The sequence below is a fragment of the Amyelois transitella genome, chromosome Z (assembly GCF_032362555.1).
Source record: "Amyelois transitella isolate CPQ chromosome Z, ilAmyTran1.1, whole genome shotgun sequence".
Classification (NCBI taxonomy): Eukaryota; Metazoa; Arthropoda; class Insecta; order Lepidoptera; family Pyralidae; genus Amyelois; species Amyelois transitella.
In genome coordinates, this window is record NC_083535.1 from 8,212,365 (window position 1) to 8,500,722 (window position 288,358).

Below are 288,358 nucleotides of genomic sequence, written 5' to 3' on the forward strand. Positions count from 1 at the left end.
CTACATAAAAAAAAATTCTTCTCAAAGATGTGGTGAAACGGTAAGTGCTGGCGAAACTAAATCAATGAATAAAAGAAGTTTTAATTATATAATTAATTAAAAAATTTGCCAGCGGCTACAATTGTGTTATTTCTTAAATTGTCATGAGGCGCCATCTCGTATCGGGTGGGCAAAAAATAAATATCTAAACCACGGGAACTAAATAAATAAACAAAGCATAATTAATTTAATCAATAAAATGCTATTTTTTCAATCATAATAAATATGATAATTAATTATTTATAGCTTTTTATATCGATTCAAAAATGACGAAGTTCGATACAAACTGGCACCCCCTATTTCATTCCCTTGGGATAGAATTTCAGGATAAAAAGTAGCCTATATTCTAATCCAGGTTACTAACTATATCTGTGCCGAATTTCGTTCAGATCCGTTCGGTAGATTTTGCGTGATGCGCGTACAAACATACAGACAGACAGACGGACAGACAGACAGATAAAAATTTAAAAAAAATTGTTTTGACTTCTATTGACCCTAAAAAGACCCCTTACAATATTTTTTCTTAAATATCTTCAATGTACAGACAATGTTCAGTTACAGTTTTATTATATGTATGGATATGGATAAATAATTGTGGGAAATATGTAATTATTGTCTAATTTACCTATACGAATTCTATATTTCTGTGAACAATAATATTTTAAACAAATTATCAGAGTAACCAGTTCCGCAAATAATTTAACAAAATTAAATTCAATAATTTATTAGCTGATTTATTTTATTAAAACATAAAAGTTCCATGTTTAAAACATTTATAAAAAGAATAAGCTTAACTTATTCTGAATAAACTTATAAACAACCACCACAAAATTCACTCTTACAAACAAAATGATCATTATGTGAAAAACCATATTATGATTATTGCTTTTATTTTGCATAAAATATAGCATAGAGTAAATCAATAAATCAATCGCCTAAAGCGAAGGCCTAGCAATTAATTTCTCTGGTAAGGTTACTCTACTTGTTTTGCATAAAAAAGGCCAGGCCCGAGGAACAAGTTACCGTCAAACAATACTAATAGGCTAATGATGAATCCTCGATATTAACAAATAAGCAAGCCTTGACTACCGTTGTTATAATTAACATTAATTGTTCTCCGTAATAGGTAAGTAATCTAGATTTTTTTTGTATTAGGAATCACTCTTCCAACTAAATGTTTTATCTGAATATCAATCCAGTAGTAACCTAATTTATAAGTAAGTATACCTATGGAGCTGCTCACTTGTGTGGTGACTGTGTTTCTATGTATGTTTGTAACTCTTTCATGCAAAATATACTGGACGGATTTTTAAATTTCATGAATATAACCTGGAATAACATAAAGGTTACTTTTTATCCTGAAATTTCAATGGGAGCGAAACCCCGGGACGCATCTTTTTATACGAATAAGTCCGTTACATTCTAATTTCTTAGAGATAAAGGGTTCGATTAGGTGAAGTCTATTATAAGAATAATGTCATTTAGTCCTGCTTTACGTCCGTTAAACACATATTACCCGTTTAATATAGCTACACACAATGACGGTATTATATTACTTATGTACGACCGTGAACCGTGCAAAAACCAACTTTGCATAATTTACTTATAGTAATTTTGCAAGGATACTCGTTACATTACGTTCAAAAGTTAAAACCTTGCTTAACAGATTTCTTGATAAAAAATGTTAAACTAATTAAATACACATGTAGATATGACAGAGAAATATTGAACGAAAATATCAGGTTTAGAATAAAGAGTTTATATGTGTACTTAGATATTTTTTGTGAAATAGTGTTGGGCACTTTAAAGATTCTGAATAAAGCAGGAATTATGAAGTTTTTATCTTAAAAACAGATATGCTTTTGCGGTGAGGTACACACGGTTTGCAAATGTGCGGAAAATAATTTAATTAAAAATAGCAATGTTTACACATTTGCTTTTAAATAACCCAAAATCAGCCAGTAAATCCATTCTTTAAGTACATTTTAATTGGTCTCATAATAGGGCCTGTACAAAAATATGCAAAAAATGTGCAATATAACACGATATCTCGGCAGATTGATCCACGTCAAATCACGACTCATAGTAACTTGGTCACAATACCTATGTCACGATTAAGCACATCTCTTCAATGTACTTGAGCGAGGGCGGCAATCAGCTCCGAGAGACCTTAGCCTGAATGTGCATAAGAATCTACGTGCCTGACTTGAGTTTTGAGCGAGAACCTCGCCCCAATAATTGAATCAATGGTTCCCAAACAAAACATGTCAAACCATAGTCCTAAAATTACAGAACATAAAAGTATAATTAACATTACTTTTTTATTGACTCAGTTTTAATGTGTTGACAATTTATTTTTAATCTTTGTTCCCATTTAAATTGCTTTATTATTATTTTGTTAATCTGTTAATGTAATAAGATTATGAGTACCAAAACTGACGTTATCCCGTTTTCTTAATAATATTCTAAATTTAAAATATTGTTATTTGATAACATGTTTTAGTAATAATAAAAAAGACAGTAGTTTATGAAGGCCTTACTTTTTAAAAGTTTCATAATCCATATGGAAGGGAAAGGAATTAATATTAATTAGTCAAGGAATGAAGTACTGTTTCAGAAATTTGTTTTACCAGGCCCAAGAGCCACAATTCGTTTGAAGAAGAAAAATAATTATTTATAAAAACATAAAATTATATTTCAAGCCTTCGTCTCACCTCAAAATCATTGTTTCTAAACAAAAGCAAATTACCGCGGAACTATTTACTGTACAAAAAAGTTTAACAACCACTGACTCATTTAACCATGCTCTTGACAATGAGTATTTGGTAACTAGTGGCGACCTTAGGTGGAAATTTAATTGAAACAATAGAAGCATCATCCCAGGCAAAGTCTGCGTGACGGAGGTTCTGTTTCCAATCACATACTTGCCTTGATCTCCTCAGAAGGCGAGCAAGGTTGCACTTTTCAGTCCATGCAATGATGCCGATCTAGCAGCGAATTATATCTTTGCAATTATCTACTTAATGGCGTCTCGCCAAAGACGGTCAACTAGTTCGGCCATGCCCCTTTATTGTTATTCAAAACTACATAAAGTTTCTTGGTACTTTATCATATATTTAACGGAATATTTTACTGCTTTATTTCAGCCTACAACTGATTTAATTATACCTTTGCTACCTCTAATTTTGTGATGTTAGTCTTATTACAAGTAACGCGTTGAAATTAGAACATAAATAACAACTGATATTAATTGGTACACATTATGATATCAACTCCTGGCAGTATAATTCCATAACGAACGGAAAACGACTGGAATAGAGATATCGCGACATATTTTTTTTTATTCTAACAATAACTTGTATCCTCTAGTTGTAAACCAAAAATAGCATCACGCAGGGGTCACAGGTATGGGTAATTCCTGCAGACGTGGCAACTTATAACCCCCGAATTCTTATATTTTATATTAAAAATAGAGCTGAAATACACGTGTTCGGAAGTTCCTATTTACTTACTTGTTTCCCAATCAGGATTACATTATTTAAAAAACGTACCAAAGCACCTCATTAACTAGTTACAAGCCTCCAAGTCATACTTTTCAATCAATTTTTTCACCGTTACCTGCCGTATTGAATGTTGACATGTCAATCGATAACATTGTTACGTGTGTTGTATAACGCATGGATCTATGCGCGTGCGCAGCCTTGACTTTCGCCTTCGACATTGGAGCTCGCCGACTTGACCAGTGCAACAGATTCGTTGCATTACCTCTTGCATAAATTAGCATAATAATGAGTATGAAAGTTATAAAAAATAGACAACATTCAACCGATACTATAAGTTCTGTGTCGTGGGTTAACACAGAAACAAAATACTGAAATAGAATTATAGATAAATCTCGGTGAAGGAAGTCAGCAGTGTGGTGCCGGGTAGATAAGATACCTTTCTCCTGAATGAATATCTATATAATCACATGTTTATATAGTTACATTAGTTCAATAGGTAGACATAAATGATAACCAGAATTGGTAATTCATATTCATAGATATTTTTGCACTGCCTGGGCAATGAATTAAATCTATTTTGTGTAACTTGGATCAAAATCTGGGTGCGTAATTTGTTTCCTGTACAGATGCCACTCAAACCGAGACATGCTTGGGTCAAGGCAAATCACGAACGACTGTGACTCAAAACAACGAATGAATAGAAAAGCCGGTACGCAATATATACAGTTATTACAGTTCCAACAAATATAATTATTACATATATTGAACTCAGTGAACCCTAACGCATGAGGAACCCTTGCATTCGAGAGTCTTCCTGTCTGTGAAATAACAGACAAAATACAAGAAAACCGCCTACGCTAGTAATTTCACGTACTATGGAAGCCTGTGGGCTATCTAGGGAACAAATGTCTGGCTGCTATGCTTCCTCCTCCGGGTCCAAGTAGAATGTGCAGGCCGAAATAGGGCAAAATTTCAAATTTGAGGACTGACGCTGAAGACCGAACGAAGTCGAAAAATTAGCGGTTACCTACATGATTTTTTTTTTAATTATAAAAATAGAAGCTGGAGAAGGAAATAAAATTTATTTATCTCATAGGGATGCCTAAAATCATCTGTTCATTTCAGGCGGCTGAGTTGCTGACGGTGACTAATAATATAAAGGAATTTTTAAAAGATCACTTCTATACCTTAATTTTTTGTACCCCTAGTCACTCCCATAGTTAAATTGCAGCAATTTATATCATTTTCTTTTTTTTAAACAAAAGAGTACAACAGATAAGGTTAAAGGTAATTGATTTTACCTAGACATTGGTTATTTGATGATTAACTTTACTGATCATTATTTCTATACCACGGAATTATTACATACTTACAAGTAAGTACATTATATTTCATACTTACAAGTATATATTTGTGACGAAGGGGTAGATAATCATTCTTTGGCTAAAAAACAAGTTTTAAGAAGGGATTTAAATTTAATTGATAGACAAACATATCATACCTTATCACGTTTTTATCCCTTACAGGGTAAACAGAGCCAATGTCGAAAAGACTAAAAAGCCACGTTAAGCTGGTGATAGGTTAATATGGTAACAGATTATTATATATATTACATTACCTTTTTCACACTTAATCCTTATCTTTTCCGCGACTTGATTTCATGAATGATGTTCAATTCTCCATCATTATGGGTACCTATTAATTACCTGCAATCTGTTGAACTTTTCTACTGAATGGATTTTATATCAGCAAATAATATTAAACTGGAAACGATCTGCATTATTTTATATATAATGTTTTATTGTTCCCCATTTATTTTGGTAATCATGGAAATCAGAAGATTAACCATGGTAATGCCATAATGTACAAATGCCTTTCTACTGTTAGAATGCTGGGTCACCGTTTGGCAACTGTTTTCTGCGCAGTTCCAAACCTGTCAACAAAAAGGTGAGATTTATTAGTTTACTTTACCACCTCCATAGCCTTTAACCGAGTATATTCCATTCCTTTGATGTTAAGTTGTCCTTAGTCGTAGGTCATTTTAGTCCAGAGTAATTAATTACATTTCTACGTAAGTTTGTATTATTATACACTATTATACACAATAAGTAACAGGAAGTAAAGAATATGGAATACTTTATTAATAACATAACTGTAGAAGTAATTTTGTAGTGTTTATTTACAATGCGTATAGCCTCACCCCCTCACTTTCATAAAGTTTACCCGCGCCTGCGTATTACAGTCTCATTTCTATATCTTTTCATGACCGCGTCTAGAGGGAGCTGTTCTAAAGTAAAACTCGCTATGGTTTCTTTTACGTTTCAGGTTATAAAGAGTCAACGATTGAACGTAGTTATTAGGTTTAAGTATAGGCTAAGTAGGTTAGGTAGATTACCTTAGCATTAGCCCCATTTCATTAATAATTAATAATTACGAAGCCCCAGTAATTATTAATTATTGTTACACCTACCTGAGAACAGGTACATTTCTTTTTTTGATGGCATTCACCTCTTCCTAAAGGTGAAAAAAAAATACTTAAACAGAAATAAGTCACAATACGAGTTATCGCTTATCACTGTAAAATTGTGTATGGGGTAATTTCTAACAGACCGTGGGTTAAGAATCTTTTTATTACTTGAATAATAACGAATGATATGTACACTTCTACCTGTGTCTAGACGATAGTTCTCACAGTAACGGAAAAATTAAAAAAAAACTGGCTCTGCGCTCCGACACATGAAAAACTTAAGACTGCACACATGAGTGAAATATAGTACTTAGTCCACATCTCAAACAAGGTCTCTATCTAATCGTTTCCTTAACACATCATCCAACACATATTAGGCGTTAAATTAAGTTTTCTGTTATATTGCCTCGTAAAGTGTTAACTAGGCAATATGATTCTAGATTGACTTCCTAGCCTGCGGTTGTCGTATCTAAAACGGTTATCTGAAATGTCGACTTAAGTGACCTATAAATTGTGGGCAGACATTGTATTGGGTCTACGTCGGAAATATCCGATATACCTCCGTGACCGGAAGGTAGGTACATGGACCTTGCTGCGGCCACGACTTTAGGTAAATAATAAATATATAAAGACCAATGTAAAATTTAGCTAGGTAGGTAGGTAGGTAGATTAACTTCACTAAAAAGGCATGATCAATTTCAAAAGTTCATTTTCTAGCTAAATTCGAGATCAAAGATTACTCCGAGATTATTTTATAAGCAGAATTTCAGCTTCTGACTTTGTGTTTTAAGGCGCTACATTCAGATGACATGTACCTCGATGCGGGCGAGAGGCTCACCCCGCGCGGTAGGAATGTGAAAAAAAAATCGATTATGGAAAAAATCGATTAAAAATCGATTTTTTTAAAAGAAAAATCGATTTTTATTCATGATTTTTTTTAAATTAATAATCGATTAAAAATCGATTTTTATAATCATACAATAAATGCACTCCAACATTACATTTTTGTCTTCTGGCTTGGAGCCCGGAACGCGAACTGCCAAAGAATAGTTTAATTTGAACTTAAATCAAAATTTCAGTACACTCTGTACATAAATCTTTTTAAAATTGGCAATCCATAATATATATATATATATATATATATAATCTTTTTTCAATATTAAATCTCACAAATATATAAATCTCCCGTAAACAATGTATTCTCCCGTCCACATTCTATTCTAAGTATAATTTAATATTGTGAAGATGACGTTGTTGAAGAAAATGCTGCAGTGCAGTTTGTTACCGCTTCTTCTGCACTGACGCCTTGGAAGCGGCAGTAAACTTAGTTTTTAAGTAATTTATTTGACGTCAACCAAGTTGTTAAACCATACGACAATTATTAAGCGATATAATAATATCCTATAATAATGAAAATCATAGCTCCATAATATTACATCAACGCCATCTGTGCATTCTTTCTGTGCTCTTAAAACAGTTTAGAACTTTAGATGATTAATTTAATCAAACATTCTCTAGATGGAATTAGTCGATGAACAGTATTTTACCGACATTCGGTTGATATTTTATTCATTATTCGTTGCTGAAATTTCATTTTTCAAACTTGATTGTTAAAAACTTTAATTTGTGTTGATTTTATAAGAACTTTCTGTTTCTGTTGTTTATTTTTAACGAATAATTTTATTGATATAATGTAAATGGCGTTTATTTTGACATAAATTGAAAAATTAGGAAAAAATCTATCAATATAATAAAATCGATTATTTTCTTAAGAAAAATCGATTATTTGTTAATCGATTTTTCATACTTAAAAGATAAATCGATTATATAAAAATCGATTTTTTATCAGCAATGTCACATCCCTACCGCGCGGGGCTCACCCCCGACCACGCTTGCCCCGCTAAATCGCCGCCGCACCGTAGCCGCTGGCGCGTGACCTCACGTAACCCGAATAAAGTTTGCGAATGCAATGGAGTCCGCATCAGAATATTTATTGTTTTTGATACAATAAAATTATTTTACAAAAAACATACATATATTAAATTACATTATAATCAATGATATAGTTGCGGATGTATGCAAACATTTTGTATGAAATGAATAAGTTTGTAATGGTTTTAAAAAAACTACTCGTAATTACTTATTCGTTTTCGTAATGTATATCATAATAATATATTTTATGGCTTCGGAACCCTAAAAATATATGGTTTTCTATCTTGGGTTGTCGTTGATGTCGGCGTCGGAATAATGCCATGACTATCTAAGTCCATAATATCAACTGTCGACTCCACACCATCCGCACTTCTCTGTTCGGACATTGTCAACGACGATATCGGAGACAATTTATTTTTCCTAAAAATTAATAACAATCAAATAATGGGATAATGACTGTGATCGTGCCAAATGAAGAAAGCGAAGAAAAGTAAACCCTGCGACGTCTTGCAGCTGAGGAGGTACCCTGAATAATACAGTTACCTAGGAGTAAGTACCTATAGAAAAAGACATAGAACGATTGTTCTATCCAGTAAAAAGTACTGTTTCCGTAGGCAAAGACCAGGGCAACAACTAGTGACAGTATAACCGACGGCGGCGGAGCTGTTGTTTGTTGTTGTTTTATCTATCTATCTACCTACTGCCGCCCCGCCACAAGCCGGTATCAAATGAAAAAAAAAAATCTCAGTAGGCATCTATATGTCTATCTATTAGTAAGTGTAATTAGTACCCACCATCTAAATTGTCCCATATGGGAAGCTCTTCCAAGTTTTTTTTTTAACATGCTAACATGACGTAAAATTATACACCTATTTACACTAAACGAAACAAATAAACTGTATTAAAAACTAACCTAAACTATCTATAATATATTTCAGAAAGTACCAAAAAAAAAAAGTATCAAAATCCACGATCCTAAATAGGTACCTACGTAATATCACCCCGGCCGACGGAAAAGCGACGCGTAAGATTCAGAGATCAACGACACAATTCATAAAGCTGAGCTGACAATTATGTACAGAAATAAATTCAAACAAAATGAATGTGGGAAATTAAATACTTCGCAGAATATTTTTCAACGACGCTCGGAGCGACTGGCACAGGTCCTGCGTCCGAGAATGTGATCCGCGGAGTGAAGGCATGCTTACAAAGGACAGCGCTTTATCCCACCCGGTCGTGTAGGAATGAGACAGAGATAAAGTGTCAACACTCTACTGTCCAGTACTATTGTCGCAACAATTTTAATTCCTGTTTTCATCTATTTAGTTTAATGACGTCTAAACAAAACATCCAATCGAAATTTCATCTTCCAGAAGTTATTATTTTTTAATGATCTTCAATTTGGTACAAAATTCAAATTTTAAATCCTTATAGTTTGAGATAAATAATCGAAATCTAGACTTGTGTTCCTGAATTTTTTTGATCGAGGATTTTTGTTCCAATCGTGTTTTCATCTTCCACAAATATAATTGAATATATTTACTTTCATATCCTAAAATATTGAAACGATGCAAGTTATATTTTATGAGAAAAAACCAAGTGAAAATGACCCAAAATCTATGATGTATCGCCTTAACAAGTTCCGGCTGTGCGTTGTCTTTCACTACCTAATTCTAGTCTTTATATATCTGATCTTTATATATTAAGCAAAAATATTTACTATATAAAAATCAAATTATGACTAGAATATAGTTTATACACATACGTACATATTATCACGTCAATATCCCTTGCGGGGTAGACAGAGCTCAGTCTTGAAAAGACTGAATAGCCACGTTGAGATGTATGGCATAATGATGGAATTGAGATTCAAATATTGACAGGTTGCCAGCCCATCACACACAGAAAAAACCCAAGTTTATTACTTTTTCTTTTAGCCGCCTTATACGACATCCATCGGTAAGATCCTATGTGTGGTCCTATCCTAAAGTGTAAAGTACCGTACAGCCAACTACCAGTTATTTAAGCAATTTCTTTAGGACACCGTCCTGACAGAATGGGCATTGTTAATAAGTTTATTTTAAGGTAAGTTTTAAGTTTTCTTATAATTAATATCCTACAAATGCATATTTTTTAGTCTACTCATTGATATGAGAGCTTAGCAACAATTGGTATAGTTACAACTTACAACTATGCAGGGCGTGACTGGTTTATGACTAACGAGCACCTATTGATTTAATATCGGCTAACATATGCGCTATACTGCATTTATGAAACAAGATAATCTGTTCCGTATCCGTCTAAATTACTTAACTGATGGTAATATTAAATGCCAATAAATAATATCGATGCCAGATTAATTACTTCGTTTATTGTAACTAACAAGATGATTCTCGAACGATTAAACTAAACGCTATTACACACTTTACTTAAAGATATAACTGCTTAATTATTAGATTATGTAATTTGAAGGGAAAGATAGATTTAGGGCGATGCCACTACTAAACATTTTCTTTCAGAATACCTACTACTTAACTTAAAGCTTTGTAATCATAGTTACTTTGAAATATATTTTTTACGTCTAAAACTTTAGGTTCTGTTTTTGTTCCACTTAATTATTCTATCAGAACCTTTTTTACCCTTCTTTATTGCTTCCTTCCTGAGAAGGAAACCAAGGTCCGTCTTATGAATACAATTTAGTGTGGTAAATTTATCATGCTTTCTTTAATTTTTCTTTAAATTCTATTTGCATCATACGGTCAATTTAGATGAACCGAATTCAGGTGGTTTTCTAGTGGCTATTAATTATGGCAAAAAAAAACAAAATAAAGAAAAGTTTTTTTTAATTTATGACAAAATAAACAGTCGATATTTTTTTTTTCTGGCACATTGCGGAAATTATTCCCGAAATAAGTTGCTGAGGAAATACTGTAATTTTAATTTATTTAACGATTTAATTATTTAATTCAGCTGAACGTATTATAGTCCTTTCAAGACTATTGGCCCTATGTACAATTGTACATATATGTATACATACATATGGTCACGTCTACATCCCCCACAGGGTAGACAGAGTCAACAGTCTTGAAAAGACTGATAGGCCACGTTCAGCTATTTGTACATGTATATGTGTGTATGTAATCATTTGAATAAATCCATTTATACTCATAGACCCAGGTTAGTTCTATTTATTGCTAAAAACAATAATCCCACAACACAAGCGTTTATTAGTAGGATTATTCAATCAGTATAAGTCCATAAACAATTGTACAGGAAGTAGAGCGATAAAAACGTTCCTTGTATACGGTCACGTAGGCAGCACGATAATTCTCAAACTCAATATAATATAACTCTGTAAAGATACGATCTGTTTAATTTTTAAAGTTGTAATGACAATGTGCGAGCGCAAGCGCAAGCGTGAGAAAAAGCAAGTGTGTTCATAAGAAATGACATTTAGAAGGCCGTTGTTTTTATATGATAAATGGTTTATAGAATTAAATTGTATTATTCCGATTGGCTTCATCCCTAATTCTATACAAATTCTCCGTTACTGAGTGACTGACAGGCAGACAGCGTTCAGCCCACGCACGTCTCTGGGTAAAGAGACTTTTTTAGACTGAAAATTATTTGTGTTTTAGGAATTCACCAAGAGAAGATTTCCCAAAACACTATCGAGATTTTTCGTTCCTTCGTACGATGAAGGAGCCGCGGGCGTTTTGTATATGTCCGCTTTAATCTACCAGCGCGCCAGAGAGAAAGAGAGAGATTGAATATGTATGACATATGCCTTTTCAAAACTCAGCTTCTGAAATGTGTACGAGTATGAAGAACTAACGACAAAAGACATGGTTATAAAATGAATCATATTTAATTTAATTACAGAGTTTAATTACAGTTAGTACAAGACGGGTTTTGTTAATTACTTTAATAACATTGTAATACGTCGCATTTTTATTGGTTGGTAATAATAATTATTACACTAACTCGTTATTAGTTTAAATGATTTTTTTAAAGAACTAAAGGAACTTATGGGATGATGTCGATTTTTTTTAGTCAACGCAACAAAAATACTAATGAAAATATCCAAAATCGACGAGCTTGCATGAGCACATCGTGCACGATTTATCAATGTGGATGAAGCGAAATAAGTATGGTAAGTTTTATACGAAAATTTATTAAGCAACATCAATCAAGTTTCGTTTTTATAAACTAAGTCATGATGATTAAAATTAAATGGTACGGAACCCTTCGTGCGCGGTTCCTATTTGGTTGGCATTTATTTAATAAATTTTATAAAACATAGTAAACATAGTTCTAGGTTACGGAAGCGACAAAAAATATATTACCTCGTCATACGTATATAGGGCTCAATAATGGAAAATATGTATCTCATTGATATTACACCTAGATTATAGCTTTATTAAAATATTTGCAACGTAAAGACATGTATCGTAATTGCTTTAGTCTCATTACTGTTTGTATCTTAGTAGAAAAATATTCTAGGTATTCTTAACAAAGGCATACATGCAAGTATACTTATCACTCGTTCTTCGCTTTAAGAATATATATACCTATCGTAAAAAATATTAAAGAGTCTATTTAGTAAAGGATCTGATCAATATAAGTATTCGAAGTATTTGCATTTGCAAAACAAGAATTTAAAGGGAAAACAAAAATATTTTCCTAAAAAAGAACAGACTAATGACTACAGGTCGTTATTACAAAAAAATCCTGTAATCTATCCTTTATTACTTAGCGAACGTAGACTATTCTAATACCCAATATACCAGTGCAATACAAATTCATAATCATACTTAACCCTCCTCGTCCCTAACAGCTCGAGTACACTTGTGTTGATGTAAAAATCTACCTCTATTCCGATTTTCCATCCAAAAATCCGCCAAAATGTGTGGAGTCTGAGCAACCGATGACGCAGTGACGAATTGATACTTAATCTGTCTGTCGCGAATGTGGAAACGTGTTTGGGGTGAGCTGCTTACTGGGTCAAATAGTGCACCCTAACCAAAACTAATATTTTGGTGCAAATTTTGATTTGTTCCAAATTTATCTATTTTGTTTAACCAGTTTTTTGTTTTGTTTTAGAGCCCACTGAGACTGACTGAAGACTGGAAACTTTTTAAATCTATATAGGTATAACAAAACAGTAAAAATATTTTTTCCGTACATTTAGAATTTTTGACTGAAATGGATAGAGGAACACTTAAAATGAATGATAGAAAGCAAAAAATATGCTTTTTAATTTTTTGTCTGTCTGTCTGTCTGTATGATCACGCTCATCTCCGAAAGTACTGAACCGATTTACTTAAAACTCACCTTCAACAATTGCTTTGTTTTAACTCAAAAAAAAAATTAAAGTTTCATTAAAATCGGTTCACTAAAAAAAAAGTTATCGTCATTTGAATGAACTCAAGGCATGAGTTTGCCTGCAAATAAGTAACAAATTTAAAATTCAAAGTCATTTATCATTGTACGAACAGCATTATACCTATCTATACTAATACTATAAAGCTAAAGAGTTTGTTTGATTGTTTGAACGTGCTAATCTCAGGAACTACCAGTTAAGTAAAAATTCTTATTGTGTTGAATAGACCATTTATCGAGGAAGGCTTTAGGCTAAATAACATCACGCTGCAACTATTAGAAGCGAAGAAATAATGGAAAATGTGAAAAAAGACTGGGTAAATTATTTATCCTTGAGAGCTTCAATGATGCCCGAAATAACTATTCCACGTGGACGAAGTCGCGGGCAAAGCTAGTCACAACTAAATTATGAAAATTCACATCAAAAACAATATATTTTTTTGCTTATTATTAAAACTATTCATACTTATCTCTTTATTTTTTTGTTAATCTATTTGAAATTAACAAAAAAATAAGAAGATATGAATATTAATACCTTTATCCAGAATCTTTTAATACGTATGTATTTGTATGTAAAATTTCCATTTAGTTTTCACTTTATATTGATTTTCCATGCAATACGATTTAAATTAATCTTAAGAAATTAAATTAATCCAATTAACCAACCACCACCACTAACTGAGGTCCGAAATTCTGAAACTTAATAAGTAGTTTCAAAATAGGTATTAGGTACAAAGAAATTCTTTAATCATATTTTACGTTTGATATTTCATATAATTTCTATTATTCTCAGTGACAAATGTTAAGGAAATCCGTACTCATTATTTAGTGTTATGACACCCCTCCTGACATATTGACATCGTATCAATTTATTTTATGTGACACAATGTGACGAGGCTGATTTATTAGAGACACATATGGTGAATTCCTTGTATCTATCTAGTCAAGGTATAATGGCTATAAAAGCAAACATAATATATATTTTTAATAAAGTACTGCAATATTCGATCTGATTTAATAGCCTTTATTTTAACTTAGCTTTTGTCAGCAATTCTTTTCTCCGTGGGTACCAAAAAGTGACCTTATTTGGTAGGTCTAGGTCTGAATTATATTAAAGTATACTAAGTTTAATCAAATCAGTTAAGTGTGATTTTATTAAAGGTGAATAGTAACAAACATATTTCTTATGTAAAGAAAATTAACAATTGCGTATAAAAGGGCACGTAAAATTAAGTAAATTTTAGCAATTAAATAAAAAATAATACTTTCGTCGTCTTTGAACAAGAAACACGGAACTCCCGGGGAAAACCTTATCGAACCACCATATTCTGTTCCTAGCTACGCAATTTGTGATTATTATTAGATCAGGTCCGTAATAATTACTTACTTTGCATCCGCATGCGTGTTCATTTCGTATGATTTATTGACAGGTGGGCGAAGTGACGATTGATAACGTCGAGTGTCCTTTATCTTTATATCCCCCTTTCATCATAGCACCATTACCATAGACAACGGAATGATACGATAGGTAAAACTCTTTATTGCACCATAAGAGTAAAACATTTCTATGATAGTAGCCGACTTTAATTTTAAGATCACTGTACAATTAAAAGAACATGTTAATTAAAATAAAACGACATGAAGATTGCGTTAAAGGTGTGTCTTTATCAAACATGAGATTGAACCTACAAAAAAAGGCAAATTTTACAGAAACAGTTTTTATTCCAAATGATTGTTAGTGGCTTAAGTTATTTTACAAGTTTCCTTAATCCTAACAAAGTTTTAAGTAATAATTTCAGTTAGCTCTTGTTAAGTCACTAACGGATAATAGCTGTAGGTAAATTATGAACTTCGCCCGTTCTCTGGATTTTTTGAAGCGACATCAAAAGTCATTTTTGTTTACAAACACTTCACCAACCATAATCTACGTTAATCTAGTAGTTCCGTAAACGGAAATTTTAGAAAAAAAAATACAGCACAAATCACAAGACGCTTTCATTCCCAAAAAGTTTTAAAAATAATACTTTTCTTTAAGACGCAAAATTTCAGTGTTTTTCTTTTGAGGAACATGAAGTAATTCCAAATAGTAGTTGTAAGAAATTTTCAAAAACGTTTTTTATTAAATATACTTAAGAGCATCTTTACTAGTAAAGTCGGATAAAAATAAAGTTCCGATAAGCCATCAGTGTCCAGACAGGAAAGTGCACTTTCATTGTTAATGTGTAACTTTTGTTGCAATGAAGTATATAAATAATTGCAATAATAGGATACTTGCACGAGATGATTTTTATGTTTGAGTCACTGTAGACAACTCCTCTGTCGTTACTTGACGACCTCTGTAGCGCAGAGGTAGAATACACTTGTCTGCGACACAGTTGTTTCCGGGTTCGAATCCTTGCCAAGGATAACGAAAAAACTAACTTTTTCTGAAATTTGATCTGCATCTTGGATGTTTATCTACAAACCTTGCAAAAAAATTGTACTGTTGAATTGGTCTCATAACACAAGTCTTAAACTTACTGTAGTCTAAAAAAGGACCTTAATGACCCTTCAGGGGCATACTACATGTCAGTTCCAAATTCAATTAAAAATCGGTGCAGTATTATTTTATTTGTTTAAAACGAATCACCCAAATCTATAATTTTTATAATTCTAGTAATTAGATTAAATAACTTGTGATAGACCAACCTATGTCTCGCAACCAATAAAATGTAACCCAATTTATGAGATAACTGGAAGTGATTCATTGTGACACTTTACTTAATAACATGTAAGGTCAAGTCTCAGGTAACCTTGTTCGGATTTACCTTCTTTTGTTTATGAGGTAATAACCGGTTCCTTTAGATCCAAATGTAGTTTTAATAAATTTCTATTTATCTTAACAGGTGTCAGAAACTTTGATATATTAATTAATAAATTATATTACAATAACAGAGGCAAATTTAAAAATACATTTTCAAGTGCTTGATATACCTAGTAAGCAATTGCGGCAGGAAATATATGAAAAGCATTAAAATCTAGATAGCCATGTTAAGTTTTGACAAGTAATAAGTAATAGACCTCGTATAATTAAAATAAAAATGCCAAAAAAATATTCAATAAGCAATTAAGCAAATTAATCGTTCTAGTTTTTATGAGTCTGATTTTTTAAGCCGTTGTATACAGCATGTGTGAATTTTGTCGCCACCGTAAGTACAGCTTCAAGGTCATAGCAACATTAACATGGCATTGCCGGCAAAAGTTAGAGCGGTAAGTAAATAATTCGATAAATTATATTACAACCTGATTGATAAAAAAACATTTATCGCACTGAACCAAGGTCCTAAAACAGGCAATTTTGCCAACAGGGCTATTTATTGACACCGTCACTTATTAAACCATAACCGGGCCGATTTTTGTAGGGCTGCCCCGCTAAATCATTTTTTAAATATTATTGTCACACGTAATTTGTTGAATTCAATTTCAGTGTTGATCAAGGTAGAAAATGCTTTTTTCAAATAGACTTGACCTTTTATCTATTTTTTTGTACAAAATACAAAATATCCTATCGTTTTGTTAGTTTTACACAAGCTTACCCTTAACACGAGATTAGAATTTCATTTGGGATCTATGTGATTTCTCTCGTATATATGTAAATATTATTTGAGAAATATCGTTGTCCTTACAGACACTAATCAAGTGTACCAAAAGGACACCTAAAGTTAACATTCAAGTTTAGATTTAGAAAAAAAAATAAAGGTTTTGTACAACATAAATTCAAGAACATAATTTTCTTACACAGTTATTTCTGTTTTATTATTAATTTTTTGGTAAATTTGATAAAAATAAAAACTACTACTAAACAATAATATTTTACACACACGACTAAAAAGCAAAAAAATATTTATAAAAAATAAAATTAATTTTGATCTTGATTTAGGTAATGTTAATGCAATATACAACTAAATACGTAATAATCAAACAAGCCATATTACTTTCATATGAGCATTAGCATATACGTGCGCAAGAGCCAGCCCTGACCGTGATTTATTCGAGGTGCCGGCCCTGCAGCTGCCGACCAGCCCAGCCGGAACTCGGAAACTAATGCAATCTGTGACGCACCCGCTGACCCGCCTAGTACTGCAACTTTGGAATCATGAACCAAAAACAAATTGTTGCTGTTCAATAAAATTAGAATTACCTAAGGTTGTCACTAACCAGTTAACCATAAAGATAGACCTATTGAAAAAAAAATATTGATCGAATCGTTATAATTATGCCTAGTTCAAATTATTTATTACATACACATATACATATAATCACGTCTTTTTTCAAAACAGAGCCAACAATCTCGAAACGAAGGAAAGGTCACATGCCACATTCAGCTGTATGGCTTAGTGATGAGTTGGTATTCAAATATACAAGTTACTAGCTCATTGCTTTGAAGAAGAATCCCAAGTTTATTAGCCTTCTTCTTGATGACTTTTACTATCTGCACGGGAAAAGAAGCAGCTGGAACTTAGTATATATTTTCTTTGAAATTAGACCAGCTTGGAAGCTTTAATTATTTGTTAATTTTGCCAAACCAAAAAAAATTGTGATACATAATAATGTATCACAATATTTTTTTTATTAAAAGCGGGTTTTTCCTATACTTATAACAAGTACATAGTTATATTATGTACCTACATAATGTAAATTTCTCTATGGAAAGTTGTTGATATGATTAGCTAGCGGGTAAACCCCAACGGAAGCTGCCAGGCGTAATAAGTAGTGTAGGCGATAAACATACGTACTATGCATTGACGTACACACAATTCGAGGAACGAATGTTTTTGTTTACCTTACATAGTTAAAATTAGTGCCCTAATTATATATAATATCTCTTTCTGGAGACAGAGCGAACAGTCTTGAAAAGACTGAAAGGCCACGTTCAGCTGTATGGCTGTACATATATATCACGGAAGACATGTAATCCATTTTATTTTTATTTAAGTATTACGCAATATAAATATAAATAAACTAGAGGCCGCCCGCGACTTCGTCCGCATGGAAACCCTATCAATCCCGCGGGAACTCTGGGATAAAAAGTAGCCTATGTGTTATTCTGGGTCTTCAGCTACCTACATACCAAATTTCATGGTAATCGGTTCAGTAGTTTTTGCGTGAAAGAGTAACAAACATCCATACATCCATACAAACTTTCGCCTTTATAATAGTAGTAGGATAGGATATATTCGGGACAAATTACACAGATTGAGTTAGCCTCGAAATAAGTTCCGAGACTTGTCTTATATATAAAATATAGTATCGTTGAGTTACTATTTCGTAAGATCATCCAAGACCCAGGCCAATCAGAAAAAGTTCTTTTCTCATCACGTCCTGGCCAGGATTCGAACCCGGGACCTCCGGGGTCACAGACAAGCGTACTACCGCTGAGGCACAGAGGTCGTCTTATAATTACCGGCCGGCAATATTTAGTTTTGGCATAATAAGAGAAGAACCGGTGAATATTATGTGACATCGTAAAAAGGTTTTTCTTTCTTATATTATTAACTTGTTTGTACTTTCTCCTTTACTTGCTTCCTGTGATAGAGATAGAAATGGCTTATTATACTACTATCTGACAGAAACGACACAGCTTTCTAAGCCCAGTTATGGAACATAGGTGATCGAGTCGAGTGGTTAAGTATTTGCCCTAAAAGATGTACCAGCTCAAAGGTTCAATCCTCTTATAATACTTGCTGACACTCATGGAGGGAGACACATATTGCGAGAAAATCTGTACCTTAAGGCAACTGTAGGTGTTAGTTAGTTCAGAGTTGGGATCCGTACAAAGTTTCGAAGATCAAACGAGATTATCACTTGAAAACCGAAGCACTCAAGAATAGTACTCGTACTAACAAAATTTTGACAATTCTGGAACATCACACATTGTCACACACACATCATGTACCATGTTACTGAAAAAAAAACTTTCTTATTCTTTAATTCAAAGTCGTGGCTTGAAAGAAAGAAAAAGCAGACCCCGGTCTCCTCCCCCGATAGAGTACGCTACCAGGACCAATACTAAAAGCAGGCTAAATGCAGCGCAGTCTGAAAGCGTTCCCGCATTATGTTGTAATACAAGAAACTCTTAAGTCGTCACACAACGACGCGGCGGCGATAGAGCAGTTCGAGCGCAGGCGTTTAAGCGCATTTGAATTTGATGCGGCGAATTCTAAGAGTTTGAACCAACTTGGTTGGACTTGCTTTTGGTGTACTCGGGACTTAACAGTCATTGATTATTTAAAATGAACTCACGTACGACAAGTACAGGTCGTGCGCGCATAATTCAGTTTAATAAACATAACATGTTATGGAAACTGTCAATTAAGTTATAAATCCTGTCATTGACTACTAATTGACCTTAGTCTACTTATTTGTATTACACCCGCATGATAAGAGGAGCCTATATATAACCAGAATTTATTCCAATAATATGAGAATATTACAATTTCTGAACTGTACTAATAATAAATATACCTTATTAAATAAAATAAACTAATATTAATTATTTAGTAATAAAAAAAAAACTATTCTAAATTACAAACTAAAAAAAAATATTAGTTTAATTTTGGACCCTAGGAAGGGTTCCCATCACGCAGGCTGCATTGCTTGCAACGCTGTATTGCAATAGCAATTTGCTGTGCAAGAAAGCTGCCATGCCTCCCTCAGACGTTTGCTTCCCTTAAGGGCCTTGTGAAGGTCCCGCGCGCCCCAGGACCAAGCCTATATATATGTTATATAGTAAAGTAAATGATACACGTAAGGTAAATTCAGCTGCAGCAGCGAAATAAAACATTTATTGCTGTATAATTTGGCCAATTAAATTCCATTACAAGTACCTAACAAAAACCAAAATATTGTTCTGTTTTGTCAAAAATGAGCTTAATTGGTCATAAATGATTCATTTGCATGAATGTTTATAATGATAGATCAGCATTTTAATTCAACAGAAATAAATAATTACGTGGGAACTATTATAAAAAAATTTCTGAATAAAATAAAACTAGGTATACGCATCTATATAATACCTTATTTCTTTCAGTCACTTGATTTTGTTAATAATTATTGCGGTTAATAAAAACAGATTCGGCACTTATTGAATACGATAAAACAATATTATACTTACCTATAATTTAACCTCAAAATCAATCGGTCATTTGAAACGTTCTAGAACATCAATTTACTATAAAATTAAGTTAATTTGTTGTCTCTGTACAGTACACCCTTTTTTGCGAATGCGACTAAGAACAGTCACTTTTTGTTCAATGCTAATTAACAAAAAAAGGCTCTCAGGCCAGATGATGTCAATTTTGGATAACAATGGATCATCTAATTACACATTGATTGCACGGTGACATCGGAACAAATTGTTGATTTTTATTGTTGCCTATATATAAAATTTGGTTAGTTCTACTAGTAATTTGTGAAAATCCAGCTGATGAAGAGCGACCCAGAAAGAAGAGATGTAAATGCAATATCTAACCTCAGTAGTACTAACAACGCTAAACAGGGACAATTTTATTAAAATAGTAATTAGCATTATAAGAAAAGTCCATAAGAATGTTTGAAATCCAGTTTCAGTTCTCACACTTCTCATAAAATTTTTTAGGTTTTAGAAAATTAACCTGATTTGAAGAAAAAATAGAACTAGTCCCCAATATCGTGGTCCACCTACGGATTCAGGGCTTCTCTCACGGCGCAATCGAGTCTAACAGCAGAACATGATAGTTATGTCTTCGGAAAATTTCTATAATTTAGGTAGCGTTTTACTTTTTTCCTGTATCACTTTTTGTGCAGTCGCTTTAAGTATCCCATTAATTACAACACCGTCATCTAATTACAAAATGCCTTGAAATTTTCCTCTTGATCCTCATTGGGAGTAACCCCAGAGAAACCAGTTGTTTACTTGCAACCGCAACTTGAAATTTGCCGCTACACTGCCCTCGTAAAGTTCCAAGAATCATTTTATCAGCTTTTGTTTCACAGACCAAAGATTTGTAAACTTTCCACTAGGCAAGTAGAACTTTTGTTTCTTACTAGACTTTAAAAATACATTTTTTATTAACAAGTAGATAACCTTATATTATGAAACATAAATTTGAGATGTCGCAATAAATTATATTTCTTTCTTTCTCATATGTAAGTTTGTATTTTAAGTACTTTTAAAATAAATCAATTTTTTAGTTAACAATAAATTATTACAACAGTCATTTACACTTTTTTCTCTAAAAAGTTGTTTTTTTTGCGCAACAGCAACATTATTTTTCTCTGAATATAAGTCGTGATATCTTCCTGTTTCTTAAGTCAACATTTATTGTCTAAAATCTGTAAGATTCAAAACTCTTGCAAAAAGCATTTGTTTAGTCAACCATTGGGTTTAGTTACCTACAAATTTTACATGGTTCATAGATCCAAAATTTATAGGAAGATCATCGAGGAACTGTCTCAATCGGAAATCTAGATCTCCTTCACAGCTGTTGTCTGGCACGTAAGCCTCGAATACAAACAAACACACACACACAAAGATGTACGTTTGTATAAGCACACATCGTTTTCATGATGTAGGTCAATAACCCGTGAGAGGGCGCTCCGTCGGTGTCGGAACCAGTAGGAAGTGCATTGAATGACCGAAAGCGTGAGTAAGTCCAAAATAACAAACAAACATTAAAATTAATTTCTCATAAACATGTCTGACCTATATTTTGGTACTCGACATCTAATTGTTCTGGTTACATTGAGTGTATAGAAAAAGCAGTTATTTTATTAGCTGGTCTTACATCATCAGTATCAACCGTTTTATTTATCTTGGTCGCATCCTTCCTGGAGAAGATCCCCGGTCTACCAGCTATGACTGCGGGAAAATAAGGTAGTTAAGAATACAAACACATTATCACATCTTTATATAACAATACTCTTAGCCAATGGCCACAACACTGCTTTAAGACTAAGAGATGTGACAGGTGCTAACCTATCGCCTTAATGAGGAATCTCCTTATTACTAGAAACGATTACGATGCAGCAGAGTGATTTCACAACATGGTCTCTTCAATGGATCCCAAGCGTTCCAGCCAGCTGATGAGAATGCAATCAGGCAACATTCTGCATCATAATAAAAAGAAGGAACAACCAGAAATAAATCAAAACCAAAGTTTTTTTATTAATTTCTTATAAAAAGTTTGCAAGCAGCAAAACGCATCCTCTATTTACAATATAATTTTGTTTGATTATATCGGGGAGGCAGCGCAACGTTACTTAATAACAGTTTACTGCCTACAATAAAATCATTCAATGAATTATATGATAGTTACCTATCTATAAAGTGAATAGTTTCGTAATAATGAATATTGCCAATAGAACAATTGATGTTTGTTGACCTTGACTGACCACTGTGACCAGTGGTTGTCAACATTGTTGATACGATTATTCTTGGTCTATTTGCGAACCACCTTTATCAATCGTTCCGTGGGAACCTGGTACGAGGGCCAAAGACCTCTAATTTGATGCAAAAAGTTGGCACGTGTTTCAAATGTTAGATAAATAAAATTAATTCCTAAACATGGATAAATTAAGCGTGTCAAAAATTATTTATTTAAGACAGCATTTTTTGTTTAAATTGGAATAATAATATGTATCTTTAATATTATGATGATATTTTTTGTGACTTGCATGTGTGTTGTTTTTTGTGATTTGTATGTGTATAGATAACGAACACGGTCAAGTGCGTGTGGAATACACGCACCAAGGACCCCGCACTAAATTGTAAGACTTAAGAGATACAGATATTGCACAAAATGCAAATAATAAGTTAAATTTCTAACTACATTTTTGCGAATATTTGCTTAATTTACCCTTGAAAGAGATTTAAGACTGGAAGTTTTACATAAAAGCTTCTTATTAACCGACTTCTTTCCAACATGAGCTTGGAGAAAATCACGGAATTATAGTGTTACTATAAGTGTTGGGTTAGTTACAACCATGAACAGATATGGATTAGGTTCCCCTACACAGGCTGCAGAGGTCGGAAGGGTTGAGTGCATTGTGTAAAAACCTAAATTACCTAATCCTGGTCACCGGCCAACCTCGGGCTTCTCTCCAAGAGATATAACGACGCAATCAGAACTAACGCCTAGAAGATGATGTTGGGGAAATGAAGAGGATATTGAACCTTAAAGATTCGGATATTATTATGGATTGTGTTGTACTCAATATCTCAATATGGTGGCAATATTAATGTAATATAAATTAAATCTGTTTACGTCTTTCCTTGGTATATCCATTTTTTAACATAATGTATATAAAACATATGTCTTTATAAATGTAATTTTTTACAACCTGTACATGACCGGTAAGTAAATTACTTACATTTTTTGTAGTCAAATATTTTGCTTCCTGTTAACCTTGGATTAAAAAAAAACATCATTTTCGAAATTGGACAGTTGGAGTCGATCAGAGTATTGCAATAGACACAGTTAATTGGGATAACAGCTGTTCATTTTCATAAGAACCGTAAATATTATGGCATATCAGAGAAACCGGTTTAATGGTCATCTGTAAGATAAACCTTTTCATGAGGTAGACATATAGAAGAAAATGTTCCCTAAATGGATGAATATGCAGTGGAAATAAGGTTTGCCTTAATTAATTATACCTTAACGTCTTTCAGCATGTTTTCGAGGCCTTGTTATGTTTTTATTGCACATAGTAAATACTTGGTTAATCTCGCTCTTCATATAAATTTGTTTTGAATAGATAATGTTTTCATAAACTAAATTTTATAGTCAAACCATAATAGCTAAGCTACCTAGTAAACTCTGGGTCCTTCAAAGATAATTGAAGAGTTTGCCCAAAAAATTATCTCGATGTCATGATTTAGATAATTGTTACAAATCATAAATAAGATTTATTCTTTTAAAGATATTGCGCTTACTATATGTACCTGAATCACATCAAGTTAGTTATATTAACACCCCTTTAGGTATTTATTATCTGACAAAAAAATATTAATGTAAAACGAGGCCTAACAATCAACGCACAGCTGAAACTAACTACTAGGCGTAGGAAGGTAAGAAAAGATTTTCCATAATTCCCACCGGAACGCGAAGAAAACTTATACGCGGGTAACAATGTGAGTATCATCTAGACTTACATATTTCGACCAACGTACGGTGTGGTAATTGATTAGAATCAGGCTTTCTATTCGAGAGAACTCCACCTATCAGGAATTCGAACTAGTGTACTCGAATACTGCGAGTGCGCGCCATAGACACGAGCCCAAGTAGAGCAAATGAACTTGACCTTGCGCACTAGAGCGAAGGCTTCTATTTGCATTGATATGGTTATTTAATTAAGTTATGACATGATGCGTAACTAACCTTAAATAAAGTTATATCATGCTGGTAACACTTTACTCTACTAGTCACCAAATTATTATATGTTGCATTCATAGTACGTTTTTACAATTCCTATATACATGCATATTAACATATATCACGTCTATATCCCTTGCGGGGTAGACAGAGCTAACAGACTTCAAAAGACTGAAAGGTACAATTGAGATTCAATTGGTGACAGGTTGCTAGCCCGTAGCCTAAAAGTATATAAGCCTATCCCTAAGTCGCCTTTTACGACTTCCATGGGAAAGATATGGAGTGGCCCTATTATTTTTTATATTGGTGCCGGGAACCATACGGCACACATACATGCAGGCTCTAGATATTTCTATTTTCGACCTTCTTAAAGTATGTAATGTCACAATCAATAAGAATTTGGACTCCGTCGGCGTACCAACCTTCAAATTGTATTTTTGTGGATACGGGAAATGATTTTTATTTTTTAAACACAAGGTGAAAAATCATGCGTGACCGCAGAACAACGAGTAAACATTTAATTTTGTTTATAAAATTGTTCATAATGGTTCCAATGATATCTTCTTACCTAGTTCCAATTATATCTTCTTTCTGCTAGCGTAAATTTAGAATATGATCCAGGATTGAATGGGTCTGGTTTTTACACGAAGCGGCTCCCATCTGACCTCTACAGCCTCTTAGGCTAATCTATATTTGATCATGGTAACATAGCCTGAATGTACAAGTTCATAAAGCTGATTTCCCAGTTCGATATCTCAGTTTTTAATGGTTAATCTAGTTGAGAGGTTATTCATTGCCATTCATTGAGTTAATTTTGCACCTTTGAATCGGGTACAATTCGAGGTGGCATTTGTGATAAGTTTTTTCATAAGAAGTATAATTAACTTTAGGTTTTATATAAGTATTATACGATTAAGTATACAGCTAGTATACTAATCATTCCTCACAATATCTCTTTAGTTAAGAGAATCAAAGCCTCAAAACCAAAGACTTTAATCCCCTCAAGTAATAAATTTATATCGATAAGCCGGTTAGAGTATAAATCATTTAGCTTTCATTGGCTGTTACCCGAGATATCAAAATGATGATTTTTATTCAATTTCCAATATTTTCGTTTAAATAGATGATAAAATTTATGTCTTGAAATATGGATATGAAAATTTGCAAAACACGAAGGACGAGGGCCATATGCAATAAAGGCGACCAACGGAACAACATTTACATTGTATATATATCGGGCATTCTTGTGTACCATAACATAACTTCAGATACTTACTCTATCATTATATCATTGTAACGCAACTTGGTCCCCAAAACTTCCTTATTACTAGGAAAACGTATTGAATAACGTTATATGAAAACTAGCGGTCGAGATAACACCAAGGTAATAAGTAATAAATAAGATGAAGACTTAGATAAGCCTAATGCGTAGCAGTGCCGCTCCATATTATAATAAAAATATCGGCTAAGTACAAACTTATGAAACAAAGATGTCTAATGTAAAAAAAAATTACACAAACGAAAAATCTGGAATAGAAAAATCCACACAAATGAAAAATCTGGAATAGGCAGATACAACATCTTTCCACTGCATTGCGTACTTCTTTGGCTTTTAGTACGTATAGTTGCAAAATAAATGTATGTTTGCGACGAGACTCAAATTTTAGCGTACATCGTCCTATAAAACAGAGAAATTTAAATAGAAACAATTATTGTAATGTTTGAGAAAGAAAATTCCGTTTTAATTCAACTTTAATATTAAATTCTCATTTAAAGAAATGTCAATCTTATTTGCAGCTGTAGTAAATATAAATTAAGAGGAAACCAATTATTGTTAACCTATTAATGATAGGCAAAGCAATAACAATAATAATTAATTGGTGACTGTGACTGACTCATCGCCCAGCCTAAAATATAGAAGCTACAATCTGAAATTTGGACACCAGCTTTATGTTACCACGTAGTGCTGAGATAAGAAAGATTTTTTTCAAATTTAACCCCTAAAGGCGATAAAAAGGGGGTTAAGTTTGTATGAAAAAAATAATAATAATCATATAGGTCTCCAACGTGTTCGTTGAAATTATTATTTTCATTGAATGTTAATAATAAATATTTAGCATAGTATGTGTAGTGTATCACTTAAATATGTGAAACTGTAGAAAAATGTTTGTTATTATTAATTAAATCTTTAAAGGAATTCTGAATCCATAGTAACATCAACGAATTGACGAAAATAGTGGCCTAAAAATAAATATCATTGTCAATGTTTTTTGCTTAATCGTGTAATTAGATCCAGCAGATACGGCTGTAATGAACTGATCAAAATGTATTGAATTGTTTATACCAAAACAATGCTTACTAAGGTTGGTTAAAATCATGAGTTACAATGTTATGGTTATTATAACTAAAGGATAACTAAATTTTGTCATGTATAATTATATCCATTGCACTCTCTTCTTTGCATCTTAATTAGTGGACAACGGATAAGTCTGTTACGCTTTCAGAACTAAACCGTCAGATGGATTTTTGAAAAACCTGTCACTAATGGAATCTCGATTCTATCATTAAGCCAAATAGCTGAATGTGGCCATTCAGTCTTTTCAAGACTGTTGGCTCTGTCTACCCCGCGAGGGATATGGACGTGACCATATGTATGTATGTATGTTGATTGTATTGTGATGTAAGTCGGGTTTTCAGATAAATCGACTCCCGTGTCCTCCACCACCATACCTTAACGATATTAGATCATAGTATAGCTGCACTAGATTAATATGCCTTTCCATAAGTCGCCTTTTACGACTCACAATTATAGTCTTCACACATCCATATATAATAACGTCTCTATACCACACGGGGCAGACAGAGCCACAGTCTCAAAGAGGCTGAAAGGACACGTTCAGCTGTATGGTCCAATAGTGGAATTCAGATGTTCCTGTCACTATCTAAATCCCAAGTTAATTAGCATTTCCCATAGTCGCCTCTTACGACATCCATGAGAAATATATGGAGTGTTCCTATTCTAAAGTGCCGGGAACCAAACAGCACCTAAAAGAAGAATCCCAAGTTTAGCCTTATTGTAAATACAAATCTGTGTGGCCTGAAGCCTGATAGCACGCGCCCTTCTCAGGGCATGACGTGATCTGATTCTGTGGCCATCAACGACAACCATCCTATGCGCGTGATCGAGATCTTTTCAGATCAAGGCGCGACCTTTTCCAGTTGTATTCCAACATGGTATGCTTGAATGTTTTACTTTGTAGGTATGTAAGTACTGTTTCTTGCTTTACCTTCTGAGCATTTCAGTTTTGGGTTCTTTTACTGTCTTGATTTATTGATTTTAAACTCTGATAAATTGCTCAAGCGTAAATATTCGGAGAAAGAAGCCTTCTTTGGATTTCGGATGGTAAAAATATCCATACAAAATGTTATCTAAATCGGTTACTTGTTTTTGCTGTAGGTATAACTCATATTGTCGCATTTGTAAATAATTGTATTGTATTAAAACAGATTTATATTTATTTGTTATACATATAATTTGAAATGCAAAGAGTGGGCAAAGTATTTATGGTCGACTGTTTACCTAAAACAACCGACTTTGGGAAATTATATTGAACTGGGCCCTGGTGCTTTGCCCTCATCACATATGTTTTTGAGGGACGCAGAATATCAATATTTGAAGATTTGACATAACAACCCGGTGGAAAAATATAATTTACTAATTTAAAATCCATTTGTTTAGTTTTTCCTGTATTACGGGAGTACCCTGCAACTGCTTCTGTCACATTTTGCATAAACTATTTACTTGGTACTTGGGAAAACCTAACTCTAATCAAGTTTTAGGTGCCTACTTATTATTCGTCATCAGGAAGGTAAGACGCTAAATGCTTTGTCATATAGCGGTAAGAACCGTTTCGTAAAACAACGTGGTATGGTTATAACTTAAATGGTATCAATAATAGGTAACACATATCATCCCTGCCTACCCCTTACAGAGAGAAGTGATCATGTATGCATGACACGTCAATGGCAGAGTGGTAAAGGTCAGTCTCTTATACGAAGTTTTCACCGGGTTCATATCCACGTGTCGCCATGCTTATTAATATTTCAATTCTTTAAAATATTTGTAATTGCAATTTTTATAATTATTGTATACGATCATACTTTAATTCAGTGGTAACCGATGCATTTGCAGTTAGTGAAAAACATCGTGAATGAATCATAAAATCTCTGCCTACTCCGCCGGGAAAGAAACGTGATTATATGTCTGTCTGTATCATAATTAGTCATAATCAATCATTTTATGATTTAATTACTAAAATACACAAATTGTTGAGGATATTTTTGCGGTAAAACACCTCATCATATTTACCTCATTTCAACACTTAGGGAAACAGAAACTGGTTTCGTCACGGCAAGGAATCGTTTGTGACATGTAAATCGGGGACTATTATTTTCCAGCAACAAAATATATTAGAGGAAAAACCGACCAAATTAAAAGACGTACAAGATGCATATTATATACGTATTATTTAAATACTCTTCTTTGGGTTAATTACTTTTTATAAATGATTTTACGGCCAACGATACAAATGCTCGTATCATCGTGCTTTCGCTTTCATTTACAATATATTATATATTTAATAATTTTTTCTAATGTAATAAAATCACCTAAATACTTGAAATCGGAAACCAACAATATAGTAATTAGTTTAATAAACCATTAACTTATGCAACAGTATTTTTTTCACAATAAATTATGATATGAAGGATTCGAAGCCTTATTATGTGTGAACGGTCTTTTTGAGTACTTTATAGATAAATCCAATACTTACAACCTCTTGTACTCATAATAATAAAAAAGAAATTTGCACGCGCCTTAAAATATATCTGAAGTTAATTAGTTGTTAACATTTTAATGGAACTGGAAATGCGCACGCGCTGTTCTGCGAACTAAAGCGATCGTTTAGTGTCACGCGGTTTTTTTTTTAATTCGGGGTATTTCCTAACGTTTATGGACCTCGGGTATTTCACATTAATACAGAAATAATTTTGTTCCGTGTGTCTCAGTATTTTGTTAATGGAAGTGTTTTTTCGTTAAATATCGTAAGAGACGACAAGGGAAAAACACCTTCACGTTAGAAAAAATAAGTCGGGTTAGTTTTAATTTAATAGGGTCACTGAGGTCACAAACTTGGGGCCGCTCCATGTGCTTAATTAACTTATATAATTTGTTCTAACTACATATCTACCTAACTTAACCACTCCTCTACCGTAGTCCTAGGCTCCTCGGGGGTGAATGATGTCGTATGAAACTTATGAATGAAGTTTATGGTTATGATACAAATAAGAAATATTAACGTAACTCCTAGTTACTATTTCTTTTTTTTTTAAGACACATACTCGTGCCTATATTTCTTAAAAATCTACTAAACTTTAATACTTGAAACTATGAAATTTTCAACTCTATCATTATGAAAATTAAAACTCTTTTTTTAAAAATTCGGTTAAATAATGCCAGTCAAGTTATATATAATATGTATTGTTATATGGCAAGAACATCTATTTTTGTTTTTTTTCGGCAATATTAACTATAACATAGATAATACAATAATAATCGATACTTGAGTACTCGTAAAAGAGTTCAACGAGCTTTCAGTTCTTATTATTATAGTGTAGTACTTAACTTTCTCACCTCTAACTTAAACGCACCAGGTTTAGTCTCTGGTCGGGTTACAGTGCCATTTTTTTAATGGCTATACTAATTTAACCTAGTAATCTGTTAGGTTTTCCGGCTTAGCTGTTGTACCGACTCTGAGGAAATGTTGTATGTAGTGTCAACGAGAGCAAGGCCCGGGCAAAAGCTAGTACAATAAAGTAACTTTGAGTGTCCAATTAAACAAGGAAGTTTACTTTAGTGCTTTGTCAATTTATGTCATTTAATAAACTTTTATGTTTTTATAATATTACTTTATTTCGTTATACTCGAACACAACTCACTCACGTAATGAAAATATACAAAAATTTTGAACATAAACTAATTAGTATATATATTATAGAAAACACGTAATATCCACAAAACAAAGTTTTAAAAAACAATTTAACTGAAATTAAACCAACTAGAAACTACTGAACCAACTATACGTTCAAAAAGTATTTTCCTCGACTCGGTTTCTTTTAAATAAGTTGCTTTTACCTTTTTTTATATCAAATTATTTTTCAAAAGCAGTAGCATTAGCAATTGGGATCCCTCCAACTCAATTATACTGAAGTGAGACAGGACGAAAAGTGGACCTTCTTACAAAACACCCTTCCTCTTATGTTTCAATGCTAATCGCATGCCTGATTGGTGCAGTAGTAATATGACTCGGGTTCTAATTAAATGTGAGGCTTTTTCCGTAATTAGGACATAAGGACTCGTCACTAGGTATACCTTTAAGTATGATCATATATCGAAGACATCCAACTACTTACAATGTATAGATTAAGAAAAAGAATGAATAGGTACCTACATAACTCCTCAATAAAAAAAGGTGACTGACATAACCATCAAAGCACAATCGAAACCACTCAACGAAATATGTTAACTTTGCCATAAATATCATCTTAGTTGCTAAAAATACTCCCTAAGCTTTTTAGCTGACTAATCCGCTTAGGAAGTATTTTAGAAATTTCCACCGGGCCTTATCACCAAGCATAAACAAGTTCATGTATACGACAGTTCTGTTTTATAAATAATAATATTATAATAACAGGCTCGTTCACATGGAAACAAATGATAACTTTTACAAACTGACAGTTTTTGGAAAGGAGCATTAGAAACTAAAGAAAAAACATAAACTTAAACGCACTTTATATAAATAGTTAGCAATTTTTTAGGGTAATAGACCGGAGATTAAAATTAATTTGAACTTGAAATCACGGCTACAATTATGTTCTACGGTAATATTATATGTAATTAAAAATGACACATCTTTATTTTATTTCCTACAAAAGAACGGATACAATGAAGGACCAAATACTTCCCTTTGTGCCGTATTGGAAATTAATACTGGCATTATTTGATGACTAGCTGTGCCCGCAACTTCGTCCGCGTGGAATAGTTATTTTGGGCATCATTGAAGCCCTCAAGGATTAATAATTTTCCCCGTTTTTACATTTTTCATTATTTCTTTGCTCATTATAGTTGCAGCGTGATGTTATATAGACTAAAGCCTTCCTCGATAAATGGTGTATTCGACGCAAAAATAATTTTTGAATTCGAACCAGTAGTTCCTGAGATTAGTGCGTTCATACAAACAAACTCTTTAGCTTTATAATATTAGTATAGATGAGACTTTAAAGCTAAAAAAACTTACTTTATACTTGTAAACACTGGCTTTTATTCCCGTTTAAATTTACCTAGGCTACGAACAGAAAGACGTACGAACAAGCCGAATCTACTCGTACAATGTTTCCAGTTGGATTCTCATTGTAAAATTATATCAGGTATATCGGCTTTGCGCTTATTCTAAACATTTATAAAGAAAATATCAATTAAACTGTAAAAGCTATTTGAAATGGAAAAGTACAATTTCAAGGAAGAATACGCGTATTGGGCCCTGGCACTGGAAAATCCACATGCGGGGAAATACAATTCACTGGGTCATTGACATACGTCAACATACAAACATTACCCGCCTCAACATAATCAACGTTATGCATGCATTTGCATCTTATGCATATACCACTTTAAACATAATTTTAAAATTTATAATTAAAATAATAATATATTTATGGTGTGGTTCCCGGCACTAATAAACAAAAGAATAGAACCACTCCATCTCGTTGCCATGGATGTTGTAAAAAGCGACTAAGGAATAGGCTTGTAAACTTGGGATTCTTCTTTTAGGCGACGGGCTAGCAACCTGTCACTATTTGAATCACAATTCTATCATTAAGCCAATTAGCTCAATGTGACCTATCAGACTTTTCAATACTGTTGGCTCTGTCTACCCCGCAAGGGATATAGATGTGATTATATGTATGTATGTATGTATAATATATTTAGTACCAAATTTTATATTGCTAAAATTTTATCGTAAAGTTTGAAATAATGTTATGATGACTGTAATATAATTTGTACCTATGATGTAAAAGTACCTAATATAGGATCCGTTGAAAAATAGTATACTGGTAAGGGTTGGTGGTGGTCAGTGGACAGGACTCGCAGGAGCGCGCAAAGGGCGCGCGGGGCGCGGAGTATGACGCATGCGCGACGAAAGGCACCGAGGGGTGGGAGGCGAGCGCCTAACACTATTTAAACTGTTCTTGCGAACGGTCATCATGCATTGGTCTGTTTGCAATCCAAAGTTTAGTTAGCCTTAGTATTACGACAGCTCAAGTCGTAGACAGACTGGCTTCAGCCCGTGGTCGAGACATAAAGCTCTCGCAGACTTACGCTAGCTAAGCGCGCAGTGAACTCACGTTCAGGCCGTACGATCCCAGTGGTGTGTTGTTAGAAGCAATGGCCGTCGCAGCCGCCCAGAAGAACCGTGAAATGTTCGCCATCAAGAAGTCCTACAGTATCGAGGTGAGCCGCCGGCTTTAGCGGGCCAGCGCTCCCTGGCCTGCCACACTTGCTTCTATCCTAAAGGATCCCCACCTCAGTTTTTGTGAACGGTCAAAAAGTTTGTTGCAAATGTTAGATAGTGTTTGTAAAAGTTTTTGTTTTATCAATTGGTGATTTACACTGGAAACTAAACGAATTAAAAAATATTAACTAAGTGACCGCTTACAAACACAAAGGTTGGAAATTATTTGTATAATTTAGATAAACTCCCAACTTTGGGAGGTATTAACAATTTTACATTGGCTTTTCCATTCTTAAAAATATATAATTTTATGTTATTGTGTACATTCAAAATTATTTTCTTTTGAGACGTAGATAACTAACATTTTCATCTATCATCATATCTAGTTAATACTCCTCATCTTCCATTAATATAAAAAGCAAAGTCGTTACTTCATAAGATATAAAATACACCACTGATAGTCTTATTCCCTCATAAAATTCGCTTCTATTATTGCTAGGTCGCCTCATGGTGTAGTTTGATCAAATGTCAACCTTGCACCGCATAGACATAAATTTAAGAAACTTGCGCGTTATAACTATAAAAGTAGGAATAAAGAACAACCTGCAAAATTTTTCGACACATTATAAGATACATACATTTACGTGAAGATCACTTTGAAGTAATGGCGTGAAAGCGTTAAAATAAAACCGATGTTACATTATGGAATTCTCGGTGGCAATCCCCCTATAATTGGCGAAAAGCTCGTTGTCCCGACGAAATAGGGTCGTAATCACATATTTCGCTTCGAAATGAATTCACTATTAAATTCTGCAATAATGAACTTTCACGAAAATTATCGTGTGATACATTACATAACAAGTCGCGTAACAATTATTAAATAAATATTGCCATTGTTGACACAAGTCGGAGACGAAAACAAAGTTACCGCCACCGAATCTAGTCCATCGTCGCTGCAAACATTCCGCTAATAAAATCTCATCATTGTCTAGATTAATAGCTATTGTCAATATTCAAGGTATTGATGCGTAATCGTTACCTCATTACAGCCATGTTTTTGCCATTACTGCAGTTATTTTACATTAAATTCTGATATGACAAAGTAGTCAGTCACAAGCTTCTGCGAAATTATTTTGCGAATTCAATTTGTCTGCGTTAATGAAATAATTTTGTATTTTCCTACTCCATTTAAAAATGTTACATTTATTTGTTGATTTACACACTGCTGTGCGATAACCTGGTTTAAGCAAACTTGTTATAATTAGTGTATATTTTATAATTAGCGGCTGAATGATTGTGTTTCCTTGACCGTAGAAGGTCGGAATGTATAGAGGTGGGACGCACACCGTCACAATCTGTAAAGATCGTTAAAATTCAATCAGGAGACGCGACAACATACATATTATCTACACTTTGTCATATGCACGTAGTGAGGTAATTATATACGTACAAAAACTCTTGAACAATGTAAACGCAGCAACGGTATCAAAGTAAACAATCCACAAACAAAAGACGTGAATAATCAGTTCGTAACAATAAATTCGAGGTCCAGATGCTGCCCTTGACCAACAGCTCTACGCCACGGTCAATTATTTAACCCTAAAAACTCATCTTTTTATTATATAACTCTGCCATTAGAAGTGATAACTAAACTTTTTGTTGCAATAACCCTTTAAAGGCTACGTCATTAATGTCATACATTTTTTTCTTTAATGAGTATCGAGTAATAGTCTGCTGGATAATTACGTTATTGAGATGTTTAATTGATGACAGGTTATTGAATGATGATAGTAGACGTGCGACCAGTATATATGGTAGAATATATAACATACATGGTCCGCCAAATAATGATAAGACAAAAGGATCTTAATAACTTTCTATCGATTACTATTGTTTTATGGCACCAGGCCGCTGAATTCGATCAGCTATATTTTTTGATAAGCCATACCCATTTTATATCATCACGTATTATACGAAGAGTCAATTCCATACTCTCCTTATTTTGTTTGGACTCCAGTTAATTACCAGCCGACCGATTGGAACGGTGAAGTGGCCATTCGGACAAACCAAGGTTAAATCAACCGGATTCCGACTCCTGTCCGCTCCAGTTAGGCGAACCTTTAAGTTCACTGTATGCGACACATTTCCGCAATTTCATTGGCGGTCACCTTGTGCATAAAATTAATTTCGCACGTTTCAAACAAAGCTTTCAGTTGTGGTAATTGCGTAGTTTAAAGGCTGAGTTTCAGGGGCTCAGTAACAATCGCGAGTGATTAGTACAACCCTTGACACACATAGTTAGGCTCGCAAGACCACTCTACTGGAAAATGCTAGGTCTCGCCGCCTGCGCGCTAGCAGCCGCTCGCCGCAGCTTTATTTTGCCACGGCTATATCAAACACGCAAAAACGTTTTATGCGAAATACAATGACAATCACGGATTCTCAAAATTGCTGTTCTTAAATTCATCGTTACATCTCGATTCATTAAAATACAAGACTAATTATTAAACAACTTAACCCACACTTAACTAAAGAGAACGACAAAACAAAAGAAAAGAGACAAAGTTATGAATCGATAAAGTACTAATTGAAAGTCCTAAGTGCAACTGAATGTCTGAACAGCACATTTGCTTTTGAAAGTTCAGTAAGTTGTAGTAATTGGTTTCATTCAAGTTCAGTGTTCCAGAAAGTGGGATTCCTTTGAAAGATTTCCATCGCGAGATGTCGCTTCCGGCGGGCGGGGTGGCGAGTGTAATGGCAGCACTTTACGCCCTCACGCTCAGGAAATAAGCTTAGGAACTTCATAAAAGCAATTCCTACTCTCACATGAAATATAATGCGATGCGACCGCTTTATATTTATAAGGATTTAGGGATCAAGATATTTTTAGAACAAAGTTATTTCGTCTTTGATAATTTTAGATGCTCATCGAAAAGATTAAAAGTCGAAGCTGGAAAGAAGAGAATAAATATTTTTTGAGTTACTTCCGAAGCGAGACAAATTATAAAATTGAGGGTGGTTGTGGAGTTAAATAAAGAGAAAATTAATTCTTTGTTACAGAATGGCTATCCTTCTCGCCGTCGCTCTCTTGTAGACGACGCTCGCTTCGAAACACTGGTAGTCAAACAGACCAAGCAAAGTGTCCTAGAAGAGGCCCGCGCCCGTGCCAATGGTAAGCACCTCATCAGATGGGATACTATTTAATTTCAGTTCTATTTTTCACATAGTTTCTTTTTATTTTCATTTACTTTTGTTTTATTTATTTTAAATTTTATTTTCGTTCTATCTAGACTCTGGCTTGGACTCCGATTTTATCCAAGATGGAGCCCATATTGGTACCGAGGACAAGTCACCAACTGTTGAAGATGGTACCCAACAGGACGAAACAAAAAATGGCCAGCTCGGTAATTTTATTTGTTATTCAGTTTTATTGTTTATTTTTGTTTCTTTATATTCATTTTGTTATTTTTTTTTTTATTTAATTTTAGCTGATGCCGACATTGGTGATGATGCTACTAAGTCGGACGAGGGTCAGTATCATGTTTAACAGATTGTTGCATGATAATTGAAATACCATTTTTTTATCTCTACCCAGGAAGGTAGACTTACTGAAATTTTTGTTTGCAGATTATACCTTGACTGAAGAAGAAGTAATACTTCAAAATGCAGCAAGTGAATCACCCGAGGCCGAGCAGGCGATACAACAAGCAGCTATGTTGCTTCGTATGCGAGACGGCATGGGATCTCTCGCTCGCATCCTTAAGACCATCGACAACTACAAGGGTTGTGTACAACATCTCGAGACACGTCCGTCTCAAATGACCGGTATCCAGTTTGATGCCCTCGTTAAAGTGAGCATGTCTCGCTCTAACCTCCTGCAACTCATCAGATCTCTCCGTCAGTCTACGGCATTCGCCGGAGTTAACCTGATATCCGAAAACAACATTTCCAGCAAGACCCCTTGGTTCCCTCGCCACGCCTCTGATCTCGATAACTGCAACCATCTTATGACAAAATACGAGCCTGAGCTTGACATGAATCACCCTGGATTCGCCGATAAGGAATACAGAGAGCGTAGAAAAGATATTGCCGAGATTGCTTTCGCCTACAAATATGGAGACCCGATTCCATCCATCACTTACACTGAGAGTGAGAACGCTACTTGGCAGCGAGTATTCAACACCGTCTTGGACTTGATGCCCAAACACGCTTGCCACGAATACAAAGCAGCATTTGGGAAACTGCAATCTGCAGACATCTTTGTTCCGCACCGCATCCCCCAGTTGGAGGACGTGAGCAACTTCCTCCGCAAACACACGGGCTTCACACTGCGCCCCGCAGCTGGTCTGCTGACTGCCAGAGACTTCCTCGCGTCCCTGGCATTCCGTGTGTTCCAGTCTACCCAATATGTGCGCCACGCCAACTCACCTTTCCACACCCCAGAACCGTGAGTACATTAAATAATTATCAACAAAGTATTTTTTTTCAGCGTTCACAAAATTAGGATAATAACCGTCATCCCATCAGTATAGCTGACTAAAATATTCGTGAGGTAGCGCATTTTATTATCAAACCAATATAAATAAGTTCCCACAGAATTCAAGTCATTGTTGTAACGTATCTAATAACAAAACAATAAAATAAAAATAAAAACGAGGATTACAGATTAATATTAATAAATTTTGCTACGACCTAGATACAAATCAAATAACCAAGCACCTGACTCAAAATTGACAACACGGAAGTACACTAATGTCACATCACAATTAAAGGCACCAAGCTAGTTTTGCAGTCCGTCAAGTAATTAGGTACTGATAACTTAAGTTGAGAATTTTTAATTACACGACAATTACCTTGACTAGTATTTTTTACGGAAATATTACGTAATAAGTCCTTGTAGATATTATGTAAATTAGGTCGATATACAGTTTAATGTAAACCGGACCTATTTAAAATGTACTCGTTCAATGTCTTATTTTATTGCGGAACTATCAAACTATTGCACTTTCATTGTCTGTCACTTTAATTTAACTTCGGTGGTATCGTGATAGAGCTGTAACTTGATTAACTCTGTTGCGATTTAGTTACCGACTACTACGTTCCATTGCAAAGTTTCTGACATCAAAGGCTGCATTTTATTGAGTTAAATAATATTAAACGCTCTAAGTGGTTCGTAACTGTATCACAATAACTCACAGAGGGGACTTTTGAAGACCAACTACGATGGTGGGAGATTCTAGTAATACTGGTAGTGCCACTTATAGATTACGTTAATGCCTATTACAATACCTCCATTTCTTTTACAGTGACTGTATCCATGAACTCCTCGGACACATCCCTCTCTTGGCTGATCCAAGCTTCGCCCAATTCTCTCAAGAAATTGGTTTAGCATCACTTGGTGCATCGGACTCCGAAATCGAAAAGCTTTCTACTGTAAGTTGAAATATGCACTTTAAATCGATTACACTCTTTTAATCCAAGACATCTTTTACGAAACTATATTTTAGTGAAAGTTATGATACTATTTTCGTTTACTCTTTACGGAACTTTATGGTTTCCGATTCTAACGAGGTTATGAAACGAAAGTCCTTTATCTATCGAAATGGTTTTTTACTATGTTTCATGGTAATCAGAAGGTTAGGGCAAGATCAAGACCGTCGGATTATATAATGTAGGCACATACAAACAGTTTACGAATTTTAACATATTAGTTCTGTCTTTTAAATTTATTTTTCATATTATTTTTTTATAACTTAGGTACTATACTTTATTATTATCTTATATAAGAAGAAGTACGGTAAAATCACAGTTAAATGTTGTAAAGTTTGCTGCAATAACCTAACTTAGTTTTTGCATCACACATAAATTAAGTAGATGTTTTACTGATCTTGTTGACAAGATCTTCATCAAACTTATGTTTACCAGGTATATTGGTTCACCGTCGAATTCGGCCTGTGCAAGGAAAATCACCAGCTGAAGGCCTACGGTGCGGCGCTCCTGTCTTCCATCGGAGAATTGCTACATGCCCTCAGTGACAAACCAGAACTCAGGCCTTTCGAACCCGCTTCCACCTCCATCCAACCCTACCAGGACCAAGAGTACCAACCAATCTACTACGTCGCTGAAAGTTTCGAAGATGCCAAAGACAAATTCAGGTAAATATTTTTGTGAGAATTTTTTTTTCTTGGTTACGTGTTTGTAAACAATGATTACTACGAGTATTTGAGAAATTTTAGCATCAACCTGAATAACTTATACTTTTCGTTAGCACAAAAAAATAGATTATATTTTTCATTTACCAGCATTAAAACCAATTCCTGATGGATTTTTGTTTAATTTTAGACGTTGGGTGTCCACCATGTCTCGACCCTTTGAAGTCCGTTTCAACCCTCACACCGAGCGCGTTGAGGTTCTGGACTCCGTGGACAAACTCGAGACCCTCATCTGGCAGCTGAATACGGAGATGCTGCATCTCACCAATGCCGTCAAGAAGCTCAAGGGATCTCATTTCGAATAAAAACACCCTACTTTTAACACGTATATGGTTCAGTGCACGCGGCCTCGCCGTATTCTGTATAGCTAGTGATATTATAGACGTAAGACTGCGGGTGTGTGTGGAGTGTGTGCGTGAGTGTGGAAACCATCGGATGGTACTTCGTTAAATACCTTTTTGTACCTTATTGTATATTATTTATTGCCGTGTTCATTGCCCGGGCCTCTGAAACCGCGCAGAACTCCGGATTGCCCATTTACGGAGGCTGTGCACGTTTGGGCGGCCTATAACTACTACTAGTATTATTTATGATTTAAAAGATGCAAAATGAATAAAATGGAGCACCAAAAAGATAAAAATATCAAACCGAAAATATATGTGTTTGACTGGATTACAATCTTTTATTTACCCGACTTGTATGATGCCTATTTTGGATGAGATTTTAATACATCAGTAACATACCCATCATTTGTTATAAATGGTGGAAATCATATTATTTTGGTTTTACTGCAAAGATAACTACTTAACTATTGATTATAAAAAACGCTATAAGTTTAGTTACAACACTACCTATTCGAGAACTATTACTATACAACAGAGCTTTAAGAGAATTAAAAAGTTAAAACTTAACATCGAAAGTGCTACCCTAAAAGGTTTAAAAATTACTGGTAACTACTGGAAACATCTGAAATAAATTGGTAGCATCAAGTAAATAATCTCAACTTAAAGTAAAGTAAATATTCTCAACTTAAAGTAAATAAAGCCTTTATTAAATCAAGGCTTTACTTAAACCTTTCAAAATTCTAATAAAATGTCCAATACAAAATGAAATCCGATGGAATCATAAGGCAATAAAAAACGGGGCTAGGGACGAGCGCCGTTCACCTGTAATCAGATTTGCTCAGGTCTCGGGGGACCTCGATCGCTCCTAGCATAATCGGATTTCGGGAAATACAATATTAATTGCCTCTACAATGGGTGGCATACCTGAACAGAAAAGGCATTGAAAAACTATTATACTCGTAAATATCCAAGTCTGATTGTTCCATTTACAGACACGACGGATACTTCCTACAATTACTCTAATTGAATAGAACCTTCTGGAGACCCGAGTTCCTTGTCCGTAGAAACAAAGAATTGTGAGCATAATAAAAAAGAGATTGTGAGTAATGAGAAAACAGGTTACACCGGATCGAGAGCAAAACGTGCACACTTAGCTACTGAAATTGTAAAAAATTGCTCAAAATTGTATCATGGATAATAAAAAGGTCGGTGTGTGTGCGTTGACATTAATTAACGAGGGAAGGAGAGAAGCAAGGTCTTAACATAAGCAAGTGCGTGAGCGCAAAACGGTAACTGAAACGCTGCGAGTTCAATTTTAACATTCACCAAGATTTAACCTTCCTCCGTCACTTTAAAACCTTAATTTTTTTTTGTAAAATTAAATGCACCGTCGCTCTTACATTTAAAGTAATTAAACTGAGATTATACTTTATTGGCCCGATATTTTCAGTACTTAACATATACCAATATCAATACAGCATAGCAGTCACGTTAACAATAAATCTTTTTACTAAAGAACCACTTTTCGTGATGCTTTTCTCTGTATCGGTTGGTGCCTTTGTTCCATCTGATATAAACCTATTTGCAAAATATACATATCTCTTTCCATGTTTACATGTTTGCTATTTCATCGTCATCATATTTTTTTTTTTATTTGAAACACGTTTTTCTATGTTTAGAATATATTTTTCTCCATCATAATATTCGTATAATTTAATTATTTTTTACTTAATAGAATTGTAAGGATAACTATATAGCATATTACCCTATTAGGTTTTTAGATAAAAATATGGCAGAAAAGATAAAAGTTACCCTTATGTTCAGCTTGAATTTGATAATCGAACTAAAGTACTGTACTGTGACCTGTGACACCATGTGATGGCATGCAGAATATATTGCCAAATCGTTTCTAGGATAGTAGTAGCCTAGTTTATTTCCATAATTCTACTGTACCATATATTAAAAAAACCAACGCAATAACGATACATGTAATCTTTTAATAAACTCGTATACATAGGTACAATTGGAAAAAAGAAAGAAATACAAGAAATATCAACATTTATAATCCGTACGGAAGACACGATAATAAAACTCATGTTGTAGTAATCTTGTTGAAATCAGAACTTTCGTCTTCTTCAGCCAAGATCACAGTGTAACTATTTTTGAGGGAAGTGACCTGATTCTTGAGACCGTTTAACCTGATCTCAACCAACTCAAAGTTTTCTTGTAAACTGTTGATTTGAATCTGCATTCGCTGACGAACCTACAATAAATACCGATCAGTACTCTATAAAAGGCTTTCAAATGCAGAATGTATAAAAATTGGCCTTAAAGAAATAAACGTAGTTATGTCAAGTTTATTAATTACTTACTTAATTTTGTAGCCTACAATGTTAATAGTTGTAAAACAAATACGAAAGCTGATAACTATTGAGTTTTAAATATAAACACGCTATAAGGGTGACGTTAATTTCAAGAAACTTACGTCATCCCTTTCTTTTTGACAGGCTCTACACTGCGCCCTACTCTGTATCAACTGCCTCTCTAGTTCCGATATTTGCGTCTGCAAGTATCGTCTCATGGAATCAGATCTCTCCTTGTATCGAGTCACGGAACGACTGTTCTCTAGTCTAATCTCATCAAGGTCCTTCAATAGTTGGCCACACTCGGATGTTTTCTCTTTATATCTATTCTCCAATAGCTCCAGCTTCTCTTCCAGTCTCAGCACTTGGCATCTGAAATAATTTGTAAAATTTGATCTTCATACATACTTTAACTACTAATTCAAATTATAAAAGAACTTAAAAGTTTGTAATTATAATTAGGTGTGTGAACATGTGTGTCACATAGGTACTTTTCAAGTAAGTTTTAAGTTAAATGTAAAAGTTAAATATTATATTATTTAACAGCTAAATAGCATGGAAAATTTATTTTCCTTCTAGAAGATTTGTCGTTATGTAGGACGTTGGCTAGCCACCCGGTTAGGTAGGGATAAGGGATAACTCCGTTTTAAATACAGAAATAGAGGGAAGAATACTTATAAATAATTGAATTCGCTACAGTAAGTATAAGTTAATCATAAGAGTAATTATCTGAAATGGTCCAACAGGATATGTACTTATACTCATCGACTTGTTTATTTAATATGTCCAATTCGATTTTATACTCGTCTACCGCGGCTTTCAGGTTTTTATTTTCATCCGTTATCTTTAATCTTTCTGCTTTCTCTTGATTATAATTATTCACTGCAATTACCAACTGTAAATTCATAATAAAAATAAAGAAAATATTGTAGTCAGTCATGACAAGATTCACTAAATAGTTTACTTCATTTAGTCACCAATTCAACATAATGCAATAAATCTGACCTTCGCAATTTGCAGGAGAACCGAACCCAGCTAAGATCATGTTTTGGATCCAGTTGCGGTTTTTCAAATTCTAAAGCATCAGTTAGTAATTAAATCATATTACTCAGAAAAGATGTGTATTAAATGCATTGCATAGTATGAATGAATAGTTTACTCGCTTTATTGATCCTAATGCCGCCGTCTTATTGCAGATTGAACTGTACATAAGGATGAATTAATTCACCTAAGATGAAGCCACAAACAAACGATTTAGTTTTTCCTCCTGGTTGACCCTCTTTTGTCCCGCCTTGACATCGTCTAGTAAATCTGTCATGCTGGCATGCATCTCTGATCAGTAATTATGACCGTCTGCCACAAATTAAGCAAAAATGGCCATGATTTCATGTTACTAAGAAAACTTAATACATTGCTGGATATATCTTGAAGTGTATATTTGCACTAATAAATAAGTTGCTACTTTTGACATTCATAAGCATAGGCGTGTTGTGAGTCATCCATGTGAGTCAAATTTATTAACTTTACATAAAATTAAATTATGAAATAAAAAGGCAAACCAAACAATTTTGAAATAAATGTGTATTACTTTCAATTTGATAAAAAATATTTTACAAAAGAAAATAAATATCAAAATATCGTTTAAAAATGATGGGAACCTATTTGAATGCAAAATTACTGATCACAGATATAGAATAGAAGAGAGACGATACCAGCCACACTACTTTCATATATTTGATGATAAATGGTAATATTTTCTTTCCCCATAATTACCTTTTCTTTTACTCTATGCAGTTCGTTGGAGAGTTGGTGTGAGCTATCTTCGGCCAAATGCTGAAGTTGTTTGGCCTCCTGCAGTTGAAACTGTGCTCCTTTGAGTAGATCCGGCAGAGGAGCTAACTCCTGCAGTTTTTCTTGAAATTGCATCTGAACGAACTTTATTAGCTTAGTTTCAATTTTATATTTTATTTGATGTACAGGACACGGATATAAAAATGCATTTTATAATTTCGTATGATTTTGTGTTTCACGAAATCAAATTTCAATGAATAACGGAAAATATATTATTTTGGAGTGCATTAAATCTACACGATTATTTCCTACTTTTATTAACAATACTTACATCATCTGTCACACTTATCTTACCTTCATTTTCTGAATTTCAATTTGAATTTGGTCGGAAACTTGTTTATTATCGTATTCAACAATATCCATCTGTCGTTTTAGTTCTTCAACTTGCTGTTGCGCTTGGAGATACTAAGAGAGAAACAAATTGGTTTAAATAGCTACCTAACTAACTTCCTTGCGTAAATGGGAACGTCAGAGTGGGAAGGCCACGATGAATGTACCTTGATCAATCAGGGACGTTCTGGCAAGAGGTCAAGAGAACCCAAATCTGAAGAGCTTTCATGGAGAGAGTTAATGAATTTGGATGAAGAGGTAAAAGTATGCAGGGATTATAGCAAGTGGAAATACGAGTAGGTATGTAGTCTCTGGCTACCCCTCCTAGGAAGAGTGAATTTTATATATGTAATTTCCTTGCACTAAATTAAGTCTTTGTATACAAACATACATAAAATCGCGTCTTTTTCCCGGAGGGGTAGACAGAGACTTAAATCTTTGTATGTCATACCTTAACGCGGTACTCTTGCAGTTGTTCAGTCTTCTCAACAACAGTCATTTTGAGTTCCTCTGCCTCCTCTCGCATATCTCTGAGTTGCAATTTTAAGGCGGCAACCTCATCCTCTGATGCTTTCCTCAAATCCTATAAATTTAAGCATATAAAAAAGACTCGTCACTCAGTTTTTTGGCGGTAAAAATTGTGAGTTCCATGTAATACCAAGTTGGATAATTTATAGTCCTTATCTTCTTTAATTAATAGATAAGTAATCTTGATCTTTTTCGTTTTTGAAATAGATCCGACTTGGCCATCTCATGAAAACACTATTGTGTGTAACAATAGTTTAGTATGAAAGTATTGTGTAAATAATGATCGCTAGTTACAAATAAACTAAGTGGCAAATTATAAAAATTATAATGCAGGTCAATTAATTTGCTAAAGGCATTCACACAGGCGTTGACGAACTAGTAACTATAGTTGACTTTATCCATACTTTCATAGTTAAATAAAGAAAATATTATTTTTTTTTGTAACGAATAAAGTAAAAATGTACTGGTACTGGTATTTGGTACTTACAGACACAGACAAAACAAAACCTGGAGTAGTAAAAAAGAATTCTCACGGGAGTGAAGCTCTACATATATTACAGGTAGGTTATTTGTAAATCAAACTATAAAAAAGAAAATCGCCCTTAATTTAGTCTTATAAACTACACGATGTGTAACCTAAACGTGTGGCTGCGGTGTAAGCTACTTTTCTATTTTATCTTTTGCTATCTGGCTTGGCCCAAGTAGGTGCATTACTTACACACCAATTGTAATTCAATTTTGGTAAGTACCTTGTTTTCAACTATAGATTCTCCTCCACATATAGAATTCAACTTCAATTCTAGATCTTTCAACTTCGCTTCGTATTTCTCCCTTTGAAATCTTTCCTCGTCCGTTATGTTCTTAGCTTTTATGAGTTCCGCTTTTAATTTAGAAATCTATTTCAGAAAGGAAGTTTCATAAGTACATACAAATAACACATATAGATAGATTGATCGACCCCAATTCACAAAACTTGTTAAGTTAATAATATAAGTAGGTAGGTTCCTACAGACTTACAATCTGCACGGGAAGAGAAGTAACTGCCTAGCTGCAACTACTTCTCTTATTAGCCGTCAAACCAGCATGAAAGCTAACATAACAGTGAACCCTTGACACACAAAAACAATACAAATAATTTGTTTCTAAATAGAAGTTCTTAGGCAAAGGTATCCATTTGGCTTTACCTCGTTCAATTCACGAGGATAGCTATAGAAAGGCTCCTTCTGTATCCTTAATTCTTCTGTTTTCTCTTGATCCATCATTAAATCGGAGGAATCCTGAAAATCAAGAGGGGAAGTCTCTTCAGTGCCCGACATCATATTGATGTGCTTTCCAAGTAGACTCTGGAATCTATCCAGTGGCAATACCTGGGATCTGGCTATGACCACTGATCACGATTCTGCACAGAGTGGATAAGGTTTGACTTCAGCAATCATACAGAACACCCAGCTTGCATCGTGATTAAAATAATCCAATTGTCTGTATATGTAATTTATTATCATGATTGCGACAGGATTCAAGGAGTATGGATAACATAACAACCCACACAACCACCGATGTTCTAACTTAAAAAAAATCTCTCGAAATTGAAAAAAAAACAACTTAAGAAATCCAATAAACTAGGATATATTAATAACCAGGATTAGGTATCAAAATTATACAACTAAATATATCCGGACGGAAGCCTGCCGGATAAAAGATTGAGGCGATCATTCGGGACTCTTGCATGGTGTTGGCGTATCATGTATCGTCCGCCGCCCCTTTATTAGAGGTGAGCATAAATTATATGAGGGTTAGAGTATTGTAATGCAATGACTAAAAGGACACTGACAGGGATTTTGTCGAGAACCTAGCCTGGCAGAAGATTTTCCCTTTAGTGGCGGTCGAGCCGAATCATCGCTCCCGCTACAAATGCGCAGCTAAAAAAGCAAACATGAGGCAGCTCATCACTTCCGGTTTTCGATTCGTATTACCCAAAGGTTGGTCGGAACCATTGTTGGTTAGTTAGAATAGCCCGTGATTTTAAAGTTTGGTTACTAACCGGGTACACAAACTCATTAGTTGTCCTCTTCTGCAAATCAATGCGGTTGCGTTTGATCGCCGCCAGTTCCATTTGGATTTCCTTAACTTCCCCTTCCATGGCTCCTAACTGCCTTTGCTTCAGTGCCAGTAACGACATAAATAAATAAAATTATATATGGAATTGCAATTAATTCTTACGGGGTAGTCTCGAAAGGACTTGAAGGCCAGGCCTTAGAGTTTATGCTATTATTAGCCCATTGCCAAAAAGTTTGAATCTTTCCCTTGTTGATTTTTACAATTTGCGTGGAAAGTAAGCAGCTGGTTCAAACTTGTTTTTTCTTAGCTACGTGACCACCATGAAATATTTTTACGAACCAGAACAATTAGGTAGTTTTAGTGCAACTCACCAAGATTGAAGGTTGTTCGGTCAGGTCTGATTCTATACTCTTGTTTGTTGAAGTAAATGGCCAAAAATTTGATTGAGGCATTACTGATAACCTCCTATAAGCCGAAAACTAATAATTATTAATATTGACTAAATAAACAAAGAGCGAGATTCACTACTAGCACAAAATAATCTAAAATTGTAAACAAAGTTTAAAAATAAATGCTGAATGTATAAAATAAGCCTATTTTCGCGTGACTTGGCGTACGTTCATTTGAGTTTCTTATTTAGGTAAGTAAATACTACGATTTCCATTTGACAATAATAATTTTATTTTAATATTATCCAAATCGGCCAGATTTGTATAGCTTTGCCATCGACAAGGTCGAGAAATATCTTAAAAACCACGCCTCTTTTCCGGAGTGCTATTAGTTCCATTTGCAACTGCACTGCTCTTTTTCGCTTCGTCCACATTAATTGCTCTCTCACACAAATTCGCGGCGAGCGCCCCGGAGGGATATCTTTAATTTTTACTATGCCACCACCACCATAGCTCTACCAACCTCCCGCTTTTAAACGAGCCGAATCATAGGAGGAGGGCGCTGCGCTAGCGTTTGCTCTATAACAACGCACCATTTCTTGGCTCCCTAAAAAATATTAATAGTGCCTTATATTCTTGTGTTACTCACCCCCTTTTCTAAAAGGGGCTACACGTTACGCCCTGATCTGTTAATCTGAAGAAAATCCTAAACACCATCCTGGTTTCTTAGATTTCTTTCGTTTCCTCTCACGAAGCCGCCTATGCTCAAATGCTCTTGTCGTTCTTCTCTTATGCCACCGATGTGGAAATTCTTGAAGCCGTCTGAAGTGCACCCCAGATCTCACGAAGCCAGATTAGTATACTAAACCCACCCCTAGGGTTGCAACATCTACAAGATTCCTACACGCTTCCTTGTAAATGGAGCAAGCCCATAGTACATGTTTATAAATCTATAATGTTCATTGTGTGGGCGATTGTTTGGTTCCAAGTTAAAGGTAAGATCAACAAAATAGGTAGTTAGCCTACCATTAACAAATGTAAAATGAAATGTGACTAAATACTTAATGAGAATTGTGGATTAGGTATTAATAATTATTAGGTGGTGGGTAAGCATGATTTTCGGAGAAGTCACGCGAAAGGGTCGATAACCCACAGCTATTGCTCAACCATTTTATACGAAGAATATTATAATGTGGATAACGAGGATTGATCACATATTTAAAAGGATTGGCTTAAAACTAGCAGGCAATCTAAAAAATCAACTTCTGAACTTAATGATGAAGTTTGATTGCCTCAACAAAGAAAAGAAACAATACGTCATTTCTTAGGGATTATGTCATTTATTTTTAAATTGTCATCTGTCATTATTTGTCTGTCACTGTCGCCTTGCCTTGGGGCTGTCAATGTCATCCGTATCCTTTTCCCCGTTGATTCGATTCATGTGTTGATTGGTCCACGATTTATGGCAGTGTTACCAACGCAGCCGTTTCAGCGCTTATTCGACATTGTCCAACCAGGAAAATACGGCCATTAACAACACCCATCAAATCAACATTTCATCCGTCCTATAGTCATGCAAAATTAGATTAGTTATATCTTACTGGAATATTAAGAACCTACTTATCTTAGAAGCTTATTACCGACTATTAGATGAGGAGGATATAATGAATTGATTTATTATTTGGTCATGTGAAGAGGATGAATGAAAGCAGGTTGACTAAGCAAATATACGAGGAGTGTGGAGAGTAAAATCAGAGTGGGAAGGCGTAGAGGAGACGAACGTATCTTGATCAAATTAGGGATGTCCTGGCAAAGCAAAGGCAGGTCAAGCTTTCATGAAGACAGCTATGAATGTGGATGAAGCAAAGGAAGTATGCAGAGATCGTGGCAAGTGGAAAGATCTGCCTACCCCTCCGGGAAAATGGCGTGATTTTATGTATGTGTGTATGTATGTACGTTAGTGTCACAATAGAAGTGGATGTTTTATTGAATCAAATGCAAATCATAGAAGTATAAATAAATGTTTTATTACACCTTAACATATAATGATGTCATCATCCCTTACGGGGTAGGCACAGTCGATAATTTCGAAATGACTGAAAGGCCGCATTCCCCTGAAGGTGTAATGTGGAATCGAGATTCAGATAGTTACAGGTTGCTAGCTCACCGCCTCCAAGAAAAATTTAAATTAGGCCTGCAATATAATTGCCCAATGCGTACAGGACATTTGTAGCATAGATGTACCTATGTATGTTAAGGGTAACATACATACATCTATGCTACAAATCATATCAATCGCCAACAGTTAACAACTCAGCGAATACATATACAATTTCCCCAGGTATAGCCTGGCGAAAGATCTTCCCTTTAGTGGTGGTATGACCTGATTAATCGCTCCTGCTACATACCTAGCGAATAATCTCAGGTTCATTTAAACAAGGCCGTTTCTTGAGCCATTCCATTAAGGCAATCCAATGAACCCGTAAAATTTGTCTCGTTCATTAACACATATGCTAATCTAGTAAGCCAGTTCAATTAATAATTATTATAAATACATAAACATTAACAGAATTGTGCTTCAGCGTGTATTGAAAACAAAACAACTAGTATAGTAAGTCAATGACACAATGTGAGTAGTTGCACTAAATTTGAAACTGTTCTATTACAATGGAATAGCTTCATTAATGGTTTTAGAATTGCCTTGAAATTTCTCGAAAAATCTCTCGAGAATAAGCGTGTTTAATCGAAATTAAGTAGATTTCGATAAAAGCGCGCATAGCTCTTTTACGTTTAGGTTCGGAGTGTAAAGTATCTATAGGCATCTGTCCTAAGCCATAAACCAATTATAAATGTTAGTCTATAGTCTATGTCATCAGTTTGAGAGAATAGACAATTTTCATATGTCATCTAAACCGCTCATTGTTTTACACGGAGTAGCGCTAATTTATGAGAGACAGTTGGAAACTCTTTGAATAGTAACCTACAGAGGGCTAGGTTAGGTAGTACAAGTACCTACCTAGATAACGATTTTCAGATGGGATGGCGGAGCTGAAAATTAAAATGAAATCCGGGACAATTTTTTGAATTGATTGAATATATCTGTAATTTATGATAATTTGATGTTATAATTGTGACTATCTATCAAAAACCCAAATAACGTAAATATCCGAAATCGTGCTTTTTCTCTTGTACCGTATTTCGTTCAGACGTGGTAATAATTATTTTCCGGCTAATTATTGAAAATTTTCTAATGGGAACGAAATTTGGAGTACGTACTTCTACCTACTAAGAGTAAGTCTCGTCTTTTACCTACAATTTGCATACTTCACAACGTACTCATCATCATCATCATCATCCACCTAGCTTTAGTACGCCTGTGACGTGCCTGCCTACCCGCCGTTCTATATTATTTAAAAATTGCGATGCCCAACAGGGTTCATATTGTACCTATTTATAAGCAGTAACTGTAATTCAACTGATGTACTTTATGATATGCAATAAAGATTTTGAATTGAATTGACGTGAAGCTCCAGGAGTGCTTGTCCATTGCAACCTTGTAGAGAAACACGTATTGGATCATGGTTACATATCCAGTGGCCTGAAGTAAGAGCAATTTGGATTAGCTTAAATCTCACCATTTTTCAGTCATTTATTCTAAGACTAACACTCAACAAAATATCTGAGGAAAGTCTGTCTACTCTTAAGAAATAATGTTTTTTTTTTGGCAGGATGCAATGGATCTTCTGCAATATTGTCTAATCTAAATAAATGTTCACAATGAAAGAGCCCAGCCCCGATATACAGATTGAATTCAATGAATCGCATGCAGTCTCTTCCACCACTTTTGGAAGGGTTGGTTGGACATCCAACAAAGATACATCTATTTTGATCACAGATTCTGTTCAAGCCATCACTCATCAAAATATTATAAGAGTAAGTGAATTATGTATCTTAAAAGCAAATGTCTTCAAAAAACTAGAAATCACCAAGTCTTTTTGAAGAAAATAAATACATTTTTGCTTTTACTGTTTGTTTTATGAAATACAAGATAATTTAATGGAACTCAATATCCTGCCATTTGTCTCAGTTGCATCCTACCTGAATCTGCATTAGCAATATTATGTACTGATTTATGACAGATCCTAAATATTTAAACCCATTTTTGTGATAATATTAAAAGGATATTTAAAAATTAATGTAATATATTAACTTGTCCACTCCTCCTTTTTGCAAAAACCTGGTTTTCAATATATCCAAGCCTAGCTGGCTAGCGAATCCCTAAGAGAATAACATATGATTATTTGTTTGTATGTAGTTATAGAATAGAGCGGTTATCTATCCTACAAATAATTCATAAATTTGGTGTTATGTAATTAATATAGTAACAGCTGTTAACGAGCCATTTGCTCATAAATTTTCATCAAATTGGGCATCATGTCTAATTTATCAGTTAATTTGAGATAAAAGAAATAAAACAGTTTTCATTGTTGACCTTTAACATGTTCCTTGTCACGACATAAAAATTTAAACAAATGTAAATTTTTATTCAGTTCAGCAAACAGCAAACCAAGACAAAAAACATTATTCTCCTCTTAGTAATTGTTAGCCTTTTGTGAATAATACATGTCGGTTACCTGAAAAAATGAATAACGAAGCACCATTGTTGAGAAATGGCAGTGGAATATCGTTATATGTTAGACTAGTTTTTATATAACTTGCATCATCAGTTTGATTCTATTGTAAACTGTAAAATGTAGTTTTTTAGCCTTTGTTAAGACTGATTAAATGTTATCAGAAATTGTTTTAGATACAGAAATTAATGTCACATTGTTTTTTATTTGCATTAATTTTAGTGTCTTAGATTACAATTTTTATGAGTTGCTTTCTGAATTATTTTTTATTTAAATACTTGTTTTATAAAATAGTAAAAAAAGTGTATTTGTTTCAGAAATGGAATCGACTGTCACGCCTTCAGAGATCTTTAGTGTATGCATCCCTTGCTATTGCAGCAACTGTTTTAGTTTTGTATTATACTGCAAAAGTGAGCGAACCTGATGTAGATATACCAAATGCTAGCCATTTAGTTGAGGTGAGTGATTTTGTTTATTAATGAGAGATTTTACGCCCAAATTACATTAATTTAATGGGATTTCTGTTTTAATTGCTCCCTTATACAGAAAATTACTCCTCAAAGTTATCTTAATTTTGAAGCCACCACAGCATACAATTAGATAAACATTATCCCTATTTTTAGGAACCTTTAAAAAATATATCTCTAGTCAACGAGCCAGTATTGAATACGATGATACTCAAAAAGCCTGTGCAAAACGAAGTTGTAAAAATCGAGAGGCGACCGCCTGTATTCACAGGTAACTGTTACATTTTGTATCATCCATTTTGATTCTTATTTTGTACTTGCTGTTGCCTGCGGCTTGGTCCCCTAAAGGTAATTAATATATATTAATGTAAAAAGAATAAGAAAATACGTAAACGTCATCTAACAACACATACAATCACGTCTTTATCCCTTACGGGGTAAGAGCCGCTGTTTGGCAAAAATCTGTAAAATCCATTAACCATCTTTAGTTGGTTAATTTTTATACTTTTAGCCATGAAATATGGGGTCGTGGCTTCCATATGGCTTTAGGGATGCATAAATTTCCGTTATAAAGTAATCCTATCCACTTGTGTCGCTTGGTGTCTATTTTATTTTTTCACGATCATCTTCTACCCTAATTATTTTTTCTACATTATTACTCACCAAATAAATATTGTTTTTAGGACCATCAAACGCGCGGCAGTTAGCCGTTGTGCAGAGTTTCAAACATGCGTGGAAAGGATACAAAGAACATGCTTGGGGACATGACAATGTGAAGCCTTTATCAGGAATGCCATTCGATTGGTTTTCTCTGGGTCTCACTATAGTCGATGCATTGGATACAGCTTACATAATGGGATTAAATGAAGGTAAGAATATCCTGGAAAATCAAAGAGCGGTAGTCTGCATGTGCATGGTCGCCATGTTATGTATCATTACTATTGGTCAATTTCATTATTGAATTATGAGCTTTTTTTCTAAGTACCTAGTTCAAAGTTTAACTACTGAAATAAAACAATTGTACTATAAATTTTATATTTTAAAGTATAGGTAATTATTTTAAATTATGTACCTGTTTCAGAGTTTGAGGAAGGAAAACAATGGATAAAAGATGAATTGGTTTTCACAAAAAATAAAGATGTCAACTTTTTCGAAGTTACCATCAGGGTTTTGGGGGCTTTGTTAACCAATTATCACTTTACTCGTGACGACATGTTTCTCAATAAAGCTGTGAGTAGAAAATTTTATACTAATTATACTTATTTCTTTTTCTATTCTTCCTAGCCAGCGGCCAACTCTTGTTACATCTAGATTGTTAAAGTTAATCATGGGAAAGGTTTATATACTTATATTAGTCAATTGAGTGAGCAACCAGTCACTCTTGAGTTTCAATCTCAGTTACATAATCATCCAGCTAAATGTGGCTTCAGAAACTGATTTTGTGTCTGTCGGCTTTGTTTTTGTAAAGTTGTGATATGTGAAATTTTTTTTTGTCTCCCTATTTTTCTGAGATGTTTTATAGGGCGAGTACTTTTAATATCTAGTTATATTAATGGGTATCGGTACCCCATGGGCTAGCAACCTGTTACTACTTGAATCCCAATTCCATCATAAGGTCACACAGCTGAACGTGGCCTTTCAGTCTCTGTAAGACTATTGGCTCTGTCTACCCCGCAAGGGATATAGACGTGACTATATGTATGTATCTAGTTAGACAACCATAATCTATGGCCATAATGAAATCGTCTTTGTCTTTGTTCTGCGTAGCTACGTTTCATTGACGCGAAGCGGTGATTTGCTTCAGTAGCATGAATAAGTACTTTCTTTTGACAATGCTAAAACAAAATTCCATTCAATTTAATAAGAAAGTCGTTAGGTTTTTTTTCACCAGACTCTTGTTTTTCAGTTGCATTTTCGAACTATGGGTTTAATTATCACATTTCGAATTAGGTAATTATCATACATCATATTTGTAACATTGTGATTTCTTTTTAAAATATTTTTTCTTTTTATGACGCAGAAAGATTTAGGAGACCGGTTAATGGCTGCTTTCTCCTCGCCTTCTGGGATACCATATTCCGACGTAAACCTCGGCATGAAGACTGCGCACGCGCCGGAATGGTCGCACTACAGTACTACTGCCGAAGTGACCACAGTACAACTTGAGTTCAGGGAACTTTCTAGAGCGACCAAAGACCCTGTTTACGAGGTATGTTTCTATATTTAACATTTGTTTAAAGCAAACCTTGCTTGCATAGCAAATTTTGCACGGGACTTCTTCCCCGTGTCTGTTTCCGAAAAAAGTAGCCCATGTTGCTCTTGAATGTCTACATCTGTGACAAAAATAATTCTTGTTGTTAGTGGATGTTCAAAAGTTAAAGATTGGTACTCTTAAGGAGATAGAATTAAATCTGTCAACTTTTTTTTATATACATATTTCTTTAATAGTTATGCTATACATATTTCTGCCGCTTTGATTACTGTTTGTTTTCTACTACTGCAAGCAATTTGTGTGTCGTAAAATCTCATATAATTTAAATACGACGTCGAAGTTACATAAAAATAACAGTGTTTCTCTTATCAGCGTTTATTTTAAAATGAAGAAAATTGGTCAATACCAAACGTGCACTACAAATATTACGTAAATGCATCCACATGTTCCGTAAGAAGAGTCAGTAGTTCTGAATCATGGTGTACCAATTCTAAACTCCGCATGTTCGCTGTGGCCTTCAATGATAATACCTACAGCTCAATACCCGCAGCTCAGACTGTGTCAAATTTAAGCAACTGTTTTTTTCTGTTTCCGGAGTATTGAGGAAAAAGCCTAGTCTGATGATTAACTCTGCCTTACTTATAGACAACTGTTTTGACGACGCTTTTGAATGCATATAAAAATGCATTATAGCATCGATTGGTTTATGCAATTAAATAAAAGTTTAATCTACCTAATCAAAATAAAATAATATTTGTCTATAGGATGCTGCGGCGGCAGTGTCAGAGAAAATCCACCAGTTGCCGAAGAAGCACGGTCTGGTTCCTATTTTCATCAACCCGGGCACCGGTCACTTTCTACCCCATGCCACCATCACGTTGGGCGCACGTGGAGACAGCTACTACGAATACTTGCTAAAACAATGGCTGCAGACTGGGAAGACTATTAATTAGTAAGTCATTACAAATAGTATCATAGAATTTGGAATAATAGCCTTATACTATAGAAAAACTATCAACCTCAAAAAATAAAGAAATAGGTTAAATAAAGAGACACTTTATTAACCTATTTTATTATTTTTTACCTCATATTTATGTGCTGATATGTTTTATGCCCCTCTACACACATTGTGCTTGTGACGAACCTACCATTTTCTCGCAGTAATTTTATCAATGTCACTTAAACAATAGCTGCTTTAGATTGGAAAGCTGTCGCTTTCTTTCGATGTAAGAAAACCGTTTGATTTTAACTTCACTTATGGTGGATTGTGGTCACGAACGAAAAGCAAGTTCCTTCTCAGGTAAGGCGCACTCGGAACAAACATCGGATAATTATTATGATGATGCTTTAATTTCGAAGTTACTTTATTGGAAATTGCTGTCAGCGAATGATTATGCACTGCGAACGATGCTAACAATTATCTTTTATATGCCAAAGATATGAGATTAGTGGCAATTGTCGCGGCGAATGCCAAATAACCCATATTATACCCATATAAACCTTTGGGCAAACCTTTCTTACATTTTTGATGTTGCATTTGCGAACATAATTACATATATATATATATATATATATATATATATATATATATATATATATATATATATATATATATATATATATATATATATATATATATATATAGAAATGAGTTCAGTACAAGATTAAACACATCATCTCTATAGTTTCAACTACATTATTTATGGTATTACTATCGTCTTAAATTATAGGATTTTTAACTATATTTAAAGGATGCTCCAATCGTGTATAATATTTTTAATTGCAGTTTATTAGATGACTACATGACTGCAATGGAAGGAGTCAGGGAATTCCTAGCGAGAAGATCATCCCCTAACAAACACTTGTTTATTGGAGAATTGTCCGCGGGATCTGAGGTGAGGAATCAATGTTCTATACATAGATTAATCACGCCTCTTTCCCGGACCCGTGCGGTTTCCGGCACTTATATACATATGGATATATATCAGCACTAGCGTAGGACTACTTCTTCTCTTTCCAATCCATGTCGTTAAAGGCGACAAAGAGAATAATAGCATGCTTCCATGCTAGTCAGATAGTAATAACCAAAGCGTTGTGCCAACTGGTTTTCATTTCGTGCAGATTGTAAAACTCAACCTAGGGAAATCCTAATAAATTTGGTATTCATCTTTTAGGCTTACGAGCTAGCAACCTGTCACTAGTGGAATATCAATCCTACGATTTTTATCGTATCATTACGCCATACAGCTCAGTGTGGCCTTTTAATTTTCTAGTCTGCTGGCTCTGTCTACCCGTGATTTTATGTATGTATGTATGTATATAAATATTTTTCTGATATAAAATCATTATATCATGGTATTAATTAAATGTAAATTGTCTATATCTTCACAAGAATAATATCGAAGGTAATTCATATTATCCATATATTATATGTTTTAGAGGTCATTGGACCGTTGTTCGCTCACGACTAATGCGTAACGAATGGTAAATAATGATTTACAGTTCCTATATTTACATGATAATAGAGACTGCATTGTTTTTGTAAAGCCTATGCAAACGTGAGCTGAGTGCATCTTTAATTTGACTAAAAGTCATGGTCAAAGTCATATCAATTTATTCTCTATTTAAATAGCATATTACCAGTTAAGTATTGTATCTTTGTACATGGGCTGTTTGACTTACATATGGATCGTACCTATATTTTTAAGTCTTAAAAGCATATACCTTTAGCTATAGCTAGGCTAGGCTAGCAAAGGTATACCTTTCTATGTTCAGTTGAAAATAAAAACGTCAAATATTTTTTGATAAACATTCAGCAATAAAGCAATGTTTTTAAATTATGAATGTAAAAACCTAATTAAGTAAGTACTTAGATTATACCTACTGAAAACCTTTTTTGTGTGCATGATATAGTATAGTATTCATGTGTCTTTCAGAATTAATGTCTATTCGTGATATCGTTAAGACATTATTATTTGTCTTGCATGATTTACTTGTGTTTCATGAACATGACTAATCGCAAAATCGTAGTAAAAATATCTCAGTTTTAGTACTTTGTGTAGTTGGCGATTAAAATAATAAATGTTACTACTATCTTAAGTTACTTACAAACCGAGTCACATAAGGCCAACGAATTAGCTTACCTAGCTTTTGTGTGTGATTAATGCTGGTCAAAACAAAATCAAATTAACGAACAAACGTACTAACATTCGTTGGCTTGATGTTTATGCTTTATATAGATTCTTTCGGTTTTTAAAGATTATGTAGTACTAGGTGTGGTGGTGTGTGTAGGCCCACGACTTCGTTCGCCGCAAAAAGGTTAACATAAAAATTATCAAAATCTTGTCATTGGTTTATGAGTGAAAACGTATCACACAGTCAAAGTTACCTTCGCATTTATAATAAATAGTAGGGATAGTTTTCGATATCGTTCGGCCGTCTTCTAATCCATCTAGTTTTTTACCTTTAAACCTATTTGTTCCAGACATTCATCCCCAAAATGGACCATTTGACTTGTTTCCTGCCTGGCACCCTGGCGCTTGGTCACGCTAACGGGCTCCCAGACTGGCACATGATGATGGCTGAGGAGCTCATGCAAACCTGCTATTTAACCTACGCTGCGCATCCCACGTTTTTGGCACCTGAGATAACACATTTTAATATGGTATGTTTTTTATTCAAATTGGACTCCACAGGATCACGCAAAGATGAGACCTGTTATATTAATATAGTAGTAATTATAATTTGAGTATAAGGAACTTTTTAAATTATTATTTAATCCGTTTTCATTTTCCTACAGGATGAAAATAAGTAGTTGTATACATACGGCTATTGCTTAATGTTACTTTGTCCTCAGGTCAGCAGTACTGAAGACATGTATACAAAAACAGCAGACGCGCACAGTTTGCTGCGGCCGGAATTCGTCGAGAGCCTGTGGTACCTGTACCAGATCACTGGCAACACCACCTATCAGGATTGGGGCTGGCAGATTTACCAAGTACTTATTTTTATATCAAGAAAATGTAGCTCTGTAGACTTCTAGACTTTAGAAATAAATAATAATGAGGGATAAAGATAGGGTAGGATATAAATGTACGCAGTGTGCTATATACATACTCGTGTGCGCCTGTAGTGGGAGCGATGATTCGGGCTCGACCGCTACCAAAGGCTAGGTGTTATGCTCTAATCCATGAAATCTTTGTTTTACCATAATCCTGGCCCCAAGTAACCCATAATTGGGTTTATCTACTTTATGTATAATACATATTTGAACTGTTTCTTTTCAGGGATTCGAGAAATACGCTAAAGTGTCAAACGGATACACATCGCTTGCGAATGTGAAATCAGAGAAGCCTTTACAAAGGGACATGATGGAATCTTTCTTCCTCTCGGAAACGCTCAAATACCTGTACCTATTGTTTAGTGAGGACAGATATGTCATTGACCTCAACCGGTATGTAATCAATTCTGAGGCCCACCCACTACCTATACACGAGAATTAACATCCAAAGACATAATATTGTTGGGTTTATAGGATCCCATAAATTGTATAAATTAAATCTTGGACGTCGTTATATTCTGACGGAAAGACTGACTTATTTAAATACAGTGTATTTATTACATTGGAAGTTGTATGATATTATACATATATATAAAACTAAGAATTCTTGACAGATTTCTGATCAGCTACGATTGACTAATCTAGGATTTTTTGACGCTAATGAAATGCCTATTTGAACCTAGCATGCCCTCGGGCATTCATTAAAATTATCTTGAATATTTTTTGGTGAAAATTTACTATCGATAAGGTAGCTTTCTGGTTTATTTTATTCAAAATGTATGTTTTGATTGGGATATGTTTAATGTTACATATGTTCTCTAGTTCTATTTAGGTAGGTAAAGACTGCGTTTTCCTAAAAATTGCTGTTTTTAACTTAATAATTCATTACTATTTGCTGACACTTCCAAAGGAAAATAAGATAGTTAAATAAGTGATTGTCTATTATATATTTTAATGATAATGGCACTTATTATTCATCCTAAAACTTTAATATGAGCACATAATAAAACTTACAATACAATATAGTATAAGGTGGTCATGTCGCACACATATTTTGTTATCCGAAAAGGTCTTCATACTTTTTTATCATCCATTTTTTGATTTCTGATAATCTTATTTCAGTTTTAGTAATGATTAAAATAGATATAATTTTATCTCAATGACATTGTTTTTTTCTATATTAATTGGCGTTCTCACAATATTATAAATGAATAAATATTTTGTTCATAATTAAACATTTTATGGAATAATATTTTATAGATATTGCATTAAGTATAGATGTTATTACGTTTGTAGTCCGCAATTATTCTAATGACAGAGTCTATTTGGATGAAATTTGTTTTTTAGAATTTTTTACTAATGTACTGTTAAGTTATAAGTTCTATTGTTTTTAAGAAATATTCAGGATTTTTATTTTATTTCATTAATGATTTATAGAGAATTTATAGTTGGCAACACAATAATAAGTCCAATATCAAGGTTAATTTTACCATTGATATATACGTTAACGCCGTGTAATATATCAGACTTAGCTTATCACAACTCCGCCTGTTTAAAACCTTAATTCCCGTTTTTCTCATCCCATGAGAGCATTTAGGGGAGTAATCTGTAAAAAATTAAAGATATTGACAAACTAAACCGAAACTAAAATTCCCATATTTTCCGTTCACGTGTGAACTTTTATATTTAAGGATAGGTATATGTGACTTCAGACAATTATTATTAAATTTTATCAATATTAGTTGTCTTTCTATGAAAACGTAACAGACATATGGATAGGTTCTTGCATTAATATTTAATAATCTTTATTGATTCTCTCACAGTAAAACGTATTTTACCTTTGTTTATTTAGACCGGTCTCTTCATATTTTAATGCACCATTAATAAAACCATTTAACATCTAAGAAAATTAACTAAATCTTATATACCAATTAAAAAATAACTACGGTTATGTAAGTAGTCTTCATAGAATTAATGTTTGACGTGGCAGTTAGCTATTGAGGTTTGTTGTACAATATTTTATGTATGAATGAATGCGCCAGTTTAATGTACTTACAATATAGACAAGACGAATTTATACGATCTTTTAATTGATAATTGTGAATATCAATTTGCCAGTCACAACGTTTGATCGATTGGTTTTTCATCTTTTGAATGCATTTCCACGTCGGAAAGCGATCACTAGTATTTTGAAAACAAATATACAGCACTAAACATTTTTTAAAATTATAATGTAACTTGAGCTATTTGCAAAAATAATTTATTATTAGAGTAATGACGAGTACACTATCTAGCATATACATATATTCAAAAATGTATACTCTATAAAAGAAGACTTCATGTAATGGATACAACCCATCATATTGATTTTTCACTAATTAGAATAAGATTATCTATAATTGTGTATTGTAATATGTTAATGTAACATTTGAACGTGCCGGATGTTTGATGGCTCATTTGTTTAAGATTAACCAAACATCAAAAATGTTTTTTTTTTGGCCTGAGGTTGAAGGGATGTAGGTATTTTCATGTCGATTTTTGTTGTTAGATTTTGAGTATGTAGTGTTATTTATATTAATATTCTTAATGTGTACATAAAAATAAGCTGTGAGTTGTTTTATGCTTGGATATAATGTATTTTGTTATTAAATACTTATGGAATTAAGAAAAAACAACTAATTAATTTATAGCATACATTTTGTTGTGTGAAACAAATTAATAAATGGCGCTTGATTTTTGGAAAGGAGTGGAAACGGTTGGACCGTGTGAAGTTTATTTTATTGCTAGGAAAATTGTAAAGTTGAATGATATCTTTTATTGTTTTGCGATTACAATATCGTTATATTAATTTAACAAATTTAAGCAAGGCAACGATCAGATGATCATATTTTTAACAAATAAAAAAGATTTTATTTCCTTGAATATCACTAAATGTCATGTTTCACATACTTATTGAAACATTTATGAAAGTTTTACACTTCTATAAATGTCTTTTGTTCTTAATTTCGATCTATGCTACGCCTATGTATTTCAAACTACGTGTGATGTAATGGGCCCCTTTTTAAAGACTTATATAAGTAGTCATTTTAAAAATAAACTGTCATTTATTTAGTTACCATGAAACTAGCTGTGGCTCTAAAATTCTAGGAATTGTATGAATGCGAATCAAAGTAGTATTTTTTTAATTCTTTACTAATGTAGCAAAAGTGATTTATTTTAAATATTGAAGTGAATTTTTTAATGAATACATGTATAGTTATTACAACTTTTCAGTATGTATACTGAATTTGTACTCGTTCTATGAACATAGTGCATAGTTAGAAAAATATCTAGGTTTTATTATTCACTAACTAATGTTGTGTTATTTTACGGTGGTTGTATTGAATAATAATTTGATATTACATTTTAACTACTTGACTTATTAATTAACGTTGTTTCATTTATATTTTTGTACTAGCTATTGCCAATATCCGTTTTAATTTTGTTATTGGTATGTAGGTGTAGTTTTATATTTCACCGCCACTGTCTCGGTAAGCTCCTACCAAACTACTATCACTGTTCCGAAATGACTAAGAAAGGTATTGAACAAAAGACTAAGCAATCATTCCTCAAGTTAGTTTTAATCAAGGTAAACATTTTTGGAAGTTATATCACTTGGTCGTTTTCTATACTTGACCAGAGACTTGAAGAATAATAAAAAACAAATTGAAATTTATGTAAATTTATTGAAAATATTTACTACTTTAATATCAAAGTACAAAAAGTACTATATGGAATATCGCCTTGTTACAAGATATATTTTGTTACAAGACAATTAATAATATTAAGAAAGTCAATTTCATAGAATTAACATGAGGTCAAGTTTTGATACCCTAATTTATATAAATTTAACTTATTGAGCACCTGTAAAATTTACATAGGCAAAGATATTGAGAATTACATATAATCTCGTTACTTATATCCATTAAAAATACCTCTAAATACCACAAAATTTATAGTATGTATATTTAGTTATCAAAATACATGTAAATTCATGAATAGAAAATATATCATTTGATAAAGTTATGTCAGCGGTATCAAGCAATTTAATGGAATGTACATTTTATCAAATAACTATATAAAGAAACCTAATAAAATGTAAGCTGTTTGAAGCACACATTTCAACACAGCTCACACACAACCTTAAATTGCAAGGAAACAACATAAAAATTATATAAAGGTATTAAACAAAAATAAAGGCTTCATGCATACAATTTCTTTCAGAATCATAATTCGCTCTATAAATTATTATAAACATTTTACTAGGAACTATGACGACATACTAGGATGATGTACACATGAATATTATTACTTCAAAAAATATAAAAACAAAAAAAGAAATTTGTTGAAAACAACAGAGAAGGTTGTTAAGGCAAGGTTGGAGACTCAAATGTAAATGATACATTTTAATGGCAACTTAGTTATTTAAATTATAAAGAACTTATTCTAAGTTATTAATTAAGTATGCAACAATGGCATTGTTTTTATTAATGTTAATGAATCTAATTCGGATATAACTGATGAAAATTCAATGTATTTGATAATAGTATAAAAATTAAAAGGACCAAATTAGTGTTGCACTAAAAGTAAAGAATATATAATTATTTTTATTGTTTAATTTTTTGAGTAAACAATCCGAGAAATAAATAGAAATGATCTGTTTAAAATTACTATAGTGGGTAAAAGGTAGCTAGATCAATAATATGTTTTATCTAAGTTTTACTTTCAGTCATGTTAACACTATGGTCTATCAATAAGAGTAAACCCACTGAATTTTCACCAATGAAAATGCATTGTTTACATTAAGACACAATCACAACACTGAAGTGTGTAATACAGGCATTCAATGCAGCAGTCTTTTTCTTCAGCAGTGGAAGCTGTAGAGCGGGCCTTATGTGGCGGAGGGGGCCTTAAGTAGACACTATCTACATTGTCGGCAAACTTATCCTTATCCCACTTACCGTCTGTTGATTTCTTTTCAATATCTTTGTTCTCGAGATAATCTTCATCATTATCAGTTTTGTCATCTTTTTCTTTTGTATCTCCGGAACCATCCTGTAATAGAATAATATATATATAGGTATATACATATATATTGCAACAATTACACAGAATAAGCTGCCCCTATAAGTTCAAACTTTGTTATGGGAAACTAAACCCGAAGTTGTGATTCACAAGAACACTTTGAAACACTATCAATTATTCTCAATGTATTATAATTTAAATTGTAGATTTGGCCAGCAGTTATGATTAGAGAGGTAATAATCTGTTAACTATTTCTGTAAAATTAAGTTGCAATATCCTCCTTTATGATCTTCAAATTAAAATTTCAATGATGTCTTAAATTGGAATGGATTTTTAATAAAATAAAGATACATAAATCACATCTTTGTTCAGCCAAATTGATTAATAAACTTTACATATAACTACTCTGCTTAATATCTCAAGTTCTTGTCAGGTGTCTTTATGTTTTGACATTCAAGAAAGTCTCAAGAATGCTCAATTTTAATAAATATAATGTATAAAATTTTTATTTACCTTGGTTTCATCTTTATCAAACTTCAAGAGCTCTTGTTTTTCGTCTGGAATACTGCCAACATTTTCAGGTGGTGGGACATCCACCGCCGCCGCTGCTACTTCAGCACTCGCAATTGTCGCTAAAGGTGCTTTGCTCCTCTCAGGAATCAACAGGTTAGCTTCTTCTTCTTTCTTTTTGTACAGGTCGTAATCAGGGGAGTCTCCAGACATACTAGAAATGATACGCATAAAAAGTCTTTATAAGCAGTTTTAGTAAAAAGATAGGTCGCTCAGTGGGACTGGATGCGAGTCCACGAACGCTAACTCGAATATGCAAAGATCAAATTACCTACTGTCGACAACACACACTATGGAAATACGTAAACAATGGACTATAAAAGCTTGACCGGTAATCACCGACAAGTTTTATTTACCTCACAGTAGTTGTTTCTATTTGTTCTCCAGACAAACGTCGCCATGTGCTTATGATTGTCTGAAAGTTGTTATTCTCTTGCATGTTGATGGCGAGGCGAAAACGCATCAACCAAAGAGTTTTGGTAGTAAAACTAAATTATTATTTAACAAAAAATTGACCTTTCGGCGCGTTTAATTTATAATGAAAATATAATCGTTAATTCAGGCACCGAAATTTCCGAGTTTTTTCTAATAAAAGGTAAGGAATACAGTTAAGATGTCACCTCTTTACCGACCCACCTCTTTGTTTACTGTGATAAACAAAACAAAAGCTTGCATAAACATCAAATCAACTCACTGACATGAAGTAGGTAATATTGACAGCTAAAAGCCATTATGACAGATGTCAGTGATGTCGCGTCACGTTGACACTAGTGTTACCAGTAATTAAACTTATCACACTTTTGGAGAATTGGAAGTCTTAGTTTGGGAATCAAAATTCAAACAAGGTATACACGGTGGATCTAGGAACCTGTGCATTCTCAGTGTGCATTGCAGTGGTGGATGGTAGATGGAGATACAAACTATTGTATCTTAATTGAAAAAAATAATAATAAAGTAATTAAAATTCATATTCTGTTTAATACTTAATTGAACAGATTCAATATTTGTTTGCGAAAAAGAAAATTCCAAGAAAATCTTATGCCGTGCGGTTTGTTAAAATGTATGATGGAAAAATATATAAACTTAGGAGTTTTCTTTTGGGCGATGGACTCTGTCTGTCACTATTTGGATCTCAATCCTATCATTCTAGCCATAATCGTGGCCTTTTAGTTCAGTCTTTTCGTGACAGATATAATTAATTTATAATAATATTTAAAAAAAATATTGTATGTACGCAGATAGCAATCGTTGTATTTGTTTTTTGGGGTGTCTTTTAGAATACCTTCACTGTAAAATGAATAAAAGTAAAATAATGTAGCCGTTATGATCATATCATGGCATAAAGCCGAGTGTAATATTATTACCCTGTACATTAAAATAGATTTTAAGCTTAAGTAGGTATCTATATTTTGTACTTTATTTTTTAAACTACAATAAAAAAATCTTTCTAATTTCTATAATAGGCCAAACAGAAGATGCTTTGGAACTTGCGAGCGCACTACAATAATGCAATTATTAACTTTAAATAATTATTAATCAGCCTAAAAGAATTAAATTCCAAAGAAGGATAATAGTATTATCCTATAAATCCTATAAAGGTATTATCATAATACCTTCTTCTCAGTTGTAAGATGAACGTAAGAATGCCCAAATAGGTAACATTTTTTAATTAATAGATAACGCTCTCACGATAGGTATAGTTCAATACTTACAATTTGTACATTGATGGTGATTTATCCGAATAATCATATTTGTAGTTATTGGGTTTATAAACAGCTTCTTTTTTCTTATTTTTTCTCGTTGGAATCCATATTATACCCAAACTGACTGAAGGCTTGCTGCTTTTTGGTGGAGTGAAAGATGGGTAGTTTTTGCTGATACCCGAAGATCCACTAGAACTCTTTCCACCTAATACTGGCATAGACGACTTGCTTATTTTAGGCGCAATGGAGCTGCCACTACTTTTGTCATTTTTCCCGAATGTTGACGAACTTTTCCCATACGACGATGATGTCTTTCCTAAACCGGCCCCACTTTTGCTTGTGGAACCGGCTCCAGGTTTCGAATTGATTGGAGCCACTGTGGAGCCTGCGAAAATAATTTTGAATATGGTAGTTACTATTTTGATAATCTGAAAAAGTGATAGTAAAAAATATTTTTCGTTCTTAGGGGTTTGTAGCATAAACCGAAACAAGATCTTCATAGTTTTGTCAACTCTGTTCAGGTATTTTACTCAAAGACTATAGGTACGTAGGTTAACATTTGGAAGGTGGTGTCATTCAATAAATCGCCACTAAACTTCGTAAGAAGACTACCAAAAATTAAATTTTCCTTTTTTTTTTAAAGATTGCTTTAGAGAGGTCTTTAGAATTTCGATGAAAATAATTTTATTGGTAGGTACAGAGTTTTTTACAGAACCGTACAGAAAGGTTTTTAAAAACCAACTCGTTATCATCCAAGGGATCAAGTATGTATAACTATTTGCATAAGTAGGTATTTAGGCTTGTATGTAGGAACATATTTCAATTTCTGCTGTTCTTATTTTACATCACAATAGGTCTAACTCCCAGTTTTACCTTAATCACGATTTGTAATGTTTCATTCATATTTATATATTTCACGTACTTTCAGTAACATGAATAAGAGTTATTTGAAAGAAAGCGAGAACTCAGGTGTAATAAAATTATTTTTAAATGTCGTTGACCCCTCTTTGTTTGGTGCTTAGCTAAGCATGACCTTTAACGAATGCAACCAAAGAAATGTATATGTACCTACGTACACGTTTTCATTAGTAACTATAAACTAGTTACCTATTAAGTAAAACAAAATAATTACAGCCTTAGAACCTGGTTTTATGTAGAAGGTATGTTTGTATGTTCTATACATCATACAATGCGATAAAGTAAATAAACTTCAAGATTATCTTTTCTAGATTATCTAAGCTGGTACCTACTAGATACAGGCAGAGTCTTTTCATAGGTATACAATCGAGCTTAACCTGTCTAGCACCTATGCACGTCTCAGACACAATACAACCAAATGTCTCTAAAATTATAAGCACCTAACAAATTAATAACTTTAGGTAGGCAGATACAAAAAAATTAATTACGAATTCAGTCAAGTATAGCTTATTAAGAACACACAGAACCTAAATTAGGACGAGCGTCAAGATGGCGGGATCAAGTTCCCAATTTAAAATGTTTGTCATAATTTTACATGCCTTCTGTACCTTTAGACGTATCTATTTGAAATCTAGGAAAAAACAACTTACCTACTAATATACATTTTTTACTACACTTTTGTAAAGAAATATATTATGGAATTATGAGCCCCTTCTTGATTAACACACAGGAAAAAAAATATTATTTTTTATAGTATTTTATTTACAAACTCTTAACGTTTCATTATGAGGCACAAAATAGGTAAATAAGATACTTACCTACTTCGTTATTGGAATTTTTTATGAAGTACCTACCTAAGTATATACCAGCTGTTAACCACATATGGTACCTACACTTGTTTGCTTGTCATAGCGTCAGAATGTAAACATATTTGTGTCAATAATTGACATTATCCGGTATTTCTATTAATCTTATAATTATATTCTAATCAACCTAACACACTGAAATTTGTTTGTTTTAATACTTTAGTCACATTTTTTTGGTTATTAGGTAGGTATCTATTTTATGAACTAGTTTATTTACGTAATTGATTATTTTTGAATTGAAAAATTAAAACCTTGCTTTGAAAGTATAATTCTAATTATGAACATAATGTTAACAATATTTTTAATATTAAGATAAATATTAGCCACTTCAAACTACTTACTTAGGTTCTTGAGTTAAATAAAAAAGAAGTATAGACAAACTGTATGGAGATCGAAGTTATTAAACATTTCCTTTGATCACACTTAGATTTGAACTTGCTTCTGATAACACAGGTCATATATGTCACGTCGTCGATATTTTATTGGCAATGAGACTTTAGAATTTCCAATTAAATATACCTAAATTAGACGTTGTTAAAACTGTTTGTTTCTACGTACCTGTAATGAATTGTGATGCAGCAAATCTGTTTGAGGTTATAGAAGTAATAGGGAGAAATCACATAATACACAACGGTATTTCGATTTCACTTGCGCGTTAAGAACATCGAACATATGCGTGTGCGCAGAACTGTATACTTATGGACGACTGTGGACTGGTTCGCTACGCTATACCATGCCACCTGTTTGGTTACCAGTTACAACTTAATATGAGTACTTAACACAATTTTCTATAAGTTGATATTAACCTAGAATGAACTCATACAATTTTTTTAATAACCTAATCATTTTATCACACCACACATCATTGTTATCATCACATATATATCACAAAATCGTACGTAGTTAAGTACTGTTCTTATTTTATATTTTAGGGCGCATTGAAATATTTTTAGTGATAATTATTTAAATGTGTCAAAATGTGGAGAAGTTAATGAAACAAATAGGTACCTAGGGGACGGTCGGGCAACGCGGGCCTCTTAAGGTTTATCAATCAAAATCTTTGTAAATGAATAGAATTGTATTAAAAAACAAAAACATAACGAAACTTTGCCTCTTTGGCTATCACAATCATCAGTGAAAATGAACTAAACAATCATCATAATTAAGTAATATCAGTTTAAAAAAAATAATCTAAAAACCCGTTTTGCCCTTAGGGGATCGGTAAAACGGGTACCCTAAGCGGGCAAAAAGAATCCATACATATAATAAAACTGTAACTGAACATTGTCTGTACATTGAAGATATTTAAGAAAAAATATTGTAAGGGGTCTTTTTAGGGTCAATAGAAGCCAAAACAATTTTTTTTGAATTTTTATCTGTCTGTCTGTCTGTCTGTCTGTCCGTCTGTCTGTCTGTATGTTTGTACGCGCATCACGCAAAATCTACCGAACGGATCTGAACGAAATTCGGCACAGATATAGTTAGTAACCTGGATTAGAATATAGGCTACTTTTTATCCTGAAATTCTATCCCAAGGAAATGAAATAGGGGGTGCAAGTTTGTATGGAACTTCGTCATTTTTGAATCGATATAAAAAGCTATAAATAATTAATTATCATATTTATTATGATTGAAAAAATAGCATTTTATTGATTAAATTAATTATGCTTTGTTTATTTATTTAGTTCCCGTGGTTTAGATATTTATTTATTGCCCACCCGATACGAGATGGCGCCTCATGAGAATTTACGAAATAACACAATTGTAGCCGCTGGCTAATTTTTTAATTAATTATATAATTAAAACTTCTTTTATTCATTGATTTAGTTTCGCCAGCACTTACCGTTTCACCACATCTTTGAGAAGAATTTTTTTTTATGTAGGTAGGGTTTGACGCGCCCCGCATCGGCGACGGTTGCCATGCTCCTCAAGATTAGCAGGAATAACACACATGTAGTAACGCCAGTACTTACCATTTCACCATTGATTTAGTTCCCGTGGTTTAGATATTTATTTTTTGACCATCCGATACGAGATGGCGCCACGAGAATTTAATAAATAACGCAATTGTAGCCGCTGGCAAAATTAGATAGTACCGATGCTTGCAGCATGTGAGCAGCATGCAGCTGGTGAAATTGTTTTTATACCGCGCATTCCCCTCATTCCCAACAACTTTCCATTTCAAATTAAGCGTGTACAGTTTCCAATGGCTATATGTTTCGCGATGACAATTAACAAATCGCAAGGTCAAACACTTGGAGCAGCCGGAGTCGACCTCAGGACGATTTGCTTCTCACACGGACAGCTCTACGTCGCTTGCTCGCGGGTCACCAGCTGTGACAGTTAATTTGTGATGTCTCCAATGGGCAAGACAGCAAATGTTGTATACAAAGAGATACTTTAACTTTCCATTATTATAATTTCCTTTTTTGTCTTTAGAATTTATTCGTTTTTTAACAGCTGCGTTTTTTGACTTTTTTTTTCTTCCCGTGTACGTAAGTTTCATCAAAATCCATCCACTAGAATTTGCGTGATTGAATAGCATCCTCAAACACGCACTCACGTCGGTACATCTATTTTTTTTGCATAATATTAGTTTATATTAGTTTATGTCAATGTAAGGCTCTTTATCTAAGCAATCTTTTTATGAAAGCGAAATTAACGCAGGCGAAGCCGCGGGCAAAAGCTAGTATGGTATATAATTTAATCTATTAATCAAAACAGATGTCACAAAAGTACGATCCATGTCCACTATAAGAAGAACATGATTCATGAGACCATTCTTGACATTGTGAGCACTGGATCCAGTCCTCTGTAGGAGGACTTTCGTATTTTTCTCTGCATATAATGCAAAAAAAATCTATATTTTCGCTGATATGGTCAGTTTTCTTCTTTTCTTTCCCTTCTTTCTTTTCCTTCCCCTTCATTTTTTTCTGTCCAGATGTAGATGGTTTTGGCGTGCTAACTTTCGTCATCTGTGTTTTTTCAAATTTATCTTTCTGTAGAGTTTTTACCGGAGTACTAGTTAGAATTTCAGATTTTTGTGGCTGTCTACGTCTCTTTGTTATTCTTTGAGTATTTTGTGGAAATGGATGAATTTCTTGAAGAATATTTCATGTGTTCAGGAATTCTATGGTCGGCGGCGGTGTAGCTGTTCCTCGATCTACCTGCGATAATGCAGAAGGAAATGTTTCTACTTCTACTTGTTCAATGACTTCAGCATTTTTAGGGTTTTGATTTATTGTTTCAGTCTGAGTAGGTTGAATATTTTCCATCAGCTGGTTTAAATTTTCAGAGCACGGTGGAGCAGGTGGCTCATGTTCCTCATCAAAAATCTGCGCTGGTAAATTTTCAGTTACCTGAAGAAGGTTAAGATGGTGATCATTGCGATGAGGTTCTTGTGGTTGTACTTCACGATTGTAAACAGCAGATGGTGCAAAATATTCTTCAGTTTTTTACCATAATTGGACAGTACTTTAGGTGGTCTAGTGGATGACGTTCTGACACCTGTTTCATCCATGTTGTAAATCATATCGGGCCGAATTTTTTCTGATTCTAATAAGCTTTTAAGTAAATCGTAGAACCTGTTGACAGCTGGCCTATTAAATGCTTGTAATCTGGCTATGGACGTAGATTCTGGTGTCCTCAGTACTATTTCAGGATGCCTCATTTTGAAGTTTTTGAACCATTGCTTTCCTGCAGTATTATTTTTGAACGTTGTTTGCTTATTTTTGCGCTTAGCAAATTCACCAACCAATCGCAAAAATTCAGACTTAGTAAGTCCGTAAAATAGAGAATCTAGGGACTTTAGATGCTGAACTAACTCTAGCTCTTCATCATTTGTAAATATTGATTTGAACCTACCGAGACTCTTGACAGAAGAACCTGTTTTCATGCGTCGCTGTAAAACACTGTAGGATATTCCATATTTAGTGGCAGCACCTTTTATTGAGGTTTTTTTTGCCTCATTCATTGCTTCTCTTAGCGTACTCTCCGACCAAGATGCTCTCTCAGTTTTTCTTTTATAATTGTACACCATCTGAAATAGAGATGATCAATTAAAGCCATGCTTTAAACCAAAAATATTAAGCGGGCAAAAAGGGTACTACCCGTTTTGCCTTCCACCCCCTGTCTGAGCCCACACCTCAAAAACATTTACAAATATTTTTTATTTTAGTATGATGAACTCGTATTTGATAGTACACATGCCAAACTTAAACGCGATGTATATTCATTCACAGTAAGCTTCACATAAATTGTAAAAATAGAGTGTACTTACGTTGCAAATATTGTATTTTTTTGGCGCGAAAACATGTTCAGCTCCCAGTGCACTCGTCTTAAGCGTGCCGCTCCCCGCGGCGTACTGTTTTATCTATGGCGCGAGCGCGCTAGCGCGTCCCGTGATCGTGTTGTCTCGTTCTTTTGTTTGCATAGAAATAAATGAAATACCCTTTTTGCCTACCATAACCGTCTTGCCCGCCCTTCCCCTAAGTAATTAAAAGAAGAAATTTAGTTGTTCATTGTAGAGCCAAATAAGTTATTGGAGATTAAATCAGTTAAGTAGGTATATATTGCACTTGTTCTATGGTTAATTTTTCATTTCTTATTTATTGTTTAGTAGTTTCTTTTGGGCAAAATATTTTTAATATTTTATTCACTAAATAATTACGCTGTAATAAGTACTCTGTTTTTGGAAACTTTTTGTTCATTTACAAGATGACAGGTGTATCTATATGTCTCTTCTACGCGCGTTTTATAAGCTAAGCTTCATAAATTTCGTACAAGTACCTTTTAACAACATAATACTGACAATAAAATGTCTGTTCCAATAAATAATTTTAGATCCACAATAGATATTGGTAAGGGGGTGATGCCGCGGGTACTTATAAGTTTTGCGGGTCTAGTTAGTCGATCGAAAAATACTTATTATAATAAGTATTTTTATTATAATAAATATTTTAAATCGAGGGCGATCGACAAAAAAGATTTAAATTCAATAAAACTGTTCACAGAAAGTTTTAAAACACAACAAACCTTTATTTGTAAGTTACGTCATCTTTAATAAGATGCCGAGGATAACGAGGGTTGTGACCTTTCAAAGCTTTTGACTCATTCTGTGATGTGAACATTTATTTGTTTGTTAATCCTTGTGAATTAAAAAAATTACAATTCTAATAATTTTGAATGAAAAATAAAATGTTTCCAGTACCTTTCTAAGTTGTGCCTTTTTTAGGAAGTTAAGGTATCGTATTTTGTTTCTCAAGTAGTTATTACGTATTTTCATTGTCAATTCTCTTTTTAAAGTTCTATTCTGATTAGCAGACCTCTAACTTTGAATCCAACATTTGAGAATGCAATCGGAAATACCCTAATCTTTTGATGAGAGGCGATGCTCAATTAACTATGAGAGATACCAAAGAGAAAATAAGTCCACTCCATTCCCATATTAATATTGAAAATAGAAAAATTTTCATTTTTGTATTTTTTAACACAAAAACTACTCTGTTTTTTATAGTAAATTTTAGAGTTAATACGAGATTCTTTTCTATTATCTCAACGATACTATGTAGGTGTATTGCTTTATTTTATACTATTCCAACCCAGGATCGAGCCTGGGATTTGTGACTCAGAGTAAAACACCACAGAGGCACACAGAACGTTTAGTCGAAGTCCACGTTATTTCAAGTCGATGTTCCAGCCACATAGAATAAGTCTGTCCATTCTAAATGAGGTGTGTCTTTTAGTCAAGGGCACTCATCACATTGCAAGAGTGTGTTCGTGCATTAGTTGCATACTAGGTTAGTTCTTATTTATATGCAATTACTTTTGTGAGGTTTAACGGCGCAATGCACGTAAGTTGAGCGATGCGCAAGCGCAAGGTGAGTACGGTAGTTGTTGAACATATATCATGCTTATGGCAGACTTTACTCTAATTCCTACGTTACTTGACTTCTACTTAGCTTGATCATTAAGTTCTTTTAAAATTTACTTTATAAATATTTTAATGTCATCATAATTTGGATAAAAACTGCAAACAAAGCATTATAGATAAGAGAACAATATGTCTGCAATTTAATTTGTTTACCTTATATATTTTTTCCTATGAATAAACACATACTTGTTGTTCACATTTATGCCTAAGCAGACAGCAAATGACCATTTAAAGATTGACTTACATATGCGTGCTTATATTTAAGTATATCTGTAATATATAATGTTATAAATGCGAAAGTTTGTGCGTATGTCAGTATGGATGTTTGTTACTCTTTCACGCGAAAAAGTCTGAACCGATTACGATGAAATTTGGTATGTAGGTAGCTGAAGACCCAGAATAATATATATGCTACTTTTATGCCGGAGTTCCCGCGGGATTGATAGGGTTTCCATGTGGATGAAGTCGCGGGCGGCCTCTAGTCTGTAATAAAATAGTCAACACATGTTTTGAACTTCGGGTCTAGCTCAATCGAAATTTGTCCCTATAAATTTATATTTATTTATTTACTCAGTTTACCCACGTTTTAGCCGTGGTCCCGTTGTGTCTTCCTGTTACCGATCGTATTAGTTCGGCTCTTAAAAGGTGTGGTTGAGTATCATCTATAAATAAAGCAGACATCTAAAGTGCTTTGTGATTTTCGGCACTTAAGAATAGGACTTTTCCATCCTTTTCCTAAGCGAATAAACACATTCATCTAGTTCAAGCTTCCATGCTGGTCAGTAGCGATGAAAACACAAAGCATGTGCTTGCGTCTTCTCTTTCTAAAAGTAAAAGGCAATCAAAGGAAAGTCTTTTAAACTTAGGACTGTTATTTTAAACGGAGGGTCTTTATCCGAATCTCAATTTCATTATCAAGCCATCCAGCTGAACGTGGCCTTCGGGTCTTTTCTTCAAGCCTATTTGGTTATGTCTGCTCCGTTAGGTATAGAGTCGTAATCATCTATGTTGTAAGGTATCTTCCTTCGCTGATTTATATACAAAACATCCTACAATGTAGTTAAAAAAACAACGCTCATAGCTATTTCAAGTGCCATTCAAATTGGCAAGAAGGGTGCTCGGAGTAGGTACGATGGCGCACTAGATGCCAGGAGTCCTACATTCTCCCGGGTGAAGATCCGGGATGCAGTTTGTAAAAAGGATTTACCCAATGAACATAAAAAATAAATATTTCAAGTTCATTCGTCATACGACTTACAGACCTATATGTAGGTAGGTATGGCGTAATAATTGCCAATTACGTACAATTGCTCTTGATGGGCCAACGATCACTGCATTATCAAATGTAGCAGTGACGTGATGTGGCATGTAAGTAGTTCAAATGAAGTGTATGTACTTGTTAGTTGTATTTACAACAAAACTATAAAAATCCGGATAATTAAATACTATTTTATTTCGATGTCTATGATCGATCACCTACAACTATACCATTTTCTTGAGCATTATTCAAAGGTACCAAAGTTATGCTCCTTTTCCTAGAAACTATGTCAAAGGTTAGACGATAAAATTAAATTGTCTTTACCTTTTATAATGAAGCGAAATATGGTTGAACAGTAAAGTAATATGAGCGTCGGTGGTCAAATCGGTAAGGTGCCCAGTTAAAATGCGTGTGGTGCAATGGAACGGAAGTTTTGTACATTAGTTTGAATATTGGCAGATGCTCTTACGGTGACGGAAAACATCGTGAGGAAACTTGCACGTTCAGGAAACTGGATGTGTAATCGTGATCGATCCAACAGGGGTTGTCCTGCGAAGGTCGGGTGTGAGTCGCTTCGTGTAAAACTCATTCACCCAATCCAGAATCCATTGTCAAAGGCATACCACAGGCTCCTCTCCAGAGTGGTGAGGATGCAACAGGGACTTAAGTCAGGAGGAAGAAGAGTTAAATATTTTACACCTTACGGAGTAGGCAGAACTACTAGTTTCGAAATGACAATTTGTATGGCATAATACTGATATTGTGACAAAGAAATAAATGGCCAAATAAATTACAAATACACTCATAAGAATAGTAAATAGGCAACATACTTTGTTCGCAAAATAAATCGTGCTTCAGTTATTAACACATGTTCAGGGCTCTGCGAGGCAATAAAAAACATTGAAAACAGTATTTACAGCCACTCAAATACTCGTTATATGACTATATGGTATGGAGGTTATATTTGATAACAATATATGTGACGCAACATTGCCTGCCTCCAGGGTCCATGAATTTATGATGATTAAGATGTATCCACACAGAACATTAAGAGATCCAACGGCTTAACTCTGTATATGACCTTCAATCAACCAATCTTATCTTATATTGTTACTAGCGACCCGCTACGGCTTTGCACGGGTGCAATGCTGATACTACAGAAGTCGGCCATTACCGCCGCAAGCGCTACTTCCCGCAATTTTAAATCTGTAATATCTTCGAAAATATTAATTAAACTCTTGTGCTGTAACGGACCATATAGATCAATATTAAAACAAAAATGTATTTAAGCTATTTAATTGGATAAGGATTAATGCTGTATTGGTTAAAATCGCTTCAAAATTTGCCATTATTTGTCGTAAAAAGTAAATGACAAAAAAAATTTATTGTGGGATATTCAAGAGATATAAATATATATATATTTAGTTATACCATTGCGGAGTTTTATGTAGACCTTTTCAATGTGTACAAATAATTAGTACATTATTTTGATAAATCTCGTAGGGTTCAATCTGCGTTTGCAATGTAAGCGGAAAAAAATATGATAATTAACGACATCACATTAGAAACCTCAAAAATAACAGTATTTCTCTACTATTTAATGGATGTTATTATACATGTAAACCTTTCTCTTGAATCACTCTATCTTTTGAAAATACCCCGAAACCGCCGAGCCTGCATGAAGAGAGTTATCAATGTCGATGAAGCGAAGGAAGTATGCAAAGATCGTGGCAAGTGGAAAGATGTAGTCTTTGCCTACCCTTCTGGGAAAGATTCGTGATTTTATGTATTTTAAATATTCCAAAATAAAGCTGCATTATTTCCTTGTTGATAAGATACTCTAGATACTCTTACTTTAATGAACTGAAGTATAAATCAACATACTTCAAATTGTTAAAGATACGGTCCCGGTTTTCAAGAATCAGGGTTTATCTTTATTTGGGATACAACATCATCCCAATTAATTAATTTGTAACATTACATACATTATGTAGCGTTAGTAAAATTGCATAATGTTGGTAATATTCATACCCATTCATAACAATATAACTTGATCTTATAGATAACATTCAATTTATTTCTTGAACGTTAAGGTTAAGGTTACGGAAAGGAGAGAAAAAAGAACATATATATATTTAGTTATTCGTTTATTCTCATTTAAATCACCTTAAAATAACTTAAACAAAGCAAAAGAACACAAGAGATACAAATATCAGTCCCCTCATACAACATACTTTTAACTTACATCAATAAAGAATATCTAATTTTGAAAATGTAAAAGTAACAAAAACCTTAATATAAATAATGGTTAATAATAACTAAAAAACAAAATTGGCATGCAATTTTATGTAACACATTAACAGTTAATTCAATTTGTTCGTTTGTACGTATAAATAAAATAAAATTTTAGCTAAATCTGTCTGAGGGAGTTTATAAAATTCAAAATAAAATACTCGCATAATGTCAACTTGCGATATTCGGCACAAAAATTATTTAATCTTCTAACATCTTAGCAAATTAAGACCAAACATGCACCGCGGGAAATATCGAGTTAGCAGTAATTAAAAATCGTAGCACCAAGAACCATTTGAAAAAATGGTCAAGTGCAAGTCAGCCTTGCAAAGCAAAATTTTAACACTGTTACTATTATTTAGTTTATCACTTAGGTAGGATTAATTTTCAATGTCAGTGTTAAACAGGACAAATGGATGATCACCATTTTTTGGCATTCTACTAAGCCAACCAGATTTTTGCCTAATTAAAAAAGAAAATTGGATAAGCTATTTATGTTATTATATTTATTAATTATTTTCACCCTCTTTATATTTTATTTAATTTGGTTTCTAAGAATTGAAATACGCATGATATACGCACTCTGTGAAAAATCAAGTGTCCATTGTTTTGTGACAGACAGAGAAGATGAATGGATAGCAGATGCTAAGTAATTGGCTCCCATAGGAATACTTTGGGCAAAGATCCCTAAGAATGGGAACATTTATAATATGGCACTATGATCATCATCTATAAGTATTTACTACAATAAACATACATGTCACAAGTGAAGCTTTCTAGACGTAAGATTTATTCGAGATCTATTGAGACAATATTAATTAACTAAAACTAGTTTTGTGACATCATTCAGCTCTCGCAGAAAATTTTCTAATTTTAATGAATAAGCAATAAAGGGGAGAATGTTATCACGTAAGTAAAACCAGTCAAATATTTCATAGCAGTAAGACTTTTTGAATAAAAAATATTTGGTAGCTGTATGTAATACAAAATAACTTTATGTAAACTACTTAAAAGCGAATTTACAAGCTAACTTAACTATAAAATGCAAGTGCAAACATTTAACAAATGTTTGCATTGATTGAGTTTCTATGGAAGTATTTTTAAAAATCTGACGCTAGCTGTCATAATTATCTTTGTGTTGAAATTTCAACAAATGTCCTTAAAATGTAGTTTTATTCTCAAAACTGCATCAATGGAAACTACGTTGATTATTATCAATAAGTACATCAGAATCGCACACCGTTAAATCACAGTGATGGTTACAGCTATTGTCTCACATTTCATGACTTCGCTATCTTTCCTAATAATTAGTAATAATACTTTTCGTATATAAATTATATCTAGTTACGTTTATGATATTAAAATTGCACTACAAGGAATAATGTACGCTGTCAAAACATTTTTTTTCTTATTTTTTAACTTCACCATTCAGTCTTCCAACTCGCTCACTTAACTGACCAGTTGAATGTTAGCTAACCTTATCTTCACCTAAAACAGTCTTATCCTTCGACTATTCATACTATTCTAATTTTTCACATTTAAAATAAATGCAAAACACCATCGTTTCAAATAATTTCTATGCCTTTATACTCTCATTCGTCCACTAGCTCAAATTGAATAGAATGCCTTTTTAATGTGTGTTATTTGTCCTAACAACCGGTGGCCATTGTTTTAGTTCTTGTAGTTAAGTCACGTCAGAAAACGACATTTTTTCTTGTTCCAACTTAAATACTTATGGCTTTATTTCCGTGACTCATAAGTACCTCCTTATCTTTTCAAGGCTTATATGCTTTTCACCAGATATGTCCTATGCTTTTAAGCTGCATGGTGGTACCGTTTCGACTGATGCTAGTTACTTAGCAATGTGTTATGAAGATACTGTCTTTGGGTAGCTGTGCGTACCTAATGAAGTTGAGTGGGTTATTGTATGTCTGTTGATTTAGACGCACTGCTCTGAATTCTCAGTGGATGAGAATTCAGAGCAGTGCGTGTTAATATTATCTAGTTTTAGAAATAAAGTTGAACCCGTTACGTTTATCGTGGATGTAACTATTTAAATATGATTATTTGATCAAACATATCTTTGACATAGTGTCATAGAACATCTCTGATGGAAAAATATTCGGGTGCCTTTTGGTTTCGGACAGCGTACACAATAAGTATATTTTTTAAGATATTATAGTAACGTGTGCTTATTTACTAAGATCTTTCTTCTGAAACGTATGGGTAGAAACCTTCTCTTTTTCTTAGCTCCTAGTTGTAGAAGCAGATTCTTTGCTTCCGCAAGAGTGACAGCATCAGCGTCTTCGACTCCTGAGATGAACCCACTCTCCGGTCGAGACAGAGCCTGACCAGATGGCAGAAGCGAAAACCAACGGTCGATTTTGGCGCTCGAAGACAACTGTAGAACAAAATTAAGTTGAAACATTGAAAATACCCATGACCTCAATATAAGTATAACATGTATAATGTATGATAACTTATATTGAAATCTCTTTGGTTTCAGTACTAGCAAATAAAAAAAAATACAAAGGTACACACACAAAATTAAAAGTATTACATTACATTGCCCATTTTACAGTTATTTAATGTCCTTTTCTAACCTGGAGATAAGTAAAATCACTAAAATATTAGCTAAAAAAATCATGCTGATTATAACACACAATTTTTACGTGCGATTTTCCAGAAAAAATAAAGCTTCTCCTGATTGTCTATTTTTCTATCTCGGCCATTTTTTGTAAAAATGGTTTATTAGTTATTGGGTTTAGGTATTCATTATACATAAAGATGCAATTTTTTTCTCTTTATAATGTTAGTATGGCTAAAATAAAGTTAAACTTTCAAGTTTTCATAGCTGCTGCTATTAGTTTTATTGGCTAAAAGTTTAAGCTACAATCGAGCCAAGCATTATTGTCACACTTGTACGTTTAATTCAAATAACACTTTCTATGGTTAGAAAATATTTATTTTCTTATTTACACAAAACATTACCTTATAATTTAATCCTTGCTTTGTGCATGTTAAATAAAAGAACTCGCAGCATATGTATAAATCTAAATAAAAAAGGAAAAAAAAATGGCAATCTCAAAGAAATATTTTTTAGGGTTTCCTTCAGAGATTTTTATATTACTTATATGCCAAAAATTTCCTCGGATTGAAATTAATATAAACCTATTCTTCGTATACGCAATCATCTATTTATAAATCTGGTTAAAAAATCTTATTCTATTCCCAATAGTTACCCATTGAGTTTCATTGGAACTTAAATTTACAATCAATTTTTATCGAAATTTAATTGGCATTCACTGAGCAAATGACGTGGAAACACAAATAAAGAAATGGTTGTAAAGAAATTTGGTAATGAATACGAAATAAACATCACAATTCTATTTTATTCTTCAAATGGATATAGGTAGGTACGGAACAAGTTTTTATTTCATGGAAAGTCTTACAGGAGTGGGATCAAACACCAATATTTAAGGACTCGCACCAAATTTTACACGTAGTATTTTTCGTCAGATTTACAATAAACTAGAAAATAAGAAATTATTAAATAACAGCTCCTTTTAATCTGATTAAATCTATGCTATTACGAATCCGGTATAGACACCAAAACCACCAAGATTTTTTAACAATGTTATTAGGCATATATTTATAATACTCATATGTACTTTTATAAGTATTTGTTAGAATCGGCACTATTTTTAAATATTGTTTATTTTTTTAGGTATTCAATTATCTACATGAGAAATATTGAATTCATGAATTTTAACATTATGTAAACATCAAAACATATTTTAGCATATTGATAAAATACACACTGTATTTAAAGACTTACTTACACAATATGACTTTTTAAGCGTTGACATATTTTACCACTTACAAAGGAAATAAACAAAATATGTACTTATGTACAAGTAGCTTCTTAGGTGGCAATGATGTCACTTATGGCTCTAGATACCTTCAAATTTATACATTTAGCTTTCATAAAAATTGATAAGCACTAAAGCTTTCGATACATTCGTCCTCTGTTATATGTTTTACCCTATAGGTAACAATAACCGAATGGAATTTCTAATTGTGCTATAATTTTATAACTTTCTCATTTTTGGTTGGTTTCAGTTAAACAGATTATTAGGAATTGACTAATTACTTTGATCATTATAATGGGAAATTTGAATAAATATTTTCACATTTACTATTTATTAATGTAAATATACTTTATTTAAACCAAACAACTGTTGCTTTGCATTGGTCCATATAATATAGCGTAGATACGTTATCTACATATATTTTCTATCTCTTTGGCAACATTTAAATATCTTCCCTAAAATATGTGATAACAATAGAATAAATTTACATACATACATACATTATATCACGCCTTTTTCCCGGAGGCCGTGGGCAGAGACTAGAATAATATTAATCGACTTTAATATTGTAATGCAAAGGAATGCACTTCTGAACGACATTGAAGTTTATGAACAATAATAGCTTCTGCTACATTTCATACAGTTCTGATAGTTATTCAAGTATAACCTACCAAATACTCTTAAAACTAAGCTTAAGTAATTATTTTTAAGTTGCAACTTTTCGCAATTTCTTATAAATTTAAACATAAAATTTTATATGAGAAAATGTACGAGTTCGGATTCGAATCGCATTGTCGTGGAAGAAATGCTCTAAAACGTCAATATTATTATTAAAACAACTGACTGATTGTTTAACCACAAGTTAGGTTGCCCTGTTAAAAGGTCCCAAGTATCTTTATTCTAGTAATTCCAATTAAGGAAAAAGGAAGAGTATTTAAGCTCTAAGTTTAGACCTAGTTTGCTTTACAATATATATCCTTAGAGTCTTAAATATGTACGTACAGTAATGGAAATAACATTCTTGACATTATGTACTACGGTATTGGTTGATAAAATTGTATGACTAGCAATTACTTATTAACTTGAATTTTTATTAACTGACAATGACCTATTTCATTTTGACTATAGGACGTAACTTTCGCAAGCTATAGAAAAAAGACAATATCACTGCTCATGCCCAGCGATAATACTCGTACATTATTATTAGATTTTTATGGCTCATAGAAGCATGAATATCGCAGGATCATGCACTTTATACCATAACAAAATGATCCATAAAACTAAATCCTACTTTTATTTAGATATGAAGAGAAGATATGTTTATGGATATTTACCATGATATACTTTTCAATGTGTCCACATGAAGGAGATTTCGCCTCATTTGAAGATAAAATTGGGCAGTCATGTGATATGCAATAAATAAATAATAGCGAATTTTACAATAATATATCATCTCTTTGGTAGACGTAATTTACAATTTGGCACCTTCATTAAAGTCTCTATCTCTATGATGAAGTTTAATTATAAAGCTTTTGTACTGCTTTTTAGCTGCTTTTAGCTCTTATTTAACATCTAGATCTATACAAATAGTAGAAATGTAACAAAAATTGTAAACTTTATAGAAGAAGAAGTTAATACATCTATACCAAAAAAATATCTTTTTGATAGCTAAAACATGACTTGAATTGATTCCTAAATATAAATTCGTCTACTTGGTGGTATGCCGCGTCCACTGAGACCTCATAGCAGTCATCATTTCGCTTCGGTTGGGAACCTTTTCACTTGTAGTACGTGTAATAGGTGCGGCTGGCGCTAACATTTGCGGGACCTTCAAAGTCGCTCCAGAAGAGGAAGGAACCTCAGTCTTTAAGTCTGCTACATCCGAGGTGCTTTCAGATGGACTTACTGGCACGATCAGTCTAACTCGGCCGTCGTCTCCAGTAGCAGTAAGAGTTCCATTATGCGACAGTGGCATTATAAATGGCACTCCATCATCAGAGCTACAATCATCAGGAGTAGAATTTTTAGACGTGGTCGGTTGACTATTACTACACAAGGAATTATCCGAATGGCTTACGCTCATTGCTTGAGCCGTCGCTCCTAATTCATCGGAAGAATTAGCTCTGTCTTTGTGCGTTTGGAAGTTGATTAAGCTAACGAGATCAGAATTGCTGAAGTGGTTCGTGAGCGGCGGTATGTTCGGAAACGCTCTGCAATTTTGATAGAATTGTTGTCTTGGGCTATTATTAAATTTAATTTCGGTGCCCCCATTAGGAAAACCACCCATATCTTGAAATTTTGATATTAGGTAATTCTGTATTTGTTCGTTGGTCATCCCACCGAAGGAGGGTGCCGAACTAGGTCCGTTTGTGAGACCATCCGTAGGAGTTGTGCAAAACGGAGAAAATCTTAAGTTGTTGTTTTCTAAATTTTGAGATATTTTGTTGGTGTGAGCAATGAGGTTGATAAATGAATCAGCCCGGTTCAGCTGCGAGTCTCCGTTACCGTTAGCTTCAATAACTCCGCACTCCGTTTTCCCCTGGGTCTGCTTCGGCAGCGTAAACAAAGAAAATCATTTGATGAGACATCAGAGAAAAAGGTTAAGTAATTAGTAGCCATCAAACAATTGCAGGATCACAAAAGCTGCAATCAAGATTAGGACAACAAAGGGCTCTTTCACTTAGGAGTATTTTTATTCTGTACATAAACTTGGGTTTACATCTATTTAATTTATTTAAATTATGATTAGAAATGTGAAAGAATCCTTGTTATGCACGTGCTACTTATGCATGCGAAACACAAGGGAGATAAATGCAAAAATCTAGGTCATATCTCTATAAATGCTCGGCGTAAATAAAAAATTGATTTCCATTCATAAGCATACGAACGAAGCATATTGTTGACCGAATTCGTAAGTAGTCAGGCAGTAGGTAAATTTGCAATTACTCGAACAATAATATCCACTACGATTATTGTTTCGACATGGTATTACAATAAATAATCGCCTATTACGTTGAACAATGTCTGTCTGTCTGTCAGTAATTATGATGTCAGTTGGCGGGGGTGGATTATCGGCAGACATCGTTCGTGCTTGTCGGCGTCTTTCTTACAATAAATAAAAGAAAATATAACAAGGAATTTATTTGACAAATGAATTTATTTTAGATAAGTTATTTTTTACGTAGGTATATTTTTTCCTCTGCGATATCTAATAACATCTTTAAATTTATTGGATACTTAATGAAAAAAAAGTGTGGGCATCGGAAGCATGACATTTAACTTTAGAATTAAATTTTAATATAGGGGAGTTCATTCTGCGGTAAATAAAGTGCTTTTAACACTTGCTCTGCAAAAAAACAGAACCGTTGCAAAATTACAGATAAAAGTAATCATTTGGACAAGGGTTCTTTTTTATTTGCAAGATTATTAGGTGTGTTCCTATACATCTTTATGCACTTCATTTTATTGTATAGTTTTAATTAAGAACTCCATCATAGGTTCTGTTGGATCTCTCAGGTAAAAGTCTAGTTTGCCTAAAGGATTATCCCCTACTGTTTACTGAACAAACTCTCTATGTTTCCAAAATTCTGTCCAAACCGTCCTCTCTTGAGTTTTCGTGAAAACATACAAAATTAACTTAATTATCTGTGTAACTTTAGCATAAAATTTCATATCATTCTAACAAAGTACATCTATTTGGTAAAAAATTAATACATATATGTTTGAAAGTTATTTCATTCTATACTTTCAACTTCTTCACGCTAGAAGAACTGCGTTACATTTATGTAGATTTTCACATTATGTTTTCAATAGAATAGGTAAGCCATATCACTGAAACCGCCTTAGATGGGGTCGTGTTTATTTTCACATTTTACGAGTATGTAAGTTCTGCAATTCGTTTCATATCCTCGTTTATACTTTTTTTGCTCATTTTGCTGGCCGTAAGCCGTAACACCAACTTTATGAGATTTTTTTGAACATAAAATAAGGGTTCGTTAGATAAAGCGCTTTCAGTAACATTGTATTTTCATATTTGCCTAATATGACATGCCACCGTGGAGGATTAAAAGACGACATTGTAGTTGCAACACATTATTAACATTAGTAATACATTTATATGGTGTTTTTGTCATGCGGCTACAAAAAAACTTGATCATCTTTTTTATCATTTTAAGCAACAAATAATGTAACATGCATCTGGAGATGTGCTATTAATGCAGGGTATAAAAAAATTAGGAAACCAAATTGATAGTGATGGTGCTAAAACTAAAAACAATAACGCTGTTCAGTTTACTTTAAGTAAAATTCATGTACCTAAATAAATTCCAATTCACTTTGAGAAAGTATATATTGGCAGTTATAGAAATATAGACAATATTACCATATTGTCTATTGTCTAACTGCCAATATTTACTATCTGAAATAGTTCGGTAAAATAACGCAACAAAAATAAAAAGGCTAATCAAATTGACTTACAAAAGTGATATAAAATGCATGCATTAACTAGTTTTAAGTTATTGTGAGATTCAGTATATTTAACAAGCGAAATAACATACAAGATAAACATTAATATCAATTTTGTCTTACTTCTAAAAAAATATCATAACAACAAAAAACCTGTTTTAGTAAAAAGGTCATAAAAATATTAATAAATACAATCAGTGCTACAACGAAAAACAAACAAGGGAAGGGTCACATTATTGTACTCATAGTCCTATCCTCTATTCACTTTTGGAGATAGGTCTTTTAAGCTCTTTGTGTAACATATAACCTAGTTTTAAAAAATATCTATTGTCGAATTGATAATCGCCTCCTTTTTATAGCAGTTACACAACACCAGATTAGAAATATTTAAACAAGGAACCTGTTCATGGCCAATAAAATTGGCTTGATCTATTGAAATTTGAATAATATAGATAGGACTTATATCCGATTTCTATGGCTTCATCTTTATAAAAATGATGGCTTCATCTTTATATAAATCAAGAAAAAAAAAATATTACCTGTGGCAATAGAGTAAGTTGTTGGGCGCTGATCGGTCGAGATGAGCCCTTCTCTCGCTCTTGCAGATGAGCCACCAGGGCGGCTATGTGTTCCAGAAGTTCTTTATTGTGCACCAAGAGTTGATGAGTTCTTGCCTGGAAACAAATATAACGAAGAACATTATAAATGTAACTAATCACCTTCAAAACTGCGATAAAAGAATAACTTTTTGTTTTTGGCAATTGGGTTTATGTTAATTTCATATTTTTTTAAAGCATTATAATTCATAGGTTCAAAACGAAATATTTTTTTCCCGTTTCCCTATTTCGGTATGCTCGAAAGAAGACGCGAATCTAAACTGGTGCAATCATCACTCTAATCACTTTTTTGTCAATTCTTCGATTGGTATTTTTATAAGCTCACTTAATAATTTTGTGTAATAACACCCTAATAATGATAAAGATTGTCTAAAATCACTAATCCAGTTTCCCAGAGGGTGTTCTCGATGGGAATGAAATTGCTGAGAACAATTGTAGGCACAATTAGCCTCAAATTCAACACGTACAGTCGGTGTTGAATTTGATCGTGATCCTCGTAATTTGAATGAAATAAAGCAGTCACGATTTATAATCCGATACTACATTATTTAAAAGATAACTTTTCATCCTACTTTTTTATAATAACATTAATTTTGTATTCTAATTTACAGATTTTAATGTTAATTTGAGTCTGCTGTGTTGTTTTTTTTTGTATTTTTTCATTTGATTCACGACTCTAGCCTGGAGGTAGTCAAGATTTGGGCCAATTCATGTAATATTTGTATGGAATAAAAAAATGTTTACCTACAAATTACAGATAAGTCAATAGATAATTCAAGTAAGTAATTACAGAACTAAGAAAAACTCTGTCTTGTCAGTTGTATGGCTTTGAATATTCGGTATTAGTAGAATTATCCAACGTCTACCGCCGAGTCCGAAGAGGCAACCATTCAAAAGACCATCATTCAAAAGGACAGCTAAGAATAATATAATCAAAATACCTGTGCCTCGCACCGTGCAGCCTGCTCCGCAGCTAGTTGATCTCTAAGCAGCAACAGTTGTGCTACCGCCGCGCGCGTCTGTTGCGCCTGTTGTTCCAAGCGCTCGCGCAGTAGTTGTAGTTGGTGTTGCGCGCTCAGCGGTGTAGCAGAGTCTGGGGTTTGCTCCCCGTTTACAGTCACCTCCACTTTAGTCACACATTCAGGGAGGTCGGGCAGATTGATACTAGGAGCTGGGGTGACACGCTGAAACAAAAATAACAGAATAGGCTTTACTTTTTTAAGTTTTTTTAACAGAAGAGAGGTTCGCTCCTTAAGTATTATTACGCGGCCACTCATGTAAAATTTTCATAATTACACAGATTGACTACACTTGGCCATCATCTTAGTCTAGTCTACCAAATGTCTTTAATCGGTTCAGAAATGTCCGGGTTTATGCGTTTTAAACAAAATGCCATCAGTATTCGAATCATGATGTCAATTAGTATTGGAATTTTATTTTTGCGAATGATAAGCTGTGGAATACTATTTGAAAAGAGCAGAAGGTCTTATTTGAATTCTGTAAAAGAAAAAGAAAATTAAGAGCTCGTCATTTAAATGAATTCATTTTACAGGATACTGTCTTTTTATTAAAAAATAAATATCAGACTGTAGTCGTCAACTGACTGATTCCGTCCTAAGCGAGGGTAATGAAATGAAAACAGTGAGAGCCGTCCAAATGGAAAAATTAATGAAGTATTCTGTTCGGTAACCTATTGTTATTTGCTGTGATGTCCAAAAAAGCAATCTCTTACATAATGGCATAAAATATAAAGAAGATTGCGGACCAATTTAATCGTGTGTTTTTGTTAATGGTGTCCTTTAATCTTGTATTGTTAATAGGTTACTACGTTGGTATGGAAGATTTATTATTTTTATTACAAGTTTATACCGAGGGATATCCCATACACACCACAGCGAATACAAAAATTAGGCCATTACTTACCAAATGAATAGCTGAACTTTAAGCTCTATCAGGATATCTATAGACTTGTTGGAAAACGGTTTAATTTATAATTCTTTAGGCCTCTTGCAATTAGTAAGTTATATTTACTGTGGGAAAGAGTAAGTAACAATAAAGAAGACAGCAACAACGCTTCGTAACGATAAAGAATTAATATTTTACGTGGTACCTATTCCTTTGCTGAAAATAATCCGGCCTAACATAGCCTGCATTGTATGAACTTAATGGGTTGATATTGATGGATGGCAAAAGGGGGTTCGGGAGACCATTGTCATTGCGCTTTTCTCTCATGGGAGATGATATATTAGTAACGAAAAAGCATACATACTGATCCATTGTATTTAAGAAAAAAATCTATATAATTTCTACTTATCTTATATTAAAAATAAAGATAAGCTTTGAAATAAATTAACTTATTCCTACAAACCTTATTAACTTGTTAGGAATTTTCTTTTTAATTAATAAATCGTAGTATAATGTGAAGTATCTGTTATTATATCTTAATTAAATGATGATGATCATTTGCAAGTACCAAATTCTAGGTTTAATAAGAAACATTAGACATTTAGAATAATTTAGATAAAATGTCGCGAATTATTGTGACATAGAGTAATTTACGTAGACGCAAGCCGTGCTATAATTCAAAACTAAATGGCAAATACGTATCAGAGTGTAACCTAATTTAACGACATACATATGTATTTCAAACTTTAAAAATTATAATTTTCTAAGTTATTAATCGCATATATGGATATATTGGAGATGGAGTGGTCCTATTCTCATTTGTATTGGTGCCGGCACCACACGGCAGATTACAGATTGTTTTTGCAATTTTACACATATACTAAGTGCAACAGTATTATCATAGTCTAAACTGATTTCATTCAGTTACATTTTCTATTATTGGACTGTAGAATGATGTAGAAACATGTGTAGCGCTATGCCATATAGACTCTTAATTATACTGTGGTAGGTTATGTTATTTTCTATTTATGTACCAAACAACCTCTTGGTACCTCCATCTATGTAGTTACTACTACTCTTCATCTACAACAACCATTTAACGTTTTGGTTGACCGAAGGCCACAGAGTAGGAACATATCCGATGTGTTACCGCCACAAATATGTCTTATTATTAAATGGAATGTTCATTAGAACACCCTGGACATAATGAGACCATTTGGTACACAATAAAGGTGACCCAGAAATACACCGTTAGTGAAGATTAAAATAATATTAAAATGATTGTCAAATAATTGAGGTGGTATCATAAATTGAAACATTAAATCATGTATACTCGTATGTTTCCGACCCAAAGGGCAAAAGTTACTGTAGGATAATGCTAATCTCCCGATTGTTATTATTCAAAAGGGGAAACGTTTTCCGAACATTCTAATCGAGCAACCCAAAAGGGTTTCACCTCTCGTTCCGAACAATTGGCCCGGATTATTCCTGACATGTCATGGCTTGGACAATTTCTATAAGCCTTCAATTTTCTCTTGTCGCTTCGACGTCTGATCAAATAAAATTGTATTATATGAAGTTTTGTTTTACCTGCATCGGTTACAGTTATCAATCAACTTTTACGTTTTAATCAAATAAAAGGGTTACGAGTATTTGGTTTGTGGGATATAAGATTGGTAAACGTTTTATTTAAAAATCAGATCAAAATAAATTATATATTTTAAACCTACGAATCTGCGTTTGCATATAAGTATATACTTTTCTCGTTTAAGAAAAATAATTAACAAATGAATCTAGGTATACGACTGTTACTGAGTTAGGACCAAAGTTCTATGATTTTATTATGGCTACTTGGATATAACTTTGCTGAAATTACTTCGGGGAAAATTAAAGTTTCGTTAGGGAGTTCACAGTAATGAATATCTTATTATTCTTGGTAAGTAAGTATATTAATATTTATGAGTATGTTTCAGAACCTAAAGTTAATGTTACAAATGACGAGCTACGTAATAGCGTTGTGTAAATTAGAATTAAATTAGTGAATATCATTTTAGATGACAAAACTAAACCCTTTTTAATAAAATAGAATTCCTTCCACAGTTGAGTGTTACTTCTCAAAAATATATTAAATTGTAAATATCTTATAAAAACTCAGTTGTATCTTCAATACATTTTCTTTTTTCCAGAAATTGGGCAACTTTAGCAACTGCAATGGCTATGTGCACTGATTTTAAAGTTGAACAATTCCACCAGTTTGCATAACGACTTTTAGTTCTTGGCAACAGTTTTCTTCGCTTAAAAAGAATGTCCCCTTTTCTGCTACTTTCACAGATTATATATTTGGGATCTACTTTAAAAGTAGGTGTTGAAATTTCTAAAAAATTTTTACTGAGACTTACGTCACATAAATTTAGTGTTTTTAAATGTAAGATATGCTTACAATGAATAATTATTTTCACTGACTGTCTGACCTAGAAAGAGTTTTGATTTATAGGCATGATACAGTGATATTCAAATCGATCAATGGTTTTTATCCAGCAGTGGATTATATGTGACTCAGATGGTGATGAATTTGATAACATTTATGCATAAAATTGACTTGTAACTTACAATCCGCTCAGGTGCAAACAATGATACCACAGAATAATCCTAGTGGTTATGTGCACTATGATCAAGATATTTTAAATATAAAAATGAAATTTTTACATTCGCATTTTTAAATTCTTTGCATCATTCCTGTATATGAAAGGTGTAAACATGAAGATGTCAGCATTAGTGGATCAAAATTGTTCAGACGGTTTGGTCCCACAGACCCGACGTAAATTTGCAGCATGTAAAGTATAATATAATATTATCATTTTACTTTATTTATAAGCCCCGACTTAAAAATAAAATCAATATTGTGGTATTATAAGTGACAAAGGAGTAATTACGTGAGAGAGAGATGAGCAGAATGTCATCTCCACAGATTATACCTCAGTGGCAGGTAATGCGGTGAGAGGCTGGAATACCGGAGAAGTTACATCAAGTAATATTCGCTAGCCGATGATATTATTATGGATATGATTTATTGCAACGATTCTTGGATCCAACGTGGGAGAACATTTATTATGAGTGTTGGATATGTACTATTTTCAGATGGAATATTATTGTCTCTAATTTTAAACTAGCTTTGTGTGGATAACAACTGATACCTTTCAAGATCATAGGTTTGCACGAAAAACATACATAAAATGAAATTTTCTTTTGAATTTGTGTCACAAATCAATGTACTATGATTGAAATTGTTCTTTTCTTTCTTATATTCGACTTAGTTGTACCAATTCGTTTTTATTTCCTTCTCATAGTGTTTATTCAGGAAGGATACTGACTGAACCGCGTGAACATTATACTTACTTAATGATGAATACAAGTGTAATGAACTCGTCCATTACTTTTACTGCATATGCCAAACCGATACTACACATCTCCAAAAGCTAATTTGATTAAACTTTATATCCCTTTTTTCCAAATTATCCAAATTAAAAGTACCTTAATCAGTTTAAACTTTCAAAAAAGACATACTTTTAAACTTACAAAAGTATTGAAAATAAAACGAAGTTAAATTTGTGTTTTGTAGATAAAATAATATATGAGCTTAGGTTATTCAATTTCAATGAAACAAGAAAAGACGAGTATTGAAAAATAATAAAACGGCGCATTTTCCATACAAAATATAAAAGGGAAAGTAGTGTCATAAACGTCGGCATATAACATCGAATCAACAATTGATATCAATGGCCTTTACGATAAACAGTCTTCACTTTTGCATTGCTTCCAATTCCAACAGATAAGAAATTAACGGTAATTACTTACTCATAAACGGGTCTGGATGACACATTACAGAAAACTTACATTAATCCCTAGTTCCCTACTAATATTATAAATGCGAAATGAACTCTCGTCTCGTCTGGTCAAAAAAAGAGGGAGAAGATGCTAAAAGAGAGTATGAATGTTAATATGGACACGACGCAGATGAAATAGCGGGCTTAAGCTACAGCTTCCATAAAAGTAAATATTTAGACTACAATTCAGTCGTAAGCTAGTATAGGATTAATCTTTTGAATAAAATTTTAGGCAAATGAAAAACTGAAAACTATGTCAAGAGATCTTGTTTTAGCTATTTAATTAAACGCTGAAATATCGAAGTTAAACAATGTTACAGGGAATTATAATCTGGACAATTTCCGATGTTTGCTTCGCCAATACAGGCGGTTTGATTGGTCTACTGGGCTTTAGTTTGTTCGGGATCAACGCGGAAATTGAGGGGAGATCGAGCAAATGAAACTTTTTCCCACTCAAGATAACTCAATTTTTGACCTAGTTATGGGAATGAATACAACATTTATTCGTTAAACTTAAATGCTTTTTAGAAAACTCTAATCTGTAAATATGCATATATCAGTCTTGATGGCCAATTGCATCTCAGAAAATATATTGAAAAGACCTTCTGTACATTGAATGTTTTTTTGCAGAAAAATGTTTTAGAAATCTTTTTAAATCTGTAATGTGCTCATAACTAATATAAAAAAGCTACTAAATTCTTCACTGTAAAAGGTGGAGTTTCTGCGTACCCCTGCGTAAGTATTTTCATGTATTGTATGTTAGTTCTATACTCATGTAGGAGAGTATATTTTTTAAGACGGCGATCACAAAAAATTATGCAACATACGTTTACTTTTATATTGTGCACATTCTGCAGTTCAACAATGCTAGGAATATGAATTTATATCTGCGAACGTGTGTGAAGCGCTTTGGGAAAGCGACACAAGGAAATTTCATGCATCGGGTGATAGAAGTTCAAGGGCGCTGTTCCGACCGCAACACACGTCGCTTCGCATTTGCATCATGTTTCTGCGGCAATATATCTATTGCACATGTCAACTCTAGTGAAATATCTCTAGGCACCTACTTGGCTGTTAAGTATCGTTCATTTTTCACGTTTTGTGACGGTTTTTCTCTTCAGGTTCGTGACTTCAGCTTATCGCAACTAATATAATAAATTCTAAAGTAAGTTTGTTACATCTTCATGCGTTATCTTCTTAAACAATCTTTATAAAATTTTGCGTATATGTAATATTAAGCCTGGAGCATAACTTGATGATATTTTTTTTTATATTCAACTGTAACCAGCGGGAAATAAAATCTAAGTACATTTTTTTCTTAATTTGTGCATTTTTCTTATTTATATACGAAAACTGTTCGACTAGGGACCAAGACTATACTTTGTACTACACTACCAGATCAGTAAGATACATTGAGAGTACACTAATGATTAAATACCTATATTAAATAAGAAGTAACCATTTTAAATAATTGAATCGTAAAAAGCCTACCTTTTCAAACTAGTAGTAAGACACGTTTTCTATCTTTCACACGTTTGGATTAATAGCCCTATCCCCGAATCCCAGTAATCCAATTCGAGGTACCGCTGTCATGTCGCGCCACAGGCACGTGAAGCACTATCAGGCTGTTGTGCGCATTAGCTACCTGTCATGTCGGCAATTCCCAATATGCTAGGGAAATCGCTGAACTTGAACTACATTCTGAGTGTACATTGACACGATTGCGTATAGCGGTTAGCGCGAATGTGCATGTGCAGGTATACGAATGAATCTGAATTTTATTAAGTACTAGCTGACCCGGCAAACGCTGTTTTGCCAATTATTTTTATATATTATTACGGAACCCTATTTTTTTCCAAAATAAAATATAGTCTATGTTACTCGTGGATAATGTAGCTTTCGAATGGTGAAAAAGTTTTTGAGCCTATTCATTACAACCAAACAAACAAAGTTTTCCTCTTTATAATATTAGTGTAGACTAGTTTTTGGTTGAAATTCTTCTAAATCCCAATCTTGTCCTTACTATATTTTAAATAATAAGTTTGTTTATGGGTTTGTTTGTAATGCATATGTAAGTTTTTTTGTTATCTCTTCATGCGTTATCAATTTACATATGGTACCTTTAATTCAAACCAGGTAAATTTGCGAAAAGTTAGTGTTCTTTGACGTGGTGACGCTAAATTTGCGCGGGAAAAGCTGCGGTTAAAATAAAAGCTGGTAGGTATTTAAGCAAAATAAAGTAATAAAAGAAATGGCTTTAACATTGACATGGCATGACATTCAAATAGTGACAGGTTGCTTAGGACGAAAATCACGCGGTAACTAAACATAATTACAAAACAAGTATATTTCAGTACAAATGCTAGGCACTAACCTGTGGCGACCTCTTCCCATCTTTCCTAGGTGGTGGTGGCAGCAGCTCCAAATGTGTCGGCCTGGTGTGCTGTTCACCTCCAACGGCGCCTTCTTCACCAGCCACCTTCGAGGTGGAAGCCGCCCCCGACTCCGACGCACCGCAATCTGATGCCATTTCTGTTGATTTAATTCAATATTGTTGTATTCAGTGCGTTAAGCACTTTTTGTATTGTTGCGACAAGAGATTATATGTATGATATAGATAGGATTGTTATTAACGATTAATAACTGACACAATACAACATTTGGCGTATAAAATGAAAGAATAGCTTTATTTCGTTATTCATGTTTTATAGAATTGACTTTAATTTATATTAGTATGGTTAGACCGCAGTGTTTTCAGTGATACAATATTTTAGAAAAATATTTTTTCAAAAGACTGTTGTTTCTGTCCACTCCGTGATTATATTTATGCATGTGTGTATAATTTTCTTTGTATATGATGCTTCAAACTATAGCCCTATATACAACGAGCTTAATACGTATTGTACGTATACACTAGGCCTTCACCGCATTGATTTCGCAGTCTGTTTCCCTAAATGTATTTCTAGCAATCGCCCCCGGAATTGGGCTATAAAATGACTCGAATTTCCCGAAAGGAGCCCGTTCTCTAAACATTACATCAACCCTTCTTGATTATATTTACTAATAAAGCTGAGTTTTGCCGATTTAATGGAAAGGAATAGTATAGAAGGACAATCATTGCAAATATTTTGATGTGTTTTATTTAGAGTTTTTAAAATAAATTATCTCATTTAAATGATAAAAATAAAATAGATTATGAAACATATCGATTGATATTATCATTTTATGGTATATCTATACATATCTAGTAAATCGAGGAATTTGATTGGATTTTTAATAAACAATAAAAAATAAATAAGTACCTACCTATGTCTTTGGAAAAAAAAAATTCTATGTCCAAAGTTTCATTTAAAATGGAAAGCGAAACTAGTTCGAGTTTTATGAAAACTACAAACTTTTGAACGATTGCAAGGCGTTTCACTTTAATCGCCAATTAGTTTCAAAATACGATAAAATTCATAAACAGTTATAGTCCTCATAGACAGATGTATACAGTGATTGACATTGGCAAAGAAAACGTATAGATTAAGGTATAGGCAGTAAAATTATGACGTTGTGCGTTAAAACAGCTGTTACCTTCGCGTTGCGTCGGATGTCATAAAACAATACATAAAAGCTAATTATAAGCCGCCCACGAGTACCACGGAAAAGAGAATTGTTAGCTAATACTGAGATGATGTCAAAAATAGACTAAATTTTTGAAATGTTGTCAATTTGACTATAATATTAGGGCTTTCATGTTTAAAAAAGGTGAAGCTGTGTTTTCATAATATTGGTGATTATTTTACAATGTACGCTATAGAAGGGTTGGATAAAAGATGTTTAAATGAAGGACTGTTAAGTAGCAATTTTGGAAAAGCCTCGGCGCATGTTAAAGCATGTTTGCAGAATATTGCCCATATGTAGGTACTTATATCGTATAAATAACAGACCGCTGTTCGAAAACTAACAAAGTAAATTAACAAAAATTTGTGACCCTAGGTGTCCTAGGGTCACAAATTTTTGTTAATTTACTTTAACTTACTTATTATTTTAAATTAAAAATATTTTAGGACAGGTATATATGAAACTTTTATCGTTATTAACAGCAAAGAAAGTATTCACTGCAATATTTTCCTATTTGATGACGAAACTGATGCCTATGAAATAAAATGAAATCTGTACAACTTCATTGCCGGCCGAGCCGTGTCGTTAACTTCACGTCAACGACAGTAAAACCGAATAACGTAATCCATCCAATAACATGTCTGCTTGAAATATAACGGTCCATCTGCCGTCCTTTTGATTTACGCCAAATATTATACTGTGACATTTACATTTGCATGCCCCAAATTAAAAATATGCTATTTGGAACGTTCAAGACGTCTGTAATATGAGAAAATTATGTCGCAGGCAAAGTGATACCATCGCTTAGCGGAAATAGAATTAACAATTCGCAAGGAGCAATATATTTAACAGCTTGTTCTTAGATCGCAATGACTTATATTAAATAACTGACTGAATGTTGCAAAGTGTCATTTATAATATGAAACTTTCATAATATTTGTGAAAATTTCAATAAATATGGAACAATTTCTAAATTATTCTATTAAATTGCCTTTTTCCCAATATGGACCCAACTTTACAATGCTCGCTAAAATAAACATCTGGCGCAAGGAATTGGTGCAAGATTAGCAATCAGTGGTAGACCCTGGATTGCAGCCGGAATCGGACAGGGCGATAATTGAATTGTCCACGAATAGTCGGTACACCAATCGATTCAACCCAATCGTGTGCGAAAGCACTCGTCGAATTCGGACAACGATACAACGTATTTCTTATTAAAATTAACTATTCGCTGGTATTGTATACATATAAGTACAGTTTAATCCTTTTTCTACACACTAAAGGCAATTTATTTGTAATTTATTATAGGTATGTGTACATTATTTTCTCACCCATCACGCCTATAATAATCCTGTTATTAATAGTTAAGCTATTGAGTAATATAAAAATGCAGGGTCAGTGTCATACAGTCGATATACAAAAACCTCACTCAACCCGCGTTGTCTTTAGGCTAAAGGAGAAAGCTTCACACATATAGTTCCGAATATAAATAAATAGTACAGCGTTGATTCCAGAACTGGAAGGCTTATTTTAAGACCTTTAGAAGTGGCAGGTTGTTCGCCACCAGGGTTAGCTTCCTCGATGACGGAGGAGGTGGAAGCCACGGGCTGGTCTGGAGTGTTGGTCTGCATCTTGTGACACACTTCGAAGGCCTGACCAACAGTGCGAACGATTCTCATGGCTTGACTCTGAAACAATTTAAATTATTTTCGTGAATAAAATAGTCACTGTTTGAATTCGGACATGTATGTGGCAATAATTTAATACGACGTAGGAACCAAAAAGTTATCTCTTGCCTTATATCACTCGTGCATATATCAGAACAGTATTAAATATGGAACAATCACCACGACCTACAAATAAGAAAGAAAATATAATCAGAAAGTTTTCCATCGAAAATTAGATTGTTTAAATTTATCGTAGTATGAAAGATTTCAAATAAGTGCACATATTTCAAAACGTTAATGGTAATTATTGGTATTCCGGGCAAACATCCTCTGTTAAAATAATTTCCGTTGTTGAAAACGTTAAATAAACATAAAGTTTCACGTTAAAATATCGTGTTTATTCAATATTTATTTTAATTAAATACTTATTACAAAAGTTAACGTGTAATGGAAAAATGTATTATGTTATTCGGGATAGACCATTCGGGAAGGTAGACAATTTCATTTATAAATTAATATCAATAGTAATAATGTAGTGTATGTTTAGTGGTGCGATACGTATTTAGTAGACTCTGGTTGATTTTTTCGCAGTGTCATTTTCTGATTGAAGACTAGCCTTCTTTAGCTACTAAAGCAAGTAATTCAAACAGTATTGGGATTATATATGAAATGTCACAACCACCAGTTTTTTATTCCGAATTGTGTGACAGTCCTACATGCATTGTAAATAAAATGTATGAACAAAATAAATAACTTCTTTTCTTCTTATAAATTTAAGTAGGTGTATTCTACGTAATTCCCCGGGGCAGTAGAATTATACCACAACATTTAACAAAAGGTAGTACAACCCGGTGTGGGAGATGACATGTGCCTAATTAATGATAATCTCGTGCAAATACTGAGGATTGAAAGAGATTATTCGGGTTGAACGCGTATGTTTCAAACTCGCCGAATTGAAAGGAAATTACACCCTTTTCACGTACGAGTACAATGAATGGCTGAGCAAATGAGTTCCATTTTCGTTATGACATATAATTTTAACTTAATTCCTTTTTTATACGAAATTTTACTTTAATTAATTCATCTCAATTTTTGTTAAAGTATGTATGTAAATAATCAATTATCGAAAGATAAACTTAAATAATTATAACCGAAGCATAACGGCGAGAGAGAATAAAGTCAGGAAATATAAACATTACGTTTCATGATCAAACTGACCAGGTTCTTCTTGAAAGTCAGATTATGTGACTCGTATGTAACTGCATGTTCTTTACACTCCAAGACCAAAAGATAATAATTAATATCCACAAGGGAGAGACTCTATCGTTAATAGATAGGGTATATAATAATCGTTTTCAATATTAACAGCCAAACACCATTATCATTAGAGCAATTATGAGTTGAAAGCTTTAAAACCCTTCATCAATCAATAAATATTTTACAATTAGATTATGCCTCCGCCCTTTTAACTAGGGTCTGTCTAAACGGAGATCCTGGTGTAAGTAATAAGCCAAACAACATGTCTTAAGAGAAAAACGACATATAGAGAGTTAAAAAATACAACAGAGGCCAGATTGAGACAACCTTGGACTACGGCCAGAGATCGACAAGATATTCCTAAAACCGTACATTCTGACGCCGAGTGGTGTCGTGCATCGCTTCTGGATTCGTGACGCTAATTTGACAGCATATCGGTACGATTGATATGGGAAATCCCTGCCAAGTGCGAGTCGACTCGACAATGCAGGGTTCTTATTAAGAAGGCTGTTAATAACAAGTTTACTATAAAAGTATTCTTCTGGAGAAGGTACATGCGTTTTTGCATTGACGGTGATGGTGAAAAATAGTGTTAAAAATTACAGTCACTTATATATCATTTAGATTAAGAAAGTGATAGACAGATAGCATAAAACTACTGGGATATTCATAAGACCATAAAAAATTCAGTTTCTATTAACCAAAACATTTTATCGAAAGTAGAACTGTGCACGAGATTATCAAAAATGCATAAAATTTTTGTCTTTATAAAATTAAAACCATTAATAAATCTGTTTTATTTCGGGCAAAAATTGATGGATTAAATAAATTAAAAGAACAGAGGAAAATAATATCAGTACAGTACAACATGAGATAAAATAATAACCTAAACATTATTTTTAGGGATCCGTATCTCGTAATAAAAATCCATCTTTTGTCTTTTTAGAATACGAATATTACTTGATTTGGAATAGGTACATATTGTAATCTATATTGTGTCTGGTACCTACAGTTTCTTCTGTTTTCCAGTACGCATTGCAAAGTTAGCGAATCAGTCACAAACGGTAATCATTCAACCTAATCATTCAATTTCCTGGCTACCAATATAATAGATGAATGTTCGAAGCGCGTTTTGTGGAATAATAGCCGAACAGAGGTGGTAAAATGAATAAGTTTGACAGTGATCGATGGCCGAAACCCCGTCCTCTCGGGATGTTCTCTGAATGCCTACCAATGTTCAACTCTTTCTTTGTTACCCACTATGTAATATATTAACTGTATCTTAACAATTCGCACAAACTTAATATAAATAAGACAATAGCGAATTTTTGGTTATATTAATTCGGATCCCAGGTCATATTAATTAGGTTATTGCAAAATTTATGTAAAGAAATAATTAATTAGAGATTGCAGCAAGCGGACTGGTTTTTGCCTACCCTATCTGTCAATCCTTTCGGCATATAGGCGCAACTTTATGTATGAATCGTTTGAATATAAGATTATGAAAAAGAAACTAGTTTTGCATCACGCATAATTAGGAGACTTACTTTTGTACAATAAAAATGCGCATGATTTCAATCACAGATTGTAATAAACCGCTAAGTCACACATTTACGCGAGCAGCGCAGTAGCGAGTAAAAGTTAGTGAACATCCATACTGATGCAAAAGCTTGTATATTATAAGGTTTGTAAATATGACATCACGCGCAATAGCAATTTATAATTTTTGCCAACGCGTCAGATGTTGTAAAATCTAAACTTACATTTATATTGTAAAATATGTGGGTGTTATATTATTTTAAATGAGGATTGAAGATGTTTTCTTGTATACGTTACTTGCCTAGAATTATTTTGGCAAATAGTTAAATTACAAATATTGCACAAGACTTGGAACTCTTGCCTAGATACTTGAATGTAGGTAGTTAAATAATAAATGAATAAAAATAATCAAATAGAATAAAAAAGAGTTGGTTGAAACCTTTATATTCTATGTCCATATATTTTCCAATATATTAACCTACCTAAATTTAAAAAATACATAGATAATTTAGAACAGCAGCAAGATCAGTGGAAATTGTTAAGATATAGGTGCTTCAGTAGACTAACTACTCATTCCAATAAAACCAATGCGAGAAACAGGTGAGAGAAAAAAAAATAAGATTTTTTGCATTTCTTTCTGCTTCCCATTTCCTATAAGTTAGATTCCAGTTTTAAGTAGGAGAGGCTAAATAAAGTTGGAAACAAAAATTCATACGATGTAAGAATTTTATTTTGCTGACCGTCCGCTGCTATAAAATTTGATCAGACTGAGACAATGACCTTTACCGCCGATCATAATTTTTGGCTACCTCATCCATACGTCAGGCAACTATTTCTGGACCATCGTCACAACGTGGTGAAAGAAACTAAAGCATTTAGTTATGGCGTCCACAACTACTTTCGGAAGTTCTTCAGGAGATGGGGCTATCAATCTGATACTCTGAATCTCAATTTCACCGTGGTTAGGGGTGCAGCTGCTGCAAAATATAATTATCATTTATCCGACTTTAGTAAAATAATACGTTAATAGACCAGACTCCTGTTTTAAATTAAATGCTGAGGGTGCAACTGTTGCAGAATGCAATTATTTATAATGAAATTATAAAACCGATTTTGATGAATATAACTTTAAATATTTAAAGATATTACTTAGATACTATTCTTTTCTTTTTTCATCATGACTCTTATAAATCACGCGTACATAAATCGCGGGCAGAAGCTAGTATATTTTAGAACTCTCAGTTGACTTCGTCGTATAAACGTCGTTAAGCGCACGCGTTCCCCATGAAGACCTGTAAAAGCATTTTTATTTACTCATTAGAAGTACAGTACGGACGGCACACGTCTCTGAGAAAACTTTATTTTTGAACCGTAGAAAGGTTTTATATGTAATCCTTTACAGCCTTTCCAGGGCGAATATTATGAATCAATCATCATGAGAATAAAAAATGCGCCTTAATTATTTATAATTTTAAAACTATTACTTTGGTAATTATTAGAATTTAAGTTCAAATGGTTTTACATCCATATCAATGAAATTAAATACAAGGCCACAGAGGCCTGTGTATTAGTAATTGAAATTATAAACTGCTGTATTATTTAATTTTCACGTTTGTTCTCTTTAGATTTTATACGAATTCTTAAACTTAAAGATAGCTCCATAAACCTCCATCTTATCGTCAACAACTTCTTATTATTAGTTCTTGACCGGATCCCTATACACCAATTGAGAATTATTTATCCTGTCAAACAAAATAATACTTAGTTTACAAATCGCGTCTAAAAAAGATATTGAAACAAAACTCATAGATACTCAGATAGTTTCGCGGGTTGATTTAGTTTTATTCTAATTTTTGGTAATAATAATCTGAAAAATTATAAGATGTTTGCAAAAGTTGAAAGAGAAAAATTTTATGTAAAATTTCGCATACGTTGTAGTCTTGTACATTGTTCACGGAGCGACCTATTTGAAATAAGGTACTCACAGTGAATTTAATATTTCAACAGAAACTCAGTTCCTAAGAGGAGCTACATTAGACTTACATACCATTAAGCATATAATGTTTTTCTGCCTTATATTTATGTATTCTGGTCTAATTCGATTAAGCCTACTGAGTCTGCATACCTCGAATTAAGACGTGAAATATTTATATGTATAAGTAAGAAACATTTATCATCATATGTGCTAAGATTCCTTTTGTGTTTTGCAAATGTGTTGATTCTTGAAGATAGGTATTGTAAGAGGAATAGAAAAAGGAACAATCAATTATAAATGAGAGGATAAATAAAACAGGTTGAGTAAGTTAAAATACTAGGAGATAGAATGTTGAGAGGAGTTCTAGACGTACCTTAATCAAATCAGGGACGACCTGGCGAAAGGTCAGGTCAAGAGAACACTAAATCGACGAGTTTGCATGAAGACAGATAAATGTGGATACAGAAAAAGTAAGTGATTTTATTTATATATGTTTATTCTTAAACTTTGCTCCGAAAAACTGGTACGAGCCCACTTACTATGTGTGGTTAATGAACCACACATGTGTGATGACACACCATTAGCACTTGTGTGTTGATCTAGCACGGTAACCAAACGCATAAAATATTAACAATATCGACTTTATTTCAACCGAGTTGCTTAGATTACTATATTATAGTCAAACATTTTTGTGGAGTATCTAATTAGAATATTAAAAAAAAACAGACTTCAGAAACTTCAGAATTTCTTGGCTAGTTCAATATCTGTATTAAAAATGAGTGTCGATCGATACTATAAATTTATTATGTTATCTTATAGAAAATTATGGCACATAATATAACTGAATATAGCGCTAGCCCTTGCAAATTTAACTTAGCATGAGCAGCTTAATGTGTAATATCATTTCGCAAATGTCACACCCACATCGTAAGCTCGTTCCTAGCTCAATTTCCATTTGATTCTACGCTCGGTAACACTAGCCAATTTCGTATTTCACACGTCTACGACGGTTCCAAAATATCACACACAAACGGCCAGGTTTACTAAAGTTTTCTAAATAATAAATGATGCCGACGACGGAAGTATCGCCTTTGACGCAAAGTCACGCGAAATAATACGCAGATATGTCGCTTCTGATGGTTTATAAAAAGGCCCGACTTCCGCAACTCTGCGGCCATTCCAATCAAAATAAATATGAAACGAATTGGCGGTTAAATTATGAGTCTCGGCTAAGAAATATTCTATTCTAATATATTTGTCGTAGTTATCTTCGGTTGTGTGTTCAAAACTTTATTTTCATTAGGAGTCGAGCAAAGCATAACATAACATATAATCACGTCTATATCCCCTGCGGGGTAGACAGAGCCAACAGTCATAAATAGACTACATAGACGGCCACATGATAGAATTAAGATTTAAATAGTGACAGTAAAGCAAATCTTAGAAATATAAAACACTTTACTGTTTTATAGGAAACAGACACGCAATAAGTATTTAAATTGTCGCTCATTCTTGTTTCATGCTTAAGCGTTGGTATATCTAAAGAGCAAATGCTAGGATAATAGATCGATCGATAGTGTTTAGTGGAGAATTTATATAAATTTCATCACTCGTCTCATGATAAAGATTTTCATATGTCACTGAAATATATCTATAAATGCTGCAGTTTACTGACTAATAGCGAGTTTTTACGACACTATTGACAGGTTGTTTACCTTGAAATGATAAAAGCAAGTCATATGTAAGTGTATATACAAATTTTAGTAGAATGTGCTCATAGCAGCATAATTTTCAGCCGCTCCAACAAGTCATTAACGTTTTATTGTTTCGGAACACTTGATAATAACGTCCCATTTAATGCTCTGTAGGTCTTCGTGAGAATCAATAACAGTTATATGAATCAACAAATATTTTTTTTTTGAAATTGAAATGCTTGCTTGCGTTTGTTTTAAACAATTATTTGCCTAATTAGATAACGAACACACTTTTTATAAGATTTGGTACAAAAAAAACCATACTTTCCATATAAATTTTTATTTACTCCGAGAAAGAGTAGTAGTAATTTAATAATGAAGATATGGTGCTATTTTCATCGGTTAATAATTAACTGTTATTAAACATTGATATGGGCTCTGCCGAAAATTTCTTTGTCAACTTAAAATATACTCTACCTCTAAATCGTAATCCATCCCACCTTCTACACCTGCATTATGCACATCAGCACGTAAAGATACTCTGTTTGGTCTTCTTGTCAAACTATTCACGCCCATTAATTTATGAGATCGACCAAGGGTAGCAGTACTACCGCTATCTATCTCTGGTTCACGAAACGACAGTTTTTTTCGAGGTCTGTCGGTAGTGTCATGCACTTGGATCTCTTGACTACCAAGTCTATCATTCACAGGTATCACTAGCCGCGACTGTACTGTACATAAATCTTCTGATGATTCAAACTGCCTTTGACGCAATGGCGATATATCTTTCGGAAAACTACCGCTATGAAAATCTTCAGTTTCTATTTCGTATTGTTTTGTGGCCCCAACGGAAAGAGGTCGTGGTTTTGTTCCCACGAAGTAATCTCGAGATGGATTATCGATGCGACTTCTGTGTTTGTTTTTTCTAAATTCATTGAATTCTGGTTCTGATCGACTGCTTTTTAATCTTTCGTGTGTTATCTTATCCTTAGATTCCTGTTTCGTAAGCTTAGCTCGTTGTTGGTGTTCATGTTTTGGTTTAAGTGCACCGCTGAGAGAAACGAAGGTGCTGCGGGCTTTCAGTAACACTTCAGTTGGTAAATTTTTCAACAAGTGATCGTTCTTCCTTTGTTTAATACTATTTTCTCTAAGTTTTGACATTTTCGGGATCCAAATTGGTTTTCGTACTTAGAGTACTTTTATATTTAAATTTACGTTCACCATTTGCACAAAATTGGGCCACGCACACGCGCAGGCGCAATACTCGCCACGAAACAACTGAAGTGGCGACGGCATGGCAGGCGCGTGCGACGAGCGTCGTCGCTTCAGCTACCACAAATAAACATTCGCATGTAAACAGAATATTCTCTTTTAGACAGACAATCACAAAAGGTGTAAGAGAAGGTAGGCATCAGAAAAACAAAATCATAAAGCCGAAACGGAGACGAAAGGTTTTATGGTCGACCATAATCTGAAAGGTAAAATCGTAAAGTAAAATGAAAGTCGGAATGCGACGCAGATTACGACTTTATTTATTTGATGAATTGAAAATCAGAATCAGAAATTTGTTATTGAAAATCCACGGTCCAATCTACAAGCCAATTATCGTGTGTAATATTTTTAACTCTTGCGGAAATTACCTCAAATTTTCATACGTTGACTAAAGAATTGCAAAAAAATTAACTTTTCCCCTGAATGAAGAAAGCAATTGCATTTAAAATTATGATATCAAGTACTTAAGTTGACTTGCTTTAAATTCTAGGACTATTGAGGCATCATATTATTGATTATTTTAGCAAGTCTATTTCACACACGGCTGCTGGCCTGACACTAACCTCCTCCGAAAATTCAAAAGTTTTAAATATAAAATATTGAACAAAGCCACCGGGAGTGATAGAAAGGACATAAGGTACCCTTTCATCCCGAAAAATACTGTATTTTCAGTAGAGTAAAGCCGTAGGCAAAATACTGCATTTAATTAATCATAATTTTATGAAAAAATTACTCAATAAGGTGATATTGAAAATAAATCTTACGAGTCGACCACCTTATACGTGTTTCTTGATATTTTCCACAGAGATAAAACAATACCAACGAAACTCTCGAATCTCGGAAATTAAATGTAATTCACGACGCCATAAATAAGAAGAGCGACTTCATAATTCAAACAGTAAATTGTTTGAATTCAATGGTATTAATCACAATCAATAGTCTTAATAAAAAATGTACCGCAAACGATGGCTTTAAGCAAACAACTCGGGTACTCCTTGAATATTTATGGCTTTTGAGCGAGTGATCGGCGACTGTAATTGATTATAAAAGTCGAGTAGCTTGTGGAATGGAAGATTTATATGGTCTATAAAAAGGAGTTGGCATAGAGTTCCTATTGATATCATTGTCAATGACTAGGACGCGCAATCAGGTTAGAAATTAAAGGCACAAATGTGTAAACACACACTACGACGACTATACCTAACTATAATATAACTATACCTAACGTTAACAAAATTGAAGAAACCAATCCAGCAAATTTATTTTATTCAAAATAATTCTTATTCGAAAACTAGCGTGTGTTAATTAATGAAATAGATCGATTCTTTACGAGTAGCGGTCATCGATAGATAAACCTTTCATTTAAATTTATACAGTACGCCCGTAGCTCGAAGCCCACGTAAAACGAAAAATCCTTTCATTCCGTTCCCGTGGGAATTTCAAGAAATCCTTTCATAGTGCACCCTTAGACCGTTAAAGGACCCACTTCTACAAGCCAAATTTAAATTCTGTAGACCCTGCAGTTTGTTGTCCGTTAGCTATGATTATAATATAAAAAAATAACGCCTGTATTTTTTTCTAAAAGCATAATTAAAATGAAACTCTTTTCCATTAAAACGAAGTCCATCCGCTTTCACAGCGCGAGATCGAATTGTTCGGCGGCAGAGCCGGCCGCTGACAGATTTAGAGCATTCCGGTAAACAGACCGACAACCGATGCCGATTGCTATTAGATATCATCTCTATACCTACTCGATTAAAACATTTTCCTAATGGCTATCGTATGCTTACTTTCTTTTTTTTTCTACTAAGAATTACGAAGGTTCACTTGTTTTTAGCTAAAATTTCTTTTTTATCATCACGTAAAAAAGACAGTTTTAATTAATAAATAAAAACAAATTTTTCAGCAGAATAGTGTGATAATTTCCTAAAATATATTTTTTCTAGCGAATAAATAAAATTTTGACATGTTTTATTTGTTTTGAATTTCTAATCCTATATTTTCTTTTTTGTGATTTAATGGTATTTTATATGGTAATAAAATTTTATATGGTATAAAATTGCGATATATACTCGTAAGTTCGCGGCGAATAAGTAGATAGTATTCCTATATATTTATTTGAAATTTCTCTCAAAACTGGAGTTTTTAAATTTCAACAGTGCGTAAATCCGTCAGATCACAAGTTTTGTATTCAATTAATACAAAACGGGGTAATATCGTCACAACATTTCGCATGAGTGATTACATAAGATTAATAGGAAGCTTTGATCTCCCTTATTTATTGTCATACGAATAGTAAATATAAACGGTAGCGTCATCAAAAAACGTGATCCAAGTGGAGAAACCCCGCTGTGCCAGAATTTGAGCATCCAATGTACCTACTCGTATTAAAAAATAACAAGATTAAAAAATATTTTATTTCATGTGTGGGTATTTTTTTATAATATTACCATCGTGGCGTTAGCCCCGGTTATATTCTCATTTCATCTCTTTCGAGAGGAGCTTGGGTTACACCTTTAAACACGAGCATAGAATGCGTAAGTCAGGATTATACACAAAGAGACTTCCGCAAATTTTACAGGGGTACTTAACTTATAATCAATCTTGGTTACACATCTAGTTGTTTGGATGTCCAAGTTTTATCACGGCATTTTTCTAAACCGTAACATGTGTTCCTACACATTTTTATATTATGTAGGTAATTGTGTTTAAAACGGTATGTACTGTACAACGTACATGAAATTTCAAAGGTTTTGCATGATCTACATAGAACATTAAATTATCTTTTTTTCCAAAAATATCTATAGAGTACTTTAGCGATTAGCTATCTCTTATAAGTGCAAATAAAAGGAAATTTCAGTAGTTTATTTGTGTAAATTAATAAATATAGTACCTGGAGTGCCAAATAGGAGATTGATATCTCGACTTCTTATATTTCATCTGAAAAAAATGAGCGTTTGGTTTCCCTAAGGTTTCCCGCATATATTTATTTTTTGTGCTAAAGCTCTTTACTGAACTGTCAGCATCTCGTTACGTCAATCATAAGAATTTGATTTTTCTTGGATTTTTCACGTGTCGTCTCTACTCTTTGTAGGAGAGAAAATAATTTCTTATCTGTACTTACTTGTACAGTGTTTTTTTTTTACTTTATAAATATAATAATTCCATCAAGCCATACAGCGGAATGTGGCCTTTCAATCTAGAAAACAATGTTTGACTTCGTCTACTACGTAGTATGGGTAAAGGTAAAGATTATATATGTACGTTTGTAAGTGTGTATCATGTAATGGTTTCTTCATGAAATTTAATAAATAATGGCAATGAGCCATTTTAGAATGTGATTTGGTCTATTGAACAACATAGGTGCATACCAGTGCTTCCACCCTAGTAGTAACTCACAAAACTCTGAACTGTATTTATTACGTATTCAGATTTCTGTGGGTCACAATATTTGTTATTGTGTGCCAGACACAATGTTTTCATTTGATGATTTGAAAGTTACGTAAATAACCAGAATTCAGTAACCTTCAAACTTTTATCATTTACCGGAAAAAGTGGAAACTGGCGTAATGTAACAAAAGAGAGGGACTAAAGAAGTTTGGGAGTTTTGGTAATTTATAAATAAGTATTCCATGTCAAAATTCCGTATTTCTTTGTTTACCTTAGTCATTATTCGCCTTTTCCCCTTCGGTAACTGAGTTATACGAAATTTTAGATCGCAGAAAAGAAAAATTTTTAACGAGTTTAAAACCTGTAAGTAAACTGATCCTACGTTAGCTGTACGGACCTGTTTATTTATTTACGGTTCGTTTTGCCAAATATTTCTGATTCTCGGAAACCGATTTGTAATAAGATATCCGTTTGGAGATTGAAGATTTGAATCATCACATATGTTTCAATCCCTCACTGGACGATACGATTAAACGGGTATATTCGCAAAGTAGATTAAGTTATGCAAATCTGGAACACACTTTCATGCTTCATAATATTTTGTAATTTTCACATACCCTAACACTAATACGAAGCGTGCGTTCCCAAAAAGGGTATTTTTACGCCGGGTATATGCCCTTGCCGGCTGCGCTTTATAGCCCGCGTGTTTATGACAGCCTACTGTTATCTCCATGAACACCACGTTTTGTTACTAATTTTAACAAGTTTTTGCATAATAGGTATATAAGGTATAGAAGATTAAGACATTATGGAATATGTTTCTATTTAGCGCGACAAAAGGAGATGGTAAAAACATTTCTTAATGAATAAAGTCTTTTACTTAAGCAATGTCTTTCGGCAATAATCTACCACATTAATTCTTTCAATTTAACTTTTGGGAAACTTCAAATATTTCTTTAAAATTCTTAAACTCTTTATCCCAAGATTTGAGTTCACCCAAGTTTTGGATTGGTTCATTAAGACGTCGCGATTGGTATCGGGGCTTTAGAGCTAACTCTGAGGTTTACACGTCTATTGATTTGTGTATCCTTGATCCAATCTTGTCAAAAAGATAATAATTAACTGACCTTATCGTCAGCAGAACCTTGGGTCGAATCCGGGATCGGAGACAAGTGAAACGGAAATCCACACAAAATTTACTTCACTGTACACATTTTACGTCTCCTTCCCTTTCGAGGCAGAAAGTGAGGCCACGTTATATTAACAACAATACACGGCCTGGCTTCACACGAGTATCATTTATAGATAAAGATCTTCCTGGGTAAACTCTCTATCCAACTTTTCATACAGAAAAAAAAACCAACCACATCCTTCCGAGTTTAGCGCATACATTAGACAGAGAAAGTAGGGAGACTTCATAATATATAGTAATAGTAATGCATTTAACCTCCTACAATTATCAAATTAAAATAAACGTTGAGATTTCTCCAGAAATCCTTAACAAGAATTACTAAAGACACTTGAAAGAAGAACATCAATGTTTTCACCTAATTCACTTTAATCCGTCTTAAGTGAATAAATTGCACTCATAAAAAAGAAAACAAAGAGCTTAAGTGCTCTTCAAATAAAATACAGCAGAAGCTACACAGTAAAGAATTTTTTTTTTAACTTATAAAGGTTTTTGTAGTTTTATAAGTACGTTATTATGTTTATAGGATGTTTCTGGATAGGTGGGCTGAGTTAATTACCTGGTCCCTGTAGACTGGCTTCGAAAAAGGGGTCGTCCCAGTACGAAATGTTCGGAGGATGTGGTAAAACCTAAAAATAGCTGGACGAGTGGGGCCTTGGACATATATTTAATGGTGAATAGAGGTCAGTAATACAGAACTAAATTGACACTAAAGAGATTTTGTTGGGAGTCAAGGGTCTGCGCAGCCTCAGTTGGAGAACAAACGCGAGAGCAGCGCATTCCTCCCATGACTCGGCTCGTATAACCGGAAGGTTGATGCCAGCCATGGGTGGTGGTGGGATAGATCAATAGCGAAGGTGCGGCTTTCGCCTAGCAATGGGGCTAAAAAAAAATAAGTGAAGACACAAACTTGTATGGATTTGGACTAATATTAAAACGTGAAAGTGTGCTCTTGTAATTGTTTGTCCGTTTTTCACGTTAAAACCGAAATGCAAAAATTTGTAGAGTAGAGATGAACGTAGGCTTTTTCACGCGGGCGGGGCCGCGGAGAAAAGCATGTAATATAAGATTGCAAAGATAGGTAATATTACGCTAAGGACATGGCGTTTAACATTAGTTTGTCTTATTCAAGAACGTTAACGCACAATTTCCCGGTTACACGGGAGGAATACGAATGAGTGCTGAGTCCTTTCCGAACCCGAATATCTTGCGATCACGTTTTGTAACCGGGAATAGGCAAATTGGGTTCGTATAAAACCAGATGTGTTGCAATTCATTTGTATACGAGGATATAGAAAATAAGCCTTATGTTAGAATGAAATAACCCAAGATGACCCTTGAAAAATAAGAACGATAACTAAGGCTCCGTAATGTCAAGTAAATATTATAATTTCACCTTAAACTGTACTGCGTTTTCGTAACTCTATAATATATTGTCAATCAATACATTCAAAACTCCACAATTCTACAGTTGATACACCCGAACAGAATGTAACGAAATGTTCAAACTCCAATGCACTGATGCATACCACCCCCAGAGAGTAATTTTCTACAATTGAGCGAGCCCGTACGCCTGCGGATATGAACATACGAATCTAGTCCCAATTTGCGGATGATTCCGACGGTCCATGTTGCAAATTAGGCTGCGCACTGATTCTATGAAGTATGAAATCACTGCGTTTGTGCCACTTTATCAAGTGTAACATGGAATCAAAGGAAATACAGGCATATTTTACCTGGTAATCTATACCTTTTTCAATGCCATATATACATAGATACATGTAATCACGTCTACATCCTTTGCGGGGTAGACAGAGCCAACAGTCTTAAAAAGACTGATTGGCCACGTTCAGCTGTTTGGCTCAATGATAGCATTGAGGTTCCAATAGTGACAGGTTGCTAGCCCATCGCCTAAAAGAAGAATCCCAAGTTTATAAGCCTAAGGGAATGCATCGGAGAGGTCCTATTCTTTTTTTTGGTGCCGGGAATCACACGGCTTTTTTAACATGTATTAAGGTATGTATATGCGATAAGGACATACGAATCTGCCTACAAATTTTGGATGATTCCGACGGTTCATGTTGCAAATTAAGCTGCACACTGATTCTATATGAAGTAAAAATCTCTGCTTTGTACTGCTTCGTACTGTCATATGGAATCAAAGAGAATAAAAGTATTTTTACGTAGTAATCCATACCATTTTGTATACCATCCATTTTTAAATGTATTTAAGTATATGCGTACATGAACACACCAATTTGCGGATGATTCCGATGGCCCATATTGCAAATCAGGCAACTGCGCACTGATTCTATGAAGTATGAAATCACTACCTGCGTTTGTGCTACTTTATCGACTGTGACATGGAATCAAAGGAAATGTAAGTACCTACATTATTTGAAATGCAAGCAATAGCAAGTTTTAGTCATATCCATAATCAGTATTTGTAAAGGGAAAAGATAAGAAGGTATGTTTGTAAATGTCAAATTTAATCGATACCGGTTCGTACTGTATCGATATTGATAAAATTAGCCAAGAGGTAAGAACTTCAGGAGCAACAAAGAATTCTTTTGTGTCTTGCGGTAGCTACATTTATGAAGTAAATAGAGTAATGTTGTCGATGGGAACTCAATTTCGTGAGTTAATATGGCGAAACCATTTTATACATGTGTTTGTATGTTCTATAAAAAATGGGTTTCAATGGGAAATAATCGTGTTGCCGACCCTTTTGTTATAGATATAACTCAAGCAGCAGTGACCAAGATTATGGCCGCATTTCCCCGCTGGCTGGTGATCCTATGCTCGGGTAAACAGGCGACCCTCTCGTTTTATAATCTTTAGAAGTAAGTCTGGGTATACATGTAACACATATCTATGCAATAGCTTACCCCTTACGGGGTAGACAGAGTTGTCTCGAAAAAACTTGAAGACTATTTTCATCTTAATGATAAAATTGAGATTCAGATAGTTACAAAAAAATTCAATACTTATAATCTAAAAATATTTGAAGTTTTTCTCTCGAGGACGGTATTATTTCGTATGGAAACCTGAATTCTTAGGAATAAGGTTGAGTATTCCAGCTATTTACGACTACAAACTTCCTTCAAGTGGAATAGCTCAATGATGAATAGCGTGCAAGCATTATTATGCTTACGCATGTCAAGCAACTTAGACGTGACCTGACTACGATCGGCGGCGGCTGGCATTTTATTTATTAATTAATTTTAAAATAATTCTATTTACGAAGAAATTTTAGGAATTTCTTTTTTAGTGCCTTTGTAGAACCTAGATGATAAATTTAAAATTTAGCAGCCGCTTCCCGCGGTTCTGCTGTGCGTTAATATATGTAGCAGGCTGTTGACTGATTTCTGTTTATATGTCAATATAATAATTAGAGAACAGCACAAATAGGATTTTAAGAAAACCGAATTAGGCGTAGGTATCTCACTGCGAAACTAATTTCCATCAAAATATATTAGGCGCTTTTTTTCTTAATTTGTACAGATTTATTCCGCACTGATGTTAAAATGAGCTGGCGTATAAAAGCAATATGATTACTGCGAATTTCCGATTTAAAATCTAAGTCGCGTTTTCAAGACAAATGGTCTCCTAGAAACTCGAGAATTAAAATTTTATACTATGTAACAGGTTTGGCAACCTGTTTTTAAATTAACTTAACATTTAACATAACATTAATGTTTTTTTTTAAAGGAAATGCAGCCTGATGTTATTAGAAGAACGAAAGAGGCTATCATACTGAATGTGGAGGTTATTAATACGTGTACAGCTGTTAATCCTCGCCCGGATCATTCCGCAAAACAAACATACTGAAAAATTAACGGAACCAGGCTTTTAATTAACCGTCGCTACCCGCACATTATTCATTAAATGTTCCCATACGTGCTGTTTCTCTAATGAGTTGAACAATGCATGAAATTATACACCTTAACAATATAAAACCGAGGTAATCATTTAACGTCACAATCTGCTTTTCTGGTTAATTAAATGAGAACTGAGAACGAATACTAAAATCATTGATACAAAAACCCTAAAAAGACAGGAAAAATGCTGTATCATTTTAGTTATTTGTCTGCGCCTATGTTTCTGAAAGAGCAAATCGTTAGAACAACGTTTTCTTCCAGTGAAATCCTAAAGTGTTTTGAATAATTGTTGAGATTAATAGCTGTAAAGACAATAATAATACTGTTTCCGAAGCAAATAAGCCATGATAGTGTTTAGCCCGCATCATTAAAGTTCTTCTTCAATATTTCTACACATAAGAAGGTACATCGAAATTGTCAAGTTTTGAATTGTGATAATCAAGTCTAGTTTGAAGACGTCAAGATCTCTTAGTTTATATACTGTACAATTCTTCAGAATTATTAATAGAATTTTTTAGTGAAATCTACACATATAAAGAATAATTTCCTTCAAAACTTAGCATAGAAACCTTACCTTCCTGTTGCTCTTAAAGACGTTGCACTTGAAAACGTTGGTGGCGCCATCTCTCGCGATGTAGGAGAAGATCTTGAGATCGGAGCTGTCGTGGGAGACGTAGAAGATGCGGTAGATGGGGTGATGCATCAGCTCGTTGCCATCGTTGCTGCCAGTCGCGCTATTCTTACTGCTGCGTCCGAACAACTTCGAACTCGAACTCTTCTGCAAAAAGGAGTTATTTATAATAATGATTGATAGTGTCGTATATTGAAACAGAGGAAAGATGGTGACTCAGTATTGCAAGATCTAACATTTCTACAAGGAGTAAAATCTTTAAAGTCAAATTTATAAGTAACACCGCTAGTTAATAGCTTTTACACGTGACGCCGCCTTTCGAATAAAGTAGTGGTTTGACGCAAACACACACGGTTACATTATCTGGGCTTAATTGTTCCCTTTGTCCTTTTTAGTACCTCTAATTAAATCCAGTGTATTTTTTAAGATTTGTTGAGTACAGAAGTATATTTAAAAAAATATAACCTTAAAGTCACTGACATAGTTACAACGTAAAGCCAAGATTATTACGCCAATGCAATGTAGGAGCATTAGCACATAGAGGATACTCTAAACTTGTGTGATACATTAAATGACCTAAGCTTGTAAATCTATCGAGAAAACCACTACAAAACAAAACGCAAGCGTTAACCAATAAATCGATAGCATATTCGATTACAATCCATTCGAATCGGCGAATTATAGAGCAGTATTGAGTTTAATCGACATAGAGGCTTACAAGCATCAGGAACCAATTGTCTAACCGCAGGAGATCAATGTACGCGGATTATATTGATCCTTTTCTAATGACTTTTCTGGAGTGTACTGACGTCATTCTTTATGGCGACGACACAAGTGGCCCAGCGTTATGTAAATACGCTATTCAAAAAGTGTACTTCAATAGTAACGAATTTTTCAAATGGCTATACTCTGGAAGTGATTTGATTATTTGAAAAATTACGAATGGTCACAAATTGGTGAATATTTAACGATTGGAACTTAGATTTAGACATCTGCATCTGGTTAGTCTTTGTGGGAAGTAAAATCAAAACTTGAAAAAATACAACGAGAATTTTAGTAATAAAATAGTAGCTTGATAGGCAATAAAATGTATTCAATACATTTACTATTTGAAGTCCGTCCTTTTGACCCACATAAAGTTTTATGTAAGCACAAATGATAGTTAATCCTTTGATAAGGATTGATCCAGAAATAGGTTTAATTAGCGAGGTGTCGGACCATGTTACAATCAACCCTTGGGATAGAAGTAATTGGAGATCTTGCCGATCACATTTCGAATGGATTACTGATGTAATCCATGTAATATTATGTACTAAAATTTGTTACATTTTTATGGAAACCAAAAGAACTAGCCACGCCTTACTGTAGTTCAGTATATAATTGCGAAAAAACCTATTCGATTTTTTAGTTAGACCTAATTGCAGAATTATGTGAAAGTTGATTAATCCCTTCTATAGTTTCGCAGTTCGTTCGGTTACATACAGATTTACTAGTGCTTTACTTCTTTTTTTTCTTTCCAAGGAACTTCAACAAAATCATAATAAACCTAATAATTATAAGTGCTTCCATGGGCTAAGAATCATCATAGCATATTTTTGCTTCCTAGCCAGTAGTTATTGGTAGTACAGACTATTAATTTAAAAATATAAATCTGAAGCAATGTGGGCAAAGCTTACTTGAAAGAAGGTGCACAGACAGAGAAATAGCGAAAGATGAACTGAAGGTGGTTATGAAATAAAAATAAGCGCGTTATTGTGCTAAGTGTTCGAGGAACAAGCAAGCATGCGTCTCGCGTCAAGTTGATATTCAGACTGGCCGCCGGCCGGCCAGAGACGATTGAGGGGAATGCGTGTGCGCGGGAGCGGGGTGCTCGCCGCGCGACTGCCTACCGGTCAAACCGGTTAGCGGTTACGCAATCACGTCTCATGTTACAGCTAAATAGAAAATTCTTTATGCTACAGTACAACATGGTCTGTTTGTTTGTCGGTCTGCTTGTTTCTCGATGACACATTTATTTACTTTATATGACAACTATATTGCACACTTTATATATTGCATCTTGTATATAATTTATTAGGCTACTTAAATTAATGTTACATGTAAATATGTAGGTATATAAATGTAAGGGTAAATTCATTATAGCACATAGGTAAGTTATATAATGCAATGTGTTTATTGACTAGATATTATCAGTCTTAAAATTAATAAGTTAGTAGTTGTATATAAAATAATCAAGTTTGTAAATAAAAGTTAAAACAATATTGTAAACAAAAATAAGACAAGTGTAAACATAAATTTAAACAATTGATGTATATAAAAATCTATGTAAATATTTATTTTGTAAAAGAAAGTTTTGTATAATAAATGTAAAACTTTTGTAAATAATAAAATCAAACAGATAAAATTAAAATGAAAAAGTGATTACAGTCACTACATCAGCCCCCTCTTGAGACCGTCAAGGGCGATAAAAGTCGGGAAATCTAACCTTTCTCCCTGATCTAGTTCTGGAAACATTTTCTTCGCGATCTGGTAAGCTCTGATTTCCCGGTGGTATCACGTGTGTACTTGTGTTGTGTTTCTTTGGTTGTGGTGTATGCGTGTATGGTGTAGTGTCGGGGTCACTAAGTATGTAGGCCGGCTTGACCCGGTCTATCGATACCGTGACTTTTTTGTCGTTCACCAGAATAGTGAAAACCTTGTCGTCACGCTGTAGAACTTCGTATGGTCCAGAGTATGCTGGTTTTAAGGCACCGCCGACAGTACAGTCACGCAGAAACACATGACTGCAAGTGGCTAACTCCTTAAAAACGAAAATTGGACGTTTTGTACCGTGACGAGAGCCAGGTGAAGGTTTTAAGCCCTGAACTATACTCCGAAGTCTTGAGGTGAACTCAGTCATATCAAGAGTACTCCTGGCTGTACAGCCAGGCTCCGAATCAAAAAATTCACCTGGTAGACGCAAAGTTTCGCCATACACCAATTCAGCTGCAGTAGTCTGTAAGTCCTCCTTAAATGCGCTGCGGACACCTAACAACACCAGCGGCAGAGAGTCTACCCAATTTCCATCACCGTGGCAGATTATGGCAGACTTGAGTTGCCGGTGGAATCTTTCCACGAGACCATTGCAGGCCGGGTGATAAGCAGTGGTGCGGCGATGTGTAAATCCAGCGATCCGTGAAAGAGCTCGGAATAATGCCGACTCAAACTGTCTGCCACGATCTGTCACGATGTCAGCAGGACAACCAAACCGAGCAATCCAGCCACTAAGCAGTGCTCTCGCCACTGCCTCGGCCGTAATTTCTTCCAATGGTACTGCCTCAGGCCAACGCGTGAAGCGGTCGATGGCAGTAAGACAGTACTTGTAGCCCTGAGATGGAGGCAAGGGTCCCACCAGGTCAATATGAACAAATTTGAAGCGGGATGCGGGGAGTTTGAAACTACCAAGGGGAGCACTGTTATGACGGGTGACCTTGGATTTCTGGCACGCTATACATGCCCGCGTCCAGTTCCTACAGTCCCTTCGAACTCCAGGCCACACATATCGTTCGGAGACCAGCTTTACAGTTGCATTAGCGCCAGGGTGGCTAAGACTATGAAGACTTTCGAACACCCGTTTACGCAGCATCCTTGGAACAAATGGTCGAGTGATATCCATACCGATGTCGCAAAACAATTGAGTCCCGGTACCTGGAACTGAGACTTTTTTAAGGTGCAATGACGTCGTACCTCCCATGAGTTGTATCAGCTCTGGATCTGCCTGTTGAGCGGTAGCCAGCTCCTCTGGAGAAATGGGCTGGGAAATTTCCTCGACTCGAGAGAGAGTGTCAGCTACCACATTGTCTTTGCCGCTGATATGCCGTATGTCGGTGGTAAACTGCGCGATCAGGTCCAGGTGTCGGAACTGTCTAGGCGAGCAGTTTTCCTTGCGATTATGAAATGCGAAGGTCAGCGGCTTGTGGTCGGTATATATTGTAAAGTCCCGAGCCTCGAGCATGTGTCGAAAATATTTTATACTCTCGTAAATAGCGAGTAGCTCTCGATCGTAGGGTGAGTACTTCTGTTGGGAAGGACTCAGCCCACGAGAGAAAAATGCCAAAGGCTCCCAGGATTTATCATCAGTCTGTTGCTGTAGCACCGAACCAATAGCTCTGTCCGACGCATCAGTAACAAGTGCTAATCTCGAGTCACACTTGGGATGGGCCAGCAAGGCGGCCTGACTCAGACCTTCTTTGCAGGCTTTAAAAGCCTCGAGTGACTTACCAGTAATATTGACCGGGTGTGAACCTTTGACTGATCCTGTCAGCAGTGCGTTCAGAGGACCCTGTTGTTTAGCGGCGCCTGAAATAAACCTACGATAAAAGTTCACCATACCCAAGAAGCGGCGTAGTTCTTTTACCGTCTTTGGAACAGGGAAATTGTTGATGGCTTTGACCTTCTCTGGTAGGGGTGTGGTACCTTTACCTGAAATTCGATATCCTAAAAAGGTTACCTCAGACGCGCCAAAGATGCACTTCGCCGTGTTGACGACCATGCCGTACTGCCTCAGTCTTTCGAAGAGTAGACGAAGGTGCTCTTCATGGGTCTTTTGATCCTTCGAGAAGACCAGAAAATCGTCCAGATAGGCATAGGTGAAGTCGCGGCCCCGCAGCATCTCATCGACGAATCGCTGAAACGTCTGTCCGGCATTACGAAGTCCAAACGTCATGAATGGAAATTCGCAAAGACCGAACGGCGTCGTGATTGCTGTCTTCGCGATGTCGTCTGGATTGACCGGGATCTGGTTGTAGGCCTTCACCAAATCAATGGTAGAGAAGACAGTGCAGCCTGATAAGGAGTGGGAAAAATCGTGAATATGTTTAATAGGGTATCTGTCGGGTATTGTTCGGGCATTCAGCATGCGGTAATCGCCACAAGGGCGCCACCCGTTGTCCTTCTTGGGCGCTAGATGAAGCGGTGAGGCCCATGCTGATTCCGAAGGCCGACAGGTACCATTCTGCAACATCGACTCAAACTCTGACTTCGCTATCTTGAGTTTATCAGGCGCGAGCCTACGTGGTGTGCAAGAAACCGGTGGACCTGATGTGGTGCGGATATGGTGGATGGTATTGTGACGTACCGTGCGATGTATTCCGGGTGGGCGGGTAATCTCGGGATATTGAGTTAGTATTTCGTGATACACTGAGCAACCAGAAGATACCTTCACCGAAGAAATGTTTTCAGCACTAAAAGCGAGTGAAGCTACAGACGAAAGCATAGTTTTATTATCTATAAGACGTTGATTTCTGACATCTACCATTAAATCGTAGTGTGATAAAAAATCCACGCCTATTATTGCCTTCGTTACATCGGCCACTATAAAGTGCCAAGGGAAATCACGGCGTAGTCCTAAGTTTAAAACTAAATGATAAAAACCATAAGTATTTATAACAGAGCCGTTAGCGGCACATAATTCAAAATTTGTTTTGGCTCGACATTCTTTTAAATATTTACGAGGGAAAACGCACAAATCGCTACCCGTATCCACTAAAAATTGTATCTTTGAGTATTTATCCGTAACAAATAAGCGACCGGCACTTGGGCAGTCGTCGGCCGCCATCACCGACTGCCTGTCACATTTCCCGCATAGTCGCATGGTTTCACACATCTATTTGCTTTATCGGCGAACTTATAATGAAACCAGCAAATCGGATGTCTTCTGTAATTTGAGTGCGATCTTGTAGATGAAGATGACCGACCTCGACGATTTGCAGAATGTCCGATTTTTCTTGAACTTGACCGTGACATACGCTCGACTTTCTCGGCTAACGCTTCGATCTGCCGTGTTAACGCAGCAATTTCGGTGGAGTTATTTGTTGCACTTGCCGAAACTGCAGCTACCTGCGCGTTGGGTGACACTGCATCCAGGACCTGGTCAGCAAGCTCAGCGACTTCATCCAGCTTCATCCTGGCCTGTGACGCGATGATGGGCTGCACACTGCTAGGAAGACGACTAGCCCAGAGGGTTCTAAGAAGGTCGTCTGGCACTTCGGAACCGGCCAATCCACGTAATCGCCGAAGAAACTGTGACGGTTTACGATCACCTAATTCTTCATGATGAAGCAGTTGCTGAACTTGTTTCTCCCGTGACGCAGACAGCCTTTTCACAAGCTCCGACTTCAGCGTCTCGTACTTGTTCGACGTAGTTGGGCCTTCAACGATATCTTCTACGATTTCTATGTACTGAGGTTCTAAATGGGACACTGCGTAGTGATATTTTGTAGCATCCGACGTGACTCCAGCAAGCGCAAATTGGCTTTCCAGCGAAGCAAACCACAGCTTTGGTTTTGATGGGTAGAAAGGGGGTACTCTCACACCCACACGGTTCAAGTGAAACCGTTCTCCGTTCCCTTTGTTCTCGTTCTCGCTATCCGACTGCGACATTGTGTTAGCGAAGGGGGTCACCAATGAAGCAATGTGGGCAAAGCTTACTTGAAAGAAGGTGCACAGACAGAGAAATAGCGAAAGATGAACTGAAGGTGGTTATGAAATAAAAATAAGCGCGTTATTGTGCTAAGTGTTCGAGGAACAAGCAAGCATGCGTCTCGCGTCAAGTTGATATTCAGACTGGCCGCCGGCCGGCCAGAGACGATTGAGGGGAATGCGTGTGCGCGGGAGCGGGGTGCTCGCCGCGCGACTGCCTACCGGTCAAACCGGTTAGCGGTTACGCAATCACGTCTCATGTTACAGCTAAATAGAAAATTCTTTATGCTACAGTACAACATGGTCTGTTTGTTTGTCGGTCTGCTTGTTTCTCGATGACACATTTATTTACTTTATATGACAACTATATTGCACACTTTATATATTGCATCTTGTATATAATTTATTAGGCTACTTAAATTAATGTTACATGTAAATATGTAGGTATATAAATGTAAGGGTAAATTCATTATAGCACATAGGTAAGTTATATAATGCAATGTGTTTATTGACTAGATATTATCAGTCTTAAAATTAATAAGTTAGTAGTTGTATATAAAATAATCAAGTTTGTAAATAAAAGTTAAAACAATATTGTAAACAAAAATAAGACAAGTGTAAACATAAATTTAAACAATTGATGTATATAAAAATCTATGTAAATATTTATTTTGTAAAAGAAAGTTTTGTATAATAAATGTAAAACTTTTGTAAATAATAAAATCAAACAGATAAAATTAAAATGAAAAAGTGATTACAGTCACTACAAATCTTATTCAATTAGCAAAGAAGTAAAGCTTAGAGGAGAGAAAATTTGCTATTAAAAAATTATAATATTGAGCTGGAAAAACATATATTTTTTCTTATTTTAAAATACAAAGGTACCTTTATGGTTCATAGAAAAAAGTTCGTTACATTATGTATATAATGTAGATATAATTACACTTGTAAGTTATTAAATTAACGAGATAATTAGAAATGTGGCAGGCTTAACAGAAATGTAAGTATAGTTTGGGCCTACATAAGCTGCAATAAGATACTCATTATAGCGGCTGTAGTGTGCTGATAAACACAAAAGCCTAAGTTTCTGACAACAATCAGCTGATGAAATACGTACATACATACACATACATATGGTCACGTCTATATCCCTTGCAGGGTAGACAGAGCCAACAGTCTTGAAAAGACTGAATGGCCACGTTCAGCTATTTGGCTTAATGATAGAATGAAATACGTAGGGAGAAGTTTTTCCGTTTTATACCATGACTAAAGGATGCCAGTGGCCAAACCAGCGTAAAACGAAAAATCACTATAAATCTCTCACAGTGCACCCCTAGATCATACCTATATAAAGAACCTACACACCAAATTTAAAGTCTCGAGACCTAGCGGTTTAGCGTTGATTATGATAGTCAGTCATTCACTCTCTTCTTTAAGTATTTAGATTTAATAGCCATCCAGCTGAACTTAGTCTTCAAAACTTGTCGAGACTTTAAGGAAAATTTAATAGATACCTCTGTATGTATATGTATGAATATCGTTATGCTGGATTTTGTCCAGTGCTTTATTAATTTATTAAAATAAAACCATCGTGAAGTATAAGATGTATTTACTTCAATTAGGCGATTCATTAAATGTTTTAAATCTCTGAATCTTAACAGTTGCCAGAATCATAATATGTTTAATGATTAATGACCCAGAATAAACTTTAAGGGACATGACACAGTGTAGCTAAATAGTGTTTAAAAATGTTTGTGAAATTTCAAAGAGGTTTTGTTATGATTTTGTCGTAGGTTTCGACTCATGCTCACAAGTAGATAACGATTATATCCGAGCCACGGAGACCGGCAAGCTACGGGCACAATCTAATATTTTACAATTTCATTTATAATGTACTAACATCTTATCCACAGAATATGATAATACAATTGTTATGTCGCCGTCTGGTAACGTACGTTGATTTCGGCGCAGTTGTAAAGCTGTCAAATTACATGAAAATGTTATGGTGATTGATGGTGGTGATTACCACCAGTTTGAGCCCATACGTTTAGCTACTACTTACTCGTATTTAAGTAGTCTTACCATACAATTTGGAATAATACGAAGACTGCCTTAGTCTTCCTATTATATCAAATTTTATGGTCTTATCAAAAATAGACCTATCTAATAAAACAAACAAAATCACAAATTCTATCTTATTTTTCTTATCTGAGAAAATATAATCCTAACGCTTACCTTGTTTTTGCCCTTTTTCTTCCTCGTTGTAACCCGCACACCGTCGGTAGAAACATCGACTGTTACTTTGCGCTTTTTCACCCCCTTCGCCTTGAATTCGTACTGAAAAAGAAATAAACTCTGTTGATGATCACTATAAACTCGAACAAAACGAGAAAAAGTTAGGTACTAGAGAATAATTAAAAATGCCTCTCGTTTTTCAGAGCGCGGTGATATTATTTTTTCGTTCAACTGCATCAAAGATAAGTGCTAAAGGTACATTGTTTTTTTTTTATTATGTTTTACGAAATACTAGCCTTTGTCTGTGGCTTTGTTCTTGTACATATTAGGATTCGATTTTCTCTCGTATTTTTAAAAGCTTGATTTTCAATAGCTTCTATTAATTATTTTTTAAGTAAATAGTGTCTGTGGAAGGTATTTATTTGTAGGGTTCTGCACGAGTATATTACAATCGACTACTTCTAGGAACACTTGCTAGTCTCTCACCGAAATTTTTCGTTTCCGCGCTAACAGAAGTAAGTGGATTTTTCGTTTTCTGCGGGAAAATCCCGGAAGTATCAGTATAAAAAAAGAGGTTGAATATTGTGATCTGGGAGAGTAACGTAAGTATTTCAATATTTAAAATATGTACATGGCCAGGGTTATGTTAATAATAATACCTAAACCAAAAAGTATAAACAAGGTGTCCGTAAACATATGTATTTATTCCTACATTTTATCCATCACAATTTATGAGCACATTATGAGATATACAGAAAGGCCAAGACATTTCTCCTGGATATTAAGTTTATCGTCTGCTAAAAGCCTGTGTTAATTAGATTAAGTAGAGCATCTTCGCTGTTAAAATGTAGGATGGATTTTGTTAAAAAATGTACTTTTTGTTAGTATTACTTGTTTTCAGTTTTATCATGACGGTTTAATGAACCAAATAAAAATAAAATAAAACAAGATATATTCTGATTGAATTCAAAATTTAATCAAGTTAATGCCTAGTACTATCACAAAATATTCAAAGTAACCAAACCAATGAACGAAGAATGTTTTCATTAATTTCAATGACAGTGAGGTTTGTAATTTCGGTTAAACGGGACCATTAGGGGAGATGGTGTAGAAGATTAATCCGAATAGAATTGCAAATAAGAATTAAACTCTCTTTGCGAGGCCTAATAGTCAACGGTTTGGTACTAGTAAAACGCGGTTTTGTACAGTCGAATGCTGAGAAACTTGATTTTATATGGTTTTGGTTTGTATGAACAGGGGGCGATTGTTTTCCTGCACCCGACTATACACGAAAAAGTTGGAATCGTCGCGTAGTTTACAAAGGGTAGAATAGAACTTAACCGTTTTTTCTTTTTTTGTCCAATCGAGAATCGTACCATTTGCACAAATATTCAAAATACAAAAGTGATTGAAAGTAAACGTGTTATATTAATACATTATTTGGTAAATATTATCCTCATTTTCTTAATGTCGCTTTAATATTGAGACAATAAATCTATTTGTAATTTTAGTTCTCAACCTGGCTGGCAGTTCAGCGCCTTTGTCAAAAATTGTGTTCATATCTAAGATGAGTAGAACAAAAAATATTATTACATCATCCGGTAACCGTGTGGTTTCCGGCACTTTATAATAGAACCACTCCATTTTCTTCCCATGACTGTCGTAAAAGGCGACTAACTGATAAGCATATAAGTTTGGGATTCCTCTTGTAGGTGATGGGCTAGCAAACTGTCACTACATGAATCTCAATTCCATCATAAGGCCATACAGCAGAACGTGGCATTTCGTGAATTGGATTGTTTATTAGCAACGTACAGCTGTTTGGCTTAGCGATGGAATTAAGATTCAAATGGTGTTAATATGTTGGCACAACCCTAACAATGAGAATTCCAAATTTATAAGTCTTTACCTGAGTCGCCATTTACAACATTCATAAGATATGGAGTGGTTCTATTTCAAATGCCAGTACCACACTGAGATATGTATAATCTAGGGCTATCCCGTAGGGCAGATTCATAAAAAACAAGGTTACAAAGGTTGAGAACCATCGATGTATCCCGGATGGCGGTTTTTATTTTGTAAATGCGATTCATTTATATTCAGGCGGGGCGGTGTCGCGATGCGTGTCATATTCATATTTCAATGTTACACGATCGGTCCCATTTTGCGTCGCACGCCTCGGTTATGCGATAATAATGCCCTTCCTGGGCCCTTGTGGTTCGATCTCAGCCTTTTTGTCAGCCAAACAGTTTGGCGTTATATTTATTTTCTTTATATCAGTATATAACTGATTCATCAGATTTCTGTGATCAAAAGAAATTTTTAGCATATGAGAGCCGCAGGCGCATTCATATTACGATTGTTAATTATTTTTAAAAGTTTGTGTCTTTGCTATTTAGATTATAGATTAGTTGCGCCTGCGTTGAACTAAAATCGACGAGAATTTTCTGAATAGAGTACTTACTGTAGGACTATTTCGGATACCTATATTGATACAAAATTGTATCAAAGTCGATCCATAAATTTTGACAGCGAACAGACAAACTATCGCATTTATAATATTTGTATGGATCGATCCATTATATCCTGAAAATTTATCTGCAGCTTAAAAAGTAATATATAAACTTACTCTGACCCGTCGCATAGCAGCCACAATCTCAACCCTGCTGGTGGGGCGCGGCACGTCCATTGTCCCGATATACTGCCAACAAATAAACAATAAATAAATATATAATGCAACGAGTAAGAATTTTAAATAAAAAATAAGAATATAGGATGTAGGTAATATTACATAAAGATAACAAAGATTGAGTTGTGAAATCAAAAATCTTTCTATCATTATCGGACGAGGAGTCATATATACATGCCGTCAGGTACAATAATAAAGCTCTTTTTTGTTCTTTTTAACACTTATTATAATTATTTACAACTCATATTGGAATAAGCAAAATTACAACTAAAAGTATTTATAAAAAAGTGATGATTATAAACTAAAATTTAATTTACAAATTGTACAGTCCCTGCATAGCATCAACTTGCGGGAGTGTACCCAGAAGGTGCCAGAATATAGCTCTTATTTTGTCATTATCTTTTCTTGTAGCAGTCAATAACAGTGTCATATTAAATTTTGAACATCCAAAGGGCTTCCATAAGTACTCATCGCACGTAGTTGGCGGAACGTCAACCTACGATCTGCATAGTAATAGGATTATAATCAATGTCAAAGACCCAATAGATTTATTTAAATTGAAGCTCTTGTAGCTTAGTTGGGAATAACTTGGTTACCTAAGTCAGAAACTTGGCTGCAATCTCATAGTGTCAAGCATATGATTAAGGTTATGGCAAGGAGTTAAAGGTTATTTGGTATTAAATGAAATACGATTGAATCATACGGGCATTCATTACGATTCAGCCAAAAAGTATTTGGATCAGCCGCTGTGTAATATATGTATTATTGTTCTTCGGCAAACCTACCTTAATTTTGTTTCACATGAATAGGAGGTATTAAAATATTCGTCATCTCTAGGATATTTTTTTACCAAATGAAAATGATTAATAGTAAGTAGCTGTATTATTTAGATTTTTTTATGTGCAATACAAAATTTCAAAAGAGATCGCGACGTTTTGAGCTAATAGCTGTTAAAAAAGGTCGGTTTCTTTTTCTTCGGTTCATACAATAATGGCATTTGTATTTTAGTAATGATTAAGTCATTAATACGTCATTTTTATTAACGCTGATGAAATTTATTATTACTGTAATGTTCTGAAGTTATTGGTACACATTTTTAATAATAAAACCTAAAAGAAAAATGATTTCTTTTGCAGAACTTGCTAAGCAAGTGCATTTAGTAAAAGACTTGATATTATCGGACATGATATGCCAGACCGCTAATGATACTGACGATGCGAAAAAATTTCCTGATCAACTTTCTGTAATGAAAAATTGGTTTTCTAGAATATCATGGGCGAATAAAAAACGTTATATACTAGCTTTGTTAGAAGATGTTCGAAGCGCGTGGACATTATCTTGCCTGTTGAAATCGTTATGGAATTGCGCACCCAAGGATGCTGTGATATCTGCGCATGCACAAATGCCATGGAGTAGTTACGATCGTGTGCCTATAGATCATAACAGAACAGCTCATCCAGTAGTAACTTTGGCTCAAGTTATGAAAAATGGCCGCTTTTGGTTTATTTCTTTAGAGCCACAAGCTCAAGCAATAGTTCTACTCGAATTGTTAAGCATATCTGGAGGTCCTATCATGTGGTTGGTACTTAAACGATCCGAAGCCCTATATGAAAAATATCGCACGGAGCAGCTTAATAATTTAAAGGAATGTATAGTTTTAAGCGACTCATGTCAACAAAACTTAGACTCACCGAAGAAAAGTAAAGCACACAACACAAGTGAACACAAGAATCATTCAACTCAAAAAGCAGAATCAAATTTGAAACCTAACTCAGAACCAGAGCAAGCTCAAAAAGAGTTGGAAGATAATTTGTTTATATGGAATCGCACGATAAAAGAAATGCGGGAAAGCTTGAAGCTGGAAGAACTAGAAATGACTTTTAAAGACGGCACCCAACGCAAGATTTGGAAGGTAAACCGAAGAAAACCTGAAGCGATCGAGACGGTTGATTACGTTCAACTTCTTCCATCAGAAGTTGCTAAGAAAATCTTATCTTTTTTTTCACAATCTCAGTTAGAAGATTTTGCTAAGGTAAACAAATATTGGGCTTTCTTGGTAGAAGAATATAGAATAGAAATAGGTGTTCAACAGAAGCTTGCCGATAATCTTCAAAAGTTAGAGCAGCTGATGTTCTGCCATGATATAAGTTTGGAGTTTATTGGCCCATTGAGCCAAACAATAAAACCAGCTTCAACTTGTGTCGCCAGCACTCAAGCAACTTCAACAAAAGTTTTGCAAACGCAACCGATGAGTATAAGAGCAAGTGAAAAATCAACTGGCGCATACTCATTCAGACATCTTGTGTGTGACAATTTATATAAACCTGTATTTGCTATGAAACCATTGGCAAATTTAGCAGAATTGTCGGAAAGGCTCGAGAGACGTGGTGCTGCCGATGAGAACATTACCGATTGGTGTAATAAAATTTTGAATTATCAAAAATATCGGAAAGTAAAACGACGAGCAGAAGGTGTTATACCACCCGACAACCTGAAATTTCCATATCCCATAGTAAAAGAAACCTTAGATATTCCTTTACCCTTGCCTTTAATTAAAGATCCTGCAATTACCTCAGAATTGAAACCCAAAAGAAACATATCCAATGCCACAATAATTGCAATACCCAAGAGACCAAAAGAAAAACGATACAATCTCTGGACAAAAGATTTTTCAAAACTGTATCCAGTTTATAAAATACCTTCGCATGCATCACCCATTTAAAGATTACTTTCGTTTTGTTTCATTGAATTGTATATTTTTTTATTTTTACATTTTTTTCTTTTTCAATCTGTGGTTCGATATTTTACCAAGATTACGATGGTAAAAGAAAATTATTTACATTAATTTTCAGACGAGAATTTATTTTTTGACGATTTTTAACAATAATTATGTTAATGTTTTGAATGTATTTTTTTTCTTTGAATGATTGATTTGAATCGTAATTAATATTTTAATAATATTTTGTACCTTTGATATTTAATTAATAAATGAAATAAACATTATCTTACTCTTCAATTTCATTTAACAGAATACAGAAATCAAACTTTATACTTACCTGGAGCGGGATTTTAATATTAAGTGTATGCACATCTAAGTATACTAAGCTTATAAAGAGGTAAACTTTGTAAGTGGGATAGATGGTGATGACGGTAATTGTTTGTTTGCAAGGACAAATTGCGAAAATACTGAAGCGATTATGAAAATTCTGCGAGATAAAACGGGGAAAATTATACAGATTTGAACCTGGAACTTTAATTAAGCCACAAAAGCCAGTGTAGTGTATGTAGTACCTACGTTAAATAGATAAATAACAAGAATTAAAAGGTTAAATAGATACTTGTTTTAGGCGATGGGCTAGTAAGCTGTCATTATTTGAATCTCGATTCTATTATTATATTCTTGTGCTGGCTCTGTCTACCCCACAAGGGATATAGTTATTGGACATTATATGGATGGATGGATGGTTAAATATATAAACTACCTCATTATTGTCTATTATCGATACGAACTGAAGCCCTTAGCCTCATGCATATTATATCAGTTTTCATGCTTTTAGTTCAGGCGAATCTTTCAAACTCTATTAATAAGCCTATTTACCCGCGAGGTCTGAGATCCTATCATACTTATAACCAATGACTTGACATTGACACTGTCATTTTATGTTTTTCAGTGTGTATATTTTTATACTTTTATTTTGTAATCATGTTATACTGTTCCCTTATTTTGTGTTTCATATATAATTTGATTTCAATTGATGCGTTAGCTTTAAATGTTGGTACGGTGTTATTTTCATCCGAGGAATTAAAGAAAGAGTGCTGGAGTAAGACAGATGTTGATTTACTGAGGGCCAGAAGATATTTTCAGTTTATATTACCTCCGCCATCCTTTGTAGATCCATCAGTTAACCATTTCGCGGATTCGATATTGGACTACTTTCGTGATACCATAAATTACATTAAAAAAGAAAAATTAGACGCTTTATCAAAAGATATCCTGTTTACAGCTATACTTGATATTATCGGAGGCTACATGAAGTCTAATGTATTACCAATCACTAAATATGGTTACTACGGTGGGACAGTAACAAAAGTTGACGCTAAAAAAATTTACCAGCTGTACGGCGACATCAAGGAATATTTACAAACTGACGGCTCTGGATGGAAAAAATTTGACGGTAATTTCCAAATACCTTTGAGGCTCATTGCAAGATCTCATAACACTTTAAAATCCACTGGATTATCTTGCGAACAGTTAGCTTTTTACGAAGAGACAGATTCTGGATTAAAAATACCATTACCTTCTATTCTTTTCATTGATAATCAGTCTCCTGTAATGTTCTTACCATTGATGGATAATTCTTTGATAAGTGTTCACTCACCCAATAACTCAGACACTTTATTAAATTATTATTATGCTGCAAAAAACTGTCTCAAAACTCGAAGTCCTAAAAATGAAGCCGAGTTTGATAGCCGATTTAAAACATGGGTAACCGATGAAGTAATGCGCAAAGTTGATAACGATGATCAGCTTTGTTATGCTTTGGGTGGAATATTAGCTTTAACTCTAGACACCACTAAAGATAGTGACGAAAATATTATTCGGAACATTATTGCAACGACGACCACAGCAGACAGAAAGAATATTGACGTAAATTTCGACCTAAATAAAGTGTTGCTATTGATTGGTGTATTATTTTTGGAACTGGTTATATGTGTACTAGTATTATTATACATGCTCTGTTCAAGAACAAGAAATAAGATTAAAACTAAACAAACAAGAGTTGGTCACAATCCTTCAAAACTTTGTTCAACAGAATCGTTAGTAAAAGAGTGTGAATGTTTACACAAAGAAATCAAGTCTTCCACGAAGAAAAATAACAAACGTATTTCAAAAATAAGAACTATGTCGCATGAAGATTCTCAATTAGTTATACAAAAAAACAATTCAATAATTTTAAACAAGAGTGAGGGACATAATACTTCGAGTCATAATAATATGCTTTATAATATATCTTCTTCCTTTGCCCGAAACACATCATCATATAATGGCACAGGTGAAAACGGTATATTATTTTTATGTTCATCTAAAAATATAACAGATCAAAGTAAAGTTGAAGCCCGCAAAGCATTCAATGAAGAACCAAAGCTTCTCATTGAAACTGACATAAACATGCAGAGCAAATGTTATTCTTTTCCTAATGTTAGAAATTGTCATAATAGTAATTATGTACAAATGGATAATAGAACTGATTGTTCGCAAAACTCGTCAAATCAAATAAATCGCATAAATAATGTAAGAAGCTGTCGTCATTTTGAAGACAACGTGGTCATTTTTCATAAAAGAGATTGCACAGATATTTGTCCTATATCAAAGGAACATACAACACAGGAAAAAACAGTAAGAGATTCAATATTACAACAGTTGGTTAACGATGATGATGTTAATGAAAATAAAGTAAAAAATAATATATTCCAGTTAAGTGTGTCTTCTAATGAGGTAACTTTTGTGCCACAAGAATCAAAACAACATTTCATAGTTCAACAAATATCTGAGGAACAAAATTTAGCCCAAACGAGAATAACAGATAATAAAACCATTCAAAATAGGTTTAACTACGAAATTGATGCAACTGCCCTTAAAAACCAACAAACACAATATTCTGATGAACAAACATCAATAAATTATGAATATCAACAAAATAAGAAAATAGACACTCTAAATGAGAAACCGTCGAATGACAAAAATTTACAAGGATTCAGAACAGAAAAAATTTGTGGTGACCCTGTTTATATACCTATTGTTTGTGGAAAATATTCAAAAGCCCATAAAAAGTCTATTTCTACACTCACTACAATATCAGATAAGGATACACGTGGAAAAGAAGTTCAAGTCACTTTAAGTGATGTTAATGGAGAGAACATGCAAGATACGACAACCTATTCAACAGTCTCCTTAATCACAGATGAGTATTTAAGTGAAAAGTTCGTACAAGTTACTCAACAATCAATTATTTGTGACCATCCGGTTTGTGACGGTGCCGAGTATTTTAATGATATACACAACGATCAAAAAAGAAAATTGGAACTACAAACCTCTGTAAAAGTAACTTCAACAGAAAATGTGGTTTCAAGTGAAAAAACATTACAATGTGCCTTTAACAATACAATAACTCAGCAAAGCTCAACAATTTTAAAAAAGACTCATGCCATTGTTGCATCAACAGCAAATGATAAATGTTTTTCTAAAACACATGAACATCCTGTTTGTGATTGCACTGGATGCTTTACTGATAAAAATCATGTTCACAAAAGGCGGCCTGAACTGCAGAAAAAGACATTAAATACAGGTACTATAAAAGCAGATATTTATAATACAATTGAGAATAATACTTGTGGTGACCCAATCTGTATCTGTAGCAAAGATATTGTAAGTGCTCAGAAAATAGTTTCCAAAATACCAAAAACTACAGCCTTTTCAGTTATTGGGAAAACACACGAAGATCATAGTAGATATGCAGAATATAAAAAGCCACAAAAATATAAAAATATAAAATGTATAAAAACTCCAGTAACTATCGCAACGAATACTAAGACCAAGGGAGAAGCGCTAAGCGTGTCATCATTATTTGCTAAATCCTTTAAATACACAAAGAGTACATTAGACGAGAGCTGTAGAAAATGTAATGACATTCCTTTATGTCCTAAATTATCAGTACCTGCGGAAACAAAGACAAAGTTCGGGTTTAAATTTACTATGCAGAAGCCAGAAAGTTTATTTGGTACTAATAGTTCATTAATGAGAAGTAAAATACCTGTTAGAATTAATAAAAATATTAGTACTTGTGACGATTATGACAGAAATAGACAAACAATGGCAACAATAAATACTATCACTAGCAAAATACCAATACCGGTCAATAGAACATTTGATGATATTGTTATTAGAAATATTAATAAAAAGACTATGGCGCCGGATCCTAGGCTAAATATAACATTATGAACTAGTGATGTATTTAGATTATATTATGTTGATATAATTATATAATTTTTAAGGCTCTGGCTATTTGTTTTATTTATAAAATAGGGGTCTTGGATATATATGTTGCAGTTAAAACTAGTTTTTAGTTAGAACGCGTTTTCCCTAGTTAGAACTAGTTTTTACTTAATGCCTTTGTTAAAACTAGAATTAACTAATGCTCAAAATTAAATATCAGTTAAAACTAGTTCTTACTAGACAACACGCGTTTTTCCGAAGAGAGCCAGTTAAAACTGTTCCGACCAAGGTCTAAAAGGTGTCTCTGCAAGAAAAATGGTTGCCTTTGTAACTCAAAGTGCCACGATAGTTTGTCTTGTAATAACAAGTAGATCCTCATTCTTTTTATACATTAATTTTTATATTGTATGACAGAGTTGAGAGGAATGAATTGTGGTCAGCACTTTCTATGCCATGTGGTTCCCGGCACCAATACAAAAAGAAACATTCATTTATATATGTATGTATAAGCTTGTATTGGGAGTAAGGGGGAGAACGGAATTAACATCTTTCCGGCCCCAACAGTCAACCTCACCTGCTCGCGCGGACAAAATACTTTTCATCCGCGGCGGTTTTTCTCGGAAGACCGCGGTGCTCCCTGCTAGACAACGGACGAGGCAATGGCGACCGAGCAGTGGCGGTATAACCACACACCCAACCAATGGTTGGAAGAGGTTGCAGGAGCCTGCGGGATTAAATAACCCCAAAAGACTGGTGCAGAAGGCAAGGGGAAACCACTGCAACTATTTTCCCGAGAAAATTGTCATGGAAGTAAATACACAAGAGGTGCTTTTGCCATGCAACCCGCTTAGCAACCGGCGCCGTGCTGCGTCCGGGGCGCGCGGTGAGAAATGGACTACCGGCCTTGCAGAAGTAGGAAACCAGGCTTCTCATGGAAAATCTGTTACTGGAACATCAGTTAAGCTTCGTAAAATCCAAAAGATAGGAACCTGGAACGTTCGAGGCTTGCTACAACCAGGAAAACTGGACATTGTGAGACGAGAGGTGACCCGGTGTGGCTTGAGCATTTGCGGATTGAGCGAAACTCACTGGAAGAACAACGGTCACTTCGTTACTGGTACCCACACCGTCTACTGCTCTGGAAATGAAAGTACGAGCCAAAATGGAGTTGCTTTGCTTATTCCAAAACATCTTAATAATTGCGTACTTGGTTACGAACCGGTAAGCGATCGCATAGTCTCTATGAAACTCAAAGCTCTACCTGTCAACTTGAACATCGTGCAAATATATGCCCCTACTAGCCGATCTACAGAGCAAGATATTGAGAGGTTCTATACTCAGTTGCAGATTACCATTGAAAAAATACCCAACAGAGAGCTACTTATTATTTTAGGTGATTTTAATGCAAAAATTGGTACTAACGCCCGACAACACAGTGACTCAGTAGGGAATTTTGGACTTGGTATGAGAAATGAGAGAGGTGAGAGATTTATGCAGTTCGCAGATGAAAACAACCTGGTAGTGGCCAACAGTCTATTCCAGCACCATCCTCGTAGATTGTATACTTGGACATCGCCTACTGGACATCGCAATCAGATAGACTACATCCTTATCCAATCGCGTTGGCGCACATCCGTCCTCAATGCGCACACAATGCCCGGTGCCTGCTGCGGCTCAGATCATGAACTTTTGATGATGAAAATGCGATTAAAACTCAAATCTGCCAAAACTCCTTGTAAACAAAAAAGGATTGAAGTCACAGATATAGAGAAATTCACTTTCACCATCGAGAATAAGTGGACGGAATGGCTAGAAACAAAACGCGGTACGCCAAACCCAAACGTCATGTGGGAAAAGGCCAAACAGCTTATCCAGCAGGCAGCAACAGAGTCTAAAACGCAATCAAAGGCGCACAAGCGGCAACACTGGATGACCGAAGGTACTCTTGCTCTTGTTGAAGAGAGACGTCGGAAGAAAGCTCAGGGAGCAGACATGAGGACTATTAACAAACTGTCTGCTGAAGTCCAAGCAGCATGTAGACGAGACCACAACAACTACCTTCATGCCATCTGTCACGAAATCGAGTCTCATGCTGGAAGACACGAATCGAAAGACATGTACCACAAAATTCGGGTTATCACTAAAACCTTACCATCTAAAACCTGGGCTATAGAAAACAGCGATAATCGTGTGATAACAGAACTGGTTGAAATCTCCGAAACATGGAAAGGCTACTGTCAGTCGTTATTCCAGGACCCGCACTGCCGCGATTTCCCGAGTACTGTCCCTAATACTGAGGATCTGGAACCGGACATTCTCCTGTCTGAGGTTAGAGCTGCAATAAAACATCTCAAAAACGGGAAAGCCACTGGAAGAGATGCCATTCCCATAGAAACCATAAAAGCTCTAGGAGAGTATGGTGATGAAATTTTTCACGCCATCTGTAATGAAGTATGGCGGACGGGAAATTGGCCCGATGAATGGACTCACACCATATTTACACCCTTACACAAGAAAGGTTCCACAAAGAAATGTAACAACTACCGCCTTATTGCTTTGATACCACACGCCAGCAAAATTTTGTTACATATCATTAACGAGCGTCTCAAAACATACCTATCTAAGGAGATAGCTCCAGAACAAGCCGGCTTTGTGAAAGGGAAGGGCACTCGGGAACAGATTTTGATTGTTCGCCAGATCATCGAAAAAGCGCGAGAATTCAACAAATCGGTGTATATTTGCTTTGTGGACTTCTCAAAAGCATTTGACTCGGTGAAATGGCCTGTGTTATGGGACACACTACTGCAAATGGGCACGCCTTTACATCTAGTCCACCTTTTAAGACGGCTATACGAGGATGGAACAGCCTCTGTGCGCACAGAAGACGTCTTGTCAGGAAACTTTCGCCCTAGTGCCGGAGTACGCCAGGGATGCATAATATCACCGCTCTTGTTCAATGTATACACTGAGTTAATAATGCGCATCACTCTAGAGGATTGGACAGACGGTGTGAAAATTGGTGGATACAAAATTGCCAATCTACGTTATGCTGATGACACCACTCTCTTTGCAACTAGTACCCAACACATGGAAGATCTACTTCAGAAAATGGAACGTGTTGGCCTCGAGTTCGGTCTGAAAATAAATCGCAGCAAGACGAAGATGATGGTTGTGGATCGCGCTAACAGTAATTCGCCAGAAGTAACTAGAATCGCGAACTGTGACGTGGTCCAATCGTACACTTACCTTGGCGCTCTGATTTCGAATAACGGTGGATGTATCGACGAGATAAAGCGACGAATGGCAATCACAAGATCGGCAATGGACAGAATGAGAAAAGTATGGAGGAATCGTAGCATCACTAAGACCACAAAGACCAGACTGGTGCGCACGCTTATTTTCCCCATATTTTTGTATGCTGCTGAAACGTGGACATTGCGAGAAGTGGAAAGAAAAAAGATAGACGCCCTAGAGATGTGGTGCTGGAGGAGAATGCTTGGTGTGTCTTGGACAGAGTTCCGCACTAACGTCTCGATACTCCAAGAGCTCGGTATTAAGCAGCGACTATTTCCCTTAGTACAATCTCGCATTTTGTCATTCTTTGGACACGTTACAAGGAGAGGCAACCGATCCATAGAACGGCTTGTTGTCCAGGGTAAAGTGGAAGGCTCTCGACCGCGCGGGAGGTCACCCATGCGATGGACCGACCAAATTAAGTCTGTGATTGGCGGTTCACTTAACGAGTGCAGCAGGATGACTTCCAGCAGGGAGAAATGGCGGGACATCGTAAGGCGCACATTGGCGCCCGCCTCCAACACTACATGATGACCACGACCACTCTGTCAAGAGTGACACGACTAAGAAGAAGAAGAAGCTTGTATTCTTCATCTATTTTCATAACTTTTATCACAGAAATACTTGTATGTACTTAATTATGATGCAAGAAATCGTTGTGGTTTTGAACCAGGCGTTATTTGACAATGTTTTTGAAATGAGACAGATTTTTATAAGGAAACTGATTTCACTTTTACAGCTCAAATTGCGTTCCATGTACTCGGGGACAATTCCACAGTCGATTTCCGTTGAGAGGCAGTCATCGTGATGTAATGTCGATTTGACTTCGAACTAAGAATTGGTAGGTACCTATCATTTTTTCCTCCTTAGGAAGTTCATTCCGGAAACAAAACGGAACCCTTAAAATATTGTTTTTATCATGCGTCTGATAAGAGCCTTTTGATGATAAATTCGAATTAAATATAATGTCGAAACCTTTTTCGGAAAAATTTATGAAAATTGAAGTCATCGTTCCTTTTTGCTTACTTTTGTGTTTAGGATTCTTTAGAAACGCAGGCTTACCGAGTCGATAATGGTTTATGTAGCTTATTATTAGCAATAATATACCGATACCATTTAATTGAAATAAACGCATTCTCTATTTGAGAAATTGCATACCTAAGCTCTAAGCAATTTAGTTAGTGACTACAGACTTGTTTGTAATGGTGTGCTGTGGGTGTACCGAGAGTGTACCAATAACCCAAAATACATAAGTTAATAAATATAAAAAAGCTAATATTATAAAGGGAAATATTCCAATGTTTATTTGACTGATATTGATGAAATTTAGAGATAGAATGGACTTTCATAGAAACACAACATAAATTAAGATTCTACTCTGTGATCACGCTCCTTTAGCCAAAGCAGTTAATACTTATCTAAAAACTAAGCGTCATAAAGTTATTAAACCTAACCAATGTTAACACGTCCTCTACTTAATGTAATGTCGTTTAAGACCATACATCAATTGCCTTTAATCAAGTTAGTGCTAAGTCCCGTTCGCCAAATGAAGTATCAACTAACAATTCAAGAAATTGATCGTTTAAATTTTTAAAATTTTAATGAGCATTTTAAGAGTTTAAGTTGCCTAAATCATAGAAGGTAGAATTTTGAATCTATTTTATAATATCTATTTTATTTATCTATTAATAACCAAAAGAAAACCGTTGCCTGCCCGTTTTTGTGATTGTAGTTTTTTTGTAACTCTTGTGACATGGAACCCCTCACGATCTCTTTATGAGAACCTCTTTATGAGATTTCGTTTTTCCTTGTTCATTAAGTATGAAAAGAAAAGATCAATTTGAACTACTAAACCAATCAGACAAATTTTGCAGTCACATGAAAGCCACATTATTCAGAAATAACAAAGGCTTTATTTCAGTAAGAATGACATTTTCGGACAGCAATTACGTGACATTCTCACTAGATCGCAATAATAGCAGTCCTCGGGCTCCTCCCCCGAGAGCACGCAACCGGGACATACGCTCGAAAGACATAAGCATTTTTATGAAATAGCGCTTCTGTAAAAAAAATATAACGATATTCCAAGTTTTTTAACAAACAGTGTATTAGGAGAATTTAGAATTAAATACTGCAGCTCATAAAATTGTAAAACCACTACCACTGTAGCTATACCAAACACAGCTGATAATTCAGTGAATCGTACTCGTAGTGGCTCGTAGTCCCTAACACTTGCCGACGATTTGTCCGACACTAGCAGAAAACTTCACTAGTTTCCATGGAGATTTAATATGTATAGAGTTAACAAAATTTAACACCTGACTAGTTGGCGGTTTGATTTTTTTATTGATCATCAGAGGCCGAGTATGTTAGTAATATTATATATAACATGATATTAAAATTAAAATTATATTAAAAGGTAATAAACAACAATTATATTTGGAGGTTACAAAAAATGAATCTACTTGTTACCTACCTTTATTAATATTGAGCAAAATATAAAATATACGAAAAAAAGACACAAGTCTGGTGGCGGAAATTAAAGTTCAACTAGTGAAGAGCTAGTTAAATATAATTTGTGTCTCTTTCAGCAAGACATTTTTATTTGGTAATACCACCTTTTCCAGGCCCAGTAGACAAAGCGCATCAAGAAATATTAACAATTTTTTTATTATAACATTACTTTATACGCTCTGTTGGTTTCACCCCGGGGATAAAGACGTAATTGTATGTATATATTTTATACGCATATTCTTATAACCTATATAATTGAAATCTTTACTTAAAACGTCATAGAAATAAACGAATGGCCTTAAGACTCAATAAGTTCGCTCTAGTCATTTATTTCCATGTTTTCTCGCCTTAAGCGAGTTGCCTATTTATCTCAATTTGTCCATAGGAAGTAACCCAATATAACGGGAATATATAGCACTAAAGCTTGGTTAGTGTAATTCCCCTTATTTGTAAGCTTCCTACGTGGAATAGGATAAATATTGTTCTTTTATCATTTTTTTCATAAAATTGTTTTGGCTCTTGTTCTATTCTCTCGTTTCGTATTTCCAAATGCAATTATTTTTACAATATTTACAGATAAATATTTTTTAAGGCAAGGTAACTCAATAGTTATAACTTTTCATTTTAGGCTTAATTAAAAGACGTTTGCCATTCTAAGAATTCATTAAGAGAACAATAAATGTTTCTTATTGGGATCTTAAATATATTTTATTTTTCTTATGTGTTTAACATCAGTTCTATATCCCTTGCGGGGTAGACAGAGCCAACAACGAAATATCTTTATGAAATATACTAGCTATTCTTAGTTGAGTCTTAAAAAGGGCAAGAGCCTTTGTTGATCTGTCTCCCAGTGATAAATGATCACAAATTGACACTAATCTCTACAGGCACTTGACGGACGAATGACAGGAGAGTGATTGTGCAATTACTTGTCCTCGGGTATACTTGCTCATGCTTAGGTTGTTTTAATGTTTGTATAAATCATTGTTTATGTCGCTGCGTTTACGGACAGAGAAATTGTGACCTCCACTTTCAGGCGAATGTTTGTGTAAGAATGATCCAATACGTAAGGTTCCTCTGCAATGATTGCGGAGGTCAAACGGCCGTCGCTTGGCGTAACAACCTGACTTGTCAAATCCGAGATCATGGTCAAAGCCTAATTACCTCTCTTAACCCATTCCGAAGATGTAAAAATGAGTTTGCTTCATATATATGCTGCATATATATATATATATATATATTTTACACTACCAGGCGCTAACTTTGAAGTTCGTTGTCCATCTAAACTGAGAACAGCCCCTATATGCTCTGATAAGATTTGGAAAATTTATAAACTTATTTGCTTGACATCAACCGCCTGTAAAACTAATAAAATGAAAATTGAACCAAAAATTTTTTGTTGCTGATAACAGATAAAAAACATCTTACTAATAGAATACTTTAAGAGCTTTAGTTATGTTCAGTAAAGCCGCGGTTTCGATACATTACGAGTGGCAAATAGCAATATTGATTCAACCTACATTACAGCACGTCACTTGAGAAAAGGTATTCGGAATGGAACATTGGAACAATATATTGGTAATGAAATCACTTGTAGGAATTCTCAAACGCGCTCCGAAGCCCCTTTACCAGAAATTTTTCGTCGCTTTATTTACATTCAGCGGAAAATATTGCTTTAACTTAGCCACGTCAAGTTTCAATGGATTTCGGTTTTGTTGAATTTGCACAGTTTAAAAGTCGAAAGCTATAGGGGTCGCGATAAAGTTTTCAATCCACAACGGATTAATAAATCTGAAGCTAATTTTAATTTAAAGATAATAAATTTGAAAGCACATTTTCAAAACTTAGGATTACGCTCTAAGATAGGGATTAGCTCTTGTTGATGTTGAAATGAAAGTTTGTATCCAGTTAAAACAACACCAAAAAAAAAACTGAAAATATTGGCTATATAATTTTGTACCTCGATGGAATTTTATCACTAAGTTATCATCATTGATAAAATTCTACGCAACTTTGTCAGTTTTTTAGGTACAAACCAGTTTTATATATTTTTATAACAATATTATTCAGTCTTAAGTGTAGAAACTTTAACTTGTCACCTTTTATATATATAGGTACATCAAAAATTATACCGATTTAAATTCAATTTAAAAATGCTACAGTTGAGTTTCTTTGTTTTATCCCCACAAAGGTCGCAAAGTTATAAACTCCAAACCCTTTTGAGTGAGTGAACATCTAACGAGATCCGTAGCTTTGATCGCGCACCTTCCTGTCATTCAGAGATCCAAGATTTTGTTCTATTATTCTCCGACAAGCTTAAGAGGCACAGTCTCATCGCAAACCGGTCGCAAGTCAAGGTCGCAGGCAGTCACGACCTGACTCCCAACTATTATATTCACAATATCGAGTACGTAGAAGCATAGATAGACTAAACAATGCAATGACAGCATGGATAACATAAATAACACACAATCAGGCTTAAGAATAACCGTCTATATGTATAAGATCTGATAATTATAAATTTTTATTATTCATTAGCAATTAGCATTCGACGAATTTTTTAGTCGACCCTAGCATATTCCTCAAATTTAGGGGCTTAACTATACAGATTTCCCCGTGAAAATATTTTAAAACCTATCTTAAGAGGGATCTATTCGTTATTTATTTAAAAAAAGTTTGAAATGTAATTATTGTTTATTAAACAAAGCAATAAACTCGGAGCCATATGGATTATTTTCTGTGCTTCTTTTATTTTGAGCCGCGACCATTACTAGCTCGCTCACTTCGAATAATCGACAGTGAAATTGTACTATCGCCTTCTAGCAAACAACATACTATGAGGAACACTGTTGTCTATTATTTTCACTATCTATTTTGATTACACCAGAGAAGGTTTCAAATACAGGTGTATCAGAGAAAATGATGAAAGTTGTAACTTTGTATATATACTCGTATATAGGCCCTATTATTGCGATGTGTTTAGGAATTGGTTTTAAAGTTATTTGAGTTAAGTGACTACTTAATTAGTTGCCTATACAAATACTGCTCTAACTGATACATTTTAGCATAATATTAAGGAAAAAGAGGGATATTAAATTACAAAAGATTCATTAATTTACTTATGACTTACTCTTAATGATTCATATAGTGACAGGTTGCTACTCCATACTACAAGAATAATCACAAGTTTTTCAATTCTTTTATTCTGAACACAATCTCCATGCCGTCCATTCCATCATCATTTCAAGGCTGTCTGCTCAGTCAGCCCCGTAAGGCAGAAAAACGTAATTATCTATACATCTATACATATAATAAAATAGTAAAAATATTTGGTCTGTACATTTAGTATTTTTGACTGAAATGGATAGAGGGACACTTAAAATGAATAATAGTAAGCAAAAATATTTTTTTTGAATTTCTTGTCTGTCTGTATGTATGATCACGATTATCTCCGAAAGTACTGAACCGATTTACTTCAAACTTTCACCAGTTGCTTTGTTTTAACTCAGAAGAACATTTAAAGTTTGTTTCATCAAAATCGGTTCACTAAAAAAAAAGTTGTCGACATTTGAATGAACTCAAGGCATGAGTTTGCCTGCAAATAAGTTGCGAAATTAAAAATTCCAAGTCATTTATCATTATACGACAGCATTATATCAATAACATATAAATATAAGTGAAAGGCGACTAAGGGATAGGCTTACAAACTTGGGATTCTTTTTTAGGCGATGGGCGAGCATCATATCACTATTTGAATCTCAATTCTATCATTAAGCCAAATATCTGAACGTGGCCATTCAGTCTTTTCAAACCTGCTGGCTCTGTCTACCCCGCAAGGGATATAGACGTGACCATATGTATGTAGTCTACTTTAATTTCGACACCACAGCAAAGGCTTCGATGGTCCAGTGGTTAGCGCGTGAGACTGTGAAATAGGCGGTCCAAGTTCGAGACCCTCTATAAAAACAAGATATCATTATTTATTAAAAATATTTTTATTTTTACATTGTTATTAAAGTTGAGAGACCTGGTGGGTGTCACCCCAAAAAAGACTAAAACACACTTATATTAAAGAGGTAGTCTCTGCCTACCCCTCCGGGAAAGAGGCGTGATTTTATGTATGTCTGTATGTATGTATGTACTGGTGTATGTATAAAACGGTAAAAATATTTTGTCTGTACATTTAATATTTTGACTGAAACGGATAGATTTCTTTTTTGCATTTTTTGTCTGTCTGTCTGTATCTGACTGTATGATTAAGATTCAACTCGGACTTTACGCGGACGAAGTCGCGGGCAACAGCTAGTGTAATATATAATAAAAAAATATATGTATATAAATTGAAATGAGAAAAAAAAATATATAAAGGCGGATCAAAACACAAATAAAAACAAAAACAAATGATAAGGTATCCTTAAATACCTTTGTCAATTAGTTTGTTCCAAGAATGACAAAAAATAAAGGCATAAGAAAATTACGTTCTTTTGGTAACGTAATTGAGTAGGAGTTGGCTTATTTATTTTAGACATCCTGTGGGATATTGAGAAAAAATGTCTCTCTTGAGCTCAAAGATGAGAACGACTGGTTGAAAACTTTTCAGGTCGACAATTGTCTCAGGAAAGTAATCATGAACACAAAGAAAGTTTTTTCTTTGTTTAATCAAATAAAATCTTCAAACTTTTTACAAAAAAAGACTTTCCTGAGATGCGCTCCCGTGGGTATTTCCAGGAACAAAGATGTTACTAGTGAAGCAGTTTTTGGCCTGTACTATATGACTGCAGAATCAGTTCAGTGTCTTTTGAGTTTATTCGTGAACTAAAAATAACTGTAATAATATAATTAGTTAGATGACGAAAAAGCAGAATATAATAACAAGCCTCAAATTATCAAAAGGATCAGTAACTAGTGCATAAAAATTGCCTACACGAGTTGGTATCAGGCAGTCACTCGTAACAAATGCACCTTGATTTTTCGCAGAAGGTAAACAGAATTTGGAAGTCATGTCTTCAAAATCTTAAATAAATTGTGCATCAATATTAATTTAATGTTTTATTGTCTATGGTTGCATTCATTGTCTTTCATAATTATCAAACTAATATTGGTTCAAGATCACAAATAAAAGTAAAGACATACATACATAGAACCACGTCTATATCCCCAGCAGGTTAGACAGAGCCTTGAAAAGACTGATAGGCCACGTTTAGTTTTTTGGCTTAATGATAAAATAAAAGTATTTAAATAATTACTAAACTTATTTAAAATGTAATTATACGAGACAAGCTAAGAAATTGCGTATTTCTTAATTGAGCTCGTTTGGTATAATCTGATGACGGTGGTGTATAACGGAAACTACAGAATATCTCAAAGACTATGAAATAAATTGAATTACTGTTATCTTCGCTTATTCGTATTAAAATTAATAAATTCGCTTCCTTAGCACAAGTGATGTAGATTCGCCTCAAAGTCCTCGAAACGTAATTAAGATCGCTCAGCTGATGATAATTTTAGTATTTAGCGCTTCATAAACACAGTTGTAACAGTTTATATGTAGATGTTAAGAGTTAGTTCTTTACAAGCAATATTTGTTCTTGATAGAATTTGTGAAAATAGTTTGATGAAAATTCTTAACCTACCTACGTTCTTTTTAACAAAAATATTTGAACGATGTGGAACTGTGCCCTTGAAGAACCTTGTTAACCAAAATTTTTTTTTTATTGGATTGGTTATTGTTTTTTTATCTACATTCTTAAGTATTTATTAAAAAAAAATAGTATAGTCGTTTAATTAAAAACCCAAGTTACATAACCCATGATCATTGTCAAAGCGCATCTCGTGTCCAAAGGATGAGGATGTAACCGGGATTAACGCCAATAGGAAGAAGACAGTGTCGTTGAGTTAATATCCCTTGACTCTGTATATTTATTTTTCACGATATTACTAGTCTAAATTAGTCGAGAGAAAGGATCGAAGTACGTTTCAAGAAAAGTATTTTCTCTATAGTATTAGTATAAATTGGTTGAGTGAAAGAATTGTCTCCCTGGAAAGCGGCCGGGGCATGCATTATTCAGAGCACATTACGAGTTCCCGCTGCAATGAATACCTGCAAAGTATCGGAGCTGACGCTATAGGATTACTCTTGCTGAAGCCAGCGTCTTGGGAGTTCCCAAGTTTAAATTGGAAGTTAGATAAGTAGGGTTCATGTTGGACGTCTACGGAACACCGCCTTTTCAAGTGGGATAACTTTTGAAATAACTGGTGTAGAATGCCCAGGGACTGGATGTGGATTGCATTATAACTTTTTTGTTTATCCGCCAAGTTATCGTACATATAGAAAATCATAGATGTGTCTGTATGTTGCAAGGTAATTGGGTAGGTATATAAAAGTGGTTTAAATAAAAGCAAAAAACACAAAAAAAAATTATCTTTTGTCTGTATATATCTTGTGCATGTTTTATATCATAACATCAAACTCATTGAAGCATTTAAAACAGTATTTAACTTCATGCGTTTTGATTCATTACTCTTCAGACTAATCGAATTAACATGCATAATACCATCACATATTCACTCTACTGATAAATGTGTATACTGTCAATGACCTCCGAATATTTCCGTAATTATTTAAGTACCTTTGTCGTTATCATTATTATCCTGGTGTTACTCCCGCTTGGGTCCTCACCTCATTAAAGAGGAGCTCGGAGTCAGTCTGTGATAACGATCTTGGATTGGGTTAGACAAGATGTTTCACGAAGCGACTACCGTCTCACCACTTCCACGTTGCAGTGGGAACCCACCTTGGGCATCTGGTTACAGGTAGCCAGACCAGCAGCGCCAGAAAATTTTCCTTTGGTTGACTTTTACAACCTGCACAATGAGTGAGATGGCACATAGTTTTTACTAGATAAGCATTGAAGGTAAGCTCATACCTACTATTGAGAAGGTAATGTTATAATAGCTTAATTGTGGATTGAGTGCAGTTAAATGTGAAAGTATATCCTTTAATAGGAAAATGAATTCGCTTACAAAATGCCATATTGCTATCATTCCGATACACCACTCCTTCCCTGCGTCGTAAACACCAGTCAAGAGCGACTTGAATAAATTATTTCCTCCGAAAACGACTTCAGTTACGTTGATTGTATTGTGTAACTAATTCATTAGTGATGTTCTTTAAATAAGTGTCAGCGCAATTTTGAAAACTTAAGTTTTAATCATTGTTATCGCGACATAAATACAAGGAATCACGCTTTTTTCCCGAACGGGTATAGGCAGAGGCTCCATCTCTCCATTTATGAAAATAACAAATTGCGTAATGGATGAATAATTAGTGGACTATGAATATGTAAAAAAGAATGTATGTGAAAAAGAATGATGTGAGAAGCTACAACTCATGGAGCAACTGAAGGAACAAAATAAGATTAAAATAAGTTTTCAAGAAGTTAGAAAGTTTTAATTTTAGCAACTACAATAAACTATTATACCTTAATAACGCCTTAGATGTTTACATTTCATTTATTTATATTTGTACCGAGTTAAACGAAGGCTCGAACTGACAGTGTTGTGCCTAGGGACGATCTTTCAATTCTCCTTTGTTTACACGACACTAAACAATCAGCCCACTGATTGGAATTTGAGCCACGGTTCAGTTTATTCGGCCAAGGATGTAAGAATACAAGATAAAATTGTCAGAAATTATGCAAACTCCTCTAATATTTTTTAATTGTTGAACCATTTTTCTTAAAACGACAAAATCATCGAGCTTACTTTTTATTGGCAGGCTTTTAAGGCAAGCTTAATTATTGTAATGCTATACACACAATGTATACACATATTTATTTAATTATCATTTACTTAATTATAATTATGAATAATTTGCATAAACGTTTAATGTGTCTGCAACTGTTTTTATGAAACGTTGTTGGCAACATCACAATTGTTCATTCATTTGGATCCTACCATGAAATATTCATTGACAGACTCACCAATCAACATAAAGTGACCTCTGTTTTTGTTAGTAGATTCATGTAATCGAAATACGTTTGTAGAACAGTATTAGGAGGATAATTAGTTACAAGGAACTTCCTATTTTAATAATAAGTCTTTGAACTGATTTTGTTCCTGAACACCTTAATTTTATCCTTCCTACGCAAAATAAATTAAATTTATAACTTATTTTAGTTAACCAAATCGTTTACCTATATAGTTTTATAGCTACATACCTTTTAACAATATGCTGAATACATTGGTACATAACCATCCTATAGGAAAATTAACTTTATTGGCCATAACAAAGAATCTATAAAATTGATCATCAACTAGAATCCTTAATATATGCAGACTCATGAAGCCAAACAAAATTACAGAATAGCTTGTGTTTACAAAATCTGGTCAATTTAGTAGTAACTTAGAGTACAACAAGGTTTTTGAAAGTGTCAGAGTTATTTATAGGTTGGTAAAATCGATGTACCTGGCAGGATCAGACATTGGTTTAAAACATTTTATACATCTTAGATCTGTAAAATCTCGATAAAAAGATCTGTGCGATAAAATTTATTTCGTAAATTAGAAAATATGTGCCTACGAAAATTTTAAAGTGCCGTGTGGTTCCCGGGACTAAAACAAAAAAAGAATAGGACCACTCCATCTCTTTACTATGAATTTCGTAAAAGGCGACTAAGGGATAGGCTTACAAACTTGGGATTCTTTTTTAGGCGATGGGTTAGCAACCTGTCACTATTTAAATCTCAATTCTATCATTAAACTAAATATTCGGTCTTTTCAAGACTGTTGGCTCTGTCTACCCCGCAAGGGATATAGACGTGACCATATGTCTGTATTTATGTATGTAAATTTTAAACGATATAAAACTCCGAAAAGAGCCAGAACTTAACGCTGGTAAGCGCATATTGTATAGGTTTTTAAGGCATATACCACGGAAGCTCTTAATTAATATTTTAAGGCATAATTCACGTTATGTCTACTGAAAAATCTATAGCTATCAATAGTCTTTGGTGTTAAATATTACAAGTTTTGATAATGCATTGCAAATTTACAATTTCAGAGAAAAAAGCTTTTCTAGGTTTTCATAAATTTAAATGATGATTCCTGGGAAACGGTTTATACATTATTTATATGCACACAAAGCCTAGCAGGTAGGTAGCTAGATCGCTAGTAATATATATGTTAAAGATAAGTTTCCCATGTCGCCTCTTTGATAATATATTATTCAGGAGATATTTCCGTTTTCCTGCCGCTAGGTGCAGATCCCACGTAATTATTAGAACGGCTGGAGTCAGCTTTCCCAGTCTCGTTAATTACAGGATACTGGGAACGACTTAAAGGATGTACAGTATACTGGCCACAGTTAATAGGAATACTTAGTTTGGATTTTTGGTGCATGAAAATTATAATCATATTTTATCATAATAATATGGGATTATTATAAATTTTGTAACATGATTTTACAAGTTCATATTTTGCAAGTAACAACGCTATAATAGTTTATATTCACTTAGCTATCGCCAAATTAAATGCAAGTACATAGTTTCAGCCGTGTAAGTGTCTTATAATGAAATAGAGTATTTAAGTAATAATTATTTAATTTAAAAATATATAATTTTACTATTGCCTTTGCTATAAGTAATTTTGTAAAATCGTCTCAGGACTAACATAGTCTAATTTATTTGGAAACATTGTTAACTTTATAAATGAAATACATGTCTATCTGATGCCCTTTCAGGCCGTTTTAAACCACGCTGAGCACGCGGGATGGGCACTTATTTTAATTAAAATATTTTCCGTACGATACGTTGAGAATTTATTACGTTCTCATCAAATTAGGGTCTCGGCATTCCTTTGAACTTATAAACCAACTGCCTTCGTAGCCCAATGGCCTAAACGTTTACCAAATAATCAAGTCGTTATGACTTAAACCCAGTAAAAAACTATTTTCAACAAACTTTAAAAAGGTAGAGGTTCTCTATTGGACTGAATTTACCCGAGCACTCGGCAAATTGCGAATCAATAGTTATTTATGAATTATTTGGAATATGTGGTCCTAAGCGGTTTCATATTCATCATTTCGAGAACTGTGATGGAAACTAGGTTAAATAGTTAATATTATTCATCAAATTTAATAGCCATTTGGTACTCATCAAATAATAACGATAAGAGGTTGTTTTTAATTTTATTCTTGATTTAGAATCGAATGTGGCTGTACAGAAAAATTTAAAGGTAATTATTTACCTATGATAATTTTTGTTTTCTAAATTTAATATACAGCAAATCGAAATCATCGAATAACGCACCACAAAATATTATCTATCTTTTTTATCAGAGCCGATATTGTTATACCATAATTTTCTTCAAAGCCTTATCCTATTTGTAAGGAAGACAATAGAAACAGCCTCTTTCCCCTCTTGAAAGTATTCAACCTTTGAAAGATGCTTATTTATAATAACAACCCCGCGTTAGTATAAAAAAAGGTTCAGAGTGATGAACCCTATCGTTGTTAAAAGCTATTTTATAAAGACACAAGCTTTTGTACCATTAAAATTTTTGTATTTTTATAAATAACTGGAAACGATAACTAATCTAAATAACAAATATTCTACACAAGCACACTCCAAGACCTTAAACCATTTATTATACTTATTTGCGATCATGCGATTTATTTAATCTTAAGCTGCAATCAGATAACAAAACGTACAATAATGTATTACATTATTAATATACAAACATATTTTTAATTTACTTTCTCAATTTCAACGAGCTACTCCTCTATTTGGACATTTTAGGTTTTCCGAAAGTAAGCATCGCCCTAGTTTACGGTACGGTGATGCCTAGTCAAACACTTTATAGCTGGGTATGTCAACTAAGCCACCCTTGCTGTGGGCGCTCTCAAACAGCCTACAAGTGCAAAATAATTAAAGTACACATTGGTAAACCTCTATTTCTAACTTTGAACATTTTCTGTCGTAATTTGCTCTGAACAGATGTTTGGCAGTGAAAATTATTTATTAAGAAAACACTACTTAGTATTAAACAAAGTCGACTCACGCTGACTGTCTCTTTTTGAAAATAAAATGGTCTATCATGCGTTCCGATTATTTTGTTTTAAACTTCAAAACTACATTGTTTTTATAATTTTTTGGGTGAAATAGAGCGTATTATTATATGCTATAGAAGTCATGACTAACGGTCAAAGTATACAGGTTGCTGAATTACTACACAATTAAAGAAATCCGAATTAACGCTATATTAATGCTATAAGTTTTTTACTAGACGATTACAAATACAAGACGCGTAATTTATTATGTATATTTATAACAAAACGCTAATCTATCGAGTGTTGACTGATAACTTTTTTAATATGATAACTTTGTATTAAAATTACGACGCGTTAAATCTGTTCTCTGTATATTTTAGTAGCAGACCTATCCCGACGTTCATTATTCATTCATTGGCACCTTATTTCCGCTCACTGCAGCCTAGTTGCCTACTCACGGTTCTCTCATTTTGACTGCTATTTTCTCATTCAAAGGAAGGCTTAGGATTTGTTTCAATTTTGCTTCGAGAAGTCATTTCGAAAAGGTATTAAATAGGTAATAACAGCACGTAAGAAAAGCTATTTATTTTATCTTATTCGTTTTTAGTTAGGCGTTTTTTGCTCTAGTGAGAATTTTTTGACATAATGGCAATTTTACTTGTAAAGGTTATCTTACTCATACCATTTTTTTTAACAAAATGTATTAAGAAGCTTTGGAATTTCAAACAAATAAAAAATTCACTTTTTATAATAATGTTTGTACGCATCAGTTAATTCATTATATGTTTTACCTATTAATCAGGACCGCTTAATCAGAAAGGATATAGCCCAAAAACAGGGAAATTATGTTAGATACAGCAGGAACATGAAATAATTTTTGGTATGTGTATTATGCTTTATATTATAAGCCACGGCTTCAATGAATGAAGGAAATGCCTTTGAAACATTATACACTTGGTTGCCTGGCCGTATCTTAGGAAGCTATATCGATTCTAGATACGAAGCTAAGAAGCGCCAGTTGTACATAGTGTCTATAGATAGGTAGAGACCACGCTTCATATTTTGTTACGTACATACATACAATAACGCCTTTTTCCCGAAAGGGCAGGCAAAGACTATGTTTTCTACTCGCCTTAAATTTGATGTAGTTTTACAATATGTCATTAATTTAATCAACATTTAACTCTATGAGTAGCAAATGACTGACCACATATGCACATTTCCGATATTCCTACGAAAACGGCAAATGAACGAGAACAACGATAATCCAATTATAGTATGACTTAAAACATCACTTTTCTAACAATAATTATTAGTTCACTAGACTTGTTTACGGGAATTCCAAGTTAATTATTTGAGTCTAATCAGTATAAACGTCACTCTCAATATTTCATGTAGTACAAAAACAATTTAAATTATGCTCCGCCGGTGTAAAATGAAAAACGCCTTTCCTGTTTCTGTGGGAATAACGGTATATTGTAATTTATCAGTGCTGCTCTACACTCCCCTACAAAGTTTCACCCATTCTTTCTCCCATTATGCTTTGTCTGTCAGTCAGTAATTTAGTTACGCATGAGTTTTATATTACACGAATTTTTCGCGCAGCTTCATCCGCGCGAATATAGCGCCATCTACAGTGACAGGTTGCTAGCCCATCGCCTAAATGATGAATCCTAAGACATGGAGTGGTTCTAACCTATAATGCCGGATACCACTTTTTACCGGGATGAAAATGTATTTTGTCCTCCTCCAGACTCACACAAACACAACTACCTTTGCACTAATAATATAAGACAGAAATGTAACAACAATCTTTTCAAGACTGAAAGATGTAAGATGTATATTTAATTAGTTAAAGGTTACTCGCTCACCGCCTATAAAAGAATCGCAGCTATATAAGCCTTTCCCTTAATTAACTTAATCTATAAGAGAAAACACACACACACAGGCACACTATGTGTTTTATATAATTCACATAGTTTAAAATAAAATAAATTTGAAAGCTTTTCAAATATATCTTACGCACGAGAGGAAATCACCCATTTGGATCTCTGCCTAAAGGTAGCAGGAAATTGATCTAAGGATGGCCAGGTGCTCTCCTACGAAGAACAGGTAATTATAGCAAAAAGGGATGGAAAGTAAATTAAGTAGAAATAAAATTTTACAATTACAGTACCCCTGCGGTATAAAAAAAATTAAGTAATATGTTTCCAAGTAACTACGTAAATAGATTATGAATACAAAATCCATTTTTGGACGTAGATACAATACATTTAAATGGCGTACTTACAAGACAATAACGTCATTATATTTTATGGCGAAATCCATACGAAAAGTTATGCGACACGATAATTATTAAATAAATGTGTAGAGTTCCATATAAGTCGAAAAACCAATAAGTTCTTGAGAGTCGTACCACGATTGAAATCTTTACTTCAAATAGCCATAAAATTTGTTACAAAACATTATGGAGTTAAGATTTCACTCAGCAACTAAAAATAAATATAATTTCTTATATCAAGACATATTTTAAAAAGCCTATTCGTAAAATTCTATGTTCATTTCGTTCGAGTGAGAATACGTCCTCTGTCATATCGAGTTAAAACTTTGCTATTGGGTAAATTTGATAAGGGACGCGTCACTGGAGATTGAATAAGTGACAAAATTGTGCCCAAACCATCAAGGGTAAAGCTTTTTAAGCCCGCCCCAAACTGGAAACTTCTCATATGACTCAGCATGTATAATCACTGTTCCTGATTGGTAATACCAAGCGGTAAAAGTATAGATTAACAGTAAATTTGTTTAACTGAACATTTTATTGCTTGCGACATTGAAATAGGTTCAATTAATTAAATATAAAATAATTTAGTGTATTTCAAGGAATCATACTCTGCCGACCACTCTGGGAGTTAGGGGGCGAACATAAGTATGTTTTATTTATCTGTCAACTTAAAAGAAACTTAAGTTTTAAACGCCTTTAACAAGTAACTGAGCCTGAAAAGGATATCCTCATAAAGAAAGATAAAATATAGGCATAGTACTCGTATTTCATCCCTCGCTGCACTTTTTATTTTTCCGCTCTGATTACAAAGTTACTTTCTCAATTGAGAAACATTTTCAGCACATTATTCACTAATCTCATATTGATGAAATAATACAGTAAACAACTTTACGTCACTGATAACAGAAATGTGTCGTCGTATGAATAAATGATTATAAGTCATGTTTTATTTAGAATCTATTTGTAAACTGTAGTATGCATTAGCAATGATGTGCATATTTGAATAAAAATTGATTATTCCGACGCAATACCATTAGGTGTTCTAGAATGATGGACAATATAGAACGTACGTTCGTAAAGAAGTATAAAGAGGCAAAAATACCTACTGATAACTAGCGTATCACTCCATATCATCTTTTCTAGAAAGCCATTGTAATTTATATTACTGTATTGTAAGTGCGTAATTTTTTGCGAAACGAAGAATACACTGCTTCACCGGAATTTGATGATTGTGTAAATTAAATCGGTCAAGTGCGAGTCACACTCGTTCACAATGAGTTTTCTCACCATTACATATTCGTAGATGTTGTCTCATCTATACGTATATAATATCACATAAAATGCTTGATCAATTTTATTCTAACCAATTTTCATCAAGTACCATTTTTTCTTCATTTTCATAGCATATACTAAGGTATATGCTATGAAAATGAAGAATGAATGCCAAAAACCATAAAAGTAGCTTAATAACCACTCACGGAGCTTAATGACAAGTCACTTAGTATATGAATCTCAATTCTATCATTAAATCATCTAGCTCAACGTGGCCTTTGAGTCTCTTGGCTATAGGATCTACACAACAAGGGATATTATGAATTAAAAAAATTAAGGTCTAAAACAAATTACATGAAAAAATGAAAAACATATGTCTGAAATAAATACCTATTACGATAGCGTTGAAACCGTAATGTCTGTTGTAAGAGTGAAAATCCCTTCGAAAATTGGACCAAAACAAAGTCGTTTAGATAAGGTGGTAAGCGCTTACCATACAGCGGCTGAAACTCCCTAGGGGGAACTTAAGAAGTAATCCAATTGTGCCTCAATTTCGGTTTAGCCGGTAACTATGCAGTCAACGACCCACTGAGGAAATTCAATCAGGGCTCTTTCATAGCAAATACTGGTCAATTGTGAAACAAAATTAAACCGGTGGTTTTTAAATCCAAAATAAAGACACCTATTATTATTATTTTTTTGATTCTACCTTTTCGTATGGACACTAGACAGTTTAAATACAATAGTAGTAGATATAATTTTACTAACGTTATGTGGACGTCGGCGGCACATTGTATCATATCGCGAGAATAAATCTATTTATAATTGTAACTAGCCTGTGCCGGAAACTTTGTTTGCGTGCGGTTTAAAAAAGTTTTTCTTTTACATAAAAGTTTTTTGGATTAAAAAAATGTTTGTTCCGTCAATTTATTACAGTGAAAAAATGTTTATAAGATTTCCATTGTTTATCACAATTTAAGCGCCAACGTCTGTTACGCATTCATGGCAAAATTTTGAATAGAGCTAAAAACCCGAGATCAAATATTGTGTTATTGGATTTAACATAAGAATAAAAGTTATCTAATAGATCAGATAAGTCGTAATACGGCTAAAAACAAAAGTAGTATTGTAGCGAAAAAGTTGCCATCTTAAGAAACTAATTTTATTTTCGGCCCTATTGCAATTTATCTTTCGAACATTTTTTATTTGTCTATTGAGAAAATAACTTTTAATGTTACAATTAAATATTGACTACGTATTAGGTATAGGTATGACATAGTCTTTATTTTTAATAAATTTTATTTTGTACACAGTTTTGTAAAACGCTTACTTACGCGTATTCAAAATGTAATTTTATCTAATTTGTCATTTACAATACTTATGTGAAGCTATTTCTACATTTATTGAATAATGCACTCGGATCCGCACCAAGATCAATTATTATTCAGGCTCAAAGGAGCTAATGCATTTTATGAATACGTAAGTATTTCATATTATTAAAAACCGATGTTAAATTAAAATATGTTTTGGCTGATATACATATGTACTTTATTGTTTTGCAAAAATATCTATAGGTCTTGAAAATGGCATACCTTTAAATACAAAATACGGTTATAGGAATCACTTTCAACAAATAAAAAAAATATATCAAATGAGGCATCAAAACCGCCAAATTGATAATGACCAGTACAGAAGATGACAGTTTAAAAAGTGAAAGATTTTCTGCAGATATGGAACTTATAATGAAGCAGATTAAGAGAAATGTAACTTAAAAACAGAAAACTATCTCTTTCGCCCCAAAAATTAAAGCACACAAGCCAAGATTAATTAAAAATTTATAACAGAAACGTTATAACTAAACAAATAAAAATTTTTGTTTATCCACATTAACTTTCAGTTGGTTACAAAGCGGGCAGTATTGCGGCTAGGCAAAAAATACATAAAAGAATAGCAACAAACACAAAATTTTTGACATTGTATAAAATCGCTTTGTGTTTCAGCGCATCCAGCGAACAACAAAAATAAAATCTGGGCATGACATTCGCAGTGCAGGCCTTATCTATTTGGAATTACCTTTATGAAGAGAATACATTTAATTTAGAGGTTTACCTGAAAACAAAAACAAAAATATTAATAATTTATTGTGTAAATAGGAATACGTTTTAAAGACAAGATGAATTTGGGTCAGATAGACAGCATGTTTTAAAGCATAGAAAGAGGCATTTACATGCTGTCTTTGAAATTAAGCCAGTTTATTACATATTGAGTTAATTGAAGTTCGTTATGTGAACTATTCTCAGATTCTTTTCAAATTAAATTATTAAATTTGCAAATTGAGTGAAATGTGTTATATTGATATAGGTATATATGTTTCTTTTAGCTTGGACTTAACCTATTGTAAAATAATAATGCTATGCCATTTATGTAAGCCATTAGTGTAATAGGCGCAAAATGGCTGGTTTATAATAGAAGGCAAATATTTAGACAAGGAGAAAGCTAAGTTGGTAAGACGTTTGACAAAACGTAGGCACTCGGCCCGCAAGGGTCCTTGCGAAGCGTAAACGGATTAGAAGGGCTCGTAGACCCCTTGTTAAAATCAAAGTGTTGACTGGGCCCTAATAGCCGTCACGGCGCCAACCTCCGTCATCACATGTTATGGCTAAAATACGAATTGTAATCGTTTCTAAGGTAACGCCGGTAAGACAAAATAAAATCTAATTCACATGTAATATCAAGTCAAGCTATAGAATTACGTCAATGATGTCACGTTTGGATACTATTTCGTCATCACTTTTGTCGTGGCGTATTGATTGGATTTTTAGACATTGACTTTAGAGTTGCTAACGTAGCATATCTTTTCAATATTTTTTATTTATGATTTACACCAAAAATTAATCATTGATGAAAAGTACATTCTTTTATTTAAAAAAGGTCTAACGTTGGTGATTGACAGATCATTTTGATTTCATAAAAGGTATATGGAGGCAACTTAGATCCATTCAACTTTGTCACAAACAGGTGGTGTCAGTCGGAGACAATAACGTTTTTGGATGAAAGCCATATCTTTTCAGGGTGTAAAATATGGTAATATAGATGTTACTTATGAAGCCGTGAGAGTCTCATCATCGTCGGTTTACGTTTTATTGTCAGCTCCTAACCTATCGAAAATTTTTATAAATATTTAATAAACCAGCATATATATTTTTTAGCTCACTTTTCAACATAGTGCTGTTTCATATGTTAAATTAGGTTTCTACACCAATTAATTTAAATTCTCAGTAATGTAAAAATTACTGATAATAAATATAATAAAGTAAAAAATAATAAAGTTAAAACACGTCCATCTTATTAGTCACTGACCGCATCACAACCCTATACTAACAGGCTGGAAATAATATACATAATATAATATTCTTGAGCGGAGATAATATATTTAAAGTAACAATTGAATGATATACAGTATACATTCTAGAACCTCGTTATTTTATATTCAAGGCCCTATTGGTTTGAACTCGGCAGAACTCCTTAGTTATTCGCTACAAAGTTGTTTCATTTTGCGTGCACGTATATTAACTTACTTTTTATTTGAACAAAAGGAGTTATGCTATATTTTAACCACGCAGTTTGTTTTGTAATTGAATAACTCGGAATTTGTTGAGAAGAGCCTCTATCAACTTCCAAATTGATAAAAATATCTTTTAAAAACGGTATTTGGTCTTTTTGTTATCAGCTCCTCCTTTTTATGTTTTGGATTTATATAAGACAATTAAATATCAAAGTGCAATCCAACAGCCAAACAGAAGAAAATAAAAATTTAAGTGAATCAATCATTCAATTACTAAATCTAATAATCTTCATCTTTTACGCGTACAGATTTATGGGAAAAAGAAAATAAACCACCATATTGCCTGATAAAATTATTCATTTTGTAGGTATATGTTTGTTGTTCATGATTGCACAAACAAAGCATTTGGTATGTAAATAATTGTTTATATGGTAGTGGCTCGATAGCAAAGACTGGACAAAAGGGAATGAGAAATGTATGATAGCGGATGGCTTGAATGGCCCGAGGCGGTGGAGACAACACGAAATACAAGTGAGATAGTACTCGTATGTAGTAACGACGGATTTTACATTAGGTGTCTTGAAAGACCATATTTTCTATTTTCCAAAGACGGTTTGTAAGAACTTCCCTCTACAGTATGAGGAAATTCCTTTGCAAATCCTTTTAAGTAAAATGTTTTACCTGAAAAAGCTGTGTTCAGGATTATCGTCCTATTGTTGTCCTAAATCCCTTAAAAGCTTTTGTTTCAGCACGCAGCCAGAGAATTTATTGACCCAATTTTCATCAGTAAATGAAAATTTAAATTTTTAATAGTCAGCGATTATTTAAATTAATAATATAAACATTTCTTATTTGTATTTTAATGATACATTTTGTATTTCGTAGACAGGTGTTACCTACGCTAATACAGGCATGTCTTGCGGAAGCGTGCTAACTATCTGGGGTACAAATAACTAAGTAACAAGAGTCAGGCCGATGAAATCAGTCAACGATTTTAAAACCGAAGACGTAGACTAGACAAACGGTAATGTGCAAATTTGCACTTTCAAAATATTTGGGCTGTCGTTTGCTTACTGTGGTCATTTCTAACATAAACTCCGTTGGCCGCTCACTCACTGTCATGTCAGTCTCAGTCACCGCTGTGGGGTATACGTAAGGGCCTATCCACAGCACATATTGTTTTGGGAATTTTCACCGAAACAGCTGATACTAATCTTTGATACAGATATGTAGACCTACAACCTTTTATCGCCAAAAAGGCTTCAATGGGATGAAAAGAGTTCAATTTAAAGTATCGGCTAAAGTTTCTGTTTTAATAAACACACGTTAAGACAATGTAAAACATTCGAAATTTTCTAAAGTTCAGTACAAAACTTCAACAAAAGCTGCTGGAAATATGATAAAAAGCTGAATGAGCTGATTGCTCTTGGGCTTTCGAGCGGTTACGAGCTAAAAGTCAGCTCACACTTTTTATATTTTTTATTATTAACTTTTTTATTGAAAAATAAAATATCGAAAATCTTCTGCCACATGCAGCATCCCAAGTTTTTGTTAGCGTTTTGGCTCAGCTAGATCCATAGATATCGGTATAAAATAACTAGTATACATTGCTCTACCTATGTATGTATATATCTATAAATAGATCATATTTGCAAGGTTCGAATGTCACCACCGATAAAGCATTGTCAGAAGCATCATTCACAGCCTTTTACAAATACATAGGTCATGTCCTAAATGAGTGCGGAGTTAATAACACTTGTTGACAATGATGTCAGAGAGCAATCAATTTAAAATTTATATTTAAAAAAATATTATTTTTATATTAAACTATAGTTCTATTTTGTTTAATTATCTTAGCAGAGTCCCGTCTTTGTGAGAGCTGAACCTTATTGAAAGACGTTGCAAGATTAGATTTTATACTGAAAGGTTGGGAGAGGATTGATGAAGTCCGCTACAATTCATCCATAACTGATAGAGGTATGAATATTTATATTACACTAGCTTTTGCCCCCGGCCCCACGCGTTAATTTAAAATCCTCGACTTAAAAAACTAGCATCTTTGTCTTTGTATAATTAACTTATGTATACAAAATTTTAGAAAATCAAATTTTTGACAAAAACATACCTAATTTCGCATTTTATTATATAAGTATGAAGTATGGTTTTTTCAACAAATTTATGTGAAGCACACTTATACGAGTATTATCTTTAATAATATAAGGATAATTCTTTACTTAATTCCCCACTCAATAGAGCTATAATAAAATATAGAAAAAGACGTTTTTTTTCTATTTTTAGCGAAGCTTTCCAATGGAAATTCCCAAATATTATAAATTAATTAAAGTGAAGGCATTATAATTGGATGGATAATTTCCATGGCGTCTGAAGTTCGCGCATGAATTTAGATTAAGTAACATGAGTAGATAAGTACAAGACTTCTAATGAGAAATTGAGAATTAAGATAAAAGTACTTTAGTTTTTTATTGACAAGATAGCTTTGTTGTACAAAAGGTTTTAATTTGTAATCATAATCATAGTCAAAGTCAGATGCAAAAGTATAATTTTTAAAGTATATTTGCTTCCATTTGGGGTTTTCGTGTCTTCGAATATCAGCTTTGTCTATTTCATAAGGCATAAAACGCGTAATATGTGTGCGTTGAAAGTTTTGTAAAGTTTACTTAACACTACCTTAACCTTTTTTTATAAAATTTATCATAAAAAATAAATTTAAGTTTACTACTTAAATTAAGCTGGTCAGCGTTTAACCAAGCACTTAACTGCGACTGAAACATAGCGCGATATTATGCCAAGGCAACCTGTCGTCTTCTAAGGAAAATTTTAATTTCAAGAGAGCCTCGGGCGAGCCAGCCTGTTAGTTAATCTGCAATTATCTAGGGCTTCTCCAGACCTGGCCAAAATTAATTTTATGGTAATGACTATAAATCAAATATGTAACAAGAGCTATTCTTGTGAATGGAATTTATTAAAAAATACGACCCCACAACGATTTAATCTCAAAAACGAATTGTACTAATCACATTACCCGCACATTTTAAGAAGGACTACTTACATTTTTTCTAGTTGACACTAACCATATACTTCTTATGCTTGAACTATATTCATTAATCTATTCATGAAAGCTTATCGGTTAAGAATAAATACTCTTAACTTGACTAGAAGGTCAACGATTTGTTCAAAGTACTTTCGTCCTGACTTTCCCATCAAACGTTCCATGGTTTTAATCATGCGGTATCATTATTAATACTTTGCATTACATTATCAAATTATCGTTCATTACAAAACGGAATAATTATGCTTATGCAAATTCTTGTTACGAAATACGACCACTTGTTGAAACCTTAATAAACGCCTCGGATTCTACCATAAGCATTTCTATACATAATTAATGGACACCCCTATTCTAAACTCTGTACGGGAGTGAATTATATATTTTCTGGAACACGAGGGACGTAACTCAATTAGGATTAGGAGGTACGAGTACGCAAAAGATGAATGTTGGGTTGACAAGAAGTATGTATGTGCCTAGTACAACACATTTGTTATTTTATATGGGTTCACCCCTGGAAAGTAGCAGAAACCTTTCTTCTGTAAAAAGCATAAATACTCGAATGATGTAGACGAGCATGCGATCATGTCCATAAGGACTTTTTCATAACGAACAAGGTGACATAAAAGATTCTACTAAAATCAAAGAGTATCATAAGAACATAAAAAAACATCACATCTCTTTCCAGTAGGCAGAGACTACATGTTTTAACTTGCTACTGCCCCTGCGTACTTCTTTTGCTTCATCAAAATGATATTAGTGTGAGAAATGAAAAGGTGTAGTCTCTCTCAAATGAATCGTGATCTCAAGAATAACCTTAACTTGCTAATATAATAAAACATTTATTATTAACTTGAAAGGATCTTGAGAAGAAGAGATAGATGCCTAGTGAGCTATTTAGGTATATTATTTACAAAGTGATGAAGTGTCGACGGACGACCGTTGCCGGTTGAATTACTAATATCTACGTAAAAACCTTTTGGTCACTTTGTTTGCCAAAGCCTCACTTAAACATATAGAGGTATACCAAAAATAACTTCTTACTTGATAATAAATTTAAAAGGGTTTGTAAAAAGGCACGGTCTACAAAGGTTTCTAAAAAGTAGAATGAGTTTTCACAAAGAAAACATTTTATATTTCTATATTTATAAATTGCGGTGAACATGTTACTTGTCTCCGAGATTTTTACATTTGTGTAATTTCTTACCTATGCTTTTACAGTAAAGAATAAAATGGAGAGGAAATCTGCATTCCAGCAGGAAACTGAATGTGTAACCCATGATTCAATATAGATTGAGTTTCTGCAAAGTTCTCGTCGTCACATCACTTTGTGTAAAACCTGATTTACTTACTAAATCCAAGATCGTTGCCGTAAGTAGACTCTGGACTCCTCTCAAGAGAGGGGAGGACGTAACCGGGACTTAAAAAATGTAACGTCAGTTTCATCTTCATTTTTTAAGTTATAATTATAATTTAAAGACGAAGTTATGTGTCTATATTAAAATACTAACCATGAATTATAAGAAGTCGGTTTTATGGCGGTTTGGGGTGCCGTTATGAATAGTTGTCCGACGTTATTATTTGGGTCATTCCATTTATCTTACTTGAATCCATTCTATGCATATTTTGTAACATTTCTCTGGTTGAGCCTCTATTACATTCGCTAAACATTTGTTTTTATCAAAAAAAAGAAGCAATATAGTTTTATCTATTCCGCGAAATATATCACAGCCGATCGATTACACTTCTTAATTTTAGGGCGAAAATACATTTTTTGTATGATTGTAACTTGATAACTTTCGAACTGTTCGTTGGTCTGATTTTGATTCAAATTTTTTTTTCATTATTTTGAGTCACATCATTTCGTTTAATAATTGTCACATCTTTTGGTTTCACAACATTGATTGACGTCAAGTAAATTACGTAAAACTAAGTTTACTGCCGCTTCCAAAGATTCAGTGCAGAAGAACTGGTAACAAACTACTTCTTCTTCAAACATGTCAACGTAACAACTATCCAAACTTATAATAGAAATGTGGACGAGAGAAAACAATGTTGTGAATTTAAAATAAGTGAAAGATACGTCAATTATTTTTTAATTTCGTAGGGATAAATTGGTTTAGAAATTAATGATATATTCCCATAAACATTTCAAGTGTTTTGAAAGAAAGGAAAGGTGCGCGTTAAAACTGTACTTTAAAGGTAAAACCATTTCGATAACCATTTAAATCATTCGTATGGTCAAGGTCACTACGTTATAAAGGCAGTGCGCGTTCACGTTTGGATGTCAAAAATTGAGAAAATACCAATATTGGCAAGCAGTCGTCGTGTCTGAGACGCGCTCGCCGAATCGGAAATAGTTTTGTATCATTGTCATGCAGAACGCAGCAGCGCCTTTAGACATTCCTGTCCTTGGCACTATTTCCTATAAGTACCAAATAGAGCATACATACATACGTCACGCTAAGGAAGCACAGCCTAGCTCTTTTCACTACCATGATCATTGCATACATGTTTTGTCTAGTAATAGAACCAAGGAAAAGAATATGTGACCTTCACCTTCATGACCTCTTCCTTACAGTATTCTATCCAAAATCTAGAATGAATCACAAAAAGAATTACAGAAAAAAAGTTAAGAAAAAAATATTGTTTCAACTAATTAACTGGCACAATAAAAATATTCCTGTTCTTACTATATTAAGACAACTATTCCTCGTAATAAAAGCAATCAGTGGTCATAAGTACCGAATCAATACTTATTAGTTAGAAATAATCAAGTATTTGGACTTGTTTAATGAAACTTGAGCACCGACATTCAGAAAAGTTCTGAACAAATGATTAATAGTTTCCTGATCCATCAGAATTGCACTTGAAAGTTAGATAGGCAATTCATTTATTACTACCCGTATTTTTGACAACAGTTTAGAAAGGATAAATAAAGGTCTTTGGCTATATGGCGTAGTAGTCACCAAAGAAAACAATTGATTCAGAGGAAATTATTTACAACTTAAAATCCTAATGTGATAGTCTTTAGCTACGTTTAATGTCGACTGTTTATTTAAGGTTTTGTTAACTTTAAATATTATTTTAATTGTAGCACTCTGAAAGAATAATATGACTAATCGTACGATCAGAGCATAGTCCAAACCACTCAGCATATTTTTAAAAATTTTGATATTATTGCATCAATAGAGTATCTAGGTAGGAACCAAGATATTTCCTGAAATTCCAAAATTTTCACTCGTGGAAATAAACAGTCTTTTTTGTTATTCGTGGCCCCACTCTGGTATACTCGTAAGATTAATCTTTATCGAACCTGTTACTTTTGATCGTCACAGTTGGTGTTGTTTTTATAAAAAGCTCAAAGCTCATCAGGCCTTTGTGAGCTGTGTGGCGACCCATCACAGTCACGCCCGGCGTTGCCCGACAAGCGGTTCAAAGCACACGCTTCGTCGAACGAATAATCTGCATATAGTGGTTTTACAGCAAATTTTTAATTTGAAAACTAAACTTTAACCTGTGCCTGGCTACAGTTGGAGTTTTTAGGAATAAATGTAAATATGTTTTCTACTGCAGGTTTAGTTAAAGTCTATACCTGATTTACTAAGTCGAGGTTTTCAGTTCATTACGGAGCTACCCCGTCTTACCTTCACAACCTGCCAGTCTTTCCTATCTTGAATCATGGTACTCGTAACACATTCAGTTGCCTGAATATGCAGTTTAACTCATGATGCTGACTCTAACTGTTATAGCATGACATGACAATCAAACTAATGTGAGTACCTACGTAAATTAGAAAAGAGTTATTGCCTCTAACATGGTTATACTGTGTAATCGAAATCTTAAGTCATCATATCGAGAAAAAAATATATATACGACAAATTACACATTTTGAGTTAACCTCGAAATAAGTTCAAGACTTGTATTAACGAGAGACTATATACCCACCCTTTTTTAAATAGGATACATAAACCACTCCATTATCTATTGCGTATTTATTTCGTTGTGTATGCGTAAGCTAATGGCAAAACGATGCTAGCAGGTGTTGGTTGCACTTTGAGATCGCAATGTAGGTACTGCAATTAATATGGACAAATCCGTATGTATGGCGGAAGCAGGTGTTCCATACAATTACAAGATAGTGCACATTTTATGACTCGTTTAGTAATCATACAAGGTTATGTGCGGTGTAATACTCATAAGGAATTAAATGTATGTGGTCAGTTGAAGATAATAAGATATTGATTTTAATTTTTAAGATTTCTTATATTGCCTATATAGTTTTGAACGAGCAAGCTGTTCAATTTATATATTAAAGATAAATGGTGCTGTTCACGAACCAAATACCATTATAAAAAACGTACGTTGACACTAGTACCCTGGTACAGTTACATGGGGAACTATTGAAAATATGTTTTATCACTTGTTCCATTTATAGTGGATCTTGCAATAATGGAATTAAGTTTCTACAAAGCTTTAGCTTTATGATATGGTTTGTATATCGAAAAATCACCGACGTGTATGTGAAAGGCTATCGTAAAACTTAGATCATAAATGTTTAATATCGTTTTATTATTTCAAATTGCATATTTACAATTTTATTATATGGCATAATCCTTTAAACTTGAAGAGGCAAAGTTCAACTTGTCATATCCATGATACTGTTTCAATAACTCCAAGAAAATTATATCTACCTTCAAACCTAAAATTCAACAGAATGTTTTCATTAATTTCAAAACTTTAATTATATTTGGTGAAAACCCCACAACTATTTACAAAGGGCAGGTTTGGAGGAAAGAGGAGGTTTTGGGCCCTGTGATGTCTAAAGTTGTCAGAGGTATTCTAACTTTATACTTAAGCAGTACATAGAGTACCTAATTAGCTTTGTAAGTACATATTAAAGTATTGCTACTATTCTACAAAAAGGTCTTATTACCGAATCATTCTCAAAGGAATACTTGATGAGGTGAAGAAATTATGTATAGAACCCTAAATGACAGCACCTTTTCAGGTATACTTATAAAAATGTGCCAGAAAAGAAGAGTAGTATAGATGATATAATCCAATTAATTTGTATATTGTATGTACTTACGTATTTGTGTAATATAAACTTTTACACGAGGATAACCCAGAATGTTAAAAAGTAAGGGCAACTTTTTAACGTTCTGGGTCATTCTTGTTAAACTTCTGCAGTCGTAAACAGTGACTAAATGCTGTAATAAACCGGCTCTTGGCGTGAAAGGACCGAGACGATAAATTTTCACACGCCTCAATCTTGAAGTTGCAAAGAGGCTACCAACTTAATACAAAAGAAATGAAAATATCGAATAAAATTACCAGCCACTTGTTGAAGACTAAGTGTTTGATGTTTTAGTACTTGGTACTTTGTCTTTTTATGATATTCCAGATTATAAAATAAAGAAATCTTTAGAAAGAAAAGAAAACCTATAAATTTCTTACAATATTTTTTCAGAAATAACCGCAGTAAGATCGGCAGTTGATTCATAAATATCAATACGTAATCATAAACTTCTGGTTTTGAACACATAAAAAGTTTATATTCTTCACCTTTTATCATGCGGGCGTAGTCTCGTAACACCGTAAATATTAATATTCTAAATCGTATTAAATACATCATAAATTTTGCCGCTACATTGTTCTACGAATAATTTGTTATGGATATATTATTGGGGGCTTAAATATAACAAACATTATATTGAAATGTCGGGTCACATACATTATGATACACTAAAAGCGGCAACTAATTGTTTTCAATTTAGTGTTAATAATATAAATAAATAAATGCTTTTTCCTGGTATGTGCAATTACTAAACTGTTATATTAGATAAAGGTTTTTAGCCAAGAGCCAATAAACGTAGACATTATTTGTTCCTTTAAATATTTCATATAATCATGTTTATAGTTTGATTGACCATGTTATTATAATCCAATTAAATAGAAAACATGCCAAACTCGCAATAGAGCGGATTAAGTGATAGGATAAAGAAATAAAATATGATAGAAACTTCTTAGATCGTTTGATCACGAGCAAAGGTTGGATGAAAGCACATTTACTTTAAATTACAAGGCTTCAGAAGGGAAAGGCCGAGATGAGCATGCCTTGATCAAATTGCAGACATCCTTACAAAAGATCAGATAGAGAATATTTCCGACTAGCTTGCATGAAGAGGATTAATATGAATTAAGCGAAAGAAGTATGCAAGGTTCGTGACAAGTGAAAAAATAAAGTCTTTGCATAACCCCTCAAGAAATTTACATTATTTTTTTTAACGTAACGTATGTATAAAATGAAACATTTTTTGAGACGAGAACTGTACGGAACCAATAAGAAGAGATGTATCAAATGCACGATACAGACTATATATCACAAAATCAAGTGCCTCTTTTGATGATTTAAAGCGCGTGGGCGGATTTCTGCGGCGTCCGTTCTATGGTCAATTTCTGAAAGTACCTACGTAAATGTGAATACAACCTTTAAAATTTTGATTGAAAGAGTTGTTAAAGTTAATATAAATGAGTTAGTAGATAAATAAAATGAAAACTGTATTTCATTTTTACTATAATAATTATAGATGTAAGCATACTTAAGTACATATCGAAAGCTTGTGATTAGATAGGGTGAACATGATTACAGAATAAGCAAGCCTCAAAGTGAGTTGTAAAATTGGATAATACTATAGGTATTGTCCCGTTTATGTTATTGTGTTACCATGCATAAATTTACATGTGGTAAAAATATAGACGTTATTAAACATCCAAGCCGAATTACGGGAGAGATGCTCTGCTCTCGCATTTGCTAATAGCGTACCCTTTCTTGACAGGGAATCAAAGTACTTTAGTACCTTGAGTTCTTGTGTCGTCCTCTATTTTAAAACACAAAATATTTAGAAGAAAAAATTTACCATGATCAGCATAATCAGCGGGGCATGGCACGTGCGTTGACGTTTTTTTAGCGCGATAAACTATCGCTGTCCCGTGTCACGTCACAATAAAAAACGAAACAGCGATAGTTAACGGCGCGACAAAATGCCGTCGCGCGTGCTATGCTAGCCCCGCTGACCGGGGATAGGACCCGACAACTAGTACACAACTACTGCGCTAAACAGGACGCCTAGCCAGGAATCTAGATAATCATATTCAGATTTCCGTGAGGAGAACTAGTCTCTAGTTTATAATAACATTATTGCAATCTTGCAATGGCAACACTGCGGAACGGCTTAGTCCCGATTCTCCTACAAGCCGGAACACTAGTTTCGTCATCACAAACTTTCAGCAATCCAAGTTCGTCAATCTGAATATTTTAATACTAAACTTCACTGCACGAAAGTTCAAAGTGGGTGGCAAAGTCTCTTCGGACGTGTAACATACCTACGTGTAAATAAGTACAACAAGCAAGGCATATCATCTATTCTCTTGTAAATTGTTACCCTTTACTAACAGAAACAGTAAGAAACGTGCCAATGACACATTCTTAGACAAATTATGACAAATTCAAGTTTACGTAAAAGTTACTCTAAAGCTAATAAATTAGCTAAGATTATATAATATATTAGGTATTTATATGACCGTCGATGTGAATACTAGTCTGTGTTTAAACTATTAAATCCGAATAATATAGGATAGAATTTCAATTAGATTTATATCGTATAAAACTAATTATAAGGGTTTGGCCACATTGTTAGCAGACAGAATAAAATCAATGTTTTATATCAATAAATAAAAAGAAGTAAGTAGTAAGTATTACCTTAACCAAAAACTAATATAAAACACTACAGCCCTAAAGTTTTTTGATACAATTTAAGTTTAGCTTTCATTTGCAAATCATTTGACAAAGTATCACACTGCTCCTTGCAGTATTGCAATTTTTCTTTAATAATAATTAAATTGAAAATGCACCTTTACAGAGCATTCTCAAGCAAACCTCCCAGTGGTTAGTTTAGACTTTTAAAGCCTCCACGAACTTTCCAGGCACGTATTCACCGCATTTTCTTTGAACAAAATGTAAAAAGAAACATTTAGTTGAAGCCTAAGTAAAGTCTGATAAACTACCTTTGAGCTTGGACATTGACAACGTATTTCTTTTTATTTACTTATTATTTATTTTATTTATTCGGGATAATTATCACTTTCAAAGTATCAAAAAAATGTATGATCCGTATTGGATAAAGATACTAACTTTATTTTTATCACTTTTGAATAATATTATAGCGTTTAATTTCGATTGCTCTTTGTCCCTTTTTACCAGAATGCATCACAAGGAGGGTTTTGTGTTTCGAATTATTAACATATTATCGTTCTATATCACTCTGTTGAAGTAACAACAATTACCTTAATTTCAAATATATCTTCTTTTTAACGATGAGCTAGAATCATCTCACTATATGCAATAATTTACAGATTAACACATTATTGTTAACTTGTTAGTAAGGACATTTTTGTGAAGAGCAAATAAACGTCTACTATTATTATTATATCTTTATATTTTATTTATCATTAAACCTTCCAGCCAGTCAAAGATAAACTTCGACTTGACCCATTAGCTGTGTCTACCCCTTCAATAAAATTCATTCTTGTCAGTGTAGCTTCAACTGTTAATATATATGTATTTCTACAATAACTCAAGATGCCACAGCAAAGAATTTTGATCAGAATGGAAAAATACGAGTGTTCAAAAGCTAATAATTATTTCGGCTTTACGATAAACAATCGCTTTTTATGTAATCCGATCAACGTTCCTGAAACAATTTTTTCAACATACTTTTAACAAGAAACGTTTCGTACCGTTTTCGGAGAACAAAATATAATGATGTTAATGCGATTATGAAGAACAGTGGCACGTGCAAATATTCATTTATTTTAGTGTTTATATGTCCATGAGATGTTTTGACAGACATATTTTAAAGCCCTGTGGTTTTCAGCAAAAAGACTCAGACATGAGAATCAGTTTTTAAAATCTTTCACTATGACGAAATAAATTAATTTCTTATAAGTCGTTGTTAAATATGTAAAGTCAGAGTCCTTAACTCATAAGAGGCCGGGCTCACCAATAAAACTTATAGGTATAATACTACTAGCTGACCCGCGCAACTTCGTTTGCGTGTATCCCGCTACTTCGACAAATACAGTCAACGCACCAACACATATTGGATACTAATTTTCAATTCACACTAACTTCTCTTTCCCTTAACCGCGTTTAAAATATTAAAATGTTTTTTGGTTTCTGTGACTCTTTATAGGGACGCTGCCCCCGCCGCCGCGGCCGGCCCGTACCGTGCCGCAATACTAATATCGTGATATCTCCTAAACTATATATCTAAATAACACACTGTAAACTGCAAAAATAATCTAAATTAAATGCTCGTGATGATGAACTTACTTATTTTGATAAGGATATATGTATTATTGGTTATATCACCAGTTAAACATAACCCAACGAATTAAATGTTTTTTTAATACAGAAAAGTAGTTTTTGTGACTTAAATAAAAAAGCTGGATATATGTCATCGCGGACTTTTTTGTAGAACTAATACAGACCAATGTTTTTGCTATACATTGTTCTTACTTGTATCCAACGGTATAAGCGGCGCACGCACAAATGCAATCTTCAATTAGATTTTTTTTCTGACTTCTTGGACATAAATCGCTATAACTCAGCTAATATAGTTTCAATGTATTTCAATTATATATAAAAACCTGTCGGAGAAAATACTCTTTCTATTAGTGAAAACCGCATCAAAATCCGTTGCGTAGTTTTAAAGTTTTATGCATACGAAGGGACTACAGACAAAATGGGCGACTTTGTTTTATACTATGTAGTGATGATAATGTTATAAATGCTTCACACGCTGTTTACCACTTTTTTCACTTGCACTTTGGAATGGTAGAAAATGACTTCAATAAGGGTTGATATAATCTATAATTCAATTTGAAATGAAGTCGTGAGCCGTCAAATCCTTGCAATCCTAGAGTGGCTTAAATTCAATAAGAAGATCTATTACTTAGCATGACCGCGAGATAGATTTAAAATGATGGAAAACGGATGCTTTCTTAAGAAGACTCAGGATTAGAGCGTGATAATTTCATAAAATATTGAAAGTGAATATTATCTTCATTTCACATAATAATAAAATGTAGATAAATATAGACTACATCTCAGTACGGCAAAAAGGACGTCTGCCTACTTAATAGTAAAAATATAACAGTAGATAATGTTTCAAAATATTTACAATCAAATCAGAATAGTATCAAAGTTAACACAAATATTTCTTATCACTAGTTCACTATCCACTGTTTCGCTATACATATAATCACGTCTATATCCCTTGCAAGATAGACAGAGCCAGCAGTCTTGAAAGACCGACAGGCCACGTTCAGCTGCTTGGCTTAATGATAAAATCGAGATACAAATAGTGACAGGATGTTAGCCCGTCGCCTAAAGGAAGAATCACAAGTTTATAAGCCTATCTCTTAGTCGAATTTTATACCATCCATTGGAAAGAGATGGTTCCCGGCACCCTGCGGTATAGTTGGTATTGGTATATCACTGGCATAGTAGAAATAAAAATTGCCAACAGGGGATTTTGCTTAAGTAACACAAATAAATAGCACGGGTACACACGAATGAGGAAATATATGGTGTCGTGTGGCGAGGGTGGATTGCAACTTCTCTGCTCATCTAATATAAAAGTTCGCGGGCGACGACGGATCTAAGTGAAAAAGTACCGCCGTATGATATCCAAAAAATACAAGTAGAAAATCCTTACCACTATTTTGATGGGTATATTTATATGAAAAGTAAAAAACTTGAAAACATAACTGATATTTTAGATGCTGCGAAAAAGTTTGGCAAAGTTTTTGCTGTCGGTTGCCAAATCGGCTTTGTTCTATAATCAAATAATGATAATAGTAACAGCGTACAATTTAACAAAATATTTGTGTCAACCCAGTATCTGTACCATAATTAGATTACAAAGGGGTCGAATCCCCTGCGGGGCCGCAACCAAAAACCGGATCACACTGACTTTAACAAATGGGGTCATTCGATCGTGGCTGATCACTCAACCAATACACGAGTTAGGGCCGAATCAAACATATACCTAGGTAAGCTGGAATCCTAGTGAAGGCTAGAACTGAAAAGAATAATACAGGTCACAATAAAACGAATACAGTGTCAAAAGATATATTTTATTTCTAAAAATCGAATTTCTAATTTGAACGCCAATTCTTTATAAGTAATACAGAAATACCTGTGTAGAAAGTAACATTATAGCGAATTTGTTGATCATTAAAAAGAGTTGATTATAGTAAGATTAATATTTAGATTAATATAAACATATAAATCAAGTAGAAACGGCTTGTGAACTTTACGCATGACAAACAATTGAACATGAAGAACATGACGGAGCCAAGAGTTGCGAGTCTCAGCCTTAGTTAGCGCTCAGCCGTCCTATCCAAACAAGATACGCTAAGTAAGAGCGTGTGCCGTGTAATTTTACAGAATGTACACATTTTATGTAATCCGTGAGTTCCCCTTTGAACATTAATTTTCAAAAGGAATTAATATTAATTTATGGAACAAATTACGAAAATTGACTAGCACAAATTACAAATACTCGTATATCTATTCTTTTCTGATGATCTTTGATAATTTAATCACCAAAAAATATTTAAATTAAATAGTACAGCTATGACATTGTAACAATTCCATTTATAAATCTTCTTGTCGAGTTCAAATCCCTACCATTTAAGGGCTGCAATACAAGACTCGTATAAAATTTAAATGAGGCAAAATTTAAACAATGTAGGTATGTGTAAAGCGGCAATTAATGTCTTAATGTAAATGTTTAAGAATAATTGTGAAATTGTCGTAGACGATTGATTTACACTATCAATACTATACTAATAATCACGGGTTGAAAGTTAAGCTTTTAAATAAAAAATACATAGAACTATCTACAGTGTTGCCACTTACGAAAACTCGCACCACACAAAGCTCTATCCGTGTGGTCTAGACCTAAACACTGGACTGGACACGTTATTGGAAAACCGTTTTCCGGCTAATATTTTGGGCAAGCGTGCTAACTTGTTTCATTTTGGCTAGCCCACCACAGCTTTGTAACTCTAGTGAAATGAAATTCCTCAATAGGCGCATGCTTATATTTGTTGTTGAGAGATGTTTCTACAATTTTCTTTTTCATTTTGAAAGCAGGCCTAGTACATTTGTTTAACTTTATATAGAAAATATATTTAATTTTTTTTTATACGCAATCGACTACAACTAGAAATGGAAATATCATAATCCCCACGAGGTCGCCGGGAATACCTTGTACGTAGTAAAATGTGATAATGTTGGTTTTCAAATGTAAAAACTTTTCAGCCAATCATAATTAAACTTTAGGCCTAAATAGTATAATTTACCTTACCTTAACAGCCCATTTCACACACTGCAAGACCAAGGCCTTCCCAGAAATTAAGGGATTTTACCCATAGCCGCCACGCTAAGCAGGCGGATTGGTAACCGCAGTATATATTGATCCTGGACTATGTTATCATAATTATGAGCGTAGGAGGCGCTGCTGCTCATCTCCCGCTTAATCCCTCAATCGCTTCTTACGAGAGAAGATATGGGGTGGTGCTTTTCTACTCTACCAGCACCACACGGCCGTATACGTAATTAAAAATGTCAAATTGAAGAAAATGTCAAAAGCGGGGGTGAAATGACAGCTCCCGCCCATGGATTTATCGTAAAATATGATTACGAAAAGAATGTAAACCAGACAGACAAACGGGGTGGGTAACTTATTTTTGCTCTTTTATATTCGTTCACGACGGCGCCATTATTCCACAAACGCACATTTCTCTTTGAGTTTTCCTTAGATTTTGTCAAAACCTTTGCTTTACTTTACTTTTCCATTCGTTCGTCAATCTTGTTGTACGTTACAATATTTGTTTGACAATTCAATCAGCATATAAAAGGAAATAGTCTTTCGAGATAAAAAAAAAACAGATAAGATACCTACAGATAGGTATTTATACTTTATTAAATAACACACGTCTCTAGGGATAGTCAGACCACGTTTAAACATATACACATAGTTATAAAAAATATGAACAATTGGGAAAGGAAATCATGATTCATCTTAATAGGCTTTGTAGACCACTAACGACTGTTCCTGTTATATGCCACTTCATTATAGGTATAGTACGGGCTCCTTTGTCACCGTTAACGAATGTGGTCATTACCGTAGATAAAGCAAAAATCGCACGTCAATGACTCACAGACATAACTAAGTCTATTATTTGTGCGCGGTCGGAATTCGTCGCAATTCCTTAGATGGAGAGTATACACAGAGATTGCGGATAAATATTTTGAAATAAACTTAAAGTACCAACTTCGATTAAAACATATGAAATCAAATCAGGAACTATCTGATGAAAGGTCTAGTATGCTAAACAGACGAGCTTGCTTATAAAGATTTTGAATGTTTATGAAGCAAAAAACAGGCAGGTATCGTGGAAAGTGTACATATGTATGTAGTTCCTGCCTACCCATTTGGAAAATAGATGTACTTAATATATCGATAATTGGATAAGAGATAAGTGGAATTAAATTAAAAAAATATAAGATATACCTTTTTTCATTTTAATCAAGTTCATAACATTGGTTTGAGCAGTTCCTTTTTAGGCTGTAAACTTGCTGAGAAGCTTCTGTGAGTTTTTCAGTTAGTGGCTGCATAACATTTTAAATCTATTTTTTGAACGGACGAAACATGCAATTTTGGTAAACTGATCTTGTATAACATTTAACAACCTGAAACTGAAACGGCAGAAAGCACTTGGACCCTCTCGGAGCCAGAACGCCCTTGTTGTAGACGCAGGCCGATGAATAGGCTCTTTGTCGGAGCTTATTGTCCCGGCTTGAATGGGGCCCCGCCGAGACGGACCTCTTACACTGCGACCATTTTTATTAAAGTTCCAGATAACCCCTTACACTATCCCGGACAACCCTCAGCTTTTACACAAATTTTAATTTCGCTTGGATATTGCGCCACGATCCTGTTGAGATAACCTTTGTATTTGTCGGGTAGAAGACATAGTGAGCGGGCACAACTCGGCAAAGCCAACGTAATCCTGGCTTAGGAAGCCGCTTCGGTCGAACGGGCATGGATACTTTCCTTTCACATTAAACATATATAAGGATAGCGCGCAAGTGTACACAAGACTTTATTTACTGTTTTCACCTTCCACTCGCGACACAAAGGCTTAAGAATAGTTTTCGACGATAAGAGGCAAAAAAGGTCCTACAAGATTTTTCTTATTTCTCAATGGTTTGAAATGAATATTTGATGAAATTGACATTGCAATATTGTTATTCCATAAAGACATACATGATGACTACTTCTTTCGTCTAACTCTATTCATTTTAGTTAATCTAATGAGTTTTGGCACTTGTTAGTAATAAATGTCTGTTGTAATAAATAATTTAATTAACTATAAAAATTTTGGTTTCACTTCCAGCTTCTATAGGAATTTCAAATAAATCAACATGCTGTTTCAAATGGATGATTCTCAATGTTTATTTATTAAATGACAAAATATGTTTCCGTGTAACAGATATCCTAAGAAATTTAATATTCCAATAAAACCTGCAATATCATAATTATATCCTTTAATTTATTTTTGTTCAGCTCGATACTGCAATATTCCCGTTACATTTCCAGCAACAAGTACTTTTAAAAACTCTTAATACTGCTTTGTAGTGAATTTTACTCAATAATCCCGTATTATAGAAGCTTAGAAGCTGCTAACGTCTACACTCGAATATTTTCTAACAATAATGTCAGGTGCAGTAAAATTTATTAACTTAATTTTGTTATTTTATTATATTTGTAGATATCCAAATAAGGCTTATAGTAGAAAATAAACAAAAGAAAAAAAAATATTAGATATATTAAACTATAAAAATTATGCTTTCCATCCTGGTTAATAATAACGAAGAAAAAAAAATGCGAGCTAGCTGTTCTTTCGATGATAAGGATTAAACAGACGAGAAACTATGTGATACCTATGTCACAATAAACGGGCCACTAACTTTAAATTGAAACCAGACAAGCAACTTACTATTCCCTTATATTCAGTAAAATTCACAGACATTTAAACCATTTTCATGTTGGAAACAAAACACATGTTTCACTAAAAAGTTTCAGTAGTTTAATACGATTTCTGCGATTTCATTCACTGGGGAATAAAACTCGAAAAGGTTTGTGTTACCTGGCGGAGACGAAGGCCGGGTGTAATAATACCTAAATCTATGTTGTCTCCATGTAAATTCTGTTTTGTACTATCTATCAGTAAAAACAATTACTTGATGTTTTCAGACGATATCTCATACACTTTTTTTAATTTGAATTATTATTTAAAAATAAAGAACGTTTATTTTTAAAGAAATATGATACTGGACAAATCTTTAAATATAAAATTGTGTATTGGGATACGAACTCAACAATACTATATTTTATAATACAGGAGATCAATTAAATAGTGCCATTATCTCCCCAAGCAATATGACACAGTTAAAATTGAGAAATTAAGTTCGGAATTTGATCTCTCTTAAAAAGTTGTCATAATTTATAAGCGATGTAAGTAATTTGAACAATATCATTAATAATAATACTTTAAGGCTATAAATTCGAAAAATTTAGCTTCACAAATAATGTTTTCCGTGTGCTATCTTGAATTTATAGTGAGTTTCATTTTGGCGCTCAAACCACAAACCCTTTGTTATCAAAAATGTAATTAAGATGATGTAAATTAATGTTATGATATTTATTAATATTTTCACAATGTGGCTGTGTCCGTACCTACATGGATAAAGACAATATAATCTATATACTTATATTAAACCCTTTCGTTACTGAGTGAAAGTCTGACAGAAAAAGCATAGGCCAAATTGCTAGGTATAGCACTCTGAAATGTAGCATGTGGGTTATGTATTATTGATGTGGTCCAGGGAATACATACAGGCATACATAAAGTCACACCTCTTTCCCGAGTCCCGACAGCAGAGACTACATCTTTCCATTTGCCACGATCCCTTTGCCAAGTCTCTCTACATGCAAGCAGGTTCGTTTCGGGTACTCTTGTCCAAGAACTAGTGCACTTAGAAAGAAAGATTTTCCTAAATTTCCATGTGAAACGATATGAAGTTTTTATTATGTATTTTTCTCACGCATTCGGAGCCGTGATGGTACTCTAAGTTTATGTATAAAACAAATAGATAAGAAACAATATCTACGCACCTTAGCCTGAAACGTGATGCCATAATGGAACGCCTCGTCCGGATGCAGAGGTATTCTCGTGTCGTACTCGTCGTTAGGCACCAAGTTGTACTGCTTGGTGGACGGCATTTTCCTACTCCACTTTAGCAGCTTCATTGGCACCCTTTTCCAGGCCCGGTTCTTGAGGACTCGGATGCAACGAGCCTTGTAACTCCGCCTAAACATCGGGACACATTATTGGAGCGACGTCATCCGAATTTCTTTTGCTGCCTGGAACAAGGGAAATCAATTTAAAATTTTTATTATATTTAAAACGATGGGCTTGCCCTGTCCCCATCCAAATCTCAATTCGAACATAACGCTTTTCACAGCAGAACATTTATTTGCTTAGTCTTTTCGAAGCGTAAAGGATAAAGACATGATATAATTATGTTTTTATGTTTTCTATTCTACTGTATGTACGACCACAAAAATAAAATGAAGACTTCTATTTTTGTTTGTGAATACATACCAGCGGGGTAATAGACAATTTTTTTACCTACGTCTTGGGTTTTAACCTGATAGATATAGAAAGAGAGAGAAGTTATAAAGTATACCTGAGATCCGCAATTTATGTTGATACAATTTGGTACAGACTTAGATTACCTAGATAATAAAAGGTTATACCTATTTCTGAAAATTCTTAGAAAGTATTTTGTAAAAGGTACTAAATGCATTTAAATAGATTGAAAGAAGTCGCAAGCCTGGCAATTTATGTATATTCAATTGGTTTTTTTTAACGTGAACAATGCAAAGTTTACATGCCTCCCTTTTTGTATCTTGATTCAAATACTATCTAAGTAAAAATCACGCTGTAAAACTGAAGAAGTTACGTTAAACTAGGCCAATATAAAAAATAAACTACAATGCCTTCAGTTTGCTGTAATAATAAATTGAAAAAGTTTTAACGAGATGCATTCAAAATGCATAATATTCAAAAGGGGAAAACATGAACGTCGTTTAAAAGTTTCCCAAGATCGCGCCTCGCTGTCGACATCTTTCTGAGAATTACAGTAATGACGTACTTGTTATAAGTATCTAAAACAGTATGTAGTAGGTAGTAGGAAGGTATATGATTTTAGTCAAGAACTTTAAATAGTAATTTTATACTTATGATCATCTATTAGTGCACCCCTGGACCACATAAGAAACCTACACACCAAGTTTCAAATCTAAACTCAAAAACTATCTTAATAATCTAAAAAAAATGGCAATCAGTCATGCAGAGTTTTTTTTTTAATAATTTAAGTTCATATTTCTATAAAGTATATTTTTGATAAGTGTTTTTGATTTGTAACATGTAAGAAGCAAAGTATATATTCGACATTAATCTTAAAAAAATCAATATCAATACCGTAGTCGTGACATAAAAAAGAAAATAAGTGATAAGTCTTCCCTTTTGTTTCCAATGAGATATGTCGCGTCAAACGATCTCTATTGAGGTCAACGATGTAGAGACGGCAGCGGACCAATCTACGTTCATTAACTGTTAGGCTGGGTGCACATGAAGTGACACATTATAAAACCACGACATTATGATACAAAGTAAGCTTGAGTTAAAAGGTTCAAAGATTCTTCTCTGAGATTGTGTATAGCACTCAATGCTAAAAGATATGGTGAGGGAAAACAACTTAATGGGACTAGTGGGATAGACAGACAACTGTGTAACCATGATCCAACTTGGGTTAAGTTTCCTTACAAAGATTACAGAGATAAAGTGGTTAATCTAACTTTACCTAATCTTAGCTGAGGATGTTACCAAGACTCTCAACAAATGCAAAAGGTAGTTTATTTATTTGTTTGTTGTCCCTTTACGTATTATCTTCTGAACCTATCTTCTTAAATTTTTGCTAATCCTGTATTCAAGCTGGTCAAAGATAAAAGACACGCGTACAAAGTTGCGGGCAACAGCTATTAACTAAAACCATTACAATACTACAACACAGCATACAATAAACTCTCTTACTAATCGGGAAAATATATCCGTTCTCTATGATCCGAGAGCGTTTCTACTCGGGTGGATAATCCAATACAAGTTTCTGTTAAACTTGACTCAAAGTAAATAACGTATAAAGAATCCGATTTTCCGTTATAGGATAGCTGAACGGAATTTACAATACACCGATATCTTTGTTTTCGAAGTTTGATCGAATCTGTGCTCCTTGAGTAAATGTACTGTAAATATAAAATACATGTGGAGCAATGAAACTTAGATGAACAAATTTACTATCACTTTAAGACGCTCGAACGGTAGAGCGCATTGGATAGGCTTTAAGAAATTGAGTGATATAGCAAGTTCGGTAGGGTTCAAATGAATGTTTTCTTCAGAACATGTGTAAAAGGTATTATTTAACATTTTGACATGCTGTCTTAACAAATATTTGACACCAAGCTTTATATCAGAACATTGCCATATATAAAAAATATGCATTCGGTTTAAGGAGGACACTGATGAACCATAAACTGAAGAAATTCAATGCAAGAAGAAGCAGAAAAGGTTTGCGAGGTATAAAAATGTATGCCTTCCCATCTGGGAAAGCAGCGTGATCGTCTAAGTACATAATTATTTAACGAAAACCAAATATGAGGGTTATCTTAAATGAGAAGTGTTTACCGTGCAGTCGTAAAACGTGGTCGGTGAATAGAGAAAGGGTTTGATAGGTGTTTATGGAATGGCCGCAAATGGCGGGCCCTTTACTAAAGATGTAGTTACTTTTAAGATCCCAATAGCTCCCATGACAGTATCGGTAGCTTTTATAACTTGAAGCTTCACGTTCGTTCGTTTGCTAATCCATGACCAAAAATTAGAAGTTAAAATCTCGTTATTTCCCGTCTCGCGGAAAAAATAATCTCAGTGCCTTAAAGAAATTTATAAGAAATTTTCAAATCACTGTCGGTTTGGACTGCGGGTTGATATAACAGCCAATCAGTCAGTCAGTCATCATATACTTCTTCTAGAGGTATTATGCTTGGTGACATAAAAAGACAGTGCCTGGTATTGATTGCTGGAAATGCATGGAATTGTTTTAACGTATTGACTAAGACAAATTGAGAAACCATTCAAAAGTTTAACTTGTAAAGGATAAATATTTTTACGGACTAATCGCTGAAAAACGCCAATGAGACGATGAATAATTATACATTGTAGTATGTAGCCTGTCATTTTACTATTCAATAGGTAATTCATTCACACAGTCACGACCGTATACAGTAGGTATATAGAGCCAACAGTCTTGAAGGACTAAAAGACCCTGTTTAGCCGTATAGATTTATAATGGAATTGAAATTCAAATAGTGACAATTTGCTGGCACATCGCTTTCAAGAGGAATCCCAATTTTATAAGTCTATCCCTTAGTCGCCTTTTACGACATCCATGGAAAAGATTCGTAGTGGTTCTACTCTTAAGTGCCGGAAACCACACGGCACTTATCAAACTTATTTACTAATCAAGCAATCATAAAATGGGTTTGACCACTCTGAATTATTTGAGTGGGGCGGATCACCCACCGCTGTCGGTGACGTTTTGCTGCACTGAATAATCCCTTCCATTATTTAACGTCAATTACATTTCATCTAAAATCCTGCTAAAAGACTATAGGCACAAAGGTTCTGACAATGTCGCTTTTTTTTATTTAATAAAAAGTATGATGATAGATAAAACACGATCGATTAATATAAACAATGTAGAAGCAGCAAGCTTTACTTTATTTACATTTCAAAGTAATTACTTCTATGTGTGTAAGCCATATTTTAATTTTAAAACGAATTTTAGGCGCTCTTTTCGTTTTTAACTTGTTATGATTAAGTTGCGGTAATGGATTTTCAAAACGACCCCCCTTTAAGGGCAGTTTAATTGTTTATATGGTTCTTTTTACAAAAATTAACTAAAAACCCCCATTTTTCTTTGAATCACCCACTTACTTCTGAATATTGCCGGTTCAAGATATTATATGGGTGTTATGAACAAAATACAAAAGAATCACCCAAGTAATGTTATAAAACTTTTCTCATTTATGTTTAAAACAATGGGCATGGCCAGAAATAAACACAAATGCATGTATACAGGACAAATCATACTGATTAACCTTGCCATTCAGTAACTTCAGGTCTTATCTAGTGCACACCCCTGAGTAATACACGTCCCAAAACAAGTCAAAGTGCTCTAAAAAAATTCAATACAATATTTAGCCATTTTACAAACTTTATCTTACAGTGCCGTGTGGTTCCCGGCACCAATTCAGAAAGAATAGGACCACTCCATCTCTTTCCCATGGATGTCGTAAAAAGCGACTGAGGGATAGGCTTACAAACTTGGGATTCTTTTTTTAGGCGATGGGCTAGCAACCTGTCACTGTTTGAATCTCAATCCTATCATTAAGTCTTAAAAATATAAGCTGAAAACATAAATTTAAGCTGAGCAAGCTGAACGTGGCCATTCAGTCTTTTCAAGACCATTGGCTCCGTCTACCCCGCAAGTAATATAGACGTGCTAATATATATGTACGTATCTGTCAGTATAAAACAGTTTGTGATTAAATTTAAAAATGTTGTCGCCCCCGTAGCAGTTCATGCGCGACGCCGTTATTATCGCGCTAAAAAATATCGCTGTCTTAATAAAAAGTGAAACAGCGATAGTCTTTCGCGCGATAAAAACGACGTCACGCGTCCCCTGCTAGAGGGGCAGCGGAAAACGATTTCTAAAAAAGAGTCCAGAGGAAACTCAAATAATCAACGCACGAGGGAACTCGCAAACTTTATTGCAATTTCATTCACCCCTGAAACCGGGAGTATTAAATAAACCTTTGTCAAAAGTTGACATCAGTTAGGCACTTAACTGTTTTTCTTTATTATATTCTGGTAAAAAGGGTTCCTTTTGTGCTTCTATTTGAGATAGCTATGACAATAACCAAGAGCTGTGAAGACTCAACGCATAATATTGCACTTAAAGCTGTAAGAAGTTCGTTAAGTATCTTTAACATGTAATTTTTACATGCTGTATAAATTTTACAGCTGCTACCTGTTCTCGTATCTTTATTTTAGGATTTACGTAAATACATATTTATTGTTTCATAATTAAAACTGTTAGTACATTAAATAGCTGGTATTTTACTACTAATATTTACAAATCGTGTTTATAATAGTATGTATTGTATACATACTTATCTACATGTTGAATAATACCTTTACAAAGATTAAACCAATAAAATGAAGACACTATAAAAGTCGCCACGTCACTTATAATAGATACGTATTATACAATATTTTATTGTAATAGTATTCATGTCAGGCATTACAATGAAGGTCGGCATTATAATAAGTTAGCGATCAAGGCTAAATTGTACTACAGGTTGGTGACCTATTCTAATTATCAATGAAATCATGACTATTATTAAACACTCTGGAATTTACTGAGCCCGTAAAAGTCTTTTCAGAAATTGTTATTAATTAATCGGTTATGCTATATGGATAGGTAGTATCAACAGCGTGGTTTAATAACAATGATAAAAATAACATAACATGTAATCACGTCTATATTCCCTGCGGGGTAGACCGAGCCAAAGGACTGAAAGGCCACAGTTAGCTGTTTGGCTACATGATAGAATTGAGATTCAAATAGTGACAGGTTGCTAGTTATTATAGTTATTTACTTATATATGTGTGATGTATACAAACAATCTATGTATCTGAATAGAATGCGTGAAATAGTACTATTGTGAATATTATCACAATTTCCAACACGCGCGCAATTCGTAAAAAGGTCGAATAAAAAAATAGAAACAAGAATAAAACTCGTTTCGAATGTAACAATTGCGATGGAGAGGACAGTATATGCCTCTTTATTGTTGGACCCCGAGCAAAGTTTTAATGAGACCTGTGTCACCACATAAAACATAATATAACGTTCTAACTATATAGAGTTCCAGTTGTATTTGTCGCGTAATTGCTTTTACTTGTAGCTGGGCAAAACCATAGACAACTTTTTTAATTTGAATTCGATTCTATGCAAAATACTGTCCAAAAGAGAACACAAATAAGTTTCTGAATTATGTGGTCTAAATTCTATAGTGTTAAAGGTTTAAAAAAGCAATTATTTACAAAACACAAAACCATGTTCGATTTATAAACACTATTTTTTTTTCTTTTCACTGTAAATCATCCGACATAAATATTTTTGATTGTAATTAAACTGCTGCCGTAACTTGTTCAACCCTGACATAAAAAAATCGGTTAAGCTGAATTTCGCACATTTTTTCCAATAGAAACTGACATCGAATCCAGTGGATATGCAAAGAGAAAAAAAAAACGCAATCAGTTAGCCCCAGATTTTAACGAACCTACCGTAAGCATGAAAGATTTGTTAGGAATGATTCAATATTTCTGTGTCTTTTTTTTAATAGTAAGTTTCATCGATACTTATTTCTGTGTGGCCAGATTTTAGGAACATTTAATTAACAAATTTATTTTTCAATTCATAACTTAGAAATTATTTATACGTAGTAAGTTGATACTCTAATTAATTTAGCTAAACAAGGATACTCGAGATATGTCTAAATTTCTAAAATATTGTAGTGACATAATTCGCCAAAAATATAATTAGGTATACATATAGAGCCTCTTTCAACCTTTAAATTTTGAACAATTGTCTCATATTTCAGATTTCTCTGCTTTCAATATAGCAAGTGCGTTGCGTTTCTAGTTGTCGGCTCTAAACTGTAGTCGATCGAAATCGAAAATTAAAAAAAAAAACCTCATAAAGTTTCTCAGTTTAATAAACAACAATAGTAATAGGTATATATATAATAGGTAAGATTTTATCTTTCAATACGAATCGCCAAATATGAATGATGACTCATGAATGAGTGAAAGTGCATAGGCACTGCATAGGTCAGGAATCGAGGGCGAGGCATGACTTGCAGGTAGCAACTCTGTTGCAGCTTCAAGAGTGCTTGAAATAGATGCATTGTTAGCCAATAGGTAGGGCGAGGTTGTATTTATTTGCATGCCTGGCGGTTTTAATATTCTTATCACTCATCATTTGTGCGAGGTTTAATGCTTATATGGGGTGTCAAAATAACTGACAACGACAGATTACACTGATTGAGCTAACAACTGTAAAATAGTGAGTAACCATACAGTATAACAACCTTTAAATCTCCGGTAAGCAAAATTTATGTTAATCCCGTTGCGTCACTAAAATTTTTCATACTATAGAGATGACACCGTTGACGTTACCAAATAAAGTCAAATTTGAAGTTAACTGTAACCAAACTATATCCAATGCTATTCTTATAAAGAAGTTAGGTATTTTTTATTAAGTTATATATTTATATAAACCAAGAAAATTTACAACTAGAACTTAGATTAAGGACAAACTTTGTACAAGGGCACTACTTATTTCTAAAATATTTCTTATTTATAAAGAGAGCCAAGCGCTTATTAACTCTGTAAAATTGTCACCTCCACAGAGATTGTGAATAAAGTCGGGTTCTTTGCTCTGTGGTCACTTTCAAAGCTCCTTTATTGGTGTCATTTGTTCCAAGTCCTCAGCTCATCTAAAAATGTCTGGGACATTGTTTTGAAAATATTTTCGCCTAATGCTTTCTATTTGTCATATTGTATAAACGGACCGCATTTTCCGCCCATACCATAATACTTTCGTTATGACTCATAATATTTCCTCTGTAAGATCGGTGTACTCGTATTACTCCTAAAATAAAAGTAATTAATATAAAGTAGAAGTATCTGTAACAAAAGTATGTATATATGTATATATACTTATAATTAATATATATTAAGCATGTTTATATATACTGTTACAGTCTGCGAAAAAATATGATCAAAGGTTGCAGACATTAAGTGAGTGAAAACGTGTAATATTTGAATAGTGATTGTTATTAAATAAAAAATATAAAAGGTACGTGTGTCAAAACATTAAAAACTAGCTTTTGCCTGACGCATGATTTTTTCTGATAATAAAGTTTCTTTTTGTCATATTTAATATCTACTCCTTAAATTATGCGTTTGAAATACCTTAAAAATTTCAATAGTAAGCCAAAGCGTGAAGAGATTTCAATGAAACAAATATACGAAGTCAGTTTCACATCATAATTTTTATGTATAAAGCTTTATTTTATCCATTTTCAGCTGATAAAGTAGTCACATTATGAATGAGTGTCTATTATAATTTAGTCGGTAATAGAAAAACTTTTTCAAAGCCTCGCGGATACCGAGCCACTGAGTATGTTCAAACTTTTGTTTGATTAATTTGTCGACGTCGTCTCAACTCCAGGCCAGGAGCATGCTCAACAAATCTCTTGAAATGCACGCATAGCTTCATATTATGACTAGCGGCTGCTATTTTTACAGAAAATACTTTTTCCAAAATGAAAATTTTTCACTGTGTCCTTCTCAGTACTTCACGTACCTATATGTGGGCGAAATTCTTAATTTCACGATTGTGATAAAATTTTACACACATATATAATAAGGAATCACTAATGAAGTCTGTAATGAACACAGTTTCATTTAAGACTCAATAAGTGATTCATCTCCGAACAACTCCTCCTCCCATGAGAGCTGTAAACCATAAATAATACCATAATAATTACCCGACTTTGTCTTAAAATAAGTTACTTCTTGTTAGAAGAAAAGGTGAAACTAACTCACTTCCATACACTATACACTACATCTAGTACTCGTATACCAGCAGCCGTTTTCGTGGGAATTCGGGAATTACTCTCTTAGTGCGCCGATATACTATATAAAAGACCTATCAAATTTCAATTTTTTATACCCAATGGTTTGGGCTATGCGTTGATATGTCAGTCAGTCAGTTAGTCGGTGTCTTCTTTTATGTATTAAGACAAGCTATTGCCCGCGGCTCCACCCGCGTTTTTAGGACCCTGTGTCCAAAGGGATCATTCCGTGGTTTTAAGACACACAAACAAACACATTTTGTACAATTAGAACAAAGCCTTGGGATAAGTAGGAGTACGATAATACTACGTCAAAGTATCGCAGTACCTACTTTTGAAATATCAATTTATCCCATCTTCACAAACAAAATGTACTAGCCGTGAATACTAAATTAGGTAGATGTGTAATAAAATAACTTATGGGATCCTTTTTACACATACAAATCAACTTCCGTATCGATCCTCAATTTCGACAAGCGTGTATTAGGCTAGGTTTTTTTTTGCGTTTTAAATAGTAAAATCTTTTTTTTTTTATAAATGACATTATTTTAAGGATTTCCTTTAAAACAGCAGAAGTGAAAACTAGAATATGAAATGAAACTGACACCAATTGACACATTTTTTTCTATTTGCTGATATTGGATATAAGTCTTATGAATTTTCGATCAGGTCACGTGTCCTGGACACTTTTTCTGATTGGCAAAAAATATCATACATGTGGTTTAATATTTATTTGCCACAACATCGCAAAAAATGGTCAAAACCACAAAGAAATTTCACTTTTAAGATCGGCTTATTGCATAGATGGATGTTAAGTACCTATTAATTTAAGCTGCAGTATCGTTTCTTTTCATGCTCCGAAATAAAATTATACTGCTGCTATGCGAAGCAAATTGAACCCAGCTTTTACTAATCTGTACCTGCAAGCTTTGTGTAATTATAATAAATTTATTTGCTAAATTCTCATTACAACGTACGAGTATAACACGAAATTTTAAATGCTCACTTTAGACCTGTCCATGTATGAGTTGCCCTTCTCTTTGCGTAATTTTGATATATTTACCAAGTTAACGTCCGAGTTTATGCTAACTTGGTATATATTAATATTATTTATTAACATATTATAAACATGAAAGTTTGCAAGGATGGAAACATGTGTTTCTATTCCACGTCAAATCTACGATATTCAAATTGTTAAAACTCTATTTCGTACATTAAAGTCATACTAAAATGCATTAGATTTATGATGCTACTAACATTACATACTTTGGAAAGAGAGAAAAAGTGAACACTATTGTGCAAACCACAGCCAATACTACAGCCTTGGTACGAATACTAAATTACGTACCAAGCTTGGTACGAAGTATGTGCAATACTTCGTACCAAGCTTGGCTGTAGTGTAGCACAAGACCCAAGTGTGGCAGAGCACCAGTGATGCGCTGCACAATAAGAGTCGGATTCCACCTCATGATGATCAAATCCATAAATTCGTATTCACTTGCTTGAGGAAACCATTGAATGAATACCATCGCGACAAAAATGAAACGTCCCTTTCTTTGACATTAATCTGCGTTGAAAAAGGTAACGTTATTTGCGGTGTAAAAACAAAAGCTAATATATAATTAGGTAAACAACAAGGAACATTATAATTTCTGCGTAAAATTTTATGAAGTTTCAACATTACAGAATAATAACTGATAAATGAAGACTGGAAGGAAAGGAAATACAAAAAATTTGGAAACCATTAGAAATTGTTATTGCAAAGTGTATAGGTAAAAAGGGAAAAAGACTATTGTAATGTGAACAAGTAGAAGTGAGATAGCACGTTTACATAATTTTACGAACGAACGATTTGAAAATAATGGAGCGCAGAATTTCTGGGGACGGCGATAACGCGCAATGAAATTCTATTATTAAGAAAATTTAAAAGTCTTTTAGACGGCCATTGGGAGATACACAATTTGAAGCTATTTTCATTTTCAGGATGGAATAAATGTTCTTGCTTAGATATTGCGATTTTTTTGAGAATTAAACAATAATTAAAGTCTAGGATAATGCAGATCTTTTCAGTAGGTAACTATGTATGTACCATCATACAAATGGAAACATTTATTCCGATATATATTAATTACATTCAAATATATTAGAATTCAGTTGAAGTAAGTATTAAATCCGTGAGACAACCCGTAGCCCTGCAGACTTCCGCCTTAACCCCCTATTCAATCCTTTGAAGCTGTTCATAATTGAACTAGTATGTAATTAAAGCTGTCTGATTACAAGTGATTGAAAACGTGATTCTACAACTAAATCACATAAGAAAACGTTTCAACTTATTTAAAAAAATGCGAATACTATAAAATCGATTACTTTCTTAAATAAATAAAGTGGAATGGTATTGTTTTCTTATGAAGTTAAAATATCAGATCATAATAAAATCAAATCAGTTTGAGTATGTTATGACATAATTTATTATTAAGCATACTCGTAACGAATGGCATTATACCAATTATTTCTTTGGCACGGGCTCATTCAATACAATCTCAAATTTATAAATCTGCAAACCAGAACCACCTTTTAAAAAGATTATGCCAAGTGTGTAATGCAATTAAAGATTGAAAATCCTGCCAGATACGCAGTTGCCTTACAACGGAGTGTAATTATTTGACAATTGTATTATTAACGCATTAGTGTGCCTTCCATGCTCTTCATGGTATTGTACAAATTTTTATCGTTTTAAAAAAATATATTTTCTATTTTAATATAAATAGTTAAGTGTATTTTAAAGAAACCAACTTTCGAATTACTTTTGCTTTAATATATAAACATAGTCATACTTACACTATAACCCCTAAAACTAAGTACCTACCTACTTGTAAAAATTCAATTCTTGCCATTCAGGTTTTCACATGATGCTTGTATAAACATTCCGACAGATAAAAGTGCTAAAAATAGAAGACTAAAATACCCTCAGAAGCCTCCAGATGTTTTACGTATGAAACAAATTTCAGTTCCAGTTTAGGAACCTGTAAGTACCTGTTTAATTTACAATCGGTATTCTTCTTTTATGCCCACCTGTTATTATGTAAATCTTAATTCCATCATTATTCTACATAGCTGAATGTAGCTTCCAGTCTTTTCGAGACTGTTGGCTGTCTACCCTTGAGACAAAAGACGTGATAACAATATCATGAGCGTAAATTGCCTCTGACGATCAATGGAGATCCGACTTACCTGGATAGCTAGCTCACGGTAACGAAGTCTATATACCTACTGAACCAATCTCAACACAACAATGGCCTCTACTCTAGCCATTGTGACGACAGAGGAAAAGATCAATAAAAAATAATTTATTTATTTTATTCTTAAATTTTAATTGTTTATTCTTACAATGGAGTCACTCTGGCCGCGAGAGCGAGTGCAGTGCAGACCGCATCTGTCCGAGGAACGGGTCACTGACCTCTGCGAAGGCCGCGGTTCTGATTCCGAAGCATTAATCTTTCATCTCCGTAACTCTTGTGAGTACTCCTTCGTGAAGCCTGAATGGACTTTCTCGTAAAATTTTACTTCACGCACGTAATTTTTTTGACGTTATCCTACCTATAGGCTTATATAGTTTTAATTATATTTTTGTGACTAACAGCGATGACTTGGTATTATACCTACTTGTAAAGTTTGTATAAAAAATAATATACACAATTATGATGGAATAAATTTAAGCAGAGTTCTGGTTCCCAGAAAGTTGGGACTATTCCATCACTTTTCCGAAGTAGCGAATATCTTAACTTGGGCATGGTAGAAGACGAAAGTCACTCGAATTATCCACTTTTGGGTCGTGGTAGACAGCAGAGCCAGGGTTCTAGTCCACGTAGGTTGTTACGATTGGAAAGAAAATTTTAAAATAATTTGTACAAAGTGCGAGTTAGTCACGTGATTTCACAGAATGATTGTACTCAGCTCAGATATAGGCCAAGCACGGGGCCAATGACCCCCAAGCTTAATTACCATCCTGAGATCGGCCCCGCAGTGACTTCAATAAATTCCTGTTTTATTCTATTAAAACCATAATAACGTTATGAAGACAAAAATATATACTTAATTGTTTTGAAATATGAACTCAAACAAGGGAGCGAGGAAATTAAAATTTGCATAGAAATAGATCGGACCTTCAGGAGTCACATTAGGCATCCAACAATTTTGAAATTATTCCACTGAAGGAAACTTTCGGCGTATGTCTATGTGTTATGCTTTCTCACTCTAACCGCTTGACCGATTTTAATGAAATTTGTAATGAATCAAAGGTCAAACATACACTATTTAAGGCTTTTTCTTGAAATTCTTACGAGAACGGGAAAAAAGTGGGAGTTTTACTTAAACGCGACCGGTTATACCGGATGGTTTTAAAATAAATGATATCGAACCTTATGTTTGTAAATAATTCAATTAATTGTTTTTAGATGAAGGTTCTTCTTTGTAAGAAATCAAAAGAACAGATTACATAAAGTTAACATAGCGAAGTATTAAATTCCCTTTGATATTAAATGAAGAACATCGCTGGTTCACTTTACAATTGCTGAAGTTAAATTTTAAACTGGTAAATGAATACCATTTCGTCAAACGTAATTAATTAACAATTAAAACTTGCTAAGTTATAAATTCAACATCAAAGATCTTGGGTACTAATTTTCCATTAAATGGCTAAAGGAAAATTGTAGGTAAGTAGTACCTTCAGCGTAAATTAGTTCGATTGACTTGAATTGCTCATTCGATTTTCTAATTTATTTCACTTTTTATGCCATATTCTCGTTTCTGTATGAAAAATATGAAAAATTTTACCTTAAATTGGTTATTGGTATTTTAAGAAAGCCAACAAATTTCCAATTAAATTATTGTAATAAAGACTTTCTGTCAACAAAGACATTAGGGTCGCTCTATATGTATTTGCTGTAAACACATTAATGTCGTATGCGGTACTAACTTACAGCCTTTATGGTTTTAGATGAGTAATTAATCTGGTTAAGACTTCGGTCGGACGCGGGATCGAACCGAGTTAGTGGTTGCATAGACATTTTAATAGTTCACTAATAGTTTGTATAACCCTGAAATTCTCAAGGTTACTGATATAATAGAAAGTTTACCAATCCATACTAACATTATAAATGCAAAAGTAAGTTTATTTGTTTGCTTTTCACGCGTTTTCTACTGAAATAATCTTCTAAAAATTTATTTAAGAATATAAACGCATATTTATTTATAAAGCATTTGCGAAAAGCCTCTATTATTTTGTTGGTGGCCCTAAATAGGCGCGGGCGGAGCTGCGAATAAAAGCTAGTTATTTATGAACATCAAGAAAAGTTTCATTAAATTGAATAAAAGTAAGGTCTAAAACATTGACACCGGCATAATTTAGTGAAGATTCTTCTTTATTTTTAGGATTCAGAAACCTTAAAAGGAGTAAGTAGTAGATAATCCGATATTATTTAGCCAACAAACTAGAACATTATATTCAAACAGACTTTTTTTCAAATCAAAGTAGTGATGCTTAAGTAGAAAATCGGCCAAGTGCGAGTAGCACTCGCGAAGGATAGCTTCATACTGCTGCATACAAGCTCTAAACTCTTTATAGGAACTACTTATACTGTAAAGCCAATTCTTTTTGCAATCGTTATATTAATATAAAGGATCGTGGCAAGTGGGAAGATGTAGTCTCTGCCTACCCCTCCGGGAAAGAGAGGTAATTTTATATATACCTACGAAAAATTACACAGAAGTTTTTAACAAGAGATACAAATATAAACTTTACAAGAAAATTGTCTTGGAAGATCTAACAAACATGAAACAACTAAAAACAGCCCAATAAGAGTCCGACAATCGATACCAAATAGCCAATAACGAGGCACGACACCCACACTATATTGGGGAAAATCTCTCATTTTCCGGCCATTTTCCTTTTTTCGGACATAAACATGATACCTGAACCCGCACACACCTCACGTCGTTATACCTCACAGGGTAGATAGAGCCAACAGTCATGAGATTAAAGGTCACATCTAGCTGAATTGCGATTAAGAGACCCCCCTTGAGAAGATTATGAATTTATGAAGATTAAGAAATCTCTCATAAGTCCGCCATTGTGCATTTTTATATTTTTATGTGTTATTAAGTACTACTAAAAATTTGTTTTGTACAATAAAGTATTTACGAGTACCAACAAACAAACAAGAGCTAGGGACAGATTGCTTGCCAATAGTAAAGAATTCCAAGTTTATAAGCATTTCCTTTGACATCTGTTTTTATTCTGCATCTATCCTTAAAATAATAAAATTATTATTTGCTGAATAGTACAAATTAGTCGCTATAGTTAACGAAACCTTACCCGTCTCAATTTTATTTATACCCAATACGAAATCCTCAGATTTTGCTCGAGTTCAATCGAAGACATAAATCGTCCGGAAGAAATTCTTACCTGCAAAAAAGAAAAATAGACTTAAAAAGATTGGTTGAAATAGAATGTCGGCAATAAATAAAGGTACTGATTTTAAGGAAATGGAATAGAAACAAATTTTATATTGCTTCGCGTTTCGCGTTGCAGTAATGCAAAGGTCAGTTGTAGTGAAAAATGTGAACATAAATTTATGTGTTCTGGAGAAAAGACCACTTGTTTTACTTTTTAGAAAGGGCAAAACAAATAGAAAATGTGCAATTTTTTTACTATCCTATACAAAATTATCAGCAGGTCTTTTGTAAAAACAAAATTTTCCCACCTTATGTTTTTATGGAAAACCCCACTCAGGCGCATCGTCTAAACATGCTATGAAAATTCCTTAACGAACGAAAATAAATCCTATAAAATTATTTCGAGTATCAAGGCAGATAATTAATTTTCTTCTATTATTGACATATCTACTAATTACATTTTATTAAAGTTTTGCAAAAACATTTTTGTTGCATATTCTTAATTTAATTTAGATAATGCTCCTAAGTATTTTTGAACTATAACACCGGCCTATATAACAAGGTCAATAAAAAGCTATTTGGGAAAAAAAACGGGGAAGACGCATAGTTGCAAATGTCTCTGTAAATGGCAACCCTAAGTAAAGAAGCATGTCCACTTCCTCTGTTGGTGTTATTATAAACATGCGTACACACCAGGCCTACGAACGCCGCGCGTAAAAGTTTTGATAACCTTCTTTGTTTTTGTTTCTATATATATATATATTTATACATATATAAATGTATCTATGGGATAATGGACGGATACAATAAACTTATATAGAAAAAACATCCAACCATCCATCCATCCAGATGCCGTCAAGATATGTAGGTGTGTCTAGATTAAATTCAATAGGCAACGATGGCCCAATGTATCTTTTTCTTCCTTGTGGCGTTAGTTCCATGTTTCTGGATTAACTATGACCATGATTCTGACTGGGAAAGTCAGAATTTAATACGAATCAACTCCCGTCCGGCAACCGCGGCACCTTCAGTGGAGAACGTAACAGACCGTGTAGATCATGTTTACACATCTACATTTCCTAAATGCACATGATTTCCTTAGTTCTGAACGTGGGCCCGATGTACATACGCCTTTTCTAAGCGTGCTTAATGCCTCTAAGGCGCCGGCGATAGAGCACGTGCGTTGTGGACAGCCCCTTACCCTTTGCGGCGTCACAATGCCCGCTCCACAGTATATATTTATCATTGTTATTTGGTCCGAATGGTCCACATATACATTATTTATAAACCATTAAGTTTAATATGACATAGGTAGGTTTAATATATCATATTACGTTAGCTACTTCGACACATTAAAAAAAATGTTTATATTAAAGAAGTTTATTTACAAGACAAACAAAACATAGAAGCAAATTTTCTAATGATACCACATTATTGTATAAAAGATACTACTACTGTTCTTCTTTTATAAAAAAATTAAGATACCGGGTTCAAGCTCTGGTCTCGGCAAAATAGGGACCTACCGAAGTAAGATTGGATGAGGTAAGATGTCCAAATCAAGAAGTTGAAGATACAAAATGTATATGAGCTACGCAGTACAATCTAGACTTAGACCGTTTACGGATATCCCAAGGTAAAGGACCCCTAGCGTTCACACCTATTATTATATATCAAATTTGCTAACAGTCCTAATTTAACAATTATACCTCTAGGACCAAATCGTTTGGGGTACTCAAATTTCATGAATGATTTAATTCGAAGACTATGTAGGTCACGATCGGAGAGCAATTTGTCATTAAAATCATCGGATTTTCAATTAAAAGTGATTTATTACGGTTACGTTAAATTATATGAGACTGCTTTTGTCATTTAAATTGGCGCAAGTGGTGCACACCTGTGCTTTTCATTAATGGTCCTATTTTAATATCTAGCGTGGTAGTAATCCAAGGAGAAAGAAGTGCTTATTGCTTTTTTCATACATAATGAAATATAAAACACGAAGGATTTTGGCAGAAGAGGAGAATAAAATTACATTATGGAAGGGGGCTAAAGGACAAAAACAAAGATAAATATTACTTCCAATATTATCTTATACATCAGTGTATAATAAATATTTATCCAGTAATAAAAACTTTAGTGTTTTTTACAACGCATTGATCATTACCTACGCGTTTTTAATATTATGAAAATTGTTATTTCCCAATTTCTACATTTTCTCCATAAAATAAACTGAATGTATCGCTTTCCATGTTTCTTAGAAAATAAGTCGGATATTTGCATGAATATATGGAATATACATAAAACTACGACTATGACTTACACATGACTGTCCTTCCAATATTTTCTGTTTGCTCACAGTCTTCGAGCCCGCTGCACTAAGACTTCTGTCCGAAGTTCTTTGTACATATATATGCTGTTTTACACAGTACACAAATACACAATCACAAATCCATATGTGCCATTAAATTGTAACTGACCGATGTCTGTCTTTGAAAGATATTTTTAAAATGGATATGGTGATAAAACATGAACAACTCAACCTTAAAATAAAGTTTAAGGTCTATCCTTTATCAGGTGTGTCTGTATGTATTTTTGTACGAACATTACATTTACAAAAATATATATAGGTTTGGTCCTAATTTTTTTTTTCATTGATAATCAAAATTTTTCTTTTAAAACATCATAAAAGTGGAAAAATGTAAATCGCTGGAGGCATACCCACCTACGCAGTTAAAGTTGCGTTGAAGTTGGTATCAAACAATAACCTTTCCAATTTCCGTTCTGCAAGTGTACGTTTTCAAGAATCGTGAACAGTTCCCAGAAATCTTTGTTGACTTTTTCATGCATTTCCAATTACGAGTACATAGTTTTTAATAACAGAACATTGAAAAAGGAATGAGGTATAGCCATCATCCTACTTACATGGTAAATTTTCTACGCAGTTGTCAAATCTCTCAATAGAAATGCAAAAAAAAAACAGGTTATAATTTTTATTTCGGCTTAGTTTGGTTACAAATTTGACTCTTTAGTGCATTCTCAAATGCAACTATACATATATAAAGTCACCCATCGTGTGCCGATCCACCTACCTAGAAATGACAAAATTCCATTGAATTTGTAGACGCATTGTCGCAACAATAGTGGCATATTATTTTTTCATAGTTCAGTAGGTTGCCACTTCTAGTCTTTTAAGTCTAAGTTTTAAAATAAAGTAATATTCTAAATTCTATGGTTTGGAGACACGGATTCATATCCAGAAGCACAAATCAGGTCGGCTATCACGCCATCTAGGTCATCGGGCAGCGACCTGTCTGACCGATGTAAATGAATTATTTATGGTCAAGTTGTACAACAACATTTTTGCCATGAAATCATTGAATATTGAAGAAAATTTTGAGGAAATGATTAAAGGATATGTCTTGCAAGAACAATATATTCACAAAAGGTGTATTTGTGAAAGGTCATGTCAATAATACCCCGAACCGAGTTCTTTTGCACTTAAAAATCAATTCGGATGAAGCAAAAGAAGTATGCAATGAATGTGGCAAGTGAAAAGGTTTAATCTATGCCTACCCCTGTAAGAAAAATGAATGTTCAACTTAGATTGCTATGCTTATTATACCACCCGCACCGGGGAAAATATATTTTAAAAAGTATTTAATATCAACCCCTCTTTTCTTTCAAGAACCCAGTGCATCTAAGCGGTGAGCAGATAGACAGACAAATATGTGACAATATATTAGAAGATACTCGTACCTATACTAATTCAAACAATAACTATATAATTTTAATGTACGTTTATATACTATATTAGTTTCTTCTAAATCGTACTGCTATAATCTCACCAGACACTCTTTTCCTAGTCATGACCTCCTTCAGGCTATCCGTTGACTTCTTTTTCAGTCTTTACGTATTTCTATAACTAGCAAGAACTATCTTGAAGGCCGTTTAATATTGATGGGTACTTATTTTGTAATTTAGAAGTTTCTTGATATTTAGTCCCTCAGCGTTGGTCTACATTCCACACAGTTTTCCCAAACTATTTGTGGCCTTTGACATTTACCGGAAAATGTTCTGGGCTCCGATTAGACATTTTATACGTATATATTAATAAACTGGTTTCTGTGAAGCTAAAAATATTTTAATGATTTTAAAAGAACTAAAAGGTCACATAACTTTTTAATTCAATAACCTTTTCATTTCATCCAAAATACGAGTATCATGAATATAAAAGCGGAGCTCGGGATGCATTTCAGTTTCTAGTTTTACATATTTTTGTGAAACGCTACATGAAGTGAAATTCAACATATGCATGCCTGCCTGCTACTGTAATTACACTTCTCAAAGGGTGTTTGAGGCTCGACGTAAAAGTCTAAAAGAGAAAATAACAATTTTCATGAGCACACGGATCATTTGCAAAGTGGATGTACGAAAACCAAAACCTCACCAGCAAATATCCGTTTTATCAAAATTTATAACTTTAGTCTTAAATACTATCTTATAATCGTGACCTTAACGTACCGTTAAAGCTTACTTTGTTAAAAACTAAAACTAAGGTAACGGTGCAGCAGTTCAACCTTATCCTAAAGTGTTATTTCTTTCATTGTTCAGACCAAAGAGGATACAATCAATACGTAAACGTATTAAGACAGACAGACAGCAAAGATGTTAACTCCTTATAATTCTCTTTGCTAATTAGAAGACTGTTCTGCTTAGTGAACTGCGGTCCAGAAGAAACGAACGAGCTCTTCTGCACACATGTGACGAGGAACAAATTAAAAAAGACACGTAAACTTTGAGAATTGAACCCAGACAATATCGTAATCAAGAAGATATTACAACCGTTCTTCAAATTTATCATTTCGTTCCATTAATATTAAGGTTATTTAATAAGAACATGTATCGTTATTACCGCAATTATTAAACATACTCTTCGCTATACTCACACGAACCGCACTTCTGAACTGCAAGTGTGAGGTCAAATATATGACTTCAGGTTCCAAGTAGCAAACATAAGGAAACCTATTGTTTGAGTATAAATACTGTAAATTTCCGAGTTATTTTCCAAAGGGTTTCAATGCGCACTATTATTTCTCCTGCTTGTTAAATTGCGTATTAGCTCTCAACTTGCCTGCTGCGGGTATAAAGTTTCAAATACCACAATATACGGAAGCAGTAACCGTGCTCCTACTAAAGCTACTTAAAGCTAATATCAAAAACCTATGTTTTGTGTGTTTTATAGTTTCCTAGTTTTAGCAATTTTAAATTGGAAATGAGAGCGTTATGGAGTATGATCGGTGTAAAATTGAGTACAAGAATATGGAATATCGCGCATTAAGGGAATATTGTAATGTGAAAGAAGAGTGTTTGACGAATATAAAAACAAATGATTAAATGGTTTGTTCATATTGAGATCATGAATTAAAAGCAAGTTAACGAAGCATTTACTATTTTAATCTTTTGTGTTTTTCCAGTTGCACCCTGAGTTTAGGAGCCTGGATTATCAGACACACACACACACATCACAAGCTGCCTCGTCAGTGTTTATTTGTGATTCCGTCACGTAATACATGAGCTTGGCTTTCACGTGGGATTTAGATGTGGGTCAATTTCTATTAAAGTGTGAGGCTGTAATAATAATAAGTGAGATTCCATGCACTCCATTTCGTCCTACCACTAAGGTTTAACAATATGGAACAAAAAACTTTTTATTGTTAAAATATTCCCTCGGTTCCAAAACTCTATAACATTTATTAATTCATTCATATAATCACGTCTATATCCCTTGGGGGTAGACAGAGCCAGCAGTCTTGAAAGGCTGATAGGCCACGTTCGGCTTCATGATAGAATCGAGATTCGAATAGTGACAGGTTGCTAGCCCATGGCCTTAAAGAAGAATCTCAAATTTGTAAGCCTATCCCTTAACGCTTTTTTCGACATCCATAGCAACAAGATGGGGTGGTCCTATTCTTTTATTATTGGTGCCGGGAACCACACGGCACTGTGGAAATCTATAGTATCTGCCTACCCCTTCGAGAAACAGACGTGATAATATTATGAACCTATCTCTCTCTAATATATCATCTACACTTGATTTTTAGGCTGCAAACGAGCAATATTTATTTTGTTCGGGCCGATGTTCCAAAAAATAAAAATGTTAAAAGGCCTGAACCGAAACTTTACAGACAAGCTCCACCCACACACACATTAGGTATTGTTTTTATCACAGCATTTGTTTTTAACGTTTATAGTTATATATTGTTCTATGGTATGATGTGTATCGCAAATCAAATGTATGAATTCATCGACACATCTATTTATTATCTACAAGAATCTAGTCATTAACAAAATCTGTATTGGTTAAAAAATGTCACTGAAAGGATTAATGCGGGTAACTTTATCAGCCAGTTTTAAAAAACGTTTGAGATATCCGTAAACATTTTATGTCAGACGATTGAATTGAGTTTTTAAGTAGTTTTTGGTTAGCTATAATTTTATAATATTTATTTTAACGTTAGTTTCATATATTAGTATATAATAGAATAAATAAATATCTAAATCTTTTACTATACAAATAAATAACAATGATAACCGCGATGTATATATGTCGAACGCTAAATTAGCGATATACTAAGGAAGAAGTTTTGAAATCCGTGTATACGGGGTTGGCACGTTCGGTGGATCACGTAGCCGAAATAACTCTAGCATAAAACACAAACAGTACAGATTAACTTCATACACCTAAGCCTATCGAAAAAAAAACAAAAAAAATGTATTTGTGAAAGAGAATTTTTGTTACAGACTTACGAGTAATATTCCTTATGAATTTATTATTTTAGTGTGCTCAAGTGTTATTCATTCATTAATTGTCTATATAGTAGAGGAATGATTAGTTTATCAGACACTCTTATCTCAGTACCACTCTGCAGAAAGTACAAAATTTAATTTAAGTATTCCTTGGCCAAATTAATGAGGATTCTAATGCATACAGGACAAGTTAGTAAACTTACAATTTTCCAACTACAGTACTCAAAATTCTTCCACTCACAATTTTTTCCATGTTAGTACCTAACCTTACTTTCTTATAAAAATACCACATTTAAACATAAATTTAAAATCGACGGAAAAGTGCCTTTTGTTTTACTTTCATACTTTCAATGTTTGCAGGACTACCAACAACGTGATACCAAACAAGATTGGTCGATATAGAAAATTATCGGCATTATCGAGATAAATTTAAAACAAAACCTTTAATCATCCTGAAAAGATAAATAACATACATGAAGTAATTATTTACTTACATCATTTGAACATTATAACTTAAGATCTTCAAATTCAAGTTACATTTATAGCATATCATAATAAGTTACATAGGTCATGTGCGCACTTAGGTAGGTAAGTAGAATATTCCGAGTTAGAAATCTTTCAACCAAGCTTAGTGCTTTTGTTTTAAGAGAACTATGATAGGAATGCAGTAAATGTAGGAGAAAATCATTCATAAAAAGCATACATACATACATATAATCACGTCTATATCCCTTCCAGGGTAGACAGAGCCAACGATCTTCAAAAGACTGATAAGCCACGTTCAGTTGTTTGGCTTAATGATAGAATTGAGATTCAAATAGTGACAGGTTGCTAGCCCATCGCCTAAAGGAAAAATGCCAATTTTTTTTCATAAAAAGCATCTCTCATTGGATTTATAGATTGTATTATAGTATAATTGAGATCACGCGGATAATTACGTTTAGTCAATACAAAATCCATTACACATTTTAACTAAATTTTAAGCATGTAGGCGCAAGTGTACTATCTATTAATGAAAGCACTTCGCTAAGACAAAATGTCGGGCTAATTAAATTACGAGTTAAAAGGTGTCGAAACTCTGCAAGTGCAGGCTGTCCCCAGCTTTTTTCTTTCAATCCCTGACTGACTCAATGCAATCTAATAAGTTAACAGATTTTTCATGAAATGATCCGTATATATATTTTTAACACGGTTTGACAGGAAGGATTTTTAAGACTTCAACGGAGCATGTGCTTTTGAAGCCAACAGCAGAAAATTAAAAAAAATAAATTAAAAAAAGTAAGAGAAATGTTTCATTAAATGTGTCAGTAGTTGCAATGATCTATTGTATTACTGACACATTGACATTTCCTATATAGCAGTATCGGTAGCGCACCGATTTTTTAATGTATTCCGACCTAAAAAATATTGCATTTTGTATTTGAAAAAATATCTTAGTTTGCACAAAAAGACGCAATAAAAGTATATATACATATTGAGATAATTGTTCGTGTTTATTTTCAGTTAAGACGATTTATTAGATTACAATAATAACTTTACCCTATCTAGAGTTATTGTGTATCATACATTTACTTATATCTTAGTGCCTCCTCAGTAAGCAACTTTGCCTTCCTTCCGCCATGGATTAGTAAGATTTCAGCGCAGTCGTCTGAAGTTTTGTCTGAAGTAGCTGACAAACAAATCTAACCGCACGAGTAGCGAAATGCATTTAAATGAATCCTGATTGATATGCATTGGGGATAGACTAAGTTCGCTTTCTAAGGCCTGAGATGGCTTCATTGTCTCAAGTCTGAACTTCCTTTGAAAAGTACGAATCTGACTTTATAACACATAGAGTAGTTGCTATTATAAACACAATCTAACAATCCGTTTCTGATGTAGCTAAAACTTTTATTACTAGCTATTGCCCGCGACTTCGTACGCCACAAGTCTCTATAAAATTAAACTTATTATCATATTCCAATGTCTAAGAAATATTACTGCAAAGTTTCATGAAAATACGTTCATTAATTTTTGAGCAATAAAATAACAAACACACATCCGCCACGCATCCTGACAATCTTTCGCATTTCCAACATTAGTAGGATAGAAAGATAGGAAAGATTAATTTTCGTAAGTATTATTTACCTACATAATAAAAATACGATAAAGAATTCATAAAATATAACAAAACCTGACTCTTTGCTCCTCTGGCATTCTGCCAAAAATGACGGTTGCATTCTCGTACTGTGTGTGATAAGCCTCATTTCTTATCACCTGTGACATTAACAAGGTGTAAAACCACCTATCTACAAAGTAAAATGACTCCAATGACTATGTCAGAAATATCTTAATTCCATCAATAAACTATACGTGGCCTTTCAGTATTTTCAAGACTGTTGGCTCCATGTCCCCGCAAAGGATATAGACGTGATTATATGTAAGTATCTTAATACACAACATGGTAATTGCAATAGCAGAAGGCCGATCAGTTTTAAACTCATTAAGTAGGTACTAACACTAGCTTTAAAGATTTTTGTAACTCACCTAGATATGGATCGCTGTTTCCGAAATAAATATATTAATATAGCTACGGATACAATAACACGACAAAGCCGCAGTCTATTTGTTTCGCAAATAATATCATTGGAATATCTATCTACAATTTTCATTGTCTGTTTCGCATTCGCGTTGCGATCCCAATCGCAACTACTGGAAGAATTTTTTTATGAAATCTTCCTTCTGGCTTTAATCCCGATTGCATCCTCACCACTCTGCCGAGAAGCCCGGGGTATGGCTTTGGCCATGTATCCTGGATTAGGTGAGTAGCTTTTACACCAAGCGACTCCTGTCTGACATCCGCAACATTCGCAGGGGAACCTAACTCAGTTGCCTGAATGTGCAGGTTTCTTCACGATGTTTTCCCTCACCGTAAGGGCATCAGTTAATATTTAAACTAATTTACATAACTACTAAAATAGTCATTGCTACATGGCCAATGTGGGATTCGAACCTGTGCTTTTTTGCGTCATACGCATTTGAACTGGGCACTTTACCACCTTCGATTCGATTCGACCACCGACGCTTTTTAATTGAGAAATTAGTAACACAATGTTCATAAACTTCTCATTTTATTTTCTAAGACCATGTAAATGTAAATACATTTTGTGCAGAAAATCTTTCATACCCCTTAGTGATAAGGGATGTACACCCTTAACATTTTTTTTAACTAGAAATTACTTAAAAATTATTTTTATGTCAAAACAACGTTTGCCGGGACAGCTAGTCTTATAATACTACCAGTCCCGGCAAACGTTTTTTGTTAAAAAAAATGTTAAGAGTGGACAACCCTTATCACTAAGGGGTGTGAAAAATAGAAGTTGACCGATTCTAAGACCTACTTAATATGGTGACAAAATTTCATGAGAAACGGTCAAGCCGTTTCGGAGGAGTACGGGAACGATCATTGTGACACGAGAATTTTATATATAAGAAGTACCTGAAAGTGGGGAATATTTTTCCAGACATTGATCTTTTATTTCAACAAAATAGTTTTTTCAAAGACGATAGGTACAATGAACGATGATATGAAGATTGCATCCAAAATTTCGAACTAATTTTTTGAGAGGTAGGCGTTAGAGATAGCGAAGAGAAAATATAATGTGTGCTAGCTGCATGTCATCCCGTGTAGATTGAAAAAGTCAATCAAGTTAGTAGTGAGGGAAAAAGACTTGATTTTATTATGTTTGTATGTAATATTTGTTTTTATAAATAGGGGAAAAAATGTTTAGAAAGGTCTATGAGCTACCTGAATGAAGTCGCCCAGTTAAAGATAAATACATAACTAGTACCCGCGAAGCCGACCCGTAAGTAAAAGGATAATATACTTACAGATTTGCCGCGCCGCAGATTTCCGCAGATTTTAGACCTCAATCATTTTTCGGAACGTTGAAGGAAATGAAAAACAATTTTGTTGAACAGGAGTAAGTGAATTCTGTCAATGTGCGGCCAACAATAACCGACACGCATTTTACAGAAATGAATGAGGATATGTAGAAATTTCTGAAAAAATCCGTTAAATAACAATATTTGTAATTAATCATAGTTGTCTCTAGGGAGGACGTAGAAGCAGCCAATTAAATGTAGAAAATATTGATATGATGTCATAATAAGTGAGAAAATGCGGCATAAAGTAAACAAAGTGGCAAGAATAGAAATGGGGATGCTAAAGTGAGTCAAATTAGTAAGACAAATTAAAGCTTACCGTTTAAGCAGATACAGGGATAGACGAACATACTTTGTTAAAATCAGGGACAGGTCAAGTACATAATAAGTAGTCAGAGATGATGTTGTTTCCCGCCTACTACTTAACATAGGCGTATGTTTGTCTAAATGATCTACAAGGTAGGTAAGTTAACTACAAAATATTTCAAATTACCGGATATTGTATAACTAGCTATGTTTCTCGGCGAAGCAGCTCCATTTTTATTTAGTTTACTAGCTGTGCCCGCGACTTCGTCCGCGTGGAATTGTTATTTTGAGCATCATTGAAGCCCTCAAGGATGAATAATTTTCCCCGTTTTTTTCACATAGTCCATTTTTGTTTTCTCGTTAAAGTTGCAGCGTTATGTTATATAGCCTAAAGCCTTCCTCGATAAATGGTATATTCAACGCAAAAATATTTTTTCATTTCGAATCAGTAGTTCCTAAGATTAGCGCGTTCAAACAAACAAACTCTTCAGCTTTATAATGAAAGTATAGAGTATAGATTATGCAAAAAAATTGATGTACCTACGTGAGTGCTTGTTTGAGGATGCTATTCAATCACGCAAATTCTATTGGAGGGATTTTGATGAAACTTACGTACACGGGAAGAATAATGCCTGGAATAGAACATAGTTTATTTTTCTTACAAAAGCAAAGCTCGGAAGCGCAGCTGTTAAAAAACGAATAAATTCTAAAGACAAAAAAAGGAAATTATAATAATGGAAAGTTAAAGTACCTATCTCTTTGTTTACAACATTTGCTGTCTTGCCCATTGGAGACATCCCAAATTAACTGTCACAGCTGGTGACCCGCGAGCAAGCGACGTAGAGCTGTCCGTGTGAGAAGCAAATCGTCCTGAGTTCGACTCCGGCTGCTCCAAGTGTTTGACCTTGCGATTTGTTAATTGTCATCGCGAAACATATAGTCATTGGAAACTGTACACGCTTAATTTGAAATGGAAAGTTGTTGGGAATGAGGGGAATGCGCGGTATAAAAACAATTTCACCAGCTGCACAACCAATAAGAATTTTAGCTTCTATTATAATGTTATGAAGCGACACCACTTTAAGGCAGTCCCATTACAAAATGGAATGTCTACTTTTAGAGCAATTGTATGCGCGGGCAGTCCAGATGCCGAAAGTGAATTAAGGAACTCTACCGAATAAGTACCGATGCTGCAAGCATCGGTACTATCTAATTTTGCCAGCGGCTACAATCGCGTTTTTTCTTAAATTCTCGTGGCGCCATCTCGTATCGGATGGTCAAAAAATAAATATCTAAACCACGGGAACTAAATCAATGATGAAATGGTAAGTACTGGCGTTACTACATGTGTGTTATTCCTGCTAATCTTGAGGAGCATGGCAACCGTCGCCGATGCGGGGCGCGTCAAACTACCTACATAAAAAAAAAAATTCTTCTCAAAGATGTGGTGAACCGGTAAGTGCTGGCGAAACTAAATCAATGAATAAAAGAAGTTTTAATTATATAATTAATAAAAAATTTTGCCAGCGGCTACAATTGTGTTATTTCTTAAATTGTCATGAGGCGCCATCTCGTATCGGGTGGGCAAAAAATAAATATCTAAACCACGGGAACTAAATAAATAAACAAAGCATAATTAATTTAATCAATAAAATGCTATTTTTTCAATCATAATAAATATGATAATTAATTATTTATAGCTTTTTATATCGATTCAAAAATGACGAAGTTCCATACAAACTTGCACCCCCTATTTCATTCCCTTGGAATAGAATTTCAGGATAAAAAGTAGCCTATATTCTAATCCAGGTTACTAACTATATCTGTGCCGAATTTCGTTCAGATCCGTTCGGTAGATTTTTCGTGATGCGCGTACAAACATACAGACAGACAGACGGACAGACAGACAGAAAAAAATTAAAAAAAAATTTTTTTTGCTTCTATTGACCCTAAAAAGACCCCTTACAATATTTTTTCTTAAATATCTTCAATGTACAGACAATGTTTAGTTACAGTTTTATTATATGTATGGATCACCGCTTCAGGAATTTCGCGATATTGCAAGAAAGTGTCTTGAGAATTTATATTTTCTTCTGTCAAACATAATTTTTAGAAAAGCTACTAGATATATTTTGTTTCACAAAACTGTCCAGAAGCTATTGTGTTACACAACTTACTTTGTTACGAATTGTAATGTAAATTCGTAATCTAGTACTAGTATCTAAACCTGGTCTCCCGACAAGGAAAATCTAGACACCAGTTAACAGTTATACTTTTAAACTAAATGACATCTTAGACAGAATATATATTACATATATTATTTCTAAGATCCCTCTCCCTTTATCTCTCTTAATGAGAGAATATTAATTCTAACTAATATTATACGTAAATTTGGAAACTTATTGCATCTATTTAGGCATGTTAGTCTTGGTATAAATATAATATTTTTCTGAAAAATCTATTTCAAAATATCGAGTGAGATAACTGTAACCCTGTTTCATTTTCCCTTACGCCTAGAAAAATATTATCATTTATCATCACAATTCACGTGACGGTAACTGACAACACCGTGCCCCAATATCTACGTAAAATATATTGTTACTTGAAGAGTGGGGTAAGGTCAGGTCAAGAGTACTCTAAACCGACAAGCCCGAATAAAAAAATGACGAATGTCGATAAAAAAAAAAGAAGTCGATAAGGATCGTGGCAACTGGATAGATAGTTTCTGCCTACCTACTTGTATCTGGAAAAGAGACGTGATGTACTTATATACATAAAAGCTATATGTGTATAAAAAACAAATTTAACAAAGAAAATTCAGAACTCAAACAGAAAATAGTTTGCCAGCTGAATTTGTATTTGACGGTGTTCAATTTCTAAAATATCCTGGGCATTGATCTTTTTGTGACAGTATACTGTGATTTTCTTGAGTTGGCTTTACGTAGGCACAATAGTTAATAATCTCTTATTGATTGAAAAAGAATAAAATATACTTATAACACAATTATAGCTTCGTGCTATTTTTATCGTAATAAAATAATACAAGTGTATCTGGAAAGTCCTTTTTGTGTCACATCGTTTAATACTCAAATATATTTTTTATCAATTGTTGATATTTCGTTTGATCACGCAATTTATCGAAATTATGTGAACATTGGTTGACATAACATTTCCGAAGTCCAATTAAATTCTCGAAGTAGGAATCTGGCGTCTGGCAACCTTTATAAATCTGTAAAGCAGCCATGCTTAGTCATCGGGAGCGGGTTCCACTTGGCGGTAGTTCTGACGCAGCCTCCCTTGTCGAGACCGGTTCTACCGCACGTGTACCATTGAGCAAGGAATACAGAAAAGCTTCGTATTGTGATCTTTAGACAAGACGATGCAATTGACTGTTGACAAGGCATCAAAATATATATACGTGAAAAATTCCACAGATTGAGCTAGCCCCAAAGAAAGCTCAAGACGTGTGTTTACCATAACACACATAACAAGCTTTCTTTGGGTTTGGTCAAGGAAAAATAAAAAATATACTTTAGTTTTTCATTATGCGCTGGACGGAGACCTTGTGTGTCATAGACAAGTACAATACTGCTGATTCACATAGGTCTTTGTGATATCAAGCACTCTTGAATAGACCTACTGAATAAAATATCATCTAAGACCGACGACGCCTCTTCTGCGTAAATACTTGATAATGTGGAGTGGCCGTTATGATAGATTTGATTAATATTAATAAATCAAATAAAGCTGTTTCTATTTCTGTGTTGATAAAGTGTTTAAATAACTACATGATTTGACTACAAGCATGCGAAGGAGATAGAAGCTTTTACAATAATCTAAATAATTTTAGAATGATCTCATTATTATCTTTATTTCTTAAAAAAGTAAATCTCAGGAAATTTCCTCTCTATAGCTGCAATCAATACATATTCAAGGACAAATTAAATTTTGAGTTAGCGTAAGAAAATCAAAATGAAATATTTTGCGAATGTTAATGTTACGCAACTAAATCATAAAGTCGGGTAACGAAACTTGCTTAGTTTAATTACTTATTCATATTATCCCTTGCGGCATAAATTGGAAACTGTTAAACTTACCCGAATCACCCCAAAATTGTTCCATAGTCAGTTCAGATCATAAGAATTTATTTCGCAATATCGTTTTTATGACGCAGTTTATGTAATAAATGGCATTGATAAAATTATGCCTTTTGTTCTTGATGTTTTTTTTAGGCGATGGGTTGCTACCTGTCACTATTTGAATCTCAATTCTATCTTAAAGCCAAACAGCTGAACATGGCCTATCAGTTTTTTCATGACTGTTGGCTCTGTCTACCCCGCAAGAGTTATAAACGTGATTATATGTATATATGTACAAAAAAGATAACAGAATATTCCAGAGCGGCAGATGAATGTCCACTAAAACACAGCTGCACACAAAACCACATGTAGGGTGTATCTGGTAAATTAAACTCAAATCATGAGTTTCATAGGCTTTGCAGAGTTTATTCGATGTATTGAGTGACTACCCTTATCACAGCTTGGTATATAAAATCATACATACATACATAAACTCACGCCTCTTTCCCGGAGGGGTAGGCAGAGACTACCTCTTTCCACTTGCCACGATCCCTGCATACTTCCTTTGCTTCGTCCACATTCATAACTCTCTTCATGCAAGCTCGGCGGTTTCGGGCACTTTTGACCTGACCCTTCACCAGGACGTCCTTAATTTGATCAAGATATGTTCGTCTAGGTCTTCCCACCCCGACCTTTCCCTCCACACTCTCCTTGTATATCTGCTTAGTCAACCTGTTTTCATTCATCCTCTCCACATGACCGAACCATCTTAACATACCCTTTTCTATTCCTGTAACTACATCTTCTTTCACATCACAACATTCCCTTATCACGCTGTTCCTTATCCGGTCACTCAATTTCACACCCAACATACTCCTTAACGCTCTCATTTCCACTGCATTTATTCTGCTTTCGTGCTTCTTTTGCCATACCCAACTTACACTCCCATACATTAATGTCGGGACCAACACGCCCCTGTGCACAGCCAGTCGAGCCTTTTTGGATAGTTTCTGACTGCTCATAAAGGCATGCAAAGCTCCATTCACCATGTTCCCCGCGTTCACTCTCCTTTCAATATCACTATCACACTAGATCCTAGATATACAAACTCTTTCACTTGCTCAACTTTTTGTCCTCCAATCAAAATATTACATACTGTCATTTCTTTCTCCATTTCAAAAACCAGTGTTTTAGTTTTACTTACGTTCACTTTCATTCCTTTCTCTTTTAAAGCTTCATGCATACAGTTTACCATCTCCTGTAACTCCTCCGCTGATGACGCCAGTATAACCTGATCGTCGGCATAGAGCAGACATTTGACGAGTAACTCATTCATCCTTAATCCACTTTCAGACTCATTCAAATCTGTCAAACAACTATCAATAGGTTGAACAGCCACGGTGACGCTACACATCCTTGCCTAACGCCTTTCTCAATCTTAAACCACTCAGTGTGCGCTCCGTTTATCCTGACACAAGCACTCGAATCCTCATATAAGGATTTCAGTGCTCGTATCAAGAGACTGCTCACCCCATGCATAGAAAGTGCTGACCACAATTCATTCCTCTCAACTCTGTCATAGGCCTTTTCCAAATCCACGAATGTGCAATAGACTTTTTGACTTTTGGCCAAAAACTTTTCGGCTATGCACCGCAAAGAAAAGACCTGATCAGTACATCCCATTCCCTTTCGAAATCCCGCTTGAGCATCCCATATTTTGTCATCAGTTTCATTCCTGACTCTATTAATCAATACCTTAGCATACAATTTGCCGACGACGCTAAGCAGGCTTATACCACGATAATTTTTGCAGTCCAGTTGTGACCCTTTTCCTTTGTAAAGTGGCACAATAACAGCCTTACACCAATCTTTTGGTACTCGGCCGCTTCTCCAACACAAATTGAAAAGGCAGTACAACTGTCTAGCTACGACGCCTTTTCCTGCTTTAAGCATCTCGACCGACACTCTATCATACCCGGCAGCCTTACCCGCTTTCATACTCTTAAGTGCTTCCACAATTTCAAACATTTCAATTTCGCCTTCCATCTCATTCTCATTCTCATTCTCTCATTCGGTATATAAAATCATGTATATAAAATCATCATCATTTAGTTGGTTGATAGAAATCAAAGAATAAATTAATTATTAATTTATAAACCATAGTAACATAAAACTAGTGGTAAACAAAATGTTTAGATTTCTTCATTCAGACTGTGGCAGATTTTATCATAATATGAGTACCTCGTACATCTAAGGTTCAGCTCATAAGCTAAACGATAAAAGGTATGTCCAAGACAATAACCAGTCAGATAGGTTTATTATTTAGTGACTGAACATTCGTCTTGTCTACACCCAATCACGAACAAGAGATAGATTATGAGACTTCAAATAAATCAGAAGATTCCATAGAGAGTTAATGAAAGGCGGAATAAGGCCGACTGGTACGCAACATTCAAATAAATTAAATGAATCCCAACATTTCCTGTGGCCATACATAGGATGATATCGCTATAAAACTTTGGAACATTTGTCTTTTTTTGTGCGGCACCCCGCTAAATCCAGGTAGAAATAAATGTTTGCCGATAAAAATAGAACAAAATTTTTTTGTCAGATCGATTACCTAGAAATCTTGGTTCGAATCGAATATTTATTAAGATCGAGTATTGCATTTCATTTTGTTGAAGAAGCGACAGCGTGTTGTCTGCTACTTTGTTTGCTTTCAGCCTTCAAAAATATTTATTTCTTCAAAAAATAATTAGGCTGCTTAGCCAAAGAATGTCGTCTTTTAAACTTTATGCTTTTTAAAACTAGTTAAACTTTAATGTATTCCATTTCAAAAGTATTTTCGAAGCTATTGTGGCTAACAAAGATTTTGTATCGTTTATTATAAGGATGACCTTAAGCTTTAGGATATATCCACTTTGTATGCAAAGCGACTATGCTGTGTAAACTTTAAATAAAAAAAACTTCTCTATTTAATATTCATTAAGGTATTAACGCACAATCAAATAAGTTAAGTTAAAAGATTACAATCACGAATATTGAATAAGATCTTGTTATATCACAGACTTTTGTTTTCTCAAGTTAACGTAAATAGTCAATCACAGTTTTTGGGAATTGCTACAATTACCCGTTTATACAGCCACCATCTAAAAAAATTCATAAATTCATGTCTCTCAAATTCTTTTGATCTCAGTGCCCAATAGAGCGTACTGTTTTAATAATTTGGACTCTTTGCTTTCGTATTAAATAACCAATGAAATGTTATTTTCCAAGACATCAAAGTACCTATATTTGTCGACTCTGCTTTCTATTAGTTAATCCAGAGATTATTAAATATTTAGAATTAAGGATTGCTTTTCTTCAAAATAAATACCGTGCAACACTTAAATGCTGTTCTGTGCTAAACAGCTGAGAATGTATTGGAAAAATGTTAATAAAAAACAAACAGCAGCGGTATGGAACAACATATTCGTAAAACTTTTGTAGTAGAAACATTTAAGTTCTTTTTAGATTTACAACAAGTAAAATACAAAGGCATAAATCAGAGAACTCTTTTTATAAGAATGAATGCGAGGAATGATAATACATATATATATAATTACGTCATTTACAGGGTAGACACAGCTAAAAGTCTCGCAGAGACTGAGGGCCACGTTCAGCTATATATTTTCTTAAGTTTATTAACCTATCCCTTGGTCGCTTTTTACGACACCCATTTGAAATATTGGAAACGGTCCTATTCTAAAGTGCCGGGGAACAACACGGCAAATGGTAATATCATTTATTTTGAATTACTACCATGAGTTTCAGTGGCGTGAATCACACAAGCGACGGGTTAACAACAAAGCAATGTATGCGTTCAGAAAGTCATCGGCGCACCGACAATTAGGCGCGAAGTGTCGGAATATTATAACGGTCTTTAGTTTCCATTCAAACTAAGTTTAGCTGCTTCCATGTGAATACATTTTGTTTTGCGTCTGCTGCGACTTCGCGTGGGTCTACTGTTCAAATGTCGGGCTTCTGGTTAATATGAGTTAGATAATTAATTCGTTTTTTGTCAATATTGTTCACTTCGTAGAGTTTTGTGCCTTAAATTTAAATATATTTTCAATAATTGAGTACAATATATTTATGAATGCATTTATTATTTACGATACAATTTGTTTAAGTTAAGTTAAGAATAAGGATTGATAAAATCAATATCTGATAAATTCACGCAAAAAATAATTTTAATACCGTTTATTGAATTTAAAAGGTATTTTATTTCTCTTCTATTGATGAATTGACAAATCTCCAATAAAATACCAACTGAGAAATCATTTCGATGGACACAATTATGAAAACACTTTGCGCAAAACAAAATCCTCATAATCGACAATACAACTTAGCCCAGAAGCAAGTTAACGGTTCACACGAGTGAACATGACGCTTCACCGGTGATAAGGGGTGACAGTCCCTAAAATTACAAAACGCCAAGTCTACATACTGACAAAGGCTACCTATATTATATATTAATAATTTAAAAACATTTTTTGGTAATAAAAGGATGCGCTTATATTTTAGTAGATAAAAATCCCAAAAGAATTTTTTAATTTTAACTCGACCCGTGAATGTCATCCATAAAAATTTAATATATAAATTCGATGAATATGTAATGTAGAGTTTTGATTAAAAAATATATATTATGAGGAGCTGAGCTGAGCAGCTTTATTCATTTCAAAGAACTAGGGTGTATCAGTAGCAAAGGGTTTAACTGCAAAAATATCCCATCGACAAAACAAAACTGATTCTTGGTATAAAACTATGTCACAACTGCAAGGAAGCTAGATATAATCTGTATGTTTCGTTATTGCAAAAATAAAGGTAACAGTCTCGTTACCACTAAATATTTGGTTGTAAGTCTTAGTGGATTTAATTTAATTTAACTTTGCACCAGCAAATTATAAAGAAAACTTGCAAACAAGACAGCAATGTGTAGACATTACATATCTGAAGACAATAAGACAAAGTTACAACAGACAAACATTAAACTCTAAATCTAACATGCATACGATCACCAGAACAAGGATAACTTGGACGAGCTCTTCATTTTGTGGTTCTAAATATCAAAATCCAATAAAAAAAATTACATACTCTCGATTTCTATGCACTCGTAGTTGCCTTTGTATGATGATAGATAAGTTTAATTTTATACCATCCGCTGCGCTATTTATCCTCTAAAGGTCCATTAATTACTTAACTCCTGTCCCATTTATTTCTCTGTTAATAATTCTTTGCTCTTCTCCATTATTTTAATTACATAGTTTCATTTACCAAGTAAAAATATTTACTAATTTTAATTACTTTTTTGGATACTTGTATTTGATGATGTTTACTAGGGGATTAGATGGGTAGGATGAAATCTATTTACAGTGGCCTTGTTGTGGCCTATAACTTGTTACCTATTATGGTAATTTACTTTTGTTAGCATAGCAGGAGAAGGTATATACAGGTAGGTTAATCTTATTTGTGTAGGTGAATGCCACGTCTCGTACATTATTTAATTTTTAGCATCCACTTTTGATATTATCCCCTCATTTATTTTGTGACATTGTATAACGTTTTTCCAAAGTCTCGTCCCAACGATGATGGATGTATTGTTTGTCGCTAAGCATAAAACTTACGTAATGTCCGGAGCTAGAATGCCTTCCACCTACTACAATCCACTGATCTCATAGATTCACCTCACAACATGAAATACTTACGTATCCATCAAGTTAGTTTTAAATATTTATACCTTATCTCTTACTTAGGTACCTACTACCGATCTTCAGTAGATCCATTTCAAAATCAATAGTACCTGCTTGAAGGCACAAAGGTACAACCCAACTAGGTACTCGGAAATCAACAGCTAGTCATTATTTGCCTTCTAATTACAAACAACCAAGTAAGTACAACAAAAGCTCCACTCTTTGTTTAGAACTTGTGCTAAATGCTTTGTGAATTCTGTTAACTTGACACAATTCCATGTAAGGTAATTGATGACTAATTTGATTCGACTTATTAGATAACTTCAATGTTCTGAGTTCTGATTGCTTCCAATAAATAAAAAACTTGATACAGGCCGGCGTCGAAGTGATGTTGTTTATTTATGACATTTTGGACCCGACACGATGATATGTAACCCAACACTCGACGCGATAGCGAAGTACAGTAAACTTTGTGTTCCTGCGCAACACTTCGTAGAAATTAAACGTTAATAAACAAGGCCTTTGTTGACGGCGCTGCGTCTGTGGGAGCCGGCCGACGCATTCGGAATGCAACCCGACAACAAAATAGTCAATGACCATAGGCTTATACAGTAACGCCATCCAAACTTAAGCTATAACTATTTCCTATTTAATTGTCATTAGATCTTATATTTATAGTAACTTAAATAAGTTAAAAATCATACAAAATGATGAATGTTAAAATTCAAATACATAATATCCAGTAATGACCGTTTTACTTACCGGTTTAGAGGGGACTTCGTCCAGCCATGACTTTAAGCTCACACATGCACACGGACTTGAAAACAAACTTTATAAAGTTTTTGATCATGCGTTCCGATCGCTCACTGGAATGATTTAGTTGTTGAGTGTGATTTTGTCGGAATGTTTTGTTGTACGGTAGGTTTTTTGTGTGAAAGAAATATGTTCGGCGGCGAAAAGTGAGTTTATAAGTTTGTTCGGCGTGGAGCGTTGGGGCCGTACGCGGACGCTCGGTGGAAGGTACCACGCGGTGTGACGGGCTCGCGAGTGCAGCGGAGGCGGGACCCTCGCGGACGGCGCCCGACCCCCGCCCCTCGGCCCGCGTCCCTGCTGCCGTGTCTACAGGCTCACAGCTCTATGATAACGTCATTGTTTCATCATCTCTTATCTCATAAGCTCGAGAAAAATTGAGCTTGATTGAACTTTGAGTCTAACTTAGGTACTGGAATTCTTGGTCTGCTAATCTTTGTTCAATACTTTACCAGTAATCTCTCTCTCATATTTTCAGTGCTTTGTGAATTTCAAAATAAAACTTTATTAACATTTTGACCATTCGGTCACAAAAGATTCCTTTTGTCCTTTCATTTCATCAAAATAGTTTAAAGCGTAAAAGAAATATTGTTTTCTAATATTGATTGTACGTATTAAGGATAAAATAAAGATATCGAGGGATACCTAATTAGAATGGACAAAAATTTTAATGTAGGTTATCATCATGCATACGAACACAGTAAGCATCTAACTAAAGTTAGTATGTTTCCGGTGGCTGTGACTCACTCAATGCCTGGTCAACCATCGGACGAGTCAACAGGTGATACAACACGGCCATACAACTGGAGATCTTGCGTCTCTTTCTATCGTTTTATGGTCAATACTACCTTCCCGTTGAACCATAAACTGCCCACCTATTTATGGTTATGGAAATGCGTAGGCAAGTTTGAATTTCTGAATACAATAGATACCTAATGTAGTTGGAATTTGTATAAAGTACGAAAGATTTTTAAGTGAAAATTCAATAAGTACCTATTTTTCTATAGAGGCTGTCAGATCAATATGATAATGATAAAAAACCCAAAAATAAAAGAATAAACAAATATTTGATTTTTCTCATCACAAGTTGCTCTCAACGTTCACATATGTTGGCTTCCGTTTTATTCATTCTCTTAACATAAAAAGAGAAGCGGAACTTACTTTTCTACTCACTTCATTCGTTCTTCCTCTCATATGAGATGAGAGAAAGAAAGAATGTAAGTAAGTAAAGTATCCGATTTTTCAGTCCATATGAAATATACGAGTAATTCAATTTGCTTTTAAAGCTCGAGATTTACTAGACGGCATGAAAGTGATACAGTCAACAACATAATAAACCGAAAATCATAATTAACTAATTACTGTCTAACAATTTTTAAGTTAACTGTAGCGTTTGGAATTCAGTCTTTATGGTTTGTCTTTAAGAATATACTCCAAAGCTTAAAACCAAAGCCCTGCTTCAATTTTTAGTTTTTGAATATTCCGCTGCGCTGTAAAACTATTTAGAAACTTAAAAAGATTAATAACGTAATAGCTTCATTAATGACCCTTATAAATTAATTTATTTGTTACGGTATAAAAATATAAAAAAAATTAAGGAGATTAGTAAATTTTTGCCATAACTTAATACCAATAATTACTTAATCTACTGTATTGTAAAATTTAACATTACCTACATTAAAATAGTTATTAAAATTTATACGAGTATGACTTAAATGAACAATTTTTTAATAATTTCTAATAACAAAGTACAAATGATAAAAGTAACGAAAGATTAAAATATCGAATGGTGCTTTAGTCTTCTTATTAGGAACTAATTATAAGTACGAAAGTTGGTATATTTGTCAACTTTTCACGGAAGCTATCAATAACTCAAGTACCTACTGTAAGAACTTCACAGACATTAAGGTACTCCTCATCCGACCTCAGATCCTACATCAGATGCCAATGAGCTACAATTTACGGGAGTGAAACCGCAAGCAGAAGGACTCAAACCGTAAATAGTGCATCTATAAATCGTAATCTTACTCCATGGAACTGGTGCATACTTTTCATGTGACCGCAATACTGAACGAAGACAAAGAGATGTCAACGGCAGGGATCACAATCTTATTGGGGATGTTATGGGCGTGGCTTGGTTTGTGAGCCACCAAAATTCGTATCTCAATTGAACTTACATACATATTATCCAACTTCATTCCAAGATAGACAGAAGCAAAACTTTCATCAATCTTGAGTCTTGAATCGTGAATTTCAATTTAAATAAACTTTATCTTTGTACTTACTTTGTGTATTTTCTATTATATTTCTATAATTAATTAATATTTTTGTGAACTTTAGTTTTTAAATGTATAAGAAACCGGTTCCGTACGTCCGATCGTCCCAAAGTAAGCTCATGATTTGTGTAAAAGAATACTAACTCAGCAATACCATATTAAATATCTAGTTATGAACATAGATAACCATTAGTACACATAGACTTGTCTTTCAATGGCGGGCATCACATAATGTAGATGGCCAACAAAAGCGACCTCAATGGAAAAACGCTGATCCGGACTTTAATTTCAGCTCAAGTGAAATCGGGTGAAGTGTACACGCTTTCGCTCTTACCCCAAACCCTTGAAAAAAAATTCGCCTTGCAAAGTTTCATCTCACTACGTTAAAATATTTCAAGGGCATTCTAGTACGTCCTTTTGTACGTCCATTTCATTTACTGTTTTACATTTATAACATTTTTCATCAGAGAATTCTTGAAGTAAATTTATAACAGTAAAGTTATTACATTTCATATTATATGGAGTTTGCTTAAGCCATATTTGTTCGATAATTTTTGAATGATAATGCAGAGTTCGTGGCAAGTGCAAAGATATACGAGTAGTCTCTGCTTAGTTCTTTGAGAAATATAGTTGATTTGGTGTATGTATGATTTTGCTATGTATGTCCCATATTCGTTCGACATATGTATTTAACATTAAAAAAATTGTTTGTAACGATTATAACTGTTATAACCGTTTATCAATCCGTCAATGATGCCCCAATAATATTCAGGGGGAAAGTTATAAATATATTTGATCATAAAAACCATCTAACCTACTTGACACAGTGATAGTATTTTTAGTGAAATTTTCCGTGAAAGCGAAAAGTCAATGTTCACCGAAAAATTCATCAATTCATTCAAAGTTCATTACGATTATCTATCTCTATTATTCTCCTTTTCTTCGAGAGTCGACTGACAGCAGCAAAAAGGTCCCAGAAGCGCAATTTATGCGTAAACTTCACAAGGTAAGGCGGACCCGCCCTATAATCGTACCTAACTAACGCACTTCATTACGAAGTAGAAAACAGCCTCCAATTTCGTTTGGCCGAATATTTCCTGACAGATCTTTTGATCCCTTTTGTAACAAGAAAATACTCGGTAAATTAGCAAATAATGATACAAATTTTAATTAAGACATTTATTTGGAGCATCTGCGGAATTTTTTTTATTAAAATTGACAATATAATTTCTGAAACAGCAAATTAGAGTCTGTCCTATTACATTCAATTGCGTGTAGTCGCGGTTGTTGTAACCTTTCTCAGGAGGATCCCGAGGTCCGCCTGTGACCACGGTACAGGATTGCAAGTCAGGTTTTAACACAAGACCTGTTCTCCACAACCTTTGCAAGGTAACCTCACCTATATTAAATTATGGTTACAAATTTCGGAGTTTTTTTTTTTTTCGGTTTTCTCACTACGAATAAAGTATCATGAGTTTTAGGTCGCGGTAGAATTTGAACCTTTACAAATTACATAGCGCCTTATTAATCTTTATAGTAACGCAAATCTCTCTCCGCTGAAAGCTAAAATGTTCAGCATTTATTTAAATTCACATCAACTAAAATACAAACAACATGTTAATATGTGGTAGGCCGCCGAACCGCAAGTAGTATTAAATCGGGGCGAAATTAAAGGTTAATTTCATTGTCAGCTATAATTATGCCGTTATGCCACATTGTGATTGAAACTTTAGCTTGTATTGATTTTGCTATTTCATCGTAATAATTTAAATTTAGTGAGTACCTACATTTATTGAAGTTCTTTATATATCTCAATTCTATCATTATGCCAAATAGCAGAACGTGGCCATTCAGTCTTTTCAAGAGTCTACCCCGCAAGGGATATAGACGTGACCATATGTATGTATGTATGCATTCTTACATTAATATTCACACAGTGACTGGTATACTTGAAAATGAAGATTAGTATAAACAAAATTAACACTTGTTAGTGCACTAAAACCTAGTGCAATATTCAGTAAGTGGAGTATTAGCATTTAAATAGCGATTAGAATGCTAATTATATTACCGTCGTAATCATGGACGGACAAAGGGAATATTCTCCCGTTGATTATATAAATAATGTTGGATATAGTAAACCTGCTGCTTTTGGTTTCCCCTTTGTGGTGGGAACTCATTATTTTGTAAACGTTTGATGATGAAAGTAAGTATCATAGCATACACAATCTAACGTAAAAAGTAACTAAAATTACTTGTATACTTAAATAAATAAATGTAAAATTATAAAACATTATTAATTTAATTCGTAGACGTCCTGGTAAGGTCAGGGGTACACTAAACCATCAAGACTAATTAAAAAGAATATGGACGAATGTAACGGAAAATAAATATGCAGGGATCGCAATTCATATAGGTTCGCACTTCTTTCTATTTTAATTTTTGATGTTATCAAATAAAACTGATCAAACACCTTTTATTCATTTATCTACCATAGCTTATATACCACGTTCGGTAGACAGTTAGAAGTGCAGTCCTGGACAGTGGCAAATTTATTCTGGTTCCCTCCACAGCCGCTGTAGGAGAAACTTTTACAAGTTCGCGTAGACACATCGAAATACCACCTGTGAGAAACGAAAATGTTACGACGAACAGAAAAAATACAAAGATTTACACAAGTACAAAGGACGAGACTGAGTGGAATGAAAGTAAACAGTGGAAGCGAAATTCTTTCATAAACCGCCTCGGAAGACGGAATTCGTTTAATTGTAACAAGCTTCTATGTCTATTGTTGAATGTAGATATGTAATTTTTGGCCAACTTTTAAAAGCTAAGTAAGAATTACTCAGTAACAATTAAGATGTTAAAAGGTGCATAATTTTATTTTTGTTTAACTTATTTTCTTGAAAGTCCCAGATGTAAATCTGTTCAATCCATGGATGTTATAATGAGCTCCGTAAATAGAAATTATCGGATATCCAAAAATTAATTTAAAACTGTGCACTGATGAAGGGATTACATAACAGCAAAAAAGAGACATGGATTGAACAAAGGCGGAATAGTCGATAAAGCAATCTCTTCCAGTCAAAGTGGAAGGAAATCAAACAGAAGATTGGCGTTGGCGCAGACCATACCTCAAATATTCGTTACGTACAAATAATACAAAATGACAAACGGGCCAAGGCCTTGATGAGAAAATTACATTGTCAAAAAAATATAACGCCAAGCTTATATTTTACAATTACACATGACGTGTGGTTCCCGGGACCAATGGAAAAAGAATAGGACCAGTCCATCTCTTTCCCATGGATGTCGTAAAAGACGACTAAGGGATATGCTTATAAACTTGGGATTCTTCTTTAAGGCGATGGGCTACCAACGTGTCACTATTTTAAACTCGTTTCTATCATTAAGTCAAACAGCTGAAAGTAGCCTATCAGTCTTTTCAAGACTGTTGGATTGGTCTACCTCGCAAGGGATATGGACATAATTTTATGTATCTATGTACCCGGTAAAACGATATAACGCTAAAACGATGTACGCTTCGGAATCCCAATGGATTAGCAACAAGGTCACAAACAAATGTCTCAAGAGAACACCTACTTATGAAGTTCACAATTTAAATCTGTGTCCCCGCTTGCATCCTCAGCTCTTGGCCTGATGACCAAGGCAGACATACATATAATCATATCTTTATCCCTTGCGAGGTAGACATAGCCAACGATCTTGAAAACTGTAAGGCCACGTTCTGTTGTATGACTTTATGATAGACTAGAGCTTCAAATAGAGACAGGTTTCTAGCCCATCGTCTTAAAGAAGAATCACGAGGTAAATAGCATTACCCTTGATTAACTCTTACAATCTGCACGGGAAGAGAAGCAGGTAGCAAGAACTATGTTCTTTTTCGCCACCAAGCCAGCCTGGAAGCTGAAATGCGTCTACATTAAAAACTCACATGGGATAATATCCATCACACGCCCCAAACTCCGGCTGCATACAGCAGAATGCATTCGGTGTTAATTCTTCAGCCAACTCACGTCTGCCGGGTTCTGTTAAATAAACCAATCAGAAAGAAAATTTACCTACATACACACATTCGTGTCTTTATTTCTTACTAGCGACCCGCTTCGACTTCGTATAAGTGCTATTAACTTTCCTCTGAAAACCCTCTTTACAACATTTCAAACGGGAACAAAACTGGCCACAACTTTCCGAGATTACATTCACAAATATAGTTACATCTATATGCCTTGCGGGGTAGACAGAGCCAGCAGTCTTGAAAAGACTGAAAGGCCACGTTCAGCTATTTGGCTTAATGATAGAATTGAGATTCAAATAGTGACAGGTTGCTAGCCCATCGCCTAAAAAAGGAATCGGAAGTTTATAAGCCTACCCCTTAGTCACCTTTTACGATCATCCATGGGGTGGAGATGGAGTGGTCCTATTCTTTTTGTTTTGGTGCCGGGGACCACACGGCACATTCGAGATTAGCGCATACATACAAACAAAGAAAATAGGGAAACTTTATAAAATGTAAAACAATGATGAAAAATGAAAAAGTCTCGAAAGGACTGGGTGAGCTGGATAGAATTGAGATTCAGATGTTTTTATCTAGTCCAGAAAAAGAAAATTTTTATAACTCGATTTACTACAGTTCCCGTAGGATTTGCGGATGAAACCGCGAGAATAGACTAGAAGAAAAGAAAAGAAGAAAACTAAAAAACTTACCTCGACACATCTCTTGACACTCCTTCAATGTGCCAAACGAATTTTTATTATAATCGCAATCGCCTAATTTTGCAGATGCGCATACTCGCAATGTGACGTCAAAGTAATACCTAGGAGAAACAATTCAAGCTATATAGCCTCAGGTTCGATCCCTTTGGTCGCCCAATTTCAATCCAATTTACTTAGATTGGAAATTTTTTTTTTTTCAGTTTATCAGAATAATTCAATTTCTCATCTTGAGACTTGTTTTAATGTTCAAATTCAAAACCAGTTTCAAATATAATTTATTGTAGGTATGTTTGTCACCTCTTCACAGTTTTGAATTGACCAATTTTGATGAAACTTAGTAGATATTATTTTATGTTTTCCTCCAGATGTTAATTATAAATACACATCCAGAGGGAATTTATTTCGAGTGTCCTCTTTCATGACCAGAAACATTCAGAATAAGTTACATTGTAGATAAATATGAAAAATAAAACTGTAACTTAATACTAAACTTTGAGTCTGCTTATATTATAATTTTCAGGAATGTAGTTAGAAAAGGACACCTACTTCTTTGGTAATATCTAGGGGAAAGGAGAAAGGGCAGTTTTATTTAGATAGCAATATTGCTTAGCTGAGAGCGTCGATGATCGAATCAGTAAGCTGCCCGGTTAAAATGCGTGATGCACAAATGGGCACAAGTTCAAATCCCACCTCGGCCATTTCATGTTTTCGAAGCTATGTACATTAGTTTATATAGAAAACATCGCGGGGGAAACCTGCAGATACAGGCAACTGGATGTGTAACCAAGGATCGACCAATACGGACTAGGTTTACCTGCAAAGGTTGCGGAGGTCAGATAGTAGTCGCTTCGTGTAAAAACCTGACTCACTCAATCCAGGATCCATGCTCAAAGGCATATCCCGGGCTCCTCTCCAAAGTGATGAGGATGCAACTGGGACTAAAGCCAGAAGGGAAGAAGGGGAAAAAGAGAAATTTTTCTTTGTAATCAAAAAATATGTTAAGTACTACGTAATGAAAAAAATTTAGTAATAAATTCCGATTTCTATGGTCGAAATAATACCTGTACAAGTGTTGTCCCTTTTTTCCACAATCGTAGGTATTCGCTTGGAACTTGCACCACACGTCCCAATCCAACGAGTAAATAGGTACTGGAATAATTGATTATGTTCGAAATAATACTTTTTCAGTTTGACCTAAACCTTGAATTACTACCTAAGCTATAATAATAACTTTTAATAATAATTGTTCTTACATGAAAAAAAAAATCCTGGTACCTTAAAAAAAGACTACTCTAAAAGATTTCCGTGGACGTCCAAAGGGGTGGACGGGGTTGTAATGATTTATTGGATATAAAATTTTGCTAACGTAGATAATATTATTATTATTATTGGTTATTATATTTACTGGATAATATAATTATTATTATTGGTATTCTTTTCCAATATTTTTTTATATTCGTTAAAGTAGTAATATTAGACTACACAGATACTATTAAACAGACATACACAAATGAACTAAATTCATACCGATCTAATAACAGGGAAGATAAAACAAATTTTTGGTCTTAAAAATCTTTTAACTTACGTACTTCCTTCAGTAGTTTCATATTGAATTTCTCCTAATAAACGATTAGAAATACACTGTGTTAGAAAAAATACAATTATAGTTAGACTTTCTATGTACATTTTGGTATCAAGTAACTTTTTAAGTGATTGATCACAATTTTAATTGATTTCCATAATCGTAAAACGCAAATTTAATCTTTGCTGACTAATTTTTTTTTTGTTACTACTTAGTTTTGATAGTAAGTTTTATGTAGTATTTCTTTTATCTACTTCAAACCCCATCATACATACATAAAATCACACCTCTTTCCCGGAGGGGTAGGCAGAGACTACATCTTTCCACTTGCCACGATCTCTGCATACCTCTTTCGCTTTATCCACATTCATAACTCTCTTCACGCAAGCTCGGCGGTTTCGAGTACTCTTGACCTGACCCTTTACCAAACCCTATAATCATCATCGTTTTCGTGAATTCCCCTTTACATAGAGGTTAATTTAGAGAAATATGAAACACTGTCCGAGGATTACGTAAGTTCTAAGCTTCATTTTTAGAATCGGTTTCTTATAGGTACATTAATAATTCAAAAAATAATCAAAGTCCTCATATTTAGAGTAATTAAATTAACAATTCTTTTTATTCTACTGGATATTATTATTTTTTGTAAATTCCGATTTTTCCATTGTTACATATTTTATTATGTAAAGTCGAAAAAGAATTACTATCTATTATTAATACGCTCTTGGCACGTTAGGTAACCCATCCATAGCATAGATGGATTGGATTATGGATTCCATAACCAATTTTACAGTGTTAGGCGAAGACTAAGGGAAGATGACTTTTCTTGTGACTTTATTTCCGTTTTCATTTGGTTTCTTAGAAGAGGTGAATTCAAAATAAACCTACCTATATTAAGGTAGGTATAATAATAATTAGTAATTACTCGACATTGTAATTTTTATTGTAATTATACTTTTGAATCTTTTCGAAACTGTTGGTTCTGTCTACCCCGTAAGGATTGAAAACGTGATATATGCAATAATATATTTAATATTAGATATTATTAAAACACGACATTTTGTATAATGTTCATAATAACCCATTGAATCTGGCGTGCCTGAACAGCGTTTTCTATGGGATGCTCCCATTATATTCCATGAGGAGTGCAGTATCAGGAAGGCTAAACATACGTTCCGCATCTTACTGGAGATAGACCTAATAGCGTCCTCATATCTCTGAAGAGGAGTCCTGGATTTGTCTATGACCATGATACTGTATTTGGAAGGTCGGGTTTCTACACCAAGCGACTCCCGTCCCGTCTGTTTTTGAAAGAGACTGATCATGATTACACATCCATCTTGATGAGTGTGTATAGACACACATTGGTCATAGGACCAAGAGAAGAGCATCAGTTAGCAAAGCAATTTACATAACTTTACAAATGAATCCTGAATTACTCAATCATAATCAAAATGTGCACACCGAGCTGCTCTGCAGAGGGGTTGGACCTGGGCTACACAGATTAACGCCAGGAATAAGAAGAAAATCTGTCGTCTGTCAGCGCTAAAAGTAGTAGTTAGATAGATGGGAATCAAATGCGATTTGGCACTTGCATTTGAAGTGAATTAAACTTTATTTAAAAATTCGATACGGTGTATATTCGACGTTAGGCAAACATGCGGTAGTGCAATCCTGATTGGTCAGGAATCTATTGCGGTTTCCGCCACACCCGCTGTAAGAGAACCCTCTGCAAGTTCGCGAAGACACATCGTAATACCACCTGTAACGTTACGAAAATAAATTTATAGATAGCACAAAGGGATTGCCAGCTTCTGCCCAGGGCATGGATCTCGTAGAGAATTTCAGAAAAAAAGTATTAATCAATATAATATGTAACAATAAAATCTCGGCTAATAAATTTATTGATTTTGATAAGTACTTACAGTTACTATGTCAAAATCGGTCAGATTTCTGACTTTCGTATTTGTTAATGGTGAATGAGCAAGGAAATCAGAATAATAGTTTTGCGTCTACAGAGCACCTATCTTAATCATATTTTATAATCGACTTAACATTTAAGAGAAAAAACACACTTCCACTTAACGTTAAGGTTAATCTAAATAGTTCTTCAATACTCTCATAAATAAATAATCAATACAAAACAAAGATAACTTTTACCTTGAATAATGGAGGTATTTTTTTCAATCAACAAACTGTACGAATGACTTGTGAGTTTTCCAAGATACTGACTAAAATCATAAAATGGGTGTAACAGAAAGTAAATATCTTAACTTACTTTAAACAAATCGAGGAAATCCTGGCAATGGGCAGGTCAAGAGTACCCTAAGCCGACGAGCTTGCATGAAGAATGGATGAAGCAAAAATAAATTGCAGTATCTGCCTATACACATGCGAGAAAAAGCATGATGCTATATTAGTTATAAGGGCCCGTGCAGAGTGCCGGCGACTTCGTCCGACCTACGTCTGACCGACTCGGACAGACTGCGTTGAACGTGTGTAATTAAACGGCGCAGTGCAGCGTGCCACCTAGGTCGGACGCAGTCCGTGGCACGCTGCACGGGCCATTACTTACATAGGATGATATTCGTCACATGCCCCAAAATCAAACTGTAAACGGCAGGACACATTGTCTGTATAATTATTTCGTAGGGGATGTGAGGCGGCCTCTAAAATTTAAATAATAAGATAAATTGATTAGCAGTTCATTTATACAGTTTTGTAGGATTACGTGTGATGCACCTACATGAGTAAAACCTACAATAAATTTAATGTATCGCCTCGACTAAAAAAATATCGTACTTAATTAATATGAAACAAAATAAAGTAACCGTAAGATACTCGTAAATAGTAAGAGATATGTCCAATATGTCCAGTAGTACGATCACCCACCTTCCAATACAGATACAATTTATAATTTTATTAACAGATTCATCTGGTACCCTACTCAGGAATCATTGCCTCTTTCTATTTCTTAGGTGAACTGCAGAGTAAGCGAAACAAAGGATAAGACAAAAGAAGATAAGACAAAATATATTTTAGCAATACCACCCCAATCAAGTTTTTCTAAAAATACACTGACATTAAAAGCACACAGTTGAGAATTTTACATGGGAATATCGAGATATCCACATTGATCCCGAACATCGAGTAAGATCCGCCAATGCGGAGAATTAAGAAGTAGAATTTTTAATATCAAGTTAAACGGATCGAAATAAAAGTACCTGATTTTTAAACCTTTATAGGCACAAAAAGGCGGGAGGTAGCCTCCAGGTCCCATTGTATAGAGGTGGACTGGGAATAGGCATAGATGAGAGAGTTACACGAAAGATGATTCCATTATTCATATCTGTGTCACTTATTTTTTAGTTTCAGTTCCCTGGGTGACAGCGCTTGCCTCTAAAATGCTTACCTCTACACGCTTCTTTACAACGACTAAAAGACGCAAAAGCGTTTCGATTTTCATTGCAATCTCCGACTATGGGGGTCACTTTGCAGTCTCCAAATTTTATGTCATAATAATACCTGATGAAAAAATATAATTTACTAGGCTAATTTTCAAAACATCCTGCCTTTAGTGGTATCACTATTGGTGGACATGAGGATAGCTTGAATGTTTTATTTGATACTAGGCTACTATTGCATAGGCTTCGCTTTAATTATGTTACTCCTGGAGATCCATTTCATATGTGTGAAAAAAACATTTAAGATCGGTCTAGTAATGTTGAGATTTTTGTTAACTTAAAAATTACATAAATATAAAAATACCTACTAATCGTCTTTCTTTAATATTGGAATGTTTTTATTTTTGATTTACCTCTTCATTTCTTTGCATAAGATATCATTTCATCTTCATCTCCTTTTTTAACCCTTTTACACACCAATAGTTTCTTAATTAGGTTGTTTCATGCATATTAGAAATAAGGAACTATGTAATTAAAGAGGAAAATCTGAAATGGAGACGAGAAAGATGTCAGCTTACCAGTTACTGTGTAGGATCCCTTTCTCACCACAATCATACTCATTTGGCTGAAACCTACACCATTCCTCATAACCCAACTTTTGTATATCCACTGAAAACATAAGTTAGGAGTTATACATACATAAATACAAAAAAAAAAACAGAACCATAGTCGCAAGTCTTATGAGACTATTATATATTTCAGTTCTTTATACTCGTATTTTAGGCCAAAAGGGGCTCAATAATACACTTCAAACTAATTTATAATTAAATTGTTACTCTAAGCTTTGAACTCACTTGGTTCAGTTGTCGCTTCTTCCTTGGGTTCTCCTAACAAACGACTGAAAATAGTCCTCGTATGAAACATGAATACAATAAATATACTTTCTATGTACATTTTGCTACGCAGTAACAATCAAAGTGCGCGATCAGTTTCATTGCAATAATCGTAAAATCTTTGGTTATAATCACAACAGGAAATCATTTTTGGACAAAAACATTAACAATATTAACTCTGACAATCTACGTCCTCCCTACAGTTACACAATAATGGTGATCATACTCAAACAATATTCAGGTTCTCAGCCAGGTTAGGATCCTCCGGGAACTCAAATGAACTAATGGGATAGATCGTATTAATTGACTTTCGTTCCTTTAATGTTACTTCGGTCTAAATTTATGTCATCCTTACAATAAGATCACTCCTTCATTTATTTTTGATGGACGAGTAACAACCATGATCCAGGCTGAGCTTGGCTGCTGCTTTTGACAGGATCACAGAAATAGACAGTACACACTTATAGCACTTACAAAATAAGTAATACATATATCAGACTCTCTTGGGATGATCCAACTCGGAGAAGCTCCAAAATTACTGTTTTACATACAGGTTTTAAATACAAAAAGATAATATGTTAAATAAAATGTTACGAATACGATTATTTATAAGAAGGACTACTTTTTATTGACAATTAAATTAATTAAAATTTATACTAATCAGATAAAAAAATATTTAAAAAAATCTATAGTGTTTACTCAAATAAATTTTACACAAATTGAATTTTTTAAACAAATTGACAACTCCATATTACAATAATAATTAAGTATCAGACAATAAGACTCTCGTCGTTTCTATTCTATTTATTAGCCTGGCTCGCTGCGGTAGCTAAATCTTGAATAGCTCTATCTAAAGCCTGTTTCTCAAACTCTGGTGTTATAGACTTTTGTACATTTTCTAGTATCCACCCAATCATCCATTTTTGATGTATTCGGGCTTCCGATTGGTATCTCTTTAAATGATAGTCCATACGCCCTCTTACCATTTTATAAACGTGCATCATTCTCTCCCTATAAATAGCTTCTAATTGCATCGCAATGTTTTCCTTCTTAGCATCCATCAGAAGCTTTTGCCCTTCTGCTCTCCATTGGGCATCTTTTGCAGATTTAATTGTTTGTTCATGATAATCCTTTTCGAGTTTTCTACCGCTTTCCAGCTCATTTACTCTATCGTCGACTTCTTTGTCCAAAGTGGCTGCTATGGCTGGCCCTAAATTTTTATGTACTAGAGCTATAACTATAAATATAGATAAACCGAGGTAATACTCATGCTCCATGACATAAATTTCCTTGCTAAGGCAATAATTAGCAACAGCCAAGCCAAAAACATACGGCCCAGAAACTCCAGTCTTCGAATGAAAAAATTGGAACCATTCTTCGGGGATGAATGCTAAACGTACTTTACCCGATGTGAGACGTCGTTTTAATCCCCCTCCTTTGGAACCCCCTGCCGAGGGGCTTCCTTTGGACCCACCTTTGCCTACAGGGCACACAGGAGAGTGTTTGGCGTAGATTGCTGTTGGTACATACAGTGTTCGTGCCGGCGGGCGGGCTAACGAACCTATTAATTGGTGCGCAAACATGTTTCTGAAGTCGTACAAAGTTAGAGAACACTTTAATTTTTGGTGAACATAAGTTGACGAAAATAATTATTGTCACAAATTTAGATCATGTCGTATTACATCAATCAATGACAATTTTTATTTGACATATAGATCAAAATTGTAGTAAAACTACCTCCTTTGATAAAACCCAAAGGCATTAAACCTCAAAACATAATAACCGACAATAAAACACTTAGGGGAGATCGTTTATATTTATTGTCGATACTCAAAGGTACTTTTCCAAAACTACCTCTGCAAAACTTGGAGATCTTTTGTGATACATATACCCAAGCCATTTATCTACCAGATTTTTTTTGAGTAAATACCCTTTACCTAGTAAAGTAATCAAAAGAAAAACACAATATTTCTTAAAATTTATTATTTATTACAGTTCCTTATACAATTCCTATTTTTAATTTCAGTAAATGGCAAAGTTTGATTAGTAACTTGTACTTTAATATATGTTACATAAGAATACGATTTACAGCCTGTATTTGGCAGCACGGAGTATGGGGTACTTCTCTCCATTGCAGAGACCCCGGAAGTCGTCCATTGATAAATCTACTATAGATACACCTCCAAGTTTCTTTGTCCTGTGAAATTATAACACGATATTGAATATTGACAAAACCTTTTGAATTAAGGAGAGGAGACTGAGGTAACCATCTAAAGAGAACTGGTAGGTAATAAAGAAAGAGTTAACGGAGCAAGGATTAGGCGCGAGGTGCGTAACTTTCTAAGATTCGGGTTGTATACATAGCCAGAAGGTACATCATCTCAATTTTTGTCCAAAGATTCGACTGGAAGACTATGTAATATGGCATTAAGCCAGTCTGTAGAAATAAACAAAAATTATACTTAGGGCCAAAGGTTAATGGCGAGGTATTGTACCTTGCGGACAAAATTGGTCAACAGCAAAATCTATTTTAGTAGATACGTAGGTAGTTCCCTAAAAAGTACCGGAACTATTCTATCTTGAATGAAGTGGGGCCTCACAATATACACCCAAACAGGTTTATTCATTCGTGAATTTTATTATCAATGAGAAAAGGTTTTCCGTGATGGACCTCAAGGCCTTACCTTACATAGAAAATATATTTATATGAGGATAAGTATATACTTTTGATGAAAAGGAAATGATTTTATGTACAGAAATAATAGTACAATACAATAAAAATGTACCTAACATTTATTTATCTGAGGCTAAACTCCAACCAAATTTTTAATGAAAAACAAGACAAGACGGACCTCTGACGTTTACCACATGGTATACCTCCCAAGTGACGGACCATTTAGAAAAGAACCACTCCATATCTCTCCCATGGGTGTCGTAAAAGGCGATGGGCTAGCAACCTGTTACTATTTAAATAAATCTCAATTCCATCACAAATCAAACTAAACGTGGCCTTTAAGTCTTTTCAAGAGAGTTGGCTCTGCCTAGCCCGCAAGGGATATAGAACTACAACATAAATTTTTATTCTACACAGTATGTTTGGATAGTGTATAAAAACAACTAACTTAAAGTTATTTTTTTTACACTCCCATACAAATTGGATGATGAGCTGATCAGTTACCAAAATTTTTCGTTTTTAGCTACTGTTATGATTTTATGAAAACCCACTTAGTTTAATCATCGACATTTTTCCACGACGTACCTATATTCAATCATTCAGGAAATGCTTAGAGTCATGTGGAGACGTTTTCATTTTTATTAATCAACAAATTGGGGGCATTTCTTTGAACATGACATAAAGGACAACTTACTTGACGTAGTTGGCCTTCTTGCCAGCTGTGTCGGGATCTTCGTAGCTCACCCAGAGACCGCCTTCTCCACTGTCGTCAGGGAGGCGGAAAGCGTATGTTCCTGTAAATTATTCTATTCAGAATAACATGTAACTCGTCTGTAACACTTTATAGTAATTAAAATTCTTTTATTTTCGTCACGAAATAAAAAAGGACTCCGATGAAAGTTAAAAGAATAAAATAAACAATTGTGCAGTTAGCTTGTATTAAGGCAGTAAATGAAGTCCGCTCCGCAAAATAGAAAAAAATAACCTTTATAGAAATTATTAGCATATCTCAAGAACAAAACAGAAGGGAAGGCGAAACGTTTTGTTTTGTTAAAAATACGAGTTATTCTGTCACTACAGTGTTAAATTTTATTTCTATAAATTAAACACAAATCATTCATGGCTTACGGAATTTCATTAGGTGTAACTATTGATTGTTTATTAGTAAGCAAAAGCCAAAGCCTTTAAATGGTACCAACCGAATGGATTAGTCAAATCGGCGTCCTTAGTTAATGGCCTTTCTTTATTTTTCTGTTTTTTCTCTGAAAAGTAAACAATGGCGTTGATTTTTTCAAATCAACGTAACGGTGCAATTTTAAGGCCCTTTAATTTTTACAAGCACAAAGCCCAGTCAGATTTTTTACACAAAGATTAAAATATTATACTTCCACGAATAATACCAAAGGCAAGAACTACAAGGTTCCACTATTATTTTACTATAAACGGTTGTCTATAGTAAAAAACCAAGTATAACCAAACTTCGCAAATTATGAGTAACCGTCATTAGGAAAATTTTGTATACCTAGTTCACCACCAACATAGTCAAATATACTTCACCATCAACGATCAAGACTGTCAATTCTTACCGAAACGTTCACTTGGGTCGTTGACCTTTCTCAGATGTGGCCTCATGCCCTTCTGGTGATTAGGGTTGATGAGCTTGGCGCAGACTTCTGGGTAACTGAGGAGACCTTCAGTCTTAGTGTAAGGACCTATTGAAAAATACTGTCTATCAATAACATAGAATCAACTTAAAATTAATAACTTGTACAATAATTAATAGTAAACTCTGACAGAATAGGAAACACTGAAAAAAGCTAACTCATTAATAACGGGGTAACCTAGTAGCCAACCTACTCAAAAAGATTCAAACGCCACATTCAGTTCAGTAGGACTCAGACTATAATTGTATTGAAATAACGTCATAAAATGGTATGGATGTATATTAAGTTACAATATTACCTGCTTCTCCAGGGCCATCGGCGTGTAGTGGGGGCACTCCAGCGATCTCACTGTCTGAGTCCAACTTCCACGTGCGACCGATGGTGGAAATACCAACAATGATTTTACCACTAGGAGCACCGCTTTGCAGGCTAAAAATTTATTAAACTTTAGTAAAGAAACGGAATTTTAAAATAAATATGCATTAAGCAAAAAAATGGCATAATTGTGATTGAAACTATCGAAATGGGGTTTTTTAATATTCATAGATATCTACAGTAATTGGTAACATTGTGTGGAATTTTTGTGGAATAAAATAGGTACATATCTGCTTGATCAAATTAAAAAAGTGGTCATTTAGACATGCAAACATAATATATATCTAAATGATATCAGATAACTTGGGCTGAGTAGCATATTTTAAGTTTCATCAAAAAATTGGCCTTAATGTCTTATGAATATTGTGTCGCCTTTAAAAATAAAGACAAGATGAGGGAGTTTATTAACCAAAACTAACCAAATATAATCAGATTACTTACAAATATGATACAGCTGCATCTGTATTCAAGAGAGGGTTGCGGCCTTGGGGCGTGTAGGTCGGCGAAGCGTAGTCAGCCTCCTTAGGGTTACGTTCTGGAGTGTAGTAGTCGAAAGATTCGATGTTGAAGAAGTCCACGAGATTTACCATCGAAGGCACATCTATGTACACTGCAATAAGATAGATTTTGGTAAGGTATATGAGAATTTATGAGACACGAGATGAAATGGACAAAAAAATATTGTTTATGTATCACCATACTGTAGATAAAAATTGGGAGAAAACAAAAAATAAATCCAGCGCCTTTCCTGGTCTGGTGGAACATCTGAAAACTGAAAGACTTACCTGAAAACTGAAAGACTTACCTGAGGCATTAACATTAGGTAGGATAGTGACTGAAAGCTGCATGTTCGGCCTGACGGCATTCAGAGCAGATCTCAGTTCACGGACCAGAGCAGTGAAGCCCTCGCGATGCTCAGACTCCTTCTCGTCTACAGGAGTGGTTCCGAAGGTTTTCTTCACACCGTGCCAGATAGATCCTATAGAATATTAAATGGTTAGAGAAACTTTGTACATGTTGTTGCTTCTTTATCTATGGGACTAGATTTTTTTGTTCTGGCTTCAAAATGATCTTCCTGATCTCTAACGCTTTCTTAGAATAGAAAAGGGAAACAGCGATAGTTTTTTGCGCGATAAAAATGACGTGGCGTGTGCCATTTTGCTGCGGGGGCTGTACCACATCAATTTTGGCCACAATTTACAACCCTATCAATAGCTATATACAATTACCTACAAACCCCGAAGTAGGGCTCCCTGCAGGCGTCGATGGCGTAACCAGTGAAGCGTTCGGGTGTGAAACAAAGATACGCCGGTTCAAACTCCAGAACAGGTCACCATGTGTATAATATGCACTAATACATACATACATACATAAAATTACGCCTCTTTCTTTCTTCTCTTTTTAAATGTACTAATAACTTTATTAAATGGGTAGGCACTTATGTAGTTCGTTTACTATCTTTTGACCGGGCGTTTACTCTCCGGTCAGTCGTTCCAGTGGTAAGAGGAATAGGAGATATCCACCTTCAGTGCCGCTAGGCCACATAAGACCATTCCATGCCAAATTTCAATTCTCTACATCTAGCGGTTTTGGCTTTGCGTTAATATTTTAGTGAATCAGTCAGTCAGTTTTCTGTGTTATAGCAATATCTACTGAACATTTACCCCAAGTGGAGCGGATCTTCTTGGGCTTGATCCTGGGGAACTGCCACGCGAGGTCGATGCCGTCGAAACCATACTGCTGCACCAGGAGTACTCCGGAGTTCACGAATGCTGTACGGCTTTGAGGTGACTCCAGCTGGGAAATTAAAAAACTGTTGGCGACTCTTACTTCTTTTGTTTTTTTATTTATGTATCTAATTATAGGTTTTCCTTAAAATCGGTAGTACCTTGTTTTTGATTTGATTGAAAAATTTCAACAATATTGTCAACACTTTTTTAGATTTTTCTAAATAATCTACCGTACTAATATGTATCACGCGTCACGTACACTGGTCACATGTTTTTAAGTAGACAAAAAGCTAATCATTCAGATTTCTATTATAAAAAGATCAAGTCCGAGGTGGGAATCGAACCTGTACCTTTCGTCTCATCACGCATTTTAACCGGGCACCTTACGAATTCGACCACCGACGCTCAATTGTACTTATATTAATTCATAATTAAAATAACACTTTGCTGAAAATTGATCACTCAAGAAATCATAAAAAATTTGGTAACCTTTGTAACATAACCCGCCTTATTAACGCTAATATAATATGCTTTTTAAACCTGTGCACCTATTTATACTTTAACAATAGAAATACAATGTATAAGATGACCAAATTTAAAAGAAATGAGAAGGGTAAATGAGATATGTATTATTCACTCACAGATCGCCCCGAAGGGCCATTTTCCTAACTTGATAACAACTTACATCGTACACAATACATTTTTACCCGAAAGAAAATTGGAAAATATGATATCGGTTTTCCCCAATGGGTATCACTTATGATTCTTAAATTACTCTGATATTCTCATTTTCAAAAGTATTGTACTAGAAGTACGAGTATTTCAATCTATTCGTTAGTACTATTGGAAAAAAATTCGGCCTATTCCAGGCTTCTTTATAATTTGTCAGGTCACATTATTATCTCTTTGCAGGAAAGCCTGGATGTACCTTTTGAGTATGTCCCCAGATTGAGTAACTGAGATTTTTACACGAAGCGACTCTTATCTTTTCAGGGGAACGTTAACCATATTGAATCATGGTAACAGCTGCACTTGATGGCCTTTTCCCTTAGTAGGCCTTACGACATCCATAGGAAAAAGTAGGAGTGGCCTTATTGAATCCGAGTTATATTACGTAAATATAATGAATGTAACAACAGTCTCAAATGTAAACGAGGCAAATAGGTAACAATACCGAATAGGTACTTATTATGCACACTGCAAACAAAAACATGACTTCATCAAATAAAAAAAAACGCAATAAGATTCATGTAAAAGCCGTGTGATTCATTATTGTATCACTTCATTGTTACAGTTGCCTATGTTATGTTAGTTATTTACTGTTTACAAAACACCAACCTATATAGAAGGTAATCTAAATATTTCAGGAATGAAAAGTGGGATGTACTATATGCGAGTATCAATCAATATTTTTACTTTTATTTTTTTTAATGTGTCCTATGTTAGAACGCGGATTTTAACTATATGCATACCAAATTTTACTCGAACCGGTCCGACGGTTTAGGTGACGAACAAACAGACGGCCTTTCGCTAAGACATATCCGATTCGGTCAAGGTATGTTAATGCTCCACGTCACTGAATACTCCTGAAAATATATATTAAGAAAATCCAATAACTTACCAAAGTGTTGTACTTTTCCGCGTCTTCCTTATCAGCGTCTCCTCCCACAGAGAGTAGCGCCTTTAAATTCGGGAGTTTATGCGCGGAGTTCACTATGGCGCGGTAGTTGTCATGCGACTTCCCTGTATCCAGGTTCTCGTTGAGAGGCACCATCTTGTAGGTGTCGGGTTGGATTCCAGCATAGCCGTAGACCAGATATGAGCAGAACGACAGGGCAGGATCCAGATCCAGGGGCAGCATACGCGCGTTAGCTGGAAAAATGCATCCTTCAACTGAAATATGTTTATAAAAGACGTAAGTGACTTATAGCTCTTGCTTTATAATATAACGTCAACGTGGCCTTCAAGTCTTTTCGAAACTTTTGGCTCTGTCTACTTCGTTATTGTACCACGTATGAATATAGACGTGATACATACAAGCATGTTTAAACAATAATTTTACAGTAAAATTTGTGTTGCAAAAAAGTTGGAGCCATTACTACTTGTAGATGTGTATTCTAAGCGCTAGAGCGAACACCATTTATCTATCGATAAAATACTAATATTTTTCTGATTTCTAAGGCGTATGTCAATCATTTCTATCATTTAAATCTTATTTAAATATGTATACATATTTGAAAATGACAATAGGTATTTACTTAACTTAGTCATAATTACTAGGTAGGTAAGAACCTAATATGGAAAGGCAAGTGCCTAACATGGAAACTAGGAATTTCTTCTTTGTAGAGACAATAATATCTAATGTACAAGAATGAATAGAGTAACTATTGTTCCCGACACATCAACCACTTAACACATAGGTAATATAATATGTACCTAAGCATGTAACCTCAACGACTACGTAAATAGTAACGTGATCTAATGCTCTATTTACAAAGGTTGTCACACATGAGTAGAATAAGTACCTCGTATTAATATTGTTATCCACTCTTAAACCAATCCCAACGAAACTCAAGTTCCAAACATATAATCCATACTAATATTATAAAAGTGAAAGTGTGTTTGTTTATCCAACTTTCACGTGAAAACCATTGAACTATCTCCAAGAAATGTTGCATACGGATTACAGGATACTTTACATGTAGGTGGAGCCGCGGGCGAAATTTTGTTTACATTTAGTTAATTAAAATTTTTGAAATTACTACTTACTATGCTACCTTGTTAGCCTACTAAGGAAGGCATAGGCATTTTGGATCAAACACATTGATGACAATGACCAATAATGACCAATTATTTGATAAATATTATCTATATGTAATATTTTAGAACCAAAAATAATTTTTATTCTTTTATTTGTGGTTCTATGAGGTCCAATTATATTCTTAGGTAGGTATTTACTAACTTATTGTTTATTTTCTCAGTTTCCAAGAATTGAATCATGTCAAAGGTTATCTAAGGCCATGTCAATATAAGTTTCTCTGTATACCAATTAAACATTATCTGCATTGTTTATTCGACAGTATCAGACTATATACCATTAGGTTGAAATCATGTAAATGTAACAATATTCAGTTAACTAAAAATATACCAATTTAACTATCATACCGAAAAATCATGGGCTGGTTTTGCTAAAACGAAAAGTATTATAACACATAAAATCTTGGAAATAGTATAAGGCTTTTAGTATAAAAATTAGTAAAAGGTTGTTCATAACAAAACCTCTTTTAATTTTAATAATAAAATAGACGCATACGACTACAAATTTAACTTGACTGTAACTAATGTTTTTTTATAAAACCTGTGTTCCTTACTTATAATAACCCCAATTCTACCGAATAAGAAACCATTTGCTTTAAGCATCAAAATATCGTAAATTACACAGGTAATTTTCCTTAAACGAAACCTTAGCCGCGAGCGAGGTCGCCGTGTCAAGAGCACCAAGTATAGGTACCTTGACGCCATTTTGTTTCGGAATTCGTTTTTTACATTACTATCAAAATTACTTTTGGTCAATAGCCTCTTGCGCTTAGCATTAGTATTTTGTTAAATAAATGGTAAAAATTCAACATAAAACATTGTTTTTCGGAGAAAAGATGTCACCGACAGGAAGCCAAAAGTGTACCTAATGTTCTTAAAAAATACCAAAGTTAACCGGAAAGGCCTCTGAAAATATCAATAATATACTTTATAAGAACCATCGTTTAGGTAATAAGGCAAAAAGTTACTTAGGTACATACATACACCACCATCTTCAGCATACATTGTATAAAGTATATTTGTCTTAAATGCCGAATTTAAGTTTTGATGAATAATTAATAAATTGAACTAGAAAATTTATTATATTTTGCATAATCTTAAACAATTGTCTAGTAAGTATCTAAGTTATTCATATTCACGGTCGTTTACCAACATGACTAAACAATAGTCATATGATTTCACTATGAAAACATAGTCTTAGTAAACATTGCATTGTGCTAGATCAAACCGATAAGCATCAAGAAGTAGGTAAGTATGCAGGTATATTTACTTCACTAATCATAATTTCCTTACTACAAGTAAGTAGGTATATTTCCAATAAAGTACATTACTTGATTCCAGTGCCATTATAGGTATACTTAAAGGAGGAAAATAGCTGACGTACAAAATTAATCATACAAATTTTTAAATGTTTTTCAATTTTGGTTAATAATGTTTACCTACCTACCTATAGCATATAAAGTATACAAAACTTAGTACTTAATAGTCCTGAATCCAAGTTTCCCATTAAAGACATCGTATTTTTATAAACATACATACATACATATGGTCACGTCTATATCCCTTGCGGGGTAGACAGAGCCAACAGTCTTAGAAAGACTGAATGGCCACGTTCAACTATTTGGCTTTATGATAGAATTGAGATTCAAACAGTGACAGGTTGCTAGCCCATCGCCTAAAAAAGAATCCCAAGTTTGAATCCCTTAGTCGCCTTTTACGACATCCGTGAGAAAGAGATGGAGTGGTTCTATTCTTTTTTGTGCCACGTAACGTGCCAGCATATAAAGTATGTCTGTATAGCACAAAACAAACCTCTGTATGATATTTGACGTGTATACATACTTCAACGAACGAAAGGTTCATCTCTTATTCATGGCATAAAAAGTTCTGAAGTTACGAAACGAGTCTGGTCCGAATCACGAGTGTGAAATTCGCTACAGTTCAACAAGCTTATGAGTCGGCAAAAATATAATTATCCAACAGGCTAATAGCTTCCATACAGAAAAATGAAATAAATAATCACATGTTTTTATTTCTATGGTAGTTAGTTTAGTTGGTATTAGTTGCCCCCAGTCAAAAATAATACTTAAGTAATTGTAAGCACAATTTAAGAGGGGGTAGTTGAAACTTTTAGGTGCTTTCTGGAACTCAGGAATATTTTACAATTTATACGTACACCTATCGATAACCTTAAATGTGCAGAAAAAAGCGAAATTTGCAAACTCTAAAATAAGTAACATTACCATAAAAAACTAAATGAGAAATCGCTTTGCATAAAACCGAAAATACTACTTACATTCCCGAACATAGCTCTTGCTATCGTAGTAGCAGACCACCTTGGAGTTAGCTGGGGTGTCCGCGTGGACCAGGGCCAGGAGGCCGGCTAATAGTACGGTAGCCTTCATTGTGCACTGCCAAGTGAAACGTGGTGTTTTCCCCACGAGGCGTATGTGGCGAATGAGCCGATTGCTCGAGCGTCACCCGTTTAAAGATCAACATAATAGTGATGACCGCATAACCGAGTCAAATAGGGTTCGTCAAAGATTTCTTTTATATTTAACTGTTGGATATAACTTCATGGTAAATTTATATATACACTAGCTGTGCCTGCGACTTCGTCCGCGTGGAATAGTTATTTTGGGCATCATTGAAGCCCTCAAGGATGCTCCTTCCCCGATTTTTTTCACATTTTCCATTATTTCTTCGCTCCTAATAGTTGCAGCTAGACGTTATATAGCCTAAAGCCTTCCTCGATAAATGGTCTATTCAACACAAAAATAATCTTTCAAATCGAACCAGTAGTTCTTAAGATTAGCACATTCAAACAAACTCTTCAGTTTTATAATATTAGTATAGATAAATCTAAGTGCCTATTTAAACTAAAAAAAAATATTCTAGTAGAATTATAACCAGAAATATGTACCTACAACTTACAAAAGAAAAATAAATGAAAATAAAGTTGAAACGCCTGTGCAATACTATCTTGCCGTCGTCGGGTCTTCCCTTACTCCCTTAGGGAGTCGGAGTAGATTGGTCAGGGCTTTTGGCCCTCTTTAATGGCATCATCGCTGCCTACGACTGTAGGCAGGTCGATGGGGCGGCCGTGACGGCTTGGGTCTTCACGTCTTCATACACTGGGAGTTCCCATCGGCGGCGGCGTCGTCACTGGTCGACGACGTCTGCCGCAAGGCAGCGAGGGGAGGGTTTCACCCGACGACCCGGAGGGCGGGCGCGGAGCGGCGCGATGCCACGCAGGTGGCTGTGTGATGACGCGTCCGCCCTCTCGAATATCTAGGTTCTCCCACTTCAGGTCCCTGAGAATCGTCGAGTTCCTCACGTAGCGACGACTGCTCTGAGACTTTGGCTCTCTTGGGCTCTGAGTCTTCTCCTGTTGGTCTCAGAGCAGAATGCGGGATCTGACGTACGTTTGGTAGATCCTGAGCTTCGTCCTCAGGGCGAGGCTGGAGGAGAGAACTGCGTGAAGTCTCCCCCTGGCTGCCTTGGTCATGAAGCTTGCGCTCGGCTCCTGCACCTTTTATACCCTGCCGCCGCTAGCCGCGTCGAGGGCGGCAACCGTTACGCAAAAATAATCCTTATATCATGATTCAGTAGTTACGCGCGATGGCTTGTTACGGTATTTTATTTCACGTGTAAGTTTGGTGTTTCTATACCGATTTCGATGATTCTTTTTTTATTGAAAAGTAATATTAATTTATAAGAATTACAAATGAGTGTGAGTGTTATTGGTATTATAAACATCAGAGTAAAGAAATATAATCAGAAATCTCCGAACTGCTAAGCTATTAGGAATTACACGTGTTATTGTGAGTCAACCATAAAAGATTGACTTATGCTGTCTTGGGATATTTTTTTAATAATTTTATGTAGAATATTTCCGTTGTACATGGTTTTGCTGTATCTTTAACCATTAAGGCTGCACACGCGACGGAAGCTTATAAAATCAAGTAACTTCTCCCGTTTTCCCAACATTTCCTTTCACTGCTCTGATCCTTTTGATTGTAGCGTAATGAAAAGTATACTATAACCTGCTCAGGAGTATGAAGTATAACTGTACCAAGTTTCGTTAAAATCTGTCAAGTAGTTTTTGTTTCTATAAAGAACATACAGACAGACAGACAGACAGACAGACAGACAGACAGACAGACAGACAAAAATTTTACTGATTGCATTTTTGGCATCAGTATCGATCACTAATCACCCCCTGATAGTTATTTTGAAAAAATATTCCATGTACAGAATTGACCTCTCTACAGATTTATTATAAGTATAGATATAAAAAAACCGAAGATCATCTCAAATCTTGCACAAAATCTTCAATGCACAAACCTAGATAACATTTATTAGGTACTATAGTCATAGATAAAGTGGTAGATAGTTTTTTTTTTTTATTACTATGAAATAATATTAGATGTTATTAACTTATTTTCAAAAAGTAAATCACAGAGATAACATCAATTATTACCTCCGTAAAATGACAAGGATGAAGTAAACAAATTAAAAACTTATATCAAAGGAAATGATCACATACTAAATATGTCCATAAATTCACGCCTTTACCCGGAGGGGTAGACAGAGCATACGATCACACTTTAATCAAAATGATAAAAACATCAAAAATAATTTTTGCATAAATAAACGAAGTAAAATATGTATTTATAAATATAGTATATTTCAAAATATTTCTTGTAAATTTTAACGGTGGTAACTTTTTAGTTATAGGTACCGTATAAACGGTAAAGTATCTAAAAAGATTCAGGTTTACTTTACCGTTTATACGGGACCTTATTTGCTATCTAAAACATATTTATCACTTTAACAAATGGTTTTACCAATCTTTCTTCTTCTAATTATGTATTTTATTCCGATAATCTTTTGAACTGTTTGTGAAATACCTTTTTACAAAATATCTTCTAACATTGCAGATCCAGCTTTAATTTATTTATCAATTATCACTACCTAACTACCACTTACCAATTTATAACACAGAAATTTTAATCACTAAGTATATCAGCGTAGCCAGTAAGACAGAATTAAGGCTTTCTGTACAGATTTCCTATATCTAACCATTTTGGTTCCATCTACATAGGCACATACATAGGTACCTACTTTATTTATGCTTTATAATAGATTCCTTTTACTAGTTCTCATTATTTGTATGGCCTTCTCGTAATGTTTAAGTAGTCAACCGCTTCCGAGACCTTGAAACAGGAGTAATAAATCATTCACCTTGCAATTTAACTCATTTCGGGATATTTTTTGTTGCAACGAGATTTGTTATCGCCATTTAGATGTATGATATGAATTATAAAGAAGTAGGTATTGTTTATTTAAAACTACATTAACTTCCAGAAGTACTGTGGAGGCCCGGGGGAGTTATCTCTCGGGAGAAGTAAGGATAAATATTACCCACTCCTGTATCAGGTTCTTCCCCAGAGAGGATGCAATACATAATCTCTAAGAGAATAATTTATCATATAATTATAAACCATACAATCACAACCACAGGGAAAAAGCTTTGTTCAAATTTTTTGTTCTAAACTAAGAGTACACGGACTCTGGGAACCCCTTGTTGTTCTTAGATTCTAGACTACCAATTTCCCGAGGCTTCGCGTATATGGTCATTTTTTTTTTATTTGTAGTAAAGTAGGTACTAATAAGTACTTGATATGTAAAAATTTAGTTATTTAACTACGTTTATCACCCGAATTATCTCTTACTTGACGTGAGCAGAACAGCTGTACGTGATATTCTAAGTTTATCATGACCAAATGTGTACAAAAACAATCAGTTCCTAGAATGACTTTATGCCATGGAAGGCATTAATATCATTGAGTTTTCAGCTCATGCCTTGAATACAAAGGCATGTTGTGGTAAGTATGATTCAACTACCGTTTACAATCGCGATCGTGATCTCATCATGCGTGAAACATTGGACGAAAGAGGTAAGATTTAATTTGTATTGGCAAGTGCAGACAATTGGAAATGGATTATTTTTAACATAACATTTTATTACGTCTATATCCCTTGCGGGGTAGATAAAGCCAAAGATCATCAAAGGACTGAAAGGCCACGTCCACTTGTTTGGCTAAATGATAGAATTATTTTTAAGAGTTAAAAACACTGCTAACAGTTATGGCAAAGGATGTACATAAAATCACGCCTCCTTCCCGGAGAGGTAATTCTTTTTACTTGCGATGATCCCTGCACACATCTTTTTTGCCTTTCCTCTTCGTGTAAGGTCGTCTACTAAGGGTAACTAACCTCATACGTCTACTTATCAAATTGGGGACATCCCCGATTCCAATCCATATAACCTTTTTATAATAATTGCAAAAGTAAGTTTGTTACTTCTTGATATGATAATCATGAAATTTTACATACATAGGTACGTTGTGGAGTACCAACGATGAAAAACAACGGGCACTTTTCACGCAGGCGGAGTCGCCAAGGAAAGTTAGTTTATAATATATATATTATAATATTAAAACTTTTAAGTATACAGAGTGACTTTTAATTCAACTGCATAAATTTAACTGTTAAGTGTACTCATCTTAAGGATATTTAAAAACGTTAAAAGAAAAATATCGGTTCATATTTCAGAAAGTACGAAAAAAATAAAAGTATCAAAATCCACGATCCTAAATACGTCATATCACCCCGGCCGGCGGAAAAGCGACGCGTCACATTCAGAGGTCAACGACACAATTCATTCAGCTGAGCGATCTCGACAACTCTGTACTTTTCTTGATTTTGATACTAGAAAAATAATTTATTTTTCAGTCATTTATTTACATGTTTAGTTTTAATTTCTTTTTGTAGTATTGGTCTTTAATAAAGCGTTTAATATAGCTTTGAGGATTCTTTTATTTAAATAAAAATAGGCTCAAACGGCTCAGAAGCATAGTCTATGTTTAAAAGGATGCAGTTGTTTTAAATGTCATCCTGTATAAAAATCGGCTTACCATTTTGAGAAATATTTTAAAACGCCGCCCGCGACTTCGTCCGCGTGGAAACCCTATCATAACTACTACTTTTTATACCGGAGACCCAGAAGGGTCTTCAGCTACCTATATACCAAATTTCATCGTAATCGGTTCAGTAGTTTTTACGTGAAAGAGTAACAAACATCCATACTGACATACTCAGAAACTTTCGCATTTATAATATTAGTATAAAATACAGAAAAAAGATTTTACCTCACCTACTTACCTATAATTTACCGTGTGGTTTCCGTCACTTATAAGAATAGGACCACTCCACATCATCCCATCATCCATGGATGTCTTAAAAGACGACTAATGGAATATATATACCTATATTCTTCTTGTAGACGATGGGCTAGCAACCTGTCACTATCTGAATCTCAATTCCATCATTAAGCTATACCTACACCCACACGTGGCCTCTCAGTCTTTTTAAGACTGTTGGCTCTGTCTACCCCGCAAGGGATATAGACGTGACTATATGTATGTACCTGTGGGTACGTATCTTTTGGTACTCCAACAAAACAGGAAAATATCAAATTGAGATCATGATTCATTCTGCACGTTATTGTCTCAACGGGAAGTACATAGTTATCGTGCACAAAACAAATAACTGATGCCTGCGACAACTGTTTGTGGGTCGAACCTTATCATTGTTAAACGGGTTGAGCCCACACTTTCTTGGAAAATTTTCATCAATAACAAAACTACCAACTATTAAAAGAAATGAGAAGGACCACTCCATCTATCTACTAAGGGCTATCCCTTAGTCGCTTTTTACGACTCCATGGGTGATAGATGGAGTGGTCCTTCTCATTTCTGTTATTAGTTGGTAGTTTTGTTATTGATGAAAATTTTCCAAGAAAGTGTGGGCATGGTACATAAAAGGCTATCCTTATGAACATGGCATTCGTTTTTTAGACGATGGAATTGCAACCTGTTACTACCTATTTGAATTTAAATTCTACGAATATCATTTTCCAAAACAGCTGAACGTAGCCTATCAGTCTTTTCAAGCCTGTTGGCTCCGTCTACCCAGAAAGGAATATACCCCTGATTATATGTATGCATGTATATATGTATAAAACTACCGACTTACCTACTGAAGACTGAGGAAGGAGGGCTGTGCCTGTAACCACGATTTTTCACTCGAAGCGACTCCCGACGGACCTCCGCAACCTTTGCAGTTCAAACCTTACCATTTCGTACATACATACATATGGTCACGTCTATATCCATTGCGGGGTAGACAGAGCCAACAGTCTTGAAAAGACTGAATGGCCACGTTCAGCTATTTGACTTAATGATAGAATTGAGATTCAAATAGTGACCGGTTGCTAGCCCATCGCCTAAAAAAGAATCCCAAGTTTGTCAGCCTATCCCTTAGTCGCCTTTTACGACATCCATGGGGAAAGAGATGGAGAGATCCTATTCTTTTTTGTAGTGGTGCCGGGAACCACACGGCACCATTTCATTCCCGCAATTTACTTTGGTTTCTCGGTGTCATTGCATTTTCTATACCCTTACTGATGGTAAGGGTTGCCTGTTTCCCATTAGTCGTAGACAGATACTTTAAGACCTGATTGAAACTTGATTATGACTAATTATTAACTTCCTTGACTTAATCATAGTTATTTCTAACGATAAGCGGTTCTCAATGTCTACCAAATTTTTGTGACATTTTTATATCCGGGTATACGTACATATAGGTCCAACAATTGAAACATTAAGATAGATTATGTCATGTATTTAATTAAATTCAGAACGAGATAACATTAAGTTACATTATGAGTATGAAGTTTTGAAAAGTTTTGGCACCTTGTGTAAAATATAGATCACTATGTGAAAACAGAGTACATAATTATTACCTTTAAACCCTAACATGAAATACTTAAAAGAAGTTCGTCTTGATTAAGATCAATATTGTAAAGAGCTGATTTTGCTTTTTTAACCTTGATTTTGTTGTTTGACCTCCGGTTGTGATTGAGAAGGAGGAGCCTGGCCTTGGGAAGGTTGAGGCTGACCCTTGGTTTGATCTTGAGCAGCCGGTTGACCTTGACCCTGCTGTTGACCTTGAGCTGGGGCTTGATTTAAGTTCTGCTGATTAAGATTCTGAACTGGCTGTCCTTGTGGATTTTGTGGTTGTTGATATTGCTGTTGGCCTTGAGGAGGCTGATATTGTTGTTGACTTTGCGGAGGTTGACCCTGTGGAGGCTGATATTGCTGTTGTTGTCCTTGAGGTTGGTATTGCTGTTGTTGACCTTGAGGTGGTTGGCCTTGTGGAGGCTGATATTGTTGTGGTTGACCTTGAGAAGGTTGACTTTGTGGCGGCTGATATTGTTGTGGTTGACCCTGAGGAGGTTGGCCTTGTGGAGGCTGATATTGCTGTTGTTGGCCTTGAGGTTGGTATTGCTGTTGTTGACCTTGGGGTTGATATTGCTGTTGACCTTGAGGTACACCTTGGGGTGGTTGATACTGAGGAACTTGACCAGGTGGCTGCTGGTATCCTTGGGGTGGCATTTGACCATGTGCTGGTGGATAACCTGTTAAAAATTACACAATATAAGTAGATAAGTTGCGATAATATAGTAAGCTAACAGGCAAACCGGATCTAGATCAATTTAACTAAGGTAGTGATAGAACCAGCTAGCAGATAAATTATACATAAATTTCAATAGAGCCAAAACAAAAGTAAAAAAATTAAAATATAAATTCATTAGTGTTACCAACCTTGAGGCGGTTGTCCGTGAGGATAGTACTGTTGACCTTGAGCGTGCTGTTGGTAGCCCTGTTGGTGGTACTGTTGTTGGTACGCTTGGTGGAATGCCTGTTGAGCTTGGTGGATCTGGTGCTGGGCGCCTGGCAATGGACGTCCGTGGGCGTCAACCTGGAATCGATGGTTATGTTTACTCATGGTACAGGATCTTACTAATATTATAAATGCGAAAGTTGGTATGTCAGGATGTCAGTATGGATGATTGGTACTCTTTCACGCAAAAACTACTGAACCGATTACGATGAAATTTGGTATGTAGATAGCTGAAGACCCAGAATAACATATAAGCTACTTTTTATCCCGAAGTTCCCGCGGGATTGATTCCACGCGTACGAAGTTGCGGGCGAACTCTTATATCTAATCGATTAGCTATCGCTCATAACCTGTTTTTTATTTTTATATATTAACATATTTACCTATGTACATTTAGGAATTTAACTTTTTTGGATTGGTGCCGTGTGGTTTCCGGCACCAATACAAAAAAGAATAGGACCACTCCATCTCTTTCCCATGGATGTCGTAAAAGGCGACTAAGGGATAGGCTTACCAACTTGGGATTCTTTTTTAGGCGATGGGCTAGCAACCTGTCACTATTTGAATCTCAATTCTATCATTAGGCCAAATAGCTGAACGTGGCCATTCAGTCTTTTCAATACTGTTGGCTCTGTCTAACCCGCAAAGGATAAAGACGTGACCATATATACATATGGTCACGTCTATACGTACTATCACATACATACGTATGTATGTACATTTAGGAAAAATACAACTAGATCTTAAACTAAGGGGAAAGTTTGTACAAGGGCACAACTTATTACTAAAGAATTTTTTTCTAGTAGGCCGACAACAGGAAAATGTATGGCATGGCATATTGGCTTGTGTACATATTAATAAGATCTAAATTTACATAAACTGACTGATACTAAGAACCCTTAAACTTTTTATGTACCGATTAATTTTTTTCTTCGTCCAATAAACAATTAATCTTTTGATATCGAACTATCCTATTTATCGACTTGTTTGCCGTAGTTCTCGGATTCTCGCTCCTGAACCAAAAGGTCCCGCGGGTTTGATCTCGGGTAAGGTCATGGTGGAATAAAAACTTTTTCTGATTGACCTGTTTTCTATTTTAAAAGTTTTAGAATCTCTGTGTTAATATCCCACAACACAAGTTTGGAACATACTTAGGGGCTTTCTCAATTTGATTGATCAATTTAGCTAATTTTAGTTTTTTATGTTAGCCCTAGTCTATAAGAAGGTGGACACTGGCAAGTAGAATTATGCCAAGTTTAATCGTAATCGAACCGTTAGCTTATAATGTAATGCTTAAATAAATAGACAGCGAGAAAAAAATATGACGACGTGTTTGGGTTGGTATCGTTCTAATAATTCGCCGTCTGGATAAAGTGACAAATGACCCAAGGTCAAATTATATTTTAAACAACAATAATTTAAAAATCTATTGTTACTATTTAAACTCGTTTTCTATTAGTACAAATCGCAGTCCCCACTCGGCCACCCTCTAGCTAGGGAGGTGGTCTGGGGTGTCAGCGCGCGCAATTTCACCGGTTTCCTACTTTCCCTTCAAATAGATGGCGCTGAACCATTTGGAAACGCGGTATGGTTTTCCTCTCATCTGAACTTTAATAGCCGAACGATAGCTGACTATGCGCCATCCTAGTAAAACCGAAAATACATCCATGGATCTTTTCAAAGTCTTTTTTTGTAATCAATGCACTTTGCGTGAGCATTTGTGCTTGATTTATTTTTCCCTTGATATGTTTACTAGTTAATTTCACTATCTTATTTTATTAAGTATAGTCAACGACCGGACCACTCACGGATAAATTGACTGTCCTGGATGTACAGCTTGTCGCACGTTATTGGTTCAATTTTGAGAATTGCAATATAATGTTTTTACCAGTAATTTCATTTCATATATTTTATTTTTTCTAGAAGTAGAAGTATTTTAAAAGTACCATGATTTCTTTTCGGTACTTACGTAGGTAGCTTTTATTTTAATTATTAGTAAAAGTTAAGTTTTGGCGCACATTGGGCCGATCGCGAATTAGACCAATTGCGTCTGGACGATACACAGTACTTGTCATTACAGCTACAGCCTATAGTTATTAACCAATAGAGATTTGTTAAATCGACCGTCCATCATACAATAAAGCTCACAAAGAGGCATAAAATGTAATAGGCAATGTGCTATTTTATCTAAATCTATCTAAATAACAAACTTGTTATCTTATTACACGGCTGGCCGTGTGATGAACGGGTCAGGGCCATTTATTTGAAGCAATGGCACCTAAGAATAATGATTGTCTGGTCTGCGTAATTGAACAACTTGATTTATAACAATTGTGACCTGACCTGACAATACAGCTGAACGTGGCCTTTCAGTCTTTCCGAGACTGTTCGCTGTGTAAGGGATAAAGACGTGATTATATGTATGTATGTGACCATTAAGTAATTTAATTCCACCAATAAAATTCAATAAAGAAATTGTAAATGGAAACGTCACTTATTAATTGGTGAACAAATTAAGTAAATTTTTGTGCTAAAAAAATCTAAATGTAACAATGTCTTTTATCGGCCTCAGATCATCAATTATTGTCAGTTTAGGTTATCAATTATTACTCATATTATCAGTTATTCCCTTACTTATCTATAGAAATGATTTTTTTAATTGTCTAGTTCTAGCGAGTGCCAGCTGGTTCTCTTCTTGCAGATTGTAAAAATCAATCCGGGGAAAGGCTAGCCACCTGCCTTTATTTCAATCTTAATTCTATCATTAGGTAAGCCATAAAGCTGAACGTGCCCTTTCAGTCTTTCTAAGGCTGTCGGCTCTGTCTTCCCCGTATTGGATAAAGGCGTAATTGCGTTTGTGTATATTAATTTACCAGGCCACGCTGCTGGAGGTATCTCAACTCTTCGAGCCTGCGCCTCTCGTACTCCTGGTATTCAGCTTGAGTGTAGATCTGATTCTCATCAATAGGCTTCCAACCTGGAGGACAAACAAATATTGAATACGATCAATAAATTAATAATAATATATAATACTATATTTATCATGTGTGATATATTTAAAACTATATGAGGAAACCGAAGGCAAAATAAGGATTTTTGCTAGTTTAATTGCACGACTATAAAGATAATAAATAAAATTACCTTCTTCGTTTCCAGGGTCTTAAGTAAAGCATGATAAATGACAAAAATAATAAATACACGTAGACTATAGATGCATAGTTATATATCAGATTATTTCAGAAGTATTTCACTGTCGAAAAAATAATATCCAATAGAAAAAAAATCATCTTTAACTGCTTGAACATTTTAGCTGATAGAAACTACACTTTTCTACTTACTCCCAGAAACAGTACAGAATTTTATTTTTCAAAAATTCGTTTTCAAACAAGCATAAATCGTCATTCTTTTCACAACATCAAAACAGACTGTCACCAAAATTAGTACAACAGGCATAAGATTCCTAAAACTTTTTAAACTTTTTATCAGCCTTTCTAACCTACCTGTACCTATCTCTTATAACCATATAAATATATCATTCTAAACTAAAAGCAATATATTATGTGGAACAAATGTCTGGCCACGCCACCGCCAGCTGCAAGTCGGGAAATATTATAAATATGAGAGCCAATGGAATTAATTGAGGTCGAAGTGGAGAAAAGTCGGAAAGCGGACCCCGGAGCATTGCGGTGAAGGGTGCAACATTCACGCATTTTAACTTTCGATGTTTTTACGGCGAGGGAAAACATCGTGAGCAAGAGCGTCGGTGGTCGAATCGGTAAGGTGCCCGAAAATGTGTATGGTGCAAAAAGGGCACAGGTTCGAATACCATGTCGGCCATATACCAATGACTATTTTCGGGAAAACGTGAGGAAACCTGCACATTCAAGCAACAGGATGTGTATCCATGATCGATAACTATTGTGGTGTCTTTTTTTGGATAGGTAGCTGATATGATATATTATTATCTGCATCGATAAAATATAATTAGTTAGATAATGATTAAAATCTGTTCAAGAAATGTTTAAAACAACGATAAAGGAAATTTTGTGGAAAAGAATTGTACTTGATAGAATTAATTATATAAAACAAACTATTATTTATTACTTACTCTTGGTAACTTCAGCTGTCCGCCAATGTAAATCCCATCAAAAGATAGTCCAGCCATTTAAGATTATTTCAAACAGACAAATATTACACATTTCAAACAAACACACAAACACATTGCTAAAATGGAATCATCGACAAACTCATAAAATAAGAAAAGGTGTTCACCATTGAAAATTTCATCCCGAAACTTTTTACGACATTTCACCATTTAACAAACACAAGGTAACATGAACAGTATTTTATTTAAATTTAAAACACAGATTTGTATTTCACCATCCCTTTTCCTACGTGTTATACACGTTTACAAGTCGAATTGATGCCATTTTGTTTTATCTTATTCGCCGAATAGTGTACATTTGAGGGCAGACAAACCTGATTCCTAAGGCGTTAGTGTGAAACGGTGGAAGCACATATCTGCCTGCAGCTGTACATATATAATTTCATTAATCTTAAAAAACATACCCTCATCCTGATTGAACTCAGATTTCTGCGTCTCCATCATGAACTCATGGAAGTCGATCAAACCGTCGCGGTTCTTGTCGTTTTCCTTGAAGACGTGTTCACGCATACGCTCCATTTCCTCAGCCCGTTCGTGAAGGTCCTTATTGGGCCCTCCCGGTCCATAGAGTTTGTCCAACTCCTTGATGAAGAGAGCTTTCACTTCATCTGCGTCCCATGCACCATTGCCATCCACATCTGTTAGAAATAATGGAAAAACGCAACATAGTAAATGTTTTAGTCAAGATGAGAACTGGTAGGAAATATCGGCTCCACACTCAAAAGAAAAAGTGCCTTTAACGTGTAGAAAACTGTATGCAGTATGTTATGAAAATTCAATGTCACACTAAAAACTCACACATTTGCTATAGGTATAGATAACTCTAATAAGTAAGTCAAACAAAATGTAATGCAAGTAAGTACATAATTTCTTGTTTTGTGTAACGATACTTATATGCTTTTTTGTGCTAATTGTTACTGTACAATACTCTAATTCAAAACTCTTTTATTTAAAACACGTGCAATACAATAAAAACAAAATGGCGTGCTTGTTAATGGTACTTGAAATATGAATATACAAGCAAGAACAAGATTTTATATTTTCAATATGTACCTATGTTTTCAATTTGGCCATTACTGAAATAAACGCCAGTATTAAAATGAAATTATTCAACACAAATCTCAACTACAATGCTCTTTGTAGCTTGACGAGTGAATACGTGCTTGGCAAGCTCTTAACATTTCTCCTCATCTAAATGACTTGACTATTCTACTTGCAAGCCAAGCGATCATCTTACCATGAAGCACGAAAAACACCTTCGGATCGAAATCTTTAGCGTCCAGATGGTCGGCGTTTTTCCATAGTTCTAAGAACTGTTTTCTTGCACCCGGGTGAAGTAGCTGCCACAGATAATATAGGAGTAATTATTATTATACACTCACCATGCATCATGAAGAATACTTTTGGGTCAAATTGTTGATCCATATGGTCTTGTTTCTCCCAGACCTCCTCTAGCTGTTGCTTAGAGCCAGGATGGTGGAGCTGTATTGCATCAAAACTTGTAAATCATACATATAACATAAAAGTTTATTGTTATGGTTGAATCAATAAATTTTATATGCCACTATAGTTGGCATTGAGTATAAGTATGTGGTAACAAAATAAGAAAGCAAAGGGAGAAAATCATAAATAGTTATTATTTCTAAGTAATGTGTAAAGTAACTGAAACATTTTATATTATAAAACTCTTTAGTTCTATAAGTGCATTCGAAACCAGATAACCAGACAATTTTTTGTAATCAATAGCATGGGGTCAGGTCAGATATTTTCCTGATTGTACAAAAATAAATTACGAATAACATTTTAATAAAATACTTACATAAACAATAAGAAGTATTTTAATAATTACTTCTTATTGTTCGATTAAAATATGAAAATATAAACATTTTTGCGCAAATCAGCTACGTTATTTAACCAGGTGTCATGGGTCATTGATTCCGGCTAAATAGTGGCCCGATTTTCACCAAATAATAAACTAAATTTGTATTATGCCAAAAACATTACACATATTTATTTGTCTCTGTACAAAATTACTCTCTAATACACCGATTATAATAATCCCAAGTAAAGTATGGTCTATCGAAAAATAAATAAATACTTGTTATATACATACATACATATGGTCACGTCTATATCCCTTGCGGGGAGACAGAGCCAACAGTCTTGAAAAGACTGAATGGTCACGTTCAGCTTTTGGCTTAATGATAGAATTGAGATTCAAAAAGTGACAGGTTGCTAACCCATCGCCTTAAAAAAGAATCCCAAGTTTGTAAGTATAGGGCTATCCCTTAGTCGCCTTTTACGACATCCATGGGAGAGAGATGGAGTGGTCCTATTCTTTTTTGTATTGGTGCCGGGAACCACACAGCACTTGTTCCAAAAATAAAACATTAAAATATCACTTCGATTTACCGGTTCATGGTGTTTTTTAGCATCTTCTTCTTTCTTCAGTTTGTCTTCATACTCTCTCTTTTGGGTCTCATTCATGTTCTCCAATTCTTGATGTTTATCAAACTCCTTCTGCATTTCGTATTCCTAATAAGAGGTGACATAAGACTAGTAATAACGATTATTTTAAAGTATAAATATAAAAAACCAAACTCTTAAATTCTTTTATTTTTAAATCCAATGATCACAGACTTAATTAATTAAAGTCGAGAAACCAAATAAAGATAAGAGAAGTAAATAAAATCAAACCTTGAATTCTTCTTTTCTTTGTTTGTCAGCTTCTTCTAAGTCGGCAGTAGTCTTTTTGATGAGCCTCTTAAGATCTTCAATTTCAAAGGTGTGAGGATTTGCATGGTCTAAATGTTCATTTGATGGTACCTTACCCATGTGAGCGTCTAGATTATTGGTAAGCTCATATTGCTGAAAACACAAAGACAAATAATGAAATGTGAAGAATATCAGGCCATTAAACTATCTTAAGAAAACACATGAGCAAAAATAAAAATAAACATGAGCAGGTAAAGTGACACTGCAAAGTGAAGTGTTTAAACGCGAAGCTCAAGACCGAGCGGAATGGCGACGCACTGTGGATGCCCTCTGCCCCAGCTAGGGGACATAGGACCTTAAGTCAAAGTAAGTCAAGGTAAAGTGAGATGGCAAGTGACAGAATGAATTACAATAAAACTAACAACTAAAGTTATTTATAAGGAGAATTCCAAATAGGTAATATACTAAATTTCCTTGGAATTCTTCTTCTAACCATTGATTGAATAACCAGGTAACTATGTAGTTGCTATTTGAAATTATAAAGAGCCTTGTAATTGATGTATTTATTAATAAGTTCCTTAAGTCCCAGATTTGCCAAAGGTTAAAATATGCGGTCATATAATTTCCCAGTTCAGTCTTATATCTTACACAGTGATTTAACATTGTATAACATACATAAAATTTTAGGTTCTGCCTACATATAAAGTCTCTACAGCGCGATAAAGAAACATTTAACTTGTACTGTTTTGTAAACAATTAGCTATTTCGCCATATAGAATCGATAAGAAAGTTAATGTTAACTTACCTTTGTCGCTAAATGGCGTAGCCTCTCAAGCTCGCGACGTTTGATCTCGTCCAACTTTGTACGCACATTATGGTTTACAAAATCCAACTGATCCGCAATTTTACCCGACTGTAGAAAGACATAAAAATAATCAATTATATATAAACATAACTTGCATAATTAATATACAATACAATCATGATTCAGTATCTCCTTAGTAAAAATCGGTAATCAATATGTAAGTGGGACCTTTTTGTAAGATTTAGGCAAGAGGTGATCTTTCAGTCTTTTCAAGACTGTTGGCTCTCTCTACCCCATAAGGATGTGAATGTCTGTATGCATGTAAGAGGTGTTCTAATATGGTCTGGTCCCAGAGGTAAGACAGTAGTCACTATACTTTAAATCTGGCCTTTACTCATTGCTCATAGCTAGTCATAGATGGAACTTCCCCTGATGACCCAACAAGAACAAACATATAGCTAATGATGACAAATATAAATACTTAACCTAAAAATTGCAAAAACAATTTAAGTACACACCCGCACATCATCAACATCAGCTTTCTCCAACCTCTCTCTAAAGTCAGGGTCACTCTCAAGTGCTTGTACTACTTCCTTCAAATACCTGGAATATTCCATGTAGTCATCCTGCAACAACAACAATGGATACTTATAATTCATATTTGATGAATGATAAACCTGATTTTCTGAAGAATACAATAAAACCATTCAAAGGTTTTAATTGATATCAAAAGCCACTAAGGAAACACATATGCTAAATAAACAATAATTTAATATAAGGAAAGTTCCCAAGCCTGATTCTAGTTAAGTTTGTTCCAGTGATTAACTGAGATTGGATGAGCTCTGTGTAAAAAAAACCAGTAACATCATCTTATACTCAGGCAATGATTATTCCTTAAATTTGCAGCATTGAAGAAAATGTATGTTTATCCTATATTTTTCAAATTTTCTATTAACAGGTTTATAGTGTTCAATCTAATCTCATAAATAAATAATTTAGTATAAAGATAAAAAAAATTTGATGCACAAAAGATCCACATAATGATATGTGGATTTCTAAGGGCTCTCTTTTCTACAATTTTATGACAGGCATAGGCAAATTATTGTTTTGTTTCATGATAATGCCCTAGCTCACATGACTGTATTAAGTGTAATTCCAATTTATATGCTGGCTTTGAAAACATCCTCTAAAGTCACTTGTCCTTGCATGCAGTGATTTCTATTTCTTAGAATAAAGATCTATTTTATAAGGCTGATTTGAATGTTAAAGTCTTATTATGAACCCTTTGACCACTATGAATAACTATAGGCCTCCTATCCAATATCGATCTTACTTAAATTATCACACTACTTTTACTACACCTGAAGTTGTCCAAATTACAACCACCACTATGACACAAAAATTAAATTGTTATAGAATGATTTCCCAAATCTATCATGAAAGTATTGAATGACTCTGAGTTGCAGCGGTAGTGTGCTTGTCTGTGTCACCAGAGTATCATTGAGTAAATATCTCAGTGTAATTTGTCCTGAATATATTTATTTATTATTTATTGAAGTAGCTTGTGAATGGCATAATTGTCAGTTTTAATAATTTCAATATTTCTCCACCAAATATCGTTAAGGAGCTAAAGAATATTTAAAGTAAAAATTACTCACCAAATTGTCTTTCACATCACTTTCTTCATTGGATTTGTCTGGGTTTACAGGTGGAGCATATGAGCAGTGCAATGCCACCATCAGGCATATTATACTAGTAAATAATCTCATACTGACCTGGAAACAAGTGCTACATTTACAAATACAAAACCGTACAAACCAATATAAGTTTCAACACTGGTTGTTGTCGAAAGTAGGAAAGGATAATAAACAAACAATTAACAATCACAAAATGCAGAAAAATATATTTAATGTCATTTAAGAGTTATTTGTTTTATTGCATTTGATTTAAATTGGTCATAGGTACTTAATGTGTAAAGGTAATCAATTTCAAAATCTGGCCATCACATCACTTTTTGCTTTCAACGAGACACGTATAAATTTCGATTATGATTTTCTTCCTCAACGTAAAAAATAAAGGTAACTTACGCTTTTTATGTAAGTACTTTTCGCTCTTGATTACTTTTGTACTATGTAAATAAAAATTCAAGAGGAACGTTCGGTTATGTTGGCTTTTATTTTCAAAATTGGCGTGTAATTTTCACTGTTTCAGGGTGATAATTTTCATGATTTCATTGACATTTTTGACATGACATGACACAGTACACGACACAGGTGTCTGTCGACCGACTCGGCTCTAGGCATGGCGATCTGAGATCGATTAATCGAAGAATCGATTTTGTAGACCAAAAAAATCGATTTTTTAAATCGATATTGTGTTCTTAATCGATCCATTGAATCGATATTTCACCCTCGAAATCGAGAATCGATTTTTTCTGTTTTGATACGAACATAAAATTATTTACAATTGGTTGAATGTATGTATTGAACATCGCAAGTGATGAGCGTAATCGCTTGGATCCTAGCAGGCTAGACAGATTATTATTCTTAAAAAGCTTGGATATTGAGTACTGGGAACTATAAACTAACTTAAACTAAATTTTTAACTGAAATAAATATCATTTTTAATACCTGTTACTTTGATTTAGTAGTAAAAACCCTTTAATTGGTAAATGGGTTTGCATTTGTATTAAAAACATAGACTCAATAAGCAACTCGGAAAAAGATCGATATTTTCAAAATCGATTCTTTTCACCTCGATTTTTTTGTGTATCGATTTATTAGAATTCGATTTGAATCGATTTAAAAATTGATCTTTTTTGGAAAGAATCGCCATCCCTACTCGGCTCAATTTTTTTGACTCGACTCAACCGTGTCAAATGTCAACGTCACGTCAACAGATTAAAAAAAAGGAAGTGTCTAGTCTGCCACCAGTGGTCATTTAATAAAAATAAATATACTGCCACTAGTGGGTAAATAAAAAATAATATTTTTCTGCCGCTATAGGCAGAATAACAAATAAGGCTATTCTGCCACAAGTGGCAAGTCAAACCAACAAAATATATAATCTACCGCTAGCTAGAGGCAGCATACCTACCAAAAATAAACAGCCACCAAAGTTGAGGCAAGCCTTTTGCGGCAATTGATATACTTATCAAAAAGTAGTAAATGATACACGATTTTTAAGAAATATATTTATTTTTCATGTACGAGTACATAACAATGTTTATTTAGATATTGTTGACCTCTGCGTTTTCGGACAGCCGGTAATCTTATTGTTTGATTAACAAGAGCATTACAGGTCTGTGCCCGATTTAATGCCCTTAGCATTAGCTAAAGGCATTAAATCAGGCATATTTTTGTCATTTCTATCTTCAGTTTTTACATGTTTCTCAGCCTTTTCTAGATTTTGCTTCTGTTCAACAGGTTTCTCTATATGTAGATTTATTTCTTTCTCATCCTGTTTATTATGTATTATAAGTTGTCTCTCTGCGTATTCTATCTTTTCTATCTCTAAATCTTCTGCAGTTGTATGTGCCTTATTTGTTTTTATCGTTACATTTTCATAGTTTTTTGTGTCTTCCTTTTCTGTTTCTGGTTCAATATGTATTATTACATGTGTCTCTAAGTTCATTTTATTGCTTTCTTCTTGTTCATTATGTATTATTTCTATATTTTCAGCAAATTCAATTTGCTCTGTTTCTAAAACCTCTGTAGTGTTATTGTTAATTTCTATGTTACTTGTTCTTTTAAACGTATTTTTATCTTTATTTCTGTCATCATTTTCTATTTCTTCGTCGTTTTCTTTCTAAATGTTGTATTTTTTTGCTCTCTTCCTTTTGATTATGTACTGTTATTGTTTTATGGCCTTTATTATTTTAACATAGCTGTTTTGTATTTTTGCAGTACACAGAAAAAGCACTCTAAGTGCTTTTTCTGGGTTTTATCGTAAATTATAATTTACAGTAATACAAACATTGAAAAAAGTTTAAAACTTCCTCATCAATTACAAAAACAAAAATCGAAAAGGTTATGTTTTTGACACATTGCTAACTTCGGTACGATACTTTAAGATAATGAAATATATGCTTTATATGCAAGTTATTAGGAACATATTCCAATAACTAATAACTTTTGGTGGAATAGCATTTTATATTAGTCTGCCGCAATAGGAACAACTTCACTACGCTGCCCTAGTGCATTTTAAAATTAAACTTTATTAGTTTGACTAAAGGAACAAATTTGAATACCACAATACTTGTGGCAGAATTATTTAATTTCTTATTTTACCACTAGCGGCTTAGTAATTCGATTTGTTAAATGGCCGCTGGTGGCGGACTAGACACTTCCTAAAAAAAATCTACTTCCATAAAATAAAAAGTTGCGTAGTCGTAAAATCCAGTACAGTCCAATACCTTTCATTGATGTCGACATCGATCGATGTCTATGAGAGCACTAATGTTGAAAAAATTTTAATGAAGAAAATAATATGTACGAAATTGTGGAAGCACTTAATAGTATGAAAGCGGGTAAGGCTGCTGGGTATGATAGAGTGCCGGTCGAGATGCTAAAAGCAGGAAAAGGCGTAGTAGGTAGTCAGTTGTATGGTGTAAGGCTGTTATCGTGCTACTTTACAAAGGAAAAAGGTCACAGCTGGACTGAAAAAATTATCGTGGTATAAGCCTGCTAAGCGTCGTTGGCAAATTGTATGCTAAGGTATTGATTAATCGAGTTAGGAATGAAACTGATAACAAAATATGGGATGCTCAAGCGGGATTTCGAAAATAAATAAAATAAATAAATATATACGGGACAAATTACACAGATTGAGTTAGCCTCGAAGTAAGTTCGAGACTTGTGTTACGAGATACTAACTCAACGATACTATATTTTATAATAAATACTTATATAGATAAACATCCAAGACCCGGGTCAATCATAGAAAGTTCGTTTCTCATCATGCCCTGGCCGGGAATCGAACCCGGGACCTGTGGTGACACAGACAAGCGTACTACCGCTGCGCCACAGAGGCCGCCAAATGGTGAAAAGGTAATGGGATGTACGGATCAGGTCTTTTCATTGCGATGCATAGCCGAAAAGTTTTTGGCCAAGGGCCAAAAAGTCTATTGCTCATTCGTGGATCTAAAAAAGGCCTATGACAGAGTTGAGAGGAATTAATTGTGGTCAGCACTTTCTATGGGTGATCTGTGTCTTGATACGAGTACTGAAATCCTTATATATATGAGGATTCGAGTGCTTGTGTCAGGATAAACGGAACGCACACTGAGTGATTTAAGATTGAGAAAGGCATTAGGCAAGGATGTGTTGCATTGCACATTGTCTGTTCAACCTATTTATGGATAGTTGTATGACAGATTTGAAAGAGTCTGAAAGTGGATTAAGGATGAATGAGTTGCTCGTCAAATATCTGCTCTATGCCGATGATCAGGCTGATGACGACAAAGAGTTTGTTTGTTTGTTTGAACGCGCTAATCTTAGGAACTTCTGGTTCGAATTAAAAAATTATTAATGGAGGAAGGCTTTAGGCTATATAACTTCACGCTGCAACTATTAGAAGCGAAGATATAATGGAGAATGTGAAAAAATTATTCATCCTTGAGGGTTTCAATGATGCCCAAAATAACTATTCCACGCGGACGAAGTTGCGGAACAGCTAGTATCATATTACATGGAACGGAAAAACTAATGATAACTTTAAGTGCATTTGATGAGATAAAGGCATCTCTGTGGTGATATGCAACCTCCACATTAGCTTTGACACCCTTTTTATCATAAAATGAATTTTATTGAATAAAGCCATATTTATTGCGAAATGACTAGTTATTCTATAATTTATTCAATAAAATAATTAATCATGGATAAATATCCGGAACCTGAACAGTTCGAAGCAGATCCGATAACGAACTTGGATAAATTTTGCGAATGGATTCATTGGAATCAAACCTTCAATAATTTTATGTCCACTCCTTTATACTCATGTCAAAGATTAGTTATGCGCTTCCTCAAATACATACGTCCGTTCACAGTTATTTTACCTCTGACAGATGTCTTTTACTAAAAATTATTTCACTACATAGTATAAAACAAAGTCGCTATTTTAGTCTGTTTGTCTGTATGCTTAAATCTTTAAAAAGTACGCAACGGATTTTGATGCGGTTTTTTGTAACAGGTAGAGTGATCAAGAGGAAGGTTTTTATGTATAATTTTTTCCGAATTTTGCACCCGTGCGAAGCCGGGGCGGGTCGCTAGTATATTATATATTTATACTAAAAATGACATTAGATTAGTGATGTGCCGTTCTTAGAAATTTTGAAATATTGCCATGTAAGTTTAAATACTTTTTGTAAAACATTTGTTGCTACAAGGTTCAGGAAAAATTCTAAGTATAAGGGAATTCAGCTTAATTTAGGTGCCTATCAATTTCTTTGGTGCCTATTTTCCAAGTTTTTTCCACCTTCACATTTTAGTCCTTAGTCTATGGCTAGGTCAGAGAAAATTGTCACTCAAAGTCAATGGTTTTGCGTTGTTTTATGGCCAACAAAGACGATAGAGCCTTAATATTAAAAAGTGAAGTGAAGTGAAGAAATTGTACTTATTTATAGCCAAGGAAAGAAATTGACTGTGGGTAATCATATTGTTGTGATATATGGGGTAAGGTTGTGAGGTTAAAATTATTTGGTTGTGAAAATAATAGGTGTCTGTGTTGTAAATACCACATCAATTATATAATTGCAATACCTAAGTAGCGACACTACTGAAATTTTAATAACATTGTTCGTTTTCTTTTGTGGTACAATGAATCGACCGGATAAGCGGGAACCTGAATACCCCACAGAGCTAGAGTCTCAATTTATACTGAGACTGCCAGAAGAACCTGCTAGAGTGCTAAGGGAAGTATTAGTATCAGGAGAAAATTTGAAAAATCGTTTAACTATTCAACTCGAAAACGATATGAGACATGGTGAAGTACGTTTTGATCATTGGCTTATGCATGCTAAAATTGTGGATTTACCAACCATAGTAGAATCACTTAAAACAATTGACAATAAGAGTTTCTATAAAACAGCAGATATAAGTCAAATGATGATATGCAAAGATGAACCAGATCAGCTCACAACTGAGGATGAGTTTCCAACAAAGAACAAAAAGAAAGATCTATATAAAGTAGATAAGAAATTCTTGTGGCCACATGGTGTCACTCCACCTACAAAAAATGTTAGAAAACGGCGTTTCAGAAAAACTCTAAAGAAAAAATGTGTTGAAGCCCCTGAAATAGAGAAAGAAGTTAAAAGACTTCTCAGAGCTGATAATGAGGCATTTAGTGTTACCTGGGAAGTAATAAAAGAAGAGGATGAGTTGCACTCCAAGCCAGAAACAAGCAAACCTTCTCATGTTAAATCTGAGAAGAAACCCAAAACTGAACGCAATGTAAAGCGTGAAGTGGCAGCTAAACCTAATAATCCTGGATCTTCCAATGTAGTGGACATATTTGGAGGTGCTGTCAGTGACAGTGATTTAGAAGACGACAATATCAATGTGGAGATGGAAGACAGCAGGCTATCTGCATATGATAGCCGTTTGTCTGACACTAACTCAATGCATGGGATGGGTGATATTTCTAAAAGAGAACTACCTATTGAGTTTGACTCCCACATGTTCCAAACACCCAAGAGGTCTTCAAACAATAGCCGCTCTGTAACTCCAGGGGCTTCATACTCTAAGAGTGGTGGCTTGTCTTCTGAAGATGATGGTGACTATCATTCACGGGATATGACTAAAGAAAATATGACAGAGAGAATTGAGCAGCTACAAACAGAGCTAGAAGAACTTAAACAACGTAGGCAAAAAACACAGCTTGAGATAGCAGGGATGGAAAACCAGGCTTTGAGACAGAGATTTTCTGAAGCATTGCATACTTTAAATAAAGACATAATGTATAAAGAAATGGAATATCAGGGACTTCTAACACTTCAAAATTCAGATGATATTTGAATTCATTCATCATTGTTAATATAATAATTTTTTGGCCATATTTCAATAACTTTCATATATTATATTTATTCATAAGCACCATAATATTTTAATTACTTATAAGTACTTAGGTTAAGGAAAGTACCCATACTAAGGTACCAATATTTTGAACTTTGGCTACAAATTCAGCCAAATAAATTAAAGATTTTTTGTCCTGGTGTAACCTGGTTTTTTCTGTTACAGTAGAACAGTTTGTTCGTACAACTACAGTCTGTTGAGATTTTTCAGTTATTTCACTAAAAGAAAAGTCATAATATATACTATATATGTGTCCTTATAGAGGGAATATTAAATTTGAATCTATTTCATAGGTCTTCAAATTGTATTCTTATAAAAACTGTATTCTATAAGATAGATAAAACTCTTTATTGCACCATAAGAGTAAAACATACAAAACAACACGATAAGATTGTAATTCTTAACTCATATTTTTAACAAAACATATAGGTATATATTGCATTAAACATATTATATCTACACTAACTTGTTTACTTAGAACTAAGAAAAACTTAGAAGTTCAATTTTATGAACTAATATTTTATTATATTAAGTTTTAATAAAATTATGAAATATTTTATTTTAATTATAAGCTAACAATGTCTCGTGAAAACTGAAAGGACACATTCAGCAATATAATGTGTCCTTTCAGTGTTTCTGAGACTGTGTAGGCTCTATCAACCCATGTCCAATGTTTGTGTAGGTACGCTCAAATCTACTTTCCGTGGATGTATGTAGTAAAAGGTGACTATATTAATGCAAGCTTCCATGCTTGTCTGCTATTGAAACCCTTGGACCCTTGGTTTGTGCCAGCTGCTTCTAATCTATACATATAATAAAACAGTAAAAGTATTTTGTCTGTACATAAAGTATTTTTGACTGAAATTGATAGAGGGACACTTAGAATGAATAATAGAAAAAATATTTTTTTTTTATTTCTTGTCTTTCTGTCTGTCTGTATGTATGATCACGATTATCTCCAAAAGTACTGAACCGATTTACTTAAAACTTTCACCAATTGCTTCGTTTCAACTCAGAAGAACATTTAAAGTTTGTTTCATAAAATCGGTTCATAAAAAAAAAATTATCGACATTTGAATGAACTCAAGGCATGAGTTTGCCTGCAAATAAGTTACGAAACTAAAAATTCTAAGTCATTTATCATTGTAAGACAGAATAATACCTATCACTATCACTACATAGTATAAAACAAAGTCGCTTTTTTAGTCTGTTTGTCTGTATGCTTAAATCTTTAAAATTACGCAACGGATTTTGATGCGGTTTTTTGTAACAGATAGAGTGATTCAAGAGGAAGGTTTTTATGTATAATAACATTTATAATTTTGCACCCGTGCGAAGCCAGGGCGGGTCGCTAGTAACATATAAATATAAGTGAAAATCAGTTTGATAATATTCTGGTTTTACCGCACATAACATGCGTAATTCTCACGTAAAAATATTTTTGTTTTTTTTAGTCTATTTTAGTACCGTGTGGTTCCCGGCACCAATCCAAAAAGGAATAGGACCACTCCATCTCTTTCCCATGGATGTCGTAAAAGGCGACTAAATGATAGGCTTACAAACTCGGGATTCTTTTTTAGGCGATGGGCGAGCAACGTATCACTATTTGAATCTCAATTCTATCATTAAGCCAAATAGCTGAACGTGGCCATTCAGTCTTTTCAAACCTGTTGGTTCTGTCTACCCCGCAAGAGATATAGACGTGACCATATGTATGTATGTAGTCTACTTTAATTTCGACACCACCGCAATGGCCTCGATGGTCAAGTGGTTGGCGCGTGAGACTGTGAAGTTGGCAGTCCAAATTCGAGATCCAACAAAAACAAGATATTTTTTTTTATTAAAAATACTTTTTATTTGTGTTTATTGAGTAGGTATTTTATTTTAAAAAAACTTAAAATCAAAATACTACATATAATAAAACGGTAAAAATAAATTGTCTGTACATTTAATATTTTGACAGAAACGGATAGAGTTTTTTTTTTTACATTTTTGTCTGTCTGTATCTAACTGTATGATCAAGCAAGATTCAATTCGAAATTTACGCGGACGAAGTCGCGGGCAACAGCTAGTACTATAGTATAAGTCGATCAAGGAAAATGCTAACAAACTTGCCTTTTTTTAGGCCACGTCTTTTTGAGACTGTTAATTCTGTTTACCCAATAACGGATAAAGGTGTGACTAAATATATGTGTGCACATCAATGTTTATGAACATATTCCAGGTTTAGTCTAAAAGATATTTTCCAGGACCGGTACATCATTAACAGTGAATGATCTGTGTCATTAATTTTTTTTATACATGTTGACTATTAATCAGCTGTCAATGTCTGTTTTGACATACCCGCTTTTCAGAACGTTTCAGCCTTCAGTTGAGATAATACACCCAGACCTGGATCTGGTGGACAAGATCACAAGACGAGCGAGGGGCACAAGAACCTCTGTCTCTGTTCGCTCTATACCTATTGTATTTGGTGTTTGTTTTTATATTAAGTACCTACATAGCTTGTAGGGCGTATTGTTGATGAAGCTGAGAATAATTTATACTATTTCAGTATAGACGGAGTTATTCAGTCTTACTAATAATTTATTAAGATATCTGGTAAATTTTATTTAATTACTTTTTCTTAGTGTGCAATAAATTTTTGGAGTAACCTAATTTTTAATGACCTACTTCTCGATCTATCGATTTCATGTCATGGTTTATTCGCGTTTGCATTCTGAGCTCAGCTTCTTGTTCGAAATCTGGGAATTCGCTTTTACTTACATTAAAATTACTCCATCACTTAAACCTCACTTGCCTTAAATGGTATTGCTTGGAAGTACGACATTTAGGAATAACATACAGATTTAATTTTTCGTGAGACTCAATTTTACTCTAATAAGACTTCTTGTCATCTGAAACATTTAATCTATCTCTTCATAATAACAATTATGTGGTATTCATTACCTTAAAACAATATATTCTGAAACAACAAACTAAAATAATATTTTTTTAATCAGGTGACAATATTTTTCTACAAAACATTCAAAATCATTCCCATATAAGTGTTGTTATTGGCTCTGCTTCATAATGGATTTTAAAATGCATGAATACACACATGCAATAGTTGGGAAAGTAACACCAGTTCTCCGCTTGACTGATAGAGCAGATTTGAATGATGCTAGACGCCAACATGATTGTTATTTGAGACTCTTAAGGGAATTAAACATAGAGGTTGTAGAGGTGGAAATCCCGGGTACTTTCCCTGAAAATGTCTTTTTGGAAGATGTAGCTATTGTTTGTCATGGAATAGCATTGTTACCAAAACCGAACAATACAGCAGAAGAACTTAAGGTGAGTTTGTTTTTACATTGCTTTGTTGAATTGTACAATATTTGGAATACCAATATTAGCATAAAATGTATATAACAATATTACTTAATAGTTATCTTAAATGTAAGTAATTCATATATGAATTACTTATTCATGAGCAAAGCCAGCTGGCAAAGTTATGCAGCTGAAAATGCCATAGCTGACATAATTCGCCTTAGATACAATTGCTATGCTGCTGTTTATTTATTTTGTTTTTTTTTCTTACTCTTATGTACACCTTCATTCTTCTCTAGCAAATCTGTTGATCTCTCGCTTTTCTTCCTACTATGTAATTAGATATTTTATAAATAACTTTAGGGGTCTAATTTCTTCACAGATCTAGATGTACTTATGCGAAGCATTTGCAGGGACATGTCACTGACAACACTGGTTTGTGGCAGGTTTCAAATAATTATTGGAATAATAAAACACTCCTTGCTGAAGTAGTTATTATCAATTAGACTTGATGTTGTTTTGCAATTTTAATAACTAATTAACTTTCAACACCAAATTACCACTAAGTGGTGATTCAGATATAAGATTGACAAGAATGTTAATTGTGTAAATGTTCTCAATGCTACAAAAGGTACCCTTTGTTCAATAATTTCATGTTTTTTCTTGCTGTGTTTAAAGGAAGTTGTGTTATGAAGATTAACAAACTAAGCAAAGAAATAAAAATGACTTTATAAAATTATATTTACTTTTATATGTAGTTTTTAACTGAGTCTTCTCTCCCATGCAAAACACATTTACAAAAATATAGTTTGATGCAAGATAATAATAATAGCAAATACCAATTACCTTAAAAAAAAGAAGGTTCTATGTTATAACATATTTTGTATTGTTGTTATCATTCATATCATTATGCATGAAAATAATTATTCACAATTTCATGGTCTGAATATATTTATATATTGTGTCAGAACAAGGTCTTTTGTCAATAAGGAATAGTGACCAACTTGGTTTATATATCAACACTGTTGAAACAATGGAAGCAATCTGCTGAAATTGTAGATACTTTAGTTACTAACAAGTATCTCCAACAACGCTTTCCAAAAAAGGCACTTCCTTGTCATATTCTTATTTGATTTAACTTATCCTATGTTTGAATTTTTTTATTATTGTTTCAGACAAAAGCAATAAAGGAAATTCTTCGGAAAGATCTGGGCCAGACAATAATTGAAGTGACAGATCCAGATGCGAAAATTGTTGGTTCTGATGTTTTATTCACTGGTGAGTTAAAATGCCAGTTTTTATGTCATAACCATGGCCAATCTGCACCTGTACGCTTCTGATAATACTTTACCCGTGGCAAATATACCCACCCAATTCAGGATCATGGTCAAAGAACCCACCCTGAGCTTTTCTCCAAAGGGGGTGAGGATTTGACCAGGAAGGACTAGCAACAAAATGAAGAAGAATTTCTGGATTGCTTGATTAGTAATCAAGCAATCCAGCCTTATGGGATACACACGTAATATTCGAGTAGGTACCTAGGTATGTAGGACTACACAGTTATAACAAGCTATTTTTGTCCGCCTTTGTGGCTCTGCCCAGTTAATTCTTGGACAAGGTCTCAATATTGATCTCTTTGGTAGGCTCGGTATTTATAATTTTAGTTACTCGTGTATTCTTGGTTATATATAAACTGATTCGTAAATTTCGACATGTATTTTTCAGGTCGTGAATTCTTCGTGGGAATATCAGAGACGAGCAACGAGGCTGGCGCTAGTGCCGTGGCTGAGGCATTCCCAGAATTCCCATGCACACCTATTAAGGTAGTAATTTTGTTCTGATAAGTAAGTACTTTCACAGTAAAGCCAATATAGTTTGGTTTTGGTGCATGTAAAATTGTATGTAGCTAAAAAAGATACTTGTAAAATAAATGTAGGTTTTTCTAATTCAGATATCAAAAGGGGCACACAACTTGAAAAAGTACATCACTGTGGCAGGCCCCGATATACTCTGTGTTGGTGCAAGCAAGGAAGCTAAAGAACTGCTTAAACGAATGGAGAGAGAAGCTACTTTCTCATACCAGACCCTTTCTATGACCGAGGACGATGCTGCAAACTGCCTTTACGTTAATGGGACTCTCGTACACAGGGCTATTGAGGAAATACCTGAATCTTTTAAGGTAAGAACTTTTAAAAGAGTTACACATGTAGAGCTTACTAAGCTATCTCTTCCATACAGTCTATGAAACATGAGAAGGTTATGAGCTGTGCATTCTTCTGTTGCTCCGTGTATTGCGAGTACCTACTGCATTGCCACTCTTATATTGTGGTCACAGGCATAGTCAAAAGACGCACCTCGGGCTTCTCTCCAAACAGGTGAAGATGTAACCGGCTTAATTCTGGTTCGGATAAATAAAAAGATTGTTGTTCACAAGCAGAGCATATTCCTATAACCATTTGACCAATGCTGAGAAATAAATTGAGAGTACGGTATCGTACAAGTATCAAAATCTATATAAAAGAAGAAAGTAAATGACTGACTGACATATAACCCCTACCGCTAGGTCTAGAAACTTGAAATTTGGCGTGTAGGTTCTTTATGTGGTCTAAGGGTCTAAGGCGGGAATTATGGTGATTTTTTGTTTTATGTAGGCGGTGCCGCGGGTATCCGCTAGTAATATTATAAGTACGAAAGCTTGTTCGTTAGTTACCATTTCATAGTTAAACACGAAATGATGAATCTCCATGAAATTTTGCAAAAGTACTTACATAGTGCCGTGTGGCTCCCGGCACCAATACAAAAAAGAATAGGACCACTCCATATCTTTCCCATGGATGTCGTAAAAGGCGACTAAGGGATAGGCTTACAAACTTGGGATTCTTTTTTAGGCGATGGGCTAGCAACCTGTCACTAGCTGAATCTCAATTCTATCGTTAAGCCGAATAGCTGAACGTGGCCATTCAGTCTTTTCAAGACTGTTGGCTCTGTCTACCCCGCAAGGGATATAGACGTGACCATATGTATGTATGTATGTATGTACTTACATATTGAGTGTAGTATGGAAAAGCATATACTTTAGAGCGTCTTCTTTTAAATAAATATAAATGAAACCATAAATAATTTTTGTTTTCAGGTCTTCTGTGAGAGGATAGATTTTGCAAGAAGATCGATTTGTTTCTCCGAATTAGCGAAGATCTCCAATGGGCTCAGTTCGTGCTGTCTGCTGGTGAGGAAATCCTAAACAGAATGAATCTCCATTTAGTCAAACTCTTTAACTGTGTGTTCAAGAGCATCAAAATGTTTTAATCTGCGTTTGACCTTTTTGATTCTGAGAAATAAGCAAGTGCTCGGTACGTAAGTTGAACTACATATTACCTGCATTTGGTTCACTGAAATAAGTAAGTGTCCGGCACGAAAGTTGAACCAAGGTTTAGTGTGAGTTGCACCATTCATCAAAAGCTTTCAAATTCGCTCTTTAATGAAGTTTGAGTTGTGTACTACAACTCAAACTTTGCACCATTAAAATTTTTCATTATGGCGACAAATTTGATATAAATTATAACCAAACTATAAACGATATTCATACTAAATAAATTTTTGTCATGTAGGGTGTGCGTAGAACGCCGCGATTCTGGTTCAACTTATGTGCCACACATTGTAGATTCTCAACCGATTCTATTTTACAAAACTACAAGAGTGTTTTATTGATACAAGATGATAATGAAGACTCAACTCACTGGTCCACATTTATATTTCAAAAATCAGTAAATCAGTTGCATTTTTGATAATTGCTAGAAGGCTGGTTCCATAATCAAGTATAGCGGCTTGGACGAAAAGGCAAAATAGCTTAACATACACATCACTATAGTCCGTTTGTTTAGGTGTTTTATTAAGGTTAACAATTTTACAATGTAATTTATCCATACTAATATTATAAAGCTGAAGAGTTTGTTTGTTTGTTTGAACGCGCTAATCTCAGAAACTATTGGTTTGAATTGAAAAATTCTTTTTGCGTTGAATAGACCATTTATCGAGGAAGGCTTTAGGCTATATAACATCACGCTGCAACTATAAGAAACGAAGAAATAATGGAAAATGTGAAAAAAAAAACGGAGAAAATTATTCATCCTTGAGGGCTTCAATGATGCCCAAAATAACTATTCCACGCAGACGAAGTCGCGGGCACAGCTAGTAAAAAAAATCAAGCTCTAAAGTATAATAAACATCCATATCAAATGTTGCTTGTTTTTCTTTTTTCTGAGGACTACAATATGTTAAAACTTATTTTGAACAAAAAGACGTGTCAAAATCCTTATGTAGGTACCTACCTAAAGAAATTTATTATGTATGGCCCTGAAACACCTGATTATGGAATTATCTACATTGACTAGATTTCTAGTTACTCTCTTAGCTCTTTTAATGCAAAAGCAACAAATTTTGTTGTAGACACAATTATAAATAATTAATGACCGTAATATACCCCAATAGCAGAAATAACAACTAAAAAGTATAAATTTTGCCTTAAAATCGAACTAAAAGCATCCAGGTATGCTAAATCGTGTAAAAATTAATTGTTGTATGCAGCTTTATTGCGTTTCTCAATTGTAAGATTGTGAAAATAATGCAATGCAAACCAATACTTATATTTTCGGTGGTAGCTTTAGTTGGTAGCATATGATCCTACAGTCTTCCCTTCTTTCTAACTAAATAAAAAAAGGTATTAGTAAAAAAAATATTTTATTAAATATTACAACAAATAATCCTACACAACCTGAAGCTTGATAGGACTTTGACTTGCTGCTTGGCTGATGAATATATGCTATATGAGGCCGTCGAGTCTTGTGCGACAATTGACTCTGTCTACCGTGAAAAGTATATGTAATTGAATAATGTAAACTGACAAAGTTTAAACGAGCCGCGAAGATTATTTTCGGCTAAAGTGCAACAAATCGAAATAACGCACAAAGCCAAATTTCTATCCGTGATATACCTCATTCCCTGTTCTGAAGACTGATGACTCCTTTCTACATAATATGAGTTAAGTGTATTGCAAAGACAAATAAAGTAAATTAGGACAAATCCTGTAAAAGTATTTCTTCCTTAATTCTCTATTATATAAATTAAAATCCTTGTTTCGTAGTACAAATCCTTACAAAAATAGATATAAGTTCCATTTATAAAATTGCTTTGAAACAACTTTAATCAAGAAATAAGTGCAAGACATAATATTGTATGACATAAAAAATAATTGTCAATTTCTCCAACGAAGACGTTTTGTGCTTTTTTTTATTAAGTAACAGTGGTTTTACCCACGTATATTCTTGTGTATGTCTTTTTGTTCACCAAAACAATTATGTTGAATTGTATTATTAATGATTTTACAGACTTTGCTCAGATTTGAAATCAAAAACTAGGGCTACTGTAATTCTACTTACATTTTTACTATTTTGTCCAATGTACAATGTACCTTCCTTAATTTAAGCATTCCCCTTAGTATTACAGTATTTATTTAGTATTTTATTTGAATGTGCATTTATCTTAAATCGTAAGTGGTTGTTTTGTCTGTTTTACATGTGGTATTTTAATAGAATTCAAATGAATAATCTCGATGTGTAAGATTTTATTCTGTACGCATAATGATTTGATTTTTACTATCGAATGGTACCAATGACTTGTATTATAATTGTGCAAATATTTTACATAAATTCAATATTGTATTGAATAATTATAAGTAAATATTCAGCACATTTTAATTTGTTATTTATTAAAGAATTCTAAATATGGTGTTGTGAAGTATTATTAATATATTTGAAGTAATTTATAATAATAATAATATTTGTTGTCTGTATTGACTAAAAGATATTCACATAATTTTATTTGTGTAATTCCTTTACGTATTCGTTTTTTTAAATATTATTATGTACTAAGTATTTATTTAAACATATTAAAGCACAAAATATAGAACCTAGTTCTCGAAAGTATTATTGTAGTTTGCATAATATTGTAGCGATAGATCCAAAGCTTACTTAATAGAAGGTGAAGCGCAGTCAGAGTAAGAGAATAGGGAAATGGATATAGGGTGAAATAAAAGATTTAAATTAATATTCAAGCGTATAGCAACAAACGGGCCTAGAAATACAATAAGATTGACACTTGTCAAAACTGTCATTTTTTTCATTTTACTTGTCCGCCGAATTTATGGCAGGACGAAAGAGTTCCGCGTATGAGGTGATATAGGTTGTCCGTTTATTACTAAAATATAATTTTATTTATTATTTGATGTACATATTTACAATTAAAACTATTAAAATTAATAAATTGTAAAAATCCCTACATCAGCCCCCCCTTGAGACCGTCAAGGGCGATAATAGTCGGGGAATCTTACCTTACGACCTGATTTAGTTTTAGTATTTACTTCTCGATCAGGTGGGTTCTGATTCTCTGACTGTGGTACATGACGTGTATCGGTGTCGTGTTTGTCATGCTTTTGTGAAGTATGTTTGTGTGATGCGTGATCTGAAGGTATGTATGGAGTGGTGTCTGGGTCACACAGTATGTAGGCCGGCTTGACTCGGTCTATCGATACCGTGACTCGTTTACCCCTAACCAAGATAGTGAATGCCTTATTATCTCGCTGAAGTACCTCATATGGTCCGGAATATGCAGGTTTCAAGGTACCACCTACCGTGCAATCACGCAAGAATACGTGAGTGCAAGTGGTTAATTCCTTGAAAACGAATGTTGGACGTTTTCCACCATGACGAGAGGCTGGTGAGGGCTTCAGGCTTTGGACTATATTCCGAAGTCTTGAAGTGAATTCTGTCAAGTCTAAGGGACAGTCAGTCTCAGAATCAAAAAAGTCACCTGGCAGACGCAACGATTCGCCATACACCATTTCTGCTGAGGTAGTTCGTAAGTCGTCCTTGAACGCGCTCCGGACACCCAGCAATACAAGAGGGAGAGACTCGATCCAATTTGTGTTACCGTGGCAGATTATGGCAGATTTCAGCTGCCGATGGAATCTTTCCACGAGGCCATTACAGGCGGGATGATAGGCGGTTGTTCGGCGATGAGTAAATCCAGCGATGCGTGAAAGATTTCCGAATAACGCTGATTCAAACTGTCTGCCACGATCTGTCACGATATCAGCAGGGCAACCAAACCTAGAAATCCAGCCACTGAGTAAGGCTTTTGCAACTGCCTCGGCCGTAATTTCTTCTAAGGGTATTGCCTCAGGCCAACGCGTAAAGCGGTCGATGGCAGTGAGACAATACTTGTAACCTTGGCATGAAGGTAATGGTCCGATCAGGTCAATATGGACAAATTTGAAGCGAGCTGCAGGAAGTTTGAAGTTGCTGAGAGGAGCACTAGTATGACGCGTGATCTTAGACTGTTGGCACGCTATGCATGCTCTCACCCAGTTCCTACAGTCCTTTTTCACCTCCGGCCAAACATAACGTTCAGAGACCAATCTGGCTGTTGCCTTGGCACCAGGGTGGCTGAGACAATGTAGACTCTCGAACACCCTTCTCCGTAACAGCTTGGGAACAAACGGTCGAACCATGTCTGTGCTGGTGTCACAAAACAGCTCTGTGTTGGAACCTGGAATCCTGACTTTCTTAAGGCACAGTGAAGTCGTACCTTCTGCAAGTTGCCTAAGCTCTGGATCAGAACGTTGAGCAGCAGCCAGCTGTTCTGAATCGATTGGCTGGGAAATTTCCTCAACTCGGGAAAGGGTATCAGCTACCACGTTGTCCTTACCAGAGATGTGACGTATGTCGGTGGTAAACTGCGCAATCAGATCCAGGTGTCGGAACTGTCTTGGCGAGCAGTTTTCCTTTCGACTTTGGAAGGCAAAAGTCAGGGGCTTGTGGTCGGTGTAGACTGTAAATGTTCTAGCTTCGAGCATGTGCCTAAAATATTTTATGCTCTCATAAATGGCGAGCAATTCTCGATCGTAGGGTGAGTATTTCTGTTGGGAAGGACTCAGCCCACGAGAGAAAAATGCCAATGGCTCCCAGGACTCACCATCAGACTGTTGCTGTAACACCGAACCGATAGCTCTGTCTGACGCATCAGTAACAAGCGCCAACCTTGCGTCACACTTGGGATGAGCCAGCAAGGCGGCCTGACACAGACCTTCTTTGCAGGCTTCAAAAGCCTCTAGTGACTTACCAGTAATATGTACCGGGTGTGAACCTTTGACTGATCCTGTCAGCAGTGCGTTCAGAGGACCTTGTTGTTTAGCGGCGCCTGAAATAAACCTACGATAAAAGTTCACCATACCCAAGAAGCGGCGTAGTTCCTTTACCGTCTTTGGGACAGGGAAATTGGTGATGGCTTCGACCTTCTCAGGTAGGGGTGTCGTACCTTTACCTGAAATTCTATATCCTAAAAAGGTTACCTCAGACGCGCCAAAGACACACTTCGCCGTGTTGACGACCATGCCGTACTGCTTGAGTCTTTCGAAGAGTTGACGAAGGTGCTCTTCGTGGGTCTTCTGATCCTTCGAGAAGACCAGAAAATCGTCCAGATATGCATAGGTAAAATCCAGGCCCCGCAGCATCTCATCGACGAATCGCTGAAACGTCTGTCCGGCATTACGAAGTCCGAACGTCATGAACGGAAATTCGTAAAGACCGAACGGCGTTGTGATCGCTGTCTTCGCTATGTCGTCTGGATTGACCGGGATCTGGTTGTAGGCCTTCACCAAATCAATGGTAGAGAAGACAGTGCAGCCTGATAAAGAGTGGGAAAAATCATGAATGTGTTTAATGGGGTATCTGTCGGGTATTGTCCGGGCATTCAGCATGCGGTAATCCCCACAAGGACGCCACCCATTGTCCTTCTTGGGCGCAAGATGAAGGGGTGAAGCCCATGCTGATTCGGAAGGCCGACAAGTACCATTCTGTAACATAGACTCGAATTCCGATTTAGCAATTTTCAGTTTATCAGGCGCAAGCCTACGGGGAGTGCAAGAGACCGGTGGCCCAGGTGTAGTGCGGATGTGATGGACAGTGTTGTGGTGCAGTGTACGATGTATTCCATGTGGGCGAGTGATTTCGGGAAATTTTGCTAGTATGTTGTGATAGACAGAGTTACCAGAAACCACCTTCACGGAAGAAATACTTTCGTTACTAAAGGCAAGCGAAGCCACGGTCGCGACCATAGTGTTACCGTCGATAAGGCGTTGATTTCGGACATCTACTATAATATTGTAATGTGATAAGAAATCCACGCCTATTATCGCCCTCGTTACGTCGGCTACAATAAAATGCCAAGCAAAGTCACGACGCAGCCCTAGGTTTAGTACGCAATGATAGAAACCGTACGTGTTTATGATTGACCCGTTAGCGGCACACAATTCAAAATTTGTTTTCGCACGATAATCTTTTAAAAATTTGCGAGGAAATACACACAAATCACTACCTGTATCTACTAACAATTGTAATTTCGTCCGTTTGTCCGTAACAAACAAGCGACCGGTACTTGGGCAGTCGTCGGTCGCCATTATCGACTGCCTTACGCATTTCCCGTATAGTCACACGGCTTGACACATCTTTTTGCTTTATCACCGAACTTGTAGTGATACCAGCATGTCGGGAACTTCCTGTAATTCGAGTGCGATCTTGTTGACGTAGAGCGACCTCGCCGACTTGAAGACAGCCTGGTTCTTGACTTTGACCGCGACATACGGTCGACCTTGTCAGCTAGCGCTTCGACTTGTCGTGTTAACGCAGCAATCTCACTCGACCCACTATCGTGTTTTGTGGAAACTCCTGCTGCTTGCAAATTCGGTGATACTGCATCCAGTACTTGATCAGCTAGCTCGGCGACCTCATCGAGTTTCATCCTAGCCTGCGACGCAATGATGGGTTGTACGCTGTTGGGTAAACGGCTGGCCCAGAGAGTTCTGAGTAAATCGTCTGGCACCTCAGAACCAGCTAATCCCCTTAACCGCCGCAGGAACTGCGATGGTTTGCGATCTCCCAATTCTTCATGATGAAGTAGTTGCTGGACCTGCTTTTCGCGGGACGCTGACAACCTCTTTACGAGCTCCGATTTAAGCGTCTCATACTTATCTGCCGTAGCTGGCGCCTCGATAATATCTTCGACGATCTCCACGTACTGAGGTTCTAGATGCGATACTGCATAGTGGTATTTCGTCGCCTCTGACGTAACTCCAGCTAGAACAAATTGGCTTTCCAGCGAAGCAAACCAAAGCTTGGGTTTCGATGGATAAAAAGGAGGTACTCTTACGCCTACGCGATCCAAATGGGTATCGCAGCAGGTCCATCGCAGCCGACTCACCGAGCTTCCTGGTCCTGTCTCCACCCGCACTCACTCTCATCGACTTCAGCGACCGACGCATCTACCGCAGCCCACGCCTGGATTTCTTCGACGGCCGCTCTTCTCTCCAGCGTGGCAGCTCTGCACGATATCTTCCGGCGCCAACAAGTCGACTTCGCTCTCTACTGTCTCGACTCACCGCAGACTACGAGCAACGCAACGGCTCACTCCTGACTCACTAGGACTTCGAGCAACTTCCGACTCACTGGAAGACAACTGGCACTTGCAAGCTACTGAAGCACAGATTGCACAGCAAGATCAAGACTTCAGACCTCCGGTCTTGGGGGGGAGTACTGTGGCGACATCTCTACGCCACTCGTCACAACATCAAATCACGTCGGGGTCACCAATGTAGCGATAGATCCAAAGCTTACTTAATAGAAGGTGAAGCGCAGTCAGAGTAAGAGAATAGGGAAATGGATATAGGGTGAAATAAAAGATTTAAATTAATATTCAAGCGTATAGCAACAAACGGGCCTAGAAATACAATAAGATTGACACTTGTCAAAACTGTCATTTTTTTCATTTTACTTGTCCGCCGAATTTATGGCAGGACGAAAGAGTTCCGCGTATGAGGTGATATAGGTTGTCCGTTTATTACTAAAATATAATTTTATTTATTATTTGATGTACATATTTACAATTAAAACTATTAAAATTAATAAATTGTAAAAATCCCTACAATATTATAATTTTTTTAGTTAGTAAGAATTGTCACGTGATATGATGTTACAATGCAAATTGTAAAATGTTTAACAATTGCTGTAAAGACATGGTATTTAAATCTCTCCCGTGCTTATTAAATATACATAGTCTTACCTTAGCTAGGTATCCAGGCATATAATAACCTTATATCAATACCAATGTTGATGCTGAATGATTTCATTCCACATGTAGGTCCACAACATAGAAAGAGGAATTATTCAGATTGCAATGGTACACACGTCTCAGGGGATACTTGGGCCAACTCCCAGCTATCTCCTGACCTCACTGTACATACTGCTTTTATGCAAAGAGACAAAAGTTCGGACGAGACGAAGTTCGACGACGAATAAATCAGTATTTTGGTGGATTTGGCACAAAACCTTTCTGAGTTTGCAATCGGTACCTGTGCAATCTAGGTGTATGGTCTACTATATTCTAGCTACAGTATTTATTCTTGTATTAGTTATTGTTATTGTATTCATCTGAGGTCCTGTGCTGCATAAGATAAGATCATATTACTAAGTCCTGGTTATTCCTACGATAATATAGTTCTGGTGAATCCTATTGCCACACTATTGGGTAGTTTTTAACATCTAGATTATTTATTCAGTCGCTTCTAAAATATATTTATGCTAATTTGGTACCGATGAAAATACAGTGTATGCCAGCAGCTTCTCGTATCTCTATTATGAATCTCAATTTTATCAGTAAGCTATAAGTGGCCTTCGGCTTTTCACGTGATACATTGTAAAGAAAAAATTGGGCAACATTTCATGCCTAACCTAACAATGTAAATGAAGAAAGAAAATTTTATCAAATTGATCAAAAGGCGCACACCTCAGTGAATGATTAGTTTATGATATTTATGGTGTAAATTGAATCTCATTTTTATTCAATGTAACTATTTATGTATGTACCTATAGTAAGCATAATGCAAAATAAAGATTTTATGAATATATACCTACCACTTTGATTTTCTGTCCGTGGCACTTTAGACATATGGTTAGCTAGGTGCAAAATGGATCTCGCATCTGACGAGCTTGAATGTAGAAAAATGTAGGAAATGTCCTGTTTTTCCCCCGGGACGGGGATTTATTTTATATTTGTAGATATTATTATGAGACATTAATGTTTTTTTAATGCGCTCAAATTAGAAAAGCGATAAGGAACAATGAGTAAAGTTCAAATGTATACTATAACGATACCGCTCCTTTTTCCATTCCGGTTCCGGAAAATTAATAAAATACCGAAAAGGCGCACCCTGGGCTCCTTTATGGGAGGTGAAGGTGTAACAGCGACTGACGCCAGGACGTATAAGAAATACCTTCTTCGTCGGTATACGTATACATAAGACATTGAAAAAAATGAAGGATGTGTAATAATGTATATGTTATAGATGTCAATGATTTGAAGTATTAACAAGACACCTACAAAAGTATGTCTGTGACGTGACACCCTGCCAAACCTATAATGAGCTCTTCTCGTCGGCGGTTAGAAAAACGGAGATTTGCCATAATTGTGTAGGTGGGTATCCTATCATAAAGTTAACTTTTGTGACAACTTGTCAGTCGTTAGTGGGGATCATCCTGAGGGATCATCCTTTCTGCAATATTTATCAAAAATATGAACCCGGAAGAACTCTCTATTTTTACTCGCACGTTCCGAACTTCATTCATATAAATTCATCATTCTAACTCAGGAACGCATAAGCAAGCACAGTCGAAACAAAAATTTATATTTATAATTTTGCGTAGGTATTTAATAGCTAAAGAAAGTTTACTTTCAAATACATACATACATAAAATCACGCCTCTATCCCGGAGGGGTAGGCAGAGACTACCTCTTTCCACTTGCCACGATCTCTGCATATTTCCTTCGCTTCATCCACATTCATAACTCTCTTCATGCAAGCTCGGCGGTTTCGGGTACTTTTGACCTGACCCTTTACCTTCCGTCGTTGGACGTCCTTAATTTGATCAAGATACTTTCAAATAAGGATATAATTTTTTATTAAACCTTAAATACAGATAGGTGCTTGATGTCAGACCTCGTCAAGTCAGTAGTCATACACAAGGTGTTACCTTCAGAAGTGTAGGTAATAGGGTACTCATACTAGGGTACACGCAGAGGCCATAAACAGAGAAATTTTATAAAAGCCGTAGGTAACCATCCTCGCAAATGTACCATAACTAAGACCACTCCTCGAGGAGTGTACGACTAAGGAGAAGACTCTTTTTCTTAGCGTAAGTCACGGTCACCATCTCCTCTGCAGAGTAGTCTAGGGTGCGCCTTTGATGATCCTGAATTTGGTAATTCATGTTTTAGACGAATCATGTTACAAAGACGTAGCGATTCTCGTCTGACCTCCGCCTTTGCTGGTAAATGCATTATCATGTTTAAGAAGAAGAAAGACAATGATGACATTCGATTCAATTGAATTCTTTTCACGATATATCTCCGAAGCGACGTTATTGGTCACAATATCTGTAACAATGTTACTCGTTTTGATTCTAATCGATGTGACGCTTAGTTCTTTTATCGAGTTCCCAAAGCTTTTGTTGGACTTGAAGACGGCAGTTGTGTTATTGAAGTAAAATCTCTTTAATAGCGTTATCGTATTCTCAGATCGGTATTTGTTAGAAAATAATAAAATCTAGCAACGGAATTAGGTCTAAATTCGATTAAATTAGTAGCGATTTATGGGTATCAACATACCTACTTACTTCTTCATGAAGCTTTTTTTTTGTGGGTGTGTGTACATACTCGTAGTACATACTACGTGCGAAACCTTGGCGAGCCGCTAGTACCACAATCCAACTAAATAGAAATGAAATAGGACTATTATTAAGATTTCTTTGATACATAAGTTACATATAAATAGGCAAGCTTATAATAAAATTTCTGGGAAACCATTCAAAGTCTTCTTTTTGATAAAATTGTATGATAGAACACCGGTCAAGTGCGATTCGGATTTGCTCACGAAAGGTTCCGTATCTCAAGGAAACACTTGGTAGATTTAGTTCAAATTAAGGTTGAAACTAATTTTCGTTCAAAGTTAAATTCTTATTAAACAAATAAATTTCGTTGAAAGTTTAATTGTTATTAAAAATTTATTGAAGTATGTTTGGGTATTTAATAGAATAGACACACATTTTTAACCCGTAGGTATTTGCCATTTGTACGGAACCCTAAAATAACTAGTATATTAAAATGAACTGAAATATTATAAATAGTTATAAATTAATGAAAACACACCTAGCACCTAGGTCATAGCTGAAAATCAGCGTATTGCTCTATATCAATAAATTCGTTGAGTTGCGACCTTTTTGTATTGCTGCAACTAACACCCTAAATCGTGTGTAGCAAATCATATAAATGAAATTTCTATCTATCTAAAACATTCAGGAAGGATTTTTGTGAGCGAAGGCTCGGACGAAAGCTAGTTACAAAAACCGGGCCTCATATTGATCTATGAATAAGTTTTATCTTATAAAAAGGTAACTTTGCGAGAATAAGTGCTTCTTATAAATCGATGGCTTTGAAAGGTTTTCCATATTATATTAAGTTCGTTTCCTCCACGAATACTTTTCTCAACACTCTTTAAGTAAGAATGTTCTTAATGTTTTCGATGGAAGGCTGAGGAAACATCTTTGATTTAGTTCGGTTTTAATGGTTTTAGGCTGTGAACAATTGTTCCTCGGAACGCGGATTAAAAGACCATAATTAGGTACATAGTATAAAATCACATCTTTCTTTATCCCAGACTTTAGGAGACAGAGTCTACTGTTTCCAAAATACCTACTTGAAAAGCACCGTTCAGCTATTTGGCTTAATGATGAAACATATACAAAAAGTGAGTTAGGTTATTAGACTATAGGTTGCTAGCCTATGACTAGCCCAGCACGGAAGCTTTCATTATTTCAAAGTCTATTAATTCAAAGCTGTTTAAGTCACTTTTCATTTTAACTTTAGAAATAAATTAAGTTACGTAAAAAACAAAATACACACAGGTGTAGTAAGTCATGCAACTTCTTTTTATGATAAAGTCATTCAAACTAAACTTAGGAATATGCGAACTATAAAGTTTTCGGGCCAAGCTCTTACACACCCTATTTATAATTAAGCATGTATATGCAGACAAAGAAAACTCAATCTAAATATAAGTAGTGTTTGGTAGTATATTCCACGAGTCTAGCTAGGTAGTACATCACTTATGTGTTAGGTTCCCCTGCAAAGGTTGCGGTAGTAAGACAGGAGTTACTTCATGTAGAAACCTAACTTTCATAATCCTGGATCCTGGAAAGTACAGTTCAAAAGCGCACCACGTGTACACATATACATATACTTACAATACGTGTTTTTTTAGAAGGCGTCATGTACAAAACACAAAAGTAAATTACATGTATTAATAACGTCTATCTTTAACGGGGTAGACAGAGTCGATAGTTTCAATTCGAAGGCCTTGTTTAGCTGGCTAGCTAAAAGAAAAAAAATATTATTTCAGCTGGTGGGTGGTGTTTATCATAGACAATTCTAAAGCAATTGCACGAGTTTTATCGTTGTTAGCAAGTAGGCTATAATTTACATAAAAACCTCATATGTTGGATAATTCATGTACGCTCGGATCAACGTAGTAGGTAAAAATAAAAAAGCGACCCGAAAATCTGCTTATAATTCGAATGTTAAGAAAGCTTAGATTTATGACGCTGAAGTACCTACACGTGAAAATTTGAATAATTGTTGTATTATTAGGCTTTCGTCGTTGTTATATCTAGGAAAGCAGTTATTCAAATTTGAACATCCTTTTGCATTTTAATCGCATGACTAGTACTTATATGTTGAAAGATAGATAGAAATGGTTAGGTAGAATCTTAAGAATTCAACCTTAATGATGAGATAGCAAATATCAACCTTACTACTTAGGTAAAATTCAGTCACAAATATATTAGTACGAGTAGTCTTTGTGTGGATAAGCTACACCTGCAGCAAGCAAGCCACAGCCATTAGCAAACACGCCTAAGTACAAGTACTTATTCACTTGTAAACATGCGTCCATCTTCAAGAATTCTCCATAAGCTTCCTTCGGTTTAAAAGGATTAACTTGCACTTCGGAAGCGTCGCCCGTGGGAAATAACATTCGCTTAGTAGAATTGCTATCGAACTCAACACGCTCTCTGCCTGTAATGACGTCACAGGTGTTCTGCTCTCTAGGGCCGGCACTTATCCTGTGCCATAGACAAGATTGTTTACTCACACATAAAGTAAAGGCATTTGTTTGTTAAACGACACGCGTATCCACTTTCATAGACACTTATGCTCGTCTTAGTTGACGTTTATTTTTATAGGATATTGCAAGATTGGATTTTTTTTTTTCAACTCAACAAATCTGTTGACTAACCGTACACACATTATAAATTTTCTCCAAATCAGATCAATGGTACGAATGAACTAGATTGATTGGTAGTATTTGGTAGACCTCACCTCCTTTGAAAAAATGAAATTTTGCTTTAGGTACCATTACGGTGTCGCGCTGTAAAGACAAGTGAACTTAGCCTGACGTTTCCCGCCTTCCCACTTTGCAGGCATAAAACGTCGCGTCTCGAACTATCCAGCAGTGAATTGGCATCAAGAATGGGGAACAGCTTATTCTTCTTCTGGATGAATAAGTTTTTAAGCTGATTTTGATATTTGCATCGAAAATATGTAGGAAAGTAGACAATAATTTTGACAGGACCAATTTGTAGGACGAAGAACATATATAATAGACAATTTTTTTGGCAAAGTTTCGTGTAATTAATGTGTGTTCTTTTGACGAGAAAAAATAAACAGAAAATAATGTACAAATAAAAAGTATAATTCAACAAATGTAAAGTGATTTACGCAAATAAAATTGGATAACAAGAATTCAAATAAATCCTGCTAAACTACCAGTACAATAATCAAATACTTCTACTTTAGAAAACGCCGTCTAACCGACTCGGTTCCAATATCTATGCAAATTCTCCATTTAATACTATTTGACAATATATAGGTATATTGGATACGTATCTAAAGCGAGAAGAAAACTAACAAATGACATAAGGGATTTTCTCCTTTCTAACGTGCAAACCTTACGTTGATCAAGTCAGCGACGTCCTGGCAAAAGGTCACGTCAACGTGGACGAAAGAAGTATGCAAAGATCATGGCAAGTGGAAAGATGACTCAAGGATAGATGAGTGATTTTATGTTTGTATGTGTGCAGAATTTTTACATGAACTGCATGTAAGACTAGATAAGGACATACAATAAATTGCGGTAAAATAAGATCATTTATTTTACTCTTGATCCCCCGCTTGTGACCTGGGGTGATCTTGAAGTAAGTCAGGTATTACGAGAAACTGCTTCCGACTACGCGATCCTGCAGTGAAGCTTACACACACTACAACACAAATCACGCCCCTTTGCCCGACTTTAGGCAGAGACTACATCTTTCCACTTGCCACGATCTGGTTTACTTCTTTCGCTTCATCCACATTCAAAATTCTCTTCATGCAAGATCGTCGGTTTCAAGTAGGTATGCTTACCTATACTTTAAATAATCCAGCTTAGATCATTTGTGCAACTGTTTATAAGTAAGTGTAAGGCAACCTTCTTTTAGGCAATCAGCAACCTAGGTTTAGGTTTAAAGAACTTTATTTCCTCATAAAGAATTAACAATTCACTTACTGAGAAACTAACAATATACATCACCCTGTCACTATTATTAAGTTTATTCCGCCATTCAGCTAAACGTGGCCATAGAATGTTACTCTTGGCTAAGCCTCAACATGGAGAGAAATGCATTTATTATTTATTTATTATTATTAAACTTAGATATTTTTACATTACATACATTTAACTGCTACAGTGTAACAAAAACCATAATATGTAGGTTTGAACGTACACTGGCACTCATCGTTGAACATCCATAAGATGTAGATAGTTTGAATGAAGAGATGGAAATATTTTCGTACATCTTTAAATATATCTATTCTTCAAATGTACGAAAGTCCCATGGGAGATTTGCAAATGGAATTATGTTTGTAACTACTTTTGGTAGACGCTTAGAATGCATAAGGCCGCAGCAAAACATATTCAAATGCGTTTGAAACTGAGTTCATGAATAAAGTTCATTAGCGCTTTGGATACATATTCCTTACCGCGAAACGGTCTCGGGAGGTTTGGTTTTGTAACTGCGTCGTGGATGTTAATTAGGTTATATTCTTACAAGGTACTTTTTTGTGTTGATAATGATTGTGTCGTTACTGCTTTTAAGTACTTTGTCTAAAGTTAATAAGTGAGTTATAACACGATGGAATCAAAGTAAGGACAGTTTTTCTAGATAAGTGTCATATAAGACAGACGAAAATGTTTTTATAAAGGGCCTCCCAGGTGGAATGCAAACAGGACAAACGTTGCAAAAATTTTGATAACTGAAATAAAAATATAAATATTAGGTATATTAAAATGATAAATTTTGATAATTGTTACCAGATTAAAAATGAAAAGCTATGATTTAGTTAACATTTTATTTATGCTTAGCTTTTGCGCGGCTTCGCCTCGGGGAATTTTTCAGAAAAAAATATGAAGCCTGTGTTATTGCTTAAGGTTTGTTCTATTTGTGTACCAAATTTCATCAGAATAGGTTCAGTAGTTTTTGAGTTTATTCTTTATAAACATACAAATCGTTTTCACTTTATTATTAGTGTGGATAAAAAAAAAACATCCAATGTGAATATACTTAATTAACCTTCGAAAAAGAAAATCTTAGAAAGTTAAAACAATAACCATAATTCTCGTAAATACACAAAAATGTCATTATTGTACCTAGTAAAATTAATGTCATTATTGTACCTAGTTATGCCAACACGTCATTTAGCTTCAGAGTATTTAGCTTAATCGACATTGGGAAAATAAAAAAAAATTGTGAAATCGCCTTCGGTAATCAAAAAATAAAACAAAAAATTGCAAGCGGAATAAATAAATAAGTGTCATTATAGTACAAGTAAGTGGTTATTGGTGCTTTTATTACCAAAAGCACAGTTAAGTGCGCTGTCCGGACGACTGGCATCCGCCCAATTCGCGTTGTTCCCTACTGCCTTCGCTTTACTGTGCGTTGTGTGTGGTGATAGTGTTTTTAACGTGTTTTTTTTTTATCATTTAAACAAAGTAATGCGCTATGTTGTAATTATTATTGTAGACGTAAATTATTATTATAAAATTATTATAGAATAAAAATAACATAGATAAGTTAAATATTTAAAAAAATATCATTTGTATGATAACAGATGACAAACATTAGAATATAGAAGGAAATAATAAGTAGTAAGTGCTAAATAAAATACTGATGATTTATGTGTAAGTAGTACTAATACGAATGTAATTTTACAGTAATTGCGAACACATTACTGTAAAATTACATACAAGTTCACGACTAATAGTTTCTCTAATTTTACAGTGGAATTAACACAAAGTTATGGATCACACAGTATACGAGTATGCATACAGTTCCGAACAATGTATGAAGTTCAGTCTCAGGAATTTAGGATCTTGGGAGGTTTGATCAAAATCGAATGTCTAAATTATGAGCTGAATTAATTTATTGGTTTATTATTGACTAGCGACTTCCCCAGGCTTCACTCGGGCAACATTCGTAAAATATACTTTCCTCAGGATTACGTGACGTACGTATTGATACGTGAAGGAAACCGCGGCATACATCTTATTTGATTTAAACAACTAATCTTTAGATCCTACCTGCACTGACTAAAGGCATTGTAGCAGCGCCCGTCACGTCACTAATGTCAAAGAAAATAACAGATTTATTGGTGCCGTCGCCGTGGCCAGAATACTGAACCGTTAATGGGTAAAAGCGATCTTATCTAAAATACCACCTGTTAAAATGAAAGTCTCGCAACGTTCTTTCGAAAAAAGTTGAACGACCTAATTTGATGGCGAGTTTTAATTATTTAGCATAAAGGAGTACCTACTCGTACGGTGATAGCTGTACGTGGTCTTTCAATCTATACCAGACTGTCGGCTCTGTTTACCCCGCAAGGGATATAGATGTGACTATATCTATGTATAAATGGTGTCAATAGTGTGTGAGAATACTTGTAACCATGTAAATGATAAAAAAATTCTGTACCTATAACTCTCGCTGAAAATGTATGCTGAGTGTGTGTTACTTACAACCAAATTAGTATATTTTAAATGTGGCTTGCAAGTGGAAATTCGTACTTTCTGATACTGACTGATCCATAGTTTACATTAGATGTCAAACCTCATTTTATTGCGCCTGCGAAAAGGTGTACTCTCGGAACGACCCCGAAAAGCAGTCTGTCTGTAGTCTGTTAGTATCTGGGGGCGTGTTCGTGGTGGGGGCTCGGAAGTGGGCCAGCGAAGACGAGCCGAGTGAAGTGTAAGGTTAACCACCCATTCACCCTACCTTTCCCGTAAGTCTCGTCGTTTCCTAAACCTCAAGGGTTTGGATGTATGTTTTTCCAAAATACATTAAAAAAGTATGAGCTGAGCACCACGTAACAAAGCTCATTTATAGCCACAAATATTGATTCGCGTCGGCTGTACAGAAAGAAATTCAATTAACTTGATGGCGACTGTATTCGGAAACCAGCCAAATATAATATTAAGAGTCGCTTAAAAGGTCGCAATAACGATTCCCATAGCAGATCAATATGTGTTCTACGAAAGTATTGGATTTCCATGTCGCAAATAAAAGAAAATGTACATAATGGACATAACCTTTGTGCCCTAAATATAATACTGGCTGTCCTTGGTATGAGTATTGGGTGAATATTGTTTCATAATAAATTGGAAAGACTTAAAGTAATATATTGTAAAAAATTCGAATAAAAATTTTGGGTTGAATATTGTACCTCTAATTTTGACTTTTTTACCAAACCAGCATGAAAACACAGAAGTTTTTAGGTTTCTAAGGCTGCACTTGAATAGAAAAAACAAATCTTATTCCTCCCGTCCTTAACCCCGGTCACATTCTGACCTCCCGGAGAAGCGCTTTTTGACTAAGATCAGCTGGATTGGGTATGTTTGGGTACTTCCCGTCTAACCCTCGTATCCTTTACTGGGGAACTAACCCATATTGGATCATGATTACAACTGACCAGTTCCTTAGCAGTTTTTCCTCGTCATAAGAGCATCGGTTAGCTATGAAACTAATACTAGTATACATAACTCAAGAAAGTCCAAAGGCAAAGCGCCTTCATGTCAGCACATACGCATTTTTATAATTTTAATGAAATTGAAAATGGTTTTTTCACAATGTGCTTCAAACTTATTTGCATATTTAAACGGCGGTGGACCACTATTAATTGCGTTGTAAATTAGTTAACGTAACCTGCGGGTTCGACGTTGTTGCCTTTACAATTGATACGAACAAGTTATTCTAGCTGTTGCCTGCGACTTCGTCCGACTTAAATCTCTAGAAATTTTAGCTTTGTTATTCCAATTTTTTATTTCCCGCTTAGGAACTGGTTAAGTTAGTCTAAGCATATTGCTTCCCATTTGCCTAAATTTCTGAAAAGTCGTTATTCGCTGTCTCATGACCTAGGTGTGTGTTTAGGTCTTATCTGATCTCTGTAATCTCGTTATGAATAAACTAGCTTTCCGCCCGCGGCTTCGCCCACGTGTAATTCGGTTATAATTAGCGTTTTTTAATGATCTCGACAGGGCTTTTTCTTCCACAGGCTGAAATCTTGTTACAACTGGAATTAAATATAGCCTGTGTTACTCAGGGATGATGTAGCCTCGTGATAGTTAATAGAAAATAAAATTCGGGTGTTTTATTTATGAATACCGATTACGCCGAGATTTATGGACCGATTTACGTGATTCTTTTTTTGTTCGGTAGAGTATACTTTCAAGTTGGTCCCGTTGTTACCTAGTCAGGATCTGATGATGGTATTCCAGGGAAATCAAGGGCAAACCTCAAATTTACAGGCAATTACGTTTTTGACAATTTCATAGATCTGTTTAAGTATTTGCGTCTGATAGTCATCATCCCATGTGAATGAGCTGATGATGGAAGGTACAACTCCTCAACGGTTAGGAGTTGAAAGAAAATTCTTACGAAGTTATACGTACATGTGAGGCTATTAGGTTGACCTGATAATAAAAAGTAAATCTCATTATCGTTAAGAATTTAGGTGAAAATGGATGCGGACAAATTTCGTCTCTTCACTTGTTTCCTTTTAGCTGTTTGTATGGGTAGTGTTAACACAAAATAGGGATTTAAAGGCGTGATGTTATTAATGTTATGCATGTATGTACATAATTATGTATGTTAAAGAGACGACTGAAAGTTGTCATACAAAGTCTTTTTTTTAAGGATGGGAAATCATCAAATGACCTCTCCCGCTCTGGGTGGAACGGAAGGGAGTGTCAGACTTTTACTGACTAAAACCCACCTTGTTCCTTCAGTTGCCCTTTGCGTTCCGGGGCCACGATATCTCGTTAGAACTTTCCCGCAGCCCCGGCTCAGTTTATCCCGTTTCCCCCCACCCCCCCCTTGGGGGTTGACATTTCAAAAATCCCTTCTTAGTGCTCACTTATGTTACTAAAGGAACCTCTGTTCAAAATCTCAGACTCCTATACCGAGCGGTTTCGGCTGTGCGTTAATAAATCAGTCACCCAATCGCACCCCCTAAATCACGATTGGAGGGTAGTTTGAAAAAACTTATAATGTCAAACATATTTACTTGCCTATGTACGTGTTCATGCCAAGTTTCAAGTTTATAAACCCAAGGAATAAGATTTTTCATAGAAACGTTTTTACCCCTTTTCCCCCCCTTGGGGGTTGAATTTCCAAAAAATCCTTTCTTAGTGCTCCCCTACATATCCCAAGGAACCTACATTCCAAATTTCAGCTGTCTACGACCAGTAGTTTCGACTGTGCGTTGTCTGTCAGTCAGTCACTCAGTAACGGAAGAGTTTTATATATATAGATTAATAACCAAAAATTATTTTTACATTTATTTATATTTACAAACATGCTCATCTATCAAGTTTACAAAAATCTGTATCTAGCGAGTCCCGCTCTTTAACAATATCATTATTCAAATATTTCTCAATCATTCTTCTTCTTAGTGGTAGTGCTATTCCCTATTTGCTTCTTCGGTCACCAAACTGCACGTGATTTTTTGTATAACACAAATAGTTGGTAATTATATGTAAGATGTAAGTTAACTGAAAATTCCCCTTCAGGTAGTAAATATCCATTAAAGCAGGTCGTTTAAATTTAGTTTATAATTGTACTCAGAAACACAACAAAAGGGACTATTCCTTTTTTTCCAAATTTGCTCTAAATTAACAAAAAAAGGCTATGTTTTGTGAAAGTTAGAAGACGCGAATTATTTTCAGTAGCCCCAGGGTCTTAGAGCAAAAGTAATCATTTTAATTTAGATGAGGGGCACTCTGTCGACATTAATTATTATTATTAAGAGAAATGAGCTGGGAACTGTCTGAATTATTATCTGATAACTTTCTGACAATGCTTTTTTCTTTATGGGCAAGGATGGCATGCTGGTATGATAGTGAAGAAAAAATAATGTATGCGCCAGCTGTTATCTTCTCGCGCAGATTGTAAAAGTTTATCAAGGGAAAGTCTAAGAAAAGAAAGGCATGGGATTTTTTATAGTTAATGGGTTAGCATTCTTTTAAAATAACTAATTGTGTAGTGTCTGAGGACATGAAAAGAATTCTAGAAATAGATTCTTTTGCATTTAGTTACTATCTAATATGTACGTAATGGTAAAGATAAACAATATATTGGTATCACTGAATTTGAAGCTGCTTGTTTACTGCTTGTTTGCAAATTTCGGTGAATTCATTACGGTTAACAGGAAAAATATAGATGAGTCTATTGGCGATGTAAATAAAGTAATCTTCGAAATTTCCCTAATGAACCAATTCATTGGAAAGAATGATACCTATACCAATTTTTTTTATAATAAGAACACAAAAGCACTTAAGTAGTTATATTATGTTTTTCATTGTCCGTCCAAAAAAAAATTTTATTGGCTTCTGCTCGTAATTTCGTCTACGTTAATTTTATGAGTACATCGATGTCATTAACATATATAAGTTTTCGTAAATAGTTTCAATAATGTATTTACTATCCGGTTCCGAAGTTAGGGATATTTTTCTTCACCGTAAGAGCATCGGCAAGTAATCACACTCATGTTAAAACTCATAAAATATCATTGGGACACTGCTACGGCATAATTTTTGCACATCATTCAAGCAGCTCCGATGCCAAAAATAAAATCTGTAAATTAACCATTCTTGTTACAAGTATTTCTTTCTATAGCCACTGGAAGAGGTCGGGCCCTAAACTCGATCCCGGCGCGACGGTATATATAAATCACTAGCCACAAATGACCTTCCCTTATCTTAGAACTTATCTCTAGATGGTTCTACGTCCGTACGCCGCCAATTGACTCCCATATATTATCCATTACTATGATTGAACAAATGCTGCTGCG

General features: G+C 34.5%; 11 protein-coding genes across 17 annotated transcripts; 4 read left to right on the forward strand and 7 right to left on the reverse strand.

The window, feature by feature from the left end:
- The first annotated feature begins 33,065 nt into the window (after positions 1-33,065).
- Positions 33,066-40,115, forward strand: LOC106133819 (tyrosine 3-monooxygenase). The gene is made up of 8 exons (XM_013333652.2): positions 33,066-33,285; positions 36,347-36,458; positions 36,577-36,690; positions 36,775-36,816; positions 36,914-37,733; positions 38,593-38,719; positions 39,212-39,441; positions 39,629-40,115. The coding sequence occupies exons 1-8, from the start codon at positions 33,220-33,222 to the stop codon at positions 39,801-39,803; spliced, it is 1,686 nt and encodes a 561-aa protein (XP_013189106.1). The 5' UTR covers positions 33,066-33,219; the 3' UTR covers positions 39,804-40,115.
- Positions 40,116-41,934: 1,819 nt separating this feature from the next.
- Positions 41,935-47,425, reverse strand: LOC106133783 (paramyosin). Its single transcript, XM_060953865.1, has 10 exons — positions 47,344-47,425; positions 46,956-47,072; positions 46,099-46,191; positions 45,664-45,810; positions 44,838-44,969; positions 44,351-44,461; positions 43,979-44,131; positions 42,961-43,100; positions 42,328-42,577; positions 41,935-42,105 (listed from the first exon to the last, which is right to left on the reverse strand). The coding sequence occupies exons 1-10, from the start codon at positions 47,422-47,424 to the stop codon at positions 41,935-41,937; spliced, it is 1,395 nt and encodes a 464-aa protein (XP_060809848.1). The 5' UTR covers position 47,425.
- A 2,899-nt stretch (positions 47,426-50,324) lies between these two features.
- Positions 50,325-62,156, forward strand: LOC106133978 (endoplasmic reticulum mannosyl-oligosaccharide 1,2-alpha-mannosidase). 2 transcript variants are annotated; one of them, XM_013333905.2, is made up of 12 exons: positions 50,325-50,652; positions 51,090-51,294; positions 52,310-52,450; positions 52,616-52,730; positions 53,143-53,328; positions 53,541-53,689; positions 54,480-54,668; positions 55,436-55,623; positions 56,458-56,566; positions 58,156-58,335; positions 58,528-58,668; positions 58,958-62,156. In XM_013333905.2, the coding sequence occupies exons 2-12, from the start codon at positions 51,130-51,132 to the stop codon at positions 59,171-59,173; spliced, it is 1,779 nt and encodes a 592-aa protein (XP_013189359.2). In that variant the 5' UTR covers positions 50,325-50,652; positions 51,090-51,129; the 3' UTR covers positions 59,174-62,156. The 2 variants fall into 2 exon arrangements, with proteins under 2 accessions (XP_013189359.2, XP_060809454.1); XM_060953471.1 differs by lacking the exons at positions 50,325-50,652; positions 51,090-51,294 and adding an exon at positions 51,972-52,054.
- Positions 62,157-62,436: 280 nt separating this feature from the next.
- On the reverse strand, positions 62,437-68,590 carry LOC106133979 (uncharacterized). Of its 3 annotated transcripts, XM_013333906.2 has the most exons (4): positions 68,411-68,590; positions 66,078-66,453; positions 64,309-64,519; positions 62,437-63,825 (listed from the first exon to the last, which is right to left on the reverse strand). In XM_013333906.2, the coding sequence occupies exons 2-4, from the start codon at positions 66,284-66,286 to the stop codon at positions 63,568-63,570; spliced, it is 678 nt and encodes a 225-aa protein (XP_013189360.2). In that variant the 5' UTR covers positions 66,287-66,453; positions 68,411-68,590; the 3' UTR covers positions 62,437-63,567. The 3 variants fall into 3 exon arrangements, with proteins under 3 accessions (XP_013189360.2, XP_060809456.1, XP_013189361.2); XM_060953473.1 differs by lacking the exons at positions 66,078-66,453; positions 68,411-68,590 and adding an exon at positions 65,002-65,099; XM_013333907.2 differs by lacking the exons at positions 66,078-66,453; positions 68,411-68,590 and adding an exon at positions 64,722-64,995.
- Positions 68,591-77,266: 8,676 nt separating this feature from the next.
- Positions 77,267-212,945, reverse strand: LOC106134055 (carboxyl-terminal PDZ ligand of neuronal nitric oxide synthase protein). 3 transcript variants are annotated; one of them, XM_060953781.1, is made up of 10 exons: positions 212,692-212,945; positions 175,914-176,162; positions 125,501-125,572; positions 122,872-122,973; positions 114,121-114,324; positions 97,220-97,370; positions 94,451-94,608; positions 87,229-87,471; positions 86,210-86,344; positions 77,267-79,735 (listed from the first exon to the last, which is right to left on the reverse strand). In XM_060953781.1, exons 2-10 carry the CDS (start codon positions 176,115-176,117, stop codon positions 79,511-79,513), a joined length of 1,494 nt encoding a protein of 497 aa, XP_060809764.1. In that variant the 5' UTR covers positions 176,118-176,162; positions 212,692-212,945; the 3' UTR covers positions 77,267-79,510. The 3 variants fall into 3 exon arrangements, with proteins under 3 accessions (XP_060809764.1, XP_060809763.1, XP_060809762.1); XM_060953780.1 differs by lacking the exon at positions 77,267-79,735 and adding an exon at positions 82,904-83,751; XM_060953779.1 differs by lacking the exons at positions 77,267-79,735; positions 114,121-114,324; positions 122,872-122,973; ... (1 more) ...; positions 175,914-176,162; positions 212,692-212,945 and adding exons at positions 82,904-83,751; positions 104,292-105,077.
- A 10,000-nt stretch (positions 212,946-222,945) lies between these two features.
- On the reverse strand, positions 222,946-225,689 carry LOC132903983 (amblin-like). Its single transcript, XM_060953805.1, has 5 exons — positions 225,590-225,689; positions 225,314-225,404; positions 224,744-224,856; positions 223,907-224,000; positions 222,946-223,093 (listed from the first exon to the last, which is right to left on the reverse strand). Exons 1-5 carry the CDS (start codon positions 225,687-225,689, stop codon positions 222,946-222,948), a joined length of 546 nt encoding a protein of 181 aa, XP_060809788.1.
- Positions 225,690-226,428: 739 nt separating this feature from the next.
- LOC106133785 (ATP synthase subunit b, mitochondrial-like) lies at positions 226,429-227,211 on the reverse strand. Its single transcript, XM_013333618.2, has one exon. The coding sequence runs from the start codon at positions 227,209-227,211 to the stop codon at positions 226,429-226,431; it is 783 nt and encodes a 260-aa protein (XP_013189072.2).
- A 385-nt stretch (positions 227,212-227,596) lies between these two features.
- On the reverse strand, positions 227,597-237,366 carry LOC106133980 (chitinase-like protein EN03). Its single transcript, XM_013333909.2, has 9 exons — positions 237,185-237,366; positions 233,693-233,943; positions 232,006-232,138; positions 231,147-231,320; positions 230,783-230,951; positions 230,265-230,395; positions 229,889-230,014; positions 228,997-229,096; positions 227,597-227,825 (listed from the first exon to the last, which is right to left on the reverse strand). Exons 1-9 carry the CDS (start codon positions 237,291-237,293, stop codon positions 227,714-227,716), a joined length of 1,305 nt encoding a protein of 434 aa, XP_013189363.1. The 5' UTR covers positions 237,294-237,366; the 3' UTR covers positions 227,597-227,713.
- Positions 237,367-243,624: 6,258 nt separating this feature from the next.
- On the reverse strand, positions 243,625-254,687 carry LOC106134029 (nucleobindin-2). Of its 2 annotated transcripts, none has more exons than XM_060953499.1 (11): positions 254,474-254,687; positions 254,045-254,161; positions 252,905-253,012; positions 252,387-252,494; positions 251,564-251,734; positions 251,279-251,401; positions 250,104-250,206; positions 249,271-249,504; positions 247,575-247,678; positions 244,623-244,779; positions 243,625-244,435 (listed from the first exon to the last, which is right to left on the reverse strand). In XM_060953499.1, exons 2-11 carry the CDS (start codon positions 254,153-254,155, stop codon positions 243,840-243,842), a joined length of 1,815 nt encoding a protein of 604 aa, XP_060809482.1. In that variant the 5' UTR covers positions 254,156-254,161; positions 254,474-254,687; the 3' UTR covers positions 243,625-243,839. The 2 variants fall into 2 exon arrangements, with proteins under 2 accessions (XP_060809482.1, XP_060809483.1); XM_060953500.1 differs by lacking the exon at positions 250,104-250,206 and adding an exon at positions 250,249-250,348.
- A 4,202-nt stretch (positions 254,688-258,889) lies between these two features.
- LOC106133837 (transcription initiation factor TFIID subunit 7-like) lies at positions 258,890-261,149 on the forward strand. Its single transcript, XM_013333675.2, has one exon. The coding sequence runs from the start codon at positions 259,202-259,204 to the stop codon at positions 260,396-260,398; it is 1,197 nt and encodes a 398-aa protein (XP_013189129.1). The 5' UTR covers positions 258,890-259,201; the 3' UTR covers positions 260,399-261,149.
- A 1,677-nt stretch (positions 261,150-262,826) lies between these two features.
- LOC106133868 (N(G),N(G)-dimethylarginine dimethylaminohydrolase 1) lies at positions 262,827-270,734 on the forward strand. Its single transcript, XM_013333721.2, has 6 exons — positions 262,827-263,056; positions 263,458-263,791; positions 264,940-265,042; positions 265,490-265,587; positions 265,716-265,943; positions 266,898-270,734. The coding sequence occupies exons 2-6, from the start codon at positions 263,528-263,530 to the stop codon at positions 267,003-267,005; spliced, it is 801 nt and encodes a 266-aa protein (XP_013189175.2). The 5' UTR covers positions 262,827-263,056; positions 263,458-263,527; the 3' UTR covers positions 267,006-270,734.
- The last annotated feature ends 17,624 nt before the right edge of the window (positions 270,735-288,358 follow it).

Bases quoted from the DNA above. Each gene is read 5' to 3' on its own strand.
- LOC106133978 (XM_013333905.2), top strand. From the start codon at position 51,130: ATGTTCACAATGAAAGAGCCCAGCCCCGATATACAGATTGAATTCAAT. The intron at 52,731-53,142 runs GTAACTGTTACA...TATTGTTTTTAG, and splicing joins GCGACCGCCTGTATTCACAG to GACCATCAAACGCGCGGCAG. The intron at 58,336-58,527 runs GTATGTTTTTTA...CTTTGTCCTCAG, and splicing joins AGATAACACATTTTAATATG to GTCAGCAGTACTGAAGACAT.
- LOC106133819 (XM_013333652.2), top strand. From the start codon at position 33,220: ATGGCCGTCGCAGCCGCCCAGAAGAACCGTGAAATGTTCGCCATCAAG. The intron at 36,817-36,913 runs GTCAGTATCATG...TTTTGTTTGCAG, and splicing joins TGCTACTAAGTCGGACGAGG to ATTATACCTTGACTGAAGAA. The intron at 38,720-39,211 runs GTAAGTTGAAAT...TATGTTTACCAG, and splicing joins AAATCGAAAAGCTTTCTACT to GTATATTGGTTCACCGTCGA.
- LOC106133783 (XM_060953865.1), bottom strand. From the start codon at position 47,424: ATGCCTCAATCAAATTTTTGGCCATTTACTTCAACAAACAAGAGTATA. The intron at 44,970-45,663 runs GTACTTACCAAA...TTAAATTTATAG, and splicing joins AATCTATAGTTGAAAACAAG to GATTTGAGGAAAGCATCAGA. The intron at 44,462-44,837 runs GTATGACATACA...TTTCTCTCTTAG, and splicing joins TGCAAGAGTACCGCGTTAAG to TATCTCCAAGCGCAACAGCA.
- LOC106133979 (XM_013333906.2), bottom strand. From the start codon at position 66,286: ATGCCAGTATTAGGTGGAAAGAGTTCTAGTGGATCTTCGGGTATCAGC. The intron at 64,520-66,077 runs GTAAGTATTGAA...TATCATTTCTAG, and splicing joins TCACCATCAATGTACAAATT to TATGTCTGGAGACTCCCCTG. The intron at 63,826-64,308 runs GTAAATAAAAAT...ATTCTATTACAG, and splicing joins TTGATAAAGATGAAACCAAG to GATGGTTCCGGAGATACAAA.
- LOC106133980 (XM_013333909.2), bottom strand. From the start codon at position 237,293: ATGAAGGCTACCGTACTATTAGCCGGCCTCCTGGCCCTGGTCCACGCG. The intron at 230,952-231,146 runs GTAAGTCTTTCA...ATCTTATTGCAG, and splicing joins ACCTAATGTTAATGCCTCAG to TGTACATAGATGTGCCTTCG. The intron at 230,015-230,264 runs GTAATATTGTAA...ATTTTTCAATAG, and splicing joins CGATGGCCCTGGAGAAGCAG to GTCCTTACACTAAGACTGAA.
- LOC106134055 (XM_060953779.1), bottom strand. From the start codon at position 104,975: ATGTCAAAACTTAGAGAAAATAGTATTAAACAAAGGAAGAACGATCAC. The intron at 97,371-104,291 runs GTAGAGTATATT...AAATTGTTTCAG, and splicing joins GGATGGATTACGATTTAGAG to AGTCAAGCCATGAGAATCGT. The intron at 83,752-86,209 runs GTAATATTTTTT...CTGCCGAAGCAG, and splicing joins AACTTACTCTATTGCCACAG to ACCCAGGGGAAAACGGAGTG.
- LOC106133785 (XM_013333618.2), bottom strand. From the start codon at position 227,211: ATGTTTGCGCACCAATTAATAGGTTCGTTAGCCCGCCCGCCGGCACGA.
- LOC132903983 (XM_060953805.1), bottom strand. From the start codon at position 225,689: ATGTACATAGAAAGTATATTTATTGTATTCATGTTTCATACGAGGACT. The intron at 225,405-225,589 runs GTGAGTTCAAAG...TTATGTTTTCAG, and splicing joins AGAAGCGACAACTGAACCAA to TGGATATACAAAAGTTGGGT. The intron at 223,094-223,906 runs GTAAGTAATGGC...GTAACGTTACAG, and splicing joins TGTGACGAATATCATCCTAT to GTGGTATTACGATGTGTCTT.
- LOC106133868 (XM_013333721.2), top strand. From the start codon at position 263,528: ATGGATTTTAAAATGCATGAATACACACATGCAATAGTTGGGAAAGTA. The intron at 263,792-264,939 runs GTGAGTTTGTTT...TTATTGTTTCAG, and splicing joins ATACAGCAGAAGAACTTAAG to ACAAAAGCAATAAAGGAAAT. The intron at 265,944-266,897 runs GTAAGAACTTTT...TTTTGTTTTCAG, and splicing joins AAATACCTGAATCTTTTAAG to GTCTTCTGTGAGAGGATAGA.
- LOC106134029 (XM_060953499.1), bottom strand. From the start codon at position 254,155: ATGAGATTATTTACTAGTATAATATGCCTGATGGTGGCATTGCACTGC. The intron at 251,402-251,563 runs GTTTGATTTTAT...ACCTCTTATTAG, and splicing joins AAAGAAAAGAAGAATTCAAG to GAATACGAAATGCAGAAGGA. The intron at 244,780-247,574 runs GTAAATTAATAT...CATCGATTCCAG, and splicing joins ACCTCCAGCAGCGTGGCCTG to GTTGACGCCCACGGACGTCC.
- LOC106133837 (XM_013333675.2), top strand. From the start codon at position 259,202: ATGAATCGACCGGATAAGCGGGAACCTGAATACCCCACAGAGCTAGAG.